This window comes from Pelodiscus sinensis, chromosome 18 (genome assembly GCF_049634645.1).
Source record: "Pelodiscus sinensis isolate JC-2024 chromosome 18, ASM4963464v1, whole genome shotgun sequence".
NCBI lineage: Eukaryota > Metazoa > Chordata > Testudines > Trionychidae > Pelodiscus > Pelodiscus sinensis.
Genome location: NC_134728.1, coordinates 5,330,268 through 5,606,600, shown reverse-complemented (window position 1 = coordinate 5,606,600; position 276,333 = coordinate 5,330,268). Strand labels below are relative to the sequence as shown.

The 276,333-nt window shown below is 47.6% G+C and overlaps 1 protein-coding gene across 7 annotated transcripts; it reads right to left on the bottom strand.

Annotated features, from left to right (window-relative positions):
- Positions 1–38,751: 38,751 nt before the first annotated feature.
- On the bottom strand, positions 38,752–179,984 carry MYT1 (myelin transcription factor 1). 7 transcript variants are annotated; one of them, XM_075901020.1, is made up of 24 exons: positions 179,780–179,984; positions 129,967–130,067; positions 109,714–109,768; positions 107,749–107,779; positions 103,158–103,220; positions 101,759–102,006; positions 99,643–100,512; positions 97,260–97,394; positions 94,175–94,265; positions 89,672–89,785; positions 87,955–88,169; positions 84,939–85,144; positions 82,221–82,490; positions 80,350–80,504; positions 78,046–78,144; positions 75,194–75,256; positions 74,967–75,035; positions 63,279–63,341; positions 62,641–62,724; positions 51,035–51,256; positions 50,326–50,417; positions 46,522–46,625; positions 44,583–44,726; positions 38,752–41,431 (listed from the first exon to the last, which is right to left on the bottom strand). In XM_075901020.1, the coding sequence occupies exons 1-24, from the start codon at positions 179,802–179,804 to the stop codon at positions 41,291–41,293; spliced, it is 3,660 nt and encodes a 1,219-aa protein (XP_075757135.1). In that variant the 5' UTR covers positions 179,805–179,984; the 3' UTR covers positions 38,752–41,290. The 7 variants fall into 7 exon arrangements, with proteins under 7 accessions (XP_075757135.1, XP_075757137.1, XP_075757136.1 ...); XM_075901022.1 differs by having other exon boundaries at positions 84,939–85,063; XM_075901021.1 differs by lacking the exon at positions 74,967–75,035.
- Positions 179,985–276,333: the final 96,349 nt, after the last annotated feature.

The window sequence follows — 276,333 nt, the reverse complement described above, 5'->3', positions numbered from 1 at the left end:
GTAGTTTCAGTTTATTTCAGTTTACCAAATTTCTCAGCGGCTCCTCGAGTTTCTTGCCCCTACACCCAGCTTTATAAATAAGAAAGATGGTGGAAGACCTAGAATGCCTAGGGAGGGTTTGGGGACTTATTGCATAAGAGTGGGACTAAACCGTAGCATGCTCAATTATATGGGCCAAATTCAGCCCTACTGAAACTAATGGCCTTCTTTAAGACTAATTGAAACAAATCTACAACCCCCTGCAAATAGGCCTTTGTCAATTGTCTCCTATGTCTTCATGGAGCAAAATTCAGTGCGTTCCTTTCCCTTTCTACCTGCCATGAACAATGTAATGAAGGTTGGTTAGGCTGGGGGTAAGTAGGGGTTTTTGAACTAAGGGAGGAGGGAATATGTAAGCTGTGCAGACCATGTTTGTGGAGCTAGGTAGGGAATAGAAGATGGAGGTTTCCTGTTAAAAATGAGAGGTGGTAACCTATGTAGGATTGTGATAAAAGGGGAAATATCCTGATTCCTCTTGAGACTGTCAGTCAACACAAAGCCACCCATACTGGAACATGAGCAGTTGACATCACACTAATATTAGCTGAGCCTCCATGACCTGAGCGGGCAGTATCTGGGGCGGCAGCATATTTGCCACTTCATGTAATTTCAGTCTGTACTGAGAGGGCATCTAGCATCTAGAAAAGACACCCATTGAGGTAAGCTGCTTAGAGACCTGTACCCCCCCCCAAAAGAGATCGTTTTACGACTTCCAGACACAATAAACCCACACTGGAAAGCATAGAAAAAGAAACCCCTCTCAAGAGTGGGATTTGAACTAGAGCAAGTGAGTCAGCATCCGGGAGATTATCCTAGCTCCCTCCATTTTCATTACAACAGCAGCGCCTGTGTGAATATGCACAGGGTAATACTGTAGATGTCTGCACTTTCATTTCACAGAAGACAGCTGCCTGGGAAAAAGGGACTGTTGTGTACTGGGAACAGTGAAACTCCTGGTTGCTGATTCAATCAAAATAGGACATAGGTTGTGCTCTGCTTCTGTGTTTACTAGTGGCTGCTCTCATGAACAGAGGCAATGCAGTTGAAACCTGCAAACATTATTAACAGTGCCAACGTTCTGGCTGAGCAAAACCAAACACCCTTGCCCCGCCCCTTCTCAGAAGCCCCACCCCCACGCACGCCAATCCCCTCCCTCTGCCACTTGCTCTCCTCTACCCGCATACGCACATTTTCACTGGGCTGGGAAGAGTCCCTTTTCGACCAGGTGTTCAGTTGGAAAGCTAAACGTTTCCTGTTAAAAATGAGGACTGTGGTAAAAGGGGAAATATCCTGATTCCTCAGGGGACTATCCCCTGTCAGCTGTCAGTCAACACAAAGTGACCCACACTGGGACATGAACAGTTGACATCACACTAGCATTAGCTGAGCCTCTGTGACCTGAGTGACCTCGGAGGCTGCAGCTGGTGAGCTCATTTGGCAAACTGAATTAAACTGACACGACCTGCCAGGGGCACCCAACAGGCTCTGCACTTACCCGGCGCCATCCCTGGCGTGCTGGGCAGGACAGCCAGCGGTGCAGCACCTTTGCGAGGCGTGCTCGGCGGCCGCAGCTGAGCCATGGCAGGGCGCGTGGTCGGACGATGGGGGCGGGGTCAGCCCGGGGTCGTGCCAGTGGCTACGGCACAGGCATGGCGGGGCATTTAAACGCCACCACCACACCCAGAAAGGGGGAGTGAGGAGCTGGGAGCAGAGGCAGCCCGAGTCAGAGGACGGATTCCCCCAGTGACGCTGGGCAGAGGGAAGAAGCCTGAACTGGCAGGGACTGGAGGTGGTAGGAAGCGACCCACGGTGCAGCTAGTGAGTAGCCCGTGGGTTGGTGTGTTGTAGGAAGCGTCCCCATCAACTAGACGGGGTCTGTGACGCCTGCCCTTAGGGCCCTGGGTCGGGGCTTGGAGAGAGGGAGCCCCCTTACCTGTCTCAAATCGCTAGCGTCCGGTGTAGGACTCTCGTCTAAGTGCAGTGACCAAGCGTGGGACGAGGGCTCAGAGTGCGGGTGTAGCGCTGATGAACCAATAAAGGCGAGCAGGAACTTGGTTGGAGGCTCCGCCTTTTACAACAAGTATCCCAAAAGGACATGCATGAAACACACGAATGAATGATCTAACGATTTCACCTGTCCGAGCCTTTCCCTTCACACGAAAGCTAGGTGAAAAATACCAATTATGTTTTGCCAAAAAATATTTGTTTGTTTAGGTAGAAATGTCGTATGAAAACGTTTTGGGGTTTTTCGAACTTGTGATGTAAACAAAGTGCAACTAATGTGGACAGGCAAAGATTGACATTTGCCTGCCACTCTGCCTCCTCTCACTTGTTGTGGAGTCCATGCTGTGCTAAGCTAGTGAAACGGGTCCATCCTGATAGGGCAGTTTGCTACTTCTGGTGGCAGCAGAGAGAATTAGAAAGAATTTGGCGGTCCCACTTGGGGGAACACTCCTGGCTTTAGGGATGTTAAAGGTTTACTGGTTAGCCAATAAATATTAGTCTTACCAGCATGCTTACCCGGTAACCGGTTAACCAGTAGGGGTACAGAACTTGCTTGCAGTGTGGCCCTAGCCAGTGAGAGCAGTCCCCCTTGCCCATGGCGCGGCAGGATCTTGGCCGGCAGGAGCAGCCATCTCTGCCCACAGTGTGGTAGGACCCTGGCCAACAGGAGCAACCCTGTTCATCCTCAGTGCTGGATCCCAGCCAGCTGGAGCAGCCCCTCCGCCTGCACAGGGCCAGGCTGGAGGAGCCTGCCAGTGCTGTGGGCTATCTGGAGTCCAGTCAACAAGTTAAATGATTAAATTATCATAGAATACTAGGACTGGAAGGGACCTCGAGAGGTCATTGAGTCCAGTCCCCTGCCCTCACGGCAGGACCAAGCACTGTCTAGACCATCCCTGATAGACATTTATCTAACCTGCCCTTAAATATCTCCAGAGATGGAGATTCCACAACCACCCTGGGCAATTTATTCCAGTGTTTAGCCACCCTGACAGTTAGGAACTTTTTCCTAATGTTCAACCTAAACCTCCCTTGCTGCAGTTTAAGCCCATTGCTTCTTGTTCTATCCTCAGAGGCCAGGAAGAACAAGTTTTCTCCCTCCTCCTCGTGACACCCTTTTAGATACCTGAAAACTGCTATCATGTCCCCTCTCAATCTTCTCTTTTCCAAACTAAACAAGCCCAATTCTTTCCGTCTTCCTTCATAGGTCGTGTTCTCTAGACCTTTAATCATTCTTGTTGCTCTTCTCTGGACGTTCTCTAATTTCTTCACATCTTTCTTGAAATGTGGTGCCCAGAACTGGACACAATACTCCAACAGAGGCCTAATCAGCGCAGAGTAAAGCAGAAGAATGACTTCTTGTGTCTTGTTCACAACACACCTGTTAATGCATCCTAGAATCATGTTTGCTTTTTTTGCAACAGTGTCACACTGTTGACTCATATTTAGCTTGTGGTCCACTATGTTGAAGCAAAGGCCTCACTCAGTTTAGGCGGCTAAACAGACAGCTTTTTTGATCAATAAGGCAAAGTGAGCCAAACATAGTCCCAGCAGAGCCGGGCCCAGTAAGGCTGCTAATACAATCAATCCTAGTATCTTTATACCCTTAACCAAACAGTCTGATGTCAGGGTATCCAATTACAGAAATCATCAGTTAAACTCGGAAAAACAAAGCCTTATCAGCAAGATGGTGGGCAGGTACTAGGGAGTGCATCTCCTGTCCCAACCAGCCCAATTAACACATTCAAATAGCCCATCCTGTAGGCCTCTCTCACAGGGTGACAGAAAGTTCACTCTGGTCTACGTGCTAAAGCAAGAAGCTGAAATGGTTTCTGTTATACAAGATGGCTTCTAGCTAAATATGAAATGGTTTCCACAACTATAACCCCTAGATCCTTTTCGGCTGTACTCCTTCCTAGACAGTCGCTCCCCATTCTGTATGGGTGTGTCTAGACTACATGCCTCCTTCGACGGAGGCATGTAGATTAGCCAGATCGGAAGAGGGAAATGAAGCCGCGATTAAAATAATCGCGGCTTCATTTAAATTTAAATGGCTGCCCCGCTCTGCCGATCAGCTGTTTGTCGGCAGATCGGGACAGTCTGGAAACGATGCGCCGACAAAGAAGCCTTTCTTCATCGGCACAGGTAAACCTGGTTTCACGAGGCTTACCTGTGCCGATGAAGAAAGGCTTCTTTGTCGGCGCGTCGCGTCCAGACTGCCCCGATCTGCCGACAAACAGCTGATCGGCAGATCGGGGCAGCCATTTAAATTTAAATGAAGCCGCGATTATTTTAATCGCGGCTTCATTTCCCTCTTCCGATCTGGCTAATCTACATGCCTCCGTCGAAGGAGGCATGTAGTCTAGACACACCCTATGTGTGAAACTGATTGTTCCTTCCTAAGTGGAGCACTTTGCATTTGTCCTTATTAAACTTCATCCTGTTTACCTCAGACCATTTCTCCAATTTGTCTAGATCATTTTGAATTATGACCCTATCCTCCAAAGTAGTTGCAATCCCTCCAAGCTTGGTATCATCTACAAACTTAATAAGCTTACTCTGCCGATATCTAAATTGTTGATGAAGATATTGAACAGAACTGGTCCCAAAACAAACCCCTGAAGAACTGTCATTTAACTAGTTACCTTTTTAAGGGGAATTTATATCCCTGTTATCTACTGACATCTCTGACTTCAACTTCCAAGTTGCTTCACAATGTGGGAGCAAAACTACCAAAATTCAGCAAGGGCAATGTCCAAGGGGAAGGAAACTGGAGGATGTTCACTGCTCTCCAGGCATCACCTAATTTTCTTTGTACAAATGAGCTGTAAGGTCGTTACACCGTGGAGGTAAGAACAACATGGCCACGGGGAGTAGCCAGACTGCACAGCAAGTTTCTTTTCAAACTTAGTAGATCTTAGGGAAGGATGTGGCCAAATGACAGAGAGAGCAACAGAAATGACAAAAGGGGGTAGAGAACCTGACCTCTGAGCACCGGCTGAAAGAACTGGCCCTGGTTGTCCAGTCTAGAGATGAAAAGGCTGAGGGGGAGAGAGGACCCAATAATCTTCAATTAAAGGGCTGGTCAGAAGAGAACAGTGAGCCTTTGTTCTGCATCTCCACCCAGGCTAGGAGGAGAAGGAATTGTCTTAGTCGGCATATTGAAATATTAAGGACAATGTCTCTCTCTAAGGGTAGCTAAGCACTGAAACAATGGAGCCCCCATTGTTGGAGGCAGGGAGGGAGCAGGGCCTGTGACAGGGGAGTTGCCTTGGACCCCATACCTTTGGTCCTGGGATGGAGGGCTGCTCCAGCTTCCACATCCCCCTATGGCTTGGCTCTGGATCCTATCTTCCTGTAATAGGCCTTTATGACATTGAGTTTTAAGCATCCTCTGTCACAATTACTTGCTTTGCATAGTCATGAGTTATTCTTTTCTCCAGTGAAGTGTTGTGAGTCCACCCAATTCACCTTCCTTTGGAATTGTGGCTTTTTCCCCCCTTGACCAGTGCCCAAATATTGCTCTCAGTTTATAGCAAACACTCTTTAGTATCTTTTTCATGCGCGTTTCTGAAAAACAGAATCACAGGCAAAGACGGCGCCTGTCCAAGCACTTTAAAAATCCACCAGTTAAGAGGCCAGAATGCTGTTTGCGGTTTGTGTTTCTGACATCATGAGTCTCAAACCCATTATTGGCGAGGAGTCCTGTGGCACCTATAGACTAACTGTAGTGTAGGAGCATAAGCATAAGCTTTCGTGGGCAAAGACCCACTTCGTCAGATGAATGTCAGATACAGGACTCCGCGCCGCTTTTGCAGATTCAGACTAACATGGCTACCCCTCTGATACTGGAAACCCATTATTCTTTCCCATCCCTCCTTCCCTGCACTTTAAAAAGACCTTGCCTGCATCCTTACAGCTCACTTGGGGCTTTGTTATTCATGAGTTATGGTTGGCAGCACTACAGGGTTAATGAAATCCTTAGTCTGGGGTGTTTGCATGTGCATCCAGGAAGCCTCCCCTCTCTGTCCAGCTTTTGACCGGTCCTGACAGCTTCTGACACTGAAAACCAGCTTGTTCTAAAGTGCTCAAGGAAAAAAAATGGCCTAACAAGCCTGTTAAATTAGGGTATTTATTTTGGAGGAGATTTACCACAAGGTGTCACCATCAGTGCAGACATGGACATGAAGCAGTGCTGAGGAGATTCTGCAATTTAACTCTTACCATTCACTTCACCCTTCTTCCGTTTGTTTTATATACAGGCTGCGTCGAGACTGGCAAGTTTTTCTGCAAAATCAGCTGCTTTTGTGGAAAAACTTGCCAGCTGTCTACACGGCCGCTTGAATTTCCGCAAGAACACTGACTTCCTACTGTCTGAAATCAGTGCTTCTTGTGGAAATACTATGATGCTCCTGTTCAGGCAAAAGTCCCTTTTGTGCAAAGCTTTTGCACAAGAGGGCCAGTGTAGACAGCTCAGATTTGTTTTGCGCAAAAAAGCCCCGATGGCGAAAATGGCGATCGGGGTTTTCTTGCGCAAAAGCGCGTCTAGATTGGCCACAGACGCTTTTCCGCAAAAGGTGCTTTTGCAGAAAAGCGTCCGTGCCAGTCTAGACACTCTTTTCCGCAAATGCTTTTAACGGAAAACTTTTCCGTTAAAAGCATTTGCGGAAAATCATGCCAGTCTAGACGTAGCCACAATGTTTTACAATGGCTGTCACCTCTCCTCTCAACCAGGTTGACTTTTTTTAATCAATATGGCCTCCTGCCTCAGTTGTGCCATTGCACCCCTCCCCCCAAATCCTCTGCCCCAATCAGCATGACCCAGAGAATTCTGGGGGAGCTGGTGCAGGGTTCTAACAGGGGTTGGGCCCCTACACTCACTTTGGTGGCGAAAGCTGGAATTACCCAGCGGCCTGCTGCACGCCACTCCCCCGAGCCCACCTCACTCAGGGGAGCAGAGCGAGTGGGGGCAGGGTTGCTCTACTACGCGCCGCCCAGCTGGGAGTGCACGGGGGCTTGACCCCTGTTGCCAGCCCCAGACCCTGGAGGTAATCTCCTGGGTCACCATGGCCCCTGCAGGCTAACCTTCATATAGGGGACCACTCATCCATAGGACAATTGGGGCAGCTGTCCTGGGGCCCCCCAAAGCCCAGGGCCTGGAGCAGCCACCCTAATCCCCATCCTATGCATGGGACAGCTCTGGTGCTGGGACATGCGCTCATCAGCAGTGGCACTGCTATGGGCACCCGCCTGGCCCCAAAATACGCCAACATTTTTATGGCTGACCTGGAACAACGCTTCCTCAGCTCTCGTCCACTTACACCCCTTCTCTACCTACGCTACATCGATGACATCTTCATCATCTGGACCCATGGGAAGGAGACTCTGGAAGAATTTCACCATGATTTCAACAGCTTCCACCCCACCATCAACCTCAGCATGGACCAATCTACACGGGAGGTCCATTTCCTGGACACCACGATACAAATAAGTGAGGGTCATATCAATACCACCCTATACCGAAAACCTACCGACCGCTATACTTACCTGCATGCCTCCAGTTTCCATCCCGGACACACCACACGATCCATTGTTTACAGCCAAGCACTGAGGTACAACCGCATATGCTCCAACCCCTCAGACAGAGACCTACACCTACAAGATCTTCAACAAGCATTCTGTAAACTGTGATACCCACACGAGGAAGTGAGGAGACAGATTGACAGAGCCAGACGTGTACCCAGAAGCCTCCTGCTACGGGACAAGCCCAAGAAAGAAACCAACAGAACACCACTGGCCATCACCTACAGTCCCCAGCTAAAACCTCTCCAACGCATCATTAGTGATCTTCAACCCATCCTGGACAATGATCCCTCACTTTCACAGGCCTTGGGAGGTAGGCCGGTCCTTGCCCACAGACAACCCGCCAACCTGAAGCATATTCTCACCAGCAACTACACACCGCACCATAATAACTCGAACTCAGGAACCAATCCTTGCAACAAACCTCGGTGCCAACTCTGCCCACATATATACACCAGCAACACCATCACAGGACCTAACCAGATCAGCCATACTGTCACTGGTACATTCTCCTGCACATCCACCAACGTAATATATGCCATCATGTGCCAACAATGCCCCACTGCTATATACATTGGCCAAACAGGACAGTCCCTACGTAAAAGAATCAATGGACACAAATCTGATATTAGGAATGGCAACATACAAAAACCTGTAGGGGAACACTTCAATCTTCCTGGACACACAATTGCAGATCTAAAAGTAGCCATCCTGCAGCAAAAAAACTTCAGGACCAGACTTCAAAGAGAAACTGCTGAGCTACAGTTCATCTTTAAGTTTGACACAATCAACTCTGGATTAAACAAAGACTGTGAATGGCTTGCTAACTACAAAAGCAGCTTCTGCTCTCTTGGAATTCACACCTTCAGATCAGCTGCTAGAAGTGGGCCTCATCCTCCTTGATTGGATCCACCTCGTCATCTCCAGCCTGATCCTGGCCTGCATATTTATTCCTGCCTCTGGAAATTTCCACTACATGCATCTGACGAAATGGGTCTTTGCCCACGAAAGCTTATGCTCCTACACTTCAGTTAGTCTATAAGGTGCCACAGGACTCCTCGTCGCTTTCATCAGCATAGTCGCTAATAATCTAGAAAGGGAGGTGAACAGGGGCATGGCCCAGTTTGCAGCTGATAGAAGGATACTCAAGAATGTTAAGTCCAAAGCAGACTGTGACGAGCTGCAAAGGGATCTCACAAACCTAGCTAACTGGGCAACAAAATGGCTGATGAAATTCATCATTGAGAAGTGCAAAGCCATGCTCATTGGAAAAGCTATCCGCTATGCATAGACAATGCTGGGTTCTACATTAGCTGTTACCGCGCCAGCCAGCAACCTCGGAGTCACTGGGGGTAATTCTCTGAACGCTTCTACTCCTTGCACAGCAGCAATCCCAAAGGCTATCGCTGTGTTAGGGATTATTAGGAAAGGGATAGAAAATAAGACAGAAAATCCCATCGTGCCACTATCTAAATCCACAGAACACCTGTACCCGGAATACTCTGTCCTGTTGTGGGTGACACATCTCAAAGAGCAGACAGTAGCAGTGGAAAAGATTCAGAGCAGGGCAGGGACCTGACACTCAAGGTCTAAAGAGGCTCTCTGGGACTAATTGTTTAAAGACGTATCAATGAACAGGAAGAAAATATGGAATCCCTGTTGGTTACTCGTGTGGGTGGCAAAATTCGAGCCGAGTGGGAAACAAGGCTGAGGCCAGGGCAGTGACGTGAAGCGAGCTGGGTCCCTTGGGAAGCTGGGCCCATGCAAACAAAACAGGTTTTCACAGAGCCAAATGCAGGGTCCTACCCTAGCCCCAAAGCCTGCAGGCCACACCCCTGGGAGGGGGAACTGACCCCAGGCAAGCAGGGACTCTGAGAAGGATTTAGGGGTCATGCTTGGCAAGCCGCTCAACAGGAGCTCCCAGGGGATGCTGTGGTGAATACGGCTACAGCCATCACTAGTCACACGAGCAGAGGAGGGAGCAGGGCAGGGAGGTGACACAGCATCCGTGAGACTGACACTGGACCCTGCAGCCTGCTCTAGGAGCCACATTTTAAAAAGAGGTTGAAAAATTGGAGATGGGGCAGCAAAGAGCCCAGCGTTGTGAGAGCTGAAGAAAAATGCCTTCTTGTGAGCTATCGAGTGGAGCCCTGTCTGTTTAGCTCCTACCACTGAAGGCTGAGAAGTGACTTCATTGAAGTGTCTAAGTGCCTTCCCGGAAAGAAAATGTCAGGCATTAAAGGGATGTTTAATGTTGCAGAAAAAGGCAGCACAAGATCAGTGGGTTGGAAGGTGAAAACAGACACACTGATATTAGAAATAAGTCACAAATATTTCATAGTGAGGATGATTCACCATTGGAACAAACTACCAAAGCAAGTGATGGATTCTCCATTTCTCGAAGTCTTCTTATGAAGATGAGGTGCCTTTCTGGTGTGTGCTTGGATTTAAACTCAGCTACTATGATCTACAGGAGGGCTGGGATATGCAGGGGTCAGATTTGATGCTTGTATGGTCCCTTCTGGCCTTAAAGTCTAGTAATTAATGAAAAACTGAGTGTGGCCTAAGGAACAGCCTCTGGGGCATTACTGTGCAGCCAGCTTGATCCCCAGACTCAGTGTCATTAAGTGGGATGATCCAGGGGAAGCCGCTCAAACATCCAGAGAGGGTCAGGACACCAGCCTTACATGGGAGGGGTGGGTGTGGCAGTGACATCACAAAGGCCTGTTGCAGGACGTCAGCCTATTGGGGGACAGTGGTGGGGAGTTGATGACCTCACAGTGAGACCCTGACATCAGCCAGGCAGGAAAGAGATGCCAGGCAGGGGCAACCTCAGAGACACCCGTGGCTTTGCACCAGGAAGGCTCCTTCTCAAGGTCTGTCCTTGGGTACTGGGAAAATTAGGATTAACATATGTGAGCATGAGGAGGAACCTCATCAGCATTTTCTCCTTTCCTGCTGCTGATTTTGTAGTTCCTGTTTAGAAGTTTAGAGCCTCAGAGAGGCTTGGAACCTGTACAGCTTGATCCACCTGGTGCCAGCTGAATTCTAGCTATAGAAATCACTAGGGGTATGTCTACACTGCAAAGTTAATTCGAACTAATGGCTGTTAGTTTGAATTAACTTTCATAGCGTCTATACATACAAACCGCTAGTTTGAATTTAAATCGAACTAGCGAAGCGCTTAATTCGAAGTAGGTAAACATCATTCTATGGGAGGACCTGTGGCTGTGGCAGTGGAGCTTGGAGGTGCTAGAGGAGTAGAGCCGTGCCCTCAGAGGTCACCTCCAGACCTTGGTGGACAGGTTCCTGCCTCCTCCTGCTCCAGCCCCTGCGGCCGCCCCAGCTCTCGCTCCTCCTCCCACCCCTGCTCCCCCTCCCACTTCCTCTGCACCCCCATCCCTCCTGCCCCACCCTCCACACCCACTCCCCCCCAATGCCCCTGCACCCGCAGTGCTGTGAGACAGGAGAGCCAGCAGGACCCCCAACCCTGAGTTTTCCCTTCCCTTCCTCCCCTTCCACCCCCTTCCAGCTCCCTCCTCCCAGGTTTCCCCCTCCCCTCTCCCACCCTCACTCCTCCCTCCCCCCACCCCAGTTATGTAAAATAAAAAGAGATTTTTGTTGGCAAAACAGGTGTCTTTATTTGACATTAGGAAGGGGGGTTAGGGAGGGGAAAGGGGAAGTAGGGGAGGATGGAAGAAGGCCCCAGTGGGGCATGCAGGGAGAGTTCAGTCCTCCTCCTCCACATGAAAGCTCTCCCGCAAGGCTTCCCAGATCCGGACAGCCCCCGCTGGGCCTCCTGGATGGCGGCGGTGCAGGGTTGCGTGTACTGGCCAGCCATGCGGTCAGCCTCAGCCATCCAGGCTGGCAGGAAAGCCTCCCCCCTTCCGTTCGCATAAATTGTGCAGCACACAACATGCTGCCACCACGGGAGGGATATTGTGCTCGGCGAGGTCGAGGTGGGTGAGGAGGTACCTAAAGCGTGCTTTCAGTTGACCGAAGGCCCCCTCCATCACAATGCAGGCCCTGGTGAGCCTGGCATTGAAGGCCTGCCGGGAGGGGTTGAGGTGTCCCGTGTACGACTTCATCAGCCAGGGCTGTAGGGGGTAGGCCGCATCCCCCACCAGGCAGACGGGCATGTCCACGTCCCCGACCCTGATGTGGCAGTCGGGGAAGAAGGTCCCGGCCTGCAGCCTCTGGCACACGGAGGAGTTGTGGAACACCCTGGCGTCATATGCCTTGACGGACCAGCCCACATTAATGTCCGTGAACTGGCCCCGGTGGTCACACACGGCCTGCAGGAGGACGGAGAAGTACCCCTTGCGGTTGATGTACTGGGAGGCCTGGTGTTCCGGGGCACGGATGGGGATGTGCATCCCGTCGATAGCCCCCCCCTCAGTTGGAGAAGCTGAGGGCATCAAACCCCTGGATGACCGCATCTGGGTCGGCGAGGCGGACCACCCTGCGGAGCAGCACCCGGTTGATGGCCTTGACCACCTGCAGAGAGACACAGCAAACCGCGAATCACTGGAGCACCCAGGTGGCTGGGAATGTTCGTTCCCTGGCACTGCCCTGCACCCCACTCCCAGAAGCAACCCCCGCGGGCGGCATGTAGTACGGCCGGGACAGACTGTACCCTCCCGTGCAGGGCACTTTCGCCTCTTCCCCCCCATTTTCCCTGGGGCAGACCATCCCTTCCTTGCAGCCCCCCTACCTCCTGGCCCAGTGGCCGGTGGGTGCCGTACCTGCATGAGCACTGCTCCGACGGATTTTCCCACACCGAACTGGTTTCCGATGGATCGGTAGCTGTCCGGCATGGAGAGCTTCCAGAGGGCGATGGCCACACACTTCTGGAGTGGGATGGCGGGCCTCATGCGAGTGTCCCATCACTGCAGAGCAGGGGCAAGCCATTCGCAGAGCTCCAGGAAGGTGTCCTTCTTCATCCTGAAGTTCTGGGTCCACTGTTGGTCTCCCCAGCGCTCCAGGATGATGCGGTCCCACCAGTTGTTGCTGGTGTCCAGATGCCAGATGCGGCGGGGCACACTGGCATCCGGGTGCTGCTGCCGCTCTTCCACAACCCCCAGGGAGGCCAGGGAGAGAGGCAGGGGGGTGACGTGCACCAGATGGTGCCAAGCAGCCTCCAGCTATTGCTGGCAGGCTTGTAGCAGCAAGTCCAAAAACTGGATCAGCATGCCCAGGGTGAGCTCTGGCTCTATGGTGCCAACTGCGGCGGCATCCCCAATGGGAACCACTGACACAGGTAGGCGGAGAGGAAAACACTTTGCTGTCCCTCAGCGAGGTAGGCAAGCAAGCAGAAAAGCTGAGAACCGGCTGGCTGGGGGGTCACTTTAAGCACGAGCCTCAGATAGCCTCAGACAGCAGCCACACAAATCAACTACTGACCTGATGCCCTGCCGGAACCAGTTTCAGCTGCCCTTAAATGCAACCCAGCGTCCAATCAGTATGGACGCGCTATTTTGAATTAGCAAAACGCTAATTTGAATTAGTTTTTGGGTCTAGATGTACTAATTTGAATTAGCGTATTTTGAATTAGCTAATTCGAATTAAGTTAGTTTGAATTAATGCTATAGTGTAGACATACCCTACGTGAAGATAATTTGATTTCCTACCAGGGACTTTGTCCCAAAGATTCACTACTGATATTGGAGGTTTCCCCTTTCCTCCTCCCCTCCCTCTTTTTCTTCTTCTCTTGCTTTTTTTCTCCCTTTTCCATTGCTCTCTGCCTCCACCAAGCAGGGTGTGTGTGTGCATGTCGGGGTTTTGCTGTCACTGTGAGGGACATCACAAAGAGGTGAGGCTGGAAGAGCGCTCAGAGTCTGATCCCCTCGGGTGGTGACCTGGACCATCCTTTTGGATGTTGATGTTGATTGGATGGATGATCGGGGGCTATTGACAGGGAAGAGAAGTTTTCCCACTTTCCCGACTGTGACCCATGGCCGATCCTTCCTTGGCAGGCTCTCTCTGCACAAGGCCTTGTCTGACCGCAGGCAGGACATGCTAAGGCACCTGCTGGCAGAGTCCCCAGACACAGACAGGCTCGAAGGTGAGCACGGAGAAGTGGGTGGGGGGAACTGGAAAGGGGAGACTGGAAATCGATTTTCCACTCTGTGCTCCTAGCCCACTCCCCAGTGGGCCAGCCTTGGTCAGGCCATTGCTGTTGGGCCCTTCCTCTTTCAGGGACAGAGGAAGGCGGTGGAACGTCAAGTCAGGGCCCTGGCTGGCTTTGGGAGTGAGAGCTTATATCCCCCTCCCCTGTCCTCAACCTCCCTCACTCCTGCCATGACATCCAGGAGCTGGTCTCACAGAAGAGTCACAGACTCCTTCATAGAGAACCAGGTGGGCCCAAAGGGAATCAGCTCTTCTACCAATACTGAGATTCGGAGGAAGGGGGCAAATTCTCATATCACTCCCTTCCTCTGACCAAGGACTTTTGAGAGACAAGGGGTCTGTCTCCATCCTGATGAGCTTCCCATGAAGCAGGAGTCCAGGAAGGATGGGACCAGCCCAGACACTGAACAGTGCCCCTGTCCGAAGAGACAAAGACACATTGTGACACTCCCCTTCTCTAGCTCCATGACCCAAGGACCGGCCATTCCATGCTGAGGCTTTTGAGCCTTCCCTGTAGTGTAGACATGCTATTTCGAAACAAGCTATTTCGGAGTCAGAATAGCTTATTGTGAGAAGCGTATTATTCCCATTTGCACTTGGGAAACGGCAGGGCTGGCCCACAACATTTTGGCACCTGAGGCAGGGAGCTCAGATGATGCCCCCAAATCCCCTCGCTTGGGAACACACAAGCCATGGCCCTTGGCTCCAGCGGGGGCTCCCAACACATTTGCCCTAGTGAACAGTAACTAGTATTCTGTAGGATTTGTATTGCAATGGTGCCCTGAGCACCTTAGATGGAGATTGCTTATCTCCTAGAACTTGAAGGGACCTTGAAAGGTTGTTGAGTCCAGTCCCCTACCTTCACAGCAGGACCAAGTACCATCCGTGACAAATTTTTGCCCCAAATATCTAAATGGCCTCCACAAGGATTGAACTCACAACTGTGGGCTCAGCAGGCCAATGCTCAAACCACTGAGCTATCCCCCCCGAGAGTGACCAGAAGCTCCTTGCTTGTCAGTATTCAAACAGAGACAATCCTCACCCCAAAGAACTTACCGTCTAAGTATAAGCTGAGAGGCAACAGGCAGATACAACAAATAAATGGGAGAAGCACCAAGAAACAATGAGACAACATGATAAGCAGCAGTCACAACACAGTAAGTGTTTGGCTGTAGTTCCCTCAAAGGCTGAAATCCTGTGTAAACACAGGTCTAAGCCATGGTGCTAAAGAAACAACTATAAAGCCACTAGCACATTTACCCAGTGTTGCTCAGATCCTTAACTCAATTACGTTTATGCACTTTCCCCTTGCTCCCCGACAGTAATGAAGGGAAACAGCCAGCAACATCCCCATACGAATCTGGGGAGGGAGAGTTTCAGCCCTCCCTAAGGGTGCTTGGAGAGGTAGGAGGGTTGGGGTTGGGGCAGTCCCAGACAGAAGGGGGTGCTGTGCCCCCAATCAGTCCCTTTCACCTGCCTGGTGAGTCTGTCCTTTTCCGTACGGTTTTATGAAAAGCATTCCCATTCCAGGCACATCCTGCTGTCCTGGCACCATCAACCCCTTACCTTGCTTTAAGTTATGATAAGGGGAAGCTGTAGGCTGAATTTAATGGTCCTCGCTCTTACCAGTTAGGAGGAGTTCTTGAACAAACAGACAAACTCTGACATATTGTCTGTCATGATGCCTTTTCAACTGCAATATTATTTTATCTGGTGGAGGACACTGTCCCTTTAAATATTTAAGGGTCAACTCCTTAGTGCAGTGGTCCCCAATGCGGTGCCCGCGAGCGCCATGGCACCCGCCGGGGCACTTATGTGCGCCCGCCGAGTGATCAGGGCCAGCCCAAGCCATTCTTGCGCTCCAAGCCCTGGGCACACAGCGCATGCGTGGCCCCCGCCCCGGGCGCGCGGTGCATGTGCGGCGCACGCATGGCCCCACCCCTGGGTGCCCGGCAGCCCCAAAAGGTTGGGGACCACTGTAGTGTGTCTAAATCAGCAGAGCTCCATTGAAGTCAATGGAACTACCTCAGTTTACACTAGCTGAGCATCTGGCTCTTATTGTTAACTACCTGGGGAAAGTCTTGAAGGAGTGTCTCAGTTTTCACTTGGGCTTTGCTCAGGCAAATTCTTCTTGAAGTCGCTGGGCAAGGATTTGATGATTCAGCTCAATATCTATTAGTTCCAAACCCTCTTGCATTATTCTTTCCTCTGTTCAACACTAATTCCCATTTTTCTGGTTTAATTACATTTCTGAGATCCATACAGGGAGTGCAGCCCTCCTTGATTAATAGTTTTTTAGGTGGTTCTGATAAGAATGTGGCGTCAAGTACAGAGCTAACAAGCCTGGACGAAACAGTTTCTATCAGAAGACTAATTCTATTAGTGCTTTTCATTGTCAGGATTCTACTTTGAATTAAAAGCTGTGAGGGGAAAAAATATCGAGCTTGGCAGCCAAGTCAGTAGGATTCAGCTTCTTAGCCGGAGGCTTCTGGATGTTACTATAGCTGACAAAAATCAGAATGTAATGTGGTCTCTTCCTGGCTGAAACTTTTACTTAATCTTGGCTGAGTGTGATGCTACCTAGAAATAAGAGTTTAGCTGAATGGTGGCATTAAGTAAAATTAAAGATGACCAGATGGCATGGTGTGGTGTAGGACAGTGTTTCTCAGCCTTTTTTTATAATGTACCCCCTTTAAAATATATATATATAAGTACCCCCTTTAAAAAATTATACGTACCCCCAGTTTTCAGAAACAAACAATTTTTTTCTGCCATTGCAACACATTTGTTTAAACAACTTAATCGTAGCTGGGCAATGACATTTTTGGGTGCAAAAAGTACAAAAACAATGAAGCGCTATAAAACTTAAAACAAAAAATCAGTTTTCTCCAAATTTCACATGTGTTGACGTGCCTCCCAGACTTCTCTCGAGTACCCCTAAGGGTACTCGTCCCACTGGTTGAGAAACACTTGTGTAGGGCATGCTACAGAGGAACTACACTTACTAGATGCAGAAAGGAGGACTGGGTTATTCAGGCCAGATCTACACTAGGGGGCAATGTCGAATTACGCTACGCATCTCCAGCTATGTGAATATGAAAGTCAATAAAGACAAGTGCAAAATACTTCATTTAGGAAGGAAAAGTCAACTACGTAACTACAAAATTGTAGTACGGATTGAAGCTCTCTAGTCTGCCACACGCTGGTCTGGCAACATCCACGGTCCAGCATGATTTTAGTTAGCCCAGGTGTCCATAAAGTTTTTTTTCAGCCACAAGGCCTGGTTCTCAGTGTGTGTTCTGTGCTGTTCTTTAGCTCTATTTGACCCCTAAATGTCTTTTAAGAGCCCAGTAAGCCGTGGAAGTGTTGGCGATGCTGCTAGACAACATTGACCTCCCGTGGTTTGGCAAATTCTCTGGTTTGGCATGGTCAGTTTCCGAGGGTGCTGGACTAGAGAGGTGGAATCTCCATCCTGAGAAATTTTTAAGTCCCGGTTTGACAAAGCCCTGGCTGGGATGATTTAGTTGAGATTGGTCCTACTTTGGACAGGGGGTTGGACTCAATGACCTCCCGAGGTCTCTTCCAGCTCTAGGATTCTATGATTCTAGGTTTAACTTGTAGTACTGCTGAAAGGATCTGGGGTTATAGTGGATCACGAATAGAAGTCAGCAACGTGATGCTGTTGCAAAAAAGGCGGAGATCATTCTGAGGTGTGTCAAAAGGTAATTGTCCTGCTCTGCTGGAATGCCACACTTTAGGAATGAAGTAGACAAATGGGAGAGAGTCCAGCTGGCAGCAACTAACATGAATAAAAGGTTTAAAAAACCAGTCTTGGGAGGAAAGTTTTAAAAACCTGAGTATGTGTAGTCTTGGGGAAAGAAGACTGAGGAGTGACCTGCCCACAGTCTTCCAATATATTAAGGGCTGTTGTAAAAAGGAGGGTGATCAGTTGTTCTCTGTGCCCGTTGAAAGTTGGACAAGAAGCCATGGACATAATCTGCAGCAAAGGAGATATTAGGAAATTCTCTCTGTCATGGCAATTAAACTCTGGAATGGGCTTCTAAGGGAGGTTTTGGAATCCCTATCACTGGAGGCGTTTAAAATGGGTTGGCTCAACACCTCTCAGGGAAGGTCTAAGGCCAGGTCTATCATAGACCTGGAAGGTTGGCTGAAGGTACACGACTCCAACTATATAAATAACGCAGCTGGAGTCAACATACCTTAAGCATACCCCTAAGGGTACTCGTCCCACTGGTTGAGAAACACTTGTGTAGGGCATGCTACAGAGGAACTACACTTACTAGATGCAGAAAGGAGGACTGGGTTATTCAGGCCAGATCTACAGAGCTTTAAACTAGGTTCGATGGGGACAGGTGAGCAAAGCCCACAGGTAAGTGCTGAATGTGCGGGACTGGGAGATGGGTTGGAAATGGGGGGGAGTACGGCCTATAATGGGAAGGAGAAAGGAGGGTCAGGGCACAACAGGGAGGCAAGATCAAATCAGTATCTTAGATGCCTATATACAAATGCGAGAAGTATGGGTAATAAGCAGGAGGAACTGGAATTGCTAACAAATAAATACAACTATGATATCATTGGTATTACAGAAACCTGGTGGGATGGGACGCATGATTGGAATGTTGGTATGGAAGGGTACGGCTTGCTCAGGAAGGACAGACAGGGAAAAAAGGGAGGAGGGGTTGCCTTGTATATTAAAAATGTACACACTTGGACTGAATTGGAGATGAACGTAGGCGACAGCTGTGTAGAGAGTCTCTGGGTTAAGCTAAAAGGGGTAAAAAATGAGGGTGATGTCATGCTAGGAGTCTACTACAGGCCATCTAGCCAGGTGGAAGAGGTGGATGAGGCCTTTTTTAAACAATTAACAAAACTATCCAAAGCCCAAGATTTGGTGGTGATGGGGGACTTCAACTATCCAGACATATGTTGGGAAACTAACACAGCGGGGCACAGGCTATCCAATAAGTTTCTGGACTGCATTGGACGATTGGACTTCATCAACGATTTAGATATTGGCATAGAGCGTAGCCTTCTTAAATTTACAGATGATACCAAGCTGGGAGGGGTTGCAAGTGCTTTGGAGAATTAGGGTCATAATTCAAAATGATCTGGACAAACTGGAGAAACAGTCTGAGGTAAATAGGATGAAGTTTAATGAGCAGGGCTCAACAATTAATGTAATCTTCTCGCGTGTGGCGAGTAGATTTTAGCCCAGCGCAGCCATGCAGCGTTGTCAGCTCATGCGCAGCATGGTCTGTGCATGCGCAGTGTGCGGTTCCACATGTCTGGCGAGCAGGGCTCGCCGCCTCTTGGCAAGTCCCGTTAATGATGATAAATGCAAAGTGCTCTACTTAGGAAGGAACAATCAATTTCACACTGAGGCTACGGCTACACTGCAGGCTTCTTGTGCAAGAACTGTTTTGCGCAAGAGTTCTTCAGCAAAAGGTCTTCCACAAGAGCATGTCCACACTGCCATGTGCTTTTGCGCAAGAGAGCTTTGATGGCCATTTTAACATAGGGATTTCTTGCACAAGAAATTCATGTTGCCTGTCTACACTGCCCTCTTGTGGAAGAGCTCTTGCGCAAGAGGGCTTATTCCTCGTGCGGAAAGGAATAACTCTTCTGGAAGAAGCCCTGTTTTTCAACGCTTTACTGTAAATTTACTTGCACAAGAACCGTTCTTGTGCAAAAAGCCTGCAGTGTAGACATAGCCTTACAGACTGGAAAGTGACTGTGTAGGAAGGAATACTGCAGAAAGGGATCTAGGGGTCATAGTCAACCACAAGCTAAATATGAGTCAACAGTGTGACTCTGTTGCAAAAAAAGCAAACATGATTCTGGGAGGCATTAACAGGAGTGTTGTGAGTAAGACATGAGAAGTCATTCTTTTGCTTTACTCTGAACTGATTAGGCCTCAGTTGGAGTATTGTGTCCAGTTCCGGGCACCACATTTCTAGAAAGATGTGGATAAATTGGAGAATGTCTAGAGAAGAGCAACAAAAATGATTAAAGGTCTAGAGAACATGAGCTATGAGGGAAGACTGAAAGAGCTGGGCTTGTTTAGTTTAGAAAAGAGAAGACTGAGAGAGGACACAATAGCAGTTTTCAAGTATCTAAAAGGGTGTTACAAGGAAGAGAGTGAAAAATTGTTCTCCTTGGCCTCTGATGATAGGACAAGAAGCAATGGGCTTAAACTGCAGCAAGGGAGGTTTAGGTTGGACATTAGGAAAAACCTCCTAACTGTCAGGGTGGCTAAACACTGGAATAAATCGCCTAGGAGGGTTGTGGAATCTCCATCACTGGAGATATTTAAGATCAGGTTGGACAGAGATCTGTCAAGGATGATCTAGACAGTGCTTGGTCCTGCTGTGCGGGCAGGAGACTGGACTTGATGGCCTCTTGAGGTCCCTTCCAGTTCTATGATTTACCACTCCCAATGCTCAAACTCCTGTCTTCGTGGCCGGATACTCACAGATGATCACATTCTGCAAGCCACATTGTCATGTCAAGAGGCAGATGATCAGAGTGAGCAGCAGGAAGTGAGCTATTATAAAATATGGGCACAGCCAGGAAAGCAGCCTGCTGGTTTGGTAACTGTGATCGCCCCAGTTTAATTTTGTAATGAAAGCGATGCCAGGACTCAAACAATTCAGTGCTGGGGCTCCAGCAATTTTTAAAAAAACTTTCATAACTGATGCAGCAAGCCCTCGGGTGCCGGGGATATAAACGGCCAAGCTTAGCCGTGCCAGGACTGAACCCCGGCACAAATTCAGCTCTGGTGATATCCTTTTATTTAACCCATTCACATTTGTTTGAGAGCAGCGTAATTCCACAGGGCTCAGTGGTCTTTCCTGATGTGCCTGATCCAAACCACATTAAAGTTCCTGGGATTGCAGAATCAGACCCTTTCCCCCGCCATATTTTGTCATTTCTGAGTGGAATGCCCACAGCTAAACATTAAATAATATGGACCATCCACAGTCATCATATTTAGTAATTAAATAGCATAAAATCAGTAGCTAGATTAACAGAGTCTAATTCAGCTGGAGAAGTCTATGAGGTGAAGAGATAAAACTGCACAATATTTATTATTGTCTGGGAAGGAAGTTGTTAATTTCATAACTCCCATTGCTTGGGCTCTTATCTTCGTTAGTGGTCTGAAGGTTGCAGAGGATGGGTGGGAAACTTCCCACTTCCCTGCTAGGAAGTGTCTTTCCCAGGAAAGCTGGAGTCCAGCTCCCATCTGTCACCCCATTATCCTCTTCTTAGATACTGAATATATTACCATGCTGCTTATCAAAACAAAGCAAAATTTCTGCTGGCCAAACGGTGACATTCTGAGAAATTTAATGAGGGTGCAGTCCTTTATGTGTAATACCATTTCCAGCAGCTGTAGAGGTGAATGCAAACCTCTTTGTTAAGCTAGCTGAGTTCTCTGAACATCCGTGCCACAATAAACACAGAAGCAGGAGATCAATAGAAGCTCAAGCATCTTTCTCTTTGCCTGGCTGCTGTTCTGTAAAGTTTGGGGATTTGTCAGAATCGCCTTTTCAGTGATTTCTCAGCAGGGTGTGCCATTTGCAGAGTAGGAACATGGATATTATTTCAATCCCTGCTGCGATTGGTTATTGGGAAGCTTTCAAGGTCCCAATCAGGACTTGCAACCATGCATCTTCTGGAGGCTGATTATGGAAGGAGTCCTCTGATTAGCATTCCTCCCTGCTGACCATTATGACTTGCTGCAGTGCTACAATGTGTGAGACTGTGTGCATTTCACATCATGGGGCAACCCAAAGGTTTCATGCGATAACAGGTGCCAACACATGTATGTTACCCAAGCACATCTCTAGCCTGTCCTGTTCAAAACGTGTCTATATCATTCACACCACAAGCGCAAGAATCGCACCTCTGAGAGGTCTTAGAAAGCAGCCAGAATTGAATCTTCTGCTTCCTCTGCTCATTTGGGAGTTATTATTTGGAACCTATTGATTCTGCTTTGCAACCTGGACAAATTCCAGGGAACACTTCCATGTTTCTTGTGGGTGTAGGCTATGTCTAGACTCGTGGCTTCTTGTGCAAGTACGGCCGTTTTTGCGCAAGAATCTGCAGAGCGTCCACACTGCCATGGGCGCTCTTGCGCAAAAGCACAGCTCGCACATGGCAGTGTGGACGTTGTCTTGAGCAAGAGTTCTTGCACAAGAACCCTTGCGCAAGATGTTCTTGCGCAAGAAGCCGCGAGTGTAGACATCGCCTAAGAGGCGTGCAGAGAAGAAGAGCTTCATTCTCCTCCTTAAAGGCATTGTGCTAAAGGCACCAACGTGAGGGGGGTGGGAAAGCAGTAATTCGGCAGCGTGTCTGCCGGGACGGTTACACGTTTTCACGGATCTTGAAAGCTTCTTTCTTTAATCCTTCCCCAGCGTGTGTAGGGTAGTTCAGAACCTGCAGAGAGCATGAAATCAGGAGGAGCCCAGGGATCCTTAGAGACACGACACATGCTCAGGCAAAACAAAAATGGGAACCCCAGAGCGGCACTTGGTTTTCCAGGAAGCCACAGTGAGCTCAGGATGAGACTGAGCCTTGGGCCAGGCTACCGGATCAGCTGGTGGAATGGCACTGCCTCTCTTCTCCCCTGGCAAAAGAGCAACATCCACCCCACACTGGGGCTAAGCCTGCCTGAGAAGGCCCCGCCCCCATAGCCCTACTGGGCATGCTCTAACTCTAGGCCAGCTATAAAGGCCTGTGGAACAGCTTGGTCTGGGCTGACTGCCAGCGAGGAAAGAGGTGCTGCAGGAGCTCCTGAAGGAGAAGCACAGGTCTACCCAGCCACAGTTGCCAGTCAGCAGGACAGCAGAAGCCCTTGGACAGAGGAAAGAGAGGGAGCGGACTACGAGGGAGAAACTGGCAGGAAGTAGCCCAGGGCAGGGACTTGAACCCTGGGAGCTTGGTATGTTTCAGCCAGATGCCCTTGCCCCTGACAGGGACCTGGGCTGGGATCTGGTGGAGAGGGCAGGCCTGGGTCCCCCTGCCCCCTCTGTACCAACCCTACAAGGGGCCCTGAGGCTATGTCTACACTGCAGAGCTATTTCGAGATACCAGAAGGATCCCGAATGAGATATTCTGCGTCTTTAAAGCAGCCCATTATTTTGAAATAGATTTTGAAATAATGGGCGTGCTATTCTGGTGTCCCTGTAACCCTCGTTCCATGAGGGTTAAGGGATATTTTGGAATAGCACTTTATTTTGAAATGTGGTGCTCAGTAGACAGCACCAAATTTCAAAATAAGCTATGCAATTTGCAGAGTGCAAATTGTGTAGCTTATTGCAAGGTAAGGATACAGTGTAGATGCACCTTGATTGCCCCTGTACTATTGACTCTGGCTGCTAGGCCATGCTGCCCTGCAGGAAGCAAGCTGGAATATTGACTTTGAATGTTAGGATGCATGCGGGGTAGAGCACCAGGTGAGGGGCCTCAGCCGGGAACAGGTGGGTGTATTCTGCAACAGCTGGAGTCAATTGTAAGGATTTGCAGGTGTCACTGCAGAGACCACTATAATGGGTGGGGGATGGATATCTCAGTGGTTTGAGCATTGGACTGCTTAAACCCAGGGTGGTGAGTTCAATCTTTGAGCGGGCCATTTAGGGATCTGCAATAAATCTGTGAGGGATGGTACTTGGTCCTGTCAGGAGAGCAGGCTGGACTTGATGACCTCTCAAGGTCTCTTCCAGCATTGAGATAGGTGTATCTCCATATAAAGGTGACACAAAGTAGCATCCCAGAACCACCTGCATACCTGTTGAGGTATCATTTTAAAAGTCTTGGTCTGTTGAACTGTAGTATCCTGTTGCTTTGTGTGTACTGTCGCTGTATGTGTCTGTGACAGGACGTGGAGACCACGCCTCCCCGCACGCGGCAGCAGCAGGGATCCATCCCCACCGCAGGGGCAGACAGGTGGGGGGGACGCCGAGATGCCCGATCGCCCTAAGGAGGGGGTCGGAGGTGCTGGAGGAGAGGGGAGGCGGAGTGAGGCAGCCACGGGAGCGGGCTGACCAGGACGAGGCCCGGGGTGACGTCATCACCCCGCGACAGGGAGTGAACCGGTGGGGGATTCAAAAGGACCGGATGGATGGCTCAAAGGGGGACGGTGGGGGAGCTCGGAGAGGAAAAGGCCAAATGGGTGAGTGGTGAGGGGGGAGCCCCGTGGCTGGAGGCACCCCGGGAAGAACCCTCAGTGTTCGGCAGTAGGGCGCTGACCCCGAAGCTGGCGAGAGTGGTCAGAACCCTCACGGGCATCTCCAGGTCCATCCGGGTCTTGACTGACGCGGGGGGGGGGGGAAGGGAGCACAGAGTTTTAGGGACACGGGTGTCATCGGGTTGACTGGGGGGAAGGCAACCCCGATGATGATGGGGCTGTAAGCCTGAGGGGGAGCCCGACCCTTGACAGTGTCGTTATGAAGGTTTGCGACATGTGCCGCTGAAAAATGCCATGAGGTTGTGAAATGCCCACAGCTGGCCTTTCAGTAGGGCCTGGAGAGCAGCACTCACAGGCATTACTAGCCCAGCGTATTTTTGGCTGCAGTGCTTGGTGACTCTGCTCAGATTACAAAGGCTGGTGCTTGCCCGCTTTCCTTTGAAGAAGTAGCAGGCTAATTAATGAACCTGCACTGTCCCAGGGAGTCTTGCGCACTGTAAGATGGTCTCATCCAGAGGGGCAAGGCTCAGGGAACTTTCCTGCAATTTTGTTGGGTGTGGCTCTCCACCTGCGAATGGCTGAGTGATCACAGCACCCGGAGGATTTGCTGGTTTTCTCTGGCACAGCATTGTGAGGAATACCCCTCGCTGGAGTGTCAGGGTGGCACAGGACTCCCATAGGTCTAGACCCTGGCGACCTCATGACACCAACCCCACAGCAGAAGGTAAATGGAAGGTGGGTGTAGTTCTGCTGATAATCTGGAGAACATAGGGCCTGTTTCAGAGTTCCCAGGTGGTTCCGTAGGATGGGTGGCTCCAGAGATGGGCCATCCAGGCTTCCATAAAAAGAGATGCTGCTGCTGGATCAAACGTAAGACATGCTGATTTCCCTTCCCTGAGATGCCATCAGATTTGGTTCAGCTAGCCCCTTCCTCCTCCTCTCCCCGCTTCCCGCAGCACATCCTTCCTGTGCCTTTATATCAGTCTGGAGCTGATGGGCTCTAACTGGCTGGTCAGCTCATTCAGCCTCCTGGCCTGATTAGCTAATTACCTCTAATGAACCCAAGAAGATTTCTCTGGGGGTGCTCATGGGCGTGAGAGTGATCGGAGTGCAGGCTGTGTGGACTTCCTGCTCTCTGTCACAGAAAGACGTGGGAGAGAAGCGTCCTGCTATATTTAGCACTGATGAGGCCTTGCCAGGAGCGTTGTGTTTAATTCTGGGCACTGCACTTTAGGAAGGATATGGACAAGTTCAAGAGAGTCCGGATCAGAGCAACAAAAGTTATAAAAGGTTTAGAAAACCTGGCCTGGGAGGAAAGGTTATAAAACCTGGGCATGACTAGTCTCAAGAAGATGACTAGGTGGAGCTGGTAAGTTTTCTAATAAGATAACAGCTGTTATAAAGAGGATGGGGAGCCATTGTTCTCTATGTACCCTGAAGATAGGACAAGAAACAACAGGCTTAATCTTCAGTAAGGGAAATTTAGGTGAGATGTTAGGAAAATATTTCTAACTACAAGGGCAGTTAAGCTCTGGAATCGGCTCTCAAGGGAAGTTGTGGATCCCTGACACTGGAGACTTTTAGAAACAAGTTGGACAGGCACCTTTCAGGCATGATGTAGGTTTCCTTGGGCCTGCCTCAGTGCAGGTGCCGGACTATGATGACTTATAGAATCCTAGAGCTGGAAGAGACCTCAGGAGGTGATCAGGTCCAGCCCCCTGCCCAAGGCAGGACCAATCCCAACTTCTCAAACTCCCTTTTAGCGCCATATTTCTGTGCATGTGTACATTCTGTTCATTCACGTGTGTGACTATAATGCAGAAGCACCAGTCCCTGGAGAACAAAATTCTCCCCTTTCACCACAGAACGTGGCCAGTGGCCGCAAAATTTCCAATACGTTGCGCTCTCGACCGGAGGGGAACCGCCTGTAGGACCTAAAGGGGAGTCCAGTCTCCGTGGCTCATAAGGTCTTTGGCGTCAGTGTTAAGACAGAAGACAAAAAGGGCAAATTGGTGTCAGTTAAGGGGTGACCTCGTGAGGAGGGCTGGAGTCTGAAGGGAACTGGGCAGAACATATCCGGGCAGGTTATTTAAAGTCGGCAGCCTTGGCTGCTGGCAGCCTCCTCACAGATTTTCTGATCATCTCGGCCAAGGAACGGAAAAACGAAAGCTAAAGAAAACCGTGTTTGATAGCACATGAAAGACAGCTTCTAATCCTCCAGCTGGGGGAGGCAGAGTAAATGTTGACAAGCGGAGCATACCATTTTGGCAGAAAGGTGGAGGGAGTATTTAGTGATCAGCTCTGGGCAATTAACAGCCTCCATTTGCCATGCCGACTAATGATGTAGTAGGTTAATGGCTTATTGATGTGTGTCGGAGCGCCCGCACACTGACAAGCTGCATTTCCCTCCCATCCTTGACGCCACTCATCACTGTCTTTCAGCTGGCTCAGCCTGAGCCGCTCTGAAGCACACCTCTAAACGTACCGCGTGCCGTCGCGAACCCATTCAATTCCCTTCCCTGCGATAAAGGAAGCCAGCTCGGAGAAGATAACGTCTCACCACGATGGCTCCCAAAGCTGCAATTTAACACACATCTACCCGTTCCATTAGGCAGCACACGCCGATTTGTTAAGGAGGGCCAAGTTAGCATGTCTATTAGCTCTGTCACCCTGATCAAATATTGGCACAATAAACCAGTTGGCGATGCAATGTCTATGCAAAACAAGCCTCCAACAAAATTCTATGCCCTCCGTTACCCATTACACTCCCCTTTTAAAAAATGCACTGCCTCTTTACTCAAGTGGACAAGACCCTATGGGTACATCTACACTCCACGGCTATTTCAAAATAAGCTATTCTGGAACAATTATTCTGAAAGGCTGTGTCTACACTGGGCCACTTATTCCGGAAAAGCAGCCGCTTTTCCGGAATAAGCTGCGAGCTGTCTACACTGGCCCCTTGAATTTCGGGAAAAGCACTGATGATCTACTGTAAGAAATCAGATGCTTTTCCGGAAAAACTATGCTGCTCCCGTTTGGGCAAAAGTCCTTTTTCCGGAAAACTGTTCCGGAAAAGGGCCAGTGTAGACAGCCCAGTAGTCTTTTCCGCAAAAAAGCCCCGATCGCGAAAATGACTATCGGGGCTTTTTTCTGGAAAAGCACGTCTACATTGGCCACGGACGCTTTTCCAGAAAAAGGGCTTTTCCGGAAAAGCATCCTGCCAATGTAGACGCTCTTTTTCCGGAAATACTTATAACGGAAAACTGTTCCGTTTTAAGCATTTCCGGAAAAAGGTGCCAGTGTAGACGTAGCCAAATAGTTTATTTCGAAATAGCATGTCTACACTACAGGGAAGATTCAAAATTAGTCCGAGGCAGGCTTCCCTAATGTAGATGTGCTATCTCGATTTAGAACCGCAGGAGGCACTGGGGAGGAGTAATTTAGAATGGCCGTGGGGAGGGGCTATTTCGAAATAGTAGCAGTGGAGCGTCTACACACGTTTTATTTTGAAATAGCTAGTTTGGAATAGGTAATATTCCTCACAGAATGAGGTTTACAGATTTTGGAATAAGCCATCCATTATTTCGAAATACAGAATGGCTGTGTAGATGCTCACATTGTTATTTCAAAATTTCCTGTTTACAGCATTGTTTTCACACAAAGGATCCTAGACTCTCTGGCTTCTGGTTTGAGGTTCCAGTCCTAATCCCCTTCCCCCCACCAAATGGCTGGAGTTGTACTGCGAGGCACAAGAGCCTAGAGCACAAAGCAGGCGAACAGTAGAGTAGGTGCAACCTGCCAGTCAGTGTGGCTACACGTGGCCCCTCTGTAGCTGATCCACAGAAGTGGTGACTGTTACAGCATAGGAGCCTAGCTTTTTAGTTCCTGATACTAGCTCTGGAGGTTCCCAATTCAGAGCCCAGTGTCAGCTATAGTGGGGCAACATCAGATTAGCCCTTGCCCCGAGGAACTTAAATTCTGGGCTCTTCTTGATCCTGCACCTCTTGCCCCTGTGTGTAGTTCTGCTGATGTTGAAGGGACTGTGTAATTAAGGGTACGTCTAGACTACCGGGTTTTGTCGACAGAAGTTTTGTCGACAGTATCTGTCGACAAAACTTCTGTCGACAAAGAGCGTCCAGACACATTGAGTTCTGTCGACAAAGCAAGCTGCTTTGTCGACAAAACCTTGTAGTCTAGACGCAACCCTTCAGGCAATAACACCTTCTGTCGACAGAACTCTGTCAACAGAAGGTGTTATGTCTTGTAAAATGAGGTATACCAGCATCGACAAAACTGCTGAGTTCTGTCGACGTTATGTCGACAGAACTCAGCGGTAGTGTAGACGCTGGTATAGTTTTGTCGACAAAAGTCCACTTTTGTCGACAAAACTCAGTAGTCTAGACACACCCTAAGGGATGCAAGACAGGGCCCTACATCGGGAAGATCACAGAGTAATGACAAAGGCCTCAACAAGATGGACTAAGAGGGAAGAGTAGCTCCATACTAAGGGGAGGAGAGTTTGCCCTTGGGAGAGTGACGGGGGCAGATGGCACCGGAGCAGAGATCTCTGGAGGAAACGAGATATTAAAACTCAAAACCAAATAGGAAAGTTGTTTTCTTCCTTAACATTTGAAAAACAGCCCCCATGATCCTTTGCTCCATGAGCTTTTCACTTCCAGCAGATTTTCCTTGGAGAGTAGTGCATCTCTCCTTGAGGAGGGTTGGAGATGACCACGCCCAGTGTGGGGCGGGTACGTCCAGCTCCCCTTGTGGAGTGAATGTAGAAAGTCCCACTGCAGCTGAGTGGCCTGCTCACCAAAGTCAGCAAACCCGCTTTGATCCACGGGGTGGTGTGGCCCATGGCCCAAAGTCAGTAGCTTGCCCTGGTTTGCAGGGCAGTGTGGACCAATGATCAGAGCCAGTCACTCACCCCTATTCGTAAGGCAGTGTGGCCCAATAGCTACAGTCCACTAACTCACCCCTATTCGTAGGGAAGTGTGGTCCACTGGCCCAAATCAATCAACTTGCCCTGATCTGCAAGGCAGTGTGGCCCAACAGCCAGAGTCAGTAAGTTTACCTTAGTTCGCAGGGCAGTGTAGCTCCCTGGGTTAGAGATAGGAGACATGGAGGGGATTACATCCCCCAGCAGGGGGCATCTAAGTCCTCCCTCTCCACTGGACCCCAGTCCAGGGCCTTGTTAAGTGGCTGTAGATTCAACCACTGAGTCAGAGGAGAAAAGCTCCAACTGAAACATGCTGACTCTCGGCACCGACTCACTCACCAGCTAGCCGTCACCTTTCCCTGGGCTACTTCCATCCCCTCAGCTCTGGTGCAGATCGCTCTCTCTCCTCTCTGGTTGGGGGTACATCCACTCCTGGTTGCCTCCAGACCCCTAAAGCCTCTGGGAACTTCTGGTCTTCGGCCTGGGTTCTGGTGCCTCTATGCCTGAATTTTCTCCGCAGCTTGCCTGGAGCAGGTGTAACCACGTACAGACAGATCTGAAGCTGGGACCTCTGGGGCTTAGGGTAGGAGCCTCTACAGCTTGAGCTATAAAGCCAGTTGACTTTTCAGCGTGGGCTGTAGAGCAGGGGTGGGCAAAAGAGCCTCCGTGGGCCGGATTCGGCCCACCAAGCTGGTGGATCCAGTCCACGGAGGCCCTGCTGCTCCCCCGCCCACAGGCCAATTAGGGGGCGGGGGAGCTGCATGCAGCTTCCTTCGTCCTGCCCCAGCCTTGCAAGGAGCCCACGGCACTTCCAAGTGCCACGTGCTCCTCTCAGGGCGGGAGGAGGCTTAGGGGGTGGGGGAGCATGCCAAGCCTCTTCTAGAGCATGGGTGCCTAGTGGGAAGGGAGGGCAAAGGGGCTCCCCAACCCCCAGGCCCATCATGGTGTGGGGGAGTCCTGCCCCTTCCTGTTTAGGCCCCGCCCCTTCTGGGGTGGCCCAGAGTTACTTCAAAAATTGGCTCTCGGCCAAAATTTATTGCCCATCCCTGCTGTAGAGCTTACTCATTTTTATCTCTCGCTGTAAGTAGTCTAAATGCCATTGTATGGGACAGTGAACCACACCTGCTAGGTGTGTGGGTTACACAGGCATTGCACATGCTCTCCCTCGGGCTGTCTGCCCCTACTGTACTGAGCTGCTCTCTTTTATAGCTGTATAGCTGGAGCATGCCCAGTAAAGCAGAAGGGGTGTGGCTTTCTCAGCCCTCAGAGCAGGGTTAACCCTCTCCAACCCAGTGCGGGTTATTGGAGCCTCTTGTCCTCACCCCACTGAGCAAAGCTGAGTTCAGGATCTTCAGAGGAAGGGAAGCCCCTTTGCCCCCTTGTTACTCCTTCCCGCTTAAATTACTACCAGGGCCGTCCTGCAGATTTATGGAGCCCTAGGCCCAACGGCAGCCGAGGGAGGGCAAATTTTTAGAGATGAGATTTTATAATCACCAGCCACACACGAATGAAATATTTTGAATGTGAATTTTAAAATTCGGGTCCTGACTAAGACAGTAAATTCAGAAACTGACAGCATAGACCTGGGGTTGGCAAAGGCCGGTTCAATGGCTTCATTGCCACTGGAGGGGCTCTTTCACAGGGTCAAGGTTCTGCTCATAGCCCCGGCATGCCTTGTCTCTTTCAAGCTTACTAGATCCTCTCTGGAGGAAGCAGAGCCACAGAACAGGGGTAGAAGGAATGAGATGGGTGGACATTAAGACCCAGCAGTGCCCCAAATTTTCAGGTGCCCTACACAGCTGCATAGGGCTAAGGACAGCACACGTAACTCTGGTCAGCCAACAACTGATGTTCAATTTAGGATTGTGGGGTAAACTGGAGACCCCTCCCAAAGCCCAGATTTTATGGGGCCCAAAAGCTGGCCTCCATGTCCCTTTCTGCAGCAGCCTCTTCTACAGTCTCTTTGCTTTGCATCCTGTCCACACAATTCCATGAAATGCCCTGTAGAGAGGGTGTCATATAAGAAGCCATTCGCGGGGCCTGCTGCCTACAGAGCCCAGATGGAAGTTTCTATCCTTGGAGTACACAGCCTAGTAGAGTCTTGCACCCTGCAAACGCAAACACCTGATGCCTTTATTGGCTGTAGCCCATGCAGCTGAGCTGGGAATGTAGTAAGGAATAAATCACGTTGACTTTGATTTCAACTTCAGGAAAATGCTAAGAGTGGCATAGGGCCAGTACGTGCACACCCAGTAAACAACTGTGATAGAACTAGTGTGGGGAGTTCCATGCTTGGTGAGTTTCACCAGGGACCTAGACCCTGGAGGGTGCCCTGGATTCCCCCAGCTGGAGCCACGTTGACCGCGGCCCTTGAAGCGAGGATCAGGGACGGGACTCCCCGTGGTAGAAGGGACGTATGCATTCCAAGTGCCTTTTACTCTTATATGCCTTGCTCTGCAGCGCTTGCTGATGTGCACTCTGTAATATATAACCACAATTCAGCAACATTAACTCTGTAGTAGCAGTGACGTGGTAAGACTAATGAAACAAACAATCTCTAATCGACTGTGTTGAAGCAAATCCATAATCCTGTTTGTCCATGGCCCTGTGAGTTGTCAGAGGGCACATGTGGCCTGAAAGGGGCTATTCAGCTGGCTTTGCAGCATCCCCATTTCCCGCTGGCTTAGGAACTTGGGATGCAAACTCACATCCCTGCTGCACATCCATTAGAGCCCTTACCAGACCCCCCGAAGAACTGCTTTGCTTCCTGAGTGATTGTAAATGATGGGCAAGCACTGAGTGGCTGACAAGCAAAGCAGAAGACATAACGCCGCGCATCCCAAGGTGTCTAGCGCGTTAAGATCTAAATGCCGGTGGAAGCTGAAGGGAAGATTTGTTACCCCTGCACACAAGCATGGGGTCAGCGGGGAGGCACTGAATTACACTGTCTCCACTATCTCTGACAGTTGCAGCTGTATTGTTTAATGGCTCCCAGTAACTCGCCTGATTTTGTTGTCATTCGCTGATTGCAGGAGACTGCCGGCCCCACGTTCAATTGTCCTTATCAGCCCAAGCCTTTCACTTACCAATGCAGCTGACATCTCTGTAACATGTCCAAAGAGGAGCAGGGGACTAGAGAAGAAACCGAGTCGGTTACACAATGTACACCTCAGCCTGACAACATACACATCAGGGGACACAAGCCTTTGGGAAGATTAGACTGGCAAGGGTCTTCTTCTTTTCAAACTGGTTCTAAGCCTCTGCCAGATGCAGTTAATCGTGCACCATGGAGATCGTTCATGGCAGGCCTGTGGTAACACGCCACTGATTGAGATATGAGCGTCTGACACCCATGGTATTTCCTTGAATGTGGAAAAATCGCCAGTGTTTTTGCTCTTAGTTCTCTAATCTGCTCCCGTTTCTCTCAGGCCAAGTCTACACTGCCATGTTACAGCGCTGTCACTTTCTGGCTCGGGGTGTGGGAAAAAACACCCCCCTACTCCCGAACACAGCCAGTTACAGTGCCGTAAAGCTCCGGATGTCACCATCTCCTGCTCCGTTCACAATGAAAACCGTTTGCCTGTGTGCGTGTGCTCCTCTGTGTGCTGTTGGCTCGCGCAAATTGTCACCACAGCTGTCTGAGAGATTGGCTCTAAAGACCCCAAGATCAGATAAGCATCAAAGGTGCCCAGCCAGGTTTACTGTCAAATGAAGTACAGCAGTAGTTGTCAGTAGACTCTACCGAACCACTACACAGACATACCCCCTGACAATGGACACAGCTTAGTCAGAGCCAGGAATGCGACACTGCTTCCTTGGTTGAACAATGACAACTCTTTGGGGTACACTTTTGAGGTACAAACAAGTAACACCCTGTGACAGGCACTGAGCCTGCAGGGCCTAGCCAGGGTTACCTGGCTGCAGAAGTCCCTCCCACACAGTCCTACCGAGCATGCCCGGGCTGTAGCTCCACTATAAAAGCCTGGGGAAGGACTCAGTCAACGAAGCCAGCTGGAGGAGAAGGACCTGTGAAGGAGGCTCCCACACAGTTGTTGCCAGAGACTCCAGGAGAGGCCGGAGGGGAAGCAGAGCTGGTGCAACCCAGGGACTGCCTGCCGAGGAGACGAGTACAGGGGAAGGAACCCCAGGAAACCAGGGAGGAAGTGGCCCAGGGCAGGAGTGGGAGCCTCCTCTCCCGCCCAGAGAACCTCGGTGGGTTTCGGCCGGATTGCCCCTTCGAGGGAATGACCCACTACCTGGTCGCTCACAGGGCCCTGTGCCGGGACCTGGTGGAGTAGGGTGGGGCCGGGTCCCTCTACCTGGGAATGCATCCCTGCTACACCCTAAACTGTGTTATGTACTCAGGCCGGAGGGCCTCGGCTTTGCCAAAAAGGGCTGGACGTGGACTGTGTTTCGGACTCAGGTTGGAGGGCCTTGGACTTAAGAGGGTAGGCGGGAGGGGCCCGCCACACACCCCACTCCTGACATGTCAGGTTACCACCCTCTGACATTACTAGATCCACCCATTACTTTGTACATGAAGGTTCAATCACGATCTGTCGTGCTGCCAGGTTAGTCTCTGTCATGAACCTGAGTCGGTATGTTCCTGTTATCCTGGGGGTGGAGGGCAGGGTATCAAGCTGTTTCCTAATGAGCTGTTTCTCTGTCCTCTTACAACCCCTCTGGGATATGTTTATGGCCTGTGTCTAGTCACTCCCTGTTCATGCAAAATTTCACAAGCAGGGCCTGCCTCTTGCTCAGAGCTTCACTTTGTTTTATATTAGCAAGGTCTTGACCATTGCTGTCCGGATCTCAGGCCTCAGACCCAGCCTGTGATATATGAGCTTTTGTTGCAGGCTCTCATGTTACATGAAGAATTATTTTTCCTTTGTCTAAAAATATGGGCAGAATCTACCTCTCTCTCCCTCTCCAAAAAATCCAACACAGAGGATGATTTGAGACTCTTTGAAAGTGTGGGTTTTTTTTTAAAGTATATGATGGTTTTCCTTCCCCCTCCCCCCCCCCAAGTGCAATCTGCAGACAGAGAAGTGTATGTCCCCATTTATATTTGATCATCCTGTATACAAATTCTGATTTTCTTTCTGCTTGTTTCTGCTTTAGAAATATCAGAGGCTGTCTACCCAGTTTTTGCTAGAGTCCTCTCTGGTCATCTGGGGATTATGGCAAAAGACAGAAAGCTGAGAGGAAAAGACGTTCTTCAAACTGTTATCATTTTGGTTTGGATTTTAGTTAATGCCTGTTTAATTCAAACTTCCAGCAGACACTTACGGGAATAATCTCTCAGATAAAGGTTCAGACATCCTTCTCTCCTCAAATGAAACATGAGAAGCTCCCACTCCATCTCTCATTCTTTTGAGAGTCCTGCAGTAACCAGAGAATAAAACCAGAGAATAATGAGATTAATAATAATGAGAATAATAACCTGAGATTTTTAAGCACAGAACACTGAGAGCCAGGACTAGTGGCTGTAAACAAACTTTATGGGACCACAGGAAACTTGGCCACACCTAGGATAAGTGGACATCTGGCTCACTGAAATCATGCCAGACCACGGATGTTGCCCGCTCAGCGCGTGCCGGACTAGAACGCATCAACCTGTTAGTTACTTTTAAAAGAGATACACATGTACAATTCTTCCGTGGAAGACTCCAGTACCAAGTGCTACAGTCGCTTCTCTTTCATTATGTCAATAACCATGTTCAAGTGTCAGATACATTTTACCAGGGAAAAACTCAACTTATTCCATGAGTTTCATCTAGGACTATGACACCGGCTAACTGCATGCAAATAGGGGAGCTTTTCAAAGCGAAGACAAACATCTACAACATCTTAAAAGGAACCCCAGAAAGACACAGCAACCTCCTTGCAAGGTTTGTTGAGAAATCCAATGAGACATTTATCTTGGTTCCCAGGACCTGCTTTGTGTTAGAGAGAGAAACCTCTGGGGCTGACTGTGGATAATCACACAAAAGACACAGATTCAAAGGCTGGAGGCACAGGCGGAGATGGGGGTGGGCCTGAGTGGGTGGTGGCCCTCCCTCTTGACATCCAGGCCTGCCCCCGCTGCACCCCCCAGCTCTCCTCATGACCCAGTGCTTGTCTCACCCCGCTAGGACCCTCACTGGAACCCCACTTGCAGGCCGAAGGGCCGAGCCGACCTCAGGAACCCAGGGATGCAGACCCCAATCTCCAGGTGCATCCTCTGACCTTCGTGTCTGGACGTTCCACGCCCCCCTCACCCCCAGGTCAGTTGGGGGGGGGAGGTGACCTCATCACCCATCCTGCTCTCCCTGCCCCCCGTCCCAAAGTCAGAACCCACCCAAGTGGGCTCATCTGGCTACGCCACTGGCTGTAGGAACAGCTTACCTCTGCCCAGCGTGAGGACCGGTCACACTGATCTTCCCAGGCTGGTGGAGTGATGTGGGAGTTAGTCTTCTAGTCAAACCTAACAAAAGGCTTCTCAGGGAGGAAACATCAAGTCCAAAGAAAACCGTTAGCCCTTCTCCAAGCTCCGGCGTTGCTGAAGTCTTTTCAGTTCGCCCCAGATGCAGATGCCTCTTCGTGGGCCTTCCCTCAGTTCGAGCAGTAGTAACTTCAAACAACAGTACTGTAATAGTTGTTTTTCCCACCGAGGTCCCTTTTCCTTCAAGCCCCTGTTGACACTGGAGTTAAGTGGCTTCCTTTTACAGAACAGCTAGCTTGGTTCCCCTAAGCACCCTGAGGCAGCGTTCCCTCTCATTTTTTCTACCCATGTGCAGAATAAATTTTGTTTTGTGCACCAAGGCATGTCCAAATGTGTACCACCAGTAGAAACACATGCTGCTGCTGGCTGTGAGTACTCTGCTAATCAGCTGAGTAGCATCTGAATCTCCCCTGGGTAACCGCCCCCTCGTACAGTTCCACAGGCCAGTCCCGGCTGGAGCAACTGCTGAAGAGCTCCTTCCCCTCTGGCACCTCCCCCTGAGTGGCTGGATCTCTGGGCTTTTATCCCTGGCCTCTCCTTTGAGCAGGGCCGTGGGGGTGGGGTCCGCTCAGCCAATTGGGCTAGGGAAACTCTCTGGAGTTCAGTGCGGGGTAGCCCTGCCCCGTCACACATGGTCAGGGAAGAAAACAGGTCAGAGTTGGAACATGAACCTCTCAGGCAATGTCTACACTGGCAGGTTCTTGTACAAGGACATCTGGTGCAAAGGTTCTTGTGCAAGAACTCTTGCACAAGAACACGTCCACACTGCCATGTGCTTTTGTGCAAGCGCATTCATGGCAGTGTCTACGCTCTCTTGCACAAAAAAGCTCTGAGGGCCATTTTAGCCATAGGGCTTTCTTGTGCAAGAAGTCCCTGCCGTGCGTCCACACTGCCCTCTTGCACAAAAGTTCTTGTGCAAGAGGGCTCACACCTGTTAGAAACGAGCATAGCTCTTGTGCAAGAAGCCCTCTCTTCCAATGCCATACTGTAAATCTTCTTGTGCAAGAGAGGGCGGGTAGTGTAGACGCTCTATGAGAACAGTCGTTCTTGCGCAAGAACCTGCCAGTGTAGACATAGCCTCACTGTCTCAGCTCCCCTCCTGAAACACAGGAATATTTATGCAACATTCTTGCAAGTTGTTCCAAGGAGGAGGGAGAAAAAATGTTCTGCTTAACCTCTGAGGGTAGGACAAGAAGCAATGGGCTTAAACTGTAGCAAGGGAGGCTTAGGTTGGACACTAGGAAAAACTTCCTCACTGTCAGGGTGGTAGGAATAAATTGCCTAGGGAGGTTGTAGAATCTCCATCACTGGAGATTTAAAAGAGCAAGTTAGACAAACACCTGTCAGGGATGGTCTAACTGGTGCTTAGTCCTGCCATGAGGGCAGGGAACTGGACTTGATGGCCTCTCGAGGTTCCTTCCAGTTCTAAGTTTCTATGATTCTGGAATGACTTCTGCTTTAGTAAGACTGGAATCTACAGAGTAATTTGTGCATTTTCTTTCCTCCTATAAAATTAAAATACATGTAGAGGTGAGGGACCAATCAGGCAAACTCCCATGCACATAAGGAACATTACTCATGCGAGTAGCTCATTGACTTCAAAGTTACTCACATGTGTGAACTGACCGGATTTGTCCCAGTGTCCGTTGTCTGCATCCTGCTGAGCTGGACACCCATGATGGGTTCTTTTGGTGTGAACCGTCTTGAGGACATTTTCCAGTGGTACCCGAGAGGCCATTGTTTTTAGTGAGCCCTGGCGCATGCCCTGAGTTTCCTTATGGGAATGAGGATGGCTGAAAAAAGTTCTGATCCAACACGGGGATATGAATCCCAGCTTCGCAGCTCTGAATATTTCCTCCAAAAGCTTGGGTCTAACATTCCACTTGTCCAGCTGGGGAACAGAAACTTCATGACCTTCTCTTCTAATCCAGGAGTTAAAGAAAATTTTAACTCCCCCTACCTTAGCATTTTCACTCTGCATCTTTGAGGAAAGTGATAAATGTGTTGGGGTTTTCCCCCCCAAGAATTGGGGAGGAAAACAAGACAGAAAAGAAATCCTCATGCTAGACCACTGTATTGTGCCATATGAATCTTGCATATCCCTTCCCAGTGTGTGCGGATAATGAACTTCTTGCAAACCAAAAACCTTTAAAATTGCAGTGCCCTTTCTAAAAGAGATCTGGAACAATGCAAAAAAATAATGCATCTTTGCTTGGCTAGCACACTGCTCTCCCCTCTGTACTACCTGAGGACATCTCGAGTGACCCTTTCTGATGCACTGCCTGCCTCCCTGTTGACATCTTGCTGAGGCACACAGCTGGGAGGGCTTTACTTTTGCCCATTGCACTGCATCCATTGACTAAATCACAGAGCTAACGTGTCTCCTTCGCAATGAGCAGAAACTTTAATAACCACGGCGTGAAACCAGGATTGAGTGCATTTATGGTTAGGAGCCTAGGCCCAGATTTCTGACGGTACTGAGGCATTGCTGCACATAGCGTTGTAATGCCTAACAAATTTAGGGGCCGAACTGATTTAGGAGCAATGCCCACATTCCTTTGAAAATCTGAGCCCTCGCCCTACTGTGAAAACCCTATCTGCATCTTAGAATCATTGGGTTGGAAGAGACCTCAGGAAGTCATTGAGTCCACCCCTCTGTTAAAAGCAGGACCAATCCCAACTAAATTGTCCCAGCTAGGGCCTTATCAAGTCAGGACTTAAAAACCTCTAGAGATGGCGATTCCACCCCCTCCCTAGGGAACACATCCCAGTGCTTCCTCACCCTCCTAGGGAAATAGTTTTTCCTAATATCCAACCTAGACCTCCCCCACTGTAACTTGAGACCACTGCTCCACATTCTGTCACCACTGAGAACAGCCTCTCTCCATCCTCTTTGGAACCTCCCTTCAGGTAGTTAAAGGCTGCTATCAAATCTCTCCTTCCCACCCCCCTGCCAACTCTTCTCTTCTGTAGACTAAATAAGCCCAAATCCCTCAGCCTCTCCCCATAAGTCATGTGCTCCAGCCCCCTAATCATTTTTGTTGCCCTCCACTGGATTTTATCCAATACATCCACATCCATTCTGTAATGGGTGTTTCAGAATTGTATACAATACACAGAAATATATTCAAAACACAGCTCAGCAGGTTACCCATGCATTGGAACAAAGCTCTTAGAAAATACTGGGGATTTTAACAATATCTTTAAGAAAGACCATGGGAACTGAAGTCACATACAGAACTGGGTTTTTATTATGAAAGAACCCTGCGAATACATAATGAAATGCTGTCTGCAGCATACATTTCCTGAGGAAAGAGGATCACAGTATTCATTTTTCACAGAATAACATGTAGCCTGCTATAACTTTCAATGTGACTCTTTATTATTTAAATATTAACAGTATTCCTTCACATAAACAATTACTCAGTCATCACATAACCAACACAGAAACATGACAAAATAAATATACAACAAGAGCACAGTTCATTTTGACTTAAATATTAAATAAATAATAAATACAGACTTTTCATTTACCATTAATCAGTGCCTGAAACAATACGAATGAAAACAAAATCCCTAAAAGTCTCTCTTCCCCTCCCATTGTCCCTACCCCGTCAAAAAAACAAACCAAAAATTATCAAAATGCCTCAGTTATAAAATATCTTTAAAAAATTCCCATTGTTAAAAGAATAAATAACAAAATATATAAAAAATAACTTGGTTGCATCAAAATTACAAGTAGGAATTGTAGATAGGTGGGTTTTTACTTTCCTTTGTTTCTTTTTTTTTGGAATATCTTTTATTTAAGGTCAAAAAAGTTTTACTTTTTTATTTTTTGCTTTTCTTTTCTTTTCCATGGTGTGGTGTCCAGTTTAAAATAAGTATAAAATTAATAAATAAGAAAGGTTAAATAAATAGCAAAAAGTTAACATAAGGTGTTGTGAATATAAATTACATACATCTTGCCAAAATTAAATAATTTACAGGATAATTAAACTAGCTACTTTTCCCTCGCTCGCTCTCTCTTCCAGGAAGTGCAATTTCTCTACTTTTAAATACTAACTGAATTGTAGTCACAAGCAAGTTGGACTCTATTTACATGTTAAGAATTGTGTTTTTAACACAGCAAATTACATTTTTTTCCATTTTATTTTTGCACTTGGAATGGGTCCTAACATAAGTGAATTCCTGGGATCCTGCAAACGCTTAAGCATGTGATTACATTTATTCACAGGAGGTGCCCAATGGACTTCAGTCGGGCTACCTACCTATTCACATACTTTAGAATCTGATCCAATGTCCACTGGATTCTTTCCATTATTTCCCTTGGACTTTTCATTATCCCCTAAATGTCTGCAGGATTAGGCTCATAACGACACAATATCCTTCACTTTATTATTGGTGAGCAAATTCCTTGCCACCCCTCACCTCACTGGAAATGATATTGAAAGTGGGGGGTTTATGTGACAAGTACTGGGGTGCTAGGGGCTTCTCTCCTGCAAAGTGTCATCGCCAAGCCGATAAAGAATTCTCAATCATAGTTAATGTGCATGTGAGATGAGTTTATTAAATAAGCCTTCAGCATTGGCTGGGACAGGCCAATATTTCTCTCTCTCTCTCTGCCAACTTCTTTCTTACAGTGTGAAAACCACCTTCAATCACTGTGCTCTGCCATGCGATGCAATGAGATGAATGAGGTGCAAAGCCATTCCCAATAAGGTGCAAAGCCATTCCCATCTCTACAGTCAGCTGCACGTATCAAACTGCTTCCCAAAGGGTTCTTTGGAAGATCCACACCCAAAATGCTCTTTTTGCAGAATGACGTTGGCTCTGTAACCTTGCACAAAAATATAGAAACCAAAAACAAACAAACCAACAACAACAACAAAAAAAACCCCATCGCCATATGTACATCTGTAAGGAATCTGCCACAGTCCATGGTAGATAAGCACTTTGCTGGCCATCAATTTGTATCTTTCATTTTTGCTGATAATCACTTGAAACATTTCTCTGGCATTGGTGCATGATCTCTGTACTGGCAGCGCCGTGCTACTGGAACAACAACCATAATATTGAAAAGAACCTGAACCATCCACCAATAGACTTCCAAAAAAAATCATATATACTGGACCATGACACATTTAGAATTTCTTCCGTATGAAATCTCTGGAATTCGTCTATTCATAATAGCTATTCTCATATTTAAGACAGACAAAGGAATACTGTAGTTGCAAACTTCAAAAGCTTCCCTGAGAACCTTTTTTCCATTGCGCTTTCCACTGGAGATCCAGAATCGCTCTTCAGAAAATAAAAATAAGCTACTTTATAATACTTAAGAGTTCCCGCACCCAGTGGATATTTCAATACCTTGGGGGTGGGAGGCCCAGCAGAGGTTTAGATTTACAGGTAGCCTGCAGCTCCAGCTTCTCATTTACAGTAACATATAACATAATTCATATGTGAGTAGGTGATCTGGACACATGGCCATAGACAGCATGAGGGTTTACGCCCGTTTAAACCAGACAAAATCCTGTTCTTGTAATGTACTAACCCTTGGATTAATTCTGCTATAATGCCTTCTTTCTCATCAGTAAAACCTGGCAACTCATAAAGACGCCTTATCTCCATCAGCAACCAAGCCCTGCAACCTATTGTAGGGTCTCATTGTCCATCCTCATCTACCACTTGGTACAGGTAGAAAAATCCCACTCTTTGCAAGAAGGTCCAAGTTAAGTAAATGAAAACATGGAGTTCAGTTCAGTTCTGCTTCTTGTAAATGGCCTCTTGGTTAACTTTTGGTCCTTTTTTTCATTCATTAGACAAGTTGTATAACTTGTAAACCTGAATACTTGGAGTGAAGGTTCCATCTTCTTACAGTTTATTTGTGTTATCCACGGCACTAGACTTGAATTCCCTTGACAGCCTGTTTAATGCTTTCTAGCAGATCCCTGTTCTCAGGGTTCTGATAACACTCCTGATTGGTGTACATGTCGGTAAGGGTATTAACATAAGCGTCAAAGTTCTGTTCGCTGATTGGCTCCTGAATCCAATAAAACAAAACAAAAATATAAATGGTTAAAAAGAAGAAGAGGTAGAAGAAAAAAAGAGCATAATTGCCGTGTTTAATTTTTCCTGGGGGCATGGCTGTGACAATCAATATTTGGTATTAATCATTATTTGTATTACAGCACCAGCTAGAAGGTTTCAGATAAGATCAGGGCCCCATTGTGTCAGGCGCTGTATAGAGGACAGTGTCTGTGTAACCCACACAGCTAATGTGGTTCACTGTCTCATATAGTGGCAATTTGACCACTTACAGCGAAAGATAAAAACAAGTAAGCTCTATAGCCTAAGGTGAGAGCCAGCTGGCTTTATAGCTCCAGATGTAGAGGTTCCTGTACTAAGCTTTCCAGGTTCCCGGGTGGCAGTTACATCTGCTCAGAAGAATTTACAGTCTAAAGGTAGGACTCTGCAAAGACTTAAACACATGGTTAATTTAATGCATGGACCAGTAACACTGTATACATTTAAGCACAAACCTTTATAGGATTGAGGGCTAAGCAGAGAAGGCAGATGAAAGGTGGAGGCACGCTTAAGGCCTCATAGTAGAGTCAGGATTAGAAACCCCATCTCCTGAGTCCTTGCACACTGATTTATCAACTCCAGCACGTCATCAGTGCTTAATTTGTTCCCAGGCTGACTCCTAGCATCTGTAGGCTTGGAAGTTGCTAGCCCTGGTGTAACCCACACACCTGCTGGGTGTGGCATTATCCTGGCTAGTGGCACTGAGACCACTTAGAGAGAGAATCATGAGTCTGCTCTACAGCCTTAGCTGCAAGGCAGCTGGCTTTTAGCTCAAGTGGTAGAGGCTCATGTACTATGCTCCAGAGGTCACAGGTGTCCAGCATCTGCTAGTGTTCCATTGGCACCTCTGAGCTTCCATGTCGGTTATTAAAGTAAAAAAAAATTGTTTGAGCTCTGGATTTCTTCCATTACAAATTAAGCACCCAGTGTTGCTACACCAGTCCAGACACTACCCTATGAAAATCCCTGATGGATACATCAGATTAGACAGAGAAAGAGAAGAGAAGGAGGGCCTGGGAGCTGAAGAAATGTTAGTAATATGATAGTGTAAGTCCTCTGAGCATTATTTGAACTGGAGCTGGTTGAACACATTAAAAACCTATTTGCTGACTGGTTTATTAGACCTTTGCCTATCAAAAAACAATTCAATGAACATAGTTTTTCACCAACTGCAGAGCTGAGAGAATTCTACCCAAAAATATTTGTCGAGGAAATTCTCTGCTGAAGGGCAGATAGTATCCAACCGGCCCAATTTTAAATCCAAGGCTTGGTGAAAAAGAATACTGAAAAAGGCGATGGAGCACTCATGCCACAGATCAGCAGTTCTCACACTGTGGGGCCAGACTTCATTTTAATGGGTCGCGAGGGCTCACTTAGATTAGCTGAGGCCAAAGCCGACGCTCAAGGGCTTCTGCTCTTGGTGCTGGGCAAGGTTCTCTTTAAGTTGTAGCAGCACAGCCTTGCAGCTGCTTAGTGCGCCTCACCCAGGGTATGTCTACACTATCCTCCTAGTTCGAACTAGCGGGGTAATGTAGGCATACCGCACTTGCAAATGAAGCCCGGGATTTGAATTTCCCGGGCTTTATTTGCATAAGCGGGGAGCCGCCATTTTTAAATCCCCGCTGGTTCGAACCCTGTGCAGCGTGGCTACACGGGGCTCGAACTAGGTAGTTCGGACTAGGATTCCTATTCCGAACTACCGGTACACCTCGGTACACTACCTAGTTCGAGCCCCGTGTAGCCGCGCGGCACGGGGTTCGAACCAGCGGGGATTTAAAAATGGCGGCTCCCCGCTTATGCAAATGAAGCCCGGGAAATTCAAATCCCGGGCTTCATTTGCAAGTGCGGTATGCCTACATTACCCCGCTAGTTCGAACTAGCGGGGTAGTGTAGACATACCCCCCCGGGGCTAAGGGCTGCCGCATATGGAGCTGCCTGGCTGGGAGAGGAGCACTTTTCCCTCAGTGATGGCAGCAGCTTCCTGCTGAGAACAGACCAGCGAGTCTCTGTGTCTCTCCCAGCCATGAAGGAGGGGACGTGTCCTCACGGGCTGTGACAGACTCGCTGCTTTGCCTTCAGCAGGGAGCTCCTTCTGCCGTTGAGGGAGAAGTGCCCCTCTGAGTCCTGAGTCTCTGGCTGGGTGGGGCTCATTAAGCAGCGGCGGGGCTGCGTTGCCATGCAACGCAGAGGGAACCTTGGTGGTGGGGTTCAGCTTACAGGCTCCCTGCCCAGAGCTGAAGTCCTAGGACTTCAGCTTTATTCTCCTCTCTTCTCTCCCATGTCTGGAGCAATGGGGCTCATACCCAGGCAGTGGGGCTTGGGCTGGCTAAAGCCCTCTTCTCATGGGTCATGTGGTAAGTCTTGTTATCAGGGGGATCACGGTGCCATGAAGTTTGCAACCCCCTTCCATGAATCAACTCCTCTGTGATCATCTCACAAGTGTCTGTAATCAGGTGTCTTCCACATCTGCCGCTCAACTTCCACATATACACACAACCCCCCCCAATTTTATACAATAATAATTAATGTCCTGGGACTAGCGAGGAGGTAATTAATAGTTATCTTTGGGTTTTCTAGTTTTGTGGTTGTATTCTCATTTTGCAGTAACGTTACGGCAATAGGCTGTGTGCTGCTGGGCCTCGTTAAAAGGAAACAAAACACATTCTCTTTGAGGATGCTATTCTTTGGCTGCCAGCTATTCCAAACTGAATTGAAACTCCCTGCACTATAATAGGAGCTGTAAGATCTTTCTGCTGTTGAAATCAAATTCCTCCTGATCTCTGCTTGTGTGGTGTTAGTCTAAAAGGCCCTGTGCAACCTTGATAAAGTTCCTATTTTCTGATTTAGCTCGGAGCTGTAATGAGACAGAACAATAGATACAAGGGGAGACCAGCAGACAGTGACAACAAAAGGAAGAGAACAGTGTATGCTTCACAGATACGGTAGAGGTGCGGATGTTAGGAAAGGCAGATGTGTGAACAAAGAGATTACCATCGCTAGCTATTTCTCTTAATATTTAACTGTATATAAACCCGATCCCGGAAATGGTTTTAGTGTTGCTCATTTGATCACAAGGATTATGATCAAACATTTTGAAAGTTCCTTACCATGTGTGGAAGGCGGATATTGGCAAGACTTTGGATAAGTGCCTGGCTCAGTCCTGAGAGCTCCAAGAACAGAGCTTCATTCTGCTCCTCAATTATTTTGTTTTCCTCCTCAATGTTCCTTAGGTTCTTCTCCATGGATGATATCTGCACAGTGAAGAGTGCAGCACAGTTAGTTGCTTTCACCCTTAGCTTCAGCCTCATTACAATACCCTCTGGGATTGGTCAAAACTGTTCTGTTGAAAGTTTTCTCCTGTGGAAACTTAGAAAATGAATGTTTTCCTGAAAGGAGTCTGTGGTCCTGGAATAAGCCACGTTTTTATCAAGTTTTGGTGATGATGAAAAGTTAAGATTTTCCATTGAAAATTCCCTGAGGGAAACTGGCAAAAATGGGAGGCGGGCGGGGGAGAGAATCAAAAACTTTCACTGAAAATGTTGACAATTTTCTCCCATTTTTGCCAGTTTTCCTCAGGGGAGGAAAACCCCCCACTTCCCAAAGAGCTCTAATAGGAGAGTGACCCTCTGTCCTGTTTTTACCGGGACAGTCCCTTATTTAAGATCACTTCCTGGCATCCCGACATTTTTTAGAAAACGGGCAGATTGTCCTGCATTTCCCCTGCAGTAGGAGGAGGGGAGAGGAGAGGAGCTGCCAGCACTCAGCACTTCAGTTGCTGAAGCCCCAAGCACTAGCAGCTCCCTTCCCCTCCCCACCCTGCCTTTGCGGGGCTGAACTTTGTCCCTGCAGCAACGCAGGGTGGGCGGGGAACTGTTGGCACTCGTAGCCTTTAACTGCTGGGCGGCTCTTCCGCCCCCCTCCCACTCTGGGGCTGGAGCCCTGAATGCCAGCGCCCCTCTCCTCTGCTTCAGGGCTAAAGCTCCAAGCACCAGCAGACCCCTTCCCTTTTGGGCAAAAGCATTCAGCGTGCAGCCCCTCCCCACCTTGGGGTGTGTCTAGACTACAGGGTTTTGTCGACAAAAACTAAACCTGCGTCTACACTACTGCTGAGTTCTGTCGACATAACGGCGACAGAACTCAGCAGTTTTGTCGATGCTGGTAAACCTCATTTTACGAGGAATAACGCCTTCTGTCGACAGAGTTCTGTCGACAGAAGGCGTTATTGCATGTAAACTGTCCTTTGCGTCTACACTGCCATGTCGACAAAGCAGCTTGCTTTGTCGACAGAACTGGATGTAGTCTAGACACTCTTTGTCGACAGAAGCTTTGTCGACGGTATCTGTCGACAAAACGTCTGTCGACAAAAGCCTGTAGTCTAGATGTACCCTTGGTGTCCCGTATTCGGCATAGGGAAGTAAGGTCTCCCTGTCTAATACATAAGCACACTGACACTTTGTAAGTTGTGATTGTCCTTAGAAGAAATGAATTGATGTTAATGACACTTCCCTTCTGTACTTTGCTGAGGTACTTTACTGAAAAGCATTTGCATACTTCAGAAAGTGGCGGAGGGCTGGCAGGCAGATTCCGCTCTTTGGTGAGCTTTTTAAAATCTGCCTTGGAGGGTCAGCTGAGGTCCCCCCCCTCCACACACACACATTCTCCATTGACTCCAATGAGCTTTGGCTCTCACTCGGAGATTCCAGAGTGAAGGCCCAGTTGGGGAAGGCAAGCCCCTGCCCCAGCCCTAGCTCCGCCCCTTCCACCTGAGGTCCCACCCCTTCAGCAACCTTCCAGGAGCCAAGTCCTGCTCGACACCAGCCCAACCCTTCCTGGCTACCTGGAGGGCCAAGGCTGCCCCCAGACTTTCCTGGCAGCCTGGATGCTTCATCCCCGACCCTGGCCCCAGTCTTCCCTGGTGGTTGGGGAGCTGGACTTCTGTGCTGTGGCCCCAGTTTTCCCAAGCAGCCAGGGAGTGTAGGCAGTTCTGGGAAGGCAATGCCTTCCCTTGCCTCCATTATCTTCCACCGCTGCTCCACCCTCACATACCTGTGACTGCAGCTTCACCATGGCAGCTTCCATCTCTGAGTTGGACTCATTCAGCTCAGTAATCTCCCTGTTTAACTGCTTAATTTCTTCATCGTTCTCTAGAACTGCAGGTGGGAAAATTGCAGTCAGGCACCCTGCTGCTCTGACTCACAAAGCCGCGGGGAGGCTCTCTTTTAGATACGCCTCAGAGCCCCCGGCAGTGCTGATTTTCTTCCTAACCCCCCCCCCCTCAAAAGCGAGCTCACACTTCCCATGGTTCTACAAGTTCCATAGCATCACAGTGAATTATGCGTGTCGATCAATGGCTCCCTGGCACAATAATAATCACAATGATGAATAATAATCATACTAATGTATAAAACCAGAACCAGGTAATGGACTCTTCCATCCAGAACCTCTCCTACTCAGAAGCTCTTCAGAGGAGATGCACGTGTGACTGGGCTCGCTACTAGTGTGACGTTGGAATGTGTGTGGATTTCATTGCTAGCGATAATGAGACTGAGTCATAAACTAGATGGGGTATAAATCACAACAGTAGTTCTAGGACAGTGTCGAATTTTCCTGGATCAAAAAAGGAGGAAGCGTTGTAGGGGAAGAGTGGGGCTTGATCAAATACAGGCACTCTCCGAGTGACAATCATCCGACTTACAAACAGCCGCATGTACAAACAAAAGCTCACCCGTGGCCTCAGGGGAGCCGGCAAGAGGCCCAGGGGTGGCAAGAAGCAGAAGAACTGGTCAGAGGACACCAGAGAAGCAGGGAGCGATTGTGCAGCCAGTGGCTGGAGAGAAGTGGTTGCTTCAAAGGGGAAATCTGATGCTTTTCTCTCCAGCCATTGGCTGTAGAGCCACCCCCTGCTCCTCTGGAGTCCTCCAGCCCTGGCTTGCCACCTCCTGGTGAACGGGCCTGGGTGTAATCCGTGATCGGGAGGGCAGCCTAGGGGCTAGGGCTGGCCAGAGGAGTCGGCACAGAGCCTGAGGGAAGGGGAGGTGGAAGATGCCCGGAAGTTCCCTTCAGAATCTCCATCTACCTCCTCACTCTCCTCTAATTACTCTAATGAAACCTGCCTTTCCTCAAGCACCAGCATTCAAGGTTAAATAAACAAGTATTTCTACTATTTTGCATTGCAAATATACGGTATTTCAGCTACATTAGGGGTTAAATAGACTTTTGTGGACTAGCTTGGGAACCTAACTACCATTTCTAGCACTGTTTCCATGGGAAAATGCATTCCGTTCCAAACAACCAACTTACAAACGCACTTTTGGAACACAACCAGTTCGTAAGTTGGGGACTTCCTGTAGGAAGCCAATAAAGCAACCCCCAAAATTCCCGATTTGCAAATATTTTTGAGAGTAAACGCCCTGAGTTTCTGTGAGAGTGTTTAAGCAATTAGAACGAATCCACAAAAAGATCTGTGAATTCTTGAAAATTGGCACTTGTGATTTTATATCTGAAAATTCACAATGGAAGCTCGCTTGTCATACTCCTTTTCTTAACTGCTACTCATCCAGTCCGGGAGCAGCAACAACACCAATTTCTCAATGTGGGTAATGAATATTCATAGTAAACAATTTGCTAGCAGCCATTAGGCTGACAATTATTTACTGAAGCTCTGTGCTGTACACAATGACGAACGAATAAACTCTCAAAAATCAGGATGAGTTTGCCAATGGTTTGCTAGACATGCAGCTAAAATTCATAACAAATATCACTCGTAGTTAAGGCTCTCGTTCAATTGCAGAAGGATTGTAACGTAGTTGCAGCCGAGTTGTGAACAAGAGAAGGAAAATCGTGACGTAATAATGGACTTTTATGAATTGTGGTAATTTGGAAAAGCCTGAGAAGGCCTGTTTGTTTATGAAAAATTGCTGGAAAAATATAAACACTCAAGTGCTACGTCACTGTTTCTCAGCCAGTGGTACGGGCACCCTTAGGGGTACTTGAGAGAATCCTGGAGGGTGGGGGGGTGGGAGGGTACATCCACACATGTGAAATTTGGAAAAAACTGAATTTTTGTTTTAAGTTTTACAGCACTTGATTATTTTTTTTACTTTTTACACCCCAAAATTTCATTGCCCACGCAGCTACAATTAAGTTGTTTAAACAACTATGTTGCAATGCTAGAAAAAAATTGTCTCTGAAAACTGTAGGTATTGGGGGTACTTATAATTTTTTTAAAAAAAGGGGTACTTTATAAAAAAAAAGGTTGAGAAACACTGTACTAGGTCATGGCTGCTACATTTTATGGCTCATTAGTGTGGTGGGCTCAGAGTGGGAGTCCCAGCTCCTATCAACACAGATAAATGGGGTTCTAGGATATTAATGGAGAAAAAAGTGCATGTTGCAATTTGGATGCAAAACTGTGGACTGTGCTAAGGAAGCTAATTAAAATTGAAATGCCAGTGGAGGCCTCATATTGAAATTTCCACCGTCTCCCAAATTAAGAAGAGCGTTCCACATGGTGAATAATCTGATCAGCGCCATAGAACAGTCAGAAAGTGGTAGGGGTGGCACCTCCCTAAACCGGGACTCTCAGGTCTTGACAACGTCCTTGATCCTGCTGGACCACGGATGTTCCTGGGCCAGAGAGCCCCGGTGGCTGGAGTCAGACAGCAGAAGGGCCAGCAGCTGGGAGCCCTGCTGGGCTGAGAGCCTAGCAGGGCTGGCAGAAGCCCGGCAATGGAGTCGGGGTTGGGGCTGCGGCAGGCTGATAGGGGAACCGGGGTTAGGGGTCAGCAGCCTGGCAGGGAAGCTGGGGGCATGACTGCCCAGCAGCCGGTCGAGCTGTAGATAGCAGCAGGCAGTCTGACCAGAGCCGGCGGCAGGGTGACTGGCCAGGACCGGAAGTGCAGCCGGCAGCAGGCTAAAGGGCCAATGGCAGGGAGCTTGTTCGGGACCGGTCAGGTCCCAAGGGTGCCGGACCAGGGAGGTCCAACCTGTACTGCACCTGTCAGCCTTCCCCATTTGGGAAGGAGGTATCAGATGACACTCGACTATTTATTTTTTTAATAAAAACTTTATGACCATGACCTCTGCAGATCTGACACTGATCTTTATGATGCCATCAAGACAAACATGGGGTTTCAACCACAGACGAGCCGAGGCAGAGTTAAAAATAGCAAGAGAAGGGTAGACAGAGCAACCCAATTCATGGTAGTGAGCACACTCTAGCCCTAAATCAGGTGAGCGTGCACAGCAATGATGTTCCTGATCAATTTCTGGGAGGGAAAAGCTGAATGAATAATAGGGCTCCAGCTATTTTAAGGCAACATGTTGATCAAAGGCTGATCAAAGGCCAATGGAGGTGACAATGTTGCTGTTATTTGTTACATGCGTTGTGCATCAAAAGCCTGACTCTGCCATCCTTATTCATCCAGACAGTCCCACCGAGCAAACCAGGACTAACGGTGGGACAAACAAAAGAAGTGAGTCCCAAATAACTATTTGCACTTATCTGCTGGTCTAGCAAAAAGAAATAAACACACCCTACCACAACAAGAGACTGTACTGTACACACTTCTCCCCCGAGGGAGAAGATGACAGCACAAACAAGAGACAACTGTGGAGTCCTACTGCGTAAGTGCTACTGGCAGGTGCTCAGATAACAGATTCATGAGCACAGTGTAAGGACCTATGTAGAACAGAATGGAACATAATTATTTCAATAATTAATCAATAACGACGTGGCAAAACAGCAATTTTTTGCATGATTCTAATAATAATACAGTCTGGTCATAATACATAAATAATTATTTTTCCAACACATATGAAAGATAAAGCAGCCAAGATCAACAACCTTACCATCGCTGGTCTTGAATTTAGTGTTGAGAATTTCATCCCCTGAGAGTTTTCCTTTCTTTCCAGCAAAAGTAGCTCTGGGACACCCTGATAAACTAAAGGCAAGTAAAAATGGGTTTCATAAACTCTCAGCATCTGTTGATGTTTATGACCTCCAACAAGAGTTCTTACCATTTGACTGAGTTTGTGCCAGGAGGCAATTCTTCTAACAACATTCTACACTAAATATTAGAGAGGAAATTGCGTTATGAATAACACCACCATCATCCCCAGTTATAAAACAAGAGCGTTTTTTGTTGTGCAAAGAATAAGGAATGCAAATCCCCTAAAGGAGTGGCTATGACAAATGATGGGACACCTCTGACTAACAAAGACATTTAAAATGTCAAAAATGTGCCCTGATGTGCTAATTTGATTCAATTAAATTACCATTTTTCACAATTTGCCCCAACTCAGATCTCCTGGATTTTTCAGAGTACAATGGCTATTTGTTTTGCTGGAGAAAACCTCTTTTAAATTTGTGAGAAATTGGGCAAAAACGAAACCCCCAATGCGTGAACGTTTCCAGCTTATTTTGTGGCTGAAGCTCGGAATATTTGTAGCCCACCTTCTTCAGAAAGGATGGAAGCACACAATAACAAGGCGATCTGACAACATTTACTTCCTCATTGAGTGTAGCTGTGCATCGGATTGCTGTGCACCCAGTTATTACCTTCTGTGAGTGAGAAAGCTTCCGTTGGCATGACCTGAGCCATCACAGCCAGGGGTTGGACAGGTAGGCCCTTCATTCTTCAATGACTTCCAGGAAAATGAGGAGCCATTGAGTGATCCTTCTTTCTGCCGGCGGGCTGCCAGAGGACACCCCGATGCACTGCGATGAGAGGCGTATTTGCCGCTGATGTGTCCAAGCCCAACACAACCAGGAACCGGACACCTAACGGGAAGTACAAGTAGTTGCAGGATGAAAATGGAAGCAAATAGGATTTTAAAGGTGCAAACCACTGCGGATAAAATTAATGTCGGGGAAAGCCAAGGCAAGTTCTGAGGCGTGTGCTCCTAAGCCTAGGTTCCGATCTAAATTGTGGTGTGCCGAGGCATTTTTAGCAAGGCGTGAAATTCAACACTTGCAAGCCTTAAGCAGTCCAAGTGGCATCTTCCATGCACTGTGAGCTCTCACATAAGGTGCCTGAGAGATCATATGGTGTGGTGGACATCACTTTGTTCTTTGGGGCCAAGTCAAAATCATCCTGCAGGCTGACAGCTGGACAACTATTTTTTACATTCTGAGGCATGCAGGGCATGTCTTACACACAGAGATGGCATGCCACCGGATCACAACTGTATCGCAACTAGAGGGGGCAGATCCTCCGCTGGAGTACACAGCCACAGCTCCATCACCATTTCCACCATTCAACCCAACAAAGCAGGACGGGATTGGCTTAGGGTGTTTTCCGCTGGCACTATGGCCTCTTGGGCTGTGTCTAGACTACATGCCTCTGTCGTCAGAGGCATGTAGATTAGACACATAGGCAAAGGCAAATGAAGCCGCGATTTAAATGTCGACATCAAAGCCCTTTGTCGGCAGCCCCGTTATTCCTCGTGGGATGAGGTTTACCGGGGCTGCCGACAAAGGGCTTTGATGTCGACAGGGGAGTGTCCAGACTAGCACGCTGAGCGGACAAACAGCTGATCAGCTGTTTGTCGGCTCAGCGCGGCAGCCATGTAAATGTAAATGAAGCCGCGATCATTTAAATCGCAGCTTCATTTGCCTTTGCCAAAACAACAAATCTACATGCCTCTGACAACAGAGGCATGTAGTTTAGACTTATCCTTGGAGGCAAAAACAGGTCTGAGATGGAGCCTGGGCCCCTGGAGGTTGAGGAGCTGACCTGTCACATGCACAAGGAAGAGGGGTTTGGTCTGGGAGGGCTCCACTTGGTGTGAGGGCAGCTCTTTATTGCGAGGGAGGGAGGGACTAGCTCCCAGTTCTGTGGAGAAGGTCTGTCTGCATGTACGAGATGAAGGGCGTGTGTCACTCTGCAATCTCTATCCAATGGGCTTACACTGCAGCAAGGGAGGTTTAGGTTGGACATTAGGGAAAACTTCCTCACTGTCAGGGTGGTTAAACCCTGGAATAAATTGCCTAGGGAGGTTGTGGAATCTCCATCACTGGACACATTTAAGAGCAGGTTGGACAGACATCTATCCGGGATGATCTTGATGGTCCTTAGTCCTGCCAGGAGGGGATGAGACTAGCTTGATGACCTCTTGAGGTCCCTTCCTGTGCTAGTGCTCTATCCAGACCTGAAGTGGAGGGAAAGACTGACCAAGCCCTCCCCACAACGGCGCCTCACTCCCGCCTGTGAGCTCTCGCGGACTCAAAGGAACCTGCCACCGCATCAAATGACATGGGCAGGGGGGATCCTCGAGGTGCAGGGGATCCTGCTCTTTCCCTGGCCCTGACACCGCTAGACACGGCTGAGCAGGCCTGAGCAGAAGGTGGCTCAGAACAGGACAAGGCTGAGCGGCCAGAACATAGCTTTCTGAGGTGACAGCGCTCCAGACCGCTCGGGCAGCACCACACCTCTGCTCAGATGTGGGTGATAACTGGATGGGCCATGGCCTGCCAGGAGCTACGCCCCACTGTGCAGACCTCACCACGTCAGCGAGGCTCCTTTCATGCTTCAGACTTTTCTTGAAAACCACGAGGCCTAGTGACGTACTCGATTGTGTTTAAATGAAACCGGAGCGTCTCTCGTGAACACTTGGCTGCAGGGCCCAAACTACGCTCCTCTGGTGCCTACAGCCTTAATCGCACCCTGCTTAAGTAATGTGCTGAACAGGGGCCTAAATGCTGTTGTCTTGAGGCTTAACAGGCTCCTCACCGCAGCTGTCGCCAAGGGACTTCTCGTGATACAGCCTCCAGCTTCCCTAATGCAGCCCTGGTGCATAACTCAGGAGCACTGTAGAGATTTTGGCATGTGTGCCTCTCTGCCTAGACGCTACTCCACAATGCAGCAGCCAACAATTAGCCATCTCCTAACACTAGCCCCTTCTGTGGCCAAGGGTAAAGAGTAACAGGAGCAGGAGATGGGGCCAGCACAAAGCATAAATAACCCAGAGCTTTGTGAGTGGAAGGAATATACGATAAGAACAACAATAGATGGGCAGGCAAAGACACAGTGCAATGGGTAGATAAGAGCAGAGCAACATCTCCCCAATAATTGTGGGACCACAGCATCAATTTATAATGACTGGGGGCCATAAGGCCCAGAGCAGGGGTGGGGGACCTAAGGCATGTGGGTTGGATGCGGTCCCTGGGTTGCTTGTATCTGGCCCCCGAGGCTTAGGACCTCCCCCAGCACTGGAGAACCCACACTGGCACTCCAGCCTCCCGCGCCCCCCCCCACACACACTGACTTTCCTGGCCCCTGATTTTTCTGTGGGTCAGCGGCCCCCAACCCAAAACAGGTTCCCTACCTCTGGCCTAGAGTGTTCGGCTACCCTGAATAGAAAGGGACAGAGAGAAAGACTCATCTGTGAAGGTTCTGGTTTCTTTCCATGACCATAATGGATGTTTAAACCAATGTCAGCATTCACTTGGACTGGGCTGTTCTAGTTTATTTTTAAATAAAAATGAATGTTTAAAAGTAAAGGCAACAGAGGGAGGGTCATAGTTTTGATGTCTCTCCTCAATGACAATGGCCAAATTGGCCAATGCATCAGTTTAACACACACAAAACACCTGTAGAGCAAATTTTCATGGGGTGCAGTTGTGTGAGCCAGCTGAACATTCTCCCCCCCATGACCTTCCACCCCTTTTTAATCCAATACATTGATTGTAGGCTTTGGGGTAAATGGCAGATTGACCAAGAGCACTTACATTTGCTGTCAGCCTAGAGGGGAAAGCATGGGAAGATTCTGCCAAACACTTTGTTATTTATTGGGTGAGCAAGTTTTGGTTGTTGGGGGAGTTGAACAGAGTGGCTCACAGGTGGGATGGGTGGTGGGGCAAATTGCAGGGTGAATAGGCTGGAGAACAAATGGAGGACACATGGGTGGATGACAGAGAGCGCATCCCTCAAATTCAGCTCACTACGTCCTCCTTTCCGTCTCGTTTCTGTCTTCCTATACAATAGGGAGCAGGAGACAAAGACTCGCCTGTTTCATTTGTAATAAGTTGACAAAACAGGCGGGCAGAATTGCAGGACAGAGAATTTGATTAAAGGTGTTGAGAAGGCAGTGTTCTAACGGAAACTCCACTGTCTGTATGAAAGCAGCCTAGCCCTGGCTTGCCTTCATGAACCCCTGAGGCCAGATCAGGTCTCTCCTGAAATTTGATCCTCTTTCCCCTATGCTATTCATCTCACTTGGGATAAGACCAGCCCATCTTAAAGAGGAAGGAGGAAGATACATTGGGTGGAAGCATCGGGTTCTGGTCTTTGGAGCTTGGAGGGTAAGTAAAAACGATTTGGTGTACATTTATTAACTGGCTAACAGAAAAATCCCTTTCACCCAGAGAACATCAGCGATAATCCTTTTCAACTTCCAACAGAAGAACTAAAACCCTGGGTCACAATCCTGACTTCAAACCACCCGTCTTGATCATGTTAATGACTCCAAAGATTGAGAAGTCATCAAACTGGACTTTTCTTTTTTAACTGTTAGTGACAGAATGCTTGTACGGACATCATAGTAGCACTGAATCAAGGGCATCTATTTGGCATAGCCACAGCAAATCATATCTTTCATTCTTGCCAGGAAATCCAGGCTCTTAAATCCCCTTTTCCAAAATAAGCACAGTCGGGACAATGAAGAGTCCTGTGGCAGATCTGATAAAGCGGGCGTTATGCACAAGTAAATATTAGTCTTTAAGGTGCCACAGGACTCCTTGTGGTTTTTGCATGGCTACCCCTCAGATATAGTTAAGATACATCTTTCTCTCAGTAAGGGGAGGGTTTTTATTGTTGTTGTTGTTTTGCTTCTCACTTGTGCATGGCCCCTGACTGATTTTTTGTGGGTCAGCAGCCCCCGACCCACTTCTGCTAACGGCAAAGGGGTTCGAATGTACTAGTAATTTGTTTAAAGTATGTTGTGTTCTGGAAACACAAATATTTCCATAGAATCAGTCACTCATTTAGGTCTTCATCATGCAGCCAGACTCCACGGGTGTTGATTTTAGGATTGGGACCTCGTTGGTTTATTTTGACACTCCAAATCAAAAAGCTAAGGAGATGCTTTTTATCCCGATTTTTAATGTGATAAAAGCAAATGTTTAAAGCTGGTTACACAGTCCTGGAGGTAGGGATTTATAATGGATATACACTAGTAGCCATGTAGACCAGTGTCAACATACTAAGAAAACTCTTCTCCTTTTCCCTTCTAAACTCAGGGGCTAATGACATGCTAATGAAAATCAGTCACTCAACAAAACCTGGTGCATTTGCTAAGGTTTCTGCTGTGGTCTGGTTTTGCTTAAAGACGCTAGTCAATAATAAATGCAGGTAAAAGTTTATTACTCATGGGAGAATGTCATATATAAAAAAATAAATAGGAAATGGCAGAGTTCACCTGCTTAGCCTCATCAAGAAAGTAATTAGGGATTTCAAACATTCCTATCAAAATATTCACTGAACTGTTCCTGGAAATCACAACCTACATTTCACCAGTGAAATGATTGCCCTTATTATTTTCATATTGTGTAAAAAGAAATTGACAGCAGAGGAGGGAGCTATACACCCATTTTTTTCCAAGATAATTTGAAAAACGCTGATCTCGATTTTAATCATCTGCAAGTGCAGCACAATTCACTTATAATATCCCTGCCAGCAGGAGCCTTGCTAAATTCATAACAGCGTTGCTTTTATATGATCACAAGCAAATTACTGAATCCCCAGGAGTAAAAGAGGTGGGGGCGGGGAGAAGAAAGAAAGAAAGAACCCCTCCAGCATTTAGTATGCAGCCTCTATGGCCCAGCCGTTACATATTTTACACTGTTAATTTAACTTTCATTACATTTTTATTGTAAAAAAATAAACCAGAGCCTTATTGTGCAAAACAGCTGGCTTGGGCTTCTTTATTATTATTATTTAACTGAAGTGTTAGTAATGGCTGATCAATTAGGCAGCCATTCTCTGTTGTTTTCTTTTTTATGCCAGGGCCAGGCTGAAGGTTGAGGTGATCCGTTCAATCACATCTGTAGTAAATTACATGAAGGATGAGCAACAAAACAACAGGGACTAAATTACTTTCTCCTCGGTGGCAATGTGCAAAACTCGGATCCGTTCCAAGTGCCTTTTGGTACACAGATGGAGTAATGGAATTACAGCTAAGCCTCTTTAATGCAAACCTGCTGGGACCTTCCCCAGAGTGTACCTTGTTAGAGAAGACAAAATGCTAACTTCCCAAGGACTAGGGTGTCTCGGGAACAAAGGAATCATTTCCTCTTATTGCTGCTTTGCCCCCAAGTCATCTCTGATGGGTTCCCTAAATTCTGCTTGCCAGTTCCTTGTGTTAATAACTGAGGGACAGATATGGAAGCCCACAGAGTGGTATAAAGGGAATTCCACTTCTCTTTACAGCCCTGTAGGGCCCCAGGTATGTATGCCTGATATGCCCCTTGCCAAGCAAGGGAGGGGCATGGAATGGGGGTAGGGTGGGGCTGTGGCTTAGCTCTGTCCACCAACAACCAGGGGAGATACTATGCAGTAATTGGCACTGCCTAGAGCAATGGGGAAAGAGGAAGGAGCCCTGGAGGAGTCAAGTGCACAAATGTGCTACCCTTACACAGAAGGCCATATTTGCAAATGCACATGAGCAAATGAAGAATGAAGTTTAAGAAGGACAAATGCAAAGTGCTCCACTTAGGAAGGAACAATCCGTTTCACACATACAGAATGGAAAGCATCTAGGTGGGAGTACTGCAGAAAGGGATCTAGGGGTCATAGTGGACCACAAGCTAAATACGAGTCAACAGTGTGACACTTGCAAAAAAAGCCAACATGATCTGGGAGGCATTAACAGGAGTGTTGTGGGCAAGACACAAGACAACATTCTTCCACTCTACTCTGCGCTGATTGGAGTATTGTGTCCAGTTCTGGGTGCCGCATTTCAAGAAAGATGTAGAAAAATTGGAGAAGGTCCAGAGAAGGGCAACAAAAATGATTAAAGGTCTAGAGAACATGAGCTATAAGGGAAGACCAAAAGAATTGGGCTTGTTTAGTTTGGAAAGGGGAAGACTGAGAGGGGACATCATAGCAGTTTTCAAGTATCTAACAGGATGGTAAAAGAAGTAGGGAGGAAAAATTGTTCTTCTTGGCCTCTAATGAGAGGACATGAATCAATGGGCTTAAATTGCAGCAAGAGAGGTCTAGGCTTGATATTAGGAAAAACTTCCTAACTGTTAGGGTGGTTGAACACTGGAATCAATTGCTTAGGGAGGGTGTGAAATCTCCATCTCTGGAGATATTTAAGAGCAGGTTAAACCACTTCCCGCAACTCCCCTTGGCTGCAAAGGATGAAACGGAGCCAATGGGCACCGCGAGGCTCCGTGGCCACGGCGCCAGTAAATAAACAAACCAGGGCGGCCAGTTAATGCGTTTCTCAAAGTCGTTTTGCAGAGCATTTTCAGAAACATTGGTCTAGATGGTGCTTGGTTCTGCGGTGGGAAGGGGACTGGACTCAATGACTGCTCCAGGTCCCTTCCAGTTCTTGTATTCTATGATGCTATGATCAGATTGTGGGCGGAAGGGTTATGCCATTCTGGGGGACAAAGTTCTAAGTCTCCCCGCGTCGTTCCATTTGGGTGTAGTATTTTATCCAGCACATGCAGCGGTGAGTCAGAAAATCCCAGCTCTTTCTGTAAGTTCCTTAACTCCCCTGCCTCAGTTTCCTTACCTAAAAGGGGTGTAATACTCTTAAGCCATGTTTACACTACAGATAAGATCGAAGCAGCCACAGTCGATCTTCCAGGGCCTGAATTAGTGGGTCTAGTGAAGACATGCTAATTCAAACTGAGAGAGCGCTCCCCTCAATGCTGGTAGTCCTGCTTCTACAAGGAGTAAGGGAAGTTGAAGGGAGAGTGTGTTCCTGTCGACTTCCTGTGGTGTGGACGGCACCAAAATTCAAGTTAAGATACTTCGACTTAAGCTACACAGTTAACGTAGCTGAAGTTGAGTATCTTAATTTGAACTTATCCTTAAGTGTAGACGAGGCCTTACTCTCTTATGGCACAGGGCTTTCAGGAGGATTCATTAGGAGAAGTCTGTAAAGCACCATGACTATAATGCTACGTCTAGTCTGCAAGCCTCTTTAGAAAAAGAGGGTCTAGACTACAACCAGTACTTTTGAAAAAGCAAGCCTCTTTTTCGAAAGAGAGCACCCAGGCAGTCTGGATGCTCTACTTCAGAAAAGCACAGTTTGCATTACATAGCGCCTTTTTTCGAAAGAGCACTTTTGAAAAAAGGCGTTCTTCCTCGTAAAACGAGGTTTTCCCCGGTCGAAAAAACTGCTGCATTCTTTCGATTGACTTTTGAAAGAATTCAGCAGCAGTCTAGATGCAGGGGAAGTTTTTTCGAAAAAAGGCCACTTTAAAAAAACAACCACCCTGTAGTCTAGATACACCCTCAAGGGCCAGATATTTGCGGGCTACTTGGTACTATTTTTAGTGCTGCAATGCACCATACAGCTGGCAGATCTGTGCCTCCTTCGCATGGGGAGAATATGTAGGTCGCATAAGGCTGGTATAACAACTCCTATTACAAACCCCTCCACAGGGCATGTGACCATGGTGCTGCTGTACTAATGGCTCCTGGGGGCCATTGACAGCTGGAATAAAGCAGTCTGCTGGCCCCATGATTTGGACAGCACAAAGACCTTTTTATGCCCAGGGCTGCACTGAGCTTCTTTCAGCTGAGGTTCTAACCTGCAAAGTGCTAAATGAAAGACCCAGTCAAACAACGTTTCCATTGAAAAGCACAGCTTTGTCAAAACTGAAAGATTCCCATTTCAATGAAATGTGTAAAGGAGAAGAGCCCAACTGAATCCTTTCAACCTGCTTGTACTGTTACCACCCAACTGGCTCATCTTGGGAACATCACAACCTTTTGTTTCTACTTTATGGTTTTGATTTGGTTAGTCTTTATAGTATATTAAAATATTAATTACAATATTGCATACAGTAGGTTGTATAGAGATGTAGACTAGATAATAGTCAATAATTTTCATAGAAAAGTCTAAACAAAATGAACCAATGTGATAAAATCTGGACAACATTACCAAAATGACACATTTTTAACTTACAGAAATGAAAAGATTTGACTTTATCTGAATGGAATGTGTCAAACATTATCAAAACAAAATGTGTCAATGACCCTGAATTGATTTTTTTTTTTTTTTTTAAGAATATTCATGTTGTGGGATATTTTAAAATTTCGGGGTTTTATTCTAGTTCAGAACAATTTTTTTTGTTGCAAAATGTCAAAATGACAGAAATTCTAGTTTCCAAGCGACTCTGCTATACATACTATTTCAGGTCTGATAAATTTTTATATATGTGTGTGCACATGTGTGAGTGCGTGCGCACACATATGAATGTGCATGCACACCTGAACAGCAACTGCAAAATGATGCAACAGTCCATCAAAGAACCTCTTTCTCTTTTTTACTGATGTGTGATCTATTCTGTGTATATATATTTGTGGATGAATGTAAATTTCATATGCATAGATTGGAGCTTCCCATGGAATCCTTCATACTGTGTTCCCTGTGCATGCTTTGCTTCCAATTCAGCCTTTATTTGAATTTCCTGTGTCTCCACTCATGCAGCTTCAACCCTATTTTACATCTTATGGGGTAACTCAGAGAAAGTCAACATTTAAACTAACTGGAACACACAGCCTAGCTGATTGCCGGTTGTGCTTACAGGGCCAAAAATGGAGACAGTCAGCCCTCTGCCAGTGAAGTCTTTTGATTTTCACTCCCATCCCCATGCCATTGGTTAATGGAATCAGATTATGGATTTTTTTTCCCCCTAGCAATTTAGAACATTTATATCAAAAAGGATTTTTTTGAAGATTCTAGAATAGGTTGCTTAATTTTTAATAAATTCCTGGTCATTATCACACTGCTCAGGTAACCAAATAAGTTTCTTCCTGTGGATTGAAGACTAAACAGAGCAGATGGCTGACATATCATTTAGTTTTTAAGCATCCTTTCTATTTAGTTGTTGCATCTCTATTTACAGTGAACACCCACTGGTGAATAACAGCATGGCATTTTCCCCATTCGTGCTAGAACACTGCACCGCACTTAAGGTGCATTCATATTTTTGCACCTGCTCCTGAAGAGGGAGCACAAATTGCTATTTTATGAACCTGACTGAAGGCAGACACTGGAAATGTCGAGTCACAAATACTCAGATTTACTCACCTGCAATTCATGTTGCAAGGAGAAACTTTATGCCCTCAAAAAGGCAAACCAGAACTCAGCCCCACAGAAAATATGCCCATTATGTGTGCTTAGGGTTTGGCTAAAATACAGTATTACCAATCCCATGCATTTAAAAATCATGACTTGGGCCTCTTTCCAAACCGTGAGATTAAAAAAAAAATCTCGTGATTTTTAAGACAATTTGAAAAAAATTTGGGATGCTTTTAATTTGTCTTCCAGTTTTTGAGAGCTTAGTGTACACTTGAATTATGTTTTGAAACTTTTCTGCAACCACAAAGGTTAGAAACTTACTTTTAAAAAACTAAAACTGAGATTGTCTCTGTCAAATAAATCCTGGACTTGAATCTTAAAAAACAACAACAACAAAACACCTTTCAAATGTCATATGCACAATGATAAAAATCAAGACAGTTGGCAACACATGAATTTTCCAAAAAGCTTGTCTGGAGGTTTGAAAAGTTTTGATCATCATTATATGCCTCATGATTATTTTCACTTTCCTCTGCACTTTCTGCTTCCCACAGAAGGATTTCAGGTTTCTGAAACAGCTGGCTTTTGTGGTCATTCTGGTACAAAGATTTGTCTCTTGAAGTATCTGACTCTTGTCACATGACAGAGGTGTAACTTTCTGTAGCCCATGTCAGGCGACTGAGGCTAGGAAATAACTCTCAGTTTTTCCACTACTCCCGTGTGTCACATATTTATTACAAACTAATACGAGGTACTTCACGGTCAATGAGATTTTCCAAAGTGGCCTAAGGGATTTCGAATCTCCATTCTTCAATCCCCTACGTGCTTTGAAAATCTCAGCCAGAGACTCTATGGCAGTGCTTCTCAATTCGTGGCTCACAGGCCACTTGTGGCTCAATCAGCACAGAGCTGCAGAACCATGTGAGATCCTTACGGCCGCACGGGTAGCATTAAGTCCGAGTAAATATTGTCATGGGCCTGATCCTATGAGATGCTGCCAGCTCTCAATTCCCATGATCATCAACGGGAATTGAGGAAACTCAGCATCACCAGTGGATTGCTCATTGCGAAGGCGGAAGTCTAGAACACTTAGGGCATGTCTACACAGCAGAGCTAAACCCGAACTAAGCTACACAACTTGAGCGATGCTAATTGCGTAGCTTAAGTTGAAATTGCTTATTTTGACTTTTGGCGCTGTCTATTTTGCAGTTATTTCGAGACAGATCACTCTTTCCCCTGCTTCCCTTACTCTTCATACAATGAGGGTTAGTGGAGTCAGAGTAAGCACTCCTCCAGCTCGACATTATTTCGACATTAAGTCAAAAGAACTGGTTATGTGTAGCCGCGGACTATGTTATTTTGGAGTAACGTCGGTTATTCCAAAATAACGCTGATGTGTAGACATAGCCTTAGAGTTTCTGCCCAGTCAAACAACAGCCACGTTTTCCCAATGCATTAAGAGAACGAGTGGCAGGAAATTAATAAATTGAGCTGGTGAAAAATGTAGTGCACTTCAAATCGGGACAATAAGTGGGAAAAATCGAGCACAAAATTGAGCACAAATTCACCCCCTCCCCCCGCGTTTTTTTGCCGGCTCTAAAATTAGCCAAAATTCTTCAAATTTCAAAAGCATTTTGAATCATGGGGAAGAATAATCGGGAAAAATGGAAAATACTTTACATTTTCTGCCCCTCTCCTCCCCTCTTCAAATTAAGGTCCTGATCATGCAAAGACTTATGCACATGCTTAATATTAGGCACAGAGAGAATTAGCATTGACATCAATGGATGGTGTAAAGTTACACGCGTCAGTAAATCTGTGTAATGCTGCATGACTTAATGAAATTGTTCAGTTTCCAGATCCTGAAAGGATCTACTCAGGAACTGCCTCGGGACTTACTTCATCAGCTCCGGGTCTTCTTTGTCATCTTTCGTGGGGGTTATCTTGATGCCACTTTTCTTGGCACGGGGGCAGCCTGACAGACTATGTTTAAAAAGAGAAGAAAGGCCCGTCTCATTGGCAGAATTACCGCTTCTAATACTCCCCTGCCTCACTCATCTTTCCCTTGAATTTACCATAGTGTTTTGATCTTGCTCATTTCAGAGCCTCCCATCATGAGGAGAAGTGAGGAGGAAAAGAAAAGCACATTTTGAGGGAGATGGCTAGTAATTAACGGTGTCTAGATAAGAAGATATCTACTAACAGACTGCAATGTTTAATGGAATTGTTGAAACAGAAGTCTTAGATCTCTTCTATTAATGTTCTAAAGTCATAATAGAAGTCATAAATAGGCAGCATTATTAACAGGAACATTGCATCAGCTAAAATCTGACCCTTTGTCTTTTATTCTGCTGAAGAGAGCAGCTAATCAAATGCTGGAAACATCAAAAAAAAAAAGTCAGATTAAAGAGACGAAAATAGGCTTCGGTTGTCAGTAGCATTAATGTTTTATTCAGAACTTTACAACTCTGCCCATTGCAGAGGGAAAAAAATAAAAAGAGGCCATGGAACAAAAATAATTTCAGTGAAAATCTTACCTCCTATGTGATGCATAATTTCCTGTTATGTGACCAGAACCATCACATCCAGGAGTTGGGCACCTGTGGAAGAATGGGAAACCATGATTAGCAAGGAGCTGGGGCTGGCAGACTGACTGAATGAAATATTTGGCTAGCTCGTTTGAAAGGAAAAGATGCAAAGCATCATACTGGATGCATCACTCGCTTTCCTTCCCGTCAGCACCCCACCCCTCAAATAGCTCAGAATCATGCCCAGTCCATATTGTTCATACCACAAAGCCAAATGGAAACCCTTGGAAAACTGGTTGATAGCGGTGTACGGTTTAAAGAGAAATGAAGTGGAAGGTTCAGACCTATTGGATGACTAGGATCGGTGGGTGGAACCAAACATAGCAGAAAGCTTGTCTCTTTCGGGGTAGGAACAGAATCCAGGTATCCACTGAGTGAAGGGCAGGGATGCAGGTCATGGGGGAAAATAAGGGTAGCAGAAGGCAAACAGAGAACCTTGGACAATACACACTGCTCTAAGACAGAACCCAAGCAAGTGGTGGGCAACCTTGGCGAGTGAGTGGCCTTCCTTCATCTCAGTGGGCTGCAAGCTTGTCCTAACCAAGACGATCTCCTGGGACAGGGCAGTTTTGTTACCTGCGCTGATGTACCTAGAATTTGCAGGCTGTGCTGACTGAACCGTAGCAGCACTTGGATTGGATGCAAAGGGAACACGCGGCTCCAAGGGCACCGTTTCGGGAGGTCGGGAGAGGGGGAGCAGCCATGCGTACCAGCACACGGCTTGTTTTTCTTCCCATTCCCCTGACTATCAGGGAGTGAGGGGAAAGTACACGGCTTCCGTGCAGCCTCTCACTTCTTGCCGGTGAAGGAGGCGGCAGAGGTGTGATTCACGGAATACAAGTACTTTCCCCTCGTTCCCTGATAGTCAGGGGAATGGGAAAAAAAGCAAGCTGCGTTTCAGTACTCACGGCTGCTGACCCTCCTGCTCTCCCAAAATGGTGCCCTTGCACGGCTCTCACAGTCAGTGTTGTGTGCACTCAGCATGCCCCTTACTTCATGTGTTCTGGCTTTATGTGCGTTTCACTTTAGCATGGGCAGCAGGTAATGTAGGCAAGGAAAGGCAAATTGCATTCCCAAAATTGCCTACACTGTCCAGCCACCCGGGGAGGGCTGGGACCGTGGCGTGGCAGCCTTGGCCTTCGACTGGGGTTGGGCGGGGCTTGGCTGGGGGACAGCTTGTTGAAGGGGTGTGGCATCAGGGAAAGGGGTGTGGCTTTGGGCAGAAGACCCAGAGCTTTGGCTTGCCTTCCCCATTCAGGCCTTCACCCTCTGTCCATGCACTTTAATAATATCAGCAGGGGAAAAAAATCGATACAGCTGGAAACCAGTGGAAATCTAACAACCCTGCATGTTGCAAAATGTATTGCGGGCCACACATAGAACACTGATGGGCTGCATGAGCCGTAGGTGGCCCATTACTGACCCCAGGAATCAGTGGTCACCACCTAGAGTACCTCTCCATGTCTAAAGGACTAGAAACACAACTCATCACCACATGGAACTTCCCTATTAAGCTTCCCTCCTTGATTGGTGCATGGCAAGATATAGAATCATAGAACACTAGAGTTGGAAGGGATCTAGAGAGGTCATTGAGTCCAGACCCCTGCCCTCATGGCAGGACCAAGCACCACCGAGACCATCCCTGGCAGAAGTCTATCCAACCTGCTCTCAAATATCTCCAGAGATGGAGATTCCACAACCTCCCTAGGCAATTTATTCCAGCGTTTAACCACCCTGACAGTTAGGAAGTTTTTCTAATGTCCAGCCTACTCCTCCCTTGCTGCAATTTAAGCCCATTGATCCTTTTCCTCTCATTAGAGGCCAAGGAGAGCAATTTTTCCTCCCTACGCTTTGTAACATCCTTTTAGATACTTGAAAACTACTATCATGTCCCCTCTCAGTCTTCTACTTTCTAAACTAAACAAGCCCAATTCTTTCAGTCTTCCCTCATAGCTCATGTTCTCTAGATCTTTCACCATTCTTGTTGCTCCTCTCTGGACCTTCTCCAATTTCTCCACATCTTTCTTGAAATGTGGTGCCAAGAACTGGACACAATACTATAACTGAGGCCTAATCAGTGCAGAGTAGAGCTAAAGAATGACTTCTTATGTCTTGCTCACAACTCCCCTGTTAATGCATCCCAGAATCATGTTGGCTTTTTTGCAACAGTGTCACACTGTTGATTCATATTTAGCTTGTGGTCCACTATGACCCCTAGATCCCTTTTTGCAGGACACCATCCTAGACAGTCACTTCCCAAACGGATTGTTCTTTCCTAAGTGGAGTATTTTGCATTTGTCTTTATTAAACTTCATCCTATTTACCTCAGACCATTTCTCCAGTTTGTCCAGATCATTTTGAATTATGACCCTATCCTCCTAAGACATTCTCAGCTCAGGCCTACATGAATGCATTGAGGATGCCCCTGAGTACACTTAGGACAAAAGCCTACCCTTTGAGTGAATTATGGGCCCTTGAGCCCAGGAAAGAGTTGATTCCATGGGACCACAAATGATAACAAGGTTCAACATGAGGATACTGAATGGGGACTCTAAGCAGAGAGCCTCAGACTGTGCCCACTGCACAGTGAAAGAGTCCAAGGAACCAGCGAAGGCCACCCAGAGGACACACAAAGATGAGGGAATGGGAGCAGATCCTATAGTCACAGAAAGCCTGGCTGACGTGTTCACTTCTCATGGATTGGTAGGTGAGCATCTTGGCCAGTGCTGGGGGAGGTTTGAGAAGTGCATCTCAGCTCAGGACTGACAATGCTGGAGACTGAAGTTTACAGACCAGGTAAAGTGAGAGCTGCTACAGTGCAATGTCCCGTTATGTTAATCAAACTGTCTCTCCAGTGTACTCATTATCATTTGTATGCCCTCATCACCATAGTACCTGAGCACGTCACAACCGCCAAGGGATTTAGTGTCACAGTGCCAGCAAGAGGCAGGGAAATACGATTTACCCCATTCTACCAGTGGGGAACTGAGGCACAGAGAAGTCAAGTGATTTGCCCATAGTTATTCTGTGGAAGAGTCAGGAATCCAGACCTCCTAAATCCCAGTCCCATGACTTAACCACAAGACCATCTGATTGCAACTGTATTGCTGGACTGACAGGATCTTATCTACGGGTGAAAGGCTAGACCGAGCTAGTTCTTTTCCTCTCTGGTAATCCTGCCAGTCAGCGTCCTGGGTGTTTTGGTCTGTGGAAACCTTCTCCATAGGAGCTGACACTAAGACCACCAAGGCTATGACTATACTAGAGAGTTTAAAGTGTCACAGCAGCACCGATGCAACCGTGCTATTGTAGTGCAGCTCGTGCGGATGTTCTAAACAAGGGGTGGACAATAACATGGCAGCAGTTCATCCGGGTTAGCCCTTGGCAGGCCACCGCTATGGTTACCTGCACAGCCGCAGGTACCAGTGATCGTAGCTCCCATTGGCCACAGATCAACATTCCCGGCCAATGGAAGCAGCAGGAAGTGGCACACACCGGAACACCGCTTTCCACCGCTCCCATTGGCTGGGAACGACGATTCATGACCAATGGGAGCTGCGATCACTGGCACCTGTGGCTGTGCAGGTAAATACAGTGGTGGGGACCTATCAGGAGCTAATCTTGGCGGACCGTTGTTTGCACCTTGCATGATCTATTGTAAAGTGCTTTGGATGAAAGTGTTATACAATCCCTTAATAATAATTAACATTTTTTTTCTACAAATAAAAACACACAACTCATATTTCAATATTGCTGGGGGACTCTCCCCTACCTCAGCAGCCACAGCCTTGGAGCTCGAGAAAGTCACTTCTCCCTCAGTCCACCACAGCCCGGCATGCCTCAAATTCTCCGCTCCCCTCTCCTCACCCCCACTGCCTCCCCCCTTTTCCCCCCACCTCATCTCACTGTTTCCTCCCATCTAGCCCTCTCTAAGGCCACCTCCTCAGTTTACTTGTGAAGGTCCAGACCCCTTCTTAATGGAGCCATGCCTGTGAGCCCCTAATTAGGTGGGCAGCCCTTCATTTTCTCGTTTGCAGCTGCCCAGGTGGTCACCTTTGAGGACCTATCCATACACCAGCTGAATGGAGCTCGGGGACCACAGTTTGAGAATGTCCGACTCTAAGCCAACTGAGAGAGTTCTCCCGTCAAATGAATGAATCCTCTCCTACCAAGCAGCAGTAGCTATGTTGGCTGAACATAGCATTGTCCATACTGGTGCTTCGGTCAGTGTAACTAGAGTCACGCAGGGGGTGGCTTTTTCACACCCCTGAGTGACATTAGTCACGTCGAACCAAACTGCAGCCTAAATCACTTTGCATGGGGCAGCCAGAGTGTTTTATTTCTTTTTAACATTGCAAAACTGCACATCCTTCCTATAAAGACACGACTGGCTGTTCACTGAAGTTCAGCTTTTTCCAGCTGTGCCTCGTCTGAAGTTACAGCATCCAACATTCAAAAACAGAACTGAAATTAAACCATGAAAAGGGGAGGGGGGGAATAAGAGTGCATCAATGCGGCTGATTTTCCAACTTTTCTGGGATCATTTAAAATGGCATGAAAGCTGGCTTTGGCTTAACCTGTTACCAAGTAGGAGATAATTGAGTAAGTCAGACAGTAAGTAATTAAGGCCATGAAAGCAGTGAAAAGTGCTGGAATATGAACGATGATGAGCAGAGAGCTCTGCTGTGAATGTGGTGGGTAATGCTGCAGAAATAAAAGTTGTCATGGGGACGCACAAAAGATGTGAGTTGCTTTACCTGCATGCCAGCCTGCAAATGAGCTACCAAAAGATTTTAGTCAAATTTCAGTAGTTGAATGAGAATGCAATGGGGATATGTGAACTGAATTGGAGGTTTGCCATACATTTCAATGGGATTTGAACATCAGAGAGAAAGGAAGAATTTATTTTGGAAGATTCAGTCTCGGCTTAGGCTCATCTACACTAGAGATCACACTCATTGGTGTCTAACTACAGGTGTAGACACTTGTGCTAGTGTAGGCAGGCAGAGCACTGTAAGCCATAATTTACACTAATGCAGCTTTCCCTGCCTAGCAGCCAGGTAAGTATCAGCTCAAAATTACAACGTATAGTGGCTTTGCCTTTTCCACTACACGTGCAGCAGCTCAGGTTAACCAAGTGCCTGTGATTTGATCACATCCCCAGGGCAGACAAACCCTTAGACTGTGAAATCTTCCTGCCACTTACCCCAGGTCTGCACTGGTGGAGAAAAATTGATGCAAGATACGCAACTCCAGCTTATGTGAATTGCGTAGCTGGAGTTGATGTACCTTGCACCGATTTTCTGGGGCTGCCCCACAGCAGGAGGACAATGGAGGAAATGCTCCCATCAACTTCCCTTACTTCTTGTGGCAGCAAGGAGTACCAGTGCCAACGAGGATGCCCTCAGTGTTCTATTTAGTGGGTCTTTACTAGACCCACTAAATTGAACCTTGGAGGATTGATTGCCAGAGCCTCGCTCCTCTGGCAAGTGGAGACATGGCCTTACTCCTGCTGAGTGAACCTTGCGACACTGATTTGACACTTTCTTTGTCCATTCTTTTTAAGGTGTAAGGTCCTGACCCTGCATGACTAAAGCCAATGGGAGTTTTTTTCCACTGGCTTCATGGGGACTAGAATTCATCCCTAAATGTCCAGTTATTTAAATATCTCTAAAATGTACCTATTAAAAATGCTCAAACAGGTTACATGTATGTAGCCCCAAGCCCCATCTACTATGGACACAGCTACGTAGTCACATCTCACATAGTCTCATAGTCATCAATTTAGTTTTTGCCTACTAATCATAGAATCATAGAGATGGAAGAGACCTCAGGAGGTCATCAAATCCAGCCCACTGCCCAAGGCAGGACCAATCCCAACTAAATCAACCCAGCCAGGGCTTTGTCAAGCTGAGACTTAAAAATCTCTACAAATGGAGATTCCTCCTCCTCCCTAAGTAACCCATTCCAATGCTTCACCACTCTCCTACTGAAATAGTTTTTCCTAATATCCAACCTGGACCTCCCCCACTGCAACTCGAGACCGTTGTTCCTTGTTCTGCCATCCATCACTACTGAGAACAGCCTCTCTCCATCCTCTTTGGGACCTCCCTTCAGGAAGTTGAAGGCTGCTATCAAATCCCCCCTCATTCTTCTCTTCTGCAGACTAAACAAACCCAAATCCTTCAATCTCTCCTCATAGGTCATATGCTCCAGCTCCCTAATCATTTTGGTCACCCTCCGCTGGACCCTCTCCAATGCATCCACATTCTTTCTATAGTGAGGGGCCCAGAACTGGACACAATACTCCAGATGTGGCCTCACCAGAGCCGAATAAAGGGGAATAATCACTTCTCTGGATCTGCTGGCAATGCTCCTCCTAGTGCACCCTAATATGCTATTAGCCCTGTTGGCTACAAGGACACCCTGTTGACTCATATCCAGCTTCTCATCCACTGTAATCCCCGGGTCCTTTTCTGCAGAACTGCTACTTAGCCATTCGGTCCCCAGCCTGTAACAATGCTTGGGAATCTTCTGTCCCAAGTGCAGGACTCTATACTTGTCCTTGTTGAACCTCATCAGATTTCTTTTGGCCTAATCTTCTTAAATGTCCAGGTCACTCTGGACCCTATCCCTGCCCTCTAGTGTATCTACCACTCCCCCTAGCTTAGTGTCATCTGAGAACTTGCTGAGGGTGCAATCCATTCCCTCATCCTGGTAATTAATAAAGATGTTCAATAAAACCGGTCCTAGAACAGATCTTTGGGGCACTCTGCTAGAAACCGACCACCAACCTGACATTGAGTCGTTGATCACTACCTGTTGGGCCCCACAGTCTAGCCAGCTTTCTATCCATCTTACCATCCATTTATCCAATCCATATTCCCTTAACTTGCTGGCGAGAATATTGTAGGAGACCATATCAAAATCTTTCCTAAAGTCAAGGTGTATCACATCCACTGATTTTCCCATATCCACAGAGCCAGTTACCTCATCATAGAAGCTAATCAGATTGGTCAGGTATGACTTGCCCTTCATGAATCCATGTTGACTATTCCTGAACACTTTCCCCTCTTCCAAGTGCTTCAAAATGGATTCTTTGAGGATCCCCTCCATGATTTTTCTGGGGACTGAGGTAATATGACGTACGTCTCTGGTTTACTGGCATTTGGGTGTCAGCATAGAATCTACCATGACTAATCATAGGGCTGGAAGAGACCTCAGGAGGCCATCAAGTCCAGTCCCCGGCCCAAAGCAGGACCAACTCCAACTAAATCAACCCAGCCGAGACTTAAAAACCTCTACGGTTGGAGATTCTACCACCTCCCTAGGGAACTCATTCCAGTACTTCACCACCCTCCTAGTGAAATAGTTTTTCCTAATATCCAACCTAGACCTCCACCCCGTATTTTAAGAAGGCTGCATAAGCCTAAAATAAATACAAGTAATGCAACCTCCTCCCCCTTTTTACCTTTTCCACAGGCGCCCAGACCAAAAGCTGCCTAAGCATTCACACTAGAGCTGGTTGGAAAATAGAAACGCTTTGTGTAGAAATTTTATCCCTGTTTTTTGTTGGAAATTTTCAAAATTTGACCTTTTACCCCCAGCTGTGATATGGGATTTGAATGTCCAAATCTTCTGGACAACTTTCAAAATACAGGCCTTGGAGACTACAGGACACCAGGATATTACACGTTTTTACATCCGAAAGTAGAGCTATTTCTTTGTCATTCTAGGATTGTTTTAGATATATATCGCTAACTTCTAATTCCGTCTTCCCTTTCAATACCTTTCAAGAAGTGAGGAGAATTATATGGATTTTATTTTTAATTATCTTAAAAGAAATCATTCTTGTATTCGATGTTTTGGCCTGCAGCTAATTTTTTATATCAGAGAGATTAACCCCTGAAATTGAATTTATAATGGTGCTGACATAGTTTTATCTTGAACTGTGAAAAAGGTGACACTATCATATCAATAATATCTTTGGTATCTATTTCTCCCTTTTATAAATGTGCTAAACCAGCACAGAAGCAAAGACAAATAATAGTATAAGCTTTGGAGATTTAGCACTAAGCAGGATGCCTCTGGTTTGTAACACAGGTTGATGTGAGCACCAGACCATGAATGTGTTCAGGTGAAAAATGTCAGTTTGAGGTGTCTATTGACTAACAAATTTTCTGAATAAATTATAGTTTCAGAAAAACCTCGCAATCAATATCTTTTTGCTGATCCACAGCGAATATGGCCAAGGTTGCTAATAGAATGTAATGCTTCTTAGCAGTGGTGAAATAATCTAGTGGACATTCTTTGGGCTACTATGTAAAGCATGGAGGAATATTGCTTAAATAAAGGTGCCCCAAAGTGTTCTTTTAAAAATATTTCCTGTATTTTACTCAGTGCTGACCATTAGATACCATGTTTTCCAGCTCCATAACAGTGTATATTTAACATTAACTAATTTCAGTTCCCAGTTCTGTGAGGTAGTTAGCCACCCCCCCCCCCCCCACACACACACATTTATATGGGTATTGCCATTTGCATAACTACCCAAAACTAACAGGAAAATGTCAGAGGCAACTGTCAGGACCAAGAAATATATGTAAAAAAACCCCCAAACAAACGAAAGCCAAGAAAACGCCACAAACAAAACCTTCTCAAATCTCAGAAAAGGATTGAATTTGAGTTAGTTCAGTGCTTCAGCTCAGTTCTTATTTTATCCAAACTGCTTTTACCTGGCCCTCCCTTGTGAAGGAAAAAACAGTTCTACCAGGAAACCAATTGCAGATTCATGATTCACAGGTGGCATTGCTATAAAGGGTAATATTAAAATACCACAGGGATTTTTTTGTTGTTAAGGGGATGGAATAGGTTTTAATACCAGGCTAACTATGTACAGCTGTAGCTGCTTTGCTAACGTCCCTAATTAGGTAGGACAGTCTCTAGGCTTTTGAATAAAATATTTATCATTTTCACCGCCCATCCTTTCATTAAGCATTCCTGGCCCAAAGTAGTTCAGTATAGTTAAAAGCCATATCCCTATTTTTAACTTGGCACTTCTGGAAGAGGCCCCAAAAGCTGCACAGACACGAGGAAAAATGTGAACCAAAAGAAATTACACCAGTCTGGCTATGAAAAAAATCCCCCCTGTTGTAATGAATTTCATTTTTAGCACATAAGCCTCAAGTACCACCTATAAAACTATTTGCAAGTATTTATATATTTGTGGATACGCTAGTTGCTTATATGCATGGGTGGACAGTGCAGGCTCCTCACCTCACCTACAGCCCCTCTCCCTCTGCTAAGGCCCTGCCTCCCAACATGGGGAGGGGAGGAGGTGGGGCAGCACGCCAAGTGTGTGTCCCCCCTTTCTCCCCCGCACAGCGAGGGGAAGAGATGGGAGGGGCAAGTGTGCTCACGTGCCCCAGCCCGCCTGGTGCCCGGAGCACCGGTGAGGGAGGAGGCCATGTGGCTCCCCACCTGCCCGGCCCCCCAGAGCATGGGGAAAGGAGGAGGCAGTATGGCCCCCAGCATCCTCTGCCCCTGGAACACGGGGAGTGCAGACACTCGGGAGGCAGCAACACTCCACCCACAAGTACGCCTACAGCAGGTGCTCTAAGGGCGGAGTGTGGGCGGAGCCATGCCTGGCGGTTTGGGGAGGCAAAGCCTTCCTCCGTGTAGGCTACCCATGCTTATATGCAACTGACCAGTTTGCATGTGCTCATGTGTCGAAAATAAAGACAGCCATACTAGGTCAGACCAAAGGTCCTTCTAGCCTTCTGACAACGGGCAATGCCAGGTGCCCTAGAGGGAGTGAACAGAACAGGGAATTGTCAAGTGATCCCTCCCTTGTCACCCATTTCCAGACTCTGGCAAACAGAGGCTAGGACACCATTCCCACCCATCCTGCCTAAAAGCCATTGATGGATCTAACCTCCATACATGTATCTAGTTCTTTTTTGAACCCTGTTATAGACGTGGCCATCACGACTTAGACATGTCCTCGGATAAAGCTGAATGGCAGATTTGGTTGGAAATTAGATTTTTTTTCCCGTCATGAGAAATACTGAATTTTCATTGAAAAAGTGAAGACGTTGGATATTGGTTTCTCAAGGAAGAGTTGAACTTTTTACAATTTTTGTTCATTGAAAACACCATTTCCCACAGAGAAACAATCTAAATGTGCAAATGTCACTCAGCCCTCCTGACTGGTCTCTTGGGGGCAGTGTAATAGACAGGAGACCTGGGTTCGAGTCTCCGCTTTGCTACCCACGGTCTATGTGACCTCTGAACATTGAAGTGATTTCCCCATTCCTCTCTTTCCCCTCCTACCCCCTCTGCCTTGTCTATTTAGATGGTAAGTTCTGCTGGGCAAAGACTTTAGCTATGTGTCTGTGCAAAACCTAGCACAAAGAGCCCTCCCCCTCTTCTACTATCCTACAAATTCAATTAATAATAATAGCCACCAACTACTCTGTTGAAAGCTTTGTTGAATGCAAAATGAAAATCAACCAACAAGAAAGCAAATGGCTCCATCTAATATAGATAGAAAAATGATTCACAACACTTGGTTTTCCATGTTTTGTTTTTTTTTTGGGGGGGGGGGGGAAGGATATTAAGTATCCTGCTGCACCTTTGAAAAAAATCTAGCAGCTTGGCCTGACTTTTCTCTAGGGGAGGAAACTTACAACAAACTGACAAACTCTCCTGTAAGCCTCATGAACCGCCTCATCAGCTAGTGTAAACTCAGTCTGGCTCCATCAAGGTTAATCAGGACTTGGGAGGGGTGAAGCCATCTGTAGAGTAGAGTTGCATGCAGGACTCACATATGGATTTCTTAATTCAGGATCATGTCCAGAAACAGCGCAAATCTGAATTCTAAAGAAAGGCTTTGGGCCAGTTAATTGGCTTTGATGCAACCGGGCCTATCCGCAGTAGCTGCGAATCTGGCCCTATGAATGATCATGCTTCTGCTCTGTCTCTCTCAAATCAAGTTCCCATTAAGCGGAATGGAAATATCTCCCTTTTTGATAATGAGCAGCAACCTAAGTATGTGCCGAATTTTGGGGTGCTGGGTTGCTTGCAAAGAACTAGCTTCTTTCTGATACTGATGGGTAACAAGTATTTTACCAGCAGCAATTCTGTCGGGGACATCAATATGGAATGAGCCTTTACCTGGGTTTGTATTAATCTATATAAAATTTTTTAGGATAAAGATAATAATGTTACACAGAAACAGGCACTCAGAAGGAATACCAAGTGAAAAGAAAATAGCACATCTCTATTGAGGCCAACAAAAATCTGCCCGGGGTTAAAATCATACATCTGATCATCTTCATGGAGTTCCATCTTTCAGAATGAAACTTCCTGAGCACTGATGCTCTTATCTTATTATTAATATTATTCTAATGTATTGTTTGTAGTACCATAGCACCAAAGAGCCCAAGTCATGGGCCAAGATCACGTCTTAACCTTTCGTCTTCTTCTTCCCCTAGCCATGGGAAGATGTTTGGCTCACACATTGGAGATCCTTGCAGGCAGATTTTGATTGGGTTTTCTAAAGATGAGGGGTAAGGTGAAAGCAAGAGCATAGCACAAGGGGGGAAAAAAGGAGATTTGAGTTCAGCGCAAACATACTTGAGGTCAGCAGAGTGGGCAGCCATGAGGTTTCTGAGGCTCTTGTCAGCAAGAGGACAACCAGAAAGGCTGAAAGAGAAGAGATGGAATATCTGGATAAGCCCAAAATAAATTAGGAAAAAGAGGGGAAGGGCGAAAGAAGGGGAGAAGGAAACAGAACCAAACCATCCACACGATTAAAAAAAAAATTATGTAGAGCCAGAACCTGAAACAGAAGGTCAACAAACCTGCGGTGAGAGGCATAGTTTCCCGTGATGTGTCCGCTGCCATCACAGCCTGGGGTAGGGCAACTGAACAAAAATAATAAAAAGTGTAAGTGCCAAAAAGAAATGAATTCATTGAAAGATTCATGCATGGGTAAAAACAGGGAAGAAGGCTTCTTTGGTTGAAAAAATTAAAAAAAAAAAAGATAGGTACGTGGGCTAGGGCTTTTTGGGTAGGTGAAATACTGGTGTGTGTTCTGGAATTTGTTAGCACAAGTTGGTGTTGGCCTTGGTATTGACTTATTGTGTTAGCAGCCAGTTAGAAATCTGTACAGATAAGCTTCCTTTTTGGCCTGTTCTCCCTGTGTTCCCAAAAGGCCACAGGCCCCTTTCCAGGAATTTATGGCGAAATATGAAGACCGAGGAAAAAGATTGTTTGTTTGGGGAGCTTTGTTTGCTGTTTTTAAAAGAAGGAACTAAAATGGAAAAGCAGCTTTACAGATCCACTATGGCCAGTTCTCATGGTTTTTATCACAGTCTTGTAACATTTGGCGAGGACTCCCAGCTGCTGAAATCAGGTAATTATCTGCGAAACTCAGTGTTCACAGAATTATAAAAGTGTAGGACTGCAGGGGACCTCAATAGGTCATCTACTCCAGTCTCCTGCACTCAAGGCAGGACTAAATTAAATAACTAGACTATGGCGGACTGGTGATGGTTTAGCTATTGCTGTTTGCTTGCTTCCTTTCAGTTTTTAGCCCTCAAGCAGGGTCCCCTGTAAGCTGAGCACTTGGGCAAGCCCCCAGAAGAGATTCAAATGCCACTCAGCTGATTAGCAGAGCGCCCTCGGCCACTAGCTTGTGTTTCTACTGGTGGTGCATACAGGCCCACTGAGAGAGGAGGGCGAAGGGGGGAGTTGCCCCAGGGCCTGGAGATTCAAAGGAGTCCAGGGTGATTGCCAGAGTCCCAAGACCTTTAAACTGCCACCAGAACACGGCACTACATTCTCCAGGCAGCACTGAAGGCTGAGGGACGTGCATGCCAAACTTGAGGTGGCATGGAGGGCTGGCAACCTCAACCTCATCCCTTCCCCCCAAAGCCCCACCCCTTCCAGGAGCGCAGAGCTGGCTCTTCCCCCCACATCTTGTCCAGGGGCCTGTGAAGGCTGTTGGCTTCTCTGGGTGCCCATCTGCATATGCCTCAGTGCACATATCAAAATTTATTCCACACCGGGATGGGAAAAAAATAGAGGAAAAATTGCACTCAAGGCTGCAGCAAAGAAAAGCTTGAAAGCATGGATGTTCCTAAATGTTCCATCACCTGCAGGCAAATTAAAAGAGCCCAGTTTAAAATAAAATCTCACGCTATCCGGGGCTTTACTCATAGTCCTTGAGCGCTTGGAGCCGGCCATACTGCCAACAGATGGGTTATCCTGGCTTTATTTGATCTCTCTCTACCTCCCCACTGCTTCCCAATGAATCTTATAGCCAATGGAGTAGGTGCAGTGGCTTTGTGATAGTCAGGAAATAAAATCCGTAATGCTGTGTGTGACTCAACAGCTCCATTTGCATATGGTGGGGCTTACTCTCCCGGGTAGCCAAACCGTCTTTAAATATGGATTCCTGGCTTCAGGACTGTTCCTGGGAACTAGTGCTAATGAAATACTGTGGGTTGGGGTTCTGGCTCCCACGTCATGAGTATCCAAAGTAGGGTGAGGGTTGTAAGGATCCATCTTCCTCTATCCCTTGTGCTCCATAAGGACCAAGACGTGCCACCAGTAGTAGTCAACATGCCAAACAGGTTAGGACATGGCCGTGACCCCATCCCCCTTCAGCGGTGGCCAGTGGAATGAGGCCATGGGATGAGGTCAAAGCAGCAACTTGGAAAAGGTTGAGTAATCTCGGCCTGTCGTGTGGTTGGATGGAGTCTGTAAGGAAGGAGAAGCTGGGTCCAGGGGAATGACAGGGGAAGGTCTTTTGAAGCCTTTGGGTATTCTGGCTGGGGGTTTTACAGCCGGTCCCCGACTTACGAATGAGTTACGTTCCGAGAACTTGGTTGTAATTCGATGTGTTCGTAAGTCGGATTACATTCACTGACATACGGCTGAGCTGTTCGAAAGTGCGGATTTTGTTCGTAACTTGGGTTCCGGCTGTATAGGAGGTTGGTCGTAAATACGAATGGTCGTAAATTGATGCGTTCGTAACTTGGGGACCGGCTGTATTCTGTTGTCCGACTATTGTGGTCAACACTAAAAAGCGCCCTGAGGAAAGGGACTTCTACAGACCTTGGGCATGGAGATAGCTTCCCTTCCCTGGCTGCTGGAAGAGGCCACTGGAGCACAAGCTAACCTCCAAAGAGAGGCACAAGGTCTGCTCCTCCATACATTCCCACTGCAGCGCCCCAGGCATGATGTCTGCCTCTGCGGTGCAGTAATACGGGGTCCCTCCTGGCCCTTCCATCACACACGTTGCCCATTCTCGGGACAGCCCTCTACAAAGAGGCAAGCCCAGTGGCTTCATGGTAGAGTTAGACTCTGTTATTCATGATGCCCAAGTTGGAGGCTGATCCTAACCCGAGCTGCCCAAACTGAAGGGATTGGGGGAGTCCTGCAAAGACAGTACCCCCAACCCATACGGGGAGGTAGTGTCTTGTATCAGCCTGGAGCAACCATGGTAGGTGCACAGAGCAATCACGACAGGAGCTGGTCCAAGGCAGTATAAAACATGGCACCTTTGAGGGTGGTGGAGAGTAGAAATCCCAAGAATGGGTCGGGGGAGCAAGGAGAGGGCTGTATGCTGAAAACATAAAGAAGCAACCCACATCAACACAGTGCACAGGAACTGGAGACATTCTTGGTCCTAGGGCAGGACAACTACCTCATAGTTTGTCCATGATGATGATCCTGGGACTCCCGTTTCTGATGCCCCACAAAACAACTTGTTTTATACCCTCTGTTGTTGGTGCCTCCACTCCCTCTGCATTATGGGACAAGGGGCACATGCATAGGTTACTCACACCAAGAGACAGAAAGGAAAAAAAATATATCAACCCTAAGTCCCTCTCTCAATAACAGAAAATATAATCACTGGAACTATCCTTAACTTGCAGATGCTCAAACAACAATATATATTGCCATGTGGCATTAGAGTCTTGGATGGGTTGAATGGCCACAGACAAGATGGAAGTGGACAACCCTTCCCCAAACACTTGCCACCAGAATCCTGAGAAGGCCCAGGGACCATGTGGACATGAAAACTCAAATCTGCAGCAAGTGAGTTTGCTCCTGAACAGGCTATGCCTAGGGGCACCACGATTCAAGATGACATCAGAAGGATCAAAAAGGGTGGGTGTGCCTGGTGTGGAAAGGAAGCTTAGAGATGCTTCGAATGCCAGGAAGATTCCTTTCCAGAGCTGTTCATCACCATGAAACAGTCTCCCTCTGAATATCTGGCTTACCCCAGAAACTGAGACTCATACCATTTCCAGAAAAAAACCACAAACATGTCAAGCATTGCATATGGGTGCTAGTATGGGTCTTGCTCATGTAGGCAGCATTCGATCTTGTCTTCCTCTGTTCACCTGGGACTTCACTTACTCCCTGTTTCCTCCCAGCATAACATACTCCCCTTCAAACCTCCCGCTTGCATAGCTAAATGATGAGCAAGACTGAGAGAAGTCAGTGAAATGAAGCCCTGCTGAGCCCTTCCTACCTTGTATGTACAAAGGTCAGAGTTACTTTGGAAATAAACCCAGGAGTAATAGCTCCATTGAAAAGTTGACTTGAGTTTGGGGATCAGCCTGCCACAGGAGGGCAATCATTTTTGACCAGCAGCCACTTCAGAAATTTTTGAAATTTTCAAAAGAGGCGGGGCCTTAGGCAGAAGGGGCGGGGTCAGGTCATTTCCATGCTTCCCCACCCACAGATCCTGATTGGCCTGGGGACTGGGGAGCTGCGAAGTCTTTGCCACCCCCAAGGAGAACTACCAGCTGTGATTGGCCTGTGAGAGCATGGAGTCTCCTCCCACTGTGCCCTCATCCTGCAAGGAGTGTGCGGTGCTTAGCAGTGCCACGCCCTTCGCAGGGCAGGATGAGACTTTGCACACTCCCCCTTTACCTCCAGGCCAATCAGGGCTGGGGGGCGAGGGGAGCGCTCAAAATCTCCTCTGCCCTGCCAGGAGCTCGCCGTGTATTCCTTGCAAGGCGGGGGCAGGGCAGGAGGAGACTGCACACGCTTCCCACCACCCCCAGGCCCTCATTGGGGGCAGGTGCGCAGCAGGGCCTCCGCGGGCCAGCTCAACTCACTTGACGGGCTGTATCCGGCTCACGGAGACCCTTTTTCCCTCCCCTGACCTAAACAGTTTACCCCAGCGTTTCTTTAGATCAGAGCTGGGCTCTACTTGCAAATCTTGGGTCAGGATCTGACTTCTATGAGTGATCCAGGGTTGTTGATCTTATCGCCAGGGGAGGGATCCTCCCCCAAGTTTCTATGGGCGTTCAGGTCTGGGGTTTGGTCCAGGGCCCTCTCAGAGGTAGCATACAGCACAAGGATGTATAGCTGTGCTGTTTTAATAATATTCATTGCGGGGTCTTTATTGCTTTCTTCCAAGGGATTATACTAACTGCTCTATGTTACCATAAAATGTTATTCCAGTGGCTGAGATGGCTGTAAACCTGCCTGCCTACCTGCCTCCCCCGCTATGAACAGGATGATACAGGCTCCTCAGTGCCACTTGTAAGTTACTGGGCTCCCTTGGCCACCATTGACTTCAGGGAATAGTTCAGGATCTCCTAGCTAAGGAGGGAGGGAAGTGGGCACACGTGTTAATTTTAAGGGGAAATATATACAGGAAATGCTCTCTGAAATTATGCTTTTTTACAGGCACTGTTCTGAATCCTAGGACGACAGCGCTTTTGAGGAGGTTCCTTTAATCATCACACAGTTCTAGGAAGCCCATCTGGGATAACACTTCATCTTGCTAATCAGAGGGTGAGATTTCTCTTGAAAATTTCGGTTTGAAGTGTTTGGATTAAATAAGACCATCGCAGTTGGAACCAATGCAGAACGGTTTAGTTGCGTGGGGTTTTTTGGTTAATGGATTCCCACCTCACCACCCTTCCTGGCTGTCCGGAGCACTTTATACATGTCAATTTGGCTCCCCTATCAAAAAGGCAGGACTTACGTGAGGAGCTCCTTCTTGATGTCCTTGGGAAGGAATTTAAGCTTGAAGTTGGTTAAGGTAACCTCCCCTGGGTATTTCCGTTCTTCAAAGTTCTCCTCTGATGCTTCCTGCTCGTCTGCTTCAGAGGAGGCAAAAGAATGGGCTGCGGGCTCGGACTGTAAGAAACCAGCAGGAATAATATTTGTATTGATCCACAAGCTGTGAACATAGCAGCGCTGAGGGATCAAGAGAGTCCATCTAGTCATTTTTCAGCCTTTCTATGGCCCCCATCATGAGAGTACCTCACAATCCTTAGTACATTTATCCTTCCAACCACTCTGGGAGCGAGGGCCATGCTATTATCCCTCTTTTACAAATGGGAAACTGAGGCACAGAGCAATTAAGCAGTGAATCTAAGGTCACATAGGAAGCCTGTGGCGGAGCAGGGAATTGACCCAACATGGCCCAAGGTGCATGCTAGAACCCTACCCCGGATTATCTTTCCTGTCAGGAATTGTGAACATCGAAGGCCCGGTTCGGGTCTTTCTTCCAGGGGTTGTTTGTCAGTGTAATTTCACTGGAGTCACTGTTGATTTGCCCTGATGTGACTGTCAGGAGAAGGAGGCCGCTGAGTTTACAGTGTAACAAAAAGTAATTGATGATTTCTCCCCTCCGCTTGGATCATCAATGACCGAGGCACCTCTCCGTCAGGAGCGGGGAACCTTACTGTGCCTGACCTTGCCACCACGTGCACATGGTGAGTCAGCGCGCCAGCCTCTCCGCCCCACTCAGGCAACATAAAGGAGGAGGAGACCTGCCCTAATGTGATGTCAAGCAATTCCCAGGTGATGCAAAGCAGATGTAGCCAGCTGTATGCCAACCACTGAGGAGGGGCATTCCGGGGCAGGCTGGGGTAAGTGGGGGCATGGTCAAAGCACATTGTACTGTGGTGATCCCTGGCTGGGGGAGCAGTCCCTAAGGGATTACTCCAGGTTGCATAGTTTAGAGCTGCTGCTAGATTGCTCTAAATGATGCTGGGCGGCTGATTCAGCCCCTGAACCAGGGTGACAGAAAGGTGGTATAAAGCTGTTTCCCCTTTCACCCTGCGTCCTGTGCTAGGTGCAAGCTGATTCGACCCAAGGATCTGGGCCAGAGGGCTTAAAACGCGAATGCAACTCCAACCCTATTCCTGCCTGCGTTGGACTCAGGAGAGACGGTGAGAAAAGGAGCAGAGAGGGAGAAAACAACTGACAGAAACAGAAGAACTGGAGAAGGAAGTGGGCCCAGTGAGAAGTGAACACAGAGGTTGAAAAAGCACCAGAGAGGGGAAGAGAAAGAATGTAAAACTATCCACAGTATAGCATGGGTGCATGGGCGGTGGATATGCTAGGTGGGGGAAGGCATTGCTTTCCCAAATCGCCAGCCTGGCCCAGTCCACATTCGGCCCGTGGGCTGTCTGGAGGCAGAGTTTTGCTGCCCGCAGCACCTGCCCTCTCTGTGCTCCAGGGCGGGGAAGCTGAGACCATGCGCCCTCCGCTCTCCCCGTGCTTCAGGGCCAGGGAGGCTGGGGCTGTGTGCCCATCCGCCTGCCTTCCTCCCTTCCCCATGGTGTGTGTGTTGGGGGGTGCAGAGAGGCAGTTTGGGGGGACAGGGCCTCAGTAGAAGAGGTGGGGCTGGGGGCTGACTTCCCTGAGCCCTAACTTCACCAACCGCCCATGCACAGGTGAGATTTTTCAAAGAACTTGGCACTAGCCTAACTCTGCTGCCACTGAAATCAATGACAGTGAAGTGTCCAAGGAAGTCAGGAGTCACTGGTCTTTAGAGTGGGAACATATTACTCCCTGCTTCTCAGTGGAAAAGCGACTGACGTACACGGTCCCGTCACCGCTTACCTCCTCTGGCTCCTCCTCCCGCTGACGATTTGGTTTGGTGTAGTCAATAGGGCCATCCCATTCATCCTGACGGGAGGTCTGGCTGGACTGGGGTGAGGTCATGGTGCTGCTAGTGGCACTCGTGCTATTTTGGCGTTGGGACACATCGGGGGACTTCACACTGGGACTGCTGCTGCAGCTGCTGCTGCTGGGGAAGGCGCTCTCCCGTTTGCGGTGCTTGTTCATGCTTAAGTCCAGAGTCCCGTTTTCATCCACCTCAATGTCCATAGACTGAAAGACGGGGGACAACATTCTAGGTGAGGGCTGGCAGTCAGTTTCCTAAGTGTCTCGTTTGGTGCACAGAGCCCCCCCGGGGCCTGAAGCAATATGGAGCATGCTACCCTCTTTCCTCAAACTCTGACAGTCAAGGGGATGGAATGGAGCAGAATGGGATTTCCGAAATGTCCCATGGGAATATGTCCCAGCGGTGAATGCAATGTCTGTTTGGAAGGGATGCTTCTCTCAGGCAAGCCTCAGAGAGGTCCTGTGGCACCTTAGCCTGTGTCTAGACTACATGGCTCTGACAACGGAGCCATGTAGATTAGACAGCTAGGCAAAGGCAAATGAAGCCGCGATTTAAATAATCGCGGCTTCATTTACATTTACATGGCTACCGCGCTGATCAGCTGTTTGTCCGCTCAGCGCGCTAGTCTGGACGCTCCCCTGCCGACATCAAAGCCCTTTGTCAGCAGCCCCGTTATTCCTCGTGGGATGAGGTTTACCGGGGCTGCCGACAAAGGGCTTTGATGTCGGCAGGGGAGCGTCCAGACTAGCGCGCTGAGCGGACAAACAGCTGATCAGCTGTTTGTCAGCTCAGCACGGCAGCTATGTAAATGTAAATGAAGCCACGATCATTTAAATTGCGGCTTCATTTGCCTTTGCCAAAAAAAACAAATCTACATGGCTCCGTCGACGGAGCCATGTAGTTTAGACGTACCCTTAGAGACCAACAGATTTATTGGGGCATCAGCTTTTTCGAGTAAGATGCATCTGATGAAGAGGGTCTTTGCCTATGAAAGCTTACTGCCCAAATAAGTCTATTATTCTTTAAGGTGCCAGAGGACTCGTTGTCTCAGACAGGTATTTTGTAGAATTACATGTCTCCACGCTAAGGTGTACAGACATCCCTGTGGATACTGGACAATTTTCCAAATGAAGACTCAAGGACTTTTTTCTTCAACACAGGACATGCTTAACATGCAAAAGATGTACAATATGCAGCACAAATGGGAACGGTGCTTAGCACAGGCCCTTGTGATTTTATCATCCCAGCGTGTTACTCCCAGGTTATGTCTAGACTGGCATGATTTTCTGCAAATGCTTTTAACGGAAAAGTTTTCCGTTAAAAGCATTTTTGGAAAAGAGCGTCTAGATTGGCACGGATGCTTTTCCACAAAAGCACTTTTTGCGGAAAAGCGTCCGTGGCCAATCTAGACGCGCTTTTCCGCAAAAAAAGCCCCAATCACCATTTTCGCGATCGGGGCTTTTTTGCGCAAAACAAATCTCAGCTGTCTACACTGGCTCTTTTGCGCAAAAGTTTTGCGCAAAAGGGACTTTTGCCCGAACGGGAGCAGCATAGTATTTCCGCAAAAAGCACTGATTTCTTATAGTAGGAAGTCAGTGCTTTTGCAGAAATTCAAGCGGCCAGTGTAGACAGCTGGCAAGTTTTTCTGGAAAAGCGGCTGATTTTCTGGAAAAACTGGCCAGTCTAGACACAGCCCCAATGTTTAAGTTTAGGCCTCATCTTGCATGGTGCTGAGTGCCTTTCAATGGGGCTAAGCGCCTTTCGTTGCTTGAGGTACAAGGATGCATTGCTACTAAATGAAATGCTCAGCTCCTTGCACTGGCAGGGTCTTGTGAAGTGAAGCGCCAATAGTATTAGCACCCATGGAGTTGACAGCCTCCGCCTGGGTAATGTGGGAAGGGAGGGGGATGGTTCCATGCTCCCGGAAAGGGCTGGCCCGAGGGGAGCACAGCGCTCCCCTGCCCCACCAGCTCTTAGCGCTGCTTCGGAGTGCATGGCCCACTGCTCCAAGAGCAATTTAAAGGGCCTGGGGCAATTACCCCATTTGTCCCGTGCCCTGCCTCATTGGCAGGCCTGATTGCTCTCTAGGCTTCAAGTACAGCTGGACAGAGATTTTGTGTCTCAATCTTTTTTCCACAGAATATGTGGCTTCCTCAAACTTGACATTTTCCATTTTGAAAACAAAACAAAGCAAAACAAAACACCCTGATTTTCCATTGGGAAAAATCAAAATGAAACATTTCATCAAGGTCAGTTTGACAATAACCTGAATTCACTTGAGCTGATGCAGTGCCTCATGGGAGTTATGGTACAGATGCCTCATGACCTTTTTCTCCCCCATTGGTCAGGCTTCTTGACTAGAACTACATCTCCCATCATGCACCAAGGGCTCGCCTCCGCCATTTTGGAAATCAAAACTTTTCAGAGTCTTTCTGTTGTGTGTAAAGTTTTGACATTTCGCTCTGATTCAGGATGAAAACGGATGTGAAAATATCAACATTTCCCTCAGGTCAGAAATCAGCCAGCTCTACTTTTAAGCACATCGAAATTAATGATCTGAAAACCGTTTTTCAACCGCATCCCATTTACATTGTCTTCTTTGCTGCTGTGGATTTTACACTCAGCCCCCTGCATTTCCTTGCAGCCACACTCACCTTGCTGGGAAAATCCTGCTGCTTGGTACTGAGATTTTCTGGCATCTCCCAGCAGCGGGTGGAGAGATTTAAGATGGCGGTGGCAGCCATGTGTGCGGCCTCGGCATCGTGAGAGTAGTCGAAGCCTGTAGAGGAAGATGAAGTGCTCTTCACATAACTGCTGGAAGGGCTGTGGCTGGGGGAAGAGGCCTTTGGAAAAGGTTTAGCTGCAAAAAGGGAACAACACAGGGCTGATATATAAATTTACACATGAACATCACAGGCAAATCAATCCCCTGCCACTGAGTTCAGTGGATATGCATCCTGCAGTGGCAACTCTGTACCTATTATAAAGCCATCAGCAAACTCAGTGCTCCTAGCACTGAAGCTTTCAGTAGCCAGGAACTCACACCCAGGCATGCTAAGATGTAAGGTTCCTGCATTATCTGACTGCACCATCAAATTCCCAGAATACTGTAGCCTGTACTATCCTGAGGGCTTCCAAAGGGGAAACAATAGTGAATCTATACCTGCTTTTTAACTCTGCATTATCTTATAATTATACGAACAACCATCTTTTTTAAAATCATATTTTAACAGCAAAACCACACTAATCACAGCTATAAAATATGACTTTCTGACGATGATACCAGTGTAATATGATGTTACAGTATTAAATCTCCTGGAATACATTCATACTGTCCAAAACTATACTGCCCTGTACAATATACGCTGGACCTGCAAGGAGCTCAGCACCTATGACTCCTATTGAACCTAGTGGGATGTGAACAGAATCAAGTCAATATAAATTATGGCCCCGACCTCACAGGCCAATCCTTGTGGAAGGATCCACATAGAGCCCCATGGAAGTCAATGTCTCTATGCAGGTGGAAGGGTCTTCTCATATGAATCCAGCTGCAGGATGGGCTCTGTAGTTCCAAATTTACATGCCAGACTCTGGTGGGTTTGGTCAATTTTTCTTTTGCCCTTATCCAACCAAAACTCCATTAACTTCAGTGGGAGTTTTGCCTGCGAAAGGCCTGTAAGATTTGGCCTATGTTTGCAAAGCAGCTTGACAAGCTCAGATAAAGGTGCCAGAGCAAAGCGAAATAATTTTATTATTCTCATTATGAACTCTAAAAATAAGACAATATAAACTGCTAATCTTTTCGAGGACTGCTTCCTCTCTCATTGTGTGGGTGTGTGCCTGTGTGCGCGCACAGAATGCTTATTGATATTAATCGGAGTTATGCACACACATCCCTCGGCATGAAGATCTCTTTAAAGTAAGTCCTTAATGAAAGGAACAGATTTGCCTGCTATGATTGGCAATCATATTAATCTTGTTGCTCTGACTAACCCATGGGAGTCTTACCCAAATGGTTATCCTTGTGCATTGCTTTATTTTTTATTTCAGTCCAGTTTAACCCATGTCTTTTGGTAGGGTGGGGGTATTTGCAAGCACAAGCTGACAACATCCAGAATGGTGAGATGCCAATTTCAATTTCACACTGTACACTCAGCGATGCTTTTCCATTTCCTAAGTATTGCTAGCACTAATGGACTTGCAATCAGCAAATTAGTAAAAATGAGTGATGAGAAAAAATAGAAAGGATTATCCTGGTGGGGCTGCTAGAATTATTTTTGTCAGTACAATTACCCGGAAAATTCTCTGCAAATATTGCAAATAACACAATCTATTCAGCGGGAGAATCACTTGTGCTGGGAAACAAATTACTTTTCCATCAGCCCTAACCCAGGATGACAGTGGCAGTTGGGCTCTCTGGCCTCCATCCAATTTCATTGTCTGATCCTTTACAGATTTAGTACTGTAATAAAGGGGAGCGTCCATTGTCGTGCAACAACCGGGAAGCTTTCAAGCATGAGCACTTTTGAGAGAGCAGCTGCATCTGGATTAAACAGGACTCTGAAAGTGGGATTAGCTACAAAGAGAAAGCCCCCTTGAGGCCGCTGACTTCTGCAAACTGGTTTCCTAAATCGTTTTTTTTTTTTTTTTTTTTTTATGATTTAAAAGATGTATTCAGCATGCATGCGTGGAAGCTAATGGAGTAGGAACATTAAATGGTAAAAGTGCATGATTTTGCACTGGTCAGTCTCTGCAGCGGTGTAACATGCTTGCTAGTTTTAGTCCCCCATGTCCATCTCAATTTCTACACCCACAGATCCCTCCTCAGGGGGGTTATTTGGTCATTTCATTTTACGCAGGCATCTAATTGGAGGCTTCCTTTTCTCAAGGGCTCTGCCAAGTCATGGTAGATAAGAGTGGTAAGTAGATAAGATAGAGAAGGTATTAGATAACTGATAAATAGAAGGTGTATGGTTAACACAATATAATGTGAGACAATTAGTTAGAATATCTTAGTTCAATATTAGATTTTTAAAAAGATAAAATATAAGCCAGCTAGCTAGAATAGAAAAAGATGGATGAATGAAGGAGCATATGAGAGCTGTAAGATACTACGGACAAACTGGAAGCGACTGTGTAACTTATTACACCTAGGAATATTGTTCAGATGAACGTACCCAAAACTGGATGCAGTTCTCCCCAAAGTTGAAGCCAAAGATTCTGTCCTTTGGGAAAAACACTCCATAGATAGCTCTTCTTGCTTGTTCCGTCCCCTTCACTCAAACATGTCCTCCCAAGAGCCTCATGGCTTGTCTACACTAAACCGCCCAATCCGATCCAATCTACGCAACTTCAGCTACGCAAGTAGCATAGCTGAAGTCGACGTACTTACCGCGGTGTCTTCTGTGCGGTAAGGTTGGCAGGAGCTGGTCTCCCGTCAACTCCAGCTACTCTTCTTGTCCTGGTGGAGTAACGGAGTGGATGGGAGAGCGCTCGGAGATCGATTTATCGCGTCTAAGCAGATGCGATAAATCGACTGCCAGTGGATCGATTGCTGCCGGATCGATCCACCGCATAGTGAAGACACACCCTCAGTGTTTTCTGGCCAGTGATATTTGAGGATAAAGCACAAAGCACTCAGCACCAAACCCCTCCCTCGTCCCAACTTACATTTAAAGGCTTTCGGTGAGGTTTCGCTAGTCTGAATCTTTGGGGCAAGCATGCGTTTGCCAAAAACCTGAGCATCAAAACTTGCATAATCGAAGGTGACCTTGGAGTATTTCTCCAGCTCCTTGGCCAGGTTGGCCCTAGGGGTTGCTGGAACCATGTTGGGCCTGTAGCTTCCATACTGAGGAATCTCCAGCTGCTTCACAAAGCACATAGGTCTGCAGATAAAAAAAAGAAAACCAAAAACCAACAATACTTCTCTTTCTTTTCCTTTAAATGTGAGGTATTTATAGTGACAGCGCCAAGTTATTTCTTTTTTCCAGAGGTTGGTTTACAAATATTACACTCAAAACAAAGCAGGATCATTTCTTCATAACTCTGTTTGTGGGTTTCTCAGATTTTTCTTACAAAATACTGTGCTACTCTGGTTGCATTTCCTCCAGATTTACACCAAAGGAAGAGATCAGAATCTGAGCGTAAGCTTGTAAAGCACAGGGCTGGGAATTACACATTCCTAATTCTCGCACCAGACCCAGTGATGTCAACTGCATAAACCACAGTGCAACATTTTGCTGTGGGGCACTATGGCTTTTTTTTAGCGTTGCCAGAAGAAATAAAATCTTGGGGGTAGTGCTTTCCTTTGGGAGAGCTGAAAAGAAATGGCATGAAACATTACAAAAGCGAGTAGAGTTCTGTTGCAGTCACACTGTAGCTTTAACTCCGCCGTGAATATGAACACACTGTAAGGGAAGGCCTCCACCTGCATATAAATTGTACATAAATTGCCTTTTGTTATTCACCTTCCCCCTGACCTTTTCCCACTGGTTATTCCTTACACTGTGCGCTCCTTGGAGTGTGGAATGTCCTTGTTATACGTTTGGAAAGTGCCTGGCACATACCATAAATAAATATATCAAGCAATAATCCCAATCATCGCCTCCTCCCCCTGCCGCAAAAGATGCTGAGTACTCTCAGCTCCAACTGACTTTGTGTTTTCAGCTGTTCTGGGCGGGAGGGAGAGCCCATCAGAGTTTGATGCTTCACTGGGCTGGGGCACATCAACATTGAGAAAGGTTTGTGCCTTAGTGCTCTCATTGTAAACTAACTCATCGTATTATAATCCATGTACAGCATCATGAATCACAACACTGTGTAGGCAAGGAATCAATCAGTGACATTCTTAGGGCTGGCCAGTCCCCATCAGATAAACACAAAGCAAAATCAATCAAATCATTTGACAATGATTAGCCTCCCTTCTAACCCACAGGATCCCTCTCCTGCAAGCCATGGAGTCAAAGAAAGACAAGTTTACTTAAAACACAACTGTGACGGACTAATTGGTACGTGGCCTTAAAAAAAGTCTTCCTACTTAGACTGCTAATATAATAGCCATAATTCTCAGGCAGTTTGCATTGTAGTGTAATCAGCACAAGTGCCTTTGCTGCATTGTTAAAACCCTTTGGCCTGTAGCCTCAGCATTAATTGATGCTATAGAAGCAATTCATTGTCCTGGATGCCCTCCATGGGATCATCCATTAAATAACCCTGCACCTTGGAGACACCTATGATCATAATAACAGGCATCAGCAGTACCAAGATGCAGCCGTCTGGGGCTGGATTGTGTCAGAGTTCTTTTTGCAACAGATTTTAATTTATTCAGCGAGGGGTGGGGAAGTTGGAAGAAATGTTGCAGCAAATCCTGTTTTAAAATCTCACATACCTGAGTATCCGGTCAGAATTGGAGCTACTTTTAGAGGGGTCACCGGCTTGCGGTTGTTGCTTTTCATGAGATTTGGCTAATTTTTCAGCAGCGGCAATGGGGCACCCAGATAAACTGCATGGAATTAAAACAGAAAGAAAGGCGAGCTAAGCACAAGAGCCTGGGATGAAGATCTCCATTAGCTTTACAGACCCGGATCAGCACTGAGCTCATGAGAAAACCTCTCTGTTTTTGGCAAGCTGTAAAGCATTCGGGCAGGCAGTGTGATATTGCTCAGACAGCAGTTCAGAAGCATTAAAGAACCAAAGAGTTTGGATATGGATAAAAAATATCAGTACATGGGACCACGTTCCTCAAAGAGAGAATGATGGGAAGTGGTTGGGGGGGGGGGGGGGGGTATTTCATTTGGAGAAGTTGTAATGAATAAATGGAATTCCTTCTCCTTACTTGTTCTTAGGGTTGCCAGATGGTCTCCCAAAAAATACCGAACACCAGGTATTTTTTTAAAAGAACACAGGATAAGCGGCGATCACAATCCTGCCTCCCAGCTGGGACTCCCACGAACACCGCTGGGAGCCTGTGATTGCACAGAAGCCTGGTGGGGGCATCAGACTTCCGTCCGGTGCCCAGCCAGAAAAATCAGAGAATACCGGACACTGCACATGTCCAGTATTGTCTGATTTTTTTTACTGGGCAGAGGGCTCAAATACCGGACTGTCCGATAGGATACCGGACACCTGGCAACCCTACTTGTTCTGGTTCCTTCCTTCTCCTATTTCAAGCAAACATTTCCCAGGGTGACTTGGAAAATGTGCTTTGTAGACATGCAGTTGTGCCAACAGCTACTTGCCTTAAGGGGCTTGAGTGTGGCTTTTACACAAGAGTGCCAGGCCCTACATGGGTGGCTTTAAGTCACAACTGTCCATAGGTTGTGGTGTGGTGCTGCCTTGCCCCAAAGGAGCCCTGATAAAATTTTCCTTTGAGAATGTGTGTTGGAGCCGCTGCCCCACACTGGCCGGAAGGGGTTAAAGCAATTAGGTGGGAACCTGCACAGAGTCCTGGCCAATCAGGGACAGGCTTTTAAGGAGCCAATCAGGGTGTAGCTTGCTGGAGCAGCCTTGTATAAAAGGAGCTGCTCAGCAGAGAGAGTTAGTTAGGCCCCGATAAGGAAGGTGCTGGACCTGATTCTCAGAGACGCACCTTAGGGAGAACAGTGCTGGGACCTAGAGAGGGAGGTTCCAGCCTGATACCTGGCAGATTGTGGCTTTGTTACAAGGGCCAAGAGGGTGCAAAGGATCATGGGGAAGTGGCCCAAGGAACTAAAGGCAGTGAAGGCGAGTAAAGGAGGGCAGGACAAGGCTGCCACCACAGGGTCCCTGGTTCGGGACCCAGAGTAGCAGATGGGCATGGGTCCTCTCCCTTCCCCCCTTGCACCACACTTTTCCATCATTCTCAAAGCAAGATGTGGCCAGTACAGACTGTGGCTTGCCCCTGAAGTGAGGGGCAAGTGAAGGCTGCAGCTGGCCCTGTTGGCAGGTGCTAGACAAAGGGCTGCCAATAACCCCTGGAAGGCAGCGAGAGACCATTGGAGTGGGCGCTGTTGGAAGGCAGTATCCTGGAGAGGATGCCGCAATCAGGTAGCATTGCGGTTCCAGACTAGGAGCGTGGAGCATGGATGGGGGAGATATCAGCCTGAAGGAGGTGCCCTGCTGACAAAAGGACTAATTCCCCAGAGCTACCAGCAGGAGGCGCTGCCGCAGTGAGTCCTGCCCCATGACAGAAAAGCACAATCCCCTGCTCCATGAGCCCACCCCACCTTCCCTACCTTTGGAGCCAGGACCCTCTGTAGGGGAACAGAACCCGCTGACCCTGTGCTCTCCACCATTCAGGGAGTGCTGTTTTGGGCAGCCATGCAAGGGGCGAGGAGGAGAAGCTACTTACTCCCCTCTCTGCCCTGGCAAGGCTGAACAGGGGCCATTCAGAGCCTAGGCCATCTAGATCTTGAGCAGAATTGCAGCAGAAGACTCCAGCGGTAGCAGAGTTGGATCCTCCAGGCCATAATTTCCACACAATGTCCCTCTCTTCAGATCTGTGTGTGTGTGTGGGGCGGGGGGGGGGAGCTGCCCCTTTCTATCCTGGCTTGGGAAGGGAGCTGCTGGGAAGTTCTCGGCCACCTCCATGTCAGGCTCCCATTTTCTGTTCCCACCGTGGACTCTCCTCTGTCAGAGGTCTGCAAGGTTCAGTCTCCAGGAGATAGCAGGGCAAGCACAGGTGAGGGATAGGGCATGGGGTTGGCAGCCCGGGGTCTGACACTAGACTTTCCCCTTCACACCTGCAGGGGAAGCTGGTGGAATTTCCCATGGAGAAAGTCTGTAGAAATGTAGGTTCATTCCCATTGCAAGGGCTTGGAACACATCCCCCTCTACCTAAAGAATGGCTCTGAAGTAGTGAATGCCGAGGGAACCACTAGCAGCCTCTGTACAGAGGCCCTTTGTCATGGTCTCTGGGGTTTCCTGGCTTTGGGAGGCATAGAACCTCAGCTTATCAAATGCAGTAACCCTGCTCCCCTCCTCGTGCAAGGATCTGACTGGACTTATGTGTGGGGTGGCTTTGTTCCCATGGCGACGGGCTCCAGGCCCTCCATGGTTACTCAGTCCTGAGTCAGGTAAAATGCCTATTGACTTTTGAGAATTCAGCATCCGTTTAGGAGAGATGCTGCTAGGGCTGGCTTGAGCAGGCATCATATAGGATGTCCTCCACGATCTTCCCCTAGGCTGTGTCCAGACTCAGGGGTTTTTTCGAAAAAAATAGCCTTTTTTTGAAAAAACTTCCCCTGTGTCCAGACTCAAGCCGCGTTCTTTCGAAATTAATTTGAAAGAACGCGGCTTTTCTTTCGATGGCGGTAAACCTCAATTTATGAGGAAGAACGCCTTCTTTCGAAAGTTCCTCTTTCGAAAGAAGGCGTTCGTCAATGTAAATAGGGCTTCTTCGAAAGAGAGCATCCAGACTCACTGGATGCTTTCTTTTGAAAAAGCAAGCCGCTTTTTCGAAATTTCTCCGTGCAGTCTAGACGCTCTCTTTCGAAAGAGGCTCTTTCGAAAGATGCTTTTGAAAGAGCCTCTTTCGAAAGAAGCCTGCAGTCTAGACATAGCCCTAGAGATCTCTGCATCTGAACCTTAGTCCTGGCCCGGGTCATCCCTGCTATTCCAGTCATGGATGCCTATGGAGCAGAGGTTACATGGCAGTTTTGTGATGTTGACAAAGGCCCTGGGGTTCATTATCACCTGCCACCCAAATCAGGGTTTACATTTAGACCACTAGTCTCAAATCTAGTTCACAAACCCGACTCTCAACCCCCTGTTCCCCTAGGCTGAGTATCTACCATCGGACTGAACACAGCTAAAAGTCCCTGGGTTTTAACACTGGGCTGACCTGAAAATGAACTTCTCTCCCAACTCGTGCTGCATTTTAAAGGTGCTGCTCTTTTCTGGGCCAATTGCTACCCAGGAGCATCTGCAGTAACGGTAGATGCTTCCGCTGCTACTTAGCATGCAAGACAAATAGGTCCTCTCAATTAAGTGAGAACATTTCTCTCATTTTCTTCTGGCCTCTCTGGCCGTGAGGAGGCATTCATCAGATCAATTTATTCCATGACTTCCCCACAACGTATGAATAAATAATTAAGCAAACTCACCTAGCACCTGCAAATTAATGTAATATTTATGATTCTGTCAATCTATCTATATCTATTAAAGTCAAATTACTTGACCAGGACAGTCCTAAGCTTTAGTTTCATACCCCTAACACTTAGCTATACAGTCTATGTTCTCCACCATGGACATTTCTTTGCACCACAAGCTTCTTAGAAACCCTCCCATATTTCCATAGTGAAATATGTTCTGGAGACCACTCCGAATTTTTATCCACCAATAACCTTCTCTTAAACAAGAGCAAGGGCAAAACTAGAACTTGAGGGTCAATTCTGGATCTCCAAGTATGAACCAATTTCTATAGATTAGGATCTGCACAAGATCCAGAACTAGAAGGGGGCTATTTTTACTTCCAGTCAGAGCTACAGACAATATTTATGCTGAAAAGGCAGAATTCCTTGAGAAAATAGCTGATCGTAGGACATTTCTACCAACCAAGAATCCTCACAAGTGTTCTGTGCTTCATTTGGACTAGAACCACTTCCTCTAGAGCTGCATGCCACCTTTTTTACTTTATTCTACTAAACACCTGCACCCAAACCAAGAAACTGGTCTGCCTTATTGCGCATTGCCATTTCATACCTGATATTCTGACTGACTTGTTTCTGTTGTTGTTGGGTTTCTGTGTGTTTTTTTTTGTTTGTTTTATTGCCTTCCATCGTTAATCTGGTTTAGTTCCCCCATATCTCAGTGTGACGTTCATTATGCACGAATAAAACCAATGCAATTTTTGCCATTTGCCTTGACAACGTTTCAGCCCCTGCTGTTATTGATTAGAACTTGAAGTAAGTACCTTCTGTGTGTGTTGCGATTGCTGTTCACATGACCCTGTCCTGTGCAGCCTGGTGTTGGGCATTTCAACACATTCTCGTGCATGGCCAAGACTTTGTTGAGAGGAGAGGAAGGGAAGAGGGGAGGGAAGTAAAAACAACTTTATAAAAACAGAGCAAAAAAAAAATACAAATAGTCATGGTTTGATGCTAGCTTCCTAGAGATCAGCAAATAAAAACCGGTGCAGTTTTAAATTGTCTGCCTACTGAAGAGTTACAAGCCAACAGTGCTCAGGTCAGCACTAGACTAGCATTTCTGCACCGGCCAGCTTGGTCTTTTTCCCCTTGTTAGCTGATCGCAATCCATTTTTCCTCCTCCCCCTTTGTTCTAGAGCCATGCCTGCCCATTTTAGGTAGTTTTAAGTGATTGGAGTTGTATCTGTGCTTTTATCCTCAGGACTAGTCTTTGTCTGATTTTTTAAAAAAATTTTAATCTTCAGGATTATTACTCCCTGCAGCACTGACCTTAAAAGTAAAGAAAATAATTTGCTTTGCAAGCCTTTAAGAAAGCACACAGTTGCTTTTTTTTTTGTATCCACGCTTGTGTGAAGATAACTGTTACTTTCTCCTTGTCTCCTGCAGTTCTGTGTTTATGGCAGGTCTGCAACCTTTGAAATTACAGATAAGGCAGCAGTTGTGGGTTTTTTTGGCCATTATTCCATTATCATGAGCCCACAATACTGAACTTTATTTATATGTACAGAGAATTCTCTTTAGGATGTTGGTAGAAATAGAAATAAAATCTCTATTAAAAAAGGCAGTGGCATAATGATAAACATTTTCTGCAGAATATATGAGTCTTTGTATGGTATGTTCCAACTGTCAGGGTGATTGGGTGATTAAAAAAAGATTTGACTATAGTGCACGTATCAAATGGTTATGCTTTTTTTGCTGTACAATAAAAAAATAAATATTGCTGTAGAGATTTCTTTTTTTTACACCTTTCTTCCCTCTTCCCAACAAGCTATTCCATATCGGGGAAAAAAAATCTAGAATTCAATATAAGGACCAAACAACCAAGGTTCGACAGAAACTTAGTAGAGTTCTATAGCAATTAGTGACAGCATCTAGAGAAGTTAACAGACCATGATATCCTTTCTTAAGACTGCATTTTTTTTTAAACCAGCCCACATAATTCTATAGCATGGCGATCTCTATGGGATGGATCTAAAGCTCTATAAAAAGGTTATTATTTTCTCTTAATTTTCCTGTAAGGGTACCTATAACTTTTATTGTCATAAAGGTACTCCTTGCTAACACAACCAAGAATATGTAATTGCATCACACAACACCAGAAATTAAACAATGCTCTTAAGGTAAAAGTTGCCCCTGAGCAAAAGGGCAGCACATGAACTATGCACCATCTAATTTGTAACTGGAGAGGTTAAGTGCAACTTCAGTGCATCCTAGCCTTGTGATAGCCTCTTCCGCACATGGGTGAATTTCACTCTAAAGCCTTGTCTCTATTTGCTGGAAGATCGATGCTATAGAGATCAATCTCCCAGGGTTTGATTTAGTGGGTCTAGTAGGCTATGTCTACACTGCACAGTTATTTTTGAATAAGCTATTCCGGAATAGTTATTCTGAAAGAGCTTATTTTGAAATAGCACGTCTACACTGCAAAGAAGCCTCAAAATTAGTCCGAGGCAGGCTTCCCTAATGTAGATGTGCTATTTCGATTTAGAGCCCCAGGAGGAATAACTTAGAATGGTCTTGATGAGGGGCTGTTTTGAAACAGCAGCAGTGGAGCGTCTACACATGCCTTATTTTGAAATAGCTATTTTGGAATAGGCATTATTCTTCATAGAATGAGGTTAACAGAAGCGGGCATAAACTCTCTGTTATTTCGAAATTATTTCAAAATAATGGAATTGCTATATAGATGCTTGCATAGTCATTTCCAAATAACAGCTGTTATTCTGAAATAACTGCTGTGTAGACACACCCGTAAGGACCTGCTAAATCGACTGCTGATCATGCCCCCGTTGACTCTGGTAGTCCACCAGGTCATGAGAAGTAAGGCAAGTCAATGGAAGAGTTTCTTCCATCGACCTCCCACAGTGGGGACACTGAAAAATGTGAACTAAGGTATGTTGACTCCATCTACACTAGTCACATTGCTGGAGTTGTTGTATCTTAGTTTGAGTTTGTCCCCTAGTGTAGACCTGGCCTAAGGGTGCATCTATATCAGTGGTTTTCAAACTTTTTTTCGTCATGACCCAGTTGAAGAAAATTGTTGATGCCCATGACCCAACAGAATTTGACTCAAGTGTGGGCTCCGGAGTGAGGCTGAGAAGGAGAGTTTTGGGATCTAGGAAGGGACTCAGGGCTGGGACAGGAAGGGCTTACCTTGAGCAGCTCCCAGTCAGCGGTGCAACGGGGGCGCTAAGGCTGTTTTCCTGGCACCACTGATCATTTTGTGCCCCAGAAGCAGCCAGCAGCAGGTTCCCAGCCAATGGGAGTGCGGAGTTAGTGCTCAGTGCATGGAGCCCTGTGCGCTCTCCCCCCTCCTATGAGCGGGGCCTGCTGCCGGCCACTTCTGGGGCACAGCGCAGTCTGCGGTGCCAGGACAGGCAGGTCGCTGCCTTAGCACCCCCACTGCTCACCTGATCCCCTTGCAGCAATGAGACCCAGTGCCCGACATTCCACCACCCAGTGCTGGGTTGCGACCTGTAGTTTGAAAACCGCTGGTCTATAGTGCACCTAAGAATGGAAATGGCAAACTGTGCAGATGGACCCTCATTAGCTGTACTCCAGCTAGCCCAATAAACTACAGCTGCTGCAGGGTGAGCTGCACAAATCTGCCTGCCCCCCTGCACGGGGACACGCTTGTGCAGCCAGCTCTGAAGCCCTTGCCACTGTGTCCTCGCTTCTACTTGGGACGGACTAGGTAGAGTACATCTAGTGTGGCTAGCTCTAGACAAGCAACCATTCCCATTCAATGCTGCAATGCAGAAGTGCCACACGATGCAAGTAAGCTCAGTGCCTGAGCACCCCATTTTTGGCTGCCCTTTTTCTGCAGTGTGGAAGTCCCTATGGCATACTCACTCTCTGGTGGGATCCTGTCTTTGTGTGGGCAACCAGACAGACTGCGGTGGTGAGGGTAGAGCCCTGTGACATGACCGGTGCCATCACAACCTGGAGTTGGGCATTTGATCTCTCGCTTCTCAGGTCTTGAGGGATCTAGGAAACATGGGGAAGGGAAGTGGGAAAAATATGACCCATGAAAAGGGCAGCAATTGGGTACAAATAATGAGTAACCGGAGTAAAGAAAAGGGGCTATTGTACAGCCCTGCTGTGAAGTTTATTGTCAACATTTCCAGGCATGTTTGCCCCTGTCCGAGTGAGAGTCCGAGGTTGAATATTCACACTGATTGTTGGTGTAAATCAGGTAGCTACGGATGCAAAGATCTGATTTGCACACCCAATTACATTTTTGTGGGTTTAAAAGTAGAGATGCAGTTAGGATTGCTAAATGGTTTCAGAAAAAAATACCAAAAAAAAAAAGACCCCGAGAGTTGTTAAGCAAACAAACAAACAAACAAACCCAGTGTGGCCCCTTTAAGAAACGCATGGTGAAGCTTTTTGCCTCTCTGCACGAGGTTGGACAGCTCCCCAGTAAGCCAGACTGCCTCCATATTGAGCTGGATAGCCCAGGATCTTCATCTCCTGGCTGGGGAAAAAAAAATCAGAAAATACTGGACATTTTAGGTGTCTGGTATTTCCTGAATTTTTTTACTGGACAGGAGGCGAAAATACTGAACTGTCCGGGTCAATACCGGACAGCTGGCAATCCTAGGTGCAGTTTTGGCAGGTGGATACAAAAAGGGAGACCATGCTTAGCGGGACTGAAAGCGTATCCCTAACTGTGCTATATCAGGCCAGTGAGGTCATCTAAGAATTATGCCAGGATCATCCCATTGGCTCATCTTCAATCATGGACAGAGCCACACCAAACCAAGTTATTGATTTTAGGCCAGGTTTCAGTTTCTATAGGCCTGCCCACTTCCTGGCAAGTACTTCCTGCAGAAAGCAGACTCCAGTAAGACGGAGTAAAACTGTGTGAAATGCATTCGTTTTCCGCTTGATAGTCTAATTCAAGTTCTAGGCAGCAGGGGTTGACATTTTCCCCCAAATTTAATACTTTTGACATTTGAAAAGTAGACAATGAATTCCTACATTGGGAACATGTTAAATGAAATTATTTATGAACGTTTTCAGTCCATTTTCATATGGAAATGGATCAAACCGGTGCATTTGTTTGGGTTTCAATTTCAAAAATAGTTACAATTTTTAATTTCAAAAATGAAAAAGGGAGAAACATTTACAAATATACCCACCCTTTAAAAAAAAAAAAACCTGCCCTGTGCTAGGAAAGAGGATGACAAACTCTCAGGAGAAGAGGGGCATTTGGAATCAAATGGTTTTGGGTTACTGCTTTTCTTTTTTTGTTTTAGTTAAACAATATATTTAAAAGTAAACGGATGCTGATCAGAGAGTCTGATGAAACTGAGGATATTGATGGAACTTTCTCCATGTGTTTATTCATCATGTACATCATGGCCCCAGGGAGAAGGCCTCTACTTATCTATTACTCAGTACCCAAACAACATTAATATCAGGCTCGAAGGTCCATAGTATCTGGTGTCTCAGACTTTTTCTAGACTGGGAGGAATGAGTAGAAGGGTGGCATTGACTGTAAAGATTTTGGTCTGAGTTTATTTTGGAGGGCCCTTGCTTGTGGATTTTGGTCTTAATTGTCACTGGACAGATTATATAGGCAAAAGACTGGGTGGGAACATTTTAATAAATGGAATGAAATTAAATGAATAAAAATACAGGTTGAACTTCTCTAGTCCGGCATACTCAGGACCTGACGGATGCTAAATCAGAGAATTTGCTGAACCATGGGCGGTCAATATCATCTAGCAGCATTGCCAACACGTCCACTGCTTACTGGGCTCTTAGAAGACATTTAGGAGTAAATTAGAGCTAAACAACAAGCACTGAACACAGAGTCAGGTCTGGGGGCTGTAAGCAAACGTGATGGGACCACGGGAAACTTGGCCATACCCATGATACGTGGACATTGGGCTAACTAAAATCCAGCATGGATGTTGCCGGACCAGAGCATGCCAAACCAGTGAGGTTCAACCTGTAGACTCCTGGATTATCCACTCTGCATTTTTTTTTTTTTTTTGCTATTTCTTTCTTAGTGGTACAGATTCAGATTTTCAAAGCCAGCTAGTGGACTAGCCAAGCAATTCCCCTGAGAATAATAGGAATGGCATGACTCAATGTTCTAGCTGAGCTTGAAAATCCACAACCATCTAGTTTCCATGGGACACTTAGCAGTGAAGCTCAGATACTTCCATAGCGCAAGGCTGTTGGGGAAGAAAAGGATACATGGAAGCTTGTTCAGATACTCCACCTTTGCTGTAGTAGTTTTTTCTGATGGTGTCCAAAGGTTTGTTTTGTTTCTCGTCCCCCTGGAAATGCTTTGTGTGCTCCCCTGGCAGGCGGCTGGGCTCCCTCGTGATCTTCACCTGCTCGGCTTTGAGGGCAATGGCCTGCTCCAGCAGCCCCAGGTTCCCTCTGGTCATCATGTCATACATTTCGGACTCGTCGGTCACGGCGGATTTCTGGGAGCGAGCATCGTCATCTTTGTCATCATCTGACCTGACTTCCACGATGACCGAGTATTCAGGTTTAGGGCTGAACCGCCCTTCACAGTGGGTTTTGTGGGAGTCCTGAGACGTCTGAGGAGTTTCTTCACAGATCACTTCAGGTGCCATCTCCTCCTCTTCGTCCTCTTCCTCGTCCTCATCCTCCTCGTCTTCGTCCTCTTCTTCTTCCTCCTCCTCCTCCTCCTCTTCCTCTTCTTCTTCCTCCTCTTCTTCTGCTTCTGCCTGAATGCCCTTCTCCAACTTGCAGGACTCCTCACAGCTCATATCATCCTGATGCTCCGGACACAATTCACTGCTCCGTTCGCTAGCGACCTCGATGACCTCCTCCGCATCCTCGGTTTGGATGATAATCTCCTTGTCACATGCCTCCTCAACCACCTCTTCTTCTATCCCTTCATGGACCAGGTGCACAACATTAACTGGAGGCTTGGCGACCTGCAGCTCATTTTCAGGCAGCTGCCCCTCTATTGCAAGGGTTTCTTCTGCTATTTGGCCAAGATTTAGGAGAGAATTGGCAATGATTTCTTGATAGCTGCTGTAATTAGCCTTGCTAGGGCCAGGTGTATTGGTGGCTGCATTATGTCCATAGTGTGATGATTTTGCTGGGCTTCTTACTGCAAAGAGAAAGAGGGGAAAAAATTATAAGCTCAGAATTGGGCTTGTTTAGTTTGGAAAGGAGATGACTGAGGGTATGTCTACACTACCCTCCTATTTCGAAATAGGAGGGTAATGTAGGCATACCGCACTTGCAAATGAAGCCCGGGATTTGAATTTCCCGGGCTTCATTTGCATAAGCCAGGCACCGCCATTTTTAAATCCCGGCTGGTTCGAACCCCGTGCCGCGCGGCTACACGCGGCACGAACTAGGTAGTTCGAACTAGGCTTCCTAGTTCGAACTACCGTTACTCCTCATTCCACGAAATAGGATGATAGTGTAGACATACCCTGAGGGGGGACATGATAGCAGTTTTCAGGTATGTAAAAGGGTGTCACAAGAGGAAGGAGAAAAATTGTTCTCCTTGGCCTCTGAGGATAGGCCACGACATGATGGCCTTAAACTGCAGCAAGGGAAGTTTAGGTTGGACATTAGGAAAAACTTCCTAACTGTCAGGGTGGTTAAACACTGGAATAAGTTGCCTAGAGAGGTTGTGGAATCTCCATCTCTGGAGATATTTAAGAGCAGGTTGGATAGACATCTATCAGGGATGGTCTAGATGGTGCTGGGTCCTGCCATGAGGGCAGGGGACTGGTCGACGAGGAAAGCCTTTGCCGACCGATCCCTTATGCCTCGTGAAACAAGGTTTACAGGATCAGTTGGGAAAGGCTTTCCTTGTCGACTGATCCCCGTCTTGACTGCCGGTTTGTGTCGACAAACAGCTGAGCCGGCACAACATGGCGGCCATTTTTATTCTAATGAAGCGGGGGATATTTAAATCCCCACTTCATTGACTATGTTGGTATGTCTAATTTACATGCCTCCGTCAGCAGAGGCATGTAGTCTAGACATACCCAACGTATGTCTTAATCAGGCTCTAAGACTCCAGGCTGCCTTTCCAATTGCTCTACTTATAGAGTCACACAGAGAAGGCCTTTTGAACTTGACATAGTTCCTGTCCCAGGAATGATCATGGAGGGGAAAACTCTTATTTTTAAAGAAGTTGGAGACAAACTGTGACCACCATAGCCAGGAACAGCCCTTCTCAGATTAAACAGGGCTCTTCTGCTATTCTTCCATGGAATATTACAGTGGAAAAACCCTTCCTAGATGTAATTTAGAGGTGTTATAACTCTTCATTATTAACACTCTCTGCCCTTTGTCCATCGGTAAAAGAAACTGTGTAATCAATAATCATAAAGCACCTTCTGCTGGCTCAGGGCTGTGGGTCTCCTCCTGCTCTATCGTTTCTGCTTCTTCCTCCTCCAAAGTCCCCTCCGATTCGTCGCTGACGGACTCCTCCTTCACCTCCGTCTCCTCGCTCCCATCGCTGTCGACGTTGTAGCCTTCGTCAAGGGCCAGCTTGAGGGGGTGGGATTTTCTCTTGGACACCAGGTGCTCGGCCTCAGCATCCTGAAGTTTCCTCTTCTTGGCTAGAGGGCAGCTTTGTAAACTAGAGGAAAAGACGACTTATTGCAAGATGAGGGAGGTACGTCTGAGAGAGACCCTCACAAATGGCTGTTTTATTAATTGAAGCAAGGGGTTTTTAAAAGTCCTTTAAGGACTGAAGAGAAATGGGCTAACTTTGGGGAATGCATAGAGAGGGCTGTACCTGCAGCTGGGTTACAGTCTCATAGTGCTGTTGACTGAGGTCATTCTTTTTCACTCTTCTCTAAAGAAGCTCACCTATTAATAAGCCAGCACCTACTTCTTTGCTCAGTGGTCATTGGGAGTTTGCCTGACTGGGTAAAAACATTTAGTCTGATGGCATCTTATATTTAAGAGCATAAGAACGACCACACTGGGTCAGACCAAAGGTCCTTCTAGCCCAGTATCCTGTCTTCCAACAGTGGCCAATGCCAGACGCCCCAGAGGGAGCGAACAGAACAGGAAATCATTAAGTGATCCGGCCCGTCACCCATTCTCAGCTTCTTACATACAAAGGCTATGAGCATCATTCCTACTTATTCTGACTAATAGCCATTGATGGACCTAACCTCCGTGGATTTAGCTAGCTCTTTTTTAACCCTGTTATAGTCTTGGCCTTCACAACATCCTCTGGCAAGGAGTTCCGCAGGTTGACTGAAAAAGTACTCCCTTTTGTTTATTTTAAACATGCTACCTATTCATTTCATGTGGTGACTTGTAGTTCTTGTGTTATGGGAAGGAGTAAATAACTCTTCTTTATTCACTTTTTCCACGCTGGTTGTTTCCAACCTGGGCACTGTTGGTTGCTGGTAGCTGTAAAACTAGATGCCCAGCCATTGTGGCATATTTAACTCATGGGCACCAAGAGTCCAGATCTGTACAGTAATGAATGGATGAAAAATCTGTTAGCAAAAAAAAAAAAATGGACTCCAGGCAGCCAGCAAAATGTTATTTCCCTCCCCCTCCCCCCATATCTCCCTGCTAAGCAGACCACAGCCTCCTCCTTTCTGCATCAGTCATGATGTTAGGGAAACTTATTTAGGACCTGATTCAACTCCCCTTGCAGTCAGTGGAACTGGATCGGGTGCTAATAGATCAGTCTGTCTTGAGTCTTACATCTGTCTACCACTGGCATTCAGGATCCTCAGACTGGAAATCCTCCAGACCAAATCTTACCTTCTGTGTCTTGCATACTTCCCACGGATGTGTCCTGAGCCATTACATCCCGGGGTAGGGCAGCTTGAAGGGGAAACAACCAACCAACAAGAATGGTGATGACTTGGAGAATGCATTTTAATTAAAGCATGTAAACTATAGAGAGTTAAAAAGAATCTGAGCAGAAGGAACAAAACCCGCAAACGGGAAGATAATTTCCTTTAAACAGTTCATTTCATCCCTTTGAATTCCAAGCAAGGAGGGCAGGATGGCAGCTTTGCAGTTTGCTAAAAATTAATGAAATGACTCACCCCATTTAATTAAATGAACGGTTCATTATAGTTTTATGAGTATGTTTAATTAAAGATTTGCATGTGTAAAAGCAAGCCTTTAAACAACAGACAACGACTGTACCCTGCCTCCCACAGCCCCGGTTTAGCATTGGTTGGTTGGTTGGTTGGATTGTTTTACTAGGGCAGAAAATAAATCATGGCTTTTTTTATTTCTTTGTATGGCTTGTCGGACGAGCATTGGTTGAGGATGCTGAGGATGGGGGGGCCTACTGAGAAGGCCAGGTTGAGCAGTGGATGTGGGAAGCCTGCCTTTGATGCTAGGAGCCAGAGCATGTGGGGCAAAACTCGGTTGCTCTCCTGCCCTGGCTACTTCTCAGCGGACCAGCCAATCTCAGAGCAAAGGCCTCGAGAAGCCCTACGCACTACTCATGACCTTTACAGCCCTTAACACAGACGGAAGTGGTATATGCTGTGTCGCAAAGCTCCTCTGAATTGGTAACCCACCGCAAAGAGCCCAGTCTCCAGGAATTAGTGGGGGGTCCAGATGCTGAAAAGCAGCCTTGGACAGTTTGCCTGATGTACGTACGTGCGGCTTTGGGTACTGCCCTTGGCTGCAGACCCAGCCTGGCCACCCGAGATGTGGCCTGCTCACTTTCGGACGGGCCTGGCGGGTTTCTTAACTCTCTTACCCATTTCCGGCCCCGAGATGCAATTTCCAGGGGATTTTCCCCTGGATGCACAGCGATCTCATAACTCGCAGCTGTCGCGGCAGGGAGTAAACGGCAGGGGACACCCGCGTCCTGCTGCTCATGTGCAGTGTGCCCTGTGCTAGGCCCTTGCCACCTGCTGGCTGCTGAAACTGCAGCAAATCTTCAGGATCCTGCTCTCTCTCCCACCCACGGGTGTTCCTATGAACTAGCCCGGCTGAGCCAGGCGCTCAACTGCAGTTACTATGGTTGACTCCTGGCCAACGTCCAGATGGAAGCTGATGAGGTGCAGGGCTTTGCTGACCAAAATTCAGGGCCTAGGAGAATAGAAGCATTAAACTACCCCAGTGAGAGCCCAGACTAGTGAGGGGCAACCTAGGCTAGTGAGTGGGCCGCATGGATGGCCCTCTTCATCTCAGTGGGCCACCCGATTGTCGTAGCCAAGACGGTCTCCCGGGCCAGGGCAGTGTTGCTCACAGCGCTGGCGGACCTAGACTGTGCGGGCGGTGCCGATGGAACCATAGCAGTGCTTGGGTGAGTTGCAGAGGGTGCGCCCGGCTCTCACAATCAATGTTGTGCGCACTCACAGCAAGGGCACGTCAAGGGAGGTGTGTGCTATGTTGCTTTAGTAATACCAGTGTGTGGGAGGGGACCCTGTGCTGACGGAAGCCAGCAGAATATGGCAACCCTGCCCATGGGCAACAGTAAACAAAATGTCTCATGTGGGCCACACAGAACCCCAGTGTGATCCTTGCGTAGGCCTAGAGCTTTCTCATCTCCAAACCCTGCTGGTTCTGCTACCTGTCCTTGTGACACTGAAACCCCCGGGCTGCCTTGTGCAATAAACTCACTTGTGACCTGCTTTAGAGAGGAGGTCACGGTCTTCCTTTACCTCACGCAATCAACTGGGAGGACGTGCCGTGTCCTCTTTTGCCCCCTGGCTTTTGACAGCGCGTACACTCCATGCAAACTGTGCCTTTCCCGGGGTTCTTCCCATGAGGGGAAGTGGCAACTCAGAGGACTCTTCCAAGTGACATGCTTGAGGTCATTCATAAGAAGATCTCTCCAGGCTAACGTGCATAATTGAACGAGCGTTCCCCCTACCCTCTTTACTGATGAGCTGAAGGTCTATTTAATTTTAATTGCCTTCAGTCGTGACTGCGATCGCTCTGCTCTGACCAGCCCCAGACAAAGTGACTGCACCCAGAGACGGGGAGCAGTGTTTAGGCTAGCAATGACCTGCCTGGGACAAGAAAAGGCGAATTTAGTGCGCAACAAGAGCCGCTCTCACGAAGACGTTACGGGCATTTCTAAACTCTGCTGAATCCATTAAGGCTGAGTCCCTCTTAAGGCAGTGAATTACAGCCCGTGGTTAAAAAAAAAAAAATCACCCAAAGGCTCTGAGCCAAACGCATCTGAAGTGACTGGTGATTTCTGATATCTCTGTTTTTGGTGCTTAGCTTTCGACAACTTCAGAGATGTCCAAGAGCCAGAGCAGGGGTGCTCAGTGCTTTCGGGAATGCCGAGTCATTTTATCTGGGCCTAAGACCTTGAGAGGGAAATTTCTTACAGTCGTGAGTGGCACTGGGCTCTGTGGTTTGTTAATGGCTCCCCTTCTTTGCAGCATTCACCCATTTCTCTCTCCTGCGCTCCTTCTCAAAAGCATTAATACTTTCACAAAAGCCTCCTTATTGTCATGCAGACGCTGCCTCGCTCCCAATTAGTCGATTAATCGCCCAGTTAATCAGGCAATTAGGGGACAGCTGCAGAGATGGCGGTGCGGCGCTCTCTGGGCTGCCCCTGAAATATGTCACCTGCTTCAATTACCACCTCCGCTCAAGTGCTCAGCAATAAAAGTTAGGGAAGCGGAATGCCCAGCGTTCCCCCGGCTGGTCTCCCAGGAGTCATAGCAGAGTGGAGGAGCAGAAACACTAGGAAACGGTGACAGTTAAGGTCCAATTACTCTTTTGACATGGAAAGCTCTCTAAGAGAGGGCACATGGAAACGCAGCCCCTGCCACAAGCACGTGGCCAGGTTAGGGAATCCTCCTCTTGTAAAAGGACTTGTGTCAGCTTTGCAGAGATCTGAGAGATGCAGGCGCCTGGGAGTTATAATAAAAAGCTTTGTAAGACTGCAGAGGTTTGCTCCAGGTTGGTCTCTTGCAGGTGCTAGCGTGGAAGCTACGGCCAAATGACCAAGACCATGCCCTGAACATCTCAGTCATCTGGCTAGGGGGCAGCCAGGCTGCCTGGGGGTGTGGCATCAGGTCTGTACCAATGGAACATCTTATCTGGTAGCTGTTGGGCTCAATAATTTTAAAATCCAGTCTGTGGGGTGGGGGAGAGGGCAGAAGGAGAGAGAAAGACCAGGGACATGGATGGGGAGGACAGGAGTGATGAGACCAGGAGGGAACCAGAGAATGATCCAGGAATGGGAGCAGGGGAAGGACACAAGAGGCAGAAAGGGACATAAGAACGGCCATACTGGGTCAGACCAAAGGTCCATCTAGCCTAATAGTCTGTCTCCGAACAGTGGCCAATGCCAGGTGCCCCAGCGGGAATGAATAGAACAGGGAATCACCCAGTGATCCATCCCCCGTCGCCCATTCCCAGCTTCTGTCTGAGCTGACACCATCCCTACCCATCCTGGCTAATAGGTGGGCATGGCATTTGCATTATACCTGAGGCTGCTTCTTCAAATGCCATTATTTAAGGCTGCCATTCCCTGTGAGAGCTGGCTCTTCGGCTGAGCTCGCCCTTGGTACCACCCTGAGAGAGGAGACCCAGGGCATTGTTTCGCCGCCTCTGCTTCTGGAACTGGTGATGGGCTGGAATGGGGCCTAGCAATGTGGCCGTCATGGGGCTGCTCTACTAGTCCTCTGGGGGCTTCCCTGCTACCCAGAGAGGGCTTCTGCTCATCCCTATCAGAGCTGCCTCCTGGCCTCAGCCCTCTGTACACTGCACATGATGTGTATGGGGGTGGGAGGATGGGACATCATGGATGGTAAACACCGGATGGGTCAATTTAATTCCATCGGGGCTTCCCTGCCATTAAAGTAAGTGGGAATGGGGAAGGGCAGAGGGCAGCCTGGTGTGGGTAAGCAGTGCTCCCGTATTGCCCCCCCTTAAACTGGTTCAGTGAGAACTCCCCCTTTCTGTTTTCAGCTGCTAGAACCTGAAGGATCCACCAGGTTTACGTGTGCCGATCAAGAAAGGCACAGACTGCCCCGATTTGCCGACAAACAGCTGATCGGCAGAGCGGGGCAGCCATTTAAATTTAAATGAAGCCGCGATTATTTTAATCGCGGCTTCATTTCCCTCTGCCGATCTGTCTAATCTACATGCCTCCGTCGACGGAGGCATGTAGTTTAGACGTACCCAAGATGTGTGGGAAGCGGTAACACAGCTGAAGTCCTGCTCGTTTTTCTTACCCTTCTCTATCACTATAAAATGGGTCTCGCCAAGTCGGAGGGGCGGAAGAAGGGGCTGCAGTAAGAGTTACGGTCGGGCCTAGTAATAGATTTGTCCCACCTAATGCTTCTATTGCCCTAAGGGATATGCCAGAATGCCCGTCCCTCCCCACACGATGGAGTTGAGAAGAAACTTTTCTTACCTCACCTCCTGTCCGATGAGTTCCGTGGGCACTGAGTGAAGGGGCAGCAAACAAGAGGGGAAACAAACACAAAGTCGTCAGCAAAAGCACAGATTCCTCCACCACTGCTGAGCTAAATCATCCTAGGTCATAAAATGGGCCAGGCTACAGAGTGAACAGAAAAGCATGAACGCTCTGCAGCCTGCTAATGCGTCCACATATGCTTAACTCTTGTTACAATTAAGCATGTTGTGTTTCCAGGGGAGGGGCCTACATCTCCATGTAGACAGACACAGAGACATTTCCCCCACCCCAAGACGAACTCTTAGCTGGTGTAAACTAGCATGGCAATATTGAAGTCAATGGAGCTACATGGATTTAAACCACTTCAGGATGTGGACACTTACATGTAAAGCAGAGTTTCCCAAGCTATGCGTCAGGACCCAAATATGGGTCACCATTACATTTCAAAAGGGTCGCCAAGTGTCTCCCCAGGTGGCTCTGCCCTCCCTCTTCCCCCCGTTTTTGAATTGTCTTGGGTCACCAAGTCTTCCTGAATTGTCAAAATGGGTCCCCATCTGGAAAAGGTTGGGCGCTGCTGATGTAAGGGAACCGAATGAATTGTCTCATGTCTCTTCAGGTTTTTGGCAGTTCATCTGCATTTCAAACGGTTTTCTACGTTGGCCTTCTTTTAGTTTCTCATTGTAATCCCTTTCGTAACAACAGCGCAGGCCCCAGATTCATAGGGGCGTGTCTTCATTTCTGAATAGTACAGATGACAGCACGTCATCTTTACGGAAAACCTCATGTCCAATCAGGAATCAAAACAGGCAGGAAAAACATCAACAAAAAACACGAAAAAAAAGAAAATAAAAAGAAGCTTGCTATATGGCACAGGCTAAAAAGGCATAACACAGCTGCCCAATTTGTTTGAGCTAATTGTGTTTCTGGGGGATCCAAATCTCAATGGAGTGACTCACAAACTCCAGCAAACTAGCGGCAACCGTGAGTAGCATGGTGTAGCCAAGAAATTATCTTTGCATAGCAGGAGACAGGTTTCAGTGTGTTCAAGGCAGGTTTAAGGTAAGAAAACAAGCAGAATCAGGCTGATCTCATTATAGCCCTTAATGAGCACTACATAGATCACAAGATCTACCACATAAGGTGGCACAAAACAGCACAAATGGCTGTATCTGGTTCCCGAGTGATGCAGATGCCTAGGAGGAGAATGATGTAGGGTCAGTAGCAGTGAGGTACAATGGCCTGGCTACATGGCTGACATTAATACGTTACTTTCACACATTACCTTGCATTTAAGCCAGTGCTATTAGGCCTTCCCTTTCAGTGACCTTTGAAATGCATCAAATCCACAGACACAGAAAAGAGAACAAATACATTCAGAGGTGAATCTGTCACTGTAAATCATCATCTAGGCTATCAGAGATCTGGATATGAGTTTACACCCTGAAATATAGATTACAGCACCTTTGTGGGGTTGGGGGAAGGCATCGAGAGGATGAAATATACATTCTTTTGGAAAGCTGGGAAATAAATAACAATCAGGCTTTGAATTAACAAATCATTTGTCCTCAAGTCCCTGCCATGAGATCGCTTGTTTGCTTCTGAGGCATGTACAGCTTCTGCCAGGCACTCTCAGATGTTCAACTTCAAAGCCTCTAGCAAAGCATTCATGATGAAAGCCTCTGGAACTGAGCTGAGGTTATCACGATTCCTATGGAACCAAGCATGGAACAGATTTTTGAGGGGGGTGGGGGAAGAAGGTTAGACACTATGCGGGGCTGTAAGTGTTGCTGGAGCTGTTTTGGTGACCAGACCTCCTGGGTTGTGGTGAAGCCGTGGTTAAAAACTTGAAAGACTGGGATGCTGGATTTGAAATGAGAGGCCCGCTTGGAAAAACCAGAGCCCATTAACCCCAGATTTAACCAATGAATGTAATTCCACACAGGAGGAGAATAAACGGCTCACCTCGGATAGACTTTGATCGTGTGCGTGCTCTCTTATCATCATTTTCTAAACTCATCTGGAATCAAACAGTGACAAAATTAGCATTTAAAAAAAACCCTCAGTCGCATAGAATGTATTAGAAACAGTTACCCAATATATAGCCCCAGGACTGGGAAGCTGGATTGTCTTTTGGAGAAAGATACTGGTCGTATTGCTTTTAAAATTAAGGCCAAACTAAGCTTTGCTGGGTGGCTCTAAGGGGAAGAGCCCTGATTTTTATTTTCCCTGTAATATAAAGACTTCACACAATAGGAACGTAATGTTTTGCTTGCTTTATGGACCAAACCGCTGAAAATATAGGGGCCTTTACTGAAGTCAGTGGGAATTTGACCGTTGCTTTTGATGGGTTCAGAATTTCACTCTACAGGCAGTCCCCGGGTTACGTACAAGATAGGGACTGTAGGTTTGTTCTTAAGTTGAATTTGTATGTAAGTTGGAACTGGTACATATTGTAGGGGAAACTCTAGCCAAACATTTCTCCAGAGCTCAGTTTTATTCTCCCACACCTCACTTCCCTCAGTCCTTTATTCTCAAGCTGAGGTGTCTGCTGAGAAAAGCCGCTACCTGGTCTGCTTGGGGGGGGCGCTAGCTTCGCGTCTCCCTGGTCTGCTGGGGGGAAGCAGCTAGTGCGGGGTTTCCTCACCCCATTTGTAAGTAGGGATCCGATGTAAGTCGGATCCATGTAACCCGGGGACTGCCTGTATATGGTTAGTTTTTGATACCCCGATGATTATTGGATAGTATTTTAAACCACGAGTGATCCCACTGAAGTCAATGGGACTTCTGAGAGAGGTGTTACCCGGTGGGAGAGGGGAAGTGATATCGTGTCCCACCAAGTAAACAGCTGGCTTTGTTTTTGAAACATTGCTTTGTAGCCGCTGAGCACCGCTGGTGGGAAATGCTATTGTTCCCGTGACTTCTTTGGACTTGCAACAGTGGATGATTTGCCTCTTTGAGTATAAAGCAATTTGCACATTTCCATCCTGGGAAGATGGGAAAGGACTTTCTAAGGACACAGTTTTGAAGCCCGACCCTGCAAAGTTTTACTCGTGTGAGCAATGATTTCCCGCTATGTTATTGCAAGCTGCTCCCATGAGCAGAGATGACTCATATGAGCCTGGCTTGACGCGATGCAGCTTTTTCTTTTGTTCAAAGGGGCCCAGGCCTGCAAAGGACTCAGCACCTCAGGAACCATTTTAGGTAACAAGAGTGGAGGGTGACAGGAGGCCCTAAATCTGTATCCAAAACCCTACTGACTCCTCTGCCCAGCTGTATGCATGATGGAAAATAGCTACAGCCTGGAGGGGCCAAATGAACTTCAACATGAGCAGATGAACTTCAGAAAGGAGTAAAATCATAGTGGGTGAAATTCTCTTCACTTCACAGGCCCTGCTCCAGGTCTATGCATTCTGGAAGTATCATTCAATCCCATTGTAAGGCGTTTTAATGAGACTTAAGAGGGCTAGTGTTGGTCTTCTCCATAGGGGAAAAGTTACCCGGAGGTCTTCAAAACCCCACCTACTGCTGTTACCACTGAACTAAGGTACAAAGACATTTTCCCAGCACACACACAACACTCATGCTCTATTAACAGGCATGGCGACTAGGGAACATCAGAACTAGCCCATACTTTCCCCCCAAACTCAGATCAATCTTTAGCTGAATTGCTTGTAATTTATTAAACTCCAGAAAAATGACATACATTCTAGGGTCACTACAGTGGCAACGTTGCCTGACCTGGATACCTCAGCTCAGGAGAATTGGATTTTTACTGGGAAATGTCGATTTTATCACACACACCCCCAATGACAAAAATATTTCCTATTGATGATCAGTGAAATTCACAGACAGGAAAAGTAAGAAAAATGCTGCTGGAGCACTTGGAGTTTGCTTTCAAGATATTTACTTTGTGTGTTTCCACATGTGACGTTGGCAACTTGTGTTTTAATGGTTATAAAGCTTTAACTTTTGGAATCTCACTGCCTAATGCCACTGATCAATGAGTGTCTGACACTCCCGCCCCATCCCTCCAGCCCATGACTTTGCACAGCTGCAAAGAGCGCCTCAGCAGGTTTTGGATGTGGTTCCGAATCACACCCAAATCTTTATCTAAATGTAGCCTCCACATTTTTGGCATGTCACCCTCTCTCTGAGTCATGTGACCCTTCCCTTACCGCAGTAGATATACCTGGCCTCATGTCTGAAACAAAAATTTGAGGTGCCGTGCAACCCTTTCCCTAAATGTTAACTAATACAACTTAAAAAGTACATGTAGCAAAATGTTAATAGATCACTGGAATCTGCACAGGCATTTTTATTGTTTAACATTTATATCGGTGTAGCATCTAGAAGGTCAGTACCCTACCGAGCTAGAGGCTGTACAAACATGCAGCAAAATGACACTCTGTATTCTTAATCACTTACATGCTTCAAGGTTAGACATATCAGGTAGACAAGACTAAAAAGTACAGAGGAAGATGGGTAACAAATGCAATGGGATGTTTTAGCACAGCATAGCTCTGGGCGCAGCTGTAAGACAATCAGTAGCCATCACAATAACACCACCTAACTCTCAGGAGGGAAGCCCTAATCCCATTACACCAAATGGGGAAACTGAGGCACTGAGCGGTGAAACAACTTTCCTCAGGTCATCCACCAGGCCAATGGCAGAGCCAGAAATAAAACTTGGGTCTCCTAATGCTTGGTCCAGTGCACTGTCTGCTAGGCTACACTGCCTCACCTGTCACAGCAACTGTGAGAGATAGCAGCTTTCTGCGTGCATTGCAATAGAGGTGAGTTCTGAGGAGGGTTTCGAAGGGGGATAAGATGGTGGTTGTATTTCCATGGGGAACTTCTTCTTACCCACCAGGGGCCTTGTGGGAGGCAGCACAGAGATGCTTGGGGTAAAAGCGGGTGCTCAAGGCTGGTGTTATTGGCAGACTGCGAGCAGGGCTCGGGTGAGCACTAAGATATGGGACAGATCGCCTATTTGTCCAAAACCACAGTCTCTGGAGACTGCTCTGTGCAGCCTTGACTGAATTCTATTCTATTCTGAGATTTCTAGACCATGAATGTGGCACCTGCACTTTTGCAGAGCGTTAGTGTCTATAAAAATCACCATCTATTGGCATGGGAGTACAGGGCATGTTGTGTTCTTCTCAGGTCTGCATGTTCAATAAGGTTGTTGTTGAGCACGGTAAATAACTTCTTCTGTGTAGCCTTTTCCTTGGAGCATTGACAGCTCTCCTCTTCCTACACTCAGAGAAATTTTACACAGATGGAAGGAGGCAGCCGGCTAACCTCTAGATCGTGGACATCAAACATTATGCTCAATAGGGAATAACAACATGAATAAATAATGTTTAGGACTTCAGAAGTGCTCAGCATTAATTAATTAAGCATCACAACAAACCGCGAAGGAGTGAAAGGCTGCCATGCAGCCACCTCTGGGGTGGAAGATGGCATCTGTTGAACAGAGAGCACCACGCAACTTCAGCTGATTAGCAGAGCGCTCCCAGTGCCCACAGCCAGCAGTATGTGTTTCTACGTTTGGTGCACACCTGCACATGCCTGGGTGCACATAACACAATTTATTTCGCACAAGGGTGGAAAAAATTAGAGGGAACATTGCCTGCAGTCCCCGATAAAATCAGTGCCCCTTCCAAAATGTTCAGGGCATCAGTTCTATGCCTCATCCTAAAGATGGTCCAAGAGATGGATGATGTGAGAAACTTTTTCTATAGGCAGGACTATGCCCTGCTCCAATTCAGATATACAGGTTGAAACTCTCTAATCTGGCACTCTCTGGTCTGGCAACATCTGAAGTCTGGCATGGTCTTAATTAGCCAGAAGTCTACTCGTTGTAAGTGTGGCCACATTTTCCACTGTCCCATAAAGTTTGTTTACAGCCACAGTCCTGGCTCTCGGTGTTCTGTGCCGTTATTTCTCTCTACATTAACCCTAACTGTTTTCTCGGAGCCCAGCAAACCATGAAAGGGCTGGTAATGTTTTTTATGCTTTCTCTACTTATATCCTTGGGCCAATACAGTAAAACTGTGCAGCAACAATAATACTTTGTTATGCAGAGAGCTGACAAGAGAACTTTCTGGGTGTCTGGCTGGTGAGTCTTGACCACATGCTCAGGGTTTAGCTGATCGCCATATTTGGGGTCGGGAAGGAATTTTCCTCCAGGGTAGATTGGCAGAGACCCTGGAGGTTTTTCGCCTTCCTCTGTAGCATGAGGCACAGATCACAGCTGGAGGATTCTCTGCATGTTGGGGCCTTCAAAGTATTTGAAGGCTTCAATATCTGAGACATAGGTGAGAGGATTATTCTAAGAGGGGTGGGTGAGATTCTGTGGCCTGCACTGTACAGGGGGTCAGACTAGATGATCATAATGGTCCCTTCTGACCTTAAAGTCTATGAGTCAGCTTGGCATAGGCTCATGTAGGCTGGAACAGTACATCCATATATTATTAAGCAGCACTGCAAAAATTGTTCCGTTTATTCACCTTGGCAAAATAAAGAGATCCACTCATGATCATATTGACCTCCCGGGATTCGGCACATTCTCTGGTTCAGCACCCATCATGTCTTGAGGCTGTGTCACTAGAGATGTTTGCCAAAAGCTGGGAATGGGTGACTGAGAGGGGTCACTTGATTCCCTGTTCTGTTCATTGAATGCTGTCGGCAGACAGGATATTGGGCTAGAGGGACCTTTGGTCTGACCCGGTGTTGCCGCTCTTATGGGTTAGGTTCAACCTGTATCAAGAAGTAACCAGAAGCAAGATCCCAACAGACTTCAGCTTGGATCTAGATCTAGTAAGGGATCTAGAGCAGGGTTTCCCAACCTATGGGTCGCCATTACATTTCAAAAGGGTTGCCAAATATCTCCCTGGGTGGCTCTGCCCTCCCTCCTCCTCCCGTTTTTGAATTGCCTTGGGTCATCAAGTCTTCCTGAATTGTCAAAATGGGTCCCCATCTGGAAAAGGTTGGGAGCCACTGATCTAGAGGGAGGGATCTGTCCGCATGGAAACAATCAGAGCAAGAACCAAATACGTTGTTTTCGAACATGGGTGTAAGTGTTTATGATGAGTTCCAGTGGATTCCTGAGCAGGGGAACTCCTGCTTTCTGGACTTCCCTTACCACTGAGTTGCCAGTCTCTCCTCTGCCACAGGCACGGCACAACTGTGCTTTGGATACAATGCCTTGCGGCTGCCTACGCACACGTATTTAGTGCTGTCAAAGTGGTGCAGACATGGGCAGTGGGTGAAGCTAGGGTTGGGGAGGCAACCCCGCTCCTTCTACCCAGGCTCCGCCCCCAGCATCACGGGAAAGGAGGAGGATGCATGGCCCCAGCCTGCTCAGCCCCACAGCACTGGGAAGGGCGCTCAATGCGTGGCCCCAACCTCCCTGGTTCCGGAGCATGGGGAGGGCGGGTGCTGTGGAGCAACAACACTGCTCCCAGTACGCCTATGGGTGGGGCCATGCCTGGCAGTTTGGGAAGGCAATGTCTTCCCTTGCTTATGATACCCGCCACTCCCGGGTGCAGACAATTGGGATTCCAGTGTGATTTTAAAGGGGTAGCATAGGGGAGGAGGGAGAAGGTAGGATATTGTCTTGGGGGGTCTCTCGTCCCATGTCTGGTTTGGAGAGAGAACAAGAAAACTCAAACCAGATTTGCCTAATATGGAAGAATGACCTTCTGCACAGAATGTCCCCGACGGAGCATTTTCATCTCCACAAAGTCCTGCTGGGCATCGTGTGATGCACTTCTGTAGTGTAGCAAAATGAAGTGGCTCTAATAACGAAACAGAGTGCGTGTGGATAGGATCCTGGCATCGGTGCACCACATTCAAAAGGAGAAGGAAGGGAAGAGAGCTGGAAAGTGCAGCGGGCGCATGCGACGTAATGAACTCTATGGCGTGGCTCTCCTCTGCTGTTGCTCCGCCGGCGTAGCGTATAATGAAAACAAAGCATGCTGGCTTCTCGTTGGAATGAAGCCCAACGCAAGAGCCAGTTACCGACCACGTGATCTGTTCTTCAATGAGGAGCCGGAGAGGCTGTATTTAAATATGCGACTCAAAATGCCTTCTTTAATTCCGCTTCTGTTCTTGAACAAACCCTCACCAAAAAAAAAAAAAAAATCACCGTGCGGGCCCGTTTCTTCACTGCAAGAACTGAATGAGCCCCGAGTGTGATTTGCCCCTGTCTCTCTCCATACGAAAGGTGTTTATTTTCCTTTCTAAAAAGCCAGGAGATGACAAAGCTCCCTCAAAGCGCCCCCACTGAAGAAAGAGCCTCAAATCAGCAAGATGAAATTTGCCCACGTCGCCCTCCCTTCCGCCCCCCCCCGGTAATGCAGCACTAGCATACAGTGATTTATGTCATTTGTTAGGAGGGCTGGAAAAATCAAAACCTGGGGTAATTTATGCGCCCTGTCAGCTCGAGTCTCGTGCTGCCGGAGCGTTATGCGCCACGTTTATTACAACCTTCCCAATAACCCAGAAGACAATTACTATAATTTCTATTTTTAAAGCCCTGGTTCCCCATGGACCAATGGCTCACATTTAAAGTGTGGAGAGGAGCAGGTGTCAACGGGACTTCATTACATTTATGAGCCTTTCAAATGTGCCTTGCTCGGAGCGAGCTCGCTAATGCCTTCCGATGCGTGCTGTACAATAGAACTAATATGTTTGATTGCTAGGCGGCTATGCTCTGCTGAAATGAAATCTAGAGCGGGTGTTTTTTGTCAGTTTTCCCAGGGAAATTGGCAAGCATTCTGTTGGTGCCCTGGCAATTTGGATTTCCTGCAGATAAATTATTCAAAAAGCAGAGAATAGAGAGGGTTGCAGAAAGCATAATGGGCACTGCTTGCAAACGGCGAACTCCTACTGATGGAGCAAACAGCTGTGGTATTCATTTCCCCAAAGCACCTTGCCATTTGCAATTGATCGACCTTTTTTTTTTTTTGTTTGGTTGGTTTTGTTTTTAAAGGCCAACAGGAAGCACTTCTTCGCTTTGGTGTGAAGAGTTTCAGCTGGAAGGGGATAAAATACAGAGGGATGACAATTCAGGTCCTAATCCTGCCCTTTGGAGAAGGTAGTCTGGAAAGTGAGCACCGAGCCTAGATAACTGGCACAATTATGACCAAGTTAAGCACTGTTGGCCCTGTTCTACACTAGGGCTTTATTTTTAAATAACCCTCCTTAGGTCGAATTCAGGGCTGGATTAAAGGGGAGGGGGAGGCTAGCTGGGCAGCTGCCTGGGATGCCAACCTATGGGGAACACCTGATGGCAGCTGTAAGGGGCACCACATGCCCGGCCACGCAGTGCCCCTTAGAGCTGCAATCCGGCACCACGGGGCTGGGGGCCACGCGATGCCCCTTAGAGCTGCAATCCAGTGCCACACACTGGATTGCAGCTGTAAGGTGCGCAGTGTGCCGGGGGGTGGGGCCGCGCATGTGCCGTGCACTTGGGGTAGAGCTGCACATGCGTCACCCGCCCGCTGCCCGGGGCGCAGGAATGGCTCGAGCCGGCCCTGGTCGAATTAATAAGTAGAGTGCCCACACGACCAAGCCTGTTATATTGAAATAACAGGCTGCTTATTTAGAAATCTGTACTCCTGCTTTCCCTGCTAACTTCAAAGTAGTTATTTCGAAATAGTGGTCGTGTGGACGCTCTGGTGCTGCTATTTCGAAATAACTCCTCCCCAGGGTAATTCAGACTAATTACTCCCCAGTGCTTCCTGGGGCCCGTAATGAGGACACACTATTTCCATTTTGTTAAATTGGGAGTGACGTCCATTTAAGTAATTTCAAAATAGTTTCTTAGTGTAGATATATCCTTAGTGCCCAGAAGTTGGTGTCATCATAGACAGGATGTGCAACATAGAATCATAGAACATTAGAACTGGAAGAGAGAGATCGAGTCCAGTCCCCTGCCCTCACGGCAGGACCAAGCACCATCTAAATCATCCCCGCTAGATGTCTATCCAACCTGCTCTTAAGTATCTCCAGTGATGGAGTTTCCACAACCTCCCTAGGCAACTTATTCCAGTGTTTAACCACCCTGACAGTTAGGAAGTTTTTCCTAATGTCCAACCTAAACCTCCCTTGCTGCAATTTAAGCCCATTGCTTCATGTTCTATCCTTGAGGCCAAGGAAAACAATTTTTCTCCCTTTTCCTTGTAACACTCTTTTAGATACTTGAAAGCTGCTAGCATGTCCTCTCTGTCTTCTCTTTTCCATACTAAACAAGCCCACTTCTTTCAGTCTTCCTTCATAGGTCATGTTCTCTAGACCTTTCATCATTCTTGTTGCTCATCTGGACCTTCTCCAATTTCTCCACATCTTTCTTGAACATCTTTATGCTCCTAATCCTTCAGAAAGCCTGTCCCCAGTTAATCCATTCTTGTTAGCAAACGCAGAAGAGAGGCCATGAAAGAAGTCACCATGGAGACTGGACTACCTCCCCTCCCTTTGAGATGGAAGAAATATAGAGGGAGGCTCACATTTTCATACAACCTTTTGACTAAAGTACAGGAGGGAACTTATGGGTCTTTGCTCTTTTGCACACACAGAGCGGCATTGGTCCTCAAAGGAAACACATTCGTCATTTACACAAGATGAAAATTAGGCCAGAACTCTGAACGGCCAGGACTGGAGCATGCACAAAGTGTCTGGGTGCAAACGTGTCTCACTGGGAGTTTGAAGAGATAGTGGGCAAGCCACCTAACTCCCCCCCACACGTATAGGTCAGCATCATTGGCACCACCCCACTGCCTTTTTACAACTACTACAAGACACAGCTGCAGAGAGATCATCATATGAACAGAAGTGGAAGAGGCCAAGGGATATTGACCATTTGATGTGCTGGTGTTGCCGATACTGGAAGGTGGCAGTGTTAAATTGTCTGGCTGGATCAGTTGGCTTTGCAGTGTATCCTTTTCACATGGATAAGGCCCTCTAATTCCTGATCAGAGCATCACATGGCTACGGCACCGGGGAACCCATCAAAATATGGTAAATAGGCTTTTTGAGCACTTTCATAAGCTTTGCTGGGGGCTTTGGAGATGGTAATGAGGTAGGGCCTGTCTTGCATTAACTATCCCCTATTTCGACTCCCTACCTATTTAACGTATTTTGCCAGAGTAAAAACTTTCCAAGCACTGTATATTCCAGCTGCCTCTTTCACATTAGACACACACTGTTGTGGAGTTATGTGTTTTCAACTCCTAGGAGAGCCCCGGAATTGTGCTAACAGATATTTCAGGGCAGTAGCTGCACCAAAAATAATCTAGTAAAATGTAATGGGGGGGTCAATGTACAAGGCCTATGTTTTTTTTTTTTTCAGAACGAAAGTCGAAAAGTCCAACAAAAGATCCCATCGAAAATTAAACATTTCGTTGGAGGGTTTTTACTTTCAGAGGATGCAAAATTCAAAACAAACAGGGCAGTTGGAATCCAGATATCAAACCATTTCCTTTAGAAATGGTCAAAATGAAACATTTCAACTCTACAATTTTTAATCTCACTCCCCCCTTTTTTTTGGCCAAAACAAAAAGGCATCTCGGTGAAATGTTTTGGTCCCTGTGCATATGCATTTTTCAGTGACAATAAGATGGCTTAAAAACGTCACCTCACTTTCGTCAGCACTAGCATTGGCTTTGAAAGAGAATTCACTTGCTCGCTTCTCCAGCTATAAAAATCACCAGTATTTTTGGATCTCTGGTTTTTCCCTGCTCAAGTCAGATAAAAACAGCATCTCCTGGTTTGCAAGCATGAACTGGAGGCATTCCTCTGTTTGACAGCGGGGATGCACCACAAGTGGGATTTAATGCACGAGAGGGAAGGAGATGTAGCTGCACATCATGTCCCTTTCCCTCGAGCCCCTGAAAGCCCCTGTAAACTGCTACTGAATTATAAGGGGGTCTGCTGGCAGAGCGTTGAAAGGAGAGACACTCTATATGGCACACTGCCCTCCTAATCTGATGGATTTCCAATAGCACGCTCCGACGGAGGCTAATCGTTTTAGAAGATGGGCGCATGCACACACACACACACACACACAAACATGAACTTTTGAAACTGTGGGCCTGTATGAAACAAAGTGCTGCCCCCAGCACCCCTAAAGCAGTGAGGATTGAGACTCACGTGAACACAACAACCGTCAAGGTTTTTTGGGTTTTTTAAATCATTAGACTAGAAAATAAAACCTTTTCTTATTGGGCAACATTTCCCAGCAAGGTGCACAACTAGACGGAGGTGTTCTCCTCTGACCCCCCCCCCCCCCCCCCCGTCTACTTTTCTCCAGTGGATGGAGCTAACACTGCCAACAGCGAACATCCTGAGAGTCGGTGTTGTCAGCCTCCTGTGCAGGAGGCTTATATGAAACCACCGGCCTTTAGAAGACTTCTCATTGATGAGGCCAAAACTAGACAAATCGCTTTAATATGAAACTTCAGGTCACAGAGTGCGCGTTGGCAGCCCAGGAGACTGACAGGGTATTTCCATAGAGTCTCACACCAGTGTGCATAATGGCCCAGTTGGAAAGCTACCCAGGTTTGTGTTACTATTATTTTAACGCTGACTGGGAAAAGAAAAAAAAAAAAGAACCAGCTCCCTTGCCCCCAACGAAAACCTCTGCGCATTTCTCTGTACTGTAACAATCTTTAATTCTTGATCTCTGAAAAGATGCAACGCTGCTCTGATGCACTGGATACTGAACTAAAGAACTAGGGAATGCTAACCCTATTTAGCTCAGTTGTGTATTCATAATATTACAAGGACAGCATACAACTAGCTAGCTAGCTTGCAATTTTATAGGGCCGCCTGTTACCATTGTATACAACTTCCGTGTAAAATCAGCACCCCTAGCAAAGTCCCTCGTGGATTCACTGTTCCAATGCTAGGTGACAGAGCCCAGGTTTCTTCGACATCCAGTCCTGCTAATCATTAGGCTGTACTGTCCCAGGCTCCGCCACCGACTGGCTGTTTAACCTTAAGTAAGTCACTTTACTTCTGTTTCCCCTTCCATCCTGTTGTCTGTTTAGTCTGCAAACTCTGAGCGGTACGAACTGTCCTGTACTATGCATCCGGCTGCTTTCTATTTATAGTCTGCTGCCGGTGCCACCGAATTTCTAGGTGGTGGCTCAGGCAGCAGGATCCCATTTAAATGGCTCACAGCTCCCAGGCATGGTGCTACCCCGGCAGGGGCCAGAGCTGTGAGCTCTTTAAATAGCAGCAGCAACCCAGGTGCCTGCTAGGCAACTCGGTAGTGGCAGGCCTGTGAGCCCTTTTCCATGTTTTTAAGTCAAAGCCTCCAGCCCCAGACAACTTCGAGAGGAGTCTAGTTCCCAACTCCGCCCCTTCTGTCCCAGGCACCACCTCACCCATGACCATGTAGCAAAATTCATTAAATTGCGCCCCCTTGTTATAGAGCCAAATCACAAGGTCTTAAGATAAATTTCAATGGAAGTTTTGCTTGAGTAAGGTCTGAATCAAAACTCTCTCTCTCTCTCTCTCTCTCACACACACAGTATGAGTATAATAATTAAAACACAACTTTAGTGTTACAATACAATATACTTCTGAAGCTTAATTTGATAGAAATTGGACACAAAGGTTTGTAGGTGCCAACCACAGTATGAAACACAATGTCAATTTGTTTAAGCTCGTGCTCCAGCTCTTGTTCCTTAGGACACCCACGGGTAACTGCCTTTGTGCACCTCTCAGCCACCCTGGAGGTGGAGCCTGTCTTGTCGTTTTGACAGCTCTATGCAAATATATCATTACGGGCTGTGCTGAAATTCCCCAAGGTCAGCGGTAATATGTTATGTATATTCAAGAGCGCTGCAGAGCCTGGAAGACACAAACCTACTTAGAAAGCATTCGTTCCAACAAAGAGGGGTGGGGGCTTCCGAGTGGAATTTGTATTTTCCGCTGAATGAAAGAGCGAAACAAAGTTGCCATTCCTGTTCGTTTGTAGGTATCAATGGGATTTGTGTACAAGAAGCTAGGTCTCCTCTACAGGAAGAAAACACATTTCCACTACAACTTTTTGAAGTAACTGAAACCTGCCTCTCAGCAGTAAGAATGCACAAAGAAAGACGTGCATGGAACATCATGTTTCTCCACCAAAAGGGACTGAGCAGTAATTCTCGGCCTGGGGTTTTCAGTCCTTCCCCCGTCCTTACCGTTTGGCAGTGCCCTCAAAGAGGAAGCAGTAATAATTACTGTTAGAGGACTTATCCCTTTATCCTCCCACCCGCCTGGTCCTTCGCAGGTGAACAGAACAGCAATACCCGAAGTCCGAAGATGCAAACAATTTGAGGTTTATTGGGGTTAGCTTCCAGCAAGCAGGACTCCAGCTTCTTTTTCTTTCTTCCTCCCTGTTCCTTTGCTTCTCTTTTCCCCCCTCACTTCTTGTTTGTCCCTAATATACACAGTAATATTTTCAAATATATCTGAACCAATCATTCTACAGAAATTTAATGACCAATCCTAATATATTGTAGCATGATTACTTGACCAATTACATCCCACCACCTTCATTGGTTCACACCCCGCAAAATTAATTATACAGGAGACAGAGACAATAAAAGAAACAGAGAGATGGGGAGCGGGCACTTGGCAGACAAAACTTGAAATCTGCCGTGGAGGGGAGCAAGGGGGAGAAAACAGCCCCACCCTACCGGACATTACATATTTCAGGTCTCCAGTGCAGCCAACTGACAGGGCCTCCCGGTGCACATCTGGGTGGGATGGGCAAGTTCCTTCTTTCCCCCAGGCTAAGCAGTGGAACGGCCTGGAGGGAGTGACCCAGCATTTCATAGAATCCTAGAACACTAGAACTGAAAGTCCAGCCCCCTGACTTCCTGGCAGGACCAAGCACCATCTAGACCATCCCTGACAGGTGTCTGTCTAACCATGTCCCATGTCCTCACTCCGCAGGAGCTGTGCTTCACCAGAGGGAGTGCCTCCAGGCACAGCTCTTCCCAGGAAGATGCAGTTTGCCTGCCAATTCATCCCTGGGCCAAGTCAGCCCTCAATAAGCCCATGCCGATCCGGTTTAGGAAGGAGAGAGCCAGGTCGTTTTCCCACCTAAGCGCCATGTCCACCAGGAGAAGACAGGAGCACAGCTCGTCCCACCCAAGTGCCTAATTGACTGACACTTTTAAATTCCTGATGTCATTACAATTGTGGGAAGACAGTTTATTAGTTGCAAGATGTTGCTACCGGGGGGAGAGCAGGCCTATGCCCGTTTGCAGAGCTCTACATATTCACAGATAGCCAAGGTAGGGTTGCCAGGTGTTTGGTTTTCACCTGGACTGTTTGGTATTTGACTCCCCTGTTCAGTAAAAAAACCCCCAAAACTAATGCTACTCCTCAAAAAATGAGCAGTTTACCTCAAAAAATGAGGAGTAACGTTAGTTCGAACCAATTGGGTTGATTCGAACTAACACGTCCCGGAGTGCCCTTCCTGGTTCGCATCAGCTGTTGAGCGGAATAACGTGCGGGCGAGATTATGCTAATGAAGCACGGGATATTTAAATCCCCACTTCATTAGCAATTTTGGTTGGCTACATTTCCATCGCTAGCTCGAACTAGGGAGCAAGTGTAGACGTACCCTTAGTTTCCACCTTTGGATCGTGAGAGTCAATTAGCTAGAATTTCAGTTCCCTGCTCTCTGGCTGTCTGACGACTGGAGTTTAACAACATGCCTCAGAGCCAGCGTGCCACCCCCAGGATACGGCACAAGGGACCCGAGTCGGATTCATTTTCACTCCCTCTCCCTTCTACCAGGGATCACGTCTTCGATTTACCTCAGCCCTGCGCAGTTTACCTCAGCTTCAGAGCTGAGCCAAGTGAGGTCAGAATGCGGCCCGATGGCATGGGAGCAGCCACCCATTGAAGTTCAGACTCAAACTCTAAGACCCACCCTTCCCTCATGTATTTTTCCATCAAACATTCCATGAAATAAGAATGACTTTGGCACTACGGGCCTGCTATCGCTGTTAATTAAAAGGAAAAAAAGAAGAGGGGGAGGAAATTTGCCTTTAGCCTAAAGCCCCGTCTCCTTTTTAAAAGCAGAATGTATCTCCAAGCCTACACATCAGTCCTCTGGCTGCCAGCTGTTATTTTGTAAGCATGCTCGGAGGTTGGGTTTTCCCCTCCCCCTTCTTCCGCTTTAGGGTCCTCCCTGCTGCTTGATTTAAATCCTCCTGACATTCCACCCATTGTGAGTCCCCTTCGCAGCTGAATAAACTAGCGGTTGCTTTTTGCTCCCTCGCTGCTGTAGAGCAAGGACACCCCGCCTGGTGTTCTCCGGCGTCAAGTCTGGGGAGGATTTCTCCTTGACATCTTTATGTGGAAGATTGCAGCTCATCCCAACCCCCAAATTAAAAATTACAGCTGGATAACCAACGTCCTAATGAAGCCGGACTGTCACTTTTCATTTGCTAAAACTCGCGGCCCAAAACGAAACATTTACTAAGTGCTAATGCTTTGTAGCAAGAACAGCGCATGGGGGAAACAGACCAGAAAAGCTGCTACGCAGCATCACAGCTGACACACAGCCACAGCTAGAGCATCTGCATGCATGGGGCTGACATTCAGGCGCTAGGCCAAGGTAATGTCTTAGGCGGTAGCTTAGGTTTACATAGCGTTTCCTACTGATAGCACTACAACATGCAATCCCAACACTTCATGCTCAGAGGGACCTGCGGGGATTAGGATGAACAAACGGTTCTTTGATCCTTGAAGACGGGGGGGACCTGCACAGGCCCATATGGTGGTCCAAGTAAGCATCCCCCTTATGGTGCTCCAAGTAAGCATGCCCTGGCCAGCCATGGGAAGGTAGGAACAGCATGCTGCAGGAGCCTCCCTCCCCCACGCTCTGGCATCTGGGGGAAGGCTGGGGCTGATTTCCCTGCTTTATTGGGGGATCATGGAGGGGGGTTCATTCACATCCTTGAGGTCCACATTTACTGAAAAAGCAACCCCCCTCCCCCGTCACACACAGAGAAATTCCTGCTTACAGGCCTGCTGCAGTTCCTCTACACCATTGTTTTCAAGCTCTGTAATAAGCAGGCATTTTCATAAAGTCCCTCCCCCCGTGTGTTACCATCTCAGGAAATAGGGGAGGGGCATACAGCAGCCCTGTGACCAAATTGGCCACCAACATCAGTGCCAGAAAGTTATGCCAAACATGATTTCTGATTAAACAAAAGACAGAACTACGTAGCACTTTGAAGACTAACAAGATGGTTTATTAGGTGATGAGCTTTCGTGGGGCAGACCCACTTCCTCAGATCAATTTGTGGAAGAAAATTGGCACCATCATATATACCAAAGTGATACAATCAAAAAAATGAACACATATGAAATTGACAAATCAAATTTTAGAACAGAGTGGGGGTGAGGGGGGAAGGTTTGTCAATTTCATGTGTGTTCATTTTTTTGATTGTATCACTTTGGTATATACGGTCATGCCAATTTTCTTCCACAAATTGATCTGAGGAAGTGGGTCTGGCCCCACGAAAGCTCATCACCTAATAAACCATCTTGTTAGTCTTCAAAGTGCTACATAGTTCTGTCTTTTGTTTCAGCTAGACCAGACTAACACGGCTGCATCTCTATCACTATGGTTTCTGATGGGCCTCTTCACGTAGTCCAGGGGTGAGGAACCTTTTTCGGGGGCTGGGGGCCGAGTCACAGAAAAACCCATCAGGGGCCACACAGAAGTGAGAAGCAAAGAACAAACCAACCAACAAACCCCTCACTGATGTGGCCTCCGACTGAGAAGGAGAAAAAACACTCCCCGCATTCCCCTCGCACGCCAGAGCCTATGGGGGCCCATGGTGCACTCTAGCCTCACAGTCGGAGTGGTGGGAGGGATGGCGTGTCAGCGTGGGCTCCCCAGTGATGGGGGTAAGCCCTGAGCCTCGGGGACTGGATCCAGGCAAGTGGGGGGAGCCGCATCTGGCCCCCAGGCCTGGGGTTCCCCACTCCTGATAAATATCAGAGGGGTAGCTATGTTAGTCTGAATCTGCAAAAACAACAAGAAGTCCTGTGGCACCTTAGAGACGAACAGATTTATTGGAGCATGAGCTTTCGTGGGCAAAGACCCACTTCGTCAGATGCATGTAGTGGAAATTCCAGAGGCCGGTATAAATATACAGGCATAAGAAAAGAGTTCCATTCAAGAGTAAGGCTAGAGAGAACAAGGTCAATTCAGTCAGGGAGGATGAGGCCCACTTCTAGCAGCTGATGTGGAGGTGTGAACACTACTGGTGTGTCTAAACTACATGGCTCCATTGATGGAGCCATGTAGATTAGGCTGATCGGCAAAGGGAAATGAAGCCGTGATTTAAATAATCGCGGCTTCATTTAAATTTACATGGCTGCCATGCTGAGCTGACAAACAGCTGATTAGCTGTTTGTCGGTTCAGCGCACTAGTCTAGACGCTCCCGCGCCGACCTGAAAGCCCTTTATCGACCTCCCTGTTATGCCTCGTAGGATGAGGTTTACCGGGGAGGTTAATAAAGGGCTTTCATGTCGGCAGGGGAGCATCCAGCCTAGCAGGCTGAGCCGACAAACAGCTGATCAGCCATGTAAATTTAAATGAAGCCGCGGTTATTTAAATCGCGGCTTCATTTCCCTTTGCCGAACAAACAAATCTACATGGCTCCGTCAACGGAGCCATGTAGTTTAGACGTACCCCAAGAGAGGAGAAACTGCTTTTATAGTTGGCTAGCCATTCACAGTCTTTGTTTAATCCTAAGGTGATAGTGTCAAATTTGCAGATGAACTGTAGCTCTGCAGTTGATGTAATCTCTACCAGCCTTCATCAACCCCAACTTTCTGCTGATCAACTGGCATTCAAGAGCGTAAAAGAATTAAGCAGTGGGGTGGGGGAAAGGAGAGAGATTCTTCCCCCATGCAGTGACAGGCCCCAGGAGAGTGATGAACGGAGAGTCCAGACTGATGGACCCAGCTGGAAGTGTAAAGACTCACTCTACCCATCACTGGACTGCTCTCTCATTTCACACCTGAGCCTTTGTTTCTTTGTATGCATAACCACACTCCACATTGTCCCGCTCCGCCACACTGTTCGGCGGACTACAAATTGCAGCCAGAGCTCCTACAAAGAAGATGTTTATATTTTCTGTATGGGCATTAAACACACACATGAAGTCTCACATTTGATCCGAGCCGTCATCTCCTGCTGGGTTTCCATAAGGGCTGCATAGGAGTGTTTAACAGTTAATGGATACTTCATTGCAGAGGTTCATTTTTAAAAGTGTGTCTAAATGGACCTGGATGTGTGCACCATAGGGGAAAGTGGTTTGAAAAATCTGGCCCTTCTGATCATAAAGGTTAGCTTAGCTTTTATCGGATAGAATCAAAACCTTCAAACTATTGCTCATGGCAGTCATCCATACCACCGCAAGGACTGATCACATGAGTAGAGCACAAGCGTGTGCACGTGTGTGTCCAGGTCCAACCTCTGCACACACACACACACACACACACACACACACAAAACGTGAGTGTTCATGACCATGGGCAGGTGAGCACATATAGTCCTTAAAGGGATTGCTCCATACAACAAAAAAATACGTCCACTTTCAAGATTGCAAGCCGGACACTTGCTACTTTAGTTCACAGTCAGGGTGTGTCTAGACTACGGGATTTTGTTGACAGAAGTGACCTTTTGTCGACAAAACTACACCTGCATCTACTCTACTGCCGAGTTCTGTCAACATAACGTTGACAGAACTCGGCACTTTTGTCGATGGCGGTAAACCTCATTCTACGAGGAATAATGCCTTCTGTCAACAGAGTTCTGTCGACAGAAGGTGTTATTGCATCTACACTGTCCTTCGCGTCTACGCTCTCATGTCGACAAAGCAGCTTGCTTTGTCGACAGAATTTGCCTCTGTCGACAAAAGCCTGTAGTCTAGACGTAACCTCAGAGTCTGGGGGAAGGGGTGGGTGTTCAGACTCCTACTGACTAAGTAGGAAGCATGGGAGGAGTGGCAAATGACTGCATAGTCCTTAATACTCTGAGCCCTTGTCTACACTAGAACTTTATTTCGAAATAATGCCCCCCCCTACAAAGTCGAATGTATAGGTGGAGTGTCCACACCACCAAGCCTGATATTTCAAAATCATTCAAAATCTGTACTCCTGCTTTTCATCAGGAGTACCGCTAATTCTGAAATAGTTATTTCAAAATAGCGGTAGTGAGGATGCTCCGGTGCCACTATTTCGAAATAATTACTCCGCAGAGTCATTCAAACTAATTACTTCCGGGGCTCTAAGTCGAGGTAGCACATCCACATTAACAGAGCCTGCCTCGGACTAATTTTGAGGCTTCTCCGTAGTGTGGACACGCTAGTTCAAATGTATTAAATCAGGAATTAAGTCAAAATTACTAATTTTGAAATAGTTTCCTAGTGCAGACTTGGCCTGAGTAATTCCATTAGCCCTACCATGACCATGACCTACCTACTAGGACCCTACCATGACCACTCCCTGACTTGCATGTGAGTTTTTTGAAGCAGTGGGGTTCTATTTTTAGATATCGACCAGCTGTCAGTCCCCAATCAAACGCCTAAGACTTATCCTGAGGCCACAGGCCAATCCCTTCCCCTTCCTGCCTTGCTTTCCCCATTGGCAAAACAGGGATAAAAATCACACACGACAACTAGGGTGGTGTGAGAATCGGCGACGCTGCTTAGCAAATGCTGAGTGCTAGGTATTATTAGGAATATTATGTTTTTAAAACCCTTGTTTTAGTCACATACCCCTGACCTATTAAATCCAAAGGAAGTGCTTATCTGGCATGTCCAATATCAAAGTCCTAATGAACCCGTTTTAAATTTAGCAACAGCTGCTTACACTGCTCTCTCAGGGCACGAACGCTCCTGACAGCACTTGCGTATAGATCACAATTTGCTAAGCAAAGAAGGCTTTTCCGCAGCTAGGTTTGAGGTTTATTTTGAGGTTTGGGGGAAGTAAATTAACATCAGTTATGGGGCGATCTCTGGCTGATAGGCCATTGCATGGTAAGATTTTTTTTATCAAGACAATCCTTGAAAGGGCCAAAAAGAAAGCCGGAAATGTCTTTTGTATAGTGAGCACCCCCCCGTGTTACGCCGAATTCAAGCCTCCAAATCAGCCGTGAGGTTTGGCAGTGTTGGCTTTACCCCTTTCACAGGGCCACAGCTGCGACCAGTTTCCCTAAAAGAGTTGCTGTATTGAGAACAAAGTTGCTTTCCTCTCCCTGAGCCATCTAACAGGCTGGGTTCAGGAATGAATGCCTCATTTATCTCCTTCCAAAGCTTTGAGGTTTCACCTGGTGCACAAGGGGCTTCTTCTACTCAGCCTGCATCTTAGAGAAAGAGCCTTTTAAACCAGAGATGGGCTTCACCCAGCTCCCCAGACCCAAGCATCCCCCAACAAAGGGTCGTGGGGAAAGAAAGTATTTGAAGGAAGGACATGGATCGGGATCCAAATTTTACAGCTGGAGGCAGTCTCTCCTTTTATATGTGGTGTCTGGGATTCATGATGGCCAGGCATTTCTGCTAATTCCCGCTGGCCATGTGGATTTCATCTTTTTATAGGGCAGGGAAAGGCAGGTAATAGGATTTGCTAACGGTGCTGTCTACAGTCCAAAATAAGGGGGTATGTCTACACTACCCTCCTAGTTCGAACTAGGAGGGTAATGTATGCATACCGCACTTGCTAATGAAGCCCGGGATTTGAATTTCCCGGGCTTCATTAGCATAAGCGGGGAGCCGCCATTTTTAAATCCCCGCTGCTTCGAACCCCGTGTAGCGCGGCTACACGGGGCTCGAACTAGGTAGTTCGGACTAGGGTCCTATTCCGAACTACCGGTACTCCTCGTGAAACGAGGTGTACCGGTAGTTCGGAATAGGCACCCTAGTCCGAACTACCTAGTTCGAGCCCCGTGTAGCCGCGCTACACGGGGTTCGAAGCAGCGGGGATTTAAAAATGGCGGCTCCCCGCTTATGCTAATGAAGCCCGGGAAATTCAAATCCCGGGCTTCATTAGCAAGTGCGGTATGCATACATTACCCCGCTAGTTCGAACTAGCGGGGTAGTGTAGACATACCCGGGGGTAAGATTTCTAGGCAGCTTCCTTCCCTGCGAGGCCCTGGCAAGGTTACCCTGCCTGCTCACCTTGTTGTGTCTGCTGTGTAGGCTTTTTGCTGTCTCACAACTGCTGAGCTTTTCTCCGCAGGTCCACCTTTGATTCAGCAGCTTGCCCCGGAACTCATTTTCTGAAGGGTTAAGAGAAATACAGTGTCAGGGAACAAAACAAAGTCCTGTAGCCACTGGCCACACCACTTCAGCAGCGCCATCAAGACTAAGCAAGAGGAAGTCTAATGATTATTTGTACAGCGGGGGCATCGCCCACTGTGCTAGGTGTAGGACATACATAGAACATAGTATCAGAGAGGTAGCCGTGTTAGTCTGAATCTGCAAAAGCGGCGAGGAGACCTGTGGCACCTTATAGACTAACTGAAGTGTTGGAACATAAGCTTCTGACATGCATCTGACGAAGTGGGTCTTTGCCCACGAAAGCTTATGCTCCAACACTTCGGTTAGTCTATAAGGTGCCACCGGACTCCTCGCCGCTTTTACATAGAACATAAAGATGGCTTCTGCCTTTAAGGGCTTATGCTACTGGCTTCTAGCACCAAGACACTACAGCTATGACTACACTGGCGGCTTCTTGTGCAAGAACATCTTGTGCAAGGGTTCTTGTGCAAGAACTCTTGCTCAAGAACACGTCCAGACTGCTATGTGCGAGATGTGCTTTTGCGCAAGAGTGTCCATGGCAGTGTGGACACTCTCTTGTACAAGAAAGCTCTGATGGCCATTTTAGCCATAGGGTTTTCTTGCACAAAAAACCCCTGCCACGTGTCCACACCGCCCTCTTGCACAAGAGCTCTTGCACAAGAGAGCTTACACCTGTTAGAAAAGAGCGTAGCTCTTGTGCAGGAAGCCCTCTCTTCCCACGCTTTACTGTAAATCTTCTTGCGCAAGAGCAAGTGGGCAGCGTGGATGCTTGGCAGAAGAACGTTCATTCTTGCGCAATATACCGCCAGTGTAGACATAGCCCTGGTATATCCTTTTGGTACTCGTCAATCGGATCATCCCAGAACTGGTCATGGAGGATTTCCAACCCTGTGACTACAGCTTGGTCAGAAACACCTGGCAGAGGGAGAAAACCAAACAGCTAAAGAACGGTAGGCCAGTCTGCTACAATTGCCTCAGAATTTCACCACCCACGACAGGATGAAAAAAAATATGTTTTACCTGCCCACCAAAAAAAAATTAATTTTCTTGTGATGGGATGGTGGGCAAAGATGAGGTGGGAAATAATATTTTACATGCTGCTATCGCCTGGTCTCACCTGTTTCATTACACGCATTAGAGCCACCTCTGAGTGACTTGAAGGTGCGTTGTGGTCAATGGTTCAACATTAGTAAAAGTTTGGATGGAACATTTAGCCTCCTCCAAAGCATTGTGGTTGATGGTTAAGAGTCGGACCCTGAGTTCTCCCCTCAGGAGGAGAGCGGTCCTGTCATGGAGGGACCCCCGGGCACATGGATTGGCCCCACCCTGCATGGAAGGAGAGGTGAGGCCTGAAATGACTCAGTCCCTCCGCCTTCTGAATCCACAGAGGCCCTGGTGGGCCTGCTATCTGTGCCAGGGGAAGGGCGGAGTCCAGGTGGATACAGATGGCTCTGTGGAGCTTGGTCAGAAGAGATAATGTCACCCGGGAGTGTCTGATCCACATCAACGAGCCCGCCACCACTGGGAGCCAGCCCTAGGGGGCGGTCATCAGCAGTGCTGATGGCCTTGATTTCTAGGGATACTGGAAGAGCCATTGGGCTTGTGGGTAGGTCTAGGGGCATCCCATCCACCAGTGGGGACAGCCGAGCGGATACTCTGCAAGAGGCTCCTTATCAGGATTTGCTGGCCCAGAGCCCACCATTCCCTTCCGCAAAGGGGAGACCAGCCCTGCCTTCTCACCGAAGTTCCTGCTAAGCCGCGTGGCTGCACAGCTTCCCATTAAGCCCCTGCCCCATATCAGAGCCCCCTTCCACACTCAGAACTCCTTTGCCTCCTCCCCTGCCCCCACCACAGGAATTGGGTTATGTGCACAAATATTAAGGGGTCACATGGACTAATGTGGAGTTGATGTGTGACAACAAAATTCATTCCGCTCAGGGATGGGAAATATTACAGGGAACACTGCTTCTCACTCTGGTAAAATTCTCGTGGAAGTAAGTCAGAGGGAGTTTTGCATGAATAAAGACCGAATAAGGCTATCAAGATGTGGTCCTAAGGATGATCCATCAGGTCCAGAAATATAAGAGTTCCTAGCCCTGAACCTGCAGCCAAACTTGGACTAAACTTTGACTGTTCCAAAATTCAGCCCTGGGGTTTCTACGGTGTTTTGGTGCCTTTCTTCTGTAACTTCCAAGTAGGTACTGACCCACCCAACTCCAGGGGGACATTCTTACAGCATTTCAACTGACTGAAAGTAGGGCAGGGCTGAAATTAAGAATGTTTTTGGCCAAAGTTTTGCAAAAATATTGACCCTGATTGTGGGGAAAACATTCAAAAGTTAGAAGTTTTCAACCGGTACTGCTAGAAACCATGTGAGATAAACCAATCTCATGAAAGTCCGCCTCCATCTAGAGGTGAGCACTCTTGAGGGAAAGAGCTTAAATTCAATCCCAAGTCTGAGCATTTGAGGTTCACCCCTCAGTGGGGAGATAGCTTTGCTATTATTTCTATTGCAGCAGCATCCGGAAGCCTCAGTCCTGGAGGAGCCTATTGTGCTAGGTTCTGAACAGAGAATGAAAAGTCGGTTTCTGCCCCCAGAGATTGTCTAACCTAAGTACATTGGGCAGAGAACACTATGCTCCTGCTAATCTTTTCAGTGGTGAATTCCACATGTGGAGACCAGCTTCCAGGACTGGGAGATGGTACATCGAGAGGATGCGTCCTACATCAGGCTGGGAGATGTAGCGATGACTTTTATGGTGAGACTGCGGACACCATACACCAAACGGTCTGTGGTACGGAAGAACGTCTGAATTCCTCTCTGGTCTTTGAGCCCCTTCGGCCCGACACAGATTGAATTTTTCATCCTGCTCCTTCATTTGCACCTCTGAGCAGAGGACAAGCCTATCAACCGGACATTGTGAAGAGCTCTATGGCGTCTCTATTCTCACCATAGGTTTCCGTGACAACCATCTTTTACAAGACCAGCCTCTCGGGAGCGGGTCGTTAATCCAACCCACTCTAAACACACACAGCCCAGGGCTTTCAAGGGGAAGTTTCCTGCAGACACAGCCGCTTTGGAGGGAGGGAGGACAAAGCTCACCATCTGAAGAGAGGAAAGCCGGCGGCCTGCTGCTTGAATAGGTAAGGCCCAGCTCATCACTGACCCTTGCATCACCTTTGGAAGAGCGGTGGCTTTGTGCGCTCACCTAGCGTCAGCCTCCTGGCCCTTACTGGTGCTCTGGAAGAGGAGAACCCATGACCCCATGCCTGCAGGCATACCCCCAACCCAGGAGCACCAGACTCTCCCCTAAAATTCGGGGTAGGGGGTCCATCCGCACCTGAACCATGGCCCTGGCTTCTGTTTCACCCTTTCTCCCCTGCCACCCAATGCCTCACTTACCCCATCCACACCAAAGCTGGTGCTTCCCCCCCACCCCCCGCTTTACTAAAAAAGCTCAGGTTGGTGCATGACATCCCTGCATCTTAGCACTAGAGCCTTTCAACAGCCTGCCTGCCTGTGGTGGAGCTGAGCCATCATCTGGGCCTCCATTTTCATTTAGCTTAGTGCCTGGGCTTCCTCCTTGTTTTGGCCTCAGTGTAGAGCAACTTTGGTTCTTAGGAGGGACTCACAACATGGACTAAACAGGGATAGCACGTGTCCGCCTTCCCCTCACACTGCTGTGCCAACACAACATCTCCCAAGTTCAGGCTTGCTGTGCCCATAATATTCCATTCTTGGCTTGGATCCCTCTCACAACTCTGCCACTGAACCTCTGTTGGAACCTGCTATCTCTTGGCTTCTCCGGTCCTAGAATAGTCATTCCCAGTTCTTCTCTGCCCTGAGCTGCAGCTATTGGAGTCATCAGCTGCACCTGCCATGCCGTCAAGAGTGATCTCATAGCCCAGACTGGATTGGACAGGAAGGCAGCGATCGAAACATGCTATTAGTACCATCAAGTCCATTGGGAAAAGGGAGCATGTAATTTTTCCAGCACACCCCATATCAAATATGATGATATAAGCAAGGATCAAATGTACAACAGCCTCTATGCTACAGACAGCAGAATTTAACTTCCTTTTTGTCGACAGCAGCAAAGTGTTTTTGTTGTTTTGTTTTTTTGTCATGCTATTATAAACCCAGGGAAACAATCCTTCATCTGCCCTTCCCCAACACAAAGAACAAACAAAAGGCATTTCACCAGGATCCGTTACATTTGCTTTGCACACTTGTGGGTTTCTGAACTTGAAGGGCTGTGATCTGTGCCCTTCTTGGACTTTTCAGCTTAGAAAAGAGAGGAGAGGAAGGGAGGATATGATAGAGGTCTATAAAATCATGACTGGTGTGGAGAGAGTAAATATGGAAAAGATATTTACTTGTTGCCATAACATCAGGACTAAGGGTCACCAGATGGAATTAATAGGTAGCAGGTTTAAAAGCAAACAAAAGGATGTTTTTCTTCAAACAATGCAGAGTCAACCTATGGAACTCCTTGCCAGAGGATGTTGTGAAGACCAGGACTCTAAGGGTGTATCTAAACTACATGGCTCCGTCGATGGAGCCATGTAGATTTGTTTGTTCAGCAGAGGGAAATGAAGCCACGATTTAAATAACCGTGGCTTCATTTAAATTTAAATGGCTGCCCCGCTCTACCAATCAGCTGTTTGTCGGCAGATCGGGGCAGTCCGGATGCTCCCCTGTTGACATGAAAGCCCTTTATCGACCTTCCTGGTAAACCTCATCCTATGAGGCATAATGGGGAGGTCGATAAAGGGCTTTCAGGTTGGCGCGGGAGTGTCCAGACTAGCGCGCTGAGCCGACAAACATCTGATCAGCTGTTTGTCGGCTCAGCGCGGCAGCCATTTAAATTTAAATGAAGCCGCGATTATTTAAATCAAGGCTTCATTTCCCTCTGCCGATCAGCCTAATCTACATGGCTCCATCGACGGAGCCATGTAGTTTAGACACACCCTAAGGGTACATCTACACTGCAATACCAGAGTATCCTGAAAGAGCTATCCTGTGTCTCAACGGCAAGCCTGTTATATCAAGCTCGCTATTCCTATGTCCCTGTAAACCTCATTCTATAAGGAGTAAGGGATGTTTCAGAATGGCAGGTTATTTCAGAATTTGGTGCTGTGTAGGCAGCACCAAATGACAAAATAAGCTATGTCAAAATAACTTTGAAATAAATGCAATTTGCGTAGCTCAAATTGCATCTCTTATTTTGAGTGACAGTGCAGTGTTCAAAAAAGAACTAAGAGAGTTCAAAAAAGAACAAGAGAAATTCATGGAGGAGAGGTCCCTCAACGGTTATTAGCCAGGATGGGTGGGGTGTCCTTAGCCTCTGTTTGAGAGGAATGGGGGACAGGAGATTGATCACTGGATGATTCCCTTTTCTGTTCATTCCTTCTGGGGCACCTGGCATTGGCCACTGTCGGCAGACAGGATACTGGACTAGATGGACCTTTGGTCTTCCCCTGATGGCCGGGGAAGAACTAATGGGACATGTTGTATTTGTTATTGCCACGTTCTCTGGGCCTGGTCATTTCTATTATTGGAGGTGTTATTAAGCCCCCATCCTGCTTTGCAGAATCCAAGAAGAGAGGAGCAGAGAAAGGGAGAGATGGCGCATGTAGGGCGAACACAGAGCTGAAAGCAGAAAAACCCACAGTGGGACAGTGAAGGGAGAGGGAAAGATATAAACAAAAAATCAAAGGCAAAAGTTCAATGAAAACTAAATGGAAATCAGACACTATCTATAGGGCACCCAGATGTTCCAGCCTCCTGCGGAGGGGTAGCATGTGTCTGCCTCCACCTCACGCTGACTGTTCTTTAACTATGAGCATGTGTTTTAAACTAACAGACCTGCTTTGGGGAAAAGGGGCTTTAAGGTACAGAAGAAAGGTTCACAGACTCAAACCACTGTTGCAAGTCTTCTGTGCAGTGTGACGTGGGGTTTGCAAAAGCCTCAGAGATGGTCTATGTCTAGACTGCAGGTTTCTTTCGGAAGAAGCTTTTGCAGAAGAAATCTTCCAATAAAACTTCTTCCAAAACAAAGCGTCCACACTGCGAAAGCTCATCGAAAAAGCCATCTGCTTTTTCGACAGATAGCATCCACACTGAATGGACGCTCTCTTGCATGTAAGCTGTGATTACTGTGGATGGAGTGGCCACCAGGGCACCTGTGCTTTTTCCTCTTCTTCCAAAAGAACTCCCTCTTCCCCATCCACACACGCCTTTTTGCAAAAGAGCTCTTTCGGAAAAAGACTTTCTCCACGAGGATTACCAATGCTGGAAAAACCCTTCTGTTCTTTTGACACAAAAATCAAAAGAACATGATTGCAGTGTGGATGTAATTGAAATTTTTTTGGAAAAAATCGCCATTTTTCCAGAAAAAGCCTCTGTAGTGTAGACATACCCTTTGAGACATCTGTAAGGAGGAAAATGCATAGCTCCCACCCCACAGAGGCCTGATTTGCTCCTAGGTGGCCAAATTGTAGAGTAGAAATGACAACTGTCACCCTAGGTGACTGCCTTGGTGAATCTGACCCCCTCATGCCACAATTCCTGGTCCACTGGCCAGTTACTGATGCTCACAGGTGACGCAATCCTCACCTACTCATACTTTGGATCATGTCATGGAGCAGTAGCAGGGGAGGAACTTGGAAATGTGTGTTGGTAAAAACAGCCACCCTGGCAGCCCAAGTGTCCCCATCCTGAATCTAGTTAGCCAGGACAACTTTGTTAACACAGGAATCATATTGCCTTTATCTCTGCTGCTCACATGCAGCTTGCACCCTCCCTCATAGAATCATAGAACACTAGAACTGGGAGGGACCTCGAGAGGTCATCAAGTCCAGTCCCCTGCCCTCGTGGCAGGACCCAGCACCATCTAGACCATCCCTGATAGAGGTTGGTCTAACCTGCTCTTAAATATCTCCACTGATGGAGATTCCACAATCTCCCTTGGCAATTTATTCCAGTGTTTCATCACCCCGACAGGTAGGAAGTTTTTCCTAATATCCAACCTAAACCTCCTTCGCTGCAGTTTAAGCTCATTGCTTCTTGTCCTATACCCACAGGCCAAGAAGAACAATTTTTCTCCCTCCTTCTTGTGACACCCTTTTAGAAACCTCACCCCCTAACCCTGGCCACAGCTCAGGTGGTTACAGTTGCAAGGTGTGGAGTGAGGGTCTTTCTATGCCTAGTACATTTCCCAGACAGCCCCCCCGCCCACCCCTCAAGGTGGGGTAGCTGTTTGCACTCTGGAGAACGATGAGCTCCAGAGACTGTCTGGCAGACTAAGGTGGGTTGGAGTCAGATGCAGTGTCTGAGCCTTGTCACCCTTCTTCCACTTTGCCACAGCTCTGCACTCAGTCGAGCTGCCTTTGAGTCGGACCAGACGGAATCACCCTGGGCTACGTCTAGACTGGCATGATTTTCGAGAAATGCTTTTAACGGAAAAGTTTTCCATTAAAGGCATTTTCTGAAAAGCGCATCTAGATTGGCAGGACGCTTTTCCGCAAAAGCACTGTCTACACTGGTCCTTTTGCGCAAAAGTTTTTCGGAAAAAGACTTTTGCCCGAATGGGAGCAGCATAGTATTTCTGCAAAAGCAGTGACAATCTTACATGAGATCATCAGTGCTTTTGCGGAAATTCAAGCAGCCAGTGTAGATAGCTGGCAAGTTTTTCCGGAAAAAGTGGCAAGTCTAGACACAGCCCTTGTGTTTATAAACAAACCAACCAACCAGCTCTGTTCCATCATGCTCTAAGATGGGGTGGGGAACCCAAGGCCCGGGGGCAGGATGTGGTCCCTGGCTTGTCTGTTCCTGCCCCCCGCTGTCTCCCTGTGAGGCTGGAGCACACAAAATCTACTAGCCCAGGCCTCCATAGGCTCTGATGTGTGAGGGAAATCGGGGGGAGTAGGAGGGGCCACATTAGTGAGGGTTATTTTCTTTATTTTGCATCTCACCTGGGTGTGGCCCCCAACTGATTTTTCTGTGAGTCACTGGCCCCTGAGCCAAAAAAGGTTCCCCAGCTCTGATCTAAGCCATTCCTGTGACCCTGCTTGGTGTTTAATTGGCAGTGTTGCCTGTGCAAGTCCCAGGGCAGAATTTGGTCTACTGTATTTTGAACCGTGGCCATCGAATTTTTAAAAAAACAAAACACAGATGAAGCATTGCCCAGGAATTCCCCTGCTAATCCAATTCCCTGAGATGTCCTCAAAAGCTAAAACAGCAACACTCCCCCTTTGAAAGGCACAAGAAAGTATTTGGTTTCGCCCCAGATTTTAGAAAAAAATGTAGAATAAGCAAACGGTCTAGACTGCCGTGAGCCAAACATGCTGAAAAGCTGCGCAGAGAACTCCAGGGTGCAACCCGCCGAAGTGCACTGAGACAGGGCTGACTTTTTTAGCTGACGTCTCCCTGGGACGACGGGAAATGCTGAGCTGAAGAAGTTAGTTGCCAAGTGGCACGGAGATTCTGCGACGTACGCAACTGCCCCCTGACATTTTACCCTCATCGTTTATGCCCTGATCTGCAGAGCTCACACAATTCCAGATAAAACCAGCGGCTCCTCTGGTGCTTAGAGTCAGGGGGGCTGGAACCAGGCAGATTCTTATCTGCAACACAGAGAACTAGTTTCCCCATCCTGCTTCGTGCCCCCTTCGGTCCTCTAGCACTGGGTAGGGCTGGGCTCTCCTTGGGAGCAGCATGCATCACCAAAATCTGCTTTTTCCTCCCGGGATGGGCTCATTTCCAAACCCTAGATCATGGCACTTCAAAAGACATTGATGGAGTCCGGATCTTGACCCACCCCCCAACTTCACAGTGTGGACTTCTCTCTAGGGGTATGTCTAGACTACAAGCCTCTTTCAAAAGAGGCTTTTTCGAAAGAATCTTTCAAAAAAGCCTCTTTCAAAAGAGAGCATCTAGACTAGAGCCAGTACTTTCGAAAAAGTGAGCTGCTTTTTCGAAAGAGAGCACGCAGGCAGTCTGGATGCTCTCTTTCAAAAAAGCACAGCTCGCATTCAATAACTCCTTTTGAGCACTTTCAAAAAAAAGGAGTTATTCCTTGTAAAATGAGGTTTTCTGCGGTCGAAAAAACTGCTGCGTTCTTTCGATTTACTTTCGAAAGAACACGGCAGCAGTCTAGATGCAGGGGAAGTTTTTTCGAAAAAAAGGCCACTTAAAAAAAAACAAAAACCCTATAGTCTAGACACGCTGTAGGATATAAAATTACATACACCAATCACAGCATAGGGCACATGGGTACAACAAGCATTAAGAATTTTTCATCTTTAAAAACAAAAAAAAAAAAGGTTGGATTATTCCACAGAGACATAGTTCACGCTTGTTCAACTAATCAAGCAAGATGGAATCTAATGTGGGATCTTTTATAGGCCATGAACTTTCCATGTTGCTTGGGTCACAAATTATATCACACTTTTTGCTTTGTTTTTAAAAAACAAGGTGATGATCACCCTTTACAATGTGATGGATCTCCAACCCCCATGCTTTATGAAGTGGACTTATGCTCATGAATGTGCCTAACTCCAAGCTGCTTTCAGCAAATTATTTCATGTAACCCATCAATCTTCGTATCATGATCTGCTGGCTCTGTTTATCTTGCTTTGATGTATGTATTGTTTTTGTGTGTAACGTTAGACATGGAGCGGGGACTACTTTGTGGGTTTTAAATGTCTGAAGGAGAGACATGGAAGGGGTTACTCTCCATGTCTTGATGAGCAACTGTTAAACAATCTTTTTTGTCTTTAAATTGGAGCAGTGGTTGGTAGGGAGTGGCCTCAATTCTTTAAAAAAGAATAAGGAAGCAGGGACCTGGGTCTTTTGGCTGGGCTGTACCTAAAGAAAGGAGCTGAAGACCTCAGGGTGGGGAGACAGCCCTGGTTTGGAGGGGCAGCTGGAAAAGAAGTTTTAGGGGGAATTTGAAAAGTTTGCACCGAGGATTCAGTGTAGAATTAGTCAAGCCTTTTTTTTTTCTTTTGATTTGTAACCTACTTGTCTCTGCCTGTTCTCACGTATTACCACTTAAATCCTACTGCTCGGACCTAATTAAATTACTTTTATTTTCTATCAAACCCAGGGTAAATAATTACCACCTGGTGGGGCAACCAGTGTGTATATAGCTCCTTTCATTGCTAAAGGGAGCTTCCCCAGCTAATTCACTGGGGGTTTTGATCCCATTTGGGGACTGGTATGCCAGGAGGCTGGGCCCAAAACTGTACTCTCCTTGGACCTGAAGAAGTTAGGGTTGCCAGGTTTCCGGTTTTGAACCGGACAGTCCAGTATTTGAGCTTTCTGTTCAGGAAACAAACTGAGAAAATAGAAATGAGACAATAGAAATGTCTGGTATTTTCTAAATCAGATGGAATGTCGATTGTGATGTCATGCTAAGCGTGTCCGGTATTTTTGTTGAAACCATCTGGCAACCCTATAAGAAGTTCAATGTCTGTACTGCTTCTTGGGGGTGGGGGGGAGGGTGAAATCTCAGTCCGGGGCCTTGGGTGGGGGAGGTGGTGAGGAGCCCCAGAGAGCAGGAAGACAAGTGGTCTTGTCAGCACCCTGGTGACACCCCCAAGGGGTCTTCTGTGACCTCACCCCATCACATACAGGTTCAGAAATGCCTATCAAAATGAAAGGTTTTACTTCCAAATACAAGTAGCAGCCCATCTGGAAATTGAGCTTCCTTTTAAGGATGTTATAAAATTCCATTTATAACACATTCTTGAGGGGAAAACGTTGTAAGGCACAGCTATAAAACAAAATTACATTATAGCCCTTTTCAAGACATGGTTTCAAGTCTGTGGCCATGGGCTAAGTGTGTCTGGTGGTTTAATAAATGATTGAAATTTTAAGACAATATTCTTAAGGGTGCAGTGTTAATGCTACTTCTCCACAACATTTTCGTCATCTCAGTGTTGCCACCTCCAAACATAATCAATTAGCTTCTCTCATCCCACAATAATCATGTAACTGGTATTAAAGTCATGAGATTTTAGAAAAAATACACCATTATTGTTTCTCTGCTGGCTGGATATTGAGCCTTTTGAAGTCCCATTTCTAAGCTTTTCTCTTCAACTAGATATACTAAAATCTTTTTTTGGGGGGGGGGGGAGAGGGGAGAAGGAAAACTGAGAGTCTCACCTAATCATGTGATTCCATAAACTGGTGCATTAAGAGAAACCTTAGTGCTGGTTGGAAAATAACTCTCATGGAGCAATTGTCTGTCAGAATGCAGTTATTTTGACATCAGTAACATTTTGCAGAGTTACACTCATTTCCCCAAAATGTCATGTGAGGACAAAAATTTCCAACATTAGACATTCTGGGAAGGAAACATTTCGATGTTTCCTTTCAAAGCTGCATAATAGTTTGTTTAGTCTATATTATAATATAGAATACAAAGTCAAAACTGAATGGAAATGTTTCCATTCAATTTGAAATGAAATTAAAAAAAATCCACCACCACTTCTGGTTTGCAGAGAAGTTTGAAGTGTTCATGTTTCATTTTTCATGGTTTTCCAGAGAATAGAATTTCCATCCTCCACACAGCTCTAGAAAATATCCTGACATAGTGAAATAGTGAGAATTGGTAGCACTTTGATATTTTCAAAGTGAAGGAAAAGTGCAGTGTCCTATAAGACAGGCAGGTATCATCCATCCAGCCTAGGTTTCATTCTGCCCCCCCATCACCAGAGCATCCAAGAGTTATCTGATCTGTCTCATTATTTACAGGTGTGAAAGAGGCAGCAAGGAGTTTAAATGACTTGACCAAGGCCACACAGAGAGTATAATTACATTATAGCAGGCCAATGCTCAAACCACTGAGCTATCCCTCCCCCCATTACAGCCCTTTTTCAAAACATGGTTTTAAGTCTGTGGCCATGGACTAAGTGTGTCTGGTGGTTTAATAAATGATCAAATGTTTAAGACAATATTCTTAAAGGTGCAGTGTTAATGCTACTTCTCCACAACATTTTCATCATCTCAGTGTTGCCAACCCCAAAATATGAAAACATCAATCAGCCTCTCTCATCACACAATAATCATGTAACTGGTTTTAAAGTCATGGGATTTTAGAAAAATACACCATTACAGTAAAACTCCAATAGTCCGGCATCCAATAGTCCGGCACGCCTGATAGTCCGGCATCAAAATGGCAAGAGCCTAGTGAGTGATCTTCAGCAAAAAATGAGTCACAAGGTAACAGCGGCAGCAGCTGAACTGAGCAAAAAGGGTAAAAAAGGCTTAAAAAACCCCTAAAACATTACAGTATACTGTGTACAGAATGTACAATAAAAAGGGTTAAGAACACTTTATATACAGTATATAATGTATACAGTATATATAACCAGCTTATAGTACCTCCTGATAGTCCGGCATATCTGATAATCTGGCACCACCTAGGTCCCATAGGTTCCGGATTATCGGAAGCCTACTGTAGTACCTAAAAGTTTGTTACAAGAAGGAGGCCAAAAAATTATTCTCCTTCACCTCTGAGGATCAGACAAGGAGCAATACATTTAAACGACAGCCAGGGAGGCATTAGAAAAAACTTCCTGGCTATGTCTACACTGGCGTGATCTTGCACAAAAACTCTTTTGCAGAAGAGTTCTTGTGCAAAAACTCTTCCAGAAGAGAGTGTCTACACTGGCATGTGCTTTTGCGCAAGAGCACCCATGCCAGTGTAGATGTTCTCTTGTGCAAGAAAGCTCTGATGGCCATTTTAACCATCCAGAAATATAATTTATGCTCTCATGTGCCGAAAGTGTCCGTCTGCTATGTACATTGGACAAACATCTCAGACACTTCGCCAAAGGATTAATGCCCACAAAACAGATATCAGACAAGATCACAAAGAAAAAACAGTTTCTTGCCATTTTAACCAGAAAGGACACTCTCTCAATGACTTAACCACCTGCATTCTGCTACAAAGATCTTTTACATCTGCACTTGAAAGGGAATCCTCTGAACTGTCATTCATGTTAAAATTCGACACTCTCCAAAAAGGAATGAACAAACACTCAAACTATCTTACCCATTACCAAGATAGCTTCCCCAATTATCACCTCTAATACCATTAACTCACAAACATCCCACTCTCCCCACCTCTAATATCATCAATTCACAGACACTTACCTTCCTTCCTCCCCCCCCCCCCCCCCCCCCGCATCCCCCTCCTGTTCTGAAATGTGATTTGTCCTTTTCATACGTGTTCATTTTTTTAAATTGTATCCTTTGGTATATATGGTTGTGACTATTTTCTTCCACTATTTGATCTGAGGAAGTGGGTCTGGCCCACGAAAGCTCATCATCTAATAAACCATCTTGTTAGTCTTTAAAGTGCTACATTGTCCTGCATTTTGCTTCAGCTATCCCAGACTAACACGGCTACATTTCTATCACTATTTTAACCATAGGGCTTTCTTGCGCAAGAAATTCATGTTGCCTGTCTACACTGGCCTCTTCGAACTCTTGCACAAGAGGGCTTATTCCTGAGTGGGAGCATCGTAGTTCTTGCGCAAGAAGCCCTGATTTCATACAGTAGAATGTCAGTTTACTTGCACAAGAACACGCGGCCAGTGTAGACAGGCAGCAAGTTTTTGCACAAGAATGGCTGCTTTTGCGCAAGTTCGTGCCACTGTAGACACAGCCCCTACCTATCAGGGTGGTTAAAATAGTGGAATAAATTGCCTAGGGAGGTTGTGGAATCTCCATCACTAGAGATTTTTAAGAGCAAGTTAGACTGACATCTATCAGAGATGGTCTAAATGATGCTTGGTCCTGCCGTGAGTGCAGGAGTGTGGACTTGATGACCTCTAGAGTTCCTTTCAGTTCTAGGATTCATAGCATCACAGTTTTGGCACCAAGTTACCTTAAAGGAGGGGGGGGGGAAGAAGGGGAAGGTGGACGAGCAAGTTTCTTTTATTCACACAGACTCCAGAAAAAAAAAATCAAAGGAAGGAAGAGGATGAGAGTTTCTCTCACTGCCACTCAAGGATGCTACTGTGGCAAAGAGAAACCTATGTGTGCATGGCTTGGAACACGGTGAGGAGTAATGTAAGGCTTCGGCCAAGCCATTCACACCCCAGTCTGGGTACCACACACACAGAGGCCTGGGTCAAGATCGGAAGCGGGAGTGAGGAGAACTAGGTCTCCTTCCCAAAGCTTCTCGCGAAGCGCTGCGAAGGTGACTGTAGGGGGTGCGAAAACTAGAGGTGAGCTAGACAGGGCTGGAACCTCGCTGCACGTGCAGAGCTCTCTACGCGATGCCTTACTTTTGTTTGCTGCACTCAGAGCAGGGATGGGCAAACATTTTTGCAGTGGGACTACTGCATGCATGCTAGTGCATGATGGCAGGCTGTCTCCAGCCCCCGAAAGGGGTGGTTCCCTCTAGGCACCCTGTGCCCGGGACTGGGGGAGGAGACTTCGCACGCTCCCCCTCCCCAGGCAATTGGGACATGGGGGCACATAAAATTTCTCGCTCCTCATTCCTGCCCTGCCAGGGGCGTGTAGCACCTAGAGGAAACTGCCAGTCATTTTGAATAATGAATGACTTTGCGCACTTCCCCCTCCCCCTCCAGGTCTGGATTGGCGTGGGGGCAGGGGAGCGGCAGGGAGGGCCACAGGCGGGATCAAACAGCTAGGCAGGCCGTATCTAGCCCGTGGGCCATATCTTGCCCACCCTTGATTCAGAACCTGATCCACAGGCCCCTGACCTCAACAGGAGCCTTTCCTTTAATCCCAATGGGTTTTGGATTAGGCCCGCTTTGTACTTGCAGCCTTCGAGCCCTTCGTGGAAGGAACCATGTTACAAGGGTTCTCCAGGTCCGCCACACACGTGCTCCGGACACTGTTCTTTGGTAATGGGCAGACAGGCACGAGAATCATTTTGCGTTTAATTCCCATGGCCTTATGCCGATCCCCCTAGCAATTTTGTGCAGACATGGGAGGGGGGGGGGGCGCTCTGCACTGGTAAAACAAAAAACCTTAAACCACCCCAACCACTATTGTATTCCACCCCAGCAGCAGCTGCATAACAGAAGTGGGCGAGTCTTTATTTGGGTGATCAACGACATCTACATGCACTGTGTGAATGCAAGCGTTGATTAAGAGCAGTTCTGGGGGGTTTCTTTCAAATCTTCCTCCCTCCCTCCCCTCTCTGGTTATTAATTCACCTTCCTGATATTGTATAAAAAAAAAAAAAGGAGAGAAGTTAAATGTTGTGAAAAAATTGCCACAAAGGAAAGCATTCAAAGCCCTTCCCCACCCAGAAAAGGCTGGCTCTCAGCAGGGTAATAGCCAGCTACCTGGAGAACATTAACAACCAGAATTTGTTTTACTGTGTGGTCAAAGCCACGGTAGAGCAAGGGCTTTTGTTCCTGGAGGTGCCGCTAATAATCCTTCCATCTCTGAGTCCAGGCTGCTGTCTGTTGGATCCTAACAGCACAACGGAGTCCCTCTCATCCAGCAGCCAGGGATGTCGTTAAATGAAACCCAGGCTGAATTGTGACTAATTTCCATGCTCCCGCTTAATCCCCACACGCAGGGAACAGAGATTTGCTTGAATTGATACGCTGCGAGCGTAGGTATCCGTTTAGCCTTCACAGCGATGCCTCAAAGTGCTCTCTCAAGGGAGCTGCATTAAAACCGCTGATGGCAAAACAAACAGACATGGCTGATCCAAGCGAACTTAGCCATTCTTCCCATTCCTGGCTCAGCGAATGTGGGGGTAAGCCCCTTTTTGCGGCTTCCCAATGTTTCCTACCCAAGGTGAATATTATCCTAGGTACTGCAGGAAAGAGGTGTCCAATGCTTGCAATTGAACGTCCCAAACATGCATTTCATTTAAGATTTGACATAGGACGCTAACTATATATCACAAGGTTAATGACCACTCATTAAAACATTAGTTGATGTTAAACAGCCGTGTAATAGGTACAGATCACGTACTCTATCAGTGAATAGGACTGAAGAAATAGATTAGAATGTGGTATATCGATGGAAGTGCCAGTGCTTCTAGATCTCTAGGGACTCTTCCGTTTCCATTTGTTCACCTTCTTTGGCCTGAGTCAGGAGGAACTTAGTCGGCTGGGCAAGATGCAACCCAGGGACCAGACCCGGCCTGCCTATCACTTTGATCCGGCCTGCAGACGCCAGCTGGTGGCTTTCTATTTATAGCCGGCTGCCCATTCCACCGAATTTCCAGGTGGCAGCTCAGGCAGCAGGATCCTATTTAAATGGCTCATGGTTCTGGCACTACCGCAGCAGAGGTTGGAATTGTGAACCCTTTAAATAGCCACAGTAACTCCGGGCAGCTGCCAGGCAATGCAGTAGCAGTGGAGTCGTGAGCCCTGTGCGGTGTTTTAATTCAAAGCCTCCGGCCCCAGGCTGGTCCCCAGGCTCACCCCTTCCACCACAGGTCCCACCCCTTCCGGGGTGGAGCCAGCCCATGACAATATACAAAAATTCATTAAGTGGCCCCCCTGCAAAAATTATTGCCCACCCCTGGTCTTGACAGTTCTTGGTACACTCCAAAGCCTGGGAAAAACCTATGGAGCTGGCAGTCTAAATAGACGAGGCCAGGGGAGCGGACAGCCTCTGTGGGCCCCTGGGCAGGGGATGGGGGCAGCTCCGTACTCCTGGAAGGGGCAGGATCTTGGGCAGTAGCAGCAGCAGCATCTGGGAGCCCTGAAGTCCATGGCTACTGTCTCCTACACTCCCCTCACCCATTGGCAGGCCTGGACAAGACAGAAAATGGGTGGGAGAAAGGAAGGAATTATTATCCCCACTTTATAGATTGAGGGACTGAGGCACAGGGAGATCACGTGGTTAGCTTAAGGTCACACAAAGAGTCTGTAGCTGAGCGGGGCATTGGACGCAGACTAGAGCCTTCACTGTGAGGCCCATCCTTCAGCTCTGTGAGCGAGGTACTGCCCCTTTCTCCAAACTCCACAGAACCAACATCTCCAAACTCAGGGGCAGGGGGAACAGGTCGGATTCATTCCGTTCCTTATGTTTGGAGAACCAGGAGGCCACAGGGGAGCATTTGCCTTCCCAGAAGTCCGGTGAGGGATGCCTAACTAGGCAGCTCCCCACTTTCCCAGAACTCAGGTCCCCCCACCATGCTGTGGGTTGTGTCATGAAGCACCACGTGTGCACAACTCAAACCCAGATGTTCAGATTTGTTGGGACTAAGAGGTGATTGGTCTGGGCACGAAGATTCCCCTCCAGCCCGGCCTGTGAACCAAGTGTTAGCAATAGAAGTGCTGATGGGAGGACCGACAGGAAACATGGGTGCTTCTTGGAAGGCCCTTGCCCCGTGCCTCCTCAGGATACCAGTGGACAGCCACGGGTCTGGGCACTTCTCCACAATACACAACGGACATTTAGATCCCAGCTGCTCACTTCTGCACATAGTGTTTGTACCACACCCCCAGGCGCTTTAAAAAACAACAACAGTCCATCTGATTTAAAGCAATTAAGCAAACCCCTATGACCTTCCAGATGACAAGAAATGCAGGCACCATTTACAATAGTTCAGAGGACACGGGACAAAGTTCCCCATCCCAGCATCTCCATTCTGGACAATGACTCTTCTACAATTCCTTTTCCTGCAACTTGGTCAATGTACAATACATCTGATCTGACATCTTGTGGTCTGGGACTTTATGGAGTTTTAGGGTTGCCAGATACCTCCATAAAAAATCCCAATCACGGCAGGTAAAAAAAAAATTGGTTGAGCAAAAAACCAAACCAAAACAGCGGAGACCAAACTTGTTGAGCAAAAAAACAAAACACACACACACACACACACACACACACACACACACACACAAAGGTCAACTGCGCCTTTAAATTTTTTTACCAGGCAGAAGACACAATTACCAGACTATCTAGGCAAAAACTGGACACCTGGCAACCCTATGGAGTTTGCCAGTGCATCCTAGCCCATCCCTTTCATTCCCCACTACTTCCTATCCAGTTATCTTCTGAGCCCTCGAATTATGCAGAACAGTGGTATAGTCAAATACCCATGAAGGACCAAGGTCAGATAAAAACTCTTTTAACTGAGGGCATGAAGTTTTGAGCCATCCCTCTCCCCGCCCCATGCTCATACTTTTCTGGGGCTTCCAAGCTGATACGATCAGTGAAGCACATGGTTGTATTTTACCTCCTCTCTCCCCCCCAAGAAAAAAAGAACGGTTTGCAATTTTAGGAGGATCAGAACTTCCTTCTCTGCCTGTTGGACGGATGCCCCCAGAGCCACTTGCATGGCTAACAACCCACTCAGCAGAAGTACGTGTCCAAGGCATTCACTGCAGGGCACAATCCCGTTCAGCTCTGCAGGCAGTGGGGTGAGGGGAACACAAGAGCTTCTAGCTGGCCAGGCCAAGGGACAGAGAATAGGACTCAGCGGTTTCCTTGGCTTCCTCAGAAGCATCACTCCCTCTCTCTCTCTCTCATGTCAGTGCCTCAACTTCTACTCAGCACTCTCAGACCCAGATTTCTAGGCCACATCTCTCTGTATGAGACCTGTGAGATGTAGTCTCTCTTAGCCACCCACCCAGCAAAGACACCTCTCAGCTACCGCAACGGCCCTCTCTCCAGCCTTGACAAACGCAAGCTCTCTCCACTCGGCAGCCTCCTTTTCAATGGATGCAAGATTGTTCTCCCGGCTTGTTACTGTGGCCACCTTGCCTCTTCCTGGGCCTCCTTCCGTGGCCTCCCCCTTCTCCACGGCAAACCTAAAGCTACTTGTCTCCTCGCTCTGCTCCTCATCCTTCACGGCTGAGATGGCCATGGAATCTACCCTCATAGCCCACTGGCTAAGTTTTCAGTCAAGCATCTACTTTCTCCTGTACTGTGCCTCACACTTACGAGGAGCTCCCCATATACGTCCCTCTCCTCCTTTGCCATGATGCAAGGGCACTACTGCACTGGAGTGGGGGTGGGGGTATGGGGCCATGACCCTCCCATTTTTGAAATTCGACAGGCCCACCCACATTTTGCCACAGGGCCTGTTCCTCACTCTGCCTTTCCCTCCCTGCCAGGCTGGAAGCTGGAGCCAGGCCCACGCAGGCTGGCAGCTGTGGGGAGCCCTGGCTTTTCCGCCTGCCCAGAGTAGGAGAGGGCAAAAGCAGCCCCCAGCCCATGTTCCCACCCCCTCGGGCTTCCCACTCAGGGCAGACAGAGGGTCTGCAGCTCCCCATAGCTGTGGTGGCTTGTCAGCCCCCAAACCAGACCCCGCTGGAGCAGGGTCAGGGTAAGAGCCACACGGGCAGTTGTGGGGAGCCATGGACCCTGCTGCCCTGGTTGGTGGACCTGGGGGGCAGGGACATGAGCTGGGGGCTGCTCTCAGGTCCTACCCCAGGCAACTGGAGAGGTCTGAGCTTCCCACCCCTGCTCATGCTTCCAGCCTGGTATGGGGGAAGGGGCCCAGAGAGTGTGCGCCCCCCTTCAGGAAAAATCTATCACCCCTGCCATGAGGCAAACAAAAAACCCTTGACAACGAATAGGCCATGGGTACATTTTGGTCAGTGCCAGTAACGCTGACCAATATCTCACTGTGGCCTTGTGCTCCTCTTGGTCGGCTGTAGAGACCTGTTGTCTCTTCCACTTCAGGTGTTAGCTTTTCAGGGCAGGGGCCATTTTTTGTCCTGTGTTTTGACAACACCTGGCAGAACAGGGTGCTAAGCACTCCCACACTATAAAACAACAATAGACCGGGCTCATTAAAAAGGATATCGAGGGCCCAGTGTTCTTGAACAGTTAACTAGACAATGCCTTGTACTGAGTGTGACAGAAATAGGCTAGAAGAGGCTATATAAGGTTACAAAACAACATCTTTTTCCTGCCGTTCCCTGATGTTCATGTTACTCATACGTTCTTCAAGAAGGGGGAAATGTTTCTGGCACACGGCAGCAGTTTTATTTGTGTGCCGTTCTGTAAAATAGGATTTAAAATAAAGACAGTTTTGTCCACAGAAAATAATTTCAGTGTTTCAGCATTTTTTTCCAGCTCTTTGTTCTGTTGTTCTCAAACTGGGAAGCTGCTTTTCTACCTTCAGGGTGGAAGGATAGGTGGGCGGGAGGGAGAGAGGGGAGAAGAGTCAAAGAACAGGAAAATATAAAGTTACAGGAGTTTCAGGTGTGGGATCAGAAAGAGCAAACCTATCATTAGATAGCGAATGCTACTGTGTTTGGCTAAGTTATATCTCAATCCTGCAAAGAGTTTAAACACACATTTAATTTTATTCATAAGAGTAGCCACATCGAATGCTGGAGGTAAGAGTTACGCATATATTAAAGTACCTGCTAAATTGGGGACTTAAAGTGGAAATATCTAACATAACCAGAGAGACAAATTAACTGGCTGCCCTATTTAAAAGTGCTTTCCAAAACAGTGCATTTCTGTTATGATTTCTTCACCATCACCTCCATCATATATATAGTAGCCCACTGTCTGAGAGTCTGTAACGCTGAAATGCTGGCTGTTCCCTCTGGGGGGCGCTGTTGCCTGAAATGCTGGCTGTTCCCTCTGGGGGGCGCTGTTGCTGAAATGCTGGCTGTTCCCTCTGGGGGGTGCTGTTGCTGAAATGCTGGCTGTTCCCTCTGGGGGGTGCTGTTGCCTGAAATGCTGGCTGTTCCCTCTGGGCAGCCCGTGCTGCATGGGGAGTGCGGGACCCAAACGGCTGCTCGTTCCCCCGCGGCAGCCCAGCTGAGCGGTGCAGAAGTCAGCCGAGTGCCACGGCGGGAGGCGAAGGGGGGGCGGGGTGGTGACGTGCGGCGTGACAGCAGCTCCAGGCCCCGCCCCCTGGCTGTGAACATCACCGCCCCGCCCCCCTTCGCCTCCTGCCGTGGTGCTCGGCTGACTTCTGCACTGCTCAGCCAGGCCACCGTGTGGAGTAAGTGGCACAAGCAACCGTTTGAGCTCCACGCTCCCCATGCAGCACGGGGAGTGCAGAGCCCAAACAGCCATTTGGGCTCTGCGGTCCCCCGAGTGAGAGGCAGGAGGGGAAGGAGAAGAGAAAGAGAGACACAGAGAGAGAGGCAGGAGGCAGAGGAGAGCTGAGAGAGAGATGGAGCGAGAGAGAGAGAGGGAGGCAGTAGGAGGAGGAGGAGGAGGAGGAGGAGGAGAGAGAGATGGAGCGAGAGAGAGAGAGGGAGGGAGGCAGGAGGAGGAGGAGGAGAAGAGAGATGGAGCGAGAGAGAGAGAGAGGGAGGAAGGAGGAGGAGGAGGAGGAGGAGGAGAAGAGAGTGAGAGAGAGATGGAGCGAGAGAGAGAGAGAGAGAGAGAGAGAGGGAGGAAGGAGGAGGAGGAGGAGGAGAAGAGAGTGAGAGAGAGATGGAGCGAGAGAGAGAGAGAGAGAGAGAGAGAGAGAGAGAGAGAGAGGGAGGAAGGAGGAGGAGGAGGAGGAGAAGAGAGTGAGAGAGAGATGGAGCGAGAGAGAGAGAGAGAGAGAGGGAGGAAGGAGGAGGAGGAGGAGGAGGAGAGAGAGATGGAGCGAGAGAGAGAGAGAGAGAGAGAGAGAGAGAGAGAGAGAGGGAGGAAGGAGGAGGAGGAGGAGGAGAAGAGAGTGAGAGAGAGATGGAGCGAGAGAGAGAGAGAGAGAGAGGGAGGAAGGAGGAGGAGGAGGAGGAGGAGAGAGAGATGGAGCGAGAGAATGAGGGAGGCAGGAGGAGGAGGAGGAGGAGGAGGAGAAGAGAGATGGAGCGAGAGAGAGAGAGAGAGAGAGAGAGGGAGGAAGGAGGAGGAGGAGGAGGAGAAGAGAGTGAGAGAGAGATGGAGCGAGAGACTGGAGGCTCAGGAGAGAAGACCGATGAGGAGGAGAGACCTGAAAATCCCATCTTAGGACGGGCTAATTGGCTAGTTTAAAAAGGTTTCTAAATAAGCCTGGCCCAAATGTCATTACTGCTGTCATGGGAGAGGGCTGCTTAGATGAAGAGTACAAAGAAGGAATATTAAACTTACCAGTAATTCCCCTCCCCCTCACCATCTCTAGAGACCTTCTTTATGTCCTGTGGGACAAGAGATCAACAATGGAGACCTTGGGTTTTAACCTTTCACTGCTTTCTAGGTTACACCTAGCCCTGCTGCACAGGGATCTCTACCTAGGAGCAACAAAAAGCAGCTTAGATTGTGGTCAAAAGAACAGATGGGCAAACCTGGGTAACTTATAAGCACATGGATAATTACCAATGGAACAGATCTGAGCATGAACAAAAGTCAAACTACTGGCTTATCATTTCCAGACTCTTACTCACAATATCCCTTCTACTGCCATGTGCAGGAAAAACATAACAGTCCTTACTTGTAACCTGCTTTGCCCTCCAAAGTCCCTTTATATGTGTAGTTCCTCTTGGTGTTTGCCAGAGCATTTTTGTACATTACCTCTGTATGTGTGATGATGTGTTACACACTTATTTGCACACCAATGTGTGTGGGAAGGGAAGAATGGGATGTTGCTTTTTTAGAACATAACGAGGTAATCGTACAAGCATAATTTGGCTTTCCTGATAACTTTTCTATTCAATAAAAGCCAAATACAAGCCCTGTCCCTTAATCTCCCAAACAGCAGCACACCGCTGAGAAAATAATATAGCTGTAACTTCCAGCCTCATACACTTTCTTTTCCATTTATATGCAAATATTGACCTTTCACCCAAGCTGTCTCAAAGAAGCATTTCTTTAAAAATGCAAATAGCGTGTTGCAGGCAGTTCCTCTGGATGAGTCTCTCTTATATGATTATTTCTTTTAACCTCACCCGCATAGTGAAAAAACAACTGGTAAACAGCACCACGATAATAATGATTTTTCAACCCACATCAAAAGATCCTGTGGAGCCAATGTGTCGACGCAGCAGGCGAATTCCCCGCTGGAAGATTTTTAGGGATCATTCAAGACGACCACCCTGCCGTGGTCGCAGCCAGCACCATAAGATTGTGCTTCTTGAAGGATGAAGCCAATGGCTCAGTGGAAAGCACCATCTACAGCAGGGGTGGGGAACCTAAGGCCGGGGGTCAGATGTGGTCCCCAGCTTGCCTGGATCCGGCCCCTGAGGGCGAGGGGCCCCCCCACCAGCATTGGGCAGCTCGCGCTCGTGCTCCAGCCACCCCACCACAGAGCGCACACAATCTAGTAGTGTGCCAAGGGAACGAGGGAGAGGATCTTTCTGCTTCTCAGCTGGGGACCACATCAAGGAGGGAGTTTGTGTTTGAGTTTCTCACTTGTGTGTGGCCCCCGACTGATTTTTCTGAGGGTCAGCGGCTCCCCACCCAAAAAAGGTTCCCCACACCTGATATACAGGTTGAGCCTCTGTGGTCCAGGATTCTCTGGTCTGGCAGGACCAGAAAGCCCTGGGGAGAGAAGCCCAGATCCCAGTGATGGGGCCAGCCGCAGAACCAGAGCCAGCAGCGTGGAGCCCGGTGGCCATGGCCAGACCTGGCAGCGGAATCCGGCCGGGATGCAGAGTCTGCCTGGTAGCCAGGGCCAGACACGGCAGCGGAGTCTGCCTAGGAGGGGTAGCCAAGACCAGAGCTGGCAGCACAGCGCAGCCCGGCCGGGGCCAGAGCCAACCAGCTGTGCAGGCCAGCTGCGGGTGTGGGCAGGGAGCTTGGCAGTCAGGCTGGTGGCCAGCACAAAGGATTAATGGGCACAGATCCGACATCCAGAATGGTCACACACACAAGCCTGTAGGGGAACGTTTTAACCTCCCTGGCCAGCGCAGCTTGCTGCTCCATTCCCCACTCGGCTGGAAGCACAGTGCAGAGAAAGGGGCAGACCCCACAGGGCCGGCTATCATGCGAAGGGGCCATCCACACCTTAGCTGGGGAATCAGAAAGTGTGAAAAGCCACCTCCACACATGGGCTATGTTTGTACAGCCCCAAGCACAATGAGGCCCTGTCTAGGAGTAGCCTGAGGCACTGTGGTAATACACACCATAAATATTAGTGCGGGGGAGGGGGCAGTGAGGAGGGGGAGCCATGAAGGGAGAAACTCGTGAGGCGGACCATAGTATGGGGGAGAGAACGGGCAAAGAGACAGACGTGAGGTCCCTCGGTGCCAGAAATTGGGACTGGACAAGGGGGGATAGATCACTCCAGGGCTGCCCATTGAAGCTTTGGGCACGGGTCATAGCTGAGAGACCAGTACTGGGCTAGAGGAACCTTTGGTGGCATCCAGGATGACAGTACTTATGTTCTTAAATAGCAGGCAGGGAGGGACAGAAACCTAGGGAGGGACAGAGAGGACAAGAGGGCTACGTCTACACTGGCATGATTTTCCGGAAATGCTTTTAACGGAAAAGTTTTCCGTTAAAAGCATTTTCGGAAAAGAGCGCCTAGATGGGCAGGACGCTTTTCCGCAAAAGCACTTTTTGCGGAAAAGCGTCCGTGGCCAATCTAGACGCGCTTTTCCGCAAAAAAGCCCCGATCGCCATTTTCGCGATCGGGGCTTTTTTGCAGAAAAGAAATCTCTGCTGTCTACACTGGCCCTTTTGTGCAAAAGTCTTTCAGAGAAAAGACTTTTGCCCGAACGGGAGCAGCAAAGTATTTCCGCAAAATGCACTGATTTCTTGCAGTAGGAAGTCAGTGCTTTTGCGGAAATTCAAGTGGCCAGTGTAGACAGCTGGCAAGTTTTTCCGGAAAAGCGGCTGATTTTCCGGAAAAACTGGCCAGTCTAGACACAGCCGAGAAGAGAAGAGAAAGAACAAAACAAGAACAGGGTGAAGAGAGAGATGGGAGCTGGACATATTACATCCGTTTCAAATAGGGCCAAGAACACAGGACGTTGCTTCTGCTGTGGCCTAGTCAGGCCTCAGGAAATGTGGCATTAACAAAGGCAGACATGGCTACCTGAGCCTGAGTCAGAAAACTGGGGTGGAGAGAGAATGCAAATAAAAAGGTGGGGAAGGAGGGAGTGGCAGTGGTTGTGTTGATTTTGGCATTAACACACGTCCAGCGGTGTCTCTTTCTAAAGGAAGGATCCCCCCCACTCGAAACATCAAAAAACCTCATGCCGATTCAAAACATCCAGCAAATTCTTCTTCCCCTCTTCCCTTCGAAGAGTGGGCTAAGTTGAGAGTGAGGCAGCTTACACCTTTCCCCGACACATCAGATATACCACTTGACTCCGGTTGAACATACAGTAGTTTTGCTTACAAGCCACAGACTTTCTTCACTCTCCCGAGTGTGTTGGGGATTTTCGTATATTATGCTAGGCTCCTTGTGTGGCTTCCCTCTCAGCACAGAACACACACTCCCGCCGATCACCACGGCCCCTCTGTTCCTTTCCGCCTAGCTCTTACATTGACAGCTCAGAGATGCGCTGCCAAATTCTCAGCTGAGTCACTGCGCTTTGCTCTGATCGACCGGTGGAAACAGGAAGCAACTCCAGTGAAATCAGAGGAGCGACGCCCAGGCAAAACCAATGCGCGAGCGAAGAATCAAGTCGCGTCCCCCCCAAAGCGGGTGTAAGTGACACCTTCTCGTTGGCATATTCGTTGTGCCACAGACTCCCTGAGGCCGAGTGAGCTAAACTTGCAGGTGATGTGGGAGGAATGTAATTCATACATGTGGGAGTGGAAGGAACCTAACCCAGTTGGAAAGACCTTAGCTAGATCTAAAGTGGCTGGTGTGTTCCAGGACTGTCCAGAATCTCCATAGCACTGTGTGATGTATTTCTATGTCCACTCCACCCCTACACTAGCCAGCACATCTCCTATGTGAAGGCTTCTGGTGGATGGGGAGGAGGAGGGAATGTCTCAAAAGGCCAATTTATGGCTGAGCTCTGCAGCTCCTGCAAGGGGAAGTTCTCCCCTGCAAGACCAGTGTCTCTTTACACCATTCTGCCCCTACTGTCCCAAGTTCAGGAGCTGCCATAAGGGATGAAAGTCTCACCCCTTATCAGTGCTGACTATAGTAAGACTGTGTCAGCATCCCCAACAACCCACATTTTCCTAGCGTAATGTCCCATTTGTCTGCAGGCAGGACCAAACCTGGGACCTCTGGAGCTAAGCACATGAGCCTCTATGGGCATGGGTTCCCAAACTGGGGGGCGTGCCCCCCTGGTGGGGCGTGAAGAAATTCCAGGGGGGGGGGGGGTGCAAGGCGACCCAGGCCCCTCCCCACAATCAAGTTTTTTTTTTTGATCAACAAGTTTTGCTATTTTGCGGGGGGGATGGGACGGGACGTGTGGGTTTTTTCAAAAATCAAAAAGGGAGCGTGATGCCAAAAAATTTGGGAACCACTGCTCTATGGCATGAGTGAAAAGCCAGCTGGTTCTCAGCTCAGGCTGTGGAACAGACTCATTCTCTCTGTGGCTACGTCTAGACTGCAAGCCTCTTTTGAAAAAGGGCATCTAGACTACAACCAGTACTTTCAAAAAAGCAAGCCACTTTTTCGAAAGAGAACACTCAGGCAGCCTGGATGCTCTCTTTCAAAAAAGCACAGTTTGCATTACATAGCACTTTTTATTTGAAAGAGCACTTTCGAAAAAAGGCGTTCTTCCTTGTAAAACGAGGTTTTCCGCAGTCGAAAAAACTGCTACATTCTTTCGATTTATTTTCGAAAGAACGTGGCAGTCATCTAGATGCAGAGGAAGCTTTTTCGAAAAAACCCTGTAGTCTAGACACACCCTTGGAGGCTAGGTCTGCACAATGAGATTATTTCATTTCAAAATAACTCCCAAAATAAGCTTATTCTCCAGGGGAAAAGGCGTTATTCTGAAATAACCAGCCCCTGATTTTGAAACAATAGGCTTGGTGGTGTGGACACTCTGCTTGTTATTTCGAAATAACTCCCCAATGTAGCCATGCCCTAGTGGTCTTTGTGCCACTACATGGGACAGTGCATCACCCCCAGAAGGTGTGTGGGTTACACTACCACAGACAGACATGTACAACAATATGTTCTGCACAGTTCCTGACATTCTTATGGACACCCAAGACAGTCCAGTTTTAAAAAAAACAAAACCCACCACCCAGAAACAAAACAAACAAAAACAAACACGACTTCAGATGGCTTTAGTGGAGTTTAAAAAAAACACAACACCATGACCAACCACCCAAACCAGGGTGTTTGATTAAAAAGAGGCAAAGGCAGGTCTTCAGATTGTGTAACTCAGCATGTCATCACTGAAACCAACAGGCCTCTGCCAATCATACTGTCCGAAATGCTGACCCATTCATGCAAAAACATCACGGGAGAGATGTTCTTTGCTTCCTAAATCTGAACCATTCCTCTACAGTCAAAATAAAAAAAGGTTAAAAAATTAAATAAAAAAATTAAATAAAAGATTTCAGGCAAACGTCTGACATTTTTTGCTCCTCTCAAATACCCACGTTCAAGGAATGGGGGGAAGTTGCATTCTGAGTCACACTGGCCAGGTTCCACAAATAAGAATCGCAGTCCATAGATTTTTTTTTTTTTAAATACTGTTGGATGCCACGCTGGTTATTGAAAGGGTAAGAGAGCGGAGAGACTGTCTTTAAGGCAGGCTGCTAAGCAGCCAGCAAACAGCCCGGCTGTGTTTGTGCCACTGACGTAAAGTTCGATGACTAAGCGGGCGACTTCCAAAATGCCAGCTTGTCGCTGCAATATTCAGCCTTTTCTCTCGCCTGTCACACAAGGAGTGAAAACTTGACACATCAGCGTGTCATTGAGTCAAACAGACAGAAGCAATAAGGCATAATAGGAGGGGAGATCATGATGAAATAATCACTCTTTTGGGGTGACACATACCACTGCTCAGTACCCTGGCCTTCGAGAGGGTCAGACATTTCTCCACAACACCCCCCTCTCCGGTGCCACACTTGGTACGGCTGCCAAAGTGTGCTTCGGTTTTAGGCACACGCAGTCAGGAATGAACCCATTTAGGCAGCAGAGAGGGAGGCCTGCGTCAATTCAAAAGGCAACCTCAAACACAAAGACCCGTTTGCCAGCATCACCCTGTGCCCAGTTTATTTAAAAGCAAGAGGAACTGCCAACTGTGTTCATGTCAGATCCTCATGGTGCCATTTGCAGGGCTCGCAGGGACGCGCTTAAACTGCACTGACAGAGGGAGGAGGGATACCTTTACGTCTACCGTGTTGGGCTCTCTAGACGCCACGGCCGTTCTTTTAAGTCAGAAGTTGAGTGAATAGGGTAATGACTCAGCATTCACAGCTGGGAAGGGGGAATCTGTATGGCACCAGGAGCAGTAGCTGGAGGCTTGCTCTCCGCAAAGCTCTGAAACGGCCAGAAGGTTGGCTCTCTCGAAACGAATCCCCACCCACTCCTTTAGTATCACTAGATATTCCTGTTTTCCAAATATATATCAAAACAAATCTCCACCCGGTCCTGCAAAGTAAGCAGTAAGAATCCTGCAAAGTAAGCGATGGATGGAGTGAACAAGCCAAGGGTTTTCTGCCACGCCAACAGCAATCTATTTTTCTACCGGTCAGAAAGCCCCATTCTCAACAACACAAAGCTGAAAGTTTCCAAGGGACGCATGAAAGGAGATGACAACTCATCGTGGGCTGCTCGGAGACACCGGAGGCAAAGTTAACAACTCAGACTGTCATTTTTTCTTTCAAGCAGTGGTCACCAACCAGTAGTTCAGGATCTACTGGTAGATCTTGGAGCCTCTCACAGGTGATCCTGACTGGTTTGGCCAAGAGGCTGTCAAGTGCCAGCATTTCAGCTGCCCTTCTCCCCACTGCTGCTCATCTCATGTCCTCTGCTTAGGAGCTGCCCCTCAGGAGCCTCCCGCTTGCTTGGCAGGGGAGGGAAAGGAGGCTGCTGATGTTGGGGTGCCCCCCCCCTGTATCCTATCTCCACAGAGCAGAGAGGGGACACAACAGGACTTGGGATGGCGTTTGCTGGCTGCTTTTGGGAGTGGTGCAGGGCCAGGGCCAGAGCGAGCCTGCCTTAGCCTCACTGCACCACCACCCAGGAGCCACTGGAAGTCAGCAGGGCCCAGTCGGAGCCCACATCCTGAAACCCTACCCCAGTCATGAAACCCCTCCTGCACCCTAATCCCCTGCCCCAGCCCCGAGCACCCCTGCATCCAAGGACCCTCCCTTGAACCCGCCCTCCCCAAGCACCTCTGCATCCAACCACCAGCTCCTAGAACCCCCTCCAGGCACCCCAACTGCCTGCCCCAAGCTCAGCACTTCTCTCATACTCCAGATCCCTTAATCCAAGACCGGAGTCTGCACCCCAACCCTCAGCCCCAGCCTGGTGAAAGTGAGGAAGGATGGGGGAGGGAGGGAGGATGGAGTGAGCAGGGGCGGGGCCTCAGAGAAGGAACACAAAGAAGGCAGGGCAAGGATATTGGGACGTGAGGTAGATCTTTGATGGCACTTAAATTCAAAAAGTGAGCTTGTGCTTAAAAAGGGTGGAGACCCCTGCTTTAAAGTAACTACACAGCTTCCAGGCACTTTTTAACCGCACAGCTTTATTTATAGGGCTACTAATCCTCACCCGTCACTGTTGTTATTTGACAAAGCATTTCTCTCTAGGCAAAGCAGCTAGTTGCTCCCTGGCTCAGTAAAACAAAACACATTGGGCCCACAAACTTTAAACCCACATGCCCAAAGCTAGTCAGACATGGAGTTTCAAAATTATGGAGAGCGAATATTATCCACTGTAGAACTGCTACTATTCAGTACACAATATAACTACAGTGTCTCTCACTAGACACCAGCAGGAGCTTACATTCCAGCCAGATTTATATATTAATGCCTTAGGACAGGCATGTCCAAAGTCCGGCCCGTGGGCCAATTACGGCCCGTGTTCCGGTTTAATACGGCCCCCCAGGTAATTTGGCAATATCTATCTTTTATGGCCCCCAACGAATCCATATGTATTGAGATGAATACATTGTAAAATCTCAGTTAATGTCAGTTGGTCTAAATCAGTTATAAATATATTTGGACACAACATGTATACTTGGTGTTATGTTCCTGTTCATATTTTTTGAACTTAAAAGTTGACAGACAACCTTTATTACCAATAATATGTAATGTACTTTACAATGTTCCTGACATATATTTCAGCTTCCTGGATTTTTTTTTTCATCTGGCCTTCAGATATGAAAGGCAGAGTGATTTAACACCTGTTTAGATTTGTCATCCGTGTGACGAAATGAAAAGTATGCCGTTTGCAATAAACTTTGCATAAAATAGATAATTTGTGTTTAATTTTAATGGTTCAAAGAATGTCAGGCAAAATGGTCGGCCCTCACGCATGTTCACTTCATAAACTCTGGCCCTCTTTGAAAAAAGTTTGGACACCCCTGCCTTAGGAGATACTAACTTTTGGGAAAAAATACACACAAACACACCTACATCCCCTAAGACACTCCACTCTCATCAAATCAGTAACACTTATGTCTTTGCCAGGCAGTTGGTCCTCTCTCCCCTGTACTTAGAGTGACCAAATAGAAAGCAAGAAAAATTTGGAGTGAGAGGGAGGAGTTAGACATTCAAGACAAAACTCTGAATATCAGAACTGTTCCTACAAAAATCAGGACATCTGGTCACTCTACCCATGCTTGTACTGTAGTTTCTTTGCTTGTGACTAGAACAGGGAGAAGGTCAGAGTCACTATTAGGTGAGCAGTTTTATACCGATGCCAGTCTCCTGTAATTAGCTAGCGTAAAACCAGAGTAAATTGGACCCAGTGGCTACGTCTAGACTGGCATGATTTTCCGGAAATGCTTTTAACGGAAAAGTTTTCCGTTAAAAGCATTTTCAGATCAGAGCGTCTAGATTGGCACGGGCGCTTTTCCGCAAAAGCACTTTATGCGAAAAAGCGTCCGTGCCAATCTAGACACGCTTTTCTGCAAAAAAGCCCCGATCACCATTTTCACCATCGGGGCTTTTTTGAGGAAAACAAATCTGAGCTGTCTACGCTGGCCCTTTTGCGCAAAAAGATTTTGCCCAAACGGGAGCAGCATAGTATTTCTGCAAGAACACTGACAATCTTACATGAGATCGTCAGTGCTTTTGCGGAAATTCAAGCGGCCAGTGTAGACAGCTGGCAAATTTTTCCGGAAAAGCGGCTGATTTTCCGGAAAAACTGGCCAGTCTAGACACAGCCAGTAAGTTTTTGAGGACTGAAAATAAAGGGCCAGGTTCCACAGTTATTACACAAGCACAGCTCCCTCTGAAAAGGACTGGGAGTCTTTGGACAGCTAACAAAGCAGAGTTAAACCAATGCTGCCTGCCTTTCAGAACCCCCCCCCCCCCCCGCCCCGAGATGTGCTCCCCACTTCAGAAGCATTATTCATTCTAAGAAGGCACTTGTACTACTGTGACTGCATACGCAGTCCTGCAGAATGGTGATTGATGAGATACATAGCAAATGGAAAGCCAGGGTGGAGTTGGAGAGTCACCTTATGTAAAGACATGCAGAAGATTGAGGACTGGGAACCATGAAAGCTGAAGGAGTAGTAGTCTGGGGTGTCACTTGAGACCCCTAAGGGATTAGCATTGCCTTTTGCAGAGTCCTCCATGGTATTTCCTATATTTGGAGGAGATCCTCATTTGTTATGGTCACAATCAAAAATGTTCTTCCCTTGGGGGGCTAGTTCACATGCTAGACAATTTCCCCCCCTCCGCCCATCAACAAAGGTTAATATTTCAGCCTACATTGTTTGTCTCTTAATTTCATCCCATTACTCCCAGTTACATACCTTGTGTACCCCAGAAAATTCCACTCCTCCAGACTCTTCAGACATGCCACTCTGTCACAAATCACACCTTTTCACAATCTTGACATACTGCGCTATAGCCTGGATTAACACCTGGAGATCAATCCACTGGCAATTGATTTAGCAGGTCTAGTGAAGACCTGATAAATCAACTGCAGATCACTCTCTGGTCAAAACTGTTACTCTACCCCAGACAAGAAGAGTAAGGGAAGTCAGCAGGAGAGAGTTTCTCCCATCAACCCCTCCCCTGTGGTTAATGGTTGTGTAGCATAAGTCACCTTTCTGCGGTCGTGTAGATGTAGGTTTAGGCAGGGCCTAGAGGTCTGTAGTAGACATAAGTCACTGTTTAGCCAAGCAAAATACATTTTCTGATGGCCTCTTTCCTCGTAAATTAATCCCTTCAGTCCTCTGATAAATTTCCTTGCTCTTTTCTGGTCTCCCACTGACGAGTCAGTAGGTTTCTTGTAATAAGGAGAATGCAGATTGTTAATAGCAACATCATCAGAATTCTTAACAGAGCTCACGGCCAACGCTTGCTTAGCAGATTTGCCTTTCGAGTGTTTGGGCCAGTTCCTACAGGAGTCGTCAGAAGCCATCATGTTACAGAGATCAATCAGAGCCCAGACTTTCCATCAGCACAATCACAAGTAAGGAACTGCTAGGAGTTAGTTCTACGTGCCGGGAGAGATTTTTGGCCCCAAATCAGCTCCCTTTACATCATTAAGGCAGAGCAAAGGAGCTGAGACCTCCCCCAACACCGTTGCTAGGAATACTCTCACCCTAGGAGAGTCTCCAGTGAGTGTGGAACTGACAAAACAAGCTCCTATGCTTTTCTTCACATCGGACCCCCTCCCCTAGTCTCCCATCCCAACTGGGCTGCTCCAAGCAGCAGAATCTGCCCCCATCAGCACTGAGGCTAGAAGGAACCATCATGATAATCTAAATCTGACCCCTTGTATATCTCAGGCCACAGAACTTCACCTGCAACAGGCCCAGAATCTCTAGCTGATGCACTGTAGCCTTCAAATCTGTATTTAAAGCCTTCAAGGTCAACCCTTTACTCTAGTTCAAACCAGTGAGTGATCCAGGCCCCATGCGGCAGAAGATGATGAAAATCTCTGCCAATCTGAGCTAGGAGATAAGACCCCATATTTGGGGTCAGGAAGGAATAGTTATACCCTGAGCATGTACGTGAGACCTTCCAGCCAGATGCCTGGGAAAACATTGTCGGAAGTAATCAGAGCCCTCCCATTTTGCCTCTCTCTCCTGTTGTTGGGGATAGTTGCTACTAGGAGTCATGGATGGGCCATATGCCATTGTAGGCAACTGCACAGCTGGGTGCATGCATGTACAAATGAGCTGGACCAAACCTCTGCTCCACACTCCCCATTGAGCATGGAGAAATTTTGGATCGGGGGCCACAGCTTTGTGGTACTTCTCTAGCATTTAGCTCTAACATGAGCATGCAACTCATAGAATCCTAGAACACTAAAACTGGAAGGGACCTTGAGAGGTCATCAAGTCCAGTCCCCTGCCCTCATGGCAGGACCCAGTACTGTCTGGACCATCCCTGATAGACATTTATCTAACCTACTCTTAAATATCTCCAGAGATGGGGATTCCACAACCTCCCTGGACAATGTATTCCAGTGTTTAACTACCCTGACAGTTAGGAACTTTTTCTAACGTCCAACAAAAACCTCCCTTGCTGCAGTTTAAGCCCATTGCTTCTTGTTCTATCCTCAGAGCCCAAGGAGAACAATTTTTTTCTCCCTCCTTCCTGTAACACCCTTTTAGATATTTGAAAGCTGCTAGCATGTCCCCGCTCAGTCTTCTCTTTTCCAAACTAAACAAACCCACTTCTTTCAGTCTTTCCTCCTAAGCCATGTTTTCTAGACCTTTAGGTCATTTTTGTTGCTCTTTGCTGGACTGTCTCCAATTTCTCCACATCTTTCTTAAAATGTGGGGCCCAGAACCGAACACAATACTCCAACTGGGGCCTAACCAGTGCAAGTCGTTGGAGTGGCCTTTCTCCAGGTGACCCAGTGACGCATAAGTTTGAAATGTGAGTGCCTAAATGGGAATGCTGTTGCCATTTGGATCTCTTCCAAGGGACACTCAGCTGCAAGATATAGATTTCCGGTTATTTGGAAACTGGGCTTCAAATGCCTTCCTGGTAGATAAACCATTCCTTTTCCCATGCAGAACAGCCCCTCCTCAAGGTCAAGAAAAGATGAAGAGTTGCAGGTGCAGGAAAGATGGCCGATTGAGATTTTAGGCCCATCACCCCCCCTCAAAGGAGTTGGTAAAAGACTATTTAATTTTATATGCAATGTAGAGGCATTTCTATGTAAGTGTAGTTCGGCTAGAAAACTCAGCAGGCTTAGCAGAGAAATCCCGAGGACAAGTGCACAGTACAAGCCATTCAATGTCAAATTGTTGCTTTTGAGATTTTTTTTTTAATTCAAATCAAACACACAGCCTTGGTTACCTGCAGATTAACCCATGCTACCTTGGGCTTTAAATAGTGTATATATGAAGCCTCCCCCAGAGTCCTCTCACGTACCTTGTAATAACGCTCACTATGGGAACTCCGTAAAGTGGGTTTTGAATTCACGTCTGCTGAATAACACCTGACTCTTAGGCTGGCAGAGAGCACTTGGGTAAACAAGTCTGAGGCACTGCTGGAAGAGACAACTTTCCTTCCCTCTCCACCCCAAATCTTTTACTTTCAGAGGGGCTCTGAACTGCCAGCTGTCTGAGCAAACCCATTAGAGTGAGCATGGCCACAGCTGAAAAGGCTTCAAGTGGGGCAGGAAGCTAGCCCTAGACCAAGGGTGGAGAACCTATGACCCAGGACCAGATCCAATTCCTGGCTTGCCTGAATCTGACCCACAAGGCTCAGGGCTCTCCCCCACAGAGCTCCAGCCTTGTGGCCCCCTTCCTGCTCAGACTCCGCACCCTCACTCTGCTTCTGACTCTACCTCCCTCCCAGACCTCACACTCCAAGCCTGCTTCCCAGAAGCCCCTTCCTATGCACTGAACTCATTTTTCACCCCACCTGGGCAGCCCAAAATCCAAGCCCCTTATTACGGCAGTAACGCCACTGCTCACTCCCCAGCCAGAGACTCCCACTGAGAGCATAGGGGAGAAAAATCTACTAGCCTGGCTCTAGTTTGCAAGGGGAATGTGTGTGTGCACGTGCGGGTGTTGCTTCTTACCTTTGCGTGGCCCTTGACTGATTTTTCTGTGGGCCAGCAGCCCCAGACCCCAAAAAGATTCCCATCCATGCCCTAGACGCATCTACTGCAGTTCCAAATAGTTTCAAGCTGGCAGGTTTCCTCTTTTGCCTAAGTCCTTCTGCAGTTAGTCACATTTAATTGGAACAAAGGCAGCTGATGCATTCATTTCGGAAACATATTGTCTTACAGCCTATTGGATATCTGTATCTTAACGGCTCAAGATGGATTTATGTAGAGGAAGAAGGGGGGGGAAAAATAACATGCTCCTCAGTTGCATCTTTTCCAAGGAGTCGCCTTTACCACTTGTACTCTAAACATTAGTCATCAAAGGCGTGAACTCATATATTATGTATTGGAAGTAGCATTTTCAGTCTCGTGCAAAAAAAGAAACGTTTGGTACTTTGTGAGCATGCTGGCACTGTCCATATGGCTCTCCCCTGCTGCTATCCTTTCGCATCAGAACTTTGTGTTCAGATGCTTAGTTAATATTTAACCCAGCAAGCATAAACAGGATGCAGACTCTACTTTCCATAGTAACCTCAATATTAAATGCAGGTATCTGCTTTTAATATTAAACAATTCTTTCAGCAAGTGGGTTACTGAACACATGCTTTTTCCCCCTTGGTCTCTAAACTTAGCTGTTTGTGTTAGCAGGCAAAACACAGGGAGCAAACCCCACAAGGACTTGCTTTTTAGTCTGCCTTATTGTGATCAATAGCAATAGTGAAGACATTCAAATAGGCTACGTGTGTCTAAGGAGGTCTCCCTCCTTGGTTTTTATTTTGATAGGACTTTGCCCTGCAAGAAACTGTAAGCCATTATCTATTACTGAAATCAATGTAAGCTGAGAATGCTAAGCACTTCCCAGCTTCAGTCTGCTCTTCTGAAAGCTCCTTAGAGGCCTGCTTTCGTCTGCCTGCTACTTGCTGTAGTGTTAGACATTTATCCACTTGGAAAGTAGCAGTTGGCAACTGTAGTAAAGCCTTTCCAACACAAGAAATTGATTTCTTACCAACTTCCATTGGAGGTGAAAGGTAAATTCTCCCCTCCTGCCCCATCCTTTTCCTGTGTCGCGTATACATGGAGAGGGAAGTCAAATTCAAGGGCAAGAACATGCGTTCTCTACTTAGGTAAAAGTCTCATTGGACTTTGGTGGGAAGTTTATCCCGATTAAGGCCTGAAGGGCTAAACTATCAAAGTAATCAGTGATTTTATGTGCATATCTTAAAACAATTTCAAAGAGTACGTCTACACTGCGCACTTATTTTGAAATAAGCTATTCCAGAATAGTTATATGGAAATAGCTTATTTTGAAATAGCATGTCTACAGTAGGGAATCCTGCCTCAGACTAATTAGGCTTCCCTGTGGTGCAGATGTGCTATCTCGATTTAGAGTCCCAGGAGATAGTGGGGAGGAATAACTTAGAATGGCCCTGGTGAGAGGCTATTTCAAAATAGCAGCAGTAGAGCGTCTACACTTGCCTGATTTCAAAATAGCTATTTTGGAATAGGCTTTATTCCTCATAGAACAAGGTTTACAGATTTTGAAATTACAGCATGGCTGTGTAGATGCTCTCGTTATTTTGCAAGAATGCTGGTTCTCTCAAAATAATGGTGCAGAGTAGATGCACACAAAGAGGTTGAATTTTCAGAGAATGTGGAATCTCTTTTAGCCATCTTCACTTGGACTAAAACAAAAAACAGGACGATGTAGCACTTTAAAGGCTAACAAGAAGGTTTATTAGGTGATGAGCTTTCATGGGCCAGACCCACTTCCTCAGATCAAATAGTGGAAGAAAATTGTCGCAACCATTTTCTTCCAAAATGTGACAATTTTCTTTCACTATCTGATCTGAGGAAGTGGGTGGCCCACGAAAGCTCATCACCTAATAAACCTTCTTGTTAGTCTTTAAAGCGCTACATAGTCCTGTTTTTTGTTTCAGCTACACCAGACTAACACGGCTACATTTCTATCACTTGGACTAGTCACTTTTGAAACTGACAAGATTTTGGCCTTAACTGCTGCATTTAGATTACTTAAAAAAAAAAACCTCCGATATATTTAAAACAACCAGGGTTTAACAGATGTCTCTCAGCCTGCACTCTTATTAATGAGAATATTGTCAGAATGGAAATCAGGTCACAAATGTTTAATACTTTGTTTTAAAAGTCTTCAGCTTCTTTAAAGAGTTCCACTAATCCCAAACATGACAGATGTACAAGGCAGTTTTGCTTGGGGCAGATTAAAATTCTCTCTCTGATTTGCTCTTTCATTCGGTCTGATTAAAATAACATTACATTTTTTTAAAAAATGTGCCGACTTCAAAATTGAAAAGAAAGACTAAGAAGTGACCAGGAAAGGCCAATGTGATCACAATAAAAGCAAACTTATTGCTGTTAACATAAAAAGGGAAGAAAAAATAAAAAAAGTTGGCGCCTATATACAGGTTGGCACTAAAGCTTTCTGTTAAAGATAAAAAGGGGACCTTTTCAAGCTATATTTTTCCATTTGAAAGTGTTTATTAATCTATTCTCTCTGAAGCAAAGAGTTCAATGAAAGACAAAGATCAAAGGCATTTTAATTCAGGTGAAAATGATTATATTTCCATTTTTGTTTTTTAAAAAAAGATAAAGGGTAGCATTAGAGCAATGTGTCACTTACTTTAAAGACCCAACAAATGCTTGAAATAGTCTAACCGCAGAGACACTGATCTCATTCTCTTCCAACTTGCCATGTATCAATAAAAAGTGGGCTCCAGTGTTTGCAGAACCCCAATTTGTCTTTCTGCCATCCTTTCCACACGACACTGGACCTTTGCCAAGACCTTCACTATAGAGGCTTTCAAAGTCACAATTCCCCCTTGCTTCAGCTGTTCCGCCAAAGTTTACCAGCACACAAAGGCAGTGCACAGGGTGGACTGGAAATTAGTATTCTAGGGGTGAGCCACTGGGAGGAGCACAGATTGGGAACCAAAGGTGAAACACTGGACCCATCTTCTTTGGACAGGCACCACTTTGTTGCAAACAGACCCAGGAGCTGGGGCTATGCGCCCAGGGGATCCAACAGCCTGCATGGACCCCTGGACAAGGTGTGTGTGGTGGGGGGCAGAGGGGAGCTTTGTGCTCCCAGAAGGGGCAGTGCCAGGACCGCCAGCCCTCAGTACTGGCTAGAGTAGTGGTCCCCAGCCTTTGGGGCTGCCAGGCCGTGCATGCGCCGCGGGCAGGAGCCGCGCATGGGCCGTGTGCCCGGGGCCCAGAGCACAAGAATGGCTCGGGCCAGCCCTAGTCACTAGGCAGGCGCACATAAATGCCCCAGCAGGCACCATGGCGCCCTTGGGCACCGCATTGGGGACCACTGGCCTAGAGCATGCCTTTCCCCCCCCTCTTAGAGGCCCCTGGAATGCACTGTGCAGTGTTCCAGCACCAATTTAAAGGGCCAGCATCAGCAGCCAGAGCCCCCGACCCCTTTGAATTGCCAAGCCCTGGGGCTATTGCCCCTTACCCCTCCCCATGCCTGCATGGGGCTCTAAACTGCCCAGGTCTGAGTAGTGCACTAGCTCCTAGCTTTGGGAGTGTCAGGCATCCTGCCTGTCCATGACTCATCTGACGGGTGGAACCCTGCTGCCCAGCTGCTTTAAGTCCCCGCCCACCAGGTGGTTACATAAAGCTCTCCCAGATGCTGGGAGAACAGGTCAAGCCAATCAGGGGCAACCAGGCAGGCAAGCAAGGAACCGGGCTTAGTCCTTCTGTTTCCCTACCAGTGCTTTGCGCTGAACGAGCCACACTGGAGTTTGAGGAAGGTGGAATCTACGTGCAGCCCCCTGGGATCCAGGTTAAAATCCTGGACTCCATGAAATCACTGGCTCATTTGGACAATGGCAGGAGTCCTGGGACTCATCCAGCAAAGGTGACGTGCACGTGTGTGTCAAGGGACTGTCTCTGTCACAAGCAGAGTCCTGGTCCCCCATGTGAATCCTACCAGTCTCTGACTTCCAAGAGGGCTGAATTGATACTTTTTTTCCTCCAACAACATTCCCTTAGACATCTCTCTGCCCACCCTATTATCCCATGGCAGAGAGTGCTGCCTAGTGGTCTCTGTCTGTGCTTGCCAGAAGCCCCCTGCCCATCTCAAGTCCTCCGCTGGTTCCAACTACAGGCAGCATCAGAAGATAATTCTGAAAATGGCTTATGCCATGAATTGGAAATCCAGTGAATTTTGGGAGAGGCTGATGCCTGGGAGAGCAGTTTCTTCCTAGTCATGTCCTCACAACCTCAAAAGCAGAGCAGCTTCAGAAGCAAAGGAAGGGTGGAGAACGACACTGCGTGGGAAAGGCTGTAGGACGTCTGGACTATAGGATGGGTTGCAACTATTTCCCATGGAATCATTCCAGCGAGAGGACACATTTGCATCCTCTTCTGTCACATGCACCCCCACCTGCCTTTCATTCACCCCCCAATAAAGTTATTCTGACAAAGGATTGGGGTTTTCTTTTTGCCATTAAAAACGTGGCCTCTATCCTTCAGTTATATTTAAGAGTCCCAGGGGAAGGGTGATGTACCCCTACTTGCATTATTACTCTAGGAGTAGCTCTTCAAAAGGTATATTAGTTTGCATTTAAAGCCTGGATTCTTTATTCATAGTAATCCCTCCTCCCCCCACCCTCATCACCACCACTTACCAGCTACAAAAACTCATTGAAAAAAAATCAATGAGTTAAATAATGTGCAAGCAGACACAGACTTCTTTCTAAACTGATATTTAGCAAGTCCATGCTTCAAAGCCTGCCCCATTCCACCCCAGAGGTGGCTGCCTCTGGATGCTGGGTCAATTGATGGAGAGTACTTAGGTCCTACGCCCAGTATCCAACTTTTCTGTGCATCGACAGGCGCAGAAATACCCTTTTGTTGGCTTTTGAAATCCTTGTCCAGGCGCAACCTATTCTTCCTGCGTGTCCCCCTCCTCTGTGAGGTTTACAATGGATTCCCGCTGCTGCCTACAGAAACGAGCAAGGAAAAGGGGCTGGTTATCACTGGCAGATGCGAGTGGCGTCTGTGGGGAATACACAGAGCGCACCGCTAGAAACAGGCCAGTTTCCCTCCCGTGATTTCTGTCCACCTGTCCTAGAAAGATTCATTCCCCGAGGTGCCCTCGCAGCCAGAGCGAGACGCCAATTTCCTCTCAAACTTTCCGACTTTCAGGAGCGAGTCCGTGCGCTCTTTGGAGAAGCCCTGGCGGAGGGGCAGGACCCGGCGCTCGCCCCTCCTCATTGCCAGTCACACCCAAACATCTGACTTCACCGCAGCCCGGGGCATACGCTGCGCTGTCCCCTTTCCGCCGGCTGCTTTCTGGGAAACGCGGCCGTCTCATGGGATGAGTTCAACCCAGAGGAAGCCGTGTCTGACCGTTCCTGGAAGCGCGCCCGGGCTATAGTCACCCCCCTGCTGTTCCTCTGCGAGCGGGAGAGGGAACCCAACCTCTCCGTTTCAGGGCGCAGCGCGCAGCTTGGGCGGACACGCGCAAGGAACCAAGTTCTCCCTCTCTGCACTAGATCACAGCCAGTGTGTCACAGCGGGAGAAGGGGGGGGGGGAGAGAATTGCTTCTAATCCCGTGAAGCAAAGAGCTTTGAAAGTCCCACCCCGGGAGGGGGAGGCGAGGAAAGAGCCCACGCAGGGCGCACGCGGACTGCGCTCCATGGCGCACAGGGTTAAGCGTTTCCAAAATGTCTGAGAGTAAAATGGCAGCTGCGCTGACGTTCCGCACACGCAGCTCAGCCCCGCTGAGGAGGAGGGGGGGGGGGGGGATCATCTGACTTCCAGTAATAATTCAAAAGCTTTCTCCGGCTCCTTCCGGCAAGGCCGTGCGCTCTGGTTACAGGGAGGTGAACCCACACACCGCGCCAGGCAGCTTCTCAGCGCTGGACGGCTGCCATCCGCCAGCCATAAAGAACCTTAAAAAAAAAGTCGCGGGCTTGAAGGGGTTGGGTTTTATTTTTTGACAACTGCGCCAAAGGTAGCGTCAATAAGGGCACGGCTCTAAAGCTGGGGAGGGCTGCCCCGGGAGGCAGAGATCCATCCGGACAGGGCTGGAGAGCTAGGGAGGGGGTGGGCTGGAGAGCTAGGGAGGGGGTGGGCTGACACCTTCCAGGCACCTGCCCCTCCCCGCCGCCAAGGGCGAATCCACTGGGCGAGGGATTAGAAGTACGTGTGCCCAGGTTGGAAGTACGTGGCCCCAGCTTTGTCTCTGCTTTCAGATTTGGAGTCACTCCAGCGTAGGGGGAGAAAGGAGGGCGGGGAGGGAAAGGGCTAGGCCGGGGTGTTTGGAGCCGCTCTGTGCCTTCGTTGGGACCCCAAGCTGGTCTCCCCGCTTTGCCAGAGACAGGTCTCGGGCTGCATTTTGGGAAGCCACCTGGGGAGGCTCCACACGTGCCTCCCTCGCCTCCAGAAACCGAAGCAGGCACTTAGCCAGCGGGCCCCACCGGCATGTGCCGGACTTTCAGTTTCGGCTGCTAGTCCGCTTAGGAGGCCGCCTCCCGAGCGTGGCTCCTGCCCCTGCCCCGCTTTGATCCAGCCCCTACGAGAGAGCAGCTCGACCCAGCTGGTCTCTTCTCAGGGACCATTCTGCTCCTCCGCTCCCCGGTTTGAAAGCACCTGGGCCTGCGGCCCCTCCCCACCGCGGGATGAGCCGCACGGAGTCAGCATTTGGCCAGCCGCCTTCATACCAACAAACCCGAGCGCAGCAGAAAACGCCAGCCAGGCAGAAAGCACAGCCGGGCAAAGGGGAAACCAGAGGCAGCCTGACGCATGGAACCAGGCCGGACAGCAGCAGCCCCCTGGCGCTCCAGCCACCCACCGCAGCGCCCCGAGAGAGTCCCACTGCGACCTGAACTTGATGAGTGTCACGCCCATTAGCGCTCCAGCCCCGCCCCCAAACACACACACACACACACACACACACACACACACACACACACTTCAGTTGTAGACAGACACCCAAAGCACTGGAGTAAAGGGGAGGCCTTGTATGTGTGGGGGAGATACAAATAGTTCTAGAGGACTACAGCAGGGCATTGTTTTGTGAAGCTCAAAATGCACCCCCGAGACGGAGTTATTGAGAGGGATTTTGCACAAGGGGGAGTGGAAGAAAGCGCGAGAAAACCCAACACGTTGGGACCGTGTTATCCCAAATTCACCCCTGTTTAGAGCAGCAGCACACGTGACTGAAGCGACGCATCTTAGCTGGTTTCCTCCACAGGAGTAAATGTCACCCCCCTCCCCCAACGAATCGGAGACTGGACACGGTCTGGGGCCTTAGGGAACCCGTGTGGATGTGAAGGAGTCAGACCAGACTCGCCTCTACCTTGCAGGGACCCCCCGGAGCTGCATTTCTGATGCCTACCGCTCCAGTAGCGTAGGGGAGAGGTTAGAGCAGAAGCTTGTCTCTTTACCATAAACGCATCTACGACGCGCTTGGGAAAGCGGGTACAGTGACACGTGCGCGGTAGAAACATCCCAGACTCAGCGCAAAGGGTCGCTTACAAGCCCCCTCGCCACGCAAACCAATTGTGCGGGGAGGGACACAAGGGCAGCAGCGCTACTGTGATCAACACCCGTGTGGTCTTGACACGTTATCCCCAGTGTGACCAATACCCCCCATTCAAAGGAATCCCATAAGAGACCCCAGGGAGCCCGTAGGAGGAGCTGCTGTGCGTGCACTTTGGGCTAAGTTTAAGCCAGGGAGTCGAGCCCCTGGCTCCTTCCAAGAGCACAGCCAGCCCTAGCGAAACCTCCCCCACCCATTCCGCAAGAGCTGAGCTGCTTGCTTGCGTAAGAGCATACCTGACGGACCAGCAAAATAAGCTACTTTGGGCTATTTATAGAGCGCACTGGGCTCTCTCGTTAATTAGCAAGCCTGGGTTGGTTGCACGTTCATCAAACTTTCCAGAGTTCCCCTAAGAAGGGAATAGCTCTTCCCAGCGCCCCTCTTTCCTCCACTGTTGTGTATCCTTCAGATTTCAATTCACCCCCCCCCCCAAAAAAAACCCCTAACAACCACCAAACACACCTATTCCCGGCCTCCAACAGGCACAGGCACACCCTGTGACAGTCCTAACAACTACCAACTTCCCTAGAATTCTAGAGCTCACAACCAACCAACACCGTGTCCGGTGGTTCGATCCTTTCTCCCCCCGCTGCAATGCGCGCTGCCCCTGGAACAATAAACAGCATCATACAAAGACGTGCACAGGCGGCATCTCCGCTGCTGGTTTCTATGACAGCCTCGGCGACAACCCCTATAAACTCTAATTCCTGGATTTCTCCCCCCCCCCCGCACCCTTTTGTCTGCCATTAATTAAAGTGACCATATGGAAAAAGCTGATAATAAACAGCAGATGAACCAACGAGAGGGAGGGGGGGGGGGGCGAGAAATAAAAGAACCGGCAGAGGGATATGGGGAGGAGGTACTTTGCCTGAAATTGCCTTTCCTGGGGGAAGGATTAGAAGACAAGCAAAGAGGAGCCAACAATGGACGGACGAGGAACACGGTTAGCTCGTGCTCTGGCCTCCCCTCCAGGATGTGGAAATGGCGGTCCCCTACAACTACAGACTAATGCTCAGAAAGTCAAAGAGAAAAAGTAGGGGAGAGCCGGGCAGGTCCTGGTTCCAAGCTCGAAGCGAACAGTTCGCTTCAGAACCGGGGCGGGGAGGGGGGATTTCAAAGCTAATATCCTGATGAGTCACAACACAAAGGCCTCCAGCCTCTAGGTATCCGTTCTGCTCAGTGGTTCATGTCCATCTTATTGTGACTTGCTCTTTTGTTGGGGCAGGTCACTTGGAGCGAAAGCCCCTTGAACGTGCCCGCGGTTTTGCTCTCTAAATTGCCCCGAGAGATTGCTCTGGAGGTAGGGAAAGGACTCGAGAGACAGCCCCTGCCACTCAGCAAACTGGGCTAAGGCACCGTTTCCACTTGCTGTGCCAACGTTTTGCGGGGGTTTTAAAAACTTTTCCTCCTGGGTGACTATTTTAAAAGGGACCCTACGAGCACAGCCTCTGATCCAAGCTAGCTAGAAACAAACCTTCCGATTGCTCGGGGTAAACAGAGCACGAAAACAAACATGGCACATTTGCCTCCTGTCTCATCGCTATTCACAGAGAAGTGGGAAGTAGTCAGGGGAAAAAAAACCCCCACAACAACCCTACTCCTCGAACAAGCCACCCAGGAGCTTTTAACACCAAAGTTGCTTTTAAACACCTGCCATTTTCCCCACAGGCTGGTTCCTATTTTTTAAAACTAGTTCTCTTCACTTAGTTGAAGGGGGGCGATGGGGAAAGCAAAGCTCATGAATGATTTAAGAGCAGACCTAAGACATTGGCTTGCATCCTTCGTACAAAGCAAACAAGAACGAAATAGGTCCCCCCATTCCCTTCAGTAGTTTGAAGGGGGGAGGGAAAAAAAAAGAAAATAAAACCAGAGCGCTCACAACCCCAGAAAGAACCAGCAGTCTCAGCATCCTTTCCTTTTCAGTACCTTGGACTGGAGGTTACCACGCAAGAGATCCCCGAGCAAGAAACTAGGAAGCTTGCCTTGTTTTCCTCTCTCTTTAAACAGCTTCTTCTGATAAAGACATAGTGATTCCGCCTGGGGAGCATCCACAGATCCCTAGGTCCACGGGCATTGCTGCTTTCCCCTCTTCCAGAAATAGTCGCAAACTTTCGCAGCTCAAAGCGACGCTAGGCGCGGCCCCCACTCCCACCCCCCCTTAAAGCGCTCTTCAGTCAGAAGCAAAAACATGTCCACGCGAGTCTCGGAAGGCGAGAGAAAAAGAGGGGGATCGTCATCTTAGCAAGACCCCTCGGTTCTCCAGCGTAATTTTAAACCCACCAACCCTGCCTCCCGGAGCAAAGCCTGCCTCTGTGGACATCCACCGTGTTCTCCGAGAGCCCTCTCCTCGGTTCCCATCCAAGGTGAAAAACGCCAGCATTATCTGCCTTTGTCAGCGAAAGAACATAATATTGACTTACCTTTTCCCCTCAGCTATTGTCTGGCCCTTTTCAACATGACATCACGGAAAGCAATCATGAAATTTACATGGGGGGAGGGAGGAGGTTGAGGTGAGGGGTGGGGGGGGGGGGGGGGAAGAGAAGAAGAGAAGAGTTGTTGGAGGATTGCCCGCTTGCCTACACCAGTAACACGCGTGTAAGATGGTTTGTTGGTTTCAATTAAATCGCGGATACTCCTTAGTGTGTGAACTCTTAAGCCTGCTACAGGCGATGTCTCATTTACTTAATGACCGCTCTCATTAATGGAGATGGCACAGAGGGGGCTTGGTGCGCCTTCCCTTTGTAAATACACTACCCATGAACCCTTGGGGTTGCAATATATCTGTTTACTCTCCGAGGTGAAATAAATTTACAGGAGAGCATAGAGAGAGGGGAAAAAGATGGAACTGCTGACTTTTGGGACGGAAGAGAGAACTGGGCGCTGCTTCCCACCCGCCGCCTCCCTCCCCTTCCCCCGCCAGAGCCAACAGAAAGTGCCCCATTTGGCCCCAGATGATTCATAATTAATATGCAGAGTAGTTGGGGCGTCTTTTACGCCACGCACACAGAAGGGCTGCGAATACTCCAGCTGCCATCCTCCCCTCCCCCCGTGTATTCTCGGCTGATGGTACAGTCCAATAATTCCTAATAGCAACAACCAGGGAATGACAGATGCCCTAGGTTAGCATAGCTACAGCGATAGTACTTTACAATATTTATTGGTGGTTAGGAAGATGACCTATCATCATAAAGAAGAGACTGGGAAATTTATCGCCTCTAGGAAACAGGAAGTGCTGCCTGTTACCGGTGTACATATTCAAGGGCCAGTTGAAATATGGACATTTCTTTCTTAAAAGCACCACACCATGTTCCCAGAAAGTCCCTAGTCCCCATCCCACTCCTCAACTTCTCTCTTCCCCCCAAGACGGGAAAAGTGAAGAAGGTTTCAAATGGTTACATCTTTCCTTCTGCCTTGCAAAGGGCCCCCCTCTCTCTGCTGAAGGTGGGGGGGGGGAGAGAAGAGAAGATCGGGATCAGTTCTTCGTTGAAGCCTTCCTGGAAATAGATTCCTCCCCTTCACACACACCCCCCACACACCTCCGATCATCATCAGAATGTTTTCCCCCCATGCTGGCCGCAGGCTGTTGGGTTCCTAGCAAGGTGGCAGCCTGGGGAGAAGGTGAGGAGGAGTGGTATGAAACTGACATGCTGAGGAGACCGGCTCTTATCAGAGACCCCACGTGGGCAGGGAAGGACAAATCTTAGCCCATCTCCCCTTTGTGGGGCTGGGGCATTGGCACTTTTCGTAGGCGTCGACTGGCACTTTTGAAAAGCGTGGCGGAAAGCGGAGCCTACTGCAAGAAGAGGTGAGCGCTGGGAGAACGGATCAGAACTGCCTTTCCTACCCTCTCGCCTGTCATCTTAATGGAGATGGTTGAAGACACGCTTCAGCACACCAAGGGACTAGAAACCCCTAAGAGCCTTCAGCGGGCCAGGGTTCGGGTGCAGAGCTGGGGGACCGAAGTGGTGGTGTGTGTGTGGAGGGGGGGAGGGTTATAGCCCCCCATCCCTACGCCTCACGAGACTCTGCCGAGCCAAACCGATACCCTAGTTCAGCCCCATAAGGTCAGAAAAGCCAAGAGCAGACAGACAAAAGTTGCAACCTCAGCATAGTCAAACACTCCCCTCAAATCATTTATTCTCTGCCCTCTCCCCTCCTCAGCACGCTGCAGAAAGGAGCATCTCGCCTGTGCCCATCTTTATGGCACCTGTGTGCGCGCGCGAGAGAGAGGAAGTCAATAACTGTCAGTTACTAAAGAATCCATCATTAAGCCGGGAGGTGTCATCATGGGCCCACATCCTATCCCCATCCACACCCAATGGCTTTGATCGTCCTGGGTACTACTAGGAGCCCCAGAGTAATAATCCTTCCCCCCACTTCTCACCCATCCCCCCACCCCCTACTATTCGACCAAAGCCCATGTCCTTATTTACCTATTTGGAATATCCGCTATTTGTTATTAATGACTTTACCTATTTAAAATGGAGGGGTTGTAACAACATTCTAACCATAGAACGTTGAGAGTATGGGGGGGGGGGGGGGAATAACTCTTACAATGCCCTTTTCCATGATGCAGGCCCAGCCAGTAGTTCTCGCCTGAGCTCCTAAGCCATTAACATAAAAGGACGAATTCAGCTGAGAGTGTTCCTGAAAAGCCATTTTCTATCTCCTTTGGACATGCTGCGAGGACAGGGATCTCTTACATCCTAAACCTTTGGCATTCAGAAATTCTATTAAACTCTTATCTCTAGGCAGCAGGCCTGGTGCTACACTACATCTTCATTGTTCGGCATTCAAGATAGAATCAAAGGGAGGAATCAGGCGGGATCAGCTTCATTCTGTGAACAATGCTGGATGCGACTCTTGAATGCTATTTCATTCCCACACCTCACGCTAAAAGTTGGGAAACAAAAGCAAGGCAGATAGTACGAAAAAACAAGAGAAAAAGGGCGGCTGTGTAGTTTATGCACACACCACGCACCCAACCTCGAAGTGTACTTCTAAAATGTATCCTGGAACTCTAAAGTTATGCAATTCCGCTGTTTATTCCGCCCTCCCCCCCGCCGAGTCTTTGCAGTTTCCAAACTTGTAAACCCCAAACCAACCCACCTAGATTTAGACAGCGTAAGGCTAAAAATGTATCGTTATCATCACTAAATTATTGTTAACGTGACACAAAACATGGAGGTTGTTATTGTTCTTTTAAACCTAGCACTGTTTTCTAAAACGAAGATAAATTGCTTACATGCTTAATTTATGTATCGTTAAAACACTCGGCAACACACATAATGGGTCGGGCGACTTAAGACGAAGTTTTCAACTTTTAAAAGCCGCCGGAAAGCGAGAAAAATGGAAGCAAATGCAGGCACCCACTGGACAATCAGCACTAGTGAAATGGACAGCTCCTGTCCTTTTTTATGGGCAATTGCTGCTATCCATTAGTTAGCAACACCCGCCCTCGTGAAAGCGCCTAACGTCACGATCACAGCTAAGCAAAGCTGTTGCAAAGGCGACGGTCTTTGTTTTCTTTTAATCGACACGTCACACCGAGGAGCATAGAATGCCAATACCCTGGGTTTTTAAACTGTAAATGTTATTTCTGATTTTTCAGTAGCCACTTTGACAGAGGAAACACGGTTCTTTTCCTTTGAAACAGAATGGATAGTAGGAATCATTAGAACCTTAGAGGCTGCAAACTGAAACTGACACGTTTCATTTTGAGGATCTTACAAAATTGAAAGATTAAAAAAACAGAATGGATTATATTTATCCTCTCTCATTTAAAAGCTGGATCATGAGTCATTTAAAACCTGAATTAAAAGTCTAAGGCTGTTTAAGATCCAAATGTAATTATTTGTGTACATCCACACAGCAAAATGCTAAGCTGCAATTTACTGCTTCTTAAAGCCTCTTTCCAAGTACTTCGGGTCTCCAACTTGGTGCATTTATAATTGGCACCAATTTCTACGGTGGCCAGCTGGGGGGTGAAAGATTTTTCTTGTTTCTTTCTGAAAGCTTCGATTGCAGATGGGCCGGCTGCCTTAATGCCTCAGACTACAATTAGCGCTGTTTGCCGAATAGAAGTGGCCAGCATTAATATTGTATATGGGACAGCTGAAGGGTTGGGGAAAGAAAGCCCTGCCCACTGTAGGCCCCTGGCAGATGGAACACCGCCACACACACACACAAAAACTTTTCAGAGCCGGCGGTTTCTAGAAAACGTCTTTGTCTCAGTTTGCAGTTGGAAGCTTAAGAAAAAAAAACCACCACACACACCCTGCTACTAATTTTTGGAAAGCATCAGCTTCCTTGTCAGGCCCATGATTTTTTTACATAACAACCTTGCTTTTTCGACATGGCATTTAGAAACCATAACTGGCACACCACTTCAACATCTAACAGGCTTCAGTCAGCTTTATATTTGACCTACTCCCCTCCCCCATTTATCTCCTAATACGCAAAAGCTGAGAAGGCTGGCCAAAGCTGTATTCAAACAACCCGAGAAACCAACAGAGAAAGAGCCCTTATTCGCCCTCCCTCCCTTTTTTGGCAATACACAGAAGAACTGGTAAAAAAAAAAAAACATTATTTTTGGAGTCTACTTTCAGCAAGCAAAGGTGAGAGTCACACCCATTTTCTCCTATTTTGTAAGCGTGGTTTTAGATTTAAAAGCTGTTGCAGCTGAAATCGAGTTCAGCCGTGTCAATTTTTTTTGACAACGAGATTTTTTTTTTTAAATCAGATTGGCACTTGCTAAATGCAAACGCTAGAAGTGAAGGTTTACTTTTAAAATGGAAATGTATTCAGGAACATCTCTACGGACACATCCTCAAAAGAGGAGAGGCCAGAGAGGGATTTTTTTTAAGGGCTTGTTCCTAACCTCCCCCCCCCCCCCCCCGACATATTTTCTTTTCTGAGTCCCATACATTTGAAAAAAAGATTAAATTGGAGGCACGCTTTGAAGTTAGTCATTTTCACACAGACTCTCTTTGCTTGGAGCATTGAAATTGACATGTAACACAGACGCGGAAGAGACCGGCTAAGAAGCTGCGAGGAAGGAAAACAAAACAAACCAAAAGTCACAGAAGGCAAGAAAAGTTGAGAGAGGCTTTTACGAACCAAGGAAAGTCCCACACAGCTTCATCCTTGCTAGCGAATTAGCCTCCGCCTCCCCGCCAGGAAAAAAAAAAACCAAAACACAACAGCTCAAGTCAGAAGTTACTTCATCCCTGCAAAAAGTTACACTCCAGAGCAAAAACTTATGTGCTTGAGAGGCCCACAGAGAGAGGCAGCCTGGCCAATAGGAGCTCGCTGGGCTGCTAATTACAAATCCATGCTGCGTACGCGGCGGCCAATCCCAGGTCTGCAGAGCGCACAATGGTTCTTCAGGCTGGAGACAATGGGAAGTTGCCGCCCCGGGCTGAGCATGCGCGCCGGGGGCGCAGCGTGTTCTTGCTAACCAAGTGCAAACTCCCCACCAAGGGAGCTTTCTGGCTGGAGCGCAGCGGTGCCCCGTGTAAGCAGCCACAGGCTATAGATTTGCAGCCCCAAGTTCCGAAGCAAAGTCTGCTGTGTGTGTGGGTGTCCTCTGCCCTCTCCTCTAAGCGTCCTGGTGCCATTTCTGCTTTAAAGGCACAATTAGTATAGAGGCATCCGCCTGATCCAAACAGGGGGGTTTTCTAAAGTGACACCAGTCTTAGAAACTTCAGGGGGTACCCTAGTTAATCTGTATAGGATACACTTCAAAACAATAGTCTGGTAGCACTTTAAAGACAACAAAACATGTAGATGAGGAGGTGGAGGTGGGACTTGGAGATCTATGGCCCTCTCCACCGAGGCGGAAGTTTACCTGCCTGCTGCCAACGCGCACATTGTTGAAACAGATCCACCTGGCCCGCTGGGGGTCTTCGACACAGACATTTCATTTCAGATTTGGGTTCTTTCATCCTGTCTCTGTGGGTCTGTCCTGGTTTCTCTCACTGGGTAGTGCATGTTATGCTTTGGTAAAGTACAGGGTATGTGGATGCTGTGTGTGTATGTAGGCCAGGGGATCTTGGCTGTTTCCAAACTGTAAAGGGCAGTCCTGCCTCTAAGGGACAGATGGTCTCGCTGTAACTGATCCCAGCTGGGGAAAACTGGCTAAAGGCCAGGGAGGAGCCCTTTCCTGGGCCTCCCAGATGGAGGGGGAGAGGGGGAGGAACTGAGTTACCACTAACTCCTAAAGATAAAACGGGTGTGTTTATGTAGGGCAGCGGTGAACTTTTATGGCCCGGTTGGGTTGGGCTTTCTGTGGGCCAGGTGACCTGTTGCCCAGCATGCTGACATGGAAAGCAGGTGACCCTTTCTTCTTGGTCTTGAGTGTTTTGTCTGGTGGACCCCTTGGCTCTCTCCAAAACCCCCGCAACACAAAGCCCGATTGTCAGGAGGCAAACCATACCCGCAGACCATCGGGAGCAAGGGAGAGAATTGGAAGCCCTAGGAGCAGGGAGGTAGGCAGAGAGAGAGGGCACCCCCCCACACACACACACTCAAGCTCCTCTCTTCACATCTTGGGTAATTTGGGAAATGGAAGGAGGGAGCCCGCAGTTTGAGGGACAGGTGGCAACAGTAATAAGGAGCAGGGACAAAGCTGATATTCACTGAAGGGGAGTTTAAGGCAATTTATCCCAGCAGGATGCAACTCTGGCGGGGGGGGGGGGGAGTTATTATTATTTTTGTTTTTATTATTGGAGCAGTGGGGATGGTATAAAGGTTACCAAAGAATAACAAACAAGAGACTAATGTCCTCTTTGGCCAAGATTTTTCGCTGATCCCTTTGTTTAAAGAAGCTCAGTTTCTTAATCCAGATTTCATTGGCGGGGAAAGGTTGGAGGGAAAAAGCTTTGCAGATTCCCTTCACCCCTCCCCCCCCTCCACTTTGGCATCTTTAAGTGCACTGTTGCTTCCATGATCCTCCATTAGCCTTGGGGGGTTACGAAATAAAGTCATCAGTGACTTGAATCAGAAAATGGAGATTACATGTAAAACCAAAGTCCAACAGCTGGCCCAGTTCTGCCACCGATACTCCATCTGAGTCGTATGTAACTGCAGAAGGGGCAGTTTGCGTTGCAAGGGGACTCCCTGAAAAGCTGAGCATAAGAAAGGGTGGAAGAACCAGACCTCAAATAAATTCCAATTGGACAAATGCTGTTAATGTATCCGAATGGGGAGAAAAATCTACTACAACCACTTTTCTGTATGTTGGTGGCTTCCTCGGTGCTGAACATCCTGTCCTTTTATTGTCTTTCCAGCCCCACTTTGGCAGATGAGCGGTGCCTTTGTGAAAGGCTCGGCTCTTGCAAAATGACTTTCACAATTATGTCCTGGCAATTTGAAACTTTTGTCCTTCTCTCATCTTCAGCCTCCTGGGGCTTTAATGGCAGACAGCAAAGTGCCTTCCTCCTTCTCCATCTCGCTCCCCGGGCAGCTGCAGTGGCCGGAGATTTACCAAGGTCACTTCCCTTCACTTACTGCCTGCATTTCATGCATGGAGGAGAGTTCAAATTGATGTATGTCAGGAGAAACACAAGAGATGAATCAGGGTTTTTTAAAATATTTGCTATCTAAGGCCCATAAACAAATACAGGAGCACTCCAAAATGGCTTGTCTTGCACAGATAAGTAGTAAGCTTAAAGAAGAAATAAACTGGAGAGTTGTTGGACCAAACATTGCCACATTTACTCAAACATATCTGGAGCCTTTATGGGCCAGATCTTACTGTCTCTGCTCTTGACTTCTGACAGTAAAATGTCGCAGACTGCAGAATTTTGCCTGGCAAGTGATGGATGAACACAAAGCAACAGAGAATGCGTAGTCCAGAAACATTTCTGTGACATGTTTGGGGAGGCCACGTTGCTGATGAATGGAACTAGTCAGGGGGAAAACTCAGTGAAAAATTCATTTTTATATGTCTGCTTTTTGTTGAAATGCAAGATCTGGAAGAAATTTCAGTGGCAAATTTCATCCAACCTTCACATTGTAGAGAGCGCAGCCTGGTGTGGGTTTGTTTCACAGCACAATATGAGAATAAGCAGCTACTCACAATACATGGAATTTCAGCCAGCACCTTGCAACATGCCAGTGCCGTGAAACAATCCCAAACTTTCATTCTTTTTTACTTTGGTCTCGGATTTATTACATTCACGCTTGGCGTGTAATTATGCATATACACACATACAGCAGTAAGTCTGGATGACTTGCACCTGAGAATTATACCAAGATGGGTCAAGAGAAATATCAAAACTCCTGAAAATAAATATCAATGCCTTATGGGCATCACTGTGACCCCAGGGCTCAGTTTTACATCCTGCTGAAGTGCAGTTTTATCAGCAACTAAAATAACCTTAGTCCTAGAGGAACACAACTAAGACAAGATTTGGTGTCAGCTCTAGTTGGGTATAGTCAATAGTCAAGACACAGATTGGGACTCATAGGAAGTAGCATCTTTCCTCTTTTTGCATCCTCCCCTGACTTCCTGTTCTCTGTCACACCAGATATGAGTTACTTGTCTTCCCTTCCAAAGACCTCCCCTTCATCACCTTAGCCCGCAGTTCCTGTCATCTCTCCTTCAGTAGCAAGAGACCGACTTCCACCTCCGATCTGCTGGGGTTATCAGACTCTATTGCCTCCTGGTCACATTTTCAGACGTGCACCTTTGTGCTTTCTCCCATGCTATTCCTAACGCAAGGGCAGGGCTGCTGGTAAATATCTGCAAAGCCACTTCACTGTTCCCTTCAAATCCCTCCTTAAAACTCTGCTTTGCCATGATGCTTATGAAAAACTTGGCAATGGTTTGGGTGCTGGTCTGCAGAGACTACTGCTTAGTCTGCTGGACAGTATTTTCTCCCTGTGCTATTCCTTCTGTCTGAATGTCTCTGTTGTCTCTTGTTTTGTGCTTAGATTGTAAGTTCTTTGTGGGCAGGGGCCATCTTCTCTTCCATGTTTGTACAGCAGCTAGCACAACTGAGTCCTGGGCAATGTTCCCTTTAATTTTTTCCATCCATGCGCGGAATACATTTTGTTATGTGCACTGAGGTCTGTGTGGATGTGCACCACCACTAGAAACACATGCTACCGGCTGTGGGCGCTCTGCTAAGCAGCAGAGCTGCATTGGAATCTCTCCTGGGTCCAAGCGCTTCACTTACAGGGAACACTGATTGAGGTGTGCTATGGGAAGACCAATGAATAATTGACATAGAATAGCAGTAAGTCTATACTCTTCTAAAAGGAGAGGTGTCCGTCATGCCATCTGCAACAGAGACCATTTGAGAAGACTTGAGAAATTTCTAGGGGGAGGCAGGCCCCCAACCCCGCCTACAGCTCCGCCCCTTCTGCTGAGGCCCCACCCCCACCACGGGGCCGGGAGGAAGAGCAGTGCACCGAACATGTGCCCCCTCACCATGGGAAGGGGAAGAGCACACACAATCCCCAGAACAGTGGGGAGGGAAAAAGACACACAGCTCCAACCCCCCATCCCTGGGAGCAGTGGGGGGAGGAGGCCACGTGCCTATGCCCCCCACCCCCACCATGGGGAGGAGAAGAGCACATGCATGCCCCAGCATCCCGGAATAGCAAGGAGGGAAGAAGACGCACAGTCTTCCCCCCCCAGGGAATAACGGAGAGGGAAGAAGACGCACAGCCTTCCCCCCCCCCCCCCGGGAATAACGGAGAGGGAAGAAGACGCACAGCCTTCCCCCCCCAGGGAATAACGGAGAGGGAAGAAGACGCACAGCCTTCCTCCCCCCCCCCCCAGGGAATAACGGGGAGGGAAGAAGACGCACAGCCTTTCTTCCCCCCCAGGGAATAGTGGGGAGGGAAGAGGCACATCCTAAACAATTCCCAACAGGCATGGCCCCTCCTTTGAGAGGGGGAGCTCTCCAGTTATCTCTGGACTGTTTGCCTCTGTAGGAAGTCACTTACCCCATCCTGTGGTGCCTCACTTTCCCAGCACAACGAGGGAGCCGCGGCACGCATAGATTGTCAAGCTCCGCTTGATGGGCACTGTCAAAACTGCCAGAGTGTGGTGACAATAAACATTGTAGCTGGCGAACAATTTGCTGCAAAAACGATTTGACCCTGAAATCAAGTTCTGCTGCTACGCACGCTTTGTCGCCAAATATTTGCCTGTTAGCTGACAAGGTTCAGTTTCCAAGGGATTTTCTACGCCCAGGAACAATCTGCTTCCAACACTGGGATGCTGGGAACTCAGAGGATGAGCAAAGTTTCATCATCAGATGGTGGCCGCGTGTGTGGGGATAATTAATGCCCCAAATAAGTAGAAGAACTGAGGATGGGGGGGGGGGGGCACTATTTGACTGTGAGGCAGCCTCAGTCTTTAATTGGTGTCAGAGCCATTCACCTGTATGTTAGCTGTCGTTCTTATTAAGTTACAGTGGTGGCAAGATGAAGATGTCTTTTTGTGCTAGGCACTGTACATTCCCTTTCTGAAAGAGCTTACAATTTAAATAGGCAACGCAGACTACAAGCAGGAGAAAGGAAGTATTTTAGCGCCATCATTTTACAGTTGGGGAAACTGAGGCACACCGTGATTCGGTAAGTGGCCTAGGATCTGGGGACTGAAAGCCAATCTCCTGAGTCCCAGTACAAAAGAACATAGAACATAAGAATGGCCGTACTGGGTCAGACCAAAGGTCCATCTAGTCCAGTAGCTTGTCTGCCGACAGTGACCAGCACCAAGTGCCCCAGAGGGGGTGGACCGAAGACAATGATCAAGCGATTTGTCTCCTGCCATCCTTCTCCAGCCTCTGACAAACAGAGGCCAGGGACACCATTTCTATCCCCTGGCTAATAGCCTTTTATGGACCTAACCTCCATGAAATTATCTAGCTTCTCTTTAAACTCTGTTATAGTCCTAGCATTCACAGCGTCCTCTGGCAAGGAGTTCCACAGGTTGACTATGCGCTGTGTGAAGAAGAACTTTCTTTTATTTGGTTTAAACCTGCTACCCATTAACTTCATTTGGTGTCCTCTAGTTCTTCTATTATGGGAACTAATAAATAACTTTTCTTTATTCACCCTCTCCACACCACTCATGATTTCATATACCTCTATCATATCCCCCCTTTGTTTCCTCTTTTCTAAACTGAAAAGTCCCAGTTGCTTTAACCTCTCTTCATATGGGACCCGTTCCAAACCCCTAATCATTTTAGTTGCCCTTTTCTGAACCCTTTCCAAGGCCAAAATATCTTTTTGAGGTGAGGAGACCACACCTGCACACAGTATTCAAGATGTGGGCGTACCATAGTTTTATACAGGGGCAGTAAAATATTCTGGGTCTTATTTTCTATCCCTTTCTTAATAATTCCTAACATCCTATTTGCCTTTTTACCACCACTGCACACTGTGTGGAAGTTTTCAGAGAACTATCCACAATAACTCCAAAGTCTCTTTCCTGATTTGTCGTAGCCAAATTAGCCCCCATCATACTGTACATATAGTTGGGGTTATTTTTTCCAACATGCATTACTTTACACTTATCCACATTAAATTTCATTTGCCATTTTGTTACCCAATTACCCAACATCTTTTCTTTCTGGTTGGAAACCAAGAAATGAGGATGAGAATCAATTTGTGTCCAAGGCACTGTTGACATTCATACAGTGGGAGGAGCAAAAGGTCACTTTGAAAAGATATATTTTAGGTCAAATGTTCAAAAATAGCCTCTAACCTGGTAATAATAATTCTGGAGGCCCCATTACTCGCACCTACAAATAAAATCTATTTGGAGTTTGCAAAATCAGCCCAAGGTTTTGGATGTACAGTCTATTTGTGTGGATTAATCACTTTACAAAGATTATCGGACCTATGCATACCCATGCATAGATCTAGAAAACATGACCTCTGAGGGAAGACTGAAAGAATTGGGTTTGTTTAGTTTAGAAAAGAGAAGATTGAGAGAAGACATGATAGCGGTTTTCAAGTACCTAAAAGGGTGTTACAAGGAGGAGGGAGAAAAATTGTTCTCCTAGGCCTCTGATAATAGGACAAAAAACAATGGTTTTAAATTGCAGCAAGGGAGGTTTTGATTGAACATTAGGAAAAACTTCCTAAATGTCAGGGTGGTTAACAACAGGAATAAATTGCCCAGGGAGGCTGTGGAATATCCAACACTGGAGATATTTAAGAGCAGGTTAGACAGACATCTATCAGGGATGATCTAGATGGTGCTTGGTCCTGCTGTGAGGGCAGGCGACTGGACTTGAAGACCTTTCGAGGTCCCTTCCAGTTCTAGTGCTCTATGATTCTATGCCTTACACACACCTCTGTAATCTTCACATGCAAATTTAAAGCCTGGGAAATTTGGATCTTACACCTGCAGAGTCTTGATTCTGTGACTGTAATTGCACACACAATTTTCACCCACATTTATGCAAAGAGCCAGTTAGGTATCAACTTCGTCATTTGCATATAACTGTTACTGTGGTTGCATGTATTACCATGGTGATTATATTAATAGCCACAGAAAAGATGTGTGCTGATTAGTTTTGCAGGTGTAAAAATCTGGACTTTCTAGCCTCCGGACCATTTATTTCTGCTTGATATTGCACGAAAACGTTCAATGCAGCGTGACATTTAGAAATCATTGCCCTGTTCAAAGTTTTAAAACTCGGGTTTGAAACCAGAGAGCTCACCTCTCCTTCTAGACGCCTGTGACAAAAATAGTGTAGGTAGAGTCTAGTGAGAAGGCAGGGAGCTGAGGACTGGGAGACCCAGATTCCATGCTTGGCTCTGCTACTGACTGGGCATGTGACCTTTGGGAAATTGCTGCACCTTGTTCTTCTTGTTCATCATGTTTATTATGGTTGTGCCCCAGGACTGACTAAGAATGGGGCCCTGTTGTGCTGGGGTGCTGTACAAACAGAGGTGCAGACAGTCCTTGCTCTAGAAAGCTCACAAGATAATCCGATGGGACAGGCAGTGGGGGATGGAGTAGACCGCACCATCAGAGTGAATAGTGCGGTAGAGGCAAGCAGACATCCTGGTACTTCAACATCTTATTCTGGAGTGGGTGAAATTAGGACAGGTTCAGCGGAATGGGAAAGAAAAGAGAAGGGTGGGATACACCCAAGGAAAGGGAGCGAGGGGGGCAGGGTGCATAGAGGGTAAGAAAGAGGGTGTAAAGCAAAGCTGATGAGATTTGGAGGGCAGAGGAGGGAGAGAGCTGGAGCAAACACCCAGAAAAACAGAGAAAGTCTAGGCAACACTGTAGAAAGTTCTAGAAGTGTGTGTGTGTGTGTGTGTGTGTGTGTGTAGAAAGTTCTAGAAGTGTGTGTGTGTGTGTGTGTGTGTGTGTGTGTGTAGAAAGTTCTAGAAGTGTGTGTGTGTGTGTGTGTGTGAGACCTCTCTGGCTATGTCTAGACTGCAGGCTTCTTTCGGAAGAAGCTTTTCCAGAAGAGACCTTCCAGAAAAACGTCTTCCGAAAGAGAGTGTCCACACTGCCAAAACGTATCGAAAAGTGATGTGCTTTTTTGAAAGCTAGCGCGCACACTGATTGGACGCTATCTCGCATTTCAGTTGTGATTATTACCTACTGAAAGGCCACCAGGATACCTGTGCTTTTTCCTGGAGCCTCTTCTTTCGAAAAAACACTCTCTTCCGCATCCACACACGCCTTTTTCCGAAAAAGCTTTTTCAGAAAAAGGCTTCTTCCTCATAGAAAGAGGTTTGCCGCTGTCAGAAAAACCTCTCCATTCTTTTGACTTTCTATGGAAAGAATGTAATTGCAGTGTGGACATGTATCGTTTTTCCAGAAAAACGGCTGTTTTTCTGGAAAAAACCTGCAGTGTAGACACACCGTCTATCTTGCCAATTTAGAGTATTCAGGTGTTTGGGGCCTGGGCTTTCTCTTGCTTATTTTATGTGCGCTGCCTAACATAATGAGGCTCTGATTTTGGTTGGCATCTCAAGGCACTAATGACACTCATCACTGCTGGGGAATCCAGCAAGGAAAGCTGTCACCAAAAGATTCAAGGGGAAAAAAGTGACATTTCTTTAATTTTTAGCTCCATTCCCTCTCTCCTCCCCCTCTCCCCCCCCACGTCTTTCCCTCCCTCCACTGCTGAAATGAGAGGCTGCTATTCCTGGCAGAAGTTTGTCATCTCGCCTAAAAAAACATTTCACACCTTTGTCCGGAGGGTGGATTTGCAGCACAAAACACTGCCCATTGCTGGCAGCAGAGATACAAATCCACCGTGGAACAAATCCCCAAGTACATGCCTATCCCATTTTGCAAGGGCATGCAAGCAGGGATGCCTGTGCGTTCCACACATCTCTGCTCCCTAGCGCTGTTGGTGGTGGGGTTACGGGATCAGGGACATGACGAGGGAAGAGAAACAGCAAGCAGGGCAACCAAGCATGAGGGTGCCCCAGGAAACATCGCTGATGAAACCGAGGCGAGCGGGAGCCAGCTTGTGACTTGGTTAATGGCAGGATGACATTTACAAAAGTGCGGCCTGTCTCTGTAAACAGTGACACGCTCACAGACAGCAGCTGGTGATGGTGATATCACAGGCAAAGGACCAATGACTGAGGAAGCAATACTTCCAGCAGTGAGTCAGGCCTGAAAACTGACCTGGTTCAGCTGACTACAGAGACATGTCAGCTTAATACTCATTGAACAGTGGGATGCGGAAAGGGACTTTGAATCAGCCAGTGCCCTTTTGCTTCAGGTCCCTTTACCACTAGTGCAAGGAGAGATGAGACAGGGGGGCTAAGATGCCAGAAGTGAGCTGTCAGGTATCGAGTTATAGGAGTAGGAGGTAGGCAGCACAACCAGCCACAGGTTCTTAATTCAGGGGCTCCTGGAATTCATTGAAGATTGATTAAAAAGACGTGGACTTTTCAGTTTAGAAAAGAGGAGTCAAAGGGGGGATAGGATAGAGGTCTATAATGGTGTGGAAAAAGTGAATAAGGAAAAGTTATTTACTTAGTCTCACAATAAAAGAACTCGGGGTCACCAATAGGCAGCAGGTTTATAACAAACAAAAGGAAGTTTTCCTTCAATCAGCACATAGTCAACCTGTGGAACTCCTTGCCAGAGGATGCGGCGAAGGCTAGAACTTTAACAGGGTTCAAAAAAGAGCTAGATAGATTCATGGAGTTTAGGCCCATCAATGGCTGTTAGCCAGGATGGGTAGGAAGGGGTCCCTAGCCTCTGTTTGTCTGGAGGTGGGTGATAGGGGAGGGATCACATGAGGATTACCTATTGTGATTCTTCCCTCTGGGGCATCTGGTATTGGCCACTGTCGGCAGACAGGATCCTGGGCTAGATGGACCTTTGGTCTGAGCCAGTCTGGCCGTTCTTATGTTCTGGGAGCTGTGGGTGTGCAAATGCTTCCTGCTGGCCACAGACTTTTCTGCGATTGAAAATGGGAGGGGAATGGCCCATATAATCTCAGACTGGTGAGGGGAGGGGGATCTGTGAGACAGTCACTCTCTCCAGAGCTGGCTGACCCCATGAAGAAGTTTGACAATCCTCGTCTTGATCTTTAACTTTGGGTGTTCTGGATCCCAGTGTGACTTTTATGGCTTAAATTACCCTGGCTCCTAGAAGCTGCAATCCAGTATGAGGACCTCAATGTGCCAGGTGCTGTACAAACGCAGCATAGGTAGCTGTAGGTCACAGGTAAAATGTGTTGGGTGATGCCAATCTGGACTCCAGTGAGTCTTTATCCATCTCACAAAAGCAGCACCCAGGGAGGGACTATTGGACAGGTCGGAAGCTGAGGATGGAGCATGTCTGCAGCCCCTGGCTCATACAGTAGAGGAGAGTCAGTTCTGTGTTGGGGTACATTAGCAGATTTCCATGGAGAAATCTTGTGAATTGCTTGGCTGTTCTATGTGTGAGAGGATGGTTGGCCCCTTCCTAAAACTCAGTGGGCGTTTCTGGCAGGCTAGCCCCAGTATCAAAAGGAAGGGGAAGGGTCAATGAGAAATCAGGACCCTGAGGCAGACAGTGCTCAGGAACAATGGGGAGAAGCCAACGCCAGGTCAGTTTGATTGACAGGGCGGACGGGCCATTGAGGGAGTCAGGAGGCAGGGGGATCCCGTCCTCCATGTAGCTGGATTTCTCCAGGTTAGACAGAGCAGGGCTGCGTAATGGTGAGAGCAGAGAGCTGGGGAGCAGAGCCAGGCCAGCCAAAGAGAGGCAGAGACAGCTCAGAGAGCAGATCCATGCTAGGGAGGGAGCTGCAGCCGGAGATCTCAAGACAGAGCACAGAGAGCAAAAATGAGCTGGTCCAGAGAAACCATCTGGGAACTGGAGAGAGAGCAGCTGAAGATGGAGCTGGGAGCTGGAGCCGGATGCAGGGGAAGAGCAGGGTGGGGACCCTGGGTACAGGCCCAGTGCAGAGAGACTTCACCAGGCAAGAAGCCTGGCAGACCAGTCTGGGGAGGGGCAGACGCTGGGAAGACAGGTCCTGCCACCCAGAACAAGTGTCTGACCTACAGCCTCCCTGCCGCAAGCCAGGGCCTGAGAAGGAGGCCTGAGAGCTACAAGGACCAGACTGTGAACTGTCCAGATGCTGTGACCTGTCTCCGGCTGCAACTCCCTCCCTAGCATGGATCTGCTCTCTGGGCTGTCTCTGCCTCTCTTTGGCTGGCCTGGCTCTGCTCCCCAGCTCTCTGCTCTCACCATTACGCAGCCCTGCTCTGTCTGTTTTATCAGGAGCTATAAATCCTTCATCTTTATGAACACAAACATTCACTCAGTGACTCCTAACATATTTTAAAAGGTGATAAGAAATGTAATAGTCCCTTGCCTAACAAGTAGACAGACAATGCATTTTCAGCACTGCACTGGTCTGCACCAAGGCCTCTATTTCGGAATAAGAGGCAGCAGAATTTGAACTCTGTACTCCTGCCTTTCATGAGGAATAACGCAAATTGCCAACTGGTACATTCAGAATAATGTGGATGCCACTAATTTGAACTAATTCGCTTCCAGGCTTCCTGCAGCTCCACAGAGCGGTTCCGGGGGGCTCTAAGGTAGCGCGTCCGCATTAACGGAGCTTCCCTCGGACTCATTCCAATGCTTCCCCATAGTGAGGACACGCAGGTTTGAATTTGTGAAACCGGGAGTTCTTAAGTCGAATTGAGTCATTTCACAATAGGTTCCTAGAGTAGACATGGCCGTGGTGAAGAACTTTTTGAAGGTTCATGTCATGGCTCAGCTTATAGAAAAACCAAGGCAAGCAACAGCTGCAAGCAAGAGTTGGCTTATTAGGACTGACTGCACATCCCACCATTCCCCGCGGTTTCATCTTCATTCCAGAGGTTCGGAGCTCCAACCTGTGCACACACCAAAGACATGCCTGAGGATCAGCATGGCAAACATTGCTAAGAAGGCAAATACTACTAGGCTGATTTGCAATTTTGCATCTTTTGCCCAGAAATGGAACAAAGACGAGGCCCACATGATGGTAAGTAAGAGAAAAAAAAATTCTTTTAATATTGTATTTAAAAGGGTCAGTGACATTGGTCAAATAAATGGCTGTGACTTTCTTTCTGAAGCATTCAGCTAGCTCCTTAAACGGGGTACACAATGAGGCATAAAATCTGTATAAAATAGTCTATTAAAAATCCTGGACAATAGTTGACTAATATTATTTAGTCAGTTTAGTGCAGATTTGGTGCCAGCTGTGATTCAGCATCAACCTTCAGATGTTCCTGTTACACACACAATGTTCTTATACCAGTGTCCTTCAAACACCCGCATCTGCACACAAACACCCCCGTGCCTCGAGCTGACATCTTTATTTGGTGAAACCCAAACAACACCCGGTCGAACACATATTCCCCTCCTGTCATGATCAAACAGAGCTTTTGTATGGCCACTGAATGTGACGGCCCCATTGTGGGCACCCAGAGGGAGGCTCTCTTGTGAAGTTTGCTACCTGGGAATTTTTTAATGTTGAAAACCATGATGATCATTTGCTCCCAGCCCACATGGGTTTATCTGCATCCGCGGGGGAAGCTTTGTGGTTACTTCCATTTCTGCTCCTCCTTACTGCCCTGAGGGCTGGCATCAGAGACCCAACTGAGTTCTGGATGGGACTCCCTGAGGACTCAGCCCACCTTAACTGGTCAGAGGGGGGCCGATGTGGAGCATTGCGACGTTTCCCCAACCTCAGGGGCTCGTTATGTTGCCTCTGCTGCATTCTCGGTTCCCGGTGGCCCTTGTGCAATACGAGATAGTGATCAGGAGACAAATGGACGCTTCCCAAATGGCTCTGCAGACCACTACAATTAAGCCACTAGGCTGCCTTAGCACGTTTTTGAACAAACAAGACAATTTGCAGAATCAGGCCTGTGGGATCTTAAACTCACGTGAATAAGGGTTGCTTGCCTAAAGCTTTGCAGGGTCGGGGCCTGAGTCATGGGAAGGAAATGAGTGTTGGCCACCTTCTGAGGAGGGCAACCAAAATGATGAAGGGGCTGGAGCACATGACCTACAAGGAGAGGCTGAGGGACTTGGGCTGGTTTAGTCTGCAGAAGAGCAGAGTGAGAGGGGATTTGAGAGCCACCTTCAACTTCCCAAAGGAGGGTTCCAAAGAGGGTGGAGAGAGGTTGTTCTCAGTGGTGACAGATGTCGGAATGACAGGGGCAGCCTGTGAGCCTAGGCAGACTCGGCGCTCACCTAGGGTGCCGCTGGCCCGGGGCGCCCAATGATGACATCATGGTCATTGATGGCCATGCAGGTGAGGGCACCGATCACGCTTTCCACCTCGGGCCACTCCTGTGGAATGAGGAGCAATGGTCTTAAGTTGCAGTGAGGGAGGTCTAGGTTGGATATTAGGAGAACCTATTTCCTTAGGAGGGTGTAGAAGCACAGGAATGGGTTCCCTGGGGAAGTTGTGGAATCTCCATCCCTAGAGGTTTTTAAGCCCCAGCTTGACAGAGCCCTGGCTGGGATGATTAGTTGGGGTTGGTTCTGCTTTGGGCAGGGGGTTGGACTCCTGAGGTCTCTTCCAACCCCATGATTCTATGACTGAGTTACTTCCCTTTCCCACTGAAAGCAATGGCATGTTGGCAGAAAGCTGGAGTAATGTAGTGGTGAATCCAGCTCTATGATTGTCTACCTTGGCCTCCAAAACGGCACACACCCAGCGGACTCTGCAAATCCTGATCTACGTGTGCAAAAACGCATTGCCCACAAAAAGCATGGTCAGTTTCTTGGTTTGCATGGGCAAAGGCCTACTTAGTTACTCAACTCCAGGGCTGGTGCACTGAAGTGGGGGCACACCTGTAGGAGCCAATTCTTAAAAGCTCATTTGAAACACTGGTGCTTATAGTACATGCCAGTACACTAAAGAAAGCCTCGGTAAGCAGCTTCCTCTTCCCATGCGCGCCTACAACAGTGTGCATTTGCCTCCCCTTGCCCCTGCAAGAACTGATCACTTTACAGTTATTTGAAACAATACAAGGCAAACAGCTCCCCACACGCTGGTAGCGGGTAGAGATCTCCTCCATCACTGAATGAGAAATAGAGAAGCACACGTCTTCTCGTGTAAACAAGCATTTCAATTCCCTTTTAAAATATTTCCTGCCACATGCCCTACGACAACGCAGGCTTCATACAGCCACACAAACATCGCCCCAAAAAAGCATTTTTTCCCTTTTCCCCAATTCCATCCTCTCTAGAGCAGAATAATTATCATCGATTAAAAAAAAGCGTTTTATTTTTGCCCAATCTACTAGCAGAGCCATTTCACTCCTTCCTTGCTGCACTCTGTGCTGGGAAGCCCATAAAACACTGGGGAGGGATAATTACTAGTCCCAGCAGCCAGAAGATAATTAATACACTGATAAGAGGAGGGCTTGTGAAATCAGGGGATGAAATGCAAGCAGAGGAGGCGTAAGAAAAATAATAAAAACCTGCAAAAGAATTGCTTTAAACTGCAGGTGTGGGGGAATATGGGAAGAAGAGGTTTCTGCCTGATCTTGATGGGTAGTCTTAGCAGATGGGCTGCTCTCTATATTTGGCTACCTTTACACTACAACTCCGATAGAGGTTCTGAGATCGATACACCAGTGGTCAATTTATCAGGTCTAGTGAAGACCTGTCAAATTGATTGCAGATCAATCTTCTGTTGATCCTGTTACTCTCCCCTGAATGAGAAGAGTAAGGGAAGTCACCGAGAGAGTTTCTCCCCTTGATCCGCCGTGGTGTAGACCCCACAGTAACTTGACTTAAGGTACGTAGACTCCAGCTACGTTACTCACATAGCTGAAGTTGCATAGCTTCAGTTGACTTTCTGCTATGGTGTAGATCAGTGTTTCTCAACCTTTTCTTTTTATAAAGTACCCCTGTGACGTAGTGGGGGTACCAAGCTGGTTTCTATGCTGCTGGCTCTGAGGTAACCCCCACTGGCTGCCGTGGGTACCACGACCCAGCAAAACAGGATGAGTCACTATGCAAAGGGACCTCTCAACCGGTATGGCCAGACACCCCCCATGGAGAGGAACAAAGGAAGGTGGAATGCTGCCCTGGCTGGGGGGGCAGGGCTGGAAGAGTGTTAGTTAGTTGCTGTCTGGGAGCATGGAGGAGACAGCCTAGGGAAAGGGGCTGGAGTTTAGGGGCCCAGTCTCCCCCATCTCAAGGGGGCCTGAGGCATCCTAGCCCAGCTCTGTGACCAGATTACATCTGTGCTGTGCTGTATCCTGGAGAGGCAATAAACTTCCTCTATTCCACCAGCTGGTGCAGTCTGTTTGTGCCATTTCGGGGTGCAGGAGACGGGGGACCCCCAACGTGCCGTCACAACCCCTTTTTCAAAAAAAAAATTATAAGTACCCCCAGTACCTATAGTTTTCAGACACCCACAATTGTTTTCTACCATTGCAACACATTTGTTTAAACAACTTACTTGTAGCTGGGCGAGTGATGAAATTTTGGGGTGTAAAAAGTACAAAAATAATAAAGTGCTGTAAAACTTACAACAAAAATTCGGTTTTCTCCAAATTTCAGTTGTGCTGAGGTACCCCCCAGACTTCCCTCGAGTACTCCTGAGAGTACTCGTATCACTCGCTGAGAAACAGTGATGTAGATGTAGCCTTAGTTAGGGCATGGCAGGGACAGTCTAGAATACATGCTAGGAAAAGCACTTCTCTGCCATTTGGATGCTGTGGAGATGGAAGGAAAATGTTTTATTGAGAACTATACTATGTGGGATTCCCCTTCCCAGGGGCAGATGACCATTTTGCGGGGCCCAGGGCAGCACATTTTCGAGGGGCCCCCTTTTGCCACGGAGAATGCGCGGGGCTTCTTGAAGCGCGGGGCCCAGGGCGGCCGCCCCGCTCACCCTGCCCTATATCTGCCCCGCCCCGCCCCGCCCCGCCCCGCCTCGCCCCTTAGAACTAATGGGCTTAGAAATGATCTGCAGCCAGTATCCCAAAAGAAACCAGGCAGCTTGAGACCGTAGATGTATGAAGAAACCATCTACATAATCTTTTGTATCAGCAAAGGAAACTTCCCTCAGAACCTGATTTGTCAGTTTGGTCGTGTCTATATCAGGAAATTATTTCAAAATTACTAAATTCGACTTAATAACTCCTGATTTAACAAATTCCAGCTTCTGTGTCCTCACTGCGGGGAAGAATCGAATGCAGTCTCAGTCAGGCTCCATTAATGTAGATGTACTACCTCAGACTCAGAGACGTAGGAAGCATTCTGGGAGGCTCCCCAGAGGCCAATTAATTTGAATTAGAAGCACCGGAGCATCCACACTTACATTGTTTTAAACTCACAAGTTTGGAATTAGCATTATTCCTGATGAAAAGTAGGAACACGGAGTTCAAATTCTCGGGCTCGTTATTTTAAGAAATGGGCTTGATTGTGTGGATGTACCGCTTACTAATTTGAGCTAAGCGATTGGGCAACAAAATGGCAAATGAAATTTCATATGGATAAATGTAAAGTAATGCACATTGGAAAAAATAACCCCAACTATACATATTATATGATGGGGGCTAATTTAGCTACAACTAATCAGGAAAGAGATCTTGGAGTCATCGTGGATAGTTCTCTGAGGACGTCCATGCAGTGTGCAGCGGCAGTTAAAAAACAAACAGGATGTTAGGAATCATTAAAAAAGGGATAGAGAATAATATGGAGACTATCTTATTGCCCTTATATAAATCCATGGTACCCCCACATCTTGAATACTGTGTACGGATGTGGTCTCCTCACCTCAGAAAAGATATACTAGCATTAGAAAAGGTTCAGAGAAGGGCAACTAAAATGATTAGGGGTTTGGAACGAGTCCCATATGAGGAGAGATTAAAGAGACTGGGACTTTTCAGCTTGGAAAAGAGGAGACTAAGGGGGGATATGATAGACGTCTATAAAATCATGAGTGGTGTGGAGAAAGTGAATAAGCAAAAGTTTTTTACTTGTTCCCATAATATAAGAACTAGGGGCCATCAGATGAAAATAATGGGCAACAAGTTTAAACCAAATAAAAGGAAGTTCTTCTTCACACAGTGCATAGTCAATCTGTGGAACTCCTTGCCTGAGGAGGTTGTGAAGGTTGGGACTATAACATGGTTTAAAAGAGAACTAAATACATTCATGGAGTTTAAGTCCATTAATGGCTATTAGCCAGTATGGGTAAGGAATGGTGTCCCCAGCCTCTGTTTGTCAGAGGGTGGAGATGGATGTCAGGAGAGAGATCGTTTGATCATTACCTGTTCGATTCACTCCCTCTGGGACACCTGGCATTGGCCACTGTTGGCAGACAGGTTACTGGGCTGGACGGACCTTTGGTCTGACCCAGTATGGCCATTCTTATGTTCTTATGTTCTTTCAGAGTAAGGTCCTAGTATAGATCTGGGCTTCCAGATTTGTTTCATGTTCACAGGTTCAGATTTTGCCCTGACTCATGATAACTGAGTCATGGATATTTGTTTTTCAGTGTTTCCCATGTCTCCCATCTTCCAACTGCTCTACTCCTCCTTGCTCACTTGACTTCTCATCAGTGTGGAATGTGACAGAGCCTTCTAAGCTATAACATTTTCTAAGAAAAACATTTTTTCTTTTTCCTTTTTTTTTGTTTAGAAAATGTCAAAACAAAGTGTTTTGGATATTTCAGCAGATTAGTCCTTTGGATCAAAACAATTGTGGTGATTGTGGCACAAATTCACAAAATGTTTTAGTCAATCCAAGTCTGCCTTTTTCAGAAAAAAAAACCTGACACATGTTACCCTGCTCTGAAACTGAGTAAAATGTGTTTTTTCCACTCATTAGGCATACTCTGTTTTTCATTCACTGGCTGCCATTAACAAGTCATGCATTGGTAATACAGACACACCCACCCCATAGTCACCTGACTTCAAGTATGAGGAACAATGACAGTTTCTCAGCTGCATTGTGTTGGTAATGCTAACTCCTTAATAGTGACTGTTCTGCAGGTGGCGACTTCAAACAGCATGGGAATTGAGGGCACTCCATACATTGAAGGAGTGCGCTCTTCTTGTCAACAGTAGCTTCATAATTACTGCATATCGAATTTTTTACAATGACATTGTTTAATGATAGAACGAGAAGCAATGGGCTTAAATTACAGCAAGGGCGGGTTAGATTGGGACATTAGCAAACACTTCCTAACTGTCAGGGTGGTGAAGCACTGGAATAAATTGCCTAGGGGGGTTGTGGAATCTCCATCATTGGCGATATTTAAGAAAAGATTAAATAGACATCTATCAGGGATGGTCTAGATGGTGCTTGGTCCTGCCGTGAGGGCAGGGAACTGGACTTGATGATCCCTCCAGGTCCTTTCCAATTCTAGTATTCTATGGAAAAGAATACTAACAGGAGATTGAGATGGAGAGGTTCCAGCATGGGAGAAAAAACAGGTTTCCAGAAGAGATTTAAAAAGAGATGTTTTGTGTCTACTGGATTGGTATCATACAGTCATAGCCCCATCAACATAGCATGCTATAACTGCTACCATGATTGTTTAGGGAATACAGAATGCAAACAGAAAGCAATTCCAATAGAAACATACCGGCTGTATCTAGACTGCATCCCTTTTTTGTAAAAGGGATGCAAATTAGACATATCGCAATTGCAAATGAAGCGGGGATTTAAATCCCCCCTGCTTCATTAGCATAAAAATGGCTGCCGCTTTTTTCCGGCTCGGAGCTTTGCCGGAAAAAAGCACCAGTCTAGACATGGATCTTTTGGAAAATAAAGACTCATTTTAAGAGGGATAAGGGATCTTTATTTTAAGAGGGAAAAGGCTTTATTTTCCGAAAGATCCATGTCTAGACTGGTGCTTTTTTCCGGCAAAGCTCCAAGCTGGAAAAAAGCAGCAGCCATTTTTCTGCTAATGAAGCGGGGGGGATTTAAATCCCCGCTTCATTTGCAATTGCGATATGTCTAATTTGCATCCCTTTTACGAAAAAGAGATGCAGTCTAGACACAGCCACTGAAAATGCTTTAAAAGAAGATAACAAATCTGCAGAAATCTCATCCAGTACCAGGAAATTCCCCCCAGGTGACATCACAGTAGACAGAAAGTCACCGGCACCCCTGAATAGAATTAGATCTTTTTTTACATGGCTGCTTAGCTTTCATTCTTATTCTCTATTCCTAATAGTGAAACAGTTTAAGGACAGATGCTCTTGCATCCAATAACCCCATCGTTCCTTTCTCATAAAAATAATGATCTGTCTTCTCAAGAAACTGATTGGTTTTCAATCCCCAAGTATCTCCACTCAGAGGAATTCATTACTCTGGGTGAGTTAAAAACTGGTGATCTCAAGACCTGTGGAGCTGAAGATACTTTCCATTTGGAAATTCATCAATTTCATTAAGATAGGGGGCACATTTTCAGACTGCCAGCTCCCTTTTTTGATTGGCATGAATTTGCCCCCTGCCCAAAGCAGGACCAATCCCAATTAAACCATCCCAGCCAGGGCTTTGTCAAGCCGAGACTTAAAAACCTCTAGGGATGGAGAGTCCACCACCTTCCTAGGTAACCCATTCCAGTGCTTCACCACTCTCCTAGTGAAATAGCTTTTCCCAATATCCAACCTAGTCCTCCCCCACTGTAACTTGAGCCCATTGCTCCTTGTTCTGCCATCCATCACCACTGAGAACAGCCTTTCTCCATCCTCTTTGGACCCCCCCCCCTTCAGGAAGTTGAAGGCTACTATCAAAATCCCCCCTCACTCTTCTCTTCTGCAGACTAAACAAGCCCAAATCCTTCAGCCTCTCCTTGTAGGTCATGTGCTCCAGCCCCCTCATCACCACTCATGGTTACTAAAGACCTGCCTGAAAAACATTCATGAAGGCTTGTGTCACCAGATAGTGAAACTGTCAGCGCTTTTGGAGAGGAAGCGTCTTTTTGGTGATGGGTGGTGCTGTGCTTGGCATGAATGGAGCCCTGCTCTCTGATTGGGACTTCCAGGTGCTAATGCAATGGAAATCATAAATAATGCAACTAAATAGTCTCATTGAACTCAAAGAGACTGCCTGCATATGTGAGTGATATGCAGTGTGGGTGAGGGGTAAAAAATCAGCCTGTAAAAGATCCCAAGGCATCGAAGGAGTGGGTAACCCCAGGGTCCAAATTCCAAAATGAGTAATTACATTCTGCCGGAATAAAATGCCCCTGGGGTTCTGAGCAAAGACCTGTATCAGTTCACAGCTATTCTTCCCTTCCCTCCCTAAACACCGTTACACGGATTTCCTGGCTAGTTGCCATACTCTCTCCCAGAGGTGACTGCCTATCAGTTGTAGGTGAATGCTCCCTGCATGTGCAGTTCGTTAAAGGTGCCAGGAGCCTTAGAGCCACTAGATAAATGTAATGAGTGCATATTATTCTCTTTCTCCCTAGCCGCACTGCTCGTCTTTAGTTTGATCTCATCGACTCATTGCAGACTAACTGTGTGTAATCCACATGAGCGCCGCGTGTCTCACAGCGAAACCATGAAACTTGGCAGGTCGGAGCTGCAGGCGAAAGGGACCGATGTGCTGTTTGAATATGCATGAACTGGGAAAGTCGTATGTCACATTGCAGCGTGTCGTGCAAGCGAAAAGAGCTGATCTTTTCTGTTCTGAACACGTCTCGGACACTGCTGTGTACGTTCGGGAACTGGACATGGTCCTGGGACCATGAAGAACCACAGCTGTGTAAGTAGAGATAGAATCAACTCTACAGACAAAGATTAAGGTCTAACCCTACTTACCGCTTTCACTTGGTGTCCTTTAAAAAGTCTCTGATACTTTGCACTATGAAGATGCTGGCTCTACCCTGGGAAGTGGGACTATGTTAAGTGAGGGTCAATATTTACTCACGTGACAGGACTGGAGATGATCAGAAAAATTAAACGGTAAACAAGAAATAATGAGTTTTCAAATACTCTTACTGTATTCCTTCCCCTGCAACTAGCTACTCATGCTGGTCAGGGATTGGTCAACATTTTTTTTTCTTTTTCAGTCAGAAAACACCAATTTATCAAGCCCAACACTTTTTGTGGGAAAATTGTTAAAACAAAGCATTCTGGCCATTTTTAAAGGAGAAATATGCTTTCCTGGTTCAAAATGATATTTTGTTTTGAAATTTAAGCGAGTCATGGTAAAAAGACTAAAGATCCAAACAGAAATGAAAGCTTGTGATTGATTTGAACCTTTAAAAAAATGTCTGTTCGCAAACATGTTTGACTTTTCATCCTGATTTGCGTTGGGCAAAGTTTCTGAACGCTGAAAACGTTTTGCGAAACTTCTACCCTGCATTGTCAGCTATAAATATGATTGTAAATCTCCCTCATTGTGTCAGCTGCTCCTTCTGCATGAAATCTCTCCTTAGCGGATAAGGGTATCAGAAATGTTGTAGCTGAGCTGGTCCCAGTATATAAGAGAAACAAGGAGGTAATATTTTCTACTGGATCAGGCCCACAGACTGGGGGGAGGGGAAGAGGGCAAGTGTTCTGGGGCCCAGCAATTCAATAGGGCCAAGGGCTCTGGCCACTGCCGATGCTACGGTAGCAATTAAACCCTTTAAATCGCCACCGGAATCCCAGGCCACGTGCTCCAAGCCACGCTAAGGGCTGGGAGTGGGAAGTCACCACACTCCAGGCGGCGCAGAGGGCTGGCTGCCTATGGCCCCACTCCTTCCACCTTTGGCCCTGCCCATTCTGGAAGTACACAGCTACCCCCCCCCCATGTTCTCCAGGGGCCCACTGCTGTATTGGAGCAATATGAGGCAGTATCAAATAAAAGAGATTACCCCACCCACTTGTCTCTCAGATTAGCTCAGATCCAGGATGGAGAGGCATCTTCCTGAGGCTGCAACGTCACTTATTATCATAGAATCATAGAATAATAGGACTGGAAGGGACCTCGAGAGGTCATCGAGTCCAGCCCCCCGCCCTCAAGGCAGGATCAAGCTCCGTCTACACCATCCCTGACAGATGTCTATCTAACCTGTTCTTAAATATCTCCAGACAGGGAGATTCCACCACCTCCCTTGGCAATTTATTCCAATATTTGACCACCCTGACAGTTAGGAATTTTTTCCTAATGTCCAATCTAAACCTCCCCTGCTGCACTTTAAGCCCATTACTCCTTGTCCTGTCCTCAGAAACCAAGAGGAACAAATTTTCACCTTCCTCCTTGTGACACCCTTTTAGATATTTGAAAACCGCTATCATGTCCCCCCTTAATCTTCTTTTTTCCAAACTAAACAAGCCCAGTTCATGAAGCCTGGCTTCATAGGTCATGTTCTCTAAACCTTTAATCATTCTTGTCGCTCTTCTCTGTACCCTTTCCAATTTCTCCACATCTTTCTTGAAATGTGGCGCCCAGAACTGGACACAGTACTCCAGCTGAGGCCTAACTAGTGCAGAGTAGAGCGGCAGAATGACTTCACGAGTTTTGCTTACAACACACCTGTTGATACAACCTAGAATCATATTTGCTTTTTTTGCAACAGCATCACACTGTTGACTCATATTCAACTTGTGGTCCACTATGACCCCTAGATCCCTTTCCGCCATGCTCCTTCCTAGACAGTTGCTTCCCATCTTGTATGTATGGAACTGATTGTTCCTTCCTAAGTGGAGCACTTTGCATTTCTCTTTATTAAACCTCATCCTGTTTACCTCTGACCATTTCTCTAACTTGCTAAGGTCATTTTGAATTATGTCCCTATCCTCCAAAGAAGTTGCAACCTCACCCAGTTTGGTATCATCTCACATTCATAGCCTACATTGCTTCGTGGACTTTCTGAACATTGGGTTACTACTCCCACAACGATTCATGTTGTCTCTCCCTGAGTCCAGCCTCTACTGAAAACACGCAGCCTCGACGGAGCCTCCAAAGACTACGCTGCCTTTTATATGAACATTTACGGCTAGGAGGGAGTTCATTAGAAGTGCACACCGATGTCCCCTTCTGCAGCCTCCCCTCCCCCAAGCTTGGTTTTTTTCCCTTTCATCTTCCCTGGATAGGTCACGTCTAACTCTAAACTGGAAACTTTTCAGGGCACAGGCCTTGCGTACCTCTGCCCTGGGAGGCACCCAAAACAACTTTAGCCCAAACAATACGTGATAACAGTGCACGGAAGGGCAGGTATTCTCTTGGTGTACATTGCGACATGTCATGGACTTCACTGGAGCTACGATCACTCACAACACCAGAGGACCTTCTCCCAAACCCTCATGGATGTCTTGGTTTTCTGCAATAAGCCAGGGCGTTGCCCTGCACTGGTCCGTAAAGAGGCTGGGAGCTGGAGGGAAGGAGGGAAGCCCAGCTGAAGCAGCTAAGGAGGGCCCAGCTGGAGGCCATATAAAGCAACTCCTGGAAGGAGGAGGGAGGCCTGTCTGCCTGCAATGAGAGAGGCTTTGGCCTAGCAAACCCAGGCTACCCGGCCTGAGGCCCAAGGCTGCAAGGAGGCAGTCATGGAGGGTGGGGCTCGCATGGAGGCAGCCCTAAAAGGCCGGGCTGCAAGGAGGCAGCCACAGTTCTGTAAGGAGGCAGCTGCGGTAGGCTGAGGGAATTCGAGCCAGGGGAGCCCCAGGCCATAAGACCACAAGGCAGGGTTGCAGGAGGCAACCGGGCAGGCAGAGGTGTGCTTTGGCCAGGGAGGAATGGCCGGGAGAGACTCCAGTCTGCCTGGAGACAGGGCTAGAGAGGGACTGGAAGTGGGCCGCTGAGGCCTGGAGGGTGTTGAGGAACTGTGTGTTCCTGGAGGGAGCTGGGTGTTCCCAGGAAGAAGAACTGGGGGCCCTAAGGAGCAGGGAGGACTCTGGACTGAAGGAAGAACAATGACTTCCCCCCCCATCCCGGAAGGGGGCACGGACCAAGGCTGGAGTGGTCACTGCTGGAGGGCAGTGCCCTGAAGACACCACACCCAAAGGGGGCGCGTCGGGGCAGCCAGCTACTTCCCCAAAAGCCACCCGGCGGGAAGAAGCCATGCTGAAAGTGAGTTGAACCCGCTACACAGCCTGCATATGGGTAAATAGTTACCACACCTGTAGACGCAAGATCATCTCTTCAGCGTCGCCTCTTACGAGGAAGGTGGGCTATCCCTCAGAGAACAAGGAAAGAGGTGAATTAACGGGACTCGTTTTTTTTCCCCCACCTCAGGCTGATTTCTGAGGAGGTGATGAATCACTGTCTAGGAAATATTTCTTCCAGGAAGAGGAATAGAAAAAATATATTTATGTCCACCCCCTTGGGAATGGCAGCTAAAGGAGGGATTCCCTTCCCCCTCCTCATCCGTCCTATTTGTAATCTCCGCTCTCTTTTCCCCCCTCCTTTGAATGTCACCTCTTATTCGGTGTGTGTGTTTGTGTGGGGGTGCGGGTACAAACGGGGCAGAGGGGGAGGGGAGAGATGGGGAAAAGGCGTCATCTTTCAGGCTGGCTCTATTTAAATGAGTTTGGGATTGTGCTTCGGCAGAACAGATGGCCCCGGGAGATAATGACGCCTGAGCAATGGAGGCTGGAGCCCCCTCTCTCCTGTTGCCATGGCAGGCCAGAGGGCTGAAATGGATTCTGCTTATTAAATTTGCGAGCTCTTGTGTACGCAGATGAATGGCGCTCAGTCATAAAGAGGCCCAGCCTCCCAATGTCACTGGATAGTTTTATCTTAGAAAGCCAGGCACTCTAACTCAGTCAGACGAGGGTCTCATTAACCTATTAACAGCAGCCTTGGAGGAGTTTAAGTGGCAGGACTTTTTAACGCAGAGCGCGAGGTGTTTCCAGGAATACGCCACACGCTAGTGTTCCTGATGGCATAGAAACCATAATAAGAGTACTTAATAAACTGGAATTTATGGGCTCATAAAGGATAAAGCATCTTTTCCTCATATGTGATCAAATCCTGAACACGCAGTTCTACACGATGGCAGGGACTTTGTCTTCCTCTATTTTGGCCTGGGACCGAGCCCAGTAGAGCTCTGATCCTGATTGGTGTCCTGGAGCAGGACGATTATTTAAGTAATGAATATTAATAAGGATTTGAGACTCATTGATTCAATGGGAGTTGTACCGCTGTGATATCCCCCTGCATCCAGATGCATTGTGAGCTCCATTTCAGAGCTCAGAATTCCATATACATATCTCTACTGGACCACTCTCATTATAGTAGAAATAGAAGTGATGCCTCAAAAGGTGACTAACATCATGACACGGGAGAGACCGCAGCAGGAAAAGAAAGTGGGGGGGAAAAGAACTTTTGGGGTTTTACAATTGGTGGAGGTAGTGCGAAAAGATCAGTGTCCTCTCTTTTAAGATTTCATTCCCCATCCAAACCATACCACCGTCTGTGTGCTGAGTGAACAGTCCCGTATCAGCCTCAGAGCACCATCTGTTAAATAAAGCTCTCTGGCATTTTTCCCCATCAAAACTTTGCATTTTTGTTAACGAGGAATGGCTTTTTAATTAAACAAACATTATTTTCCTCAACACAAGTCCAGTTTTGTGGAAAACAACCACCTCCTTTGGGAGGCTTTGTTAGAAAATTGAAAACCCACATGGATATTGCTGGCAGCCCACCCTGTCCCTCCCCCCACCAAATGTCGAAGAAAAAGGTTCCCCCAAACCACAACTGTTTATTTTCGTTACATTTTTGCAGAGGAAAAATAATATCCTGACCAGCTCTACTATTGCATCAGCGTGGCTGGCATTCTATTTTCCAAAGAGATGCAGCAATTCCATGCCTAGCAGATTTAGAACCACGCAAGAGGATCCAGAAGATGGGGAAATTTGACATGCAGCAGGACAAGGCATGTGGCATGACAATGGACTTAACTTTGATGAGCAAAGGGAGGGTACAGAGCCTCGTGCTACATTTAGTTTCACAACCGATTTTTTTTTTTACTTGTGATGTCAATTTTGCGACTGTTATTTCCTGTGTGATGCACATAGATTCTTCCTGCACAATGGGGAAACTCTTGCCCGGCTCGTGCATCCAAAAAGTCCAACTAGCATTGCCGCACTGGAGAGGTTTTCAGTCATGACGTTGGCTACAAAACTCCGCGAGCCCCACGTCCTCTGCATAGATGAATGAATCACTCAGGACACTGTCACCGAATAATCTTCCTGGAAACAAGAGGGAGGCAGCAGGGATCTGCGTCAGGCTAGGCCAGCGGGTTTCAAACCTTTTTTTCTCGTGACCCAGTTGAAGAAAATGGTTGATTCCCGCGACCCAACATCAAGGGACTAGAATGTGGGCTCCAGTGCGGGGCTGAGGAGGAGCTTTGGGATGTAGGAGGAGGTTCCAGCTTGGGTGGGGCAGGTCTGGGGCAGGAGGGCTGGGGCAGTGGCTCCCAGTCAGCCGTGCAGCGGGGATACTAATTCAGCTTCCTGCCTCTCCTGGACCCGCAGACCATGCTACCCCCAGAAGCAACCAGCAGGAGGCTCCCAGCCCATGGGAGTGCAGAGCTAGTGCTCAGGGCAGGGGCAGCGTGTGGAGACCTGTGTGCTCCCCTCTTCCCCCCACACCTAGGAGCCGGGCCTGTTGCCGGCTGCTTCTGGGGCACAGTGCAGTCTGCGGTGCCAAGACGGGCAGGTCGCTGCCTTAGCCTATCCACTGCTCACCTGATCCCCCTGCAGCAAGGAGACCCAACACCCGACATCCCACCACCCAGTGCTGGCTAACAACCCGTCCTTTGAAAACCTACCGTCGAAGCAATCCCACTTCCTAAATGGTAGGTGAAATTTAGATGCCAAAATCATCGTGAGGCACCTAAGTAAGGGGCCTAATTTCACGTGGGCTGCGCCGCTTCCCTCAACTTTGGCAGGAGTAATTAGTTGATCAGTACTTAGACACTTGAATAAGTAGCCAGAGTTTTTTAACTATAAATTTAGAGGGCTAACTTTCTGCCTCTAATCTGGGTCTAGTTGCCCTATGAAGTAGAGCTGCTGGGTAATTTCCAATGGGCCATGTGGATCCATCTACACTGAAAGATTTCATGGCAATCTATCTGTAACAAGAACATAAGAACGGTCATACTAGCTCAGAGCAAAGGTCCGTCTAGCCCAGTATCCTGTCTGCCAACAGTGGCCAATGCCAGATGCTCCAGTGGGAGTGAACAGAACTGGTACTCATCAAGTGATCCCTCTCCTGTCACCCATTTCCAGCACCTGACAACCAGAAGCTAGGGACACCATTCCTACCCATCCTGGCTAATAAGTATGGATGGACCTAACCTCCATGAATCTATCTAGTTCTTTTTTGAACCCTGTTGAAGTCCTGGTCTTCACGATATCTTCTGGCAAGGAGTTCCACAGATTATCTGTGTGCTGCATGAAGAAAAACTTCCTTTTGTTTGTTTTAAACTTGCTACCTATTCATTTCATTTGGTGACCCCTGCTTTCTAGCCAATGCTCACAGTGTTCCCCTTGCTCTTCGGTAGTTTGCACTACTTCACTGAACTGTTTGCCCAGCCCTTACTTCTGAAGAATGAACTTTACAATATTAAAAGAGTCTATAACTGGAAATCCAATTTGCAGATATTAGGTGCACACTGAAATGAAGAGGCCACAGCAACTGAGGAATCCTCCGGCCCTTCCTTCCTGCCCCAGTATCACTTATCAGAGAAAAAAAGCACAACTTCCTCACAGATTTCCTTGGCAATGTCCCAATCCACTTTCAAAGGGAGACGTTTACATGCAAGGAAGACTCAGTTCTATAGAGTATCTCCATAGGAAAATCAAGTCCAAAATCTTCCCAGAACTTCAGTTGACAAAGGCAAAGAGGCCAGGCTCTTCTTTCCCCAAAATGGGCCTTATCCAAAAGACGTGACATTTAGGGGCAAGGTTCTCCATTGGCTTCAATAGGCCCAATGAATGGCTTTCGGGAGAATGTCAGCAAATGGCATCCGAATGGGTATGATGTTTTAGGGAGGAAGTTCTCATTCTAGATCAGGGCTAATCAACTTTGCAAGCCCTGGGGGCCACAGTGATACTCACAGCACATGCCAAGGGCTGCAACTTCAGTGTGGTTGCATATACATGCAAATATGTATGCAAATATATGCAAATAGCATCGTTCACACGGACAGGCATGAATACAAAGATTAAAGCAAGACTACACAACATGCAGGCCCCATTTACGTCAATTCTGCTGGTATTAATAAAATGCAATAGTTACCCCATTTCCACCCATATGACAGCACTTTAAATGAGCAATGACAGTCCAGGAATGTAACTACTAAAACGCATCTCAACAGAAGACGATTATATTGACTATTTTTTGTTTTGGCTCCCACCTGCGGGCTGCGTGTTGAGCCCTGCGTAAATCCAAACTGCACCGCGGGCCGCAAACAAATGGCCCATGGGCCGCATGTAGCCTGTGGGCCGCGTGTGGAGTAACCCTGTTCTAGATGGTAAGCTCTTTAGGGTGGTCTACAACACACCTAAGATTGGCACGATGCACATAACCACCCCAATCATTGCCATGGTACCGCTACTCTTACCGTCAAGCTATCTTGCTAACACGTTTGCCAAAGCTGGAGCCCCCTTGCACTGGGGAAACGTTGGGTCCCAAAAGAGACATGATCACCATCCACCGCCAGGCGGTCTGGGCTCTTGTAAGACAGGTGGTCTTCTCTCTCACAAACAAAAGTTTTGACAGTGCATGAGGGAGCTCAAACAAAGTCTTAACACTCCAAGTAGTTAAAACAAAGCCAACTAGAAAGGTCAATCTCTCCCTCTATCCTCCCTTGTAATGGCCTGAAAGTCAAACGGGCCGAAAGGAGTATTGTCATTGACATGAAGGCGAGCACTTGGCAACATCGTATCGACATCACTTTCTCTTCTGCCTGACTCCCCCTCGGCATGTACCCTCACCAGTAGCCAGAGCAGAAGGCTAAGAGAAACAAAGACATAAAAAGAACTTGGGCAAGTGCAGGTTTCCTGATATTCTGCTTCTTGGGGTATAGAGTCGACAGCAGAAGCTGCAGGGGTGGACAGGATGAGCTTACAGTGTGCCTTCATGATTAAATATCACCGTGTATTTCTCAAGAAAGACAGGGTTCTGTCTTCTCATTTGCAGAATATACAGGCCCTTTAGAAAAATGGGACTGGAATAAAGAAAACTCTAAAAGACAGAGTAGAATCAGGACTTTGTCCTCCTTTTGTTATTAACTAACCCATTTGAAACCTCTGATTTCCTACCTTCTGGATATTGTAGGGATCATCTGAGAATGGATCTACCCACAAACAGTTTTAGAATGTGGTGAAAATAAAGTTCTGAGAGAGGGATTTTAATCACAAAACCCATGGCTATGTCTACACTCGCAGCTTCTTGCGCGAGTAATATGCAAATGAGGCGAAGCGTGGAATATCGCCGAGCCTCGTTTGCATACCTAGTGAGTCACCATTTGTTTTCAGAAGAGGCTCTTGTGCAAGAAGGCGCGTCTACATTGCCCCTTCTTGCACAAGAAAAACCCTCTTGCGCAATGCCGTTTTTCCTGAAAAGTAATAGGTGTAACGGCATTGCGCAAGAGGGTTTTTCTTACGCAAGAAGGCGCGAGTGTAGACATAGTCATGGAGGGAAATGGGAGCAGAATTAATCTTGGGCTCACGAAGAAGTGAACTTTGTTGTAACACACTCTTCTCTCTCAGTGGGAAATTCCAGGATTTTGAAATTTGTTTGGAAAATTGAAATAAGCCCAAATAATTTCAAAATATCCCACAATATACAATTGAGAACATGGCTTTGGCATTAAAAGAAATGTTTTGTTTACATTTGGGCTTTGTTATACTATAATTTAGATATAACAAGATGTAAATTTAACATGAAAAATCCCTTCAAAACAAAAAACTCTAAATGTTCCATTCTGATAATGTGAAAACAGAATGTTTTGATATCATCAACATGTTTAATTTTGATTTTTTAAAACAAAATTTCACTGCAACTGACACCTTCTGTGGAAAGTTTTGATTCTGATGGGAAAATGTTGTCAGAAAAATTTTCCTCCCGCTCTAGTTCTGTCTTTTTTTTTTATCATAGTCAGTTTGTTCTTCCTTAGTGAAAATATCAGTTTTTGCCTGTAATTGCTCACAAAACAAACAGAAGCCATTTCTCCCCTCCTTGGTCTGTGCATATGTGTTGCTGGCACTCAAGAAAAGCATGGAATTGAAGTTTCACTTCTGTGCTATCATCTTTCTTGGGATCTCACAAAGTTCTATGAAGGCTAGTGAATTTGGCTTTTTTGGAAGAGTTATAATTCCCATTTTACAGATGCATAATCAGAGCTGTGCAAATAATGAATTTTCTTGTCCCACTGGTAGTTTCAATTTTCTTTTGAACAAATTTGTTTCAGGTAAACCCCAAAATGATATTTGTCAAAAATGTGGCAAATGGAAACACTGGCAAAAAAAGTGTTTTGGGTCGAACAAAACTTTTAATTCAACCTGAAATGAAAATTTTCAATTTTGCAACAGAGGGTTTTTTTGTTTGTTTTTTTTAAATATTTCTGTGTTTTTGAAAATTGAACTGAAGGAAAAGTTGTTTTGACCTGAAAAATTGAAACATTTTAATCTTCTTGGAATATGTTTGCTTTTTCAGCCAGGATGCATCTTCACTGCACCCGTAGCTTGACATATGCTATGCAATTTGAACTAGGCAAATTGCGTAGCTTATTTTGAGTCAATTTCGAAATACAGTAGCTTGTTTCGAAATTTGGTGCTGTCTACACAGCACTTATTTCAAAATAAATCGCTCTTCCAAAACGTCCCATACTCCTTGTGGAATGAGGTTTATAGGAACGTCAGAATAGTGAACCCGTTATATTTCGAAATAATGAATGCGCTCAAAAGACGCAGAATAGCTATTTCGGGATACCTCTGGTATCCCAAAATATCGCTGCAGTGTAGATGTAGCCCCACAATCATTCAGCTAAGCCAGCAGGAATTTGCAATGCAGTTGGGTATCCCTGAATCTGAGTTTTTCACTGAAAAAAAAAGCAAAGTAAAGCCAAGAAAAGAACCAAGATCCCCTGAATGCAAGTCCTTTGCTTTAACCACTAGACGATGCTTCCATGAGCGTGCGTTTTTATTCACTAAAAACTATGCAGGGTCTTGTTTGTGCATGCAAGTGTGGGTGCATGAAAGAGGGATCCATGGGTAGGTATCTGTGGGCATCTGAGTCCAAGTATCTGTGTGCATTTTCTTGGCTGCCTGATGACATGGCCCGCCTTTTGTTTCCTGAGTAAATAGAGAGACATAGCTGGCAGGAGGAGAGAGAAGAGGGCAGCACTCCACAAACAGCAGCCTGCTTAGAATAACAAAAGACCCTGCCACACTTCTAGGCAGAGATTTTCCTTCCAGGCTTTAGCCCTCATTAAGTGAGTGGCCACAGCTAATAGGCTTTGTGTGGTACAGGCCCCGGTCTTGCATGGTCCAGCTGTCACTGGGGTGAATGTCAAAACTGACAGCGGGCCCAAGCATTCTCTCGGCGTCTTTCTCTTTTTAAAATTTATTTTCAAAAGGGGGAGGAGCAAAGTAGTGAGCAATTAATAGGAAACAAAAGCAAATGAACCCGCAGTGGTGATTGTGTGGGGTATAAATCCCAAAAAGTAGGAAAGAGGAAGAAGGGGGAGGAGGTGTGGCGGGGGCGTGTGACACAAAAATCAATTGCTGTCATGAATACATAGAAATTCCTTAAAGAAAAAGGGCCGGAGAAGTGGGAGGTCAAGAATTTAGGACCCCAAGTGGGTCATTCTTTAGACTTTGGTCAGACGGAAAAGGCGACCCCACACCTCTTGGCATCTTGCACACTTGGAGGTTTTGTGTGTAAACGGCAAAGCCGAAGGGGGTGGAGGAAAGCAAGGATCAGAGCAAGCTGCTGTGAAGTTGGAGCCTCTCTCTGCCTCCTAGCCGCAGAAGAAATGGAATTTAAAGGAAAAAAAAGGTCACATCTGACAAGAATAAATATGCTCAGCTGTTTGAGTTTTTCAATTCTTCCTCCTCCCCATCCATCCCTGTCCCACCAATAAATCTTTCCCTCAGCACCCAAGGATTTCTTGGCTTCAGTAACATTTGTAATTTTCCCCCCTTATGTCTCTACCAGGTGTCTGGGGGAAGATTGTTTGTTTCACTTTTTGTTTTAAATTTATTCATGTCGCAAACCAATAGTGAAGACGGGTTCTAGAACCTTTTAGAACTTCTGGGCTTTTAGAATTCACAGTCCCTGTAGAACTTGCCTCGCTCTTTTTTCGCCTAGCATCAAGTCTACTGATTTAACAGAACCACAGGTACACACACCAGCCCTTCCAACCATCCCTTTGTTTTGAGGGATGCCACTCATTTTGTACTAAAATTGAGCCATTTTGGGGGAGGGGAGGGGAGCAGGACTCTTCTTCCTTTCATCACTGATAATTTTTTCCAGCAGAAATGAAGTATTGTGAAAATGAGTTTACGGAAAGAACTGGTCATGCTTACAGCGTGAATCCCATAATACTTTTGAGAATCTAGCCTGAATGATTTTGGGGTGTCCCGCATTTTGATCACATATTGTCCCTGTGTTTGGATCATGACTGGTTGAGAGGTAGGGTATGCACGTTACTAACATGGACATCATATGTAATCATAGAGTGGTCCTCTCCTTCATATCCATGTACATGATCACAGATACACACACATACAAATGGTCTAGCATCCATGGTCTAGAAACCGACCCAGTAGATCAGTATCAGGGAGGTTTCTGATGTCGTAGATCATCTTTCAGTTGCCAGCTATGCCACTAACTTCCTATATAACCTTTGGGCATGCAATTTAATCACTCTGTGTCAGTGTGCTCATCTGTAAAATGGGGCTATTATTATCTCACAAAAGGACCGTGCGTCATCATTTGTAATTCACTGATGTTTATAAAATGCGTCAATGCCATTGTATTGGAGTCATGATAGATGAGTAAAGCCTTGTATTGTGTACCAGACAATTCACAAGCCGAAGAACAGCTGCCTTTGGAGGTGAAACTCTCCTTCAACTAACAGAAGTTTCCAGATCTCAGGTTCACATGGGGGACTTCAATCCCCTTGACATCTGTTGGGAGACCCATACAGCTGAGCATAGACAATCTAGGACGTTTTTGGAGACTATTGGGGACAACCACCTGTTGCAAGTGCTGAAGGAACCAACCAGAGGCCATGCTCAGCTCCAACTGCTGCTCACAAACAGGGAGGAATTTGGAAGGGAAGTAGCTGTGGGTGGCAGCCTGGGCAGCAGTGATCATGTGATGGTTGAGTTCAGGATCCTCGCCAAAGGAATAAAGGAGAGCAGCAAAAAAGGTGAGTGGAAAAGCAGACTTTGCCTTCCTCAAGGAACTGGTGGGACAGGATCCCCTGGGACGCTAACATGAGGGTAAAAGGAAACCAGAAGATATAGTTTTGGACATTGTGAGTCCAGGTTGCCGAAGAAGCATTTTGAGTGGGAGGCAAAACAGAAAGTTCCTGCTAGAAAGTCTCTTTTAGATATCCCATCTCATTCAGTGGGTTTTTTTTCCTGTGCAGATCTTCTCACACTTAACATTAAAAGCCACATTTCAAGGAAAGTGACTGGTTCCCTTAAGGCTCGAAGTATGCCACAGATTATCTAAATGAGGACTGGACACATGGAAGGGTTTCCTGAGACAGCTAGCATTCTGCCTGGATTTGCCCCTCCGGTAACAGTGAGTTCTTGGAGGAGGAAGCAATACACCTCGATGGAAAGAGGTGAGAAACAACCTACTCCCAGCACATCTGAGATCTAAGGAGCCCTGCATTACACTCGCAAAAGGGAAATGGATGCAAATACGCAGCTGTTAGACGGGTCAACTCTGAAGAGCCCATGGAACAGTGTAACAATTGCATGGTATAGTCAATTAATTTATACCAAGGCTATCTGCATGGCAAGCACCTCTTAAGCATCCACGTGACAAAGGAATTCAATTTTCTGTTGGCCAAGGCGACACATTTGGGGTATCATGCCTGATATTGGATAACAATACCCACCGCAGCAACTTCAAGGACACTGCAGGAGCCAAGTCCTTTCCAGGGACACGCTGCTGTTTTTCTTAACTACACCTGGCTGTGCTGTGCCGAGCTCTTAATGAGCACGGAATGTTTGTGGTTCGTCTTACCTCTCTGAATGCCTTTTCAAACGAGCGGAGTCAATCCCATTGCATGTGCATTTCCCCCATGCCAACTGGGGGTTTTAATTCCAGCAGCAAAGATAAGCCAATACAACTGGGATTCAAAGAATGTGATGAATTGAGTCTCTCTCTTGTTTCATGCATTCAGGAGATCAGTTTCCTTAATGCTGCAAAATGCTCAGGGGTACAGCTGTGCAAATAATGCTTTTGACAAATTTATCCTCTTCTCCTATTCAAGGCATAGCCATTAGCCGAGCACCATTTCCCTTTATTTATTCATTATACAAGCATATTTGATGGATACTTTTTCAATATTTTTTACTCTCTACATTGACGGCTGGGCGTCAAAATTTGAGCTTGCCTGTTAAGTGGTGTCATTTTTTTTTTTCAGTTTGCTGATGGGATGAGCATGCAACCCCCTCTGGAGATGGATAGTTGTGCACGTGAATTTTATAATCTGGCCTCAGATTGCATTTCCCCCCTCTGCTTTTGAGCCTGAAACGCAGTTGCAGAAATACTCACTGAAGGCAAATGCGAAAAAAAGGGATGGAGTTAGTTTCAACATTCAAATGATAGTTCACATATATTTTGTCTTGACATTTTTGTCCAGCTCCTGCTAGGGAACATGAGCTCTGTAGGGCAGCGTACAGATCAGGTGTGAGGATGGGAAAGAACAGAGCTTCTGTCATTTGGATACGGACATCAGCCAGATACATTCACCTAGCCCCACAGGCATCGGTAGGGCACGGCCTTCACTGCTTTGGTATGGTTTGTGCACATGATCAAAAAGTTGTCTTAAAGCCAGCTCCAGCCCTTTGAGAAAAGCCGAGTGGAATGGAGCAAGAGACAAGGAGGGAAAGATGACAAGCGGAGGGAAGAAAGGCTGCGGGGTGGAAAAGCAGGACAGTGGAGAAGAGAGAGAAGAGAGCGAGTGGGTAAGCGTGAGGGAAGAAGAGAGAGAAGAGGACAAAGAGGAGGATGAAAGCTGTGGGAACGGAGGGGGGAAGCAGACAGACTGTCCATGGCTTTGAACAGGATCAAATCCAACCCTTCGTCCTCACCCTGAAGAAAGGAAAAGCCCACCCATTTAACTGGGAGCAGGGTTAAACACTCAGACAAAAACTCCTGCTTCCCCTCCCCATGCCTGCCAAAAAATAACAAGACGAGCGCTCAAGGGCAGCTCGCAGTGAATGCTCCGCCATGTGGTCCTGCAGGGCTCAGCCCGGGCTCTGCTCTTGAAGCCAGGAGGCTGGAGGAAGGGGGAGGCGAGAACGCCGGGGACAATAATAGCCCTTTCTGCACGGCCATTGTGCGGCCACCTGGGCTCTGGGAGGCAGCAGACTGGCTCGCGACTACTAGACAGAGATTTTAGGTGGTCATTCATTGGCCAGCCTCACCTCCTTTCTGCCCCTCCCCCGCTGCCATTCTCACAGCAAAGCTGATCCAAGCAATGATGGGGAGCATTTCGTAAGCATCTGTATGCAAATCACATGCCGCCCAGGTTTGGGGGTGGGGGAGCAGGGCTAGGAGAAAGCACTTTGTTCACAGTTTGCCAGAGAACCCGCAGGACAGCTGCTTTGTTTCCCCAGCCTGCGCAGGGATGGGAAGGCTGCAACCTGGTTCTCTCCATCGCATTCTGCACCAGCAAGTGTTGTGAGTCGGAGAGCTGGTTGGAGACCTACCCATACTGAGAGGTGTAGTGGAAAAGCCAAGTGCCATCCCCTGCCGCAGGGTCCTGATTCTGGTGGGCCCAGCCACTGGCCTCTGGAGAGAAGAAAGCAGGTTAGAGGTCAGAGCCAGGACGTGGTAGATCCAGATTGTGCTCTTGCTTGTGACTGACCTGGGGCAAGTCACTCAACCCCTTGCCCAGGTAGTTTCTTCCTCTACAAAACAGGCAACTACCGACCCCAGTGGGGAGCTGTGAGGCATGAATTGTCCAGTGCTTGGAGAGATTCTGAAATGCAAAATGCTAGAGATGAGGAGAAGACAACACCTGGAGTTGGTTGTAAGGGCTGACTGAAATTTGGATCTAAATCCGGGTGGGTCTCCTGGCTTGCATAATGTTCTTTAGATTGTATGGGATCCCGGGTTTTGATTCGGGTCCAGCTGCACCTTTGAAGGAGTCCACCTCGCTCTGAGATCATACATGTCCTTCAAGGATGTCCCTCGGAATCTCTTCCTGCACTTGAGTTGTTATAAGGAGGAAGGAGAAAAATTGTTTTCCTTAACCTCTGAGGATAGGACAAGAAGCAATGGGCTTAAATTGCAGCAAGGGAGGTTGAGGTTGGACATTGAGGAAAAACTTCCTGCCTGTCAGGGTGGTGAAACACTGGAATAAGTTGCCTCGGGAGGTTGTAGAATCGCCATCACTGGAGATATTTAGGAGCAGGTTGGATAGACATCTATCGGGGGATGGTGCTTGGTTCTGCCGTGAGGGCAGGGGACTGGACTTGATGACCTCTAGTTCTAGTATTCTGGGATTCTATGAGAACAATGGGTATAACATAACCCCTTGAAGAAGGGGTAAGGTAGGGGCGGAGGCGGGACAGGGCCTGTAGTGGGGAAGTTGCCCCAAGCCCCACGCTTGGGACATTTGGGGGGTTGCCCCAGGCCTCGCACCCCCCTCAGGATGGTCTTGCTCAAATAGCGCCTCAGACTGTCTAAACAGATATAATAATTTTTCTCTTTTTGTTGCATGAGAGCCTCCGATTCAATGTTTCTTAAAAGCAGTCCCCTCTTCTCTTTTCCCATGGTCATGGATGCCAATGGGAAACAGTAGGATGCCAGCTTATCTTTTATTTGTGATTTTAGGTTCTCCTTGCAGTCAGAGTCACCCACTTTCATGTTATTCTGCAGACGCAGGGGACAGGGAAGAAGCGGCCGCAGGGAACACCTCCTTGAAGTTCTGTAAGCCGAGCAGCATGGTTTGTGCTAAAAACCATTGCAAATGCGGCCCGCTTGTTAACAGCATGAACAATTTCTGGGAGGAAAGAATGAAGATTGTTAATCAGAAAAAAAAATCAGACAAGGAACATGGCTTGGTTTGTATGAGATCGTCACGGAGTTGGGTAGGTTTTGAGCTTCCGATCCACCAGAGCTGGACGATTGCTTCTTGCATCTCCTTGCATGGTAACGAAAATCTGCAGGTCATTCCCTCCCCTGCCACAACCCTTCCGCCATCTGCATCTGACGTTCAATGTCACCCTTTCCAGGGCATCCACATTGTGGTGTCCCAACGTAAGGGCTCCATGCACTGCACGGAGATATGCCTCAGTATCACTCACATGAGGTCGTCCAGACAACACAGAGACACCATCCTGGCTCCTCACGTCCTCATGATCCTGTGGGGTGGCTCTTGAATGGAAAATGGTCTGTTACTGCAATTCCTGAAGGGATACTCTTATGATTGTGTCTATGCGGCTTTCACTCTACAGTGTATTTTGTCCTATGATTGCCAAGTGTTTTATACCCATTCGTTCATATACAACACGGCAGGAATGAGGATGAATAATGTTAGGCCAATTTTAACAAGGCATATGTGGCGGACAAGAGAATTTAAGTGATGCTCCCAAGTGAGTTGTCGGTAAAGCTACCGTTAGCACCCAGAATACCTCACGCCCTGTTTCCTGCTTGAATTGCTATTAGACAACACTTGCTAAGATGTAGATATGCCTTTCTCCCACCGTGAGCAGATTTTAAACCACTACCTCAGGGAGGGAAGCCCAGCAGATATGACCTTCCAAACCAACTTTGGCTTGCCTTTTTTTTCCATTTAAAAGCCACTCCCGAGATTTCTAAACACCCGGTAATGTCCCATTCTGCTCGTCTGATGACCACAACCATGACCTGTTAGGACCACCCTGCCTGGAGGTGAAAGGAAAGTCAACTCTCCTGTTAAATCATTCCCTTCAGTCTTTGCAGGACAAAGAACCTTCCCCATCCCTAGAGGTTCTAACACTAGGATGGGTTGGACGGGAAGCAGGGTCTCTGTTGAAATCTTTCCTGTGTACGACTTCAGAGCTAACTTTGTACTTGAACTGGGAGAGCAGAGGTGAAAGGGCAACGCTTGATTCATGGAGCCCCTTCCCTGCGTCCGACTCGCGCTTGACATTGGTCTTTGTGTTTCAGTTTTGTTCCTCCTTGACTGGGTCCTCCTTTAAAAACGGATCCCAGAGCAATGAATAGGAGAATAGTTCACACGAGGGCAACGTCTGGACGGGTACAGCTGCCAGGCAGAGTGGAGGGTGCATTGATTGTCAGCGTTTGGAGAATCCACCGTGTGACAGACTTTTCTTTCCCTCAATTTACGGGTTTTAAGATATTTCGAGGAAGAGAAATGCCAATGATTAGCCCTTTCAAAAGGGACTCGTAGAAGGTGACAGGCTAAACAGTCCTGGAGGCCGAAGTTCTCAGTTCAGCCATAAGCCAGGCACAGAGCAAATCAGAGCAAGGGTTCCTGTGTGTCTCTGGCTAGCTTCCTACAGTCCTATCTGACTCTATTAACCAGGGCAACAACTTCAGTCACTCTTGTCTTCATGCCGGCGTGGCTGGGAGCAGGCCTGCCGACGTGGGGCATGACAGGGGCAGAGAAATGAGGATCACCTTTGGGGAGTAGGGACGTACCATCCCATTTAAGAAGCTAACCAGTTCAACATTATGCTAACAGACCCCATGGGCAGAGGGCCGCTCCAGCTCCCCCTTCATCGCAGTGGGCCCGGCCGGGCTGGAGCAGCCCCCAATCTTCGGCCAGGCTGGGCTGAGCCTGCCATGCTGCAGCTGGGAGCTGTTTGGGCCAGGCTGAGTGCACCACCCTGCACCACAGGTGGGGGGCTGCTCCAGGCGGCCAGGCTGGGTAAGGGTGATGCTGACCGTTTAACCCTATACCGCCCTAGAGACAAGGAGCAGTCAGTCCCAATTTCCTTGCAATCCCGGATCTCCCTGCTTGGACCAAAGAGACCAGCTGCGGTGGCAGGTTTTGCAATGTATACCCTTATCCAGCAGGAACGGGTCGGAAGCTATTACACATCTGATAGCTGTCAGAAAGCAACCACGTTAGATACCATCATGCTAATGGAAACTTGGCCTGGCGCAGGCCCGCTGACATGGGGCATGAAGGGGGCAGCTGCCCCGGGCCTGTTGATTCAAAAAGGCTTGGGGTGCCTGACTGTTGCTACTGCGGCCGCCGAAACTCCAGACTCTCTAAATGGCAGCCAGAGCACCGGGTGACATGCTCCAGGTGGTGCCACAGGACTGGTGGGGGGAGGCTAGCTTTAGCCCCGCCCCTTCTGCCCAAAGCCCCGCCCCTTCTGCCTAAGGCCCCTCCCCTTCCAGGAGTGCAGAGTTGCCCCCAGACCTTGCCCAAGGGCCTGGCAATTCTGTCACCCTCCCTCGCCTGGAGAAATATGTTCAAACCTCACAGGACTTCATCTTTGCTCCCTTAAGTCACAGCTGGAAATAATTATGGTGACCATTCCCCCACCCATCCCATGCAGTCCCCAGTGAGGTCATCTAGCTAATTTTCCATCCATACATGGGCAGTGATTCACTGGTGAGTGTGGGGCAGAAGGAGATTCGAGGTTAAAGTGTATTCTAGTGATTTTCAGGTGGTTGTAGACTCCTAGAACAGAAGCTCCGGGACTAGGGAAGACGAGTCAAAGGTAAGGAGAACTCCCAGCCCTGTGACAGGAGGTCTCAGAGTTAAGATCAAGGTCATCAAAAGAGGGAGAAAGCCAAAGGCGGGAGATTAAAGGGAGGTGTTAGTCCTTGACATAGTCACTATTTGGAGGAGAAGCTAGAAACTGAAATTCACGACAGAGAGAGAAATGGGAAATAAGTTGAAGTATCAAAACATCACTGACAGCAGATCCAGCGTTAAGTCCCAATCTTCATTTGCCCAGAAGTGATGATTAAGGCCATTGTGTGTATAACGAGGCATCCCAGGGGACAGAAAGGAGAAGATGACAATTAATGGCTTTTTTTGGGGAGTTCTATAGCAGGGAGCTAGGAGCCTACCAAAGAAATAAACGATCTTTCTGCATATGCAATGGGGTAAAAAAGCAATATTGTTCCCTCGGCTTCCTGTTTTCCCCACATCCGCTCCACTCCTCCCATATGATCGTTAACACTTAAAGCAGGGCTACTCAACTTTGGAAGCCCTGGAGGCCACACGGATACTCTCACACAGTCCGAGGGCCGCACCTTAAATGTGGTTGCATATACATGCAAATATATATGCAAATAGATTCTTTCACACTGACGGGCATGAATACAAATATTTAGGCAAGACTACGCAACACACAGGCCCTATTTAAGTCATTTCTGCTGATACTGATAAAATGCAATAGTGACCCAATTTCCACCCATATGACAGCACTTTTAATGAGCAATGACAGTCCAGGAATTAAACTACTAAAACGCATCTCAACAGAAGACCATTATGTTGACTGCTTTTTTGTTTTGGCTCCCACCTGTGGACCGCATGTTGAGTCCTGCGTAAACCCAAACTGCTCCATGGGCCACAAACAAATGGGCCACGGGCAGCGTGTTGAGTAGCCCTGACTTAAAGTGTCCATAAATAGTAACTAATTTTGCAGGCCTGTAAATTCCATGGGCCCAACACTTGATTGCTTGGATAAGATCCTCATCCCTTCTCTGGCCTCTGTACTCTGGATGAAAGGGACGGAGGGGCGCAAAGGAGCACTTAAAGCTCCAAATGCTCTTGCAGACACAACAATGATTCACCCACTTTTTGTATGATTTCCAGGGGTTCTGAGCTCTGTTCTTTCCCCAGGAGCAGGAAGGAAGGCAGGCTAGGTAAACCCGGCTTCCTCATCCCCTCCCATTCCTGGCCCTAGCTCCAGCAGAGCTCAGCCAGACTAAATACTCTGTCCCCTATATGCTCTGTGGGGCAGAGGTCATGTCTACGTATGTATTAGCACTATAGCATCTTAACCACAAATGGGGCCTCTGGGCACGAATGTAATAGAAATACTGGACCAGATCCTCAGAATGGCTTCCATCTTCTTTGTGCAATGCAAGTGTAACCCACATACCTAGTGTGGTTCACTGTCCCATTCAGTGGCACCTAGCCCACAGCAACAAATAAGAACAAGAGATCTCTACAGCATGAGTTAAGAGCCAATTGGCTTTTAGCTCAAACGGTATAGGCTCCTACACCGAGGTCCTAGGTTCAAATCTGCCCAGTTGCGGTTACACTAGCAGGCTACATCTACACTGGCCCCTTTTTCGAAAGGGGCATGCTAATTTTCAACTTCAGAATAGGGAAATCCGCGGGGGATTTAAATATCCCCCACGGGATTTAAATAAAGATGTCCGCCGCTTTTTTTCCGGCTTGGGGAAAAGCCGGAAAAAAGCGTCTAGACTGGCCCGATCCTCCGGAATAAAGCCCTATTCCGGAGGATCTCTTATTCCTACTTTGAAGTAGTGCACCATTCCTACTTCGAAGTAGGAATAAGAGATCCTCCGGAATAGGGCTTTATTCCGGAGGATCGGGCCAGTCTAGACGCTTTTTTCCGGCTTTTCCCCAAGCCGGAAAAAAAGCGGCGGACATCTTTATTTAAATCCCGTGGGGGATATTTAAATCCCCCGCGGATTTCCCTATTCTGAAGTTGAAAATTAGCATGCCCCTTTCGAAAAAGGGGCCAGTGTAGACGTAGCCACAATGTAGTCTGTTTGGTGAGGCAAAGCTATCTACCTTGTTCTTACTTGCTTCCCAGTACACTGACATTCAGGGCGTGTCTAGACTACATCCCTTTTGCGAAAGATCCTGTAAACCTCAGTTTTTGAGTACAGGATCTTTCGAAAAAGGGTTTTATTTTCGAAAGATCCCCGTCTAAACTGCCATGGTTTTTTTTTTTTTGTTTGAAATAGCCCCATTTTGAAAAAAAGTGGTGGCTGCCATTATGCAAATGAAGCACGGGAAATTCAAATCCCAGCTTCATATGCAGTATCGACATGCCTAATTTACATCCTTTTCTTGAAAAAGGGATGTAGTCTCATAGACTCATAGACTTTAAGGTCAGAAGGGACCATTATGATCATCTAGTCTGACCCCCTGCACAGTGCAGGCCACAGAATCTCAACCACCCCTCTTAGAATAATCCTCTCACCTATATCTCAGATATTGAAGCATTCAAATACTTTGAAGGACCCAACTTGCAGAGAGTCCTTCAGCTGTAATCTGTGCCCAATGCTACAGAGTAAGGCGAAAAACCTCCAGGGCCTCTGCCAATCTACCCTGGAGGAAAATTCCTTCCCGACCCCAAATATGGCGATCAGCTAAACCCTGAGCATGTGGGCAAGACTCACCAGCCAGACACCCAGAAAGTTCCCTATAGCAACTCCTATCATCCCTCCATTGACCTATTTCCAACTGATAATGAATGGTCAATTAGTTACCAAGATCATGTTATTTCATCCAACCATCCCCTTATAGAATCATAGAACTGGAAGAGACCCCAGAAGGTCGTCAAGTCCAGCCCCCCGCTCTAGGCAGGACCAATCCCATCTAAATCAACCCGGCCAGGGCTTTGTCAAGCCGAGACTTAAATACCTCTAGGGATGGAGACTCCACTACTTCCCTAGGTAACCCATTCCAATGCTTCACTACCCTTCTAGTAAAATAGTTTTTCCTAATATCCAATCTGGACCTCTCCCACCACAACTTGAGACCATTGCTCCTGTTCTGCCATCTGTCACTACTGAGAACAGCTTCTCTCCATCCTCTTTGGAACCTCCCTTCAGGAAGTTGAAGGCTGCTATCAAATCCCCCCTCACTCTTCGCTTCTGCAGACTAAACAGACCCAAGTGGTCCCCAACCCGGTGCCCGCAGGCGTCATGGCGCCCGCCGGGCCCTTTACGTGTGCCCGCGGAGCAATCTGGGCTGGCCCCGCCCCCAGCCCCCAGCCCCGGGCGTGCGGCAGGTGCCAGCCTCGGGCGCATGGCCGGCCCCGCCCCCGGGTGCGCCGCACATGCCCTTGCCGGCCCTGGCCTTGGCCCCGCCCCCAGGTGCGCCGCACGTGCCCTTGCCGGCCCTGGCCCCGGCCCCGGCCCTGGCCCCGCCCCCAGGTGCACCGCGCATGCCCTTGCCGGCCCTGGCCTTGGCCCCGCCCCTGAGTGCACCGCACGTGCCCTTGCCGGCCCTGGCCTTGGCCCCGCCCCTGGGTGCACCGCACGTGCCCTTGCCGGCCCTGGCACTGGCCCTGGCCCCGCCCCCGGGTGCACCGCGTGTGCCCTTGCCGGCCCTAGCGCTGGCCTTGGCCCCGGCCCTGGCTGCGTGGAACCTGAGCAGCCCCTGCCCAGGATCGCGGCACATGCCACTGCCGGCCTCTGGCATGCGGCGCATGTTTGGCCCCGCCCCCAGTCACGTGGCCTGTGAGTGGCCCCGCCCCCATACGCGCAGCGTGTGAGCGGCCCCGCCCCCAGGCGCCCGGCAGCCCCAAAAGGTTGGGGACCACTGGTCTAAACACACCCTCAGTGGGAGGGACGTGGCATCGCGGGAGGTGTGTTTCTGGATTGGGAGAGTCGTCATCCAGGGACCATTTCAGCTAGCGTAAATTAGAGCAGCCCTGTGGGTGCTCTTACTTGTGCAATGGTCAGGTCAACCCTCAGAGTCACTAGCACCTGTCCCCGTGGCAACTGCTCCAAGTGTGAGCCTGTTACATTAAAAAAGAGCCACAAAGACAACAGTGAACTCTTTGCAAGGATCAGCACCTTCCAGTCCCGTTTGCCGTATGCTGGGCATTGCAAATGTAGTTCAGATGTGTGTGACGGGCATGCAATACTGTTGCATTGTACAAAAACAGGGGGAAATACTAGCAAGGCAGAAGGGAGATGGATTTTTTTTTGTGACAACAGAAAGAAAGAAAAACAAACTGCTCCCAAAACCTCCACCACAATAAAATCATCATCCTGTCAAATTTGGTACAAATGATTACACGCCAGCTGATGGTTCGTTTCCTAGTGCCATGGAGACCGCGTATCTTTGTTAAAGGCATTGGTTATTTATATTTCCCAGTGGCCAGACTGGTTTATTGCCATTTCTTATTATGCAGCTCAGTTTTTTTTAACCTCAGCAAAATGTGCACCATTCTTCTCTCTTGTTAGCATTGGCCATCCATGCATGTATGTGTGTGTTCCCTCCCCTCACCCCCCATGTGCGTTTGTGTGTGAATCATGACTAGCATGTTGGGTTCAGCAAAGACCAGATGCAGACTTTTATATATGCCTCTCTAATGGACTTTCAGGTACAGCGTTATTATTTCCCTCTAATGGCGTGCTTTTCTCTCGCGCCCTCTTGTAAAAGGCACAACATAACTACAGGGGGAAAAAAGGAAACGCTTTGCAAATTATAGCAATCAGAGAGCCTGAACCATTAGGAGCATCTGGGACCATGTTTTACATAACAGTGGACACTTTCTTTGAAACAATTACAGCTAATAATGAATTAGGATTGACTGGGCTATAAACGGCTTCCAACTGCAATTCAGAGATTTCCAGTGCCTGCCAGCTTCCCTTCGCGGGAGAAAAGCCTCTTAACACTATGCAGAAGTTTTATTTCCAAGCTCTTGTAAAGAGACAGGTTCTCTTCTAGAGCCCCATGGAAGGTGGGGTTACTATGGAGGTGCAGCAGATGCTTGTTTATTTCATCCATGCTTAACACCCTCTCCCCTCCATGTATTTATAATTATCTGCTATGGTCTATGGCAGGCATGTCCAAAGTCCGGCCCGCAGGCCAATTGCGGCCCGTGTTCCGGTTTAATACGACCCCCCAGGTAATTTGGCAATGTCTATCTTTTATGGTCCCCAACGAATCCATATGTATTGAGATGAATACATTGTAAAATCTCAGTTAATGTCAGTTGGTCTAAATCAGTTATAAATATATTTGGACACAACATGTATACTTGGTGTTATGTTCCTGTTCATATTTTTTGAACTTAAAAGTTGACAGACAACCTTTATTACCAATAATACGTAATGTACTTTACAATGTTCCTGACATATATTTCAGCTTCCTGGATTTTTTTTTTCATCTGGCCTTCAGATATGAAAGGCAGAGTGATTTAACACCTGTTTAGATTTGTCATCCATGTAACGAAATGAAAAGTATGCCGTTTGCAATAAACTTTGCATAAAATAGTTAATTTGCATTTAATTTTAATGGTTCAAAGAATGTCAGGCAAAATGGTCGGCCCTCACGCATGTTCACTTCATCAAATCTGGCCCTCTTTGAAAAAAGTTTGGACACCCCTGGTCTATGGTCTCATTGAGTGGTTTTACAGGGCAGGACCTGTCATTTGAGACCACTGAATTTTAAGGAGTAATGGTCTTTCTTTCTTTCGTTCTTTTGTTCCGTCTGTCTGTACGTCTGTCTGTACGTCTGGACTCCAGCCTTCTTTTGGAAGAAGCTTTTCCGGAAGATATCTTCTGAAAAAACTTCTTCCAAAAGAGAGCGTCCACACTGCAAAAGCGCTTTGAAAAAGTGATCTGCTTTTTCGAAAGAGAGCGTCCAGACTGAATGGAATGGCCATCAGGGCACTTGTGCTTTTTCTTCTTCCCTGCTTTTCCGAAAGAACTCCCTCTTCCATGTCCACACACGCCTTTTTGTGAAAGAGCTCTTTCGCAAAAAGTCTTCCTCGTAGAATGAGGGTTACTAATGTCAGAAAACCCCCTCTGTTCTTTCAATTTTCTTGTGGAAGAGCACAATAGCAGTGTGGACAAAAGTGAAGGTTTTTTTGGAAAAACAGCCATTTCTCAAAAAAAACCCTGCAGTCTAGATGTATCCTCTCTCTCTCTCTCCCTCTTCCCCGCCCTCCCCCCCACCCAGTTTTCCCCTCTTCAGTTGGAGGGTTAGGACCAAAGTTCCCCAGCTTTCTAATAGTCTATCATTGCTCATTTCTTAAAAGGAGGAAAGAATAGAATAGGACTAAGTTAGTCACAAGATCACAGGGGTTGCTGTGTTAGTCTGAATCTGCAAAAGCGGCGAGGAGTACTGTGGCACCTATATATGTGGGCAGAGTTGGCACTGAGGTTTGTTGCAAGGATTGGTTCCCGAGTTAGAGTTATTATGGTGCGGTGTGTAGTTTCTGGTGAGAATATGCTTCAGGTTGGCGGGTTGTCTGTGGGCCTTGGGAGCTGAGCTGCAGTTCATCTTCAAGTTTGACACAATCAACTCTGGATTAAGCAAAGACTGTGAATGGCTTGCTAACTACAAAAGCAGCTTCTCCTCTCTTGGAATTCACACCTCCAGATCAGCTGCTAGAAGTGGGCCTCATCCTCCTTGATTGGATCCACCTCGTTATCTCCAGCCTGATTCTGGCCTGCATAGTTATACCTGCCTCTGGAAATTTCCACTACATGCATCTGATGAAGTGGGTCTTTGCCCACGAAAGCTTATGCTTATGCTCCTACACTACAGTTAGTCTATAAGGTGCCACAGGACTCCTCGCTGCTTTAGTCACAAGACAAAGCCAATTCTTGTCTTCTTAGGGAGAGGGGGAATCGGGGACCAAACATCGATATGTGGAGGGCCCAGATTTCAAGTGGATTCATCATAAACAGGGCGCCCCTTGCGGCCAAATGGTGCTTAGCACTTCTGCTACACAAATTGTTCCAGCTCCCCTGCACAAATGAGGCCAGATTTTTAAAACAGCTCAGGAGCGCATGCTGGGCGTACATTGGCTGGGCTCTTGGCAGGTTCTGGCCCTGAGTGTATGCTTACTTTTTATTCTCCAGGGGTTGAATTTGGGGGCAAGCACACATGGAACATGGCATGCCGTAGATCCCCATCCTATTAAAATGGATAGCGGCTGTCTAGGAAGCAGTACAGCAAAGAGGGATCCAAGGGTGTGTCTAGACTACATGGCTCCATCGATGGAGCCATGTAAAGTAGTTTACCTGACCTAGTCAATGAAGCAGGGATTTAAATAATCCCTGCTTCATTAAAATAAAAATGGCCGCCACTCTGTGCCGACAATCAGCTGATCCGGCACAGGGTGGCAGTCTAGACGCGGATCAGTCGAGAAGGGTAGCTTTTGTCAACCGCTCCGGTAAACCTCGCATAACGGAGCAGTCGACAAAGCCTTCCCTTGTCGACCGATCTGCGTCTAGATTGCCATGCTGTGCTGGATCAGCTGATTGTCGGCACAGCGTGGTGGCCATTTTTATTTTAATGAAGCTGGGGATTATTTAAATCCCTGCTTCATTGACTATGTCGGGTAAACTACTTTACATGGCTCCATCGACGGAGCCATGTAGTCTAGATACACTCTAGGGGTCATTGCGGACCACAAGCTGAATCTGAGCTAACAGTGTGACACTGTTGCAAAAAAAGCAAACATGATTCTGGGCTGCATTAACAGGAGTGTGATGAGAAAAACATGAGATGTCATTTTTCTGCTCTACTCTGCGCTGATTAGGACTTAATTGGAGTATTGTGTCTAGTTCTGGGCACCACATTTCAGAAAAGATGTGGAGAAATTGGGGACGGTACAGAGAAGAGCAACAAAAATGATTAAAGCTCTCGAAAAAAATGAGCTATGAGGGAAGACTGAAAGAATTGTGTTTGTTGAGCTTAGAAAGGAGAAAACTGAGAGGGGACATGATAGTTGTTTTCAAGTATCCAAAATGGTGTTACAAGGAAGAGGGAGAAAAATGGTTCTCCTTGGCCTCTGAGGTTAGGACAAGAAGCAATGGGTTTAAAAAATGGAGCAAGGGAGGTTTAGGTTGGACATTAGGAAAAAATTCCTAACTGTCAGGGTGGCTAAACACTGGAATAAGTTGCCTAGGGAGGTTGTGGAATGTCCATCACTGGAGACATTTAAGAGCAGGTTAGACAGACACCTGTCAGGGATGGTTTAGCCAGTACTTGGTCCTGCCGTGAGGGCAGGGGACTGGATTTGATGACCTCTCGAGGTCCCTTCCAGTCCTCGTGTTCTATGATTCTATGAGAAGAGAAGATTAGTGTGAGTCATGGGGGCTCATGGCTGGACAACAATTAAGCCCTCAAAAATAACAATCTGCAGTAAAACCCACTGCCGGCTCTTGCTACATTTCAAAGGCGGAAGCGTCGCGGGGAGCACGGACAGCGAGGGACTCAAGCCGTTCCCCACTGGCCCCGCATTCCCTGCTTTTGAAATGTACAAAGCCCCAGGAGAGCTGGTCCTGCTGCAGCAGCTCCTGCCTGGTGTTTCGGTGCAGTTCCAGGTCCGCCTCCAGTCCGCGGTCCTGCCAGTCCAGGGAGCACTGCAGGACACACAGGCAGGCGATGTACTCCTGCTGCAGGTCTTCCTGGGCTTGTCTTCACCTGTGGGTCATGCAGAGTCAGGAAGATGGTGCGGGACATGTGGCTTGCACCCCACTCACAGCTGGTCCAGCTGTGGAGAATAAAGAGAAGGACAGTCACCCCAGGAGACACGGTGCATGAAGCCAGCCCTCATCTCTGAGCCAACACCGAAAAGTCAGATGAAAGGGATGTGCTTCCAGCAAGACCATCTGAGGCCTGGACACCGGGTCCTCTCCTGCAGGGACACAGATGTCCCAAAGGGGAGCCTCGCTACCCCCATCCCCTGGGGAAAGGAAGGCATAGGAATGTGCCAGCCAGGCCAGGAGCCTGTGGACAGAAAGGGTGGGAGGGTGAAGAGGCAGATTGGCTTCCCCCCGTGCCACACACAGACCAGGTCCAGCAGTGGCAGCGTTCCGCACAGAGAGAGGACGTGTATCCCTGCCTGCTGGAGGAGAGGGGGGCAGGGTGTTGTGGAGAGAGGGGAGGGTGCTTCTGGGTCCCCTCCACTTCCTTCAGACAGCAGTTTCCTGGGTTACATAGTTGGCTAAACTTCAATTAAGAAAGAGATACCCCTGTTTCCACTTTCACCAGAACAAAATCTCTATTTAAAAGCCAAAAAAAATAAAAAAAATAAAAGGAGGTAGGCTGAAAAGAGGGGCACATTTGCGTCTCCTCCTTTTGGGAGTGCAGATGTGCCGAGGCTGCAAGTGTTTGCTTTTACAAGTGGCTTGATCTCTGCCATCTCAAAGCCCCCTTCTCTCAGAAGTTGGCAAAAACATAAAAGCCTGTTTGTCTGAAAAGTTGGCTGGTGAGTTGGGCCTCTTCTCGGGACGGCCCGGGGATCAAATCAGGTTTTAAAAATTGTTCTCATTACAAACCCGTGTGTGTTCCCAACCAGTCAGTTGAATATTCCAGGGGGGCAGGCCTTCAGAGTGCCCATGATGGGTAACTGGCACCAGGAGACTGGCAGATCAGGGAGAGTCAAAAGTGATGCGTTCCACGCTGCAGAAAGAAAATACTTTTTCACACAGCGTGCAGCCAGATTCTGGGACATGCTGCCATTGGATGCTGGGGAGGCCAAGAACTCAGCAAGACCCTAAAAAAGGATTGCCTGTTTATATAGCTGGCAGGGGGGCCCAGTTATAATAGCTAATGCTTACAAATAGAAAGCATTTTATAGGGATATAAACCCTCATATTTCAGGGATGAAATGGCTCCATCTTTATTAGAGGTCAGACTTTCATGGGCAGCCGGATATCCCATAACGACCTATTGCATGGTTTCTCAGCTCTTCCTCCAAAGCATCTGGGACTTGCTTGTTAGGGCCAGGATGCTGAATTTGATAGACCTCAGGCCTAGAGCCAATCTGGCAAATTCCACGTTTTCCTTAATCTTTTTCTAGCTCTGAAGTTTGTGACTTTGATGAATCAGCACTTCAACCTTAGAGACATTGTATCCAGTTGGGTCTCAGTTCTGACTGACTTCAAGGCCCATGGACCAAGGATACGTCTACACTGCACGCTTATTTCGAAATATGCTATTCCAGAATAGATATTCCAAAATACCTTATTTTGAAATTGCACATCTACATTGTAGGGAAGCCTCAATATTAGCCCGAGGCAGATTTCCCTAATGTAGCCGTACTATCTCGATTAAGAGTCCCAGGAGGCACTAGGAGGGAATAATTTAGAACAGCCCTGGTGAGGGGCTATTTCGAAATAGCAGACATGGAGCATCTACACACGCGTGATTTCGAAATAGCTATTTCAGAAGAGGCATTATTCCTCGTGGAATGAAGCTGACAGATTTCGGAATAAGCTGTCCGTTATTTGGAAATTATTTCGAAATAATGGAATGGCTGTGTAGACGCTCATGTTGTTATTTTGGAATAACGCTAGTTATCTTGAAACAACGGTTCAGTGTAGACACACCCAAAGAGAAGAAGTTGCACCCTTTCTAATGATAACAAAGCAAGAGGATACATTCTCAGTCATGCATGAAGAAGTCATTGTAAGCCCATGGACAAAGGACAGCTTACACATTCGGCTGATCACCGGCATGTGCACTGACAACAACGGTGCATGTGGAATCAGAGTAAATACACCCATGCCTTGGCTTGCCCACAGAAGCATGGAGATTTTGACCTGTGCAAATATGAGCACCCGATTCTGAGAATGCAGGGTTAACGTCATAACCTCTCCTCTGTATATACCCAAGTTTGAACAAATAAATAAATAAATACATACATAATATTCTGGCGTTGTTGTCATGATCCCCAATTCTGGAGGCATTTGTATTTTGTGCTTATTTCAGAATATTAGAAAACTCTTTTTTCTCCCCATTACTCCTGAATTGAATGGATGGGGCTATCGCCCACCCACCCACTTAAGACACATGCACAGTCCCAGTGGGGGCTGTAGCACAATGTTTTTGAAGGGGATGAGTGTCAGTGGATTTGTGAAGGTCCCTCATGCTGCAAGGGTGTGCTCCACCTGTGGATTCCATGCTGCCAAGAGTGTCCTGGAAGAAGACCTTGAACTGTGTTGGACGATTACATCACAACATGATGTTCATTGCCGCTGGATCTGGGTCACTGCAGTGATGTTATAGGCTCCCTAATAACCTTTATAGCTTTAATCCAGCAACCCTGGGAGACAGGGGCTGTGTCTAGACTACACCACTCTGTTGACCGAGAGGTGTAGATTAGGCACGTCAAAATTGCTAATGAAGCAGGGATTTAAATATCCCGTGCTTTATTAGCATAAACATGGCGGATGCTTTTTTTCTAAAAGGAGCTTTTTCGAAAAAACACCGGCAGTCTAGATGTGGATCTGTCAAAAAATAAACCCTTTTCTGAAAGATCCGCTATTCCTCAAAAAATGAGGTTGACAGGATTTTTCGAAAAAGGGTTTATTTATCGACAGATCCGCGTCTAGACTGCCGGGGTTTTTTCCAAAAAGCTCCGTTTGGAAAAAAAGTGGCTGCCACGTTTATGCTAATGAAGCACGGGATAGTTAAATCCCTGCTTCATTAGCAATTTCAACGTGCCTAATCTACATCTCTCTGTCGACAGAGAGGTGTAGTCTAGACGTACCCAGGGAGTGCTGGATTAAAGAATTGGATGGGCCAGGGCAGGTGTGGCAGGTCTGGTTGTGATGAGGAAGGGCAATTCTGAGGGCACACATGGCTCCATGCTCCCCGATGCTCCCAGGCACCACTGCCGCTATGAGAACAGTGGGGAATATCCTCAGGGGAAGCGTGTTGCTAGGCTGCTTTTCCCCCACTTTGGGGGGAAGGGAAATGGCAGTGCACAGAGCTGTTTCCTCCTCCGCCTGCCAAGGTCCACACCATGAGTGTTCCAGGATTAGGGACTCGCAGAGTACGGAGGTTCATATGTATCATGTTTACCTATGGTGCAGTTTTAGGAGCCTGAGGCCTAGTCTCCCAGGGTGTGTCTAGACTACAGAGTTTTGTCAACAAAAGTGGACTTTTGTCGACAAAACTATACCTGCGTCTACACTACTGCTGAGTTCTGTCGACTCAGCAGTTTTGTTGACGCTGGTAAACCTCATTTTACGAGGCATAACACCTTCTGTCGACAGAGTTTCTGTCGACAGAAGGTGTTATTGCATGTAAACTGTCCTTTGCGTCTACACTGCCATGTCGACAAAGCAGCTTGCTTTGTCGACAGAACTGAATGTAGTGTAGACGCTCTTTGTCGACAGAAGTTTTGTCGACAGTATCTGTCGACAAAACTTCTGTCGACAAAAGCCTGTAGTCTAGATGTGCCCCCAGTGTGTCTAGATTAAGTCCATTTTTGTCAACAAAACTATACCTATGTCTACACTACCACTGAGTTCTGGCGACAGAACTCAGCAGTTTTGTCAACGGCTGTAAACCTCATTCTACAAGGAATAACGCCTTTTGTCGACAGAGTTCTGTGGACAGAAGGCGTAATTGCATCTACACTGTCCTTTGGGTCTACACTGTCATGTCGACAAAGCGGCTTGCTTTGTCGGCAGAACTGGCTGTAGTCTAGACGCTCCTTGTCGATAGAAGATTTGTCAACAGTATCTGGCGACAAAACTTGTGTTGACAAAAGCCTGTAGTCTAGACGTACCCCCCACAGTTGTGTAAGAAGTCATAAGGCTTCCCCTTTGCTGAATAACCTCACACTGGCCTAGTGAACAGGATGGGTTACACAGGATTAGGGACACCTGGGGTACAGAGGTTCTTACGTATCATGTTTACCTGTTTCATTTCTTTGGCTTAACCAGGGCTGCCAAGTTTTGGGTGGACTTGCTAAAGCAAGCTATTCTCAGTGCTATTTTAATTTTTCATACGAAAACAATGGGCCAGACCCGAAGCGGGTGTAAATCAGCAGAGCCCCGCCGACACCCATGTACAGCAGGTGGCATTCTAGCGTATCCTCTTTGACATGTATTTGATTCGTGCTGTTTCTGATGCCGAGTAGCGTCGAGATCTTTTTCCCCATGGACAATCTGCTGGAAATTTGAGGCGCTGGGGCAAATGCACAGGAACGAGCCACATTATTGTATATGGAGGCGCTCACACCAGCCTGAAGAAAACCATAATTAGAGAGAGAGAAAAAAAAGAACAGCGAGTCTCCGAAGCACAGAAGCACTTAGATATTATTTCAAGCCGAGCGACGAGAAAGTTACAGCTGCCATAATTAAACAGGACATGGAGAAGTCAAGCGTTAAACACAGGTTCATTAAGAAAGTGCAGGAGCTCAGTGATCCATGAGGGAAGGGGCCTTGCAATTGTGTGCCAGGCTGGGAGATCGGAGATGTGAAAATCCTGCCTGCCTACCTAGAGAAAGCAGCGACAAATCTAATTGTGTTTGCACTGGAGGGTGAAGCGGTTGCAGGACAACGTTGTGAGGTTTGACTCACCTGCTGTCCCTGGTTACTCTTATTTCTCCGTCCGGTATGTCTCCACCACCTGTCACCCACACTTCAGTCCCAAGCTCCCCTTTGTTTGCCATTGCCTGTACAAACAAGCCGAGTCGCACCTGCAGAAGGATAAAAGAAAACCCACCAACCAGGCCTCTGTTTCCAGTCTCTTTCCCTTCCTGCCGATGAGCGTGTCAGCTAACAGGTGAGCTGGCTTCCAGCCTCACCTGCCGTCATGTCTCTCCGTGTTAGCTCAGGTGCTCTGGTTGATTGATCGGCCCCAGCTGCTGCATCTCCCTGCTGCTGTGTACCTTATTGGCTACGTTAGCCTATTTCAAAAGGTGAGGGTCCTTCCTCGCAGATTGCTGGCTCGTTTCTTCCCCCAGCTCAGCAACTATCCAGGAAATGCCACACGCGTCCTTTTAGCAAAGTAAGAGAGGGAGTCGAGCCAGGACGTTCAGCTCAGGAAAGTTGGGGGGAGGGGTTGTGATCTGTTTGTCTGGGGTTTTTTCAATTCAGATCTGAGTCAAATGGTACCTTTCTGTCCCTGCTAGCATTAAACGTGGGATGCTTGGATCCCCCCCCACCAGCCTTGATCATGTCACAAATTCTATCTTTCCCTCTGGCAGGGCTGGCTTTAGAAAGTGCGGGGCCCAATTCGAACAGTTTCGGTGGGGCCCCAGCAGCCAGGATTTTTTGTTGAGACAAAAAAAAAAAAAAAAACCTCACCGCACACAAAAAAAAAGTCACAGCCCCTTTAAATCCCCAGCTACAGGGCAAAGTCATGTCCTGCCTTCCCGCCAAACCCCGGGGACAACCCCCTCCCCCTCTGTGGCGCAAAAAAACCCCTGTGCTCAACTCACCCCTCCTGCAGCGCTCCTCCTCCAGGGCCGGTGCACCTTCCCACAGCGTGCCCGGCACACCAGCACACTTCTGGCTTTAGGGTGCGGGGTCCTCTTAGGCGTGGGGCCCGATTCGGGGGAATTAGTCTAAAGCCGGCTCTGCCCTCTGGCATCACCTGAGCTGATGTAAACATGAAGGACCCCTGAACTCTGGGTCCCATTCTGCACCCACTTTTGTCGTCCTCTTCAATGGGCACGGGATTGTGCTCCATGTAATAGTGTAAAAGTTGGGAGGCAAAGATAACGTAAGAATGGCCGTACTGAGTCAGACCAAAGGTCCATCTAGCCCAGTATCCTGTCTGCCGACAGTGGCCAGCACCAGGTGCCCCAGAGAGGGTGGACCGAAGACAATGATCAAGCGATTTGTCTCCTGCCATCCCTCTCCAGCCTCTGACAGACAGAGGCCAAGGACACCATTTTATCCCCTGGCTATGGACCTAACCCCATTTCTATCCCCTTTTATGGACCTAACCTCCATGAAATTATCTAGCTTCTCTTTAAACTCTGTTAGGGTATGTCTACACTACAGCACTAATTCGAACTAACTTAGTTCGAATTGGTTAATTCGAATTAGCGCATCCAGACTTAAAAACTAGTTCGAATTAGCGTTTTGCTAATTTGAACTAGCATGTCCACATTAAGTGGACCCTGAACAGAGGTTAAGGATGGCCGGAAGCAGTGCCGGCAGGGCATCAGATGAGGACTTAGAGCATGGAGCTGTGGTCTCAGGCTAGCCAAGGGCTGTGCTTAAAGGGACCCGACCCCCACCCCGGACAGACAGTTCTCAGGGGTTCCCCGCTTGCAAAGCAGTCCTGGCTTGGAGTGCCCTGAGTACCCACACTCGGCACATCACAGCACTCGGCCATCAGCCCGGCTGCACTTGCCACAGGCTGCCATCCGGGGGGGGGGGTCAATCGGGGGCTGCAGGAGAGCTTCCACCCCGAGGAGCCCGCAGAGCCACCCCAGACCTCCTCATTGGGGGCTTGTACCCCATTCCTCCCTCACCTCCTTCCACTTACCCCTCCCTAGTCTACCTTCCTGATGTACAAAATAAAGGACACGTGTGCTCAAAAATAGAAACTCTCTTTATTGAACAAAACTCAGGGAGACTGGGAAAAGGAGGTGGGAGAGGGGAAGAGAGAAGGTGGGAGAGGGGAGGGCAACTAAAATGATCAGGGGTTTGGAACAGGTCCCATATGAAGAGAGGATAAAGAGACAGGGACTTTTCAGCTTAGAAAAGAGGAGACTGAGGGGGGATATCATAGTGGTCTATAAAAGTATGATTGGTGTGGAGAGGGTGCATACAGAAAAGTTCTTCATTAGTTCCCATAATAGAAGGACTAGAGGACACCAAATGAACTGAATGGGTAGCAGGCTTCAAACTAATAACAGAAAGTTCTTCTTCACAAAGGAAATAGTCAACCTGTGGAACTCCTTGCTGCAGGAGGCTGTGAAGGCTAGAACTAGAACAGAGTTTAAAGAGAAGTGAAATAAAGTCATGGAGGTTGGGTCCATGGAGTGCTATTAGCCAGGGGGTAGAAATGGTGTCCCTGGCCTCTGTTTGTGGAAGGCTGGAGATGGAAGGCACGAGACAAATGGCTTGGTCATTGTCTTCGGTCCATCCCCTCCAGGGTCCCTAGTGTTGGCCACTGTTGGCAGACAGGCTACTGGGCGAGATGGACCTTTGGTCTGACCCAGTACGGCCAATCTAAGCTCAGGGCTCAGGGTCGGGGGTCTCAGTGGATCACCCTGATTTTCATGCACACCTGCTCCTGGGTTGCCAGACTGGCAGCTCTCCTGCCCTAGACAGCCGCTTTCCTGTGCCTAGTGCGGAGGTCATGGATGAGGTCCACAATGTCCGCACTAGACCAGGTGGGCGCCCGCCTCTTGCAGACCTGGGCAGGCTCCCGGGAGCTGCCAGCCTGGTCCCGGGAAGAGGGGGAGGGCTGGGTGGCAGCGGGTGGCTGGCTCGAGCCGTGCCAGGTGCAGGGTCTGCTGGTTGGGTGCTGGCAGGCTTGCACCTGGCACGGGCACCTTAGCCAGCCCGTGCCCCTTTAAGGGCTCCGGGGCCGGAAGGGGGGCAGACGAGTTTCCCTGGTGGTGTCCAGAGTGACCACCAGGGAAAGCTGGGGAGGGCTAGCCTCCCACTAGTTCGAATTAAGTGGCTACACAGCCCTTAATTCGAATTAGTTAATTCAAACTAGGTGTTAGTCCTCGTGGAATGAGGTTTACCTAGTTCGAATTAAGCGCACCGCTAGTTTGAATTAAGTTCGAACTAGCAGTTTGCATGTGTAGCGCCTATCAAAGTTAATTCGAACTAACGTCTGTTAGTTCGAATTAACTTTGTAGTGTAGACATACCCTTATAGTCCTAGCCTTCACAGCGTCCTCTGGCAAGGAGTTCCACAGGTTGACTACACGCTGTGTGAAGAAGAACTTTCTTTTATTTGTTTTAAACCTGCTACCCATTAATTTCATTTGGTGTCCTCTAGTTCTTCTATGATGGGAACTAACACATAACTTTTCTTTATCTGCCCTCTCCACACCAGTCATGATTTTATAAAGCACCGGATAGCCCACAGGATACGAAGGCTAGAGAACTAGATGCATCTCAGGAGGGGACAAGTAAATGTGCTTTAATTCATCCAGAAGTTATTGGGCTCAACGAAGGAATCCCTGAATGAAACCCTCCAGCCTGAGGTCTGCAGGAGATCAAACCAGATGTTCACAATGGTCCTTTTTGGTTATAAAATCTATGACAGGTGAAATATCCCGCTAGGGAGACAACCCTGAAAAAATTTATGGAATTGAGAAAAAACACACCTTTGCCCAGTTTCATGGACCTGCACAAATTCTCCACCCTGTGGCATTTCTGCAGGAAAAATCCCTTTGTCCATCAAGGTGAATGCATGGCACAGTGGCTAGCGAATGTTGTAAGTCATCACCTTGGCAGCCCACTCCTCATCTTGCACAAACTAGCCACCGCTCCCGGTATGGACTCAAGTTCTGGATACACAGAGAGTCCTACCAGAGTCATTTTACTAGATAAATTCATGGAGGTTAAGTCCATCCATACTTATTAGCCAGGATGGGTAGGGAGGGTGTCTCTAGCCTCTGTCACAGGCTGGAAATGGAAGACAGGAGAGGAATCACTTGATGATTCGCTGTTCTGCTCACTCCCCCTGGGGCATCTGGTATTGGCTACTGATGGAAGACAGGACACTGGGCTAGCTGGACCTTTGGTCAGGCCCAGTGTGGCCGTTCTTATGTCCTTATGAGAGAAGTCTAGAGCCATTAGCTGGCGAGGGACCACAGGCAAGGAACCAGACCTGGGCGCGGATTCCTTGAGCCAGGTGCTGTCCCACACAGCAGTGCGAATGGAGCGGGACATGTTACCACTGATCTGGGGCAGCAGGACAATGAAGAACAAGGCACATAGGCCGTCGCCATGAGTCGAACGCAGATATAAAGGCAGGGCAGTGCCAAGGTACGAGAAGCAACCAACGATGGCAGGGAAGGACGGCAGAGAGGGAAAGAAGAAAGGAAGAATGTGCAGCATGACCCATCTTGACCTGGGAGCGTGCAGGCCTGCAGCATGGGCCTTTGTCTCCCTCCCTCCCCCACCCCGTCTGAGGGTACAATAAAGGCAGCTGCTTGGAACAGGGCCGGCTGCTATAGAAAAGAGGGCAAGAGGGCAGAGAGTAATTTATTTACTCTTCACAATGTGCTGTTTGAACAGACTCCTAAAGAAAATGGAGAAGGAAGCAACCCTCTGCCAGGGAGGAGGAGGAAAAGGGAGGGAATGCAGGAAGGGTCAGCTCTAAATGGATTAGAAATTTACCCCACCACAGTGGGCCTTTAATTGAATGGGGGGTGGGTGGAGACAGTAAAATTTCTCTCTAATGGCATTAAAGTTCCACTAATTAGGCTAATTAAAAACAGAAGGGCTTTCTTTCTTCCATTCTTTCTCAGAAGGCCTTGTGGGGGTGGCACAACGGTGGGGGGGGGGGGGAATCTACAAACAGACCCGAGTAAAGAAAAGTTTTTAAGTGCAGGTGTGACATAGAAGCGAGCTGGTCATTCGCACAGTTGGACAGTGGTTATTTTATTGGTCTCACCCCCTGACAGCCAAGGGGGTGCATGCAAAGGGTTTGCACGGTGCCAGTGTGGCCAGCTCTAAGAGGTTTTAAAAATCATTTTGGGGTTTTTTTATTTGCCTACCGGTGTCTGAGCTTTGGGGGTACGTTTGGGTACGGTGAGCAGAGAGCAAAGGTGAAAAATCAGGACAGGGGGTGAGTAGTAACAGGCATCCATATACAACAATGCCCCAAATTTGGGGATTGTCTCTGTAAAATCAAGGCTTCTGGTCACTCTACAACGGGGTGACATTTTTAGAGCTTTTCTTTTCAACCATGAGGGTGAGAAATTTCCTTTTTTCCACATAAAAGTGGAAATTCACTAAAAAACACTTGACTCCAGGAGCTGAGGTGATAAAGGAAGACGACACATATCCTGCAACTTAAGATACGAACATAACTGTTGGCAATTCTGGCTGTTGCTGATGTTACTTTTTTCTAGAACGCAGTATTGACTAAGCTCACGGCGATAACTGGATACTTTGAGAAAACCAAGTGCATGCACTTAAGGGGGCAAATTTTTTTGGTCCAAACTTTTTTTTTTCAAACGACAAATGCAGATTCAGCAGTTCTGAACCATTTTGTGAGTTTGCGCTGATTTTGCCTATTTGTTTCGATGAAAAAAAAAATCAGAAAAAATCAAAATGTGTCATTTCAACATTTTTTAAAAAATTTCTGGCTCAAAATGACTTTTCATTTCAAATTCCCCTTTCATTTTACTACAAATTAAAAACTTTTAAAAAGGCCTGAAATCAAACCAAAGAATTTCAGTTTCTATCAGATAAAACATTTTATTTGACCTGAGAATAGTTTTTCTTACACTTCCCAAGTCACTTAAAATTTTGAAAAAAAAAAAAAACGTTTTGGGGTGGAACTTTCCCCCTTCCTCATGCCCCTGAAGCCACCTCTTCTTAATATGTACTTAGAAATCACATGAGGAGGAAGCTCCAAAGGAGATGCCCTCAGGAAGTCAGCAAAGTGGAAAGGAATATTCAGAATAGGTGGAATGATTTGACAGCCTTTGATTGAGGTGGTGAGGGACAGACTAAGGGGTGGGGGGAATCTGCCCAAAGGAAGTTCATGTCTCCAGGAGATGGGCGTTAAGAGTCCCTTATGGGCTTTTATTAAGGACAAAGATTTCAAAATGGCAAGGTGGGTGATTGGACCAAAGTCTATTGGAGAAAGAGAGATGCTTTTGAGTTCCACAGATCCTTTCTTCAGGCCTGGGGAGCTTACAGGGAAAGGGGAGCATGTCCCGCTGGCCTAGGCAGGTCCAGTTTCGTATGCCCCCTGCGCTGCCTAGCCAGAGTGAGGAATGCAGCAAACTGGGCATTTTCCCCTCACTCCCTGACGAAGGGGAACAACAAAGCACTGTTCCTGTATGAACTGGGAGGTGGGGGAGGGGGAGAACCTTCATCCCCCTCCTCCCTAAAAGATGCCTGGGAGGTGGGAGGCTTGGGGCTGGGAGATTCCCTGAACTGGGGGGCCGGGCAGAGGCAGGCATGCTCCTAGCCAGCCCTTTTCACCTGCCTGGTGATTCTGGCTGGTTTTATGAGAAGCAATCCCATTCCAGGCACATCCCAGTCTCCTGGCACAACCAAACCGTGCTTAACTTTAAGTTATGATAAGAGGAAGCTGCCTACTGAATTTGGTGGTCCTTGCTCTTACCATTTAGGAGTTCTTGGACAGACAGACAGACAAACTCAGGCCAGAGGGCTCAGGGGAAGGGGGCTGGGAGGTTTCAGGGGGTTAACCTGGGCTGCCCATGACAGGGAGGATGGAACTGCAGCTGCTGCCCCCACCCCTGGCTCCTCCAGGGGAGGGACGGGGCTGTGGTGCCCAGTGCCAGCAGGCCCTCAGGGTATGGGGTGGGGATGGGGCTTCATGGCCCCAGCCCTGGTCCTGGCTCTAGTGCTGGCCCTAGCCCTGGCAGGCCGCATGGGTGAGGATGGCCAGGGCTGTACTTCCTGGCCCTGAAGCTTCTTAGAGGGGGCACAGGACTGCTCTGGTCAAACTTCGCAGTGCTCCTGGGGGGGCAGGGGAGAGGAGTTTGGGGCCAGAGAGGAACACCGGCAATATAGAGAGCCCAGGCCCCAGCTGGCCACCCACTTCCTGGTGCAGCTTGCCCCCCTGGGGTGACTCTGTAATATTACTGTCCCCTGAGGTCCACAGGGTCATTGCAGAGCATAACTGTTTCTGCTTTCAGCCCCCTCCCTTTCTATGTTCTGGAAAACAATTGGATTCCAGGCACATCCTGTTTTCCTGCAACACCCAGACCCCGACCATGTTTTAAGTTAGAATAAGAGGAACTTGCATATCAAATGTGATGGTCCTAGCTTTTACCCTTTAGGAGTAATTCTTGAACGAACAGACTCACGGACAAACAGACTCATGGGCAGACAGCTGCCCAGACTCCCTAAAAGATATAGATAGCTAGAAGTGGGCAACAGTTTTCAAATTTTACATTTTTCCCCTTAATTTTTGATCAACAATTTGAATTTTACACAGGGGGAAAAAAAACAGCTTGACAAAACCAGAGTCCACGTCATTTTATTTTTCTGACCACACCATACTATTTGTAGATTTGTTTTTAGTTTTGAAAACATGAGGATTCTAAAAATTAAAAACAAAACGACAGTTTTTTTAAAAAATCATGATGTTTCTTGGTTTTCTGGCCAGCTCCAGGAATAACCTTTGCACAGAAATCATATTCAAACCACAATCTGTCAAACACCCTTGTGAATTCGATGATTCTTGGACAATGTGGCTGATGCGTCGTGGCTGCCCTCCACAGAACAAAGCGGTTGTTTACTGTGCTCACGGGAGGAGAGATCTGGGAAACAGAGCTATGTGCTTCTGACAGTTTCAAGACATGAAATTTTCTGGTCCTACCAATACCTATTGAATACAGGGCAATAATTTTCATAGTGGGGCCACTTAATGAATTTTGGTACAAGGTCAAGGGCCAGTTCCATCCCCGGAAGGGACGGGGCCTGGGAGGAAGGGGCAGGACTGGGGACCAGCCTCCTCCCAGAGTGATCTGGGGTTGGAGTCTTTGAATGAAAAACACAGCAAAGGGCTCCTGGCTGTGCCACTACCACGTTGCCTGGCCATCTCGGTTTGCTGTGCCTATTTAAAGGCTCACGGCTCTGAAGCCTGCTGGGGTAGTGCCATGACTGGGAGCCATTTAAATAGGAGCCACCGCCTAGAAATTCAGTGGCCAGGGCAGCAGGGTATAAATAGAAAGTGGCCAGATGTGGGCTGTGTGCTGGATCAAAGTGTTAGGTGGGTCGGATCCGGCCCCGGGCCGCATCTTGCCCAGCTCTGATTTAATAAATTTACTTAGACTGTAAAATACAAGCAGGGACCATATTTTTGTTCTAACATTTCTACAGCATCTAGCACAATGGGATCTTGATCCATGACGGAGGCTCCTATGTGCTGCCACAGTAACCCCCCCCCAAATAAATAATCATCGTCTGTGGAAGGAATCTGTGAGGCATGTGGGTCTAGTGTTTAGATCAAGGGACCAACATCAGGAATCCTAGTTTCTGTGACTGACTCTGCTTCGCTGAGTGACCATGTTGACCGTGGTCGGCAGCTGCTCTATGCCTCAGTTTTGCCAATCTGCAAAATGGGGACAATACCCCATTTTGTGAGGGTTGATTACTTAAGTTCTCAGAGATCACAGAATAAAAGATGGCCTTGTGAAATAAGTAACAAAAAGATCACGGGCAAGATTCTGATTTTACATTCTACTTTACAGAAAACCAAGGAATTTCAGTCTCCAAGAGGAGTAGTAATGAGGGCATTAAATAGGCTCCTTATTTACATGTGACTGCAATACAGGCCCCTTCCACAAATGAAAATGAGCTCCTGTTTGCATCGGCATCAACCGGCATTGAGATGATCAGGATTGGGGTTTTGTTTTTTGTTTGTTTTGTGTGTGTGTGTGCTGCATCTCCTCTGACTGTGCACAGTTGTGAGTGTGACACTTCCTTTTTCCACGCTGCAATGACAGAAGTCACAATTCAGCCTGGTATTCCACTGTGCGGGTCAATTGAGGTCACAAGGCATCGTCTTGAGACTGCTGAGTAACATAAGTATTCTAGCCCTGGAGCGAACATAGCTCATTTTTAAGCAAGAGTGCAGCAGAGTTATCCGGCTGTATCAATTAGCAACATTTGCAAACAGCTGTGAGACTTTCTGGACTGGCTGGTTGGCAGGCTGGGTGGGGCTGAGAAGTCTAAAAGTGACTTCACGTGGCCGATTTTCCTTGCATCTTCCAATGAGAAAAGGAGGCAATTCTTCGGGGAGCCCAGCATTCATCTTTCATATGAACGTGCAGCCTCCCATGACCTCCAGCTGTAGCTGAGGACAAGGTTAAAGTGACTGGATCTTTCATTAGCAGACCAGGGTTTTCCTGGAAGTATTGTATCATGTTGGGGAAACTTTTGGCCCCTCTCTATGTCCTGAGAAAACCTCCAACATTGAGCAGCTCAAAAAAGTTACAGGCTCCGTTTCCTGCAGGGAGCTATTATTCACAGGTGTAACGGGTTCATGTGCCGAGCTGTAAGAAGGCCCAATCCAGAGTTATTTGCTGCGTCCTAAAACTGCAGGAAACTTAGCTGGATCTGGCATCCAGGAACCCACAACAAGCCTCCAGCTGCCACCAAGTGTAGATAACACTGTTGCCCTGTGATGTCTATAGGGTGTTATGTTTTGCCATTTTTTAGTAGCACATCACTGAAATAGCGCATCATTGGTGCTTGGTCCTGCCATGAGGGCAGGGGGCTGGACTTGATGATCTCTCGAGGTGCCTTCCAGTTCTAATGATCTATGACTCTACGATTCTGTGATCATCTCCTGTTTTAATCTATGCCTCCTTCCTTTCTCCTGATAGTTGCTATTCCTGCTATGCTCCTCTTTTCCAGCTGGGCAAGGAAAAGTGTTCAGGTAAATCTAGGTAGGGCAGGTCCACACTAGAAAACTATTTTGAAATAACAAAGATCGATTTAGTAACTCCTGAAATAACAAAATCGAAATAGCATGTCCACACTACAGGGAAGCCTTGAAATTAGTCCGAGGCAGGCTCTGTTAATGCCGACGTGCTACCTCAGACTTAGGGTATGTCTAGACTACATGACTCCGTCAATGGAGCCATGTAGATTAGGTTTCTAGACATAGGGAAATGAAGCTGCGATTTAAATAATTGCCGCTTCATTTACATCAAAATGGTTGCCGCGCTGTGCTGATCAGCTGTTTGGCAGCACAGCGTGGTAGTCTGGATGCTCCGCGGTCAACAAGGGAAGCCCTGTTATGCCTTGTGGAATGAGGTTTACCAGGGCGGTCGACAAGGGCTTCGACCGTGGAGTGTCCAGACTTCAATAGTGGTACCAGAGCATCCACACTACAGCCATCTCGAAATAACTATTTCGGAATGAGCGTTATTCCCCACTAAAGCAGGAGTCCAGATTTCTAAATAAATGGCCTGAAATAACGGGCTTGGTAGTGTGGATGCTCCACTTACTAATTTGACCTAAGGGAGGTCATTTCGAAATAAAGCCCGAGTGTAGACGAGGGCTTAATGCCAGGCAGACTCGGAGAAATGAATGGAGAAGTGGTGTGTTAGGAGCTGCACTCAATTGGACGAGGGAGTGGCTCTTTGGAGGGCCGGGGCAGAGAGGTGCAGTAATCGTTGGTGCTTTCGAACGTGGATTTTTGAAAAGGCTCGTGTGGGTTGGCCAAGCAGCCTGCAACAAGAGCACTTGGTAAAAGAGATGGGTCTGTGCACCGTGAAGGTGAATAAGGAAGAGATCGAGTGTGCAAGAATCTAGGGTTCAGGAATATGCACCATTGTTCCTGGGGATCGGGAGCCCAGTAAAACCTCTTGTAGTGCACTGGGAACGTCTCCTGGTGTGCTGCGCAGTACAGGCAGCTCTCAACAATGGTTACCACCTTGCCGGCCCTACCAGGCATTTCCCCACTATTCCCACCATAGGCGATGCCTGGGGGACTCGAGGGGTCACATGCCTCTGTTTCTCTGGAGGTGGATGACGGGAGGGATCACGTGAGGATCACCTGTTGTGTTCCCTCCCTCTGGGGCATCTGGTGCTGGCCACTGTCGGCAGACAGGACACTGGGCTAGATGGACTGTTGGCCAGTCTGGCCGTTCTCATGTGCCCCCACTACGATGGGCAGAAGGGCCCGGCCAGCAGTGGTGGGATTAGCAAGGGGAGAGGGCTACTGACTGCAGCAGGGGTCCAGCTCTCCCCATGTTCACTGGCAGTGATGGGGCAAGTGGCGCGACGGCCCCATCTCCCTGTGCTCGTCCGGTCGCATTGCTCAGGGCAGGGAGTGGCACCGCCCTGCACTCACCCGCGGGAAGCCGGATGATGCAGCTGGAGGAGCATAGCAAGCTCTATCTGGGCGATAACCCGGTCAGCCCATAGCTTGGGCCAGCTCCGCATAGTGAGAAGTAACTGGGAAAACAACCCCAAACCATCCTTTTTGAACTCCGCCAAGGCCCAGTCACGTTCAAAACTGCCTCAGGAGCTGAACGAAAGACCCTTGTATCTCTTTTAAAAGGGAATTTGGAACGGTCCCTCTGTCTCATTAGAATCACTTCTCATTACTCTCTCAGACACTCTGGAGCGCAAACCTCCTCCACACAGCCAGTACAGTGATACCAGCCCCTCCGGCCAGGGCCGATAAGCGGCCTCAGTCTGGCATTAACATGCAAAGGGCTGTAGCTAAAGAACAGGCCTGGTTCTCGCTAAGCTGATCTAATTAAAGGAGTCACTCTGCTTGAACAGGCGCTCGGCAGATTAGCCTCATGCCATATGGCCCAGAGAACAGGACAGGGGGCTGCCAAACTCCTGTCCGGCCTGAGCTGATGGAAGGAGGCAGATAATCACATTGCAAAATGTGAAAGGCCACGGATAACTTTTTCAGTAGCCCCGTGTAAGGGCCTCTCTGGGTGTAAGATGTACGGGTTGTGATGCTGCCACCAACCCTGGCAGAGCACAACCTGTTATTAGCTCGCCTTTCCCACCTGTGGCAGGTCCTTCACGTGGATGGTAAACGGGCACCGGGGCTTAATGCAGGCAAGGGTTGGATTTCATTAACGTTTTAACCAGACGGCATGTTTTGAATGGGACAGAGAGGAAGAAGGTACGTCTAGACTGCATTGCTATGTCAGAATACCAGAAGTATCCAGAAACAGCAATGCCGCATCCAAGAAAGGTGTCCACTCTTTCGGAAAAATTTTCAAAATAACAAATGTGCTCTTTCGCCATCCCTGTAAACCTTGTTCTACGAGGAATAAGGGATGGCTCGAAAGAGCACTTTATTTCAAAATTTGGCACAATGTTGAAACGCCATATTTCAAAATAGCCTCTTTCGATTGTACAGTGAAGTTTAGACATAGCCTTAGATCTACTGGGAAGTTCACGTCATCAAGGGATCTCCGGAAACTTATGCTCAAAGCCCCACCGTTGAGTGTGCAAAATGGATCCCCAGGCCTTTTGCACGTGCAAATTCAGTCTGAAGGAATGCAGATAGCAAAACCGCATTTGTAACCCTAACCCTCTTATTCAGATGGTACCCCAATTTCGTGCTGAAACCCCTGCTCTCTAACTGGATGGAAAACAATAGCAGCTATCGGATCATGTCCTGCCACCGATTTTCCTTCCTCCTCTGTGCTCCTGAGCCAACAGGGGGCAGAAACAGACAAGATTCCCTCATAGAACAGGAATCTTTTCTATTCCAATCCCCTACATGCAGAGACGAATGTAGCCAGCAGGAGAGACCAAGAGAGGGTAGGAGGTATTACAGTTTTGCTTGTATCTGGGGCCCACCAGGTTGGCCTTTTTTCCCTTTGTGGTTCAAATCCTTGTGTTTCATCTTGGGGGCCTGTTTTGGTTTGAAACAAACCAATAAATGAACAAACATTCAGGTGTGCGCACACTCGCCATGCCCACACATCCTGCATTCGCATCTACATATACATTTTTTTTTCTCATGTAGGACTAAGCCCAGTAAGTCTCCCATGCATATGCAGGTACTTCAGGGAGTAGCCGAGTTAGTCTGTTACAGAAAAAAACAGCAAGCAAATGGTCTGGTAGCACTTTATAGACTAACAAAACATGTAGATGGGATCATGAGCTTTCATGGGCACAGCCCACTTCTCCAGATGACCGGAGTTACGACTAGGGGATAAGAAAACTCGACTTTCAGGCATGAGTCATCCGACTGAAGTCAATGGGATGACTCGTGCTTGAAGTTACATATGTGCTGAAAGTGCTTTGCTACTCCAGGGCCATACATATGCATTTTCCTGTGCAATCATTACCCAAACTTCAATCAGAACCACATCATTTGATTGTACAACAGGAGTACACGCAAATGCTGTGGGTAGAAATGATGAGCCCCTATTTCCGATAAATGGATTCACAAATACATTTTTGGGTGGGGTCAGTCTTTAGAACCAATGCAATCTGCTTAGATCGGGGGTGAGGAACATAAGGCCAAGGGGTCGGATGCAGCGCCTGGCTTGCTTGGGTCAGGCTCCTGAGGCTTGGGGGGCTGCCCTCCTGTGCTCTCCCTCCTGCTTAGACCCCCCACACCCAAAGCCACCGTCCTGCTGCTTCCCAGCAGCCTCCTCCCACACACTGAACTCCTCATTTTTAGGCCCCACAAAATGTACTAGCTGGTGCCCCCCTAGGCTCTGGTATGTGAGGAAAATATGGGAAGCATCTTTCTCCTTTTCAATCAGGGGCCACACCGGTGTGGGTGGGGTTTTTTGTTTTGTTTTTTGCTTCTCGCTTTTATGTGGCCCCTGACTGATTTTCTGTGGGTCAGCAGCCCCCAACCCTAAAAAGATTTCCCATCCTGGACTTCAACTGTGAAGTCATCAGGGAAGAAACTTCTCTTATTATGTGTTTATACTGTGCCTAGTCTCATGGGCACTCAATTTCAGTTGGGACTCCTAGATGCTATCATAATACAAATTGATAATACAAATTGATAATAACAATAATTAACTAATCAGGGTACTTTTAAGAGCTTAGCTAGTGTATATTACAGATAGGTATAGACCAGTGAGCAGATCACAGTTGTAACAGGTAACAACACTTTTTCAATAATAAAATATTTGTATTCCTACAACACCCCTCATGTCTGTGTCCAGACAATTCTGTATAATCTCAGCTTTGACAGTGAGTTCTTCACAGCCTTTGGATGAGTCATTTAACTTCTCTGTCTCTGTTTCCAACTCTTTAAAATGAGAAGCTGATGAACCCTGTTTAATAGGGGTGAGTGTTAGGAAAAGATGCACTAGTTTGAACGCAAATGAAGGTGGAAAATATATTACTGAACACAAGCCTTTATATTTTAATAGAGCTGGTGCAAAAATACACGTTCTTTTCCATGCACTTAATTTTTCATGGGATTTTTCATGGTTTCATATTTAAAAAGCCCAAATTGATTTTTTTTTCAGTTTATCAATAAAAACACGGGCAATTTTGATGGAGAAGAAAGGTCTTCTATTAGTTGAAGAGGCATTTATGTAAAAAAAATGACAACAAATTTCCTACTTAATCTAACTTTTAATAATCAGATGAGTTCCCCAAGTTCCAAATAACAACCCTAATAAAGCCATGAGCAGGGTCTAAGATACATAACTGCTACTGATGGCCATTTGATTAGGACTTGAACCTGTTACAGAGATGGAGAGCTAGTGCCTTTTATATAAGAGATCTTGTCTTAAAGTATCACCTCTTGCCCTATGCCACACTGTGACAAATGCTGGAAAAGTTGATTGCTCCAAATAGGGCAAGACACAATCGTGGAGAAAAGTAAGGCCTTTTCTTTTGGACTATGCTGTCCATTTATCCTTGGAGCGCCAACAAGGGTGATGTTCAAGGGCTTCTTTTTTTGCCGTATTGAGATTTTCCCCTATTGTGTGTGCCAATGCATGCCGTTTTCTCTGTATTCTTTGGTAACCCATTGGAGGACAATGGAAAGGCTGCTCTTAACTCCAAGGGGACTTGAATCAGGCTCTTTATGACAGAATCCTAGAATCCTTGAACTGGAAGGGACCTTGAGAGATCATGAAGTCCATTCCCCTGCCCTCCTGGCAGGAAATGCATTTGATCATCCCTTAGGGTACGTCTACACTACAGCGCTAATTCGAACTAACTTAGTTCGAATTAGTTAATTCGAACTAAGCTAAATTCGAACTAGCGCAGCTAGACCTAAAAACTAGTTCGAATTAGCGTTTTGCTAATTCGAATTAGCGCGTCCACACTGATTGGATGCAGGGGTGCATTTAAGGGCACCTGAAACCGGTTCCGGCAGTGCATCAGGTCAGTAGTTGCGTTGTGTGGCTGCTGTCTGAGGCTATCTGAGGCTCGTGCTTAAAGGGACCCCCCTGGACAGCCGGTTCTCAGCTTTTCCGCTTGCTTGCCTACCTCACCGAGGAACAGCAAAGTGTTGGTCTCTGTGCCCGGGGACGCCGCCGCAGGTGGCAACATGGAGCCAGAGCTCGCCCTGCACCTTCTGGTGCACTTTCTGGACTTGCTGCTGCAAGCCTGCCAGCAATGGCTGAAGGCAGTCTGGCACCACCTGGTGCACGTCAGCCCCCTGCCTCTCCGCCTGCCCGCCCTGGGGGCCGTGGAGGAGCCGCGGTGGTGCCCGGACGCCGGCGTGCCCCGCCGCATCTGGTGTCTGGACACCAGCAGCGACTGGTGGGACCGCATCGTCCTGGAGCGCTGGGACGACCGACAGTGGACCCAGAACTTCAGGATGAGGAGGGACACCTTCCTGGAGCTCTGCGAGTGGCTCACCCCTGCCCTGCGCAGAAGGGACACTCGCATGAATCCCGCCATCCCCCTCCAGAAGCGTGTGGCCATCGCCCTCTGAAAGCTCTCCACGCCAGACAGCTACCGATCCGTCAGGAACTAGTTCGGCGTGGGGAAATCCACTGTCGGAGCAGTGCTCATGCAGGTATGGCACTCATTGGCCACTGGACCGGGAGGGGAGGGGGGCTGCAAGAGGGGATGGGCCGCCCCAGGGAAAAGGGGGGGGGAGGGAGGAGGCGAAAGTGCCCCGCACCGGTCTCTCCCGGCCGTACTACACGCCGCCCGGGGGGGTTGCTTCCGGGAGTGGGGCACGGGGCACTGCCAGGGCACGAACACTCCCAGCCACCCGGGCGCCCCACTGATTCGCACTTTGCTGTGTCTCTCCGCAGGTGGTCAGGGCCATCAACCGGGTGCTGCTCCGCAGGGTGATCCACCTCGCCGACCCGGACGCCGTCATCCGGGGCTTTGGCGCCCTGGGCTTCCCCAACTGCGGGACGCACATCAACGGGACGCACATCCCGATCCGTGCCCCGGAACACCAGGCCTCCCGGTACGTCAACCGCAAGGGGTACTTCTCCGTGATCCTGCAGGCCGTGTGTGACCACCGGGGACAGTTCACGGACATTAATGTGGGCTGGTCCAGCAAGGCACACGACGCCCGGGTGTACCGCAACTCCTCCGTGTGCCAGAGGCTGCAGGCCGGGACCTTCTTCCCCGACTGCCACATCAGGGTCGGGGACGTGGACATACCCGTCTGCCTGGTGGGGGATGCCGCGTACCCCCTACAGCCGTGGCTGATGAAGCCCTACACGGGGCACCTCAATCCCTCCCGCCAGGCCTTCAATGCCAGGCTCACCAGGGCCCGCATCATGGTGGAGGGGGCCTTCGGGCGACTGAAAGCCCGCTTTCGATACCTCCTCACCCATCTGGACCTCGCCGAGCACAATATACCTCCTGTAGTAGCAGCATGTTCTGTGCTGCACAATTTGTGTGAGAGAAAAGGGGAGGCTTTCCTGCCAGCCTGGATGGCTGAGGCTGACCGCATGGCTGGCCACTATGCTCAGCCCCGCACCGCCGCTGTCCAGGAAGCCCACCGGGGGGCCGTCCAGATCCGGGAAGCCCTGCGGGAGAGCTTCCTGGTGGAGGAGGAGGAGGACTGAACTCTCCCTGCATGCCCCACTGGGGCCTTCTTCCACCCTCCCCACCTTCCCCTTTCCCCTTCCTAACCACCCTTCCTAATGTCAAATAAAGACACCTGTTTTGGCAAACAACATCTCTTTTTATTTAACATAAATGGGGTGGGGGGACGGAGGAGTGAGGGTGGGAGAGGGGAGGGGGAAACCTGGGACAAGGGAGCTGGAAGGGGGTGGAAGGGAGGAAGGGAAAGGAAAGCTCAGGGGTGGGGGTCCGGCTGCCTCTCCCATCTTGCAACACTACGGGTGAAGGGGTGTCGGGGGGGAATGGGTGTGGAGGTTGGGGCAGGAGGGACGGGGGCTGCGGAGGAAGCAGGAGCAGGGGGAGCAGGAGCAGGAGCAGGAGCAGGAGCAGGAGGAAGCGGGAACTGGTCGAGGAGGCTCTGGAGGTGGCCTCTGAGGACACGGCCCTGCTCCTCCAGCGCCTCTAAGCTCCGCTGGTGCAGCCGAAGGTCCTCCTGGACCCAGTGGTCCTGGGTGCGGAGCTGGTGATCCAGGAAGTGGAGGTGCCGCCGTTGGTACTCCTCCTGGTTCCTGGCTCTCCTGCTGGCCTGGGCGCGGGCGGCTGCTGCAGGCGGGGTGGTGCGCCCTGCAGGCCTAGGTGCTGCAGCTGTGGTGAAACAAGAGCAGCGGTCAATTCTCCCTGGGGCCCAGGTGGGTGAAACCCAGCTCCCCTCTGCAAGGCCAGGGCCCCTGCATGACACCCAGCTGCTGCTCCGTGGTGGGCAAGGCCCCGGCGCACGGTCCCTGGACTCCCTCTCCCCCCAGCCCCTCGTACACATAAGGGGAGCATGATGGTACTCACATGTGGAGGCCTCCCCGGCATCAGACGACACAGGCGAGCGGCTCAGTGGGGTGCCTCGGGGGCCCTGGGTAGGCTGCCGCCAGGCTCCTGGCTCTCGGTGTCCTCCTCCTCCTCCTTGGTGTCAGGGAGTGGTCCCTCTGCCCCGGGGTCAATCACCACCCGGGGGGCAGGGACGGCATGAGCCCCCAGGATGCGGTCCAGAGCCAGAAAGTGGGGGCAGGCCTCCGGGTCGGCCCCTGGCAGGCAGGCCCAGGAGTAGGACTGCCGCAGGTCCTTTATCTTGCAGTGGACCTGCTCCCTGCTGCGGTGGTGGCCTCTGGCGGCCAGGCTGGCAGCCATGCGGCTGTAGACGGCCGCATTCCTGTGGCTAGTGTGGAGATCGTGGACATTGGATGCTTCCCCCCAAACCTGGATGAGGTCCACGATCTCCGCACTAGACCACGTGGGCGCCCTCCTCTTGCGACCCCGGGCAGGCTCCTGGGAGGCTGGTCCCGGGAAGAGGGGGAGGGCTGGGGGGCATCGGGTGGCTGGTTCATGGGGTGTCAGGTGCAGGGTCTGCTGGCACGGTGCTGGCAGCCTTGCAACTGGCACAAACACTGTAGCCAGCCCGTGCCACTTTAAGGACTCCGGGGCCGGGAGGGGGGCAGTAGAGTTTGCCTGGTGTTGGCCAGAGTGGCCAGCAGGGCAAGCTGGGAAGGGCTAGCCTCCCACTAGTTCGAACTAAAGGGCTACACAGCCCTTAGTTCGAACTAGTAAGTTTGAACTAGGCGTTAGTCCTCATGAAATGAGGTTTACCTAGTTCGAACTAAGCGCTCCGCTAGTTCGAATTAAGTTCAAACTAGCGGATTGCTAGTGTAGCGCCTATCAAAGTTAATTCGAACTAACGTCCATTAGTTCGAATTAACTTTGTAGTGTAGACATACCCGGAGAGATGTCTGTCTAACCTGCTCTTAAATATCTCCAGAGATGGAGATTCCACAGCCTCCCTAGGCAACTTATTCCAGTGTTTAATCACCCTGACTGGTAGGAAGTTTTTCCTAATGTCCAACCTAAACTTCCCTTGCTCCAATTTAAGCCCATTGCTTCTTGTCCTAGCCTCAGTAGTTAAGGAGAACAATTTTTCTTCCTCCTCCTTATAACACCTTTTTAGGTACTTGAAAGCTGCCATCATGTCCTCGCTCCATTTTCTCTTTTCCAAACTAAACAAACCCAATTCTTTCAGTCTTCCCTCATAGCTCATAGTTTCTAGATCGTTAATACTTTTTGTACTTCTTCTCTGGACCTTCTCCAATTTCTCCACATCTTTCCTGAAATGCGGTGCCCAGAACTGGACACAATACTCCAACTGAGGCCTAATCAGCGCAGAGTAGAGTGGAAGAATGACTCCTCGTGTCTTGCTCACCACGTACCTTTTATGGTGGACTTACTCCAGTTGTTCTTATAGCTCTGGGCCCAGCCACATTGGAAACCACCGTCCTGTGCCGGTTGTAGTACAGTGGTCTTCTGTCTCAGGGGAAGCCCTGAATAGCATTCAGGGTGCTTTCCTGAGACCCTGAGTCCACAGGCTACTTCACTGAGGGTTAGTTACTTTCTGCCTAGCGCAGCCAGCCAACTCTGGGAACTAGTGCAAATTATACCTCATAAACCTCATGCACTTACAGTGTGAAAATGGGAAATTGGACGTAATACATCCTCCATTTGCTAACAAGGGCTCTGCATCCAATTTCATGGTCTTTGCTGACAATTAGCAGATTTTTATTTTCCTAATTGAAATGATTTGACCTACAGGATTTTGTGCTTGGGACTCAATCCTACCAGTCAGCCAGGAAACCTAGCTCCATTCTCGCTGTGGGCAGCAGAGGAAAAGAAATGCAGATCTTCCACCGGGGTTGTAACATTCTGTAGTGAACACCAACCCCAAGGAAAACCAAACTCAGGACCTGTCCCTTTAATTCCTGCCCGGGCAAAAGCAGCCCGATTACAAAAACAACATTTTAATTTAAATTCCGATTCCGCAGTCATTCACGGGAGCTGGCTCTGAGCGGGGATTTCATTAAAGGCTTTAATAGATTTTATAGGACTTGTCAGATCCGGAAAGGTTATGGAGCAAATGCATTTTCTCTGCTTCCAGAATTTCAACAACGGCTCGGTAAACAAATTTACCATGAAAATGCAAAAAGTCCAGCCTTGTACAGACAAGGAGAAATGAACTTTGTCTGAGTGACTCAAAGGCATCAAGATGGATGAGTTTTTTCCCCTTCCCTACTTCCGTCTCTTGTCCTTTTTTCCCCTGTGAACATGCTGTACCATCCAGTGGATAATTGAGGATTTATTTAGTTTTTTAAGAAACAAGGGAAGGATAAACTCCAAGGTGGGGAGCTCTGTTGGTCATCTGAGTTTTATTACGGAAATTGCCAAAACGTTGGCTCTTGACAGCACAGTTGCTCCTGAGCCTGGGGCTTGGCGGAGGCATTGCTATGGGACTTCTTGATCAGGGTTGGATGATCCATGCCGACATCACACTTTAGAGTGGTTCTGTTAGAAACCCAGAATTCATGCTGTGACGCGGATATCCAGACTTCATGTGGTGAAGCCAGTGGTGTTACGTGTGTGTGTTATCAAAGACACCGAGAGCTAAGATGTATGCAACATTCAGGCTTCATTCCTTCCTCCAAATATAGTACACTGATCTCGTTGAGATTTCAAAGTGCCTAGACATAACCACGCTATAGTGCCCCCTACTGGGAAGTTAGAATAATGGGGGGAGATCACCAATATATAAAATACTCCAACTATAGGGCTCTGTTTACATGGCTCACCAGAAGACTTACCCGGCATTGCCAGGGGCTGGATGAAGACCCTAAGTCCACTTCTCCATGGGGGACAGACCAGGGACAGCAGAAGCCTGGCTTTTCCCTGGGGGATGGTCCAGGGGCGAGGGCCAGGTGACACAGTTACCTGAGGTGGCAGAGACCACATGGTGACAGGAGGCTTCTCCCTGATATAGCCCAGGGTGCCAGGGGCTGTGCTGCCGGCCAGCAGCTGCTCTGTGGGACTGGGGTACTTGTTGCCTCCTGTGGTCATTCTGGAGTAAAACTGTCCCTGCTATCACACCCCTCCCTTTCCATTTGATGTGAAACAATCGCATTCCATGCTCATCCCATTGTCCTGGCACAACAAACTCTGACCTTGCATTAAGTTAGGGTAAGAGGAAGCTGCCTACCAAATGTGGTGGTCCTAGCTCTGACCATTTAGGAAGAGGTCTTGAACAAACAGACTCACAAAGAGATGAACGGGTGGACAGACAGATGGATGCACATTTCTACAATAGGTAGTATAAGATCAAGCAGCAGCGGGGTAGAGGAAGTGGTATCCCTGAGGCTGGGAAGAAAAGTCTGTGAGACTCACGCCAAAGAAGTCTCCTCAACCTGACTGTTCACCTCCAAGAGAAGGAAAAAAGGGCAGGCCTGGAATTCATATTTCAGCACTCAGTTCCCCTCTGTCCTGGTTACCAGCCAGGTGGGGCTGCCCACTAGTGTACAGCATGCTGAATGTGGTAGGGGAACTTGGAGGGTAAAGGACAGGGCCTGGGTGGGAAAAAGGGAGAAAGGAAGGATGTGATGACTGATGGAAATAACAGAATATTCTCCCTTTGGATCACAGTAACATTTTGCAATAAATAGGGCTTACAGCGTGGAAACTTCTAAGGCCAGATCATGCCCAAATACCGATTTGCAGAAGCTCCTGAAGTCAAAGGGAGCTGTGAGTAGCACAGACCTAGAACGGCGTGGAGAAAGGTCATTCATTCTGTTTCATGGAGAATTCAGATATTTTCAAAACTGAATTTCATTCCAATTTGGAATGAAAACCAAAACCCCTTGAAATTCTCCACCAAATGGAACAGAACCTCAGCTCCGGGCAGCCTTCCTAGAGAGACTCCCCCCTCTGCATCCCAGAGAGGGATCCTAAAAAACCTTGGAGCCCAGATGGGGGTGGGGAAATCTGCCAGCCCCAAAGACAAAGCTTTGAAACTCTTGGCTCTGTGTCAGCCTACCAGTGGATGAGCTATCAGGAAACTAGGGATGTTTTAAAACCAGCCTGGGAGGCAGGGTTCTGTCAGAACATAGTCAAAATTGAATCTTTTTTTTTTTTTTTTGGAAGATGAGGTTTGATGTCAACAACTGGGAACATGCCACTAAAAGAATGTTTCATTGGATTTCTTCCAATTACCTCCAGTCGTCACCTCTGAGAAATCAGACCTTGAGAGGGGGATCCCAAAGTTGGAGGGCAAATAAGGTTTCTGATTTGTGGTTGCCTCTTTTCCTTACTCCAAGGAAATGGTCCCTAGAATGGCTCACCATGCTGAGAACGAAATCTCAGAGGGGTAGGAGTGTTAGTTTGTAATTTTAAAAACAAGTAGTCCTGTGGCATCTTAGAGATAAAAAAAAAAAAAGTGAAGGATCATGAGCTTTTGTGAGTAAAACCCACTTCATCAGATGATTTGGAGTAAAAATACAGAATCCAAATTATACATACATATATAACAACAAACATAGTTACCTGTCAAGTGTAGGACTCATGTTAATGAAGCTAATTGTCTGAGCTGGATGTGTTCTATTCATAAGAACATAAGAACGGCCATACTGGGTCAGACCAAAGGTCCATCTAACCCAGTATCCTGTCTGCTGACAGTGGCCAATATCAGATGCCCCAGAGGAAGGGATCACAACAGGTAAGCCTCACGTGATCCCTTCCCTGTCACCCACTTCCAGAGAAACAGAGATTAGGGACACCATTCCTACCCAACCTGGCTAATAGCCATTGATGGACCTAACATTCATAGCTATTGATGTAAAATGTGAACATTAAAGGCAGGGGAAATTGCCTTTGTAGTGTGTTAACCAATTCATATTTATTCAAGCCCAGGGAGACAGTGTCAAACATGCAAATCAACTCTAGTTCTGCAGTCTCTCTCTGTAATTGAGTGGTGAAATTTCTTTGTAGAAGACTGGCTACTTTTAAATCCCTTATAGAATGGCCCAGGAGGTTAAAATGTTCTCCTAACAGTTTCTGTGTGTTGCCATTTCTGATGTCTGATTTGTGTCCATTTATCCGTTATCTAAGAGACTGTCTGGTTTGGTCAATATACATGGCAAGGGGCATTGCTGGCACTTGATGGCATAGAGGGTCGATGTGGTGGCTTATGTGGTTAGGTCCTGTGATGGTGTCGCTGGCATAGAAATGTGAACATTCATGCTGCAAATGAGACTCAGGCTGCTTCATTGATCACCTTTTACAATCACTAGTAAGAGCCTGACAACAGGAATCAAACTCTAATTCCTTAGCTGCTGATTCTAAATGATGAGGAATGAAGTGGAGAGAAGGCCTTTTGTGTGGGTTGTTTTTTAATGAGCTGTGTAAACACAGCTGAGTATCAGAGGAGACTTTGTGGGTGTGTTGTTGATTGTAACAATGTAGGGGAAACCAGCTTGGATAAAATTCTAATTGGCATAAACTTTCAACCCAACTTTACTTGTCTGAGATTCACTGATGCCATTCGCCCCACCCCCGTTATTATTTTCTCTACTTATGACTTTGCAATTTGAGACACAGATTCTAACACAATATTATGAAAAGCAGTCGCATAGCTTGAGAGCTGCAGTTCTTAGCTGGTCACTGCTTGGCTGCATCTACACTGGGCCACTTATTCCGGAAAATCAGCCGCTTTTCCGGAATAAGCTGCGAGCTGTCTACACTGGCCCTTGAATTTCCGGAAAAGCAACAACGCTCTACTGTACAAAATCAGCCGCTATTCCGGAAAAGCTACGCTGCTCCCGCTCGGGCATAAGTCCTTATTCCGGAACACTGTTCTGGAAAAGGGCCAGTGTAGACAGCCCAGTAGTCTTTTCCGGAAAAAAGCCCCGATCGCGAAAATGACGATCGGGGCTCTTTTCCAGAAAAGCGCATCTACATTGGCCACAGGGCTTTTTCGGAAAAGCAGCCTGCCAATGTAGACGCTCCTTTTCCAGAAATACTTATAACGAAAACTATTCTGTTTTAAGCATTTCCGGAAATTCATGCCAGTGTAGACACAGCCCTGTGTAGGAGAAGTGTTTGGCCTCATGGTGTTAGGGCCTCTGGTGGATTACACCTGCCCATGGGGCCAAATGCGAAGAGGGGCTGACCATGACTTCCCTGGGCATTGCAGATGGCTCTGGATTTAGACTATCATCTTGTCACTTGATTGCTGACAGAATTAGACTCATAGTAGCTCAGGATAGGGTGCGGGAACTAATCTGATCAGCTGGTCTATTCTCCTGCCTGTGCATTATAATTCCCTGTATAATTTACAGAACTTTGCATAGTCTCATATTAAATATTCAGAGGAATGGGGATTCTACCACATACCTGGGAGATAATTCCGCCACCAACTAGCTCTCACTTTCAAGAAAAGTTTCCTGAGTTACATCCTATACTAGACTTGGAAGGGTGGCTTAAGGTGCACAACTGTAGTTATGTATATAACATAGATGGAGTCAACATCCCTTAGGCCGAGTTTGGTGTTGTCTTCATAGTGGGAGGTTGATGGGAGCAAACACTTCTGTTAGTGTCCCTTGCTACTCACAACTTGAGGCATACTGGTGCCGACCAGGGTTTCCCTCAGCGTTTGATTTAGCAGGTCTTTACTAGACCCGCTAAATCAAACACCAGAAGATCAATCTCCAGTGCGGCAAGTGGAGTCATGGTCTTAAAGTTTGATTTTTCTTAATTCTGTCATCCCTAGTTATACCATAGCTATCTCATGCTATGCCATTCTTCTCCATCCATACTTTATAGGGCTAGGATTTCTTATGTTACACAGGGCATTTGGTTGCTAAACTCCCATTAAATTTATTGGGATCTGGGTATCCAAAACAGTTAGGCAGCTCCAAAAAATATAATCCCAGACTATTACATCCAATAGGCTGCCATGGAGAACTGGTCCTTCTTTCATTATCCAACAACTGAGGTCCATAACAACTAGACCCACCTTGGCAGCACTCAAAGGAGCTTCTGCATCGTCACTCATAATTCTCCTTTTGGTGTCATTTTTTTGGAATCATAGGGTTGGAAGAGACCTCAGGAGTCATTGAGTCCAGCCCCTTGCCCAAAGCAGGACCATCCCCAACTAAATCGTCCCAGCCAGGGCTTTGTCAAGCTGGGACTTAAAAAACTCCAGGCATGGTCGAACAATACTCTTCCCTAGTCATCTATCCAAGTTTCCACTTCTTGGAAGCTTCCTTTTTGTGTTTAAATTCACCAAAGATGTCACTGTTAAGCCATGCTGGTCACCTACTACATGGCTACATCTACACTGGCCCCTAATTCCAGAAAAGTCATGCAAAGCAGGTAAATCAGAATAGGGAAATCTGCGGGGGATTTAAATATCCCCCGCGGATTTAAATAAACGTGTCCGCCGCTTTTTTTCCGGCTTGGGGAAAAGCCGGAAAAAAGCGTCTAGACTGGCGCGATCCTCCGGAATAAAGCCCTTTTCCGGAGGATCTCTTATTCCTACTTTCAAGACTAAAGGTCCATCCAGCCCAGTAGCCTGTTTGCTGACAGTTGCCAATACCAGATGCTCCAGAGGGAGGGAACACAACAGGTAATCCTCATGTGATCCCTCTCCTGTCATCCATGATCAGACATACAGAGGCTAGGGACACCATTCCTACCCATCCTGGTTAATAGCCATTGATGGGTCTAACCTCCATGAATCTATCTAGCTCTTTTTTTAACTCTGTTAAAGTCCTAGCCTTCACCACATCCTCTGGCAAGGAGTTCCACAGGTTGACTGTGCACTGAGTGAAAAAAAAATTCCTTTTGTTTGTTTTAAACCTGTTTCCTGTTAATTTAATTTAGAAACTAGGTGATCCCTAGTTCTTATATTTCGGGAATAAATAAATAAGCATCCCAGGGAATCCTGCCCATCAGTTGTCTTAGGCTTAGGGAGTCAAAGTCTGCTTTTCTGAAGGCCAGGGTGTGTATTTTGCTGCTCTCCTTTCTTCCTTTACTCAGGATCCTGAACTTGACCATCCCCTATTCATTCCGATTTCCCTTACCCTGTGCTAGATTCTAAACAGATTCTTGGGTTGCTTTGACACAGAAGTCAGTGTGAAGCTGTGACTCCTGCTTATCACACAGCACACAATGACACATTCCCCTTGTGCATGTGCGCACACATTCACAGGACTTTTCACACGTGGAACATACCACGGGGCTTTTCTTATAGCTTGTCTTTAAAGCAGATCATGTGGTTAGGGCTTTCAGGTGGGAATGTTTTTTAAGGATGGCACAGTGTTGTCTACTCCTAACAAACAGCTGTTTTTCACCATTGTGGCGGGCCTCACTCAGATAGCAGCCATTACCAGCCAAACATAAAAAAATTGTGTCAGTACAGGATTCGTAAAGAAACGTGAGATTCCAGTTCTCTGCTGCCATCTAACGTTCAGTGATGCCTTCAAAAAGAAAAAGACAGTTTGAAAGCCCTTGCAATCTCTCTTTGAAGTTGCTGCCATCTGCTGATCCCAGATATACAGGGCTGCCTGTAAGAGGAATCATTTTAATGGCAACCCAAGAAAGAGAGTTAGGGTACGTCTAGACTACAGGCTTTTGTCGACAGAAGCTTTGTCGACAGATACTGTCGACAAAGCTTCTGTCGACAAAGAGCGTCTAGACTACATTCAGTTCTGTCGACAAAGCAAGCTGCTTTGTAGACAAAACCCTGTAGTCTAGACACAACCCTAGATGCAATAACACCTTCTGTCGACAGAACTCTGTCGACAGAACTCTGTTGACAGAAGGCATTATGCCTCGTAAAATGAGGTTTACCAGCGTTGACAAAACTGCTGAGTTCTGTTGACGTTATGTTGACAGAACTCAGTGGTAGTGTAGACGCAGGTATAGTTTTGTCGACAAAAGTCCACATTTGTCGACAAAACTCTGTAGTCTATACACACCCTTAAAGCCACCTTAATCTGCCCCATAGAATCTGTTAAATTGCTCAGACCTCAGAAGCAGGGAGGGGAAAACTCGTCCTTGCCCCAAATTTGAGTGGAATCCTGTTTTGCAGTTTGAAGGAGTTAACCTTCGAGAATAACTTCCCATTTCTCGGCTTCTGGAGGCAGGAGGACCAAAATAACACTAGACAGGCAGATTCGATAGTACTGCCTTCTTGCCAGGAGGAACAGCTATGCAGAACCTTGCTAAGAATACAGTTCTTGTGAGTGCTCCAGCTGGCGTGTGTAGCACTATAATTTTCAGGGGCGCAGCCAAACTTTTCAGCCTGCGCGCGAACCACATCTCTGGAGATGAACTCATTTCTACACAAAACTCCTTTGTTTCACCAATGCTGGAGGACAATTACTCAGAAACCAGATTGCTTTGGAGTTCTGTAACCCCAGTGTGTACTTAGTCTATCACCTTTACTGAGCAATACCCTTGTCCAACAATAGTCTAGATCATAGGAACATGTCCTATGTTCGGAAGTGTGTTTTAAATAGCCATTTCCAATAATTCTGATGTGATGTTTTTTATTGCTAATTGCCTCCTATAATTATCTCTGTCCTTAATATAGTACAGTTAGAATCATAGAATCCTAGAACACTAGAACTGGAAGGGACTTTGAGAGGTCATCAAGTCCAGTCCCCTGCTCCTGTCGCAGGACCAAGCACTGTCTTTTCATCCCTGACAGATGTCTATCTAACCTGCTCTTAAATATCTCCAGTGATAGAGATTCCACAACCTCCCTAGGCAATTTGTTCCAGTGCTTAATCACCCTGACAGTTAGGAAGTTTTTCTTAATGTGCAACTTAACCTCCTTGCTGCAATTTAATCCCATTGCTTCTTGTCCTATCCTCAGAGGCCAAGGAGAATAATTTACCTCCTTCCTCCTCTGTCTTCCCTCTCACCATTTAGTTTTCTGTTCTCCAGAATGAGAAATCTCTCACTTTAGAGATATGCCAATATACCACAACTATCACCATGGTAGCTGAGCAACTATAATGATTAAATATTAAACATTCCATTGGCTGCTTTGTTTCTCTCCTACCAGTTAGAATTATACCATCCTTACTGAGGAAAAGCTAATGAGACATGAGAAGTGAGCTTTCTAGAAAGTCTAAGATCTGGAAGAATGTGGACATTCTAATCTCATTCACAAGTATGTTCCTCATTCATGGGATACCTTTGCCAGGAAACCCCAGGATAAAAACCAATAATATTTACATCACCACTCTAGTCTTGGAGTCTTCCATGTCTCCGTGGCAGCTTGAGTAGCTGGAAGCATGAGGCAGAACTTCACAGGTGTTCGGCCACTGAAGCAAAGCTGGAATGAAACCAAACCAAACTCATAAAAACAGCAAAGAGCATCAAGCTGATACTTCCTCTAAGCAGCAGAATAATCTTTTATCAAGAACATGACAGTGCCCAGGAGGTGGAAAGGATTTTCTTACAGAAGTTATAGCAGATTAAATATATAAATCCACAGGCCCATCTTCAAGGAGAGCATATGGCATAACTGAAGCTGATGGTAAAGTCCAGTTTTCTCCATTTTCACAGCCACCATCATTTTGCCATTATTTCCTGTGAAATTGTCATTGTGAAACAGTTTGGAGAAATAAGAGTTAGTCTGCCTGAACCTTTGTCCATCTCCTGAAATGAACCCAAACTTTCTTGACTTTAGGTCAGTGTGGAAAACATACCAGCTTCTTCTTCTTCCCTTATGGCCGTAATTGGCTAGGTCCTGGTTAAAACACTTTGGCTGTGTCTACACTGGCGCAATCTTGTGCAAAAGCAGCCGCTCTTGCGCAAAAACTTGCTGCCTGTCTACACTGGCCGCGTGTTCTTGCGCAAGTAAACTGACATTCCACTGTACGAAATCAAGGCTTCTTGCACCAGAACTCTGACACTCCCGCTCAGGAATAAGCCCTTTTGTGCAACTGTTCTTGCACAAGAGGCCAGTGTAGACAAGCAACATGAATTTCTTGCGCAAGAAAGCCCGATGGTTAAAATGGCCATCAGAGCTTTCTTGCGCAAGAGAGCGTCTACACTGCCATGGATGCTCTTGTGCAAAAGCACATCTCTTGCGCAAGAGCACATGCCAGTGTAGACGCTCTCTTCTGGAAGCGTTTTTGCAGAAGAATTCTTGCACTAAAGAGTTTTTGCGGAAAATCATGCCAGTGTAGACGTAGCCAAAGATAGCTATTATCATCTTTGCTTGCAATATACTATTTAGCCACTAGATGGCGCTATGTGCTATGAAGAGTTCCAAGTAAAGTGTGCTCCCTGGTAAATAAGGGAGACACAGTTGGGACTTATGTCATGTGGAAACCTCTGCCTGCAGTTATAACTATTTTCTTTAATAAATGCCTCCTATTTAAGATAGGTAATTTTATTAGCATCTTTTTAGTTATTGATTGACTGAAAAAAGTCAGTGAAATCAATGCCAATTCTCAAAACTTTTCAAAATCATTGAGTCTGAATTTTACACTAGAAAAAGTTGCAGTTGAAAAATTTCACTTGATGCTATAATTCTGTGCACATTCATTTGAGTTTGTGAAGGTACCAAAGGCTGACTTTGCATGCGCATGTTTGGAATTATTTCCACGTTTTGGATTTCAGCATCCAGTGTGCCAGAATTATCACCAGGGCCATATTGAGGATTTATGGGGCCCTGCACAATACTATTAAACTGGTGCTTCAGTGCTTGATGGTGGTGCAGGGGTCACACAGTGTTTGTTTAGAGATGATTTTCTAATCTTCAGCAACACGCTAATGAAGTAGTTTAAAAGCAAATTTTAAATGAAGGTCCTGTCGACTAACACGCTACATTCAGAAACTGACAGAATATACCTGGGGTTGGCAAATGCCTGTTACATGTCTTCATGAGCATTTGAGTGGCTCTTTCGCAGGGTCAGTGTTCTGCTAATAGGACTGGCAGGCTTTCTCACTTTTAAATTCTCTCCAGAGTTACTCCCTAAGCTGCAGCAGGAAGTAGGAAGAAGCAGATAGGTGGACATTAAGACCCAGTGGTGCCCCACATTTTCAGGTGCCCTCTGCAGCTGTGTATTCTGCATATGGGTAAGGATGTTTCTTATAATCACCTTCCCCTCGCCTCACTCAAATTCTCTCAGTAAGCGTCCAACAGCTAGGCACTGGTTTCCCTGATCAGATCTGATTACACTTAGGGTGTGTCTAGACTACTGAGTTTTGTCAACAAAAGTGGACTTTTGTCGACAAAACTATATCTGCTTCTACACTACCGCTGAGTTCTGTCAACATAACGTTGACAGAACTCAGCAGTTTTGTCGACGCTGGTATGCCTCATTTTACGAGGCATAACACCTTCTGTCGACAGAGTTCTGTCGACAGAAGGTGTTATTGCCTGTAGGGTTGCGTCTAGACTACAGGGTTCTGTCGACAAAAAGCTTGCTTTGTCGACAGAACTCAATGTGTCTGGATGCTCTTTGTCGACAGAAGTTTTGTCGACAGATACTGTCGACAAAACTTCTGTCGACAAAACGTGGTAGTTTAGACGTACCCTATGTGACGTGCCTGTTAATGATTCTGTACTGGAATTCTGAAAGTCATTGTACAAAACCCAGATGGGCTCTTCTTTGCCCTTTTAACCCTTTTCCACTTCTAGGTGAAAGTGATGTGAGCTGTGAAGATTTTAGCCTAATGCAACTATATTACAGTGCTGGCTGATAGCTTTGAAGCTGAGAGAATATTTCTGTTCTGAAACCTTCTTAGTCATTGTTCTGATCTTTCTCAGGAGGAGAGGAAGGGTACATCTAGACTACAGGCTTTTGTCGACAGAAGTTTTGTCGACAGTATCTGTCGACAAAACTTCTGTCGACAAAGAGCATCTAGACACATTCAGTTCTGTCGACAAAGCAAGCTGCTTTGTCGACAAAACCCTGTAGTCTAGACACAACCCTGCATGCAATAACACCTTCTGTCGACAGAACTCTGTCGACAAAAGGCGTTATGCCTCGTAAAATGAGGTTTACCAGCGTCGACAAAACTGCTGAGTTCTGTTGACGTTATGTCGACAGAACTCAGCGGTGGTGTAGACGCAGGTATAGTTTTGTCGACAAAAGTCCACATTTGTCGACAAAACTCTGTAGTCTAGACACACCCGAAGGGAAAAGGATGAAGGTGGAGAGATCTTGAGATCTAATCTCAGTGGAAATCTATTCTGTGCACTTTTGGCCTTGGGAATAGCAAGGCATCATTCAAGTCTTATGTAAGTCCTATTTTAAAGCTTAGCTGTTGAATAGGCCTTGTGCGAGTTTTCTATGCAATGGTACATTTTTGCCAAACCTATAGCTTTATCAATAAAAAGGAGCAGATCGTACATGTCAGGCGAGAACATATTGTAATGAATTTCTGGGTGTGAAGCAGCACATGTAAGAATTACATATAAAAAAATTTGAAAGAACACTTTTAGAGTTGCAAAGCCACACATTTCAAGGTTCAAAAATATTTGAATTAAGGATGCCCATGCAACCTTAACTCTGCCCTTTTATGTAACTACATTATGCATCTTTAAGGTGCTACAGGACTCCACATTGTTTTTTATATGATGATACATGCTTTGATGACACGATCAACGCCTAAAAATCATATAGGAATAACAGGTAACAAACAAAAAAAAAAGAGACGAGCTCATCTTCTACTTGTTTTTCTCTTCCTTGACAGAATATTTATAGCACATGACAACAATAAGATGGCTGGGGTATTTTAGTAGGGCAGTCACACTGCTCCAGGATAAAAAGGATCAAAAACAGCCTTGGGAGAGGGATGTCCCAAGAGCCAATCAGAGGTTGGTTAGAGTCAGCCAGTCAGGGCTTGGCTAGGTCCTATAAGAAGGGCTCCTGGAGAAGAGGAGTACATGCTCTCGCTCCAGTTCTAGAGGGAGAAGGACCTAGCTGCCTGCTAGTAAGGTACCATGGACAGAGCAGTGCTGGGGAAAGGCAAGGTGAGCCAAGAGAGCTTGGACCTGAGTAGTCCCACACTGAGGCCCAGCAACAGGGGCCTGAGGTGTATTAAAGCTGCAGGGAAGCAGCCAGGGCAGGAGAAGGCAGCTGGTTCCTCTTCCCTTGCCTGTGATGAGTGGCCATTTCAGACCTCAGTTTGCCGCTGAGGCAGGAGCTAGATGATGACTGGAAATGGGTCACTGAAGTAAATTGAGTATAGGGGATTGGGGTTCCCTGAGGGGAAGGACCCCAGAGTGTGGGGGCCCTCGCAATGGGGCAGTAGCACTGTGGTCTGGGAGGGACATGTTTCCTGATACACATTGGTGGAGAAGGGACTACAGGTGACAGCAGGTAAGACAGCAACCGGAAGAGGGCTAATTCCCAGGGTGACCATCGGGAGATGCCATGGTGGTGAGTCATGTATTGCGTCAAATGATTTATGAGAAGATTCCCTTCCGAGGGATATGTCAATATCCATTCCCACGGCGGGTGCATCTACACAGCAGGGCTTAACTCGAAATAAGCGCCGCAAATTGCGCTACGTCAGTTGCGTAGCTTATTTCGAAATAGCTTATTTCAAAATTGGGAGCGTCTGCACAGCACTTATTTCGAAACAGATTGCTCTTCCTCCAACTTTCCTTACTCCTCATACAAGGAGGGTTCCAGGTGTCCGAGGAAGACGTCCTCCAGCATGACAGCACTTCAACATGGCGGCTGGCTGTGTAGACGCAGACTAAGCTATTTCGAAATAACGCTAGAGATTCTGAAACAATGTTATGGCATAGACGTACCCGAAGACTCCAGCAGCGGTGGGAGACTAAAAAGATCATCTAAATCTCGGCTTATTTAAATGGCCTGGCTTGATTTTCAGAATACGTGAGCAAGCGCCTCTTGATCACTTATGCAGTTCATCTGTGGGACATTTGTTACACACGGGAGTGCTAATATTTTACATTAACACAGCAGCCAGGTTGTGTGTGTGTGCGCATGCACAAGTGATGGGGGAAATGAGGTCACTCGTCTTTCAACAACTCCCCAACTCTTATTCTCTATGTAATTCAAAAGAGCTTCTAACTTCTATGAAAAGGCCTTGAAACACATGCAAGATTATATCACTTCAGCCACCTTGCTTGCACAATGAACTCTTTGTCAGTGCTCCAGCTTTGAACACACTCTGCATTACTTCCTTTTCCATTCCTTCATCTCAAGCCCCGGGCCTTAACAAGTCCTACTCTATTGAAGGACACAAAGAGGCCACACAGCATCTTCCTGCAGATGTGAGGGTGACCAACGCTCTCCTCCTTCTTCCCATCCCCCCCGTCCGAGCCCTGTTCCGCTGTTGTCAGTGCAATCGCAGAAACCATTTTCTTTGGGGCTGGGGATTCCTGTACTTGGACGTGTTGATTTCTTCCCAGCATCACAAGATCTTCGACACCCAGACATCACTGTATTAAAGCTTTCCCATCTCTGGAAGGAAAAAAAAAAAAGAACTGTTAGCAATGTATAGGAACAGCCATACTGGGTGAGACCAAGGCTATGTCTACACTTGCGGCTTCTTGCGCCATATGCAAATGAGGCTAAGCGTGGAATATTGCCGAGCCTCATTTGCATACCTAATGAGCTGCCATTTTTTCAGAAGAGGCTCTTGCACCAGAAGGAGCTGTCTACACTGCCCCTTCTAGCGCAACAAAATCCCTCTTGCACAATGCCGTTACACTGATTACTTTTCAGGAAAAACGGCACATATTTCTGGCACAAGAAGTTGCGAGTGTAGACATAGCCCAACAATCCATCTAACCCAGTATCCTGACAGTGGCCAATACCAGATGCCCCAGAGGGCAGGAACACAACAGGTAATCATCACCCGCCCCCCCCACCCCCCCGTCATCCTTTTCCATACAAACAGAGGCTAGGAACACTATTCCTATCCATCCTGGCTAATAGGGTATTTTATTTCAATGCTATTTCAAAATAGCTTATTTCATCATTTGGTGCTATCTACCCAGTGCCAAATTTTGAAATAAAGCGTTAATCCAAAACGTCCTTTTTTCTTTGTAGAATGAGGTTTACAGGAATGTCAGAATAGCTAGCCCAAAATAACAGGCTTGCCGTGAAGACACAGGATAGCTATTTTGGGATACTCTGGTATCCTGAAATAGCATTGTAGTGGAGACATATCCTGGGGCTGTGTCTAGATTGGCAAGTTTTTCCCCAAAAGCAGCTGCTTTTGCGGAAAAAGTTGCCAGCTGTCTACACTGGCCGCTTGAATTTGCACAAGAACACTGCCGATCTCATGTAAGATTGTCAGTGTTCTTGTGGAAATACTATGCTGCTCCCATTCGGGAAAAAGCCCTCTTGCGCGGTATTGTTTTGTGCAAAAAAAGCCCCGATTGTGAAAATGGCGATTGGGACTTTCTTGTGCAAAACCACGTCTAGATTGGCACGGACACTTTTCTGCAAAAAATGCTTTTGCGGAAAAGTGTCCGTGCCAATCTAGACGCTCTTTTCTGTTAAAAGCATTTGCGGAAAATCATGCTAGTCTAGACGTAGCCTGGATGTATGGGTTACAGCTGTTCAGAGCCCAGACCAATTGTTGCTGTCCTTCATGGCCTGGTACCTTTCACCACAGCTCCTTTCTCCACACACCTTCAACTATTATCCAAAGACTGATTGGATGGGACACTTGCAACTGCATTGAAGCAGAATGCAGCAACAGGCGAACCGGCATTATTTGCTGGAACAGAGTCCGAGTGAGTTTAACGGGTTGGCAATTAGAACAAGCCTCAGCTGCCTGCACAGGATGAAATTAAATTTTAAAAAGGATCCGTCCAGGAGCTAACATACTGCATCTTTGAGTGCAGCTAAGCGTCCCGTCACAGAGTTACAGGTGGGTCGGACTTAGCATGCACTGGGGGTATCACACCACGGCAAAGATCAGTCAGCACGTTAAATGATGACATTGGAAGTTCCCTCCAAAAAGGTCCATTTACCTCCATCTGGAAATGAGCCAGATTGCCAACAGAGTTTCAGACACAGCTATTCTTTGTTGGCAGCAGTCCGCACCTGCTCTGCCTCTTCCTCCCTTGGCTCAAGACCTGTTTTCCTCTTTTCTTTGTGATGCTATTGCAGTTTATATGTTGCGGCATTTCGCAATCACTTTTCAAACATGTGCCCTGGGCTCATGTACTTCCTGTTGACTTTGGCCAGTGTGTATGTGATGGGGTGTTTAATTCACATTAACACAAGCCTATAAATGTTATAGACTAGATTTAGCGTATACTGACCTCTCCTTATGGTATTTTTATATTGTACAATCTTGCTATATATTTTAGAATGCATCTGTTTGTGAGTCTGCAAGTCCATTTGTTCGAGAACTCTTAAACGGTAAAAGCTAGGGCCACCAAATTTGATATGGAGCTTCCTCTTCTCCTACCTTAAAGCCAGGTTGGGATTTTGGGTGTGCCAGGACAACCGGAAGCCCTGGGAAAAGGACTGTTTTCCATAACATGGAAAGGGAGGGGCTGCTCCCTTTAGTCTTGGCTTGACAAAGCCCTGGCCGGGTTGATTTAGTTGGAATTGGTCCTGCCTAGAGCAGGGGGCTGGACTTGATGACCTCCTGAGGTCTCTTCCAGTTCTATGATTCTATGCTGTTTGGAGGGGTGCAATATGAGAGTGGTCACTGGGGGCAGCTGTAGAACCAAGGGAGCAGCCGGCAGGGCTGGGGTCCTGCCATCTAGCCTGCCAGCACACCGGTAAGTAGCCCCCCACCCACTCCCCAGCCCTTGGCCACAGCACCGGGAGGAGGAGAGAAAAAGGCCCCTGGCAGCCACTCCTGGCAGCCAAGGAATAGGGTTGAGGGGACAGAAAATTACCCAAAGGGACTGTGGGGGAGAGAAAAGGCCTGTGATGGATGGGACCCCCCGCACCTTGAGCTCCTCCTCATCCCTCAACCCTCTATCTCACACCTCTGCCCCCAGCTTCATGCACTCCCACTCCACCCATAAAGTCCTTCACTCCCACACCACTAGCCCGCTGCCCTGGAGGACCCAGGTAACACCAGGTAAGTCTGCTAGTAGTGTGTAAAGTGAAATTCTATCAGACTCCTCCATCACGTTTACTGAGAGAAACTGGACCAAGTTCTGATGTGTTTAGAAACTGTCATTAGGAGCCAATGGGAGAATTAATCCCCCGTGCTACAGCTACACTGCAGCTTTTTTGCAGCAAGAAGTATGCAAATCGTGCTCTCATCTGCATATCTTCTTCCGATGCTTTTGGCAGAAGAGGTTTTGACAGTAAAAAGCCCCATGTAGATGGGGCCATTGATCGGAAAAAAAACCGTTTTGCAAGATCCTGTAAACCTTGATGTTTGAGGACTAAGGGATCTTGCAAAAGAGGGCTTTTTTCCCGACACATGGTCCCGTCTACATGGGGCTTTTTATCGGCAAAACCTCTTCCACAAAAAGAATCGGAAGAAGATATGCAAATGCGAGTGTGATTTGCATATCCTCTTCCACAAAAAAGCAACAGTGTAGCTATAGCCATGTTTAACAAATAAAGATCTCTCTCCCACAAAACAGGAACAGAAGACTATAGTATAAAGAGGTGGTCAGAAGTAGGAAGGAACATTCACTGAGTTTCACACAAAATGTTCTTTTCTGTTGAAATTCAAAGTTTTAATAACAAAAATTAAATTTTGAAATCTTGTAATCTGGTTGTATAGTGGTCAAAAAAGGAATGAGATTTTTGTGGTAGCAGCCATGTTGTCCTTTTTTTTTCAAAATTTGAAATTTAGCCCAAAAGTTTGTTGAAATATTGAAGTTCTGAACATATTGACCAGCTGGAATATTAAAGTTACAGCTTGATCTGAAAACAGTTATTTTGGGATGATGAAGTGAATAATGGTAACTTGATTGGTTATCATGCAAAGCTGAAAACCTACTTACTGTGTAGTCGTGTAAAGTCAAAAGAACCATTTCTTGTGTGTCACAATATTTTGGTGTTTTTCCACGTGGAGTAAAAGCTTTTGTGGGATTTTTTCTTTTTTTCACTGTTATAATCCCATTCTGTGGTTTGTATATAGGTTGGTAAAGGAAACACAATCTAACTGCAAGTTAAAGTTTTTAGGTGGGAACGGAATACAGAAGGAAATCCAGATTCCCTTGTGGCCAATGTTAAAACCCTCAAGAAATGGAAAAGGGCCAGGATTTCACACACAGAATACCCACAACTGAAGTGTATGTTTGAGTTTGTCCTACAACAGCAAGCTCTGGTGGACAATAAAATGATAGCAGCCGCCTAAACTAAAATAATAATAGAAATGTAGCCGTGTTAGTCTGGTGTAGCTGAAGCAAAATGCAGGACTATGTAGCACTTTAAAGACTAGTGGGTCTGGCCCACGAAAGCTCATCATCTAATAAACCATCTTGTTAGTCTTTAAAGTGCTACATAGGCCTGCATTTTGCTTAAACTAAAATAAAAGAGACTTTCCCAACAGAAAGATTTGATTCTGTTTTTACTTAAACCAGAGTCAATCTGGAGTAAAGTCTATGGAGTTACTCTGGTGTAAAACTGGTGGAGAGAGATGCCCACCACTTTTATAGTGATAGAAATGTAGCCGTGTTAGTCTGGGGTAGCTGAAGCAAAATGCAGGACTATGCAGAAGTTTAAAGACTAACAAGATGGTTTATTAGATGATGAGCTTTCGTGGGCCAGACCCACTTCCTCAGACCCACTTTTATGCTATTCACCGTTTTCCCCAATATTGCATATTGAATTTAACAAAAGTATTGAAATGAGATGAAAGAAAATGATTCTGAAGCATGACTAACGTTTCAGAAATCTTCTGCAAAGGCTAAAAAAATAGCTGTACCGAGTTAACATGCAAGAAAATGACATGCAGGCAAAGAGCAAGCTGCCTAAGAAATGTGTTGTCTTCTCTGGGACTTTTCCACACTATAACCACACTCCTTGCTGATGCCATGTGTGGCCAAACTGGCCCTGAATGTGGGTTAGGCCCCAGGGTAGTCAAACACAAACACCTGGCTGCAAATATCCCCGGCCAATAAACGTTCTGAACAGGGGCGGATGAGAGTTTTGCGTGGCCCAGGGCAGCACCAGTTTGCGAGGCCCCCTTTGGAGAAAAAATAGAAAAAAGGCGTCAAATGTGCAAATCGAAGGCTATTTTCAGATTAAATGTGAATTGGGTAAATTTGATAGAAACTTAATTTAGCAGGATAATTTCTATTTTAATTATATTGTAAGTCATTCTTAAACAAACTTCTGCATTAATAATTAAAATTTTTCATTTGTATTTAAATCTATTATACCTGGCCAGCTCTTTTGGCAGCACATTCTTCAATGATGTCATTAAAGTTCATTTCTTTACACAGGTCTTTTTCAAAAAAGTTTAACAATCCTCCTTCACAAACAAATGTAACAGCAGCCACATGACAAATATGTGTGATTGAGGACTACAAACATTAAGCAGTACATTCACCTGCCAACATGAATTTTAAACCCCTACAGCAGTGAAATCCTGTATGATTGTACTCTCAATACTCCTATTATGCTGCATCCTTTAACTTTAGAGAAAGGTTTTCAAAATCACAAATAGCAATTAGGTCCAACTGAAATAGCCTAATTCTAATGAAAACTCAGAGCTGGAAGTCCAACTTTATCAGCTCTCCCATCTATATGTATGTTACAATTTCTCATTTAAGGAACACATTTTCAGAAACATGCAAATGAACATATCCCAGATTCAGCCCTGCTGGCTACCTACATATTACTTCGTAGCTGGCCACAAAGTGAGACAAAGTTGTAATGTGTTATATGCACATACACTATAATTATATGCAATGTAATCTGGTGGAATATGCATTGCCTGTAACCTGGAGTGATTTCTATCACGAAGACCATGTAGCTCAACGAAAGAAATAGTCTGTAAAACGTAAAGGGCGCCTCTCATCCCCCGCATAACTATTAGCTGGCTACAGTGAAGAGTGGGGATAATGTTTTATCCGAAGTTTCTTCCTATCTACGTCCGGGAGACTTTTTTTAGCTGTTCCTTTAAAGGTGATGTAAAGGCAAAACCAGACACAACCTGAGTTCCTACCTCCTTCTATCAATAGTAGCCTCTGATATTATATTTGGCATTAGTAATTACTGTTGCTAACTGGTGCTCTCTCACATAAAACCTGCCTTAGTACTCATTTCAAGACCCCACAGGAGGAAAACCTCTTAACAGCTTGTTCAGATCTTCAGTCGTTCTAGAGCTATAGATGGCACAGCACAGTTTGGCTCTTCTTCGGCTCCCCCGGACTTCTCTCCCCATAAAAGATTCTTAGTCCTCAGATATTTCAGTACAACAAACCAAATAATCAACAGGCAAAGTTTCTGCAACCCCTCAGGGAGCAGCTTATACAGCCTAACCACAGAAAACAAATAACTCCACCCAAACTAAACAAGACCTTACCTATGCATTTTCCTTTCCTCCTAAGCAGCCATAAACTACTTTCAATTTCCTTTTTGTCTCAACAAAATAGAATATGTAAGCGTTATTACTATAACCCGAGAGCTGAGCAATTCCCTCATCCTGACTGGCTAATAGGAGTTCAGCTCCACTGACCCAGTGAGAATGAGGATCCTAAATAAACCAAGGAGAGAGCCTCTTTCCTTTCCTTCACTCTGTTCACCTCTACTGTGAACCAAACAGCTGAAGTGGCCGGTGCCGGATCTTTCAGAAGGCATGAACAGAAAAAGGCACTTGCGTGGTGATCTATCACTTGTCCTCTAGTCCCAGCATCCGGCATTCAGAGTTTAGGGACCTCTAGAACATGGGGTTGGATCCTTGATAATCTTGTCTGATAATTTCACCCGCTCCATTTAAACATCCATTCCTTCCCACCCGCACCAAATCATCTGTTGAATTCCTTCATAAGTCGGTCGATTTGTTCATTCATTCCTGTTCCTCTTTCAGTTAAGAGACAAGGCAGGGAAATTTTACATTTGTCGAGAGAAAACAAATCAAATACTGGTCCAGGCTGAGTGCAGAACAGTGGGTGTGGGCAAAGCTTTGGTGTGGGCAAAGCTTCTTCCCCTTCCCCTTGCTCCCAAGCAAGCGATGGGTCATTCCTTAGGAGCAAAGCTCGAGAAAGAAACACCCTCCGGCTCCAATCAAGATGCCTGGCTGGTGTGGAATAACGGGAGGCCTCGGGTGTCTCTTGGGATTTCGGTGTTTCTGACACACACTTTTCGAGGAGAGCCAGAGAGGCCGAGACAGGAGGGCCGGGAAGTTGATTCGGTTGTGTCCAGGTCCGGGCGGGTGGTGCTGGCGGCCGGAGAAACCGCGCCCCCTCTGCCCTGGGATGAATGCAGCGCAACCGGGCGCTGCCGCTCCCGCAGCATCTGCAACCCCAGGCAGTCAAAAGAAAAGGAGAAAAAAGAAGCCGCCCAGAAGACAGCAGCGGCTTTCGCCCAGCTCCTCCTGTGGAGCGTGGACTTCTCCAGGAACCGCAAGGGCCTCACCTTGGCGGACATCGAGAAGGAGCGGGCCCGACTGTGGTCCGGAACAAAAGGACACGTCAAAGCGGGGCCTATTGATGCGCGGGGCCCGGGGCAGCTGCCCCGCTCGCCCTGCCCTATATCCACCGCTGGTTCAGAAGCAGCCTCAGCCGGGTGCGCTGGATCCCCTGGTGCCCCAAGAATGGGACATCATGGGCCAGGTATAGCAGCCTGGGGAGATACTTTTAGGGAACCACCAGCTGCCGCTGGACCCCCCACGACACCACTTTCCTCGGGGGTAGCCATTCCCGGTATAGGAATCCCCCTCCCACAGGAATTTCTCCTGGCAGTCTCTCCCCTGGGGCTGAGCTGCACGGAGGCCCAGCCCAGTCTCTCAGCATCTGTAAGGAGGGATCTGCCTGGAATTCAGCAGCTGGGGAAGGGACAGAGACCTGTTCCCCCCACTGCCTGGGTCCGGAGTCCCAGCCCTGCTGGGCCCCTTCTCAGTTGGGATGGGACTCTGCACCGATGTTCAGTTGCCTCACTAAAGATGCTGGTCAAGGTGACAAAGTTTGCCCTGATTTATGTTTGTGTAGCCCACACACCTTCTGGGTGTGCTGGACTCAGGCCTGCCAATGGGGGGAGGGACAAAGGGGGCAATTATGGCAGACTCCGCTGCGCCCCAGAAGCCGCTGGCAACAGGCCCAGCACCTAGGTGGGGGGAGGGGAAGAGCGCACAGAACTCCGCGCACTGTCCTTGTCCCAAGCACTAGCTCCGCCCTCCCATCGGCTGGGAACCAGCTGCTGGCTACTTCTGGGGTGCAGGGTGGTCTGTGGGGCCAGGAGAGGCAGGAAGCTGCCTTAGCATCCCTGCTGCACCGCTGACTGGGAGCTGCTCAGGGTAAGCCCCTCCTGCCTCTCCCCCAAAACTGGAGCCTCCTTCCACATCCCAAAGCTCCTCCTCAGCTCCACCCTGGAGCACACATTCCAGTCCTATAAGAACATAAGAACGGCTGTACTGGGTCAGACCAAAGGTCCTTCTAGCCCAGTAGCCTGTCTGCCAACAGTGGCCAGTACCAGGTGCCCCAGAGAGGGTGGACCGAAGACAATGATCAAGCGATTTGTCTTCTGCCATCTCTCTCCAGCCTCTGACAGACAGAGGCCAAGGACACCTTTTTATCCCCTGGCTAATAGTCTTTTATGGACCTAACCTCCATGAAATTATCTAGCTTCTCTTTAAACTCTATTATAGTCCTAGCCTTTTAAACTCTATTATAGTCCTCTGGCAAGGAGTTCCGCAGGTTGACTACAGGCTGTGTGAAGAAGAACTTTCTTTGATTAGTTTTAAATCTGCTACCCATTAAATAATGATGCTGAGTCATGGGCACCAACCATTTTCAACTGGGTCATGAGAAAAAAAAGTTTGAAGTCCATCGCCTTAGGAAGTCTTCTGATAGCCAATGGCAACAAAATAACACCAGGCCGTGAAATGTTACCTAATGCCTTATACCTGTCTCATTAGCTCTCTTCCTTTCTGAACAAGGGTTCCCAATTTTCTCCACTGTAAGGCGAAAGCTAACTGGAGACAGACCTAACTCAGCCCCCCAGATTCACAGTGCTCCAAATGAGATTGGATCCAGATCCAAAGAGGGTTGCTTCAGCCCGTCTCCAATGCTATCAAAAGATAGTTGCTCTCTTTTACAGCAAGGGGCAGGAGACACTGAACAGGGACCGAATGGGAGAGTTTTGCATGTTCCTGTGAAAGTGCCACATGGTGGCAGAGTTGTTCTGTGAAAAGGCTACTTCCCGGCTGAAAGGGAAGCAGCAGCACTTAAAACTGAGGGTCTCAGACTGACTTCTAGTATCCTGGATGAAAACCAAACACACGTTGTTGTTTCTATAGGCCAAGAGTGTGTAGCACACACTAGGGGCTCCTCGTATCCCTCCATTCCCCACTCTCTGAGTTCCATGCCCCCTTCCCCAACTATTTCAGGGTCTCCTTACAAGCCTGCACCCCCTCATGCCCCCGGGTCTGTGTTCTCCCTTCTCCCCTCATAATCTTATTCCACATCATTATGGTGCTGTGTCCTCCTCAACGTGCCTTCAGGAGGTCTGGGACTATGTCTACACTGGCGGGTTCTTGCACAAGAACAGCTGCTCTTGCACAAGAACCCGCAGAGTGTCCACACTGCCTGCCTGCTCTTGCGCAAGAAGATTTACAATACGGCGTCGGAAAACAGGGCTTCTTGCGCAAGAGCTACACTCTTTTCTAACAAGCGTAAGCTCTCTTGAGCAAGAGCTCTTGGACAAGAGGGCAGTGTGGACGCAGGGCGTGGGTTTCTTGCACAAGAAAACCCTATGGCTAAATTGGCCATCAGAGCTTTCTTGCAC

What these genes read in the sequence shown, in the direction of transcription:
- MYT1 (XM_075901020.1), bottom strand. Translation starts at nt 179,804, where the DNA reads ATGAAGCTGTGTGGGACTTTCCTTG. An exon ending in AATCGCAACACACACAGAAG is followed by an intron (nt 89,786 to 94,174) that starts GTACTTACTTCA and finishes AATTCCATGCAG; the next exon opens with TTTATCTGGGTGCCCCATTG. An exon ending in AGCAGGATTTTCCCAGCAAG is followed by an intron (nt 82,491 to 84,938) that starts GTGAGTGTGGCT and finishes CCCGTCTTTCAG; the next exon opens with TCTATGGACATTGAGGTGGA.